Genomic DNA, 284,908 nt, shown 5'->3' with positions numbered 1-284,908 from the left:
GGACGATTTTCCTCCTGGCACCCATATGAAGACACATTCATCCCAGTCTCACATGCCTTCAAATCAAGAAGCCTTATTATGTCTTCTTCAAGGGGAGAAAACACGTGTTGATTATTTGGCCCACCACCTGTTCCACGGATGCATTTGGTGTTGTGACGAAGTTTTTTTCTTATGTTGTATTTGAAATCCTTCCAAACCTAAGAGTTAAAAGAACAAAATGTATGCATACTTTCTTCCAGTTTCAACATTTTTTCGAGGGGGTCCTAGGCTATTTAAAACTTTTGAAATATTGTCCCACAGTTCATATGTTTTAGCCCGATTTCAGGACCGACGAGTGCTCCCGTTGCAATGCCCTTATTTTTTTGTTTGTTTTTATCGTTCTTTGAATGAATTTTAATATTTTATTGTGGATAAATTATAAGAAAATTAAAATAAAGCTAACTCACATTTTTAAATTAAAATAAAGAAATAATCCTCGAAATCGAACACTGAATAATAATAAACACTCTTTTGCCTGTGAATCCGCCAAAAAAAGCTATCGAATTCAACTCGCCAACAAACATTATGACATTTAAAACTCGCCTTCGAATTCGTTCATTGGTCGAATTCAAAACGAAGAAGGCGAAAGCGAAAGCAATAATTGATAAATGGCAAACTCGCTAGCAAAACCATTCGCCGCGAACCTCATAATCAGGCCCCAGATCGCTTAGACTATACCACCCCAAAAATGGTATTCGGTAAAAGCTTCCATGTGACCATCCCTTCAAGATCATCGTGGGAAGAAGAGAGACCCTGGAAGACGATGCGGTACACTTCTATACAGACAGTTCAAAGACCGATCACGGAGTTGGAAATGGTATCTTTGCAGAACAACTGAATCTCAGTCTATCAATGTAGTGTATTCTAGGCCGAAGTAATGGAGCTTAAAGAAGCACTATCCTGGCGCAAAGAAAACGTTATATCTTGTAAGGATATACGAATCTTCTCAGACAGCCAAGCCGCTCTTAAATCTCTTGCGTCTGTCTCCACAAACTCTCAAACAGTCCACGATTGTCGATCATCTCTGAATGAGATGACGGGACAGTTTAACATTCACCTCATTTGGGTGCCGGGCCACGGAGACATTCCGGGAAATTGCAAAGCCGATGAGCTCGCCAAAAACGGAACACTTCCGACAAATGTTAGACAAAAACATAACATAGGAACACCACTTGCTACATGCAAATATCTTCTCAAGCAATATGCTCTAGAAACAACAAATGCTAGATGGTCACAAAGTATCACCTGCCTAGCAACCAAGCAAATATGGCCAAGTATTGACTTAAAACGGTCAAAAGGCTTGATATCACTCAGCAGACAAAGTATAAGCTCTACAATTGGAGTAATAACAGTACACTGGCTAATAGGAAGACATGCTCTGAGGCTAGGGGTCTACACAAATGACTTCTGTAGAAGCTGCATGGACGAGGAGGAAGAGGAAACGGGCCAACACCTTCTATGTACATGTCCAGCACTCTCCATTAGAAGGAATAACTTTCTCGGTAATCCCTTCTTTGATAACACCTGTGAACTGGCCACGATTGACACAAAACGTCTCTCTAACTTTATTAAAAGTACGAAATGGTTTGCTTAAGTTCATTACTCTCCCATGAGTAACCTCATTAGTGGTATCACAATGGACCCTTGAGGTCTACGTGCGTCGATGACATCTTGACAGCCACTCCAACCTAACCTTACGTAAGTAACATGAATCAAAAAGCGAATATGAGCAAAATATGAGCTCGCATACTCCAAAGACGAATTTGCTTTTATTAAAGCTATTTTAGTTTGACTAATCTTTCAAGTAACTACACTTTTCTCAATGACTTACCATATCACTGGCTAGCATGAAAGGGATACGGGTTTGAGAAGATTACATTACATTTGCATTAACGACACAAAATTATTTCCTTTGAAGAATTGACGGTCATTCATCTTCACTGAAGGTATAAATAGGTCGAACTTCGGGAAATGAAATGGGACACAATTAGATCGATGTGTCAGAACTTAAATTTTCAAACAGAGCACATAAATTAGAATTTACTCACTAGTTGGCATAAGTATTTTGACGAAATAAAAATCGTGCATTTTTCAGTTTAACTTTTTAATGGCTTTATAAAGAATTTATGTTTATTTTTGTTTCCTTTTTATATATAACTAACACAATCTTTAAAATAGTCTAACAAATATTTTTTCATAGAAACTTAAAAAGATATAAATGCATTATTGATTTCACTCGGTGGCGTAAGTATTTTGACAAGTAAACATTATTAAGAAAACAAAGTTTAAATTTGACAAAAATAAAGAAATGAAGAATTTAGCAAAAAGTGTAAAAACCTCCTTTGCTTCAATAACTTTCTGAAGGTCTCGGTACTGAATCTTTACAAAGGGAAGTTACCTCAGCAATTGTCTCCTCCCTGGTTTTATTTAAAGAAACTGTTCTTTTGCGTTTTCAAAGAGACCAGACGTTTTCTATAATATTTAAATTTTGACTTTGAGGTGGCATAATGAATGGTGGCCAGTCCAAAGTAGTAACACCAACATCCTTCAACAAATTCATTTCTAGCCGGGCTTTGTGGCATGGGGCATTGTCCTGTTGCAGGATGAATGATTCGCCAATAAGCATATCCCCGGATGGAAAGGCATTATCATTTAGGGTACTAACATATTGGCTTTTGTTCATAGAGCCGGTGATAAGAACCAAGTCACCCAGTCCATTATAAGCAACACATCCCCAGAACATGACAGAGCCTCCATCGTGGCTCACTTTTTGACAAACGGGCCTTTTTTCCCTTACTACCTTTGGCAATCTTACAAAAAAAATATTTTTTTACAGCTGTGGACAACTAATTAAAAACCCAAATTATATATACCTACTCTGAGAACTGTTTCTTCGTACAATAATTTATTAAATTATTTTTTTTTGTAAATAATATTTTAGGTTTTAAATTAAATTTTAAAAAACATAATATTTTTCTTCATATAACAATTTAATCACATTAAGGACCCTTTTGTGGTGGACATCTAATCTGAAGCAAAATGAAAAATTTTATCTTATCTTAATATTTCTTTATTTTAAGATATAATTACCAAAAAATTCTTTTAATATTTGTTGCAAAGCCTTTTTGTTTTAGAACTTCTAGGCATCTTCGCTCCAGGGATTCAATATGTCGCCTGCAGCGCTCCACGGGTATAGCCTTCCAAGCGGCTTAAATGTTCGAATAAAGAACATCAAAGTTACAATTGTTTTTAGTCCAACAGCTTTTTTGACATCCCCCCAAAGATGCTCAATTGGGTAAAGGTCTGCACTTGCCGATGCCCATTCAAGTACAGTGATAGAACTGTCCCTAAAAAATTGTTTTGTGATTCCAGTGATGTGCTTGGGGTCATTGTATTGCTGAAACTTCCAAATGACTGGCATATTTTCATCGGCCCAATCCACAAGTCGTTCCTTTAAAATGTCGACGTACTTTAAAGCTGTCAGCGTTCCATTAATTCTATGGATTGGTCCAACGCCATTCCAGGAAAAACAACCCCAAACGTTGATCGAGCCGCCTCATGCTTGACCACTGGCAAAACGTATTTCGGATTGAAAGCGGTTCCCTTTGGCCGACGAACTTATAGGGTAATATCTTGTTCAATCCGATTTATCTTCGTTTCGTCACTCCACACAATGTTTTTCCATTCATTTGCTGTCCAATTGAACTGAATCCTAAGTTTACGTTGCCTTGTGGTGACTAGTGGCTTCTTCAGCCTCAACCAATCGTCTTCTAATGGTGCGAGCAGAGATCGGAGCTTCAGCTTCATTGGAAATCTGGCGTTGAATTTCAGTTGAACTTATTTAAGGGTCTCGTTTTGCCAGCCTACTAATTTTTCGATCAACCTAGTGGGAAGTCTTACGAGTTCTTTTTTTCCGCGGTACATTTTCAGTTGTGTCAAATGCCTGAAAATGCTTAATTGCACTGAAAACTTTCTTTACAGAGCAGTTTAGATGAGATGCAATCGCTCTATAGGAATATTTTAGCTTCCACAGCTCAACAATAGCTTTTCTGGAAGCGGGATCGCAGTTTTTAGACTTACCCATTATGAAAGCCTTTCAAATTAAAAAAAAAATACTTAACATATAATTGCAGCAACAACTTAATTGTCTACTTACCGGTGCGAAGTTACAAAGTTATTTTCACTCTTACTTAATCAAATTTAAATAAACCGTTTCTAATTAGTTGACCAGCAACGACGAGTACTTTTTTTTGGTTTAATCTAATTTTTTTGCGTAGTGTACAGTCAGAAGAGTGCAAATGATGTATCTCTACAAATTAGGAGATAACATTTCTGATACACCGCTAAGGATACCGTTATTTTGATAGAAAGCAGTATTGTGAAGAAGTAAAGGAAAAGAAGAACAATGTTTCTTATTAGTTGTCCACAGCTGTATACTCAAAGGAGCTTTCATCTGTCCAATTATCTGAGCAGATTGAGGCTTTACAAAAATATTTTTTTTTTATAAAAGAATTTAGTCTTCAGTGGGCGTTGTTTTAAGCCTAGCACCTGATCTTCTTAAGTTTCTTATGTCATTATGCTTTTTAAACTTATTAATTTGAAAGTGCACAGTTTGACGTGACACATTAAACTCATTTGCAATGTCTTTTAATCCCATTCCAGCGTTAAACTTTGCTACAATGGAAGATCTGATAACCAAACTCAACTCCACTGTTTTAACCATAGTAACAAATAACTTTTGATCAAATTTTATGTTTTTATTAACGTTTCACTTTAAATAAAGTTTAATATTGCATAAAAACAGGTACACAAAGATTCCGTCAAAATACTTATGCCACACAAAAATTCGTTGTTTACATCCATTTTTATGAGCAAAAAGAGAATGCAAAATGTAAACAATACAAAATTTGGCATGCATAGAACTAAAAACATATTCTTTGTTTTGCACATTTTTTTCGCCGTTATTTAATGATAATTAGCAAAGTCTAGGTTCAATAGTCAGAAAAAGATTTCGTCAAAATATTTATGCCAACTACTGATTACATACTCTAAAATTGCTTATTGAAATTTTTTGCAAACGACAGATAAGTTTGAATGATTTTAGAAGACATTAAAATTAAAATATTTAGATGGAAATGTAATAATATCATTTACCGCCAAATGGGAAGCTAAGGCTATTCAAAGTGCTAACTCCGTACCACGCACTGAAAAAGATGACCTAGGGATTAGAAAGTCATTTATCATAGATAAGCTACAATCATTTCGAAACATATACGAAAAATAATAAAACACCAAGAACTTAATACACAAATGAACTGTTATTTTTTTTTTATTTAATCGATGTTAAAGCATCGTTTTTTAAAAATTGTTTATAACTTAAACAAAGCCTTTAGTTTCCAAGTAAATATGGCAAAATATTTGTATTGAACCATTCATTTTTAAATTGCAAATGATCGCCTTCGGTTGCGAGGAATACAAGTTTTCCCTCTTTATCCATTTTTTGTAATCCAAGATCATCCTGAAATACAAAAACAAAAATCACACGGGTCAAGATTGATATAATCGAAATTATTTATAAAATCTTACGTTAAGATATAATGAAGTTTTTCTGAGTGGAAGAACTTCCTTGTCTTGACCTGGCGCATAAAAACCAAACCATTGCGATTCCTTTGGTTGGACAACGGTATCATTCAAAAATTTGACCATAATAAATCTGAAATTTTGTGGTTAGTAAGTTTTAAGTGGAACAGTTTTTTTTTGAAGGACAAAAGGATGTATTAATTTAAAATTTAATTTTGAAACAGTTCGATCTTAAATTAATACCAGAAACTTAATCTTTTTCAAATGTTGACTAGTCAAAAATACTACATATTCTTACTTATTTAGTTGTTGAAGATTCCGGATGTAATCTTCATTTCTGTGCAAAGCATTATTAATTGGACTTATGAAAGTGCTTAAATTTCTGTATTTTTCTTCATTCTCAGGATCATGCCAATATGTTGCCTGTACAATATCTCTTTGTGCCCATCTGTATTAAAATTAATTATAAATAATATTTTTTGAATTTTTAAATTATATTCTTACCCTTCATAAGCAGCTGTGGTCAAAGCTCGTCGGATGTATTCACAAGAATCTCGACTTAAGGATGGACATTTAGGTAGGCCGAAAATTCCTTGGTGTTGTCCACCGAATGATATAAGATTATTCATTGGGGGCGTTGGACACTTTTGTGCTACAGCTCGTCTAAAGAATTTCAAACTAAGTAATAGAATAATATTTGTTGTTAAATAACTTACAGAAATTGTCCACCTTGTGAGAAACCTATAGCATTGTAACCATGTTGTAAACTTGGATCATTACGTATTTGATTACAAACATCTTCAATCTAAGAAAAAGAAAACATACAATAATTTGATAATGAAAATTTTACAAAATATTTTATTACCTGTTTATCAGGATGAATAAAAAATCCACTGCTATAATCGGTTATAATTGATCCTCCAATTTCAAGAGATTTAACATATGTGTTGTTTGTTTGACGTTGAATCAATTTTTTTATTGAACCAAGACTGAATGGAAAACAACAAGTGTCACCTAATCAAAAATAAAACGATCAGTTGTGTCTTATCGCAAAATATAAATTATAATTTATCAATTTAGTTAATTTATTTATTTAAAGTTGAGCCAATACTTAATTTTAACAAGACAAGCTTGACACAATTATTAGGGAGGCTCAATCGTTTGTTTCTTAATTCATATGAATGAAAGATTGATATCGACTTAAGGGCAAGTTTGATAAGTTTCTCCTTTCAAAGGTTCAACACGCCTACAACAAAGGGAAATCAGTTGAAATAGCTCTACACAGTATAGTAAGTACAATCGAATATTCCCTCCATCATAAAGAGTACACCTTAGTTGCCTTCTTAGATATAGAAGGTACATTGTCGTTGACACATCTGACACATCTGAAGGTAGATAAGTCGATCAGCGAATTGATTAATCAGATTCTGATAAGCTAGATTATCAATTCAAAACTGGGCGATTTTATTGCACAAAGGTGTTTCAGCAGAGGCACGCCACAAGGTGGTGTCCTATCCCCTCTCCTTTGGAACTTAGTAATAAATGAATTACTAATTACTCTAGAAAGAGAGGGATACAGAGTGTTTGCTTATGCGGACGATGTTGCTATTGCAGTAACGGGTAAACATCCCAATATACTAAAAGAACTCTTACAAAACGCTTTAAATAAGCTCATCAGATGAGCAAATCGGTGTGGACTAGGCGTTAACCCACAAAAAACCGACCTTGTCCTCTTCACAAGGAAATACAAAGTCCCACTCATTGACCCTTCCCTCATAAAAGGTGTACTACTTAAATTCTCTGAACAAGCAAAATACTTGGGTCTCATTTTGGATAAGAAATTAAGTTGGAAACCTAATATTCAAGGGAGAATAAACAAGGCCACAGTAGCCCTGTTCTCCTGTACAAAGGCCATTGGTAATAAATGAGGCCTACAGCCCCGCACACACTGGCTATATATTTCGGTCATAAGGCCGATCCTTACTTAGGGAGTAGCGGTATGGTAGACGGCGCTAGATAGAGCGACAAATCGCGATGAACTCATCAAAGTCCAACGAACGGCCTTCCTGTGTATGGGAGGAGCACTTCGCTCTACCCCCTCCGCCTCACTTTATGTTCTGTTCCATCTAATACCGCTGGACGTTTTCAGCAAGCAAACGGCAGCTAATACAGCCATACGGCTTCAAGCCTCCTCTCTGTGGATCAATAATGGAATTGGTCACACCACTATTTTGAACTCGTTCAGAACTATAATATACTATACCTCCCAGGTCTTCTTGGGAGAATAGGTACATCATTTTTGAACGATGATCCTATAATCTTTTATACAAACGGATAAAAACGGAGAAAGGAGTTGGTGGAGGCGTATACTCAGATAGACTAAACTTAAGTCTCTCCTTTCGTCCACCCGATCATTGTAGAGTGTTCCAAGCTGAAATCCTGGCTATAAAAGAAATCCTATCCTGGCTTAAAGAAAACGTTATATCAAATTATTATATACGCATCTTCTCGGATAACCAAGCTGCGTTAAAGTCTCTAGACTCTGTCTCCACTAGCTCACTAACAGCCCTAAACTGTCGATCATCTCTAACGGAGATGGCTACACAGTTCAACATTCACCTTTTCTGGGTGCGGACCAAAGAGATATTCCAGGAAATTGCAATGCTGACGAACTTGCAAAAACCGGAACAACTTTTCCTCTGCTGGCTCACAATGCTAGCAGAGGTATCTCCTTAGAGAAAACAAACTTCAGGTGGAACAACACCACCACCTGTTTAGCGACAAAACTAATTTGGCCTAATCTTAGCGCCAGGCGCTCAAAACAATTAATCTCACTGAGTAGATTGCACATTAGCTACGTTGTAGGTGTCCTGACTGGGCACTGCTTAATAGGATGGCATTCTACTCGACTTGGAGCCCCTGCAAATGATTTTTGTAGGAGTTGCATGGATGAGGAGAAAAAGACAATGTCACATCTTCTGTGCACATACAAGAACATACAATGCAATTTGCCCCCAAACTGCTATGATAAAGATGCATATGTGCTAAAATTACTAAACGAAATGCAAAGTTTTAGCTCTCCAGTAGATAAATCAAATAGCCGAAGTTATAATGAAAAATGGTTTGATTAGAATTGCTCGAAAACAATCTTTTGACTTACTAAGAAAAATTAGAAACACAACAAGCCCAATCAAAACCCTAGCAGAACAATATATAAACCCAAACAAGGCCTACAAACTTTTATGCCAAAAATTGTCGCCCTCGAACTTTCCAACACAAGAAATTCAAAAAAGTTTTGGGACAACATTAAAACTCTACGAGGCATTCATTTTGTCTCCGGTGTGCATATATCGGCTGCAAAATTGGCTCACCATTTGAAGCTACTGCTTAACCCAAGTAATGTATGCGAAAGCTTTCATTTTGCCGAACCGTATATAGTTGATGAATTATTGGATAGTGATATATCTATGTGTGAATTAAAAGTATGTCTTCAATTAGCCAAAAAATAAAAAAGCACCAGGTCCAGACAGAATTGGAAACGAATTTTTAAAGAACGCACCAATTAAGTTTTTAAATCAAATTTTGTCAATTTTCAACCTCATATTTCAAACTGGTGAAATACCTCAAGAATTCAAAGATTCAATAGTTTATCCAATCCATAAAAAAGGTGACATCAGTACACCAAGTAATTATCGAGGCATATCTTTTATGAATTCAATTGCAAAATTATTTCTCTCTATTCTCTTGAATAGGATCAACTCATGGGAACAGAGAAATAAAGTTCTGAGTGAATATCGAGCAGGATTTCGAAAAGGTTACTCTACCGTCGATAATATTTTCATAATTACAACCGTTTCTCAATACTTTCTTAGAAATAATAGAAAACTATACACATTTTTTTTTGACTTTAGAGCCGCCTCTGATTCAATTGACCGTAACGTGGTATTTTTCAAATTATCGCAGAAAGGAATGTCAACGAAAATGATCCGAGTATTAAGAAATATGTATAAAAACACAAAAGTCAAAGGGTTTGGGATGGTAAGAATCTTTCCGAATGGTTTGAAACTAGTTCTGGTGTTAAGCAAGGGTGCCTCTTTAGCGTCGTTCTTTTTAACCTGTTTATAGATGACATTACAGAACCTCTACCTGCAGGTATTCACATAGCCCAGCAAACTCCTAAGGTCTTACTATACGCAGATGATATTGTTCTATTCGCACAATCAGCTCACAGTTTACAGCTTATGATCAATAAACTATGAACCTATTGTAAAATGTGGAATTTGGAGATCAATCTGCAGAAATCGAAAATTATGATAATTAAAACTAAATTAGAAAAAAATGAAAAATGGTTTCTGGATCGGCAGCAAATTGAAGTTGTGACGAAATACAGCTAACTTGGTATAATTCTAGAACCAAACATGAAATTCGCACAACATTTTGATAACAAATTAAAAGCCTCAAAAAACCTTATCAAGCCTCATGGAAGGATATCATTAGTAAAAATGAAATACCACTCTCAGCTAAGTATAAAATTTTTTATAGTGTTATGCGCTCAGTTATGTGTTACAGCTGTCAGACCTGGGGATTTAAGCAATACGAACAAACCAAAAAGCTTCTACGTTTCTTTCTGAAAAAGTTATTTCACCTTCCCTCGAATACCCCTAATTATGTACTAATGCTTGAAACAGGCCTTCCAAATATACTTCATTTTACTCTAAAGTTACATTTTGATTATATACATAAAGTTCTATGTTACCAATCAAACACACTTCCAAATACTCTTGCTAAGTATACTTTTGACCATAAATTCATTGGCAGAAAAATGTGAAATAGACCTAAATAAACAATAGCGAAAGAAGATACTTTCCATTTTTTAGCTATATGTCCCATTTATAAAGATCTAAGACTTATTTACTTCGGGAAACGCTCGTTGACAATGGAACATACAAAGAGACTCCTAAATGGTTGCAATTGGCAAGCTCTTTATAAATTTATTGTATCTGCATTTATATTCCGAAACAATATAACAACAGAATTTAGATAAGAAACGAAAAAGCTTACACTTTTATTTAAAAAAAAGATAATCAAGTTTTTTTTTATAAAAATAGGCTTCCTTTTATTTTATTTTTATTTTTATATTCGAAAAACATGTTTTGCATTTCAATCACTTACCAGACAGACGGCAACGCCATTGTCTTATTTTTATTTTATTTTATTAATGTCGTTGGAACTTATATTGTAAGAACTAATTTGTTATAAATTAAATATTTGAATCTTGAAAATCTCTCTTGAAATCTTGAATCTTCTGTGCACATGCCCTGCCTTATCACAAAGACGTAGAATCCACCTTGGAGACTACTACTTCAACGATACTAGAGATCTAAAAAATTCTAACATTATTTGTCTCCTACGTTTCATTCGGAGCTCCAATTGGTTCGACGAGTTAAGCCGATTAACTGATCCATGTGGTATCACAACGAACCATACTTTGGGCAAAGTGTATTGGACTTCCCAACCAACAGCCACTTTAACCTAGCCTAAGATTGATATCATTTCAAGTTTTAATAAATATTTCTTAATAATTTAAGGGTTTACAATAAAAAGGTGTTAATTGACATCTACTTGCCAGTTACTGTATGTGGTTTATAATAAATTCTTCCATGATGAAGGCGTTTTTAGTTGAGATACAAATTATTTCAACAAAAGCTTTAATCCCTTCTTATCGCAAACACTTTGATCGTTACATGCTTGATCTTTTCGTGGCTTTAAAAATCTTTGCTCTCAGCTCAATTTACAAGTAGTTGCAGTTCCAATAAGACACTGATAGATAATACTTAACACGAATCTAGGGTCTATTTTCGTTTACAATTTTTTTTTTTAATTGACAGGTGGTGAGTACCATAACTTTATATCTTACTTAAATGCTATTTTTGCTTTAACTGGAAGCTCTTAAAATTGTTTATGTTAGTTTACCACTCTTTACGTCATTAATTAGTAATTATTCAGGTAACTAAGTAAAGCAAACAAGGAAAAGTGAATCTTTCGCAATTGTCTTTACCTACTCAAGCCATGGATTGTAAATTACACTCCAGTGTTTAATATTGTTTTATAATAATCTTTTCCAATTTTGCATTTTCATTCCAACATAAGCCTTGATATATTTAAATAATTATTCTTGGCAAAACAACAAAAAGATTACTGTTGACAAAAAAGTTAGCTGAGTATCGAACATTGTACTACTATCGAACTTGAATAACTTTTGCTCGGTGATCTTCAATGGTTTTACATGATCATTGTTTCTAATGATCTTAAAAAAAATGATCAGGACGAAACTTACAAAAATCGCGTATGCAGTTTTTATTTATTTATTTATTTCGATATGGCTATACACATTAAGATATAATATCTAATAAACTAGTGATAACCTATTAAGTTTAACAATGAAATCAGTGAAATAAAAAAGAGAAGAGAAGAGAAAAGAAAGATAAAGTTGTAGGCAAAAATTATACAATATTTATAATAAAATTTAATGATTGTTTATAAATAAAAGGAGAAAATGAGAGAAAGAAGAGAAAGGAAGAAAGCAGGAAGAGGTGGAGAAAAGAGGAAAAAAAGAAAAAAAAATTAAGATACTGATAAAAATTGATGTAATTTGGATTTAAAATTTGTAATGTTGTTTATTCTCTCGATATGGCGAGGAAAAGAATTCCACTTACTTGTACCATTGATAAAAAATTGGCGCTCAGATGTTAGGGAGGCAAATCGGGGCTGAATCTACTGGTCAGACCTAACTGAAGAAGCCCTTCTTATTCTATCAAAAAGGTAGGGTGGTTGGTGTGTAAGCAGGACATCGGAAAACAATGATAAGGTACGAAACTGAAAATAGTTCTCTAGTGGCATGTGAAGTAAACTATTTGTAAAATGAGATATTCTGTCGTATCTATGAAGCCCATAAATGTATCTGATGATGCTGTTGAAAATGATGTTAAGCTTACTTTTGCATGCAAAGTTACAACTCGAAAAAATTTCGCAGCCATAGGCCAAAATTGGAAGAATTAAACTTTTTGCAAGTATTGCCTGCGTCTTCATAGGTGTATAAGCCTGGGAGACCCCAAGCATGCGTAGTAGTCCGTATGATTATCCAATTATAGCGTTAATATGATTATCCCATGTCAAATTACGAGTAAAAATGACTCCAAGATTCCGAGCAGAGTCCACATATTCAATAGTTGCATTGCTTAAAATAATTTGTGGGAAGTATGACAAATCCAGAACTCTTTTAGATATAACTAAATTCTTAGATTTAGATGGATTTAATGTCAGTCCGTTAAACTGTGCTCAACCTTATAGTTTTTTAAGGTCCTCGTTTAAGCGGTAAGCACCATCTTCAATAAGACCAAGATCGCAGCCGAGATAGATGTGTACATCGTCAGCATACATATGTACTGTGCAGTTATGAATTACGGAGGGAATGTCGTTTACATATAAAGAAAAAAGTAATGGTCCCAGAATAGATCCCTGTGGAACTCCACTAGTGGTTGGAAGAAAGTCAGACAACCTGTAACCTACTTCAACTGCTTGCATTCTTCCGGATAAATAGGGAGAAATAAGTTTTACTGCATCAGAGGAAAAGTTATAATGCTGGCGAAGTTTATTTGCGAGTTTGCTGTGAACCACAGTATCAAATGCCTTCGAAAAATCAAGGAGGACTAAAAAATTAACTTTATCGCAATCCAATGCTTGACGGAAGACCTCTATGACATCAAGTAGAGCTGTAATACAGCTATGCTTCTTTCGCAAGCCACTCTGTTTTGGAGTTAAAAAATTGTTCTCCTTAAAGAACTCGCCTATTTGATTTTTCAGGATCCTTTTAAAAATTTTTGAAATAAGAGTTAAGATGGAAATTGGCCTATATTCGCTACACTTACCATTTTTGGGCATAGGTATAACTTTTTCCAATTTCCAGTCAGAAGGAAACTCTCCAGTAGTAAGGATAGTATTGAAGATATGAGTGATATACGGTAACATAACGGGAAGTATAATTTTTAAAAAGGAAGGGTGCATTTCATCGAGGCCTATGGCATTTGACTTTACTGAAAGTAGGCTTTCAACAACTTCAATTATGCTAACACCTGTGAAGCTAAAGTTGGAGGAAGTATTTTGCGATGATAAAATTTGAACTGGAAGCACAGAGTTAGATAGAGAAGTCGGCAGAGGAGTACAGACGAATTTTCTATTCAAAAAGTTACCGTCAACATTCTCGATATGACTATGTTTTGATTTACCAAGCCCAATGCTACGCAGATTACTCCACAGCTGTCGGTTATTAAAGCCCGCGGTATTTAGTTTACCCGAATAAATCCTAGTCTTAGTTGAACGAATTTCCATCACAACTCTATTGCGAAGTGACTGATAAATTTGTCTAAGTTCAGGTAAACGATACATTTTCCACGAGGTGTACGCTCGATTACTTTGCTGCATCAAGATACGTATTTCACTGGTGAACCAGTTGGGATCTTTTAATTTATTTTGTAAAGTTTTTAAGCCAACGAGTTGAGCAACATTATTATTAAAAAACTGCACCTGCGCAGGGGACGAAGATAAGTTAAAAATATTGTGCCAGTCTATATTTCGGGTATCTGCTTCGAGTTGGGAGTAATAAGATATATAAGATATTTGTATGTGATTACTACTGGGTTGAAGATGAAACTATAGGTAAGAAAAATTAGATCATGTTATGATAAAAATAATATATACATCCATATATGCAATAAATACAAGCTAGTGTAGGAAACACCTAAATCTGGCAATGTTATTGTTATTTAAGTTGGATGGATTGGTTAAGACAAAAGTGTGTTATTGCAAAACATCTGAAACAATCTCCAGATTAAAAAAATATATATGGAAGACATCTCAAATTCAGCATTTTTTGGCAGACACCCTCAAAATTGGTCTTAAACACTAATTTTTGAAAGTTAGATGCATAGAGGTTTCATTTTGAATATCTCGCACTTTTGAATCTGTTATCTTTTGAAAAATAAAACTTACCTCATTATTAAAAATGAACAATAAATAATTCAACAACACATTAAAATTGGTAAAACTTACTACAAAGTACCACCTGTCTGCAAAGTACCTACTGCCACCTGCCTAAATATGGCCAAGCATAGACTTAAAACGGTCAAAAGGCTTGATATCCCTGAGCAGACATATAATAGGTCTACAATTGGAGTAATAACAGGACACTGCCTCAAAGGAAGACATGCTCTGAGGCTAGGGGTCTACACAAATGACTTCTGTAGAAGCTGCATGGACGAGGAGAAAGAGGAAACAGTCCAAAACCTTCTATGTACATGTCCAGTACTCTCCATTAGAAGAAATAACTTTCTCGGTAATCCCTTCTTCGATAATACCAGTGAACTGCCAACGATTGACATAAAATGTCTCTCTAACTTCATTAAAAGTCAAAATGGTTTGTTTAAGTGCATTACTCTCCCATGAGGAACCTCATTAGTGGTATCACAATAGACCCTTGAGGTCTAGGTGAGTCAATGACATCTGGGCAGCCACTCCAACCTAACCTAACCTACTACAAAGATACACTACGTGCGTCACAACTTGTGACTCACAAGTGGTAACTAAACAATTGCAATTTCGAGAGAACATTTTCCTATCAGCGCTTTTTTTCAAAGAGATGATTTAGACTTTTTTTGGGACTACGTTAAAGATAAGATCTTCTATATCAATGCTACACAATTAATTCAAGACCTAAAAGTTGGAGTTTCTGATCATGGGCTATTTTGTGAAACGGATATGTTACTGCAGACAGAAGCCTTAGACGTGAAATCAGTATTCCATTGTTAATAGCAAACACTCCACAAATACATACATTCCAGAATAGCAATCCTCATTAAAAATCCTACTTACATAACCAACAGTTTAATACAGAGACATATCAAACAATCTGAATCTTCTAAAAAATGTCAGACACTTTACTCTTAGCTTTTACATTGCCAGACATAGTACGCCCTCGGGTGATTTCGTTGTATTTTGTTGGCTTTATTTATTTTGCCTTGGGTGTATGTAAATTGAAGCGCCATACAATTGAAGCCATCGCATGTGTGCTTTTTTAATGGATTATATCACCATAAGCATTCAATCCACTTGTTTCTTGAAAAATCTTTTAAAAAGAGTGTTGTATTGATATTATGCCATTATGATGGTAAGTAAACAAGCAATAGGCATGTCTATGCCGATGCCTTCTCACTTTTCAAGACAGTATCATTTAATCAAGATAGACCCGCGGCAACAGTTGGTATAAGTATCGACGATAAGTTAAACAGTTTAAATAATAATCTTGCTGTCAATTTAGATTTTTATAAAAAAAATCAGTGTCGACACTCATAAATTAATCGATAATAAATGTATTTTTAAAAGATTATCTCAAACTTACCCATTCCATGCCACATAACGACCGGTAAAATGGTCTTATTGATAACATTTTCATCGGCATTAATCTGAGATATACTATGAATTAATAAAATTGATACAAAAATAATTAAATTCATTTTGCTTTGTTTAAAATACAAGTGATTAATTAAATGCACACTATTATTTAATAACACTGTGAGTTCGGCTGAGTGTTATTTGTAAATAAAAATAATAAACTACTGGAAGCAAAACAAAACAATGATTTTGGAAAGCTTTTGAAACGGATAATAGTAATAATCAGTGTTGCCATAATCTCAAATTTCATAATGCTAGATTTCAAATTTTATAATGCTAGATCGTATGGGAGCTCAAAAAACAAAATGCTATATTTTAAAATCCATATAAAACGTCTTTATCGATGGTTAAAAAAACAAACATCTTAAAAAATGCAAAATAATATTTATTTTTACGTACAAATACCTAACAAACATAGGTATATAACAAAAATAAAATCAAAAATAACAAAACTTAAAGCTTTTTATGTTAATAGGTATTTACAGCACAATGTTTTTAAGTATAGGAACATTTTATAGTTAATTATTTAATTTTAAAACATTCAGACTTATCACATTCTTATTTATAGTTTTTAAAAATAAATTTCTTATCTATCTTATAATTTTAGATAAATAACGAGTTATCCCAAAGTTCTTCATATTAATACTGTTCTTCACCCTTAGGTTTTTCGCGCTTTGCTAAGACTCCAACTTATACTTCAAAAAATTCATGAGTTTTTTGAGCGTATGTGTGAATCTTCGTGATGTGGCGTTATTATGGTTAAATCAGAACGGTTTGTAATTTCAAAAAAAGAAGATTTTTTCAAACAATATGATATAATCAAACCAATCTTTTGAAATCAATTTTGGCATTCAAGAATGCAAAACTCAAAAACAATAATGCCAGAAAAGCATTTAGCATTATTTTAAAATTTCATAATGCTTTTCTCTTCTCTATAATGCTAGATCTAGCATTAATAATGCCGTTATGGGAACACTGGTAATAATCTGTCAGATAACAGAAACAGATGTTTCAAAATGAACTAAATGGAGAATATATCGAGCTTTTGAAAAAGCTTTTGAGAGTGTGTTCGTTCAGTAAGTAAGAATGAGAACATTATTATTTAACGAATGATGCACATTTAAATATTGATAAACAAATCGACATAATAAACAAATTATTTATTGTGATAAAGTTTAAACATCTTAATTCAATTTTAAAAACATTTATAAAATTAATCAAAACGAAACTTAAACTTAACGAACAAAAATTAGATAGATAGATAGATAGATAGTTTATTGATTTTGTACAATGGTTTGTTACCGCACATTTTACAATATAGTGATTTGATACAATGTATCTTTCAGCTAAAATAGTGTGTTTGTTTATAAGTTTTATATAATTTTGACGGGGGGAAATAACAATAAAATCCTCCATTTAATGTAAGAATAAAAAAAGAGGCTGGGATGCGACCCACACTAATAACTTCCCATCCCGTCTGTCGATTTGTCTTGCTTAAAAGTTTGTCTATATGTACTCGTATCAATTTTTACCAAATTTCCGTACTATTTTTTGCAGATGTTATTTTTTATGAAAAACGGACTGTTGGATTTTTATATAAAAATTACTGAATATCAAAACAATATTTTCTGTGAAATAAAATACGTTTGAAGCCAATATTTTTAATTTTTGAAAAGCTATTTGAGTCGAAAGTAAATTTTTACCAAGTTTTAGTATTGTTTTTTTTAGAGTTTTATTTTTTGTAAAAAATTGTCAATTCGATTTTTCTCAAAATTTTTCCTAATGTTGAAAACAATATTTCTTATAAGTACAAATTAATTAAAAGCTATTATCTCAAATTTTTGAAAAGACATTTGAGTCGAAAATCATTTTTTACCAACCTTTGTTAATTTTTTTCGGTTTTTAATTTTTTGTAAAAAAAACCGTCAATTCGATTTTTTTCAAAATTTTACTGAATGTTGACAATAATATTTTTTGAAAGATAAAAGTAAATTAAAGCCAATATCTCAAAGTTTTGAAAAGATATTTGAGTCGAAAATCAACTTTTACCTACTTTTATTAATTTTTCTTATGGTTTTATGTTTCGTAAAAAAACTGTCAATTCGATTTTTCTCAATATTTTTAGAATATTGAAAACAATATTTCTTATAAGGTAAAATAAGTTTGCAGTCTAAATTTGAAGTTTTTGTAAAGATATTTGAATCGATATTCAATTTTTACAAACTTTGAGTAATATTTTTTTTTTTTTTTTTTTTATTTTTTATAAAAAAAAACTGTCAATTCGATTTTTCTCATTTTTTATCAGATGTCAAAAACATTATTCTTCGTTGCACAAAATTGTTTTGGAGATGAAATCATATTTTAGTCGTAAAATTTGGAAGGTGACCAATTTTTTTCAGTTTTTTTCATTTATAGACCGTTGATTTCACTTTACAATTTATTATATAAAATTTAGTTAAAGTCTCTAGTGTTTTTAGTTCGTAAAATATTATGGGTCACTTTTTTCAAACTGCTATGGTAAAAAAACCACCAACGCAATTTTCTGGAGAACCCTTTCTGCATATTTCTGCCTTTTTATATGTATAACAAAATATATTTGAAATCGATATCTCTTCTGGTTCTTGAGCTATGGACGACGAAAAAAACGTCGAGAAATGTCAAAATTTTTAATTTGACAAATCGGATCCATTACAATTAGGGAGGTTAATAAGTTTTTTTCAGGTTTTTCTTTTTACTTTTTTCGATGAAAAAGTCAGTTTTAAGCTTTAATTTGCAGTCATTTTATTGATAGCATACCAATGTACATTTTTGTCTTGAAAAAATCATGTTCAACATCATTTTATTGTAATTAATTCAATAATTTAGAGTAATCACTACGAATTTCTTTAAATTTCATAATTAACCTCGAATTATTGTATCAAAGATGCGTTCGAAGAACCATCAAGTTAAGGGTGCAAGCGCAATTTTTTTATTGAATTCTAATAAATTTTCGTTAACGAACGGCCCAATTTTTTTTTTGCAAGTAATTAGAATCTGTATCAATTTCACTAATCCAAGTATATTTAACTTCCCATAGGAAGTTATTGTAATGGGTCCGATTTGTCAAATTAAAAATTTTGACATTTCTCGACGTTTCAAGGTCCCTAGAGTTAAAATAAAATATTTTTAGAAAGATGTCTGTGCGTGCGTGTGTATGGACGTTCGTACGTCCGTACGTCCGTACGTTCGCGACGTTTTTTTCGTCGTCCATAGCTCAAGCACCAGAAGAGATATCGACTTCAAATAAATTTTGTTATACAGATAATAAGGCAGAAAGATGCAGAAATGGCTCTCAAGAAAATTGCGTGGGTGGTTTTTTTACCATAGCAGTTTGAAAAAAAAGTGAAAATTTTGGTTAACCCTAAATACCTTACGAACCAAAAACGCTAGAGACTTAAATTAAATTTTATATATTATATTGTAATGTGATACCAAACAGATATATTTTTTGAAAAAGTCAATAAAACTGAAAAAAAAAATTAGTTACCTCCAAAATTTTACAACTGAAATATGATTTCATCTCTAAAACAATTTTGTGCAACGAAGAATAATGTTTTTGACATCTGACAAAATTTTGAGAATCTAATCTAATTGACAGTTTTTTTATAAAAAATAAAAATCTAAAAAAAAACATTACTCAAAGTTCGTAAAAATTGAATATCGATTCAAATATCTTTTCAAAAACTTGAAATTTAGGCTTTAAGCTTATTTTATCTTATAAGAAATATTGTTTTCAACATTTTGAAAAATGTTGAGAAAAATCGAATTGACAGTTTTTTTACAAAAAATAAAAACCTAAAAAAAAAAATTATAAAAGTTGGTAAAAATTGATTTTCGACTAAAATATCTTTTCAAAACTTTGAGATATTGGCTTTAATTTACTTTTATCTTTCAAAAAATCTTGTTGTCAACATTCAGTTAAAGATTGAAAAAAATCGAATTGACAGTTTTTTTATAAAAAATAAAAACCTAAAAAAAAATGTATAAAAGTTGGTAAAAATTTACTTTCGACTCAAATAGCTTTTCAAAACTTAAAAATATTGGCTTGAAACTTATTTTATTTCACAGAAAATATTGTTTTTGATATTCATTAATTTTTATATAAAAATCCAACAGTCCGTTTTTTCATAAAAAATTAAATCTACAAAAAATAATACGCAAATTTGGTAAAAATTGATACGAGTACATATAGACAAACTTTTAAGCAAGACAAATCGACAGACGAGATGGGAAGTTATCAGTGTGGGTCGCATCCCAGCCTCTTTTTATAGTTTGTTTTTAATGATTTAAGCTTGCAACTATTTTTCAATTCCATTTTTAATATAAATATTAAATTTAAAAAAATATATAATCGCAAAACACCTTATCCATAACATTTCTTGATTGATGGAAGCATACACGTACATATTTGCTATCAAAAAAAGCTATGCATCAAAGGAACACCTATATTTAAAAAAAGCAAATCAGAACGATTATAGCGAACCTGTCGAATAAATGCAGAGCAAATAAAATGAAAATTTTGACATATATCACAAAATAAAAACGTCTTAAAATCGTTCTGAATTTATGCACAACTCATTCAATAGATCAAGTAATTGACATTAATGTTTATTGTTGACGTACAGAAGTTTTTTTTAGTAAATTCCAACAGTTTAACGCAAAATACAATTTTCATTCATTCCTTCAAAATGTTTTGTTAACAAACTTCAAGTTTACTTATTATTGTTTGAAGGGTTTAATTTAAGTGCCGCTAATAATGACAAAAATTAATGAGTTTTACGTATATATTTTTGTTTTTCTTAATATAATAAATACTTCCATAGATTACATTTTGTAAATGCACAACATAGAAGAAAATATACATAAACAATAGTTTCAAGATATATAGCAGAGGTTAGTGCGGAAACAAATTTTTGAATAAGCCAATATTATTTTAGGAATGCGAACTTTAGCAAAAAAAATTGCATTAATAGGTCTCAAATATTTCATACCATATTTAATTTTTCATATTGTAAGATGTCTAGAAATGTTCATATTCTACAAAATTCGTAATTTTATGCGAAAGCATAGAAGATAACATTATTTAGTCAAGAAGTATGCATTTTCCGCGTTCACCGATTTTTTTCTATTGGTTGTTCGGTTTCCCCATACTTTAATGAAAAATGTTACTCAAATCTATTTATTGCACTCATTTAGTTGGTATTTTTTGTAACCATATTGCCTATTTCTATTCCTTAAAGATGCTCTACAAGTGGTTCCCTCAAATTTTTATTCCAAAATCTAACTACAAACAAAATTCTAACTCTAACAAAGTCCCTCAAAAATAAATTTTCAGCAATATTTCTGCAACAAACAAAACTAAAATTTGGTCTTGAAATTATTGAACTGCATAAATGATGAAAATGCTAATCTAATTGAGAAATCTGAACTAGCTAAAGTTTGCAATGGAACTTCACAAGTATGATTCTCGTAGCATTGTCTGTACAAACAAAATACGGAGGCACCCGCCTATTGTTTCCACCTGAATTTCTAACGTCGCCGAAAAAATGCTCGAAGCAAACTACACCTGAAAAAACTGTCTGTCTTGTTGTTTTACAAAGTATTGAGTTACACTTTTGTCCATTTCCAATCATATTTAACCAGTTACAGCGCATGTTGCTATGTATTTGGTCAGTTTTATTTAATTTAATATACATTTACAACATTTATTGGGATTGAAAAGCTATACAAATTTTCCAATTTAAGACCATGTCAGCACTTCAGATTCTGTTGGCTCGGATTGTTGCGTTTTTGAAAGAAGGCCAAAATGAAGCCGGAACACTAAATGTAAGAATGAGTCTGGTTTTTGCATCATTTCACGCACACTTTCTCACATTTAGTGTGCACTTGTGCAGTTAGCTTGTAGGCAAACCGAAATGTCAGTCTGAGGTTCCCATCTTGTTAAATGGAGTATTTTTGGTCTATAGGTTTTTGAGCTCTCCTTTTATGAAGGACCTCATTTGATATATGCTGTTTGGTCAGAAAATCCTTAGGATGTTACGAAAACATCTATTCACGAAGGTTTGCACCTTTCTTTTACCTGCTGAAGTAACCTCCCAAGTGCTGCACTTATTGTGCGAAACAATCGTCTAAACGGACAATATAAAATTGGCTATTGACACCTAATTGGATGCTATTGGAAGTCTTTTGACAGTTCAGCCAATCTTGTTAGATCTGCCAATCGTTAATACTAGGTAAGCTTAAGTTATACGAGTTTGAGAAGACGTACAAAACTTCTTGCATCAGCGAGGAAACCAAATCACTTAGTAGTAGGAAACAAGGCATTAGGCTGCCATTGGTAGCCCACCTCTGTAGGTTAAAAGCATGTCTGTTTGTCCTCTACAACTAACTTATCGCAAGAACTTAAATTTGACCAACTGTTTCACCATTGCCGGTCGAGAAGGTGCCCCACGAAAACCAAAATTTGTATAGGCTTTCATTGCAATATTTTAACAATTGAGTTGTGAATTCTAGTATTGAAATATTTTAATTAATATTAATTAAACCACGGCAATCTAGAAAGAGCAGTCGTGACAAAATAGATGTCCACTGAAATTGCGTGTCAATAAATGTTATGTCTAACAACTCAACGTTATTCTAAAGATAAGGGTTTGCCATTATGTTTTTATAATCAACTATATCGAATTAATTCCAGCATAGGGGCCTGATTTTCGACCACTTTTGGCACGTACATACATACATCTGTGTAGATAATTGACTTCACATAAGTCGAGCGGTTTTAAATCAAATGATCTTGAAGGCTACCCCACAGGCCCTGGCGCAAGATAATGAGCTTACCAAAATTTTCCTCCAATTAATTGTTTGTTTGGTTGGGTATATGTCATTTGTTGATCAAACTGGACCCTTATTTTATTTGGGATTTTAACTTTAAATAACAGCTAAAATAACGTTTCGATAAATTCAGCACTCAATCAATAACTCCTTAAGTTGTGACCACATCTAGAATGTTCTTTATCTTAATTTATTATTACTTTCACTTTATTTAAACGTGGAGGTATTTATACTTACTTGGCATACAATCTGGAAAAAATAAAATAAACACAAAAACAAAAGAATGCTCCAACCCAAAGACTTACATTCCCAAATAAAGTTTACCAATATTATGGTTCTATGGAAATTCGTTACCAAAACAAAAAAAAACTAAGCACAATAAATAAATGAAAGTAATGTTTATAAGAACAACAATAACTTTCAGGTTCATTAACTTTTTTTGCCACTTCATTTGTTTTCATTTTCACAAGTAATAAACTTTCAGAGCCAAACAACTCTTGACATTGCAAACTGCTCATTACTAATTGAACATTCGTACACAGGTGACGCCAAACAAGACGAGGACGCAGACGACGCACGGCTTGTGTATAGACGTTATAGATCTTATAGCCGGTAAAGACGTAAAATCGCGCAATTATCAAGGAACGTTGTCGGATTCTTTTAGGCCAATGACTTTGATTAAGAATATTTTGGTAATTATTGGAATTTTGCCATATACCTGGTGTCTAAGTGATGATGGAGATCCTACTCCTATAGTTATTTGGCATGGAAGCGGTAGGTATACTCCTATTTTTGATATTATATGAGTACATGTGGTATTTAAATAAATTTCATTTAATTTCCACTCGACAGGAGATACTTCCGAAGGAATACCTAATTCGATGATGAAACTTTTAGAAAATCATATTGATGGTGTTTACGTGAAACGTATTAAAATTGGTGCCACTCCATGGGATGAATATCAAAATTCTATTTTTATGCATCCAGATATACAGGTAGTTAATAATAATTTTTAACACTTTTAAAGTTTAAATTTATACTCGTTTTACATTTAAGCATTAAATGAACTTAGTTTTCAGAAAAGATTTTTGCTTTTTTGTCTACGATATCTTCCGTGGTTTCATGATATTCAAACATTACCGCCTTATTCACAGAGACTTTCTCTCATAAATCTTCCTTCTTTGACAAATCATAGGAAGTACTTGCAGGTTTGTTTCATTGTTGGAATAGTAAACGAACAAATTTCATCACCATCAGTTCTTGGTAGTTTAAAAATTTTCAGCAGTCTAGTTTACGTTTTAAGATTTTAAGTATATATTAAGAATTGTTAACGTTGATATTTGACGAATTACAAATAAATAACATAAATAACAGTTCAAGCCCAAAAAATTTGGTTTAAAAGTTTCAAATACCATGAGAATAATAAATCAAAAGCGTCTATATAGTGTACACATATCTCGAATAGGAAGGGATAGTTTCGCATTTTTTTGTATGAAAAAGAAAAAACAATCGGGTTTAATGACTTTCAACTTTATTCGTGAACACACCCTTTTATTCTAATCATCAAACTGATATTGCCAACTAATTCAGTAAGCTCAACATTTTCATCTCGGTAAAGCAGACGAAAATTTCCTACCGAAATTTGGAGTCAGTGATAGCAACTTTAAGAGCGTTAACTCCAATTTTTCGTCTAAATTCTCAACTTGTCTATCAGTTACAAGTTTAATTAAAAATTCGGGTACACACATTTGTTGTGTGCTGTTGCCGTGTCAGTGAGACAACAGGTTGCTCACAGTGTCGAAAATATCGCTGTCAAAGTCAGTCAATTTCAAGTCGTTCTCAAGACTTGGGCATTGATTAGACTACATCATACCGTTTTTATTCTTAAGGACCTTGGCCCACACCCAACAAGATCAAGTTAACTTATAAATTGAAGTAGATGGAATATATGAAGGAACGGAAGCTCTCCTTTTAGATTTTGAAAAAGATGGGCCAAGGAGATGAATTTCATCGTCATCTTCAGTGACGCAACTCATTTGTGGCTCAACGGGTTCGTCAATAAGCAAATTATTTAAAAATGAAATAAGTAATTTCAGAAATGGAGGGGACTTTGCAGTTTTCATGCCGAGTCCAAACTCTTGTTAATTTCACAAGAGGTATTACCCTGCGCACTAACCATCACTCCATGGGTACCACTAAGCGAAATCTAGTCGGTCTAAAATCTACATTTCCTAGATGAATCACCACTTCATCAACATAAAATAATTTGTTGGTGTGATTTGCATGCCGTCGGGGTTATTGCGTCAGATTTTTGAGTTGACATCATTCGTCATGTTACTGTGAACGTCCCGTTTTATTGAGCCTTGATAACCGATTATTTTTGGTCACAATTAGAAGACATGGATTTCAAAACGATATGTGAATTTGATAGGATGGTGCCATGAGCAACAGAGCACACCTTAAAATCGATTTACTTAAGACCAAGTTTGATGAACGAGTTTTCATAAAAAAAGGACAAGTCAAAAGCGTCTTGATTATTTTCCGAGGTTACGTTAAGTCATTGGTGTTATGCTAAGAAGCCAATGACTTTTGGAGAACTTAAAGCCAACCTTAAATCAAAAATAAATGCTGTGAAAACCCAATTGGCTTCAAATAATAAGATTAATTTTGAATACCCCGAAATTTGCTGAGCTGTCACATTTTAAGCTCTCATCTTTTGACATTTAAAAGTAATAACCACGACATTATTTTAAAATTCACTACAAAAATGGCGAACATTTCGCAATCATGGTTCTCAAAAACAAACAACTCCACTTTTTGTTCGTCGTTAAGCACTTTCTAGAACTCTTGTCCCGTTTTGGTGATGTGAAGAATGGAAACCGTAACAACTGAGAATATTGCTCAGGTTTGGCGATCATTCGTCAATCTTTACAAGTAGGTATTCACCAAATAACATTACACTATATTTTACAGACTAACTTACATGGGCCTTGAGGATTTTTAAGTTCAGTTCACTCAAGAACTCCAATCCTTCAGTGATAAGGCGGATTTTGACATCTGAAGCTTAGTTAAAAAATCAAATTGTCGCATTTGGAGTTTGGATAATCAAAGAATCATTTCTGAGTCTTTTCAGGTTCATAAATCAATTTGTCACTATTTGTTCTGGTTTTAAGGCTTATCCTCCAACTTGGCCTAGGTTAGGTTAGGTTAGGTTATAGTGGCTGTCCAAAATGAAAACGGACACACTTAGGCCAGTTTAATACCACATGAATCTTGAGGCTTCCTCCTAAGCTCAATGGAACCAGCTTGAGTCCCTTACGAAACGTGAGAGGCTGATTATACCGATATAATTTAGATAGTTTAGATCGTTAAAGAAGAATTCTCCTAGTTAATTCTTGCGTTTTCGAGCTAGAGCAGGGCATGTACAGATGAAGAACCGTTTCTTCCTCTACCTCGTCCATACAGCTTCTGCAAAAATCATTTGAGAATACGACTAGTCTCATGGCGTGCTTTCCTATTAGACAGTGTTCGGTTATGACACCTATTATCGAGCTTATATGCGATCTGCTTAGAGAGAGCAAGCACCTTGAACGTTTTAAATCCAGTGTTGGCCAGATGTTTTTTGTGACTTGACACGTGGTGATGTTGTTCCACCTGGTGCCTGCCCTTCTCACAGCGTCTTGCATTAGCAGTAGTTTACAAGTAGCGATTGGTATGCCAGTAGTATGGGCTGTACTGTACCGTTCCTGGCGAGTTCACCTGCCTTACAGTTACCTGGAATGTCTCTATGGCCCGGCACCCAGCAAAGGTGAATATTTAACTTTTGCGTCATCTCAATTAGAGATGATCGAAAGTTATAGACTGTTATAGAGTTTGTAGAGACAGAGTCCAGAGATTTGATAGCGGCCTGAGTATCAGAGAAAATACGGATGTCATATGTTGATATCACGTTTTCTTTGAGCCAAGACAAGACTTCTTTTATCGCCAAAAGTTCCGCCTGGAATACGCTACAATGATTGGGAAAGTGGAATGAGAAACTTAATTTCAGTCGTTCAGAGTACACACCTCTACCAATCCCTTCTTTTGTTTTTGACCCATCTGTGTAAAAATGGATTGACTCAACCTCCAAGAATGTCCTATCCTCCTAAAAAGATCTGGGAGTCCACCATACTGCCACACCGTACGTATAAATCGGTCTGATTACCGTTGTGTATAGCCAATGCGTGATTCTGGGTTGTAAATCCCATTTATTACCAAAAGCTTTTCTTGCAAGAAAAGAGAGCTACAGTAGCTTTTCCAATTTAGTTTTTTGTCTAAGACAAGACCCAGGTATTTAGCCTCGTCTGAGAATTTTAATTGGATTCATTTAATATAGGGAGGGTTGACAAATGGAATTTTATATCTTCTCAAAAATAAGACCAGATCGGTTTTGTCTGGGTTAACACCCAGTAAACACCGATCAGCCCAAAGTATTAGTCTGTGCAAGGCATTTTGTAAGAGTTCTTTAAGGATGATAAGATGCTTTCCTGAAACTGCTATAGCAACGTGGTCCGCATCCAGACTAGTTAGGATTTCATTCACCGCTAGGTTCCAGAGGAGAAGGGATAGAACACCACCTTGCGGTGTCCTTCTACCAACGAATCGTCTACTAGAAGAGTTGCCCAGTTTTGAGTTAATTATTCTGCTAGTAAGCATTAAATTAATTAACTCAAGAAGCGAACTCTCTACATTTAGAGATGTTAGTGCAGATGTGATTGCAAATGTGTCCACGTTGTTAAAGGCACCTTCGATGTCAAGAAAAGCAACCATAGTGAATTCTTTATGATGGAGGTAATATTCGACGGTGCTTACTAAAGTGTGTAACGGTGTTTCCACCGATTTACCTTTACAGTAGGCATGTTGAGACGAAGACAGAAGTCTTGTATTGATCTTGCCCTTAAATGGATATCAAGCAATCTTTCCAAGGTCTTAAGAAGGAATGTTGATAGACTTATAGGTCGTAGATCTTTAGGATTGACTTGGGAGCATTTACCTGCTTTAGGTATAAAAACAACTTTAACTTCTCTCCATGCCGAGGGAACATGGACCATATAAAGACAGCTGGTAAAAATTGCCTCAAGGATTGGTGCAATTATATCAGAAGTATTTTGTAATTCAGCTGGTATTATTCCATCTGGTCCTGCAGATTTAAATGGTTTGAAGCTGTCGAGAGCCCATTGTTGCTTATCCTTTGTTAATCTCTTGTGAATATGTTGTATTTGAACTTGAGCGTATATAACTGTTGCAAGTTTCGGTAAGAGAACTACCAGGAAAGTGAGTGTCCCATAGTAAGTTCAGCGATTCATTACTTGAATTTGTCCAGGAGCCGTCTAAATTTTCCGTAACCTAGAGGCTTCAGAAGTTTCTTTTATCATGCCACAGAAGGATCGCCAAGAAGATCGCTTGGATTTCCTTAGTGCCTTCTTTTAGATTCTTAGGGATTCTTTGTATTAGTCTTAATGAGAGGCTAGACTTGCAGCTTTGGCCCGGTTGAAAAGTTTTCTGCATTCCTTCCTGAGCGAGTCAAGCTCTGAGGCCCACCATTGTGGTTTGTAGCGATCTGTTCATAGCTGAGGTAAGGTCATTGACTTTGATGTCAAGTTCATTAGCTTTAGAGGAAGGACTAGATAGTCCAGGTTCTAGTAAACTCTGTAATGAGTTCCTGTATGAAGCCCCGTCAGTTTTCCGATAGTTTCGAAAAGTCAATGGACTCGGGATATCAAGACCTCTGGTCGCCACAAACCATAAGTTTGACATGGCCTTGATGCCAACCCCCATCGCTTATGGAAAGAAGTGGTCCTGGAAGCTCCCTCAAAATGCTCAAAAAGCCATCCGAGAGCTTAACTTTGACCAACTGCCATAAAACTGGACTTGACCGAACTTTTTCAAAAAATGGGTTGGTGCAACATTTAAGTTGAATGGAATTGGAACATTTTTATTTTCAATAATCAACAAAACAAAAAAAAAAAAAAAACAAAAATTGTTGTTTTTTAAAGTTCATAACATTTTTCACAGAGATCTTTTTTGCCACGTCAAAGATAAGGTCTATTCAAAACCTTTAAGATGAAATCCGTGGAATTGTCAAATCAAATTGCATTAAGGAGTTTTTTGGTGTAACCTAAGCCGTATTCGTTTTCTATCCGTGTAAACATCGATTAATTGATAAATATCAAAACCTCTTATTCGAAAACCCATTCATAAGTAGGTGTCTATGATAAAGCAGGAAAATGTTTGTTTTTAAGATCTTAGTTTCTTTTAAATATGTTGTTTATCTACTTTAACAGTTTTATAGGTTTCCTTGGTTTGCAATGAGCTGCAAAATGATTCCAAATTATCGAATGGCTATAATAGCATTGGTCTATCTCAAGGCGGTGTTTTTCTGTAAGTAAATTTCATAAATATTGAATCAGATTTTGTTCTTTTAATTGTTTAACTTGTTTAATTATTTCTTCTATGCTTAAGGCGAGCTGTAGCTCAACGGTGCCCCTCGCCTCCCATGAAAAATCTCATAACTCTTGCCTCCCCACATCAAGGAGTTTTTGGTATTCCCAAATGTCAATCAATGCAATTATGGATATGTGATATGATGAGACATTTTTTGTTCTTAGCTGCTTACAAAAGGTTCTTGTTTCGTGTTAAGTATATTAAAAGATTTTTGAGAGAATCTTATCTATTGTCACGTATCCTTTCGAATATTTCCAGTTCAACACAAAAATTCTTGATTCCTGCAACTTATTGGCATGATCCTTTTAATGAGGTCATGTACAAGTGGCATAGTACATTTCTGAGTGACATAAATAACGAAAGAGAAAAAAAGGACAAATATTTCAGGAATTTACAGAAACTTGAAAGGTAAATATACAATCCTATGTCTATGTCTATACCTATGTCTATGTAATTTTGTAATTTTTGTACATGTAAACGTTGGATTTAATTCTCAACCTAATTTTGTAGATTTATAATGGTTAAGTTTCGAAATGACTCTGTGACACAACCTAGAGAAACTCAATGGTTTGAATTTTATTTACCTGGACAGGATAGGATTATATTACCGTTGAGGGAAAGCAAGATGTACACAGAAGTAAGTGAATACGTTTCTTGTCAAGGAAAACAAAATAAGAAGAAGAAATTTTCCTTATTTCAGGATAAATTAGGACTTGCCGAAATGGATAAAAGAGGACAACTTGTTTTTTTACAACTCGATGGAGAACATTTGAAGTATTCTGATGAGTGGTTTGTTGAGAATATTATTAGATATTTAAGGAGTTGAAGAAACAAAAATTCTTTTAGTAAAAATAGATTTATTATTATTTAATTACATTATACATACCAATAAATACGTATTTATTAAGAAATAAAACAAATACTATTTTATGACTTTTTATAAATGGTTTTACGACAGAAGAATCAATAACGACAAAGTCCCACATCCAAAATTATTTCCTGAGAAACACTTGAATATTGATACGTAGGTAAAGATCATATTTAATTGTGTTCGTAATTAATACTTGGGAGATAAAATACATAATGTAAACCTAAAGAAATAAATACAATTCATTTCTTCAAATTAATTTATTTCATAGTTTTTGTATAATAAGATATGAATTTAGAGCTTTTTTGCTACCCACAGTCCACACTGACAATGTTCAGTTTGATGAACTTAAAAATGTTTAAATGATGAATTTTGGATCAAGCCTAATTGTAGTTTACAGAATTTAAGTGAAAATTGAAGATAAAGTTCTTTTTTTGTTTATTTAGTAATATTTTTGTAAAGAATTTCAGGAATATTTTATTTTTTAAATAAATAAACAATTTAGGTTGCACAACAGTCCATTTTGATCTAAGGCCTAGTGGCTTTCAACTCTTAACCTTGCTTGAGCGCGAGTAATGTTGTCAGGGATGGAAGGGACCTACAGTTTAAAGCCGAAACCGAACGGCTATTTGGAGAAAGCGCTTTTCATGACAAGAATTACTCTTGGAGAATTTGTCAATTCTTCGCAAGAGGCAGTACCCATAAAAGAAACTTTGGATGGCTAAAGCAGGGATCTAACCCAAGACCTCTGGGATGTCAGTCCAACGCACTAACCACCATGCTACGGGTACTTCACATTATTACATACACCATATAATTTTCTTAATCAAATCTTGAGGCAATTGGTTATTTCTTCATTTGATATAGGAACGAACTTATGCCATGGTGTAGCTACTTCTAACGTAAAACTGACATAACTAACACGATACCTATGTTGTGTCGTCGGGGTGACTTCCTGGCCACGTAAGAACTTCATAGTTGCGAAGCACCAACAAGCCTCGGATACGGACGGGTTTACTGTTGACAACCTACGCAAACGAATTAAGGACAACGAACTTCGAATAGGCATGTGGAATGTTAGGTCTCTTAACAGACCACGTTGTGGCCGAAGAACTAGCGGAGGCAATAGACCGCTATAAAGCAGATATCACCGCCATCCAGGAAATACGATGGGATGGTTTGGGCAAAAAGAGGATGAAAAACTGCGATATTTACTATGGTGACTGCTACTACGAAAACCAACAGCGCTTATTTGGATGCCACTTCGTCATTGGAGCCAGACTTAGGCAAGAAGTCTTGAGCTATAGGTGCATCAATGAGCGCCTCATGGCCATACGCATGATTAGGCAACATTAGCCTGATATGCGCGCACGCCCCACAGAAGAGAAAAACGATAACACCAAAGATATATTTTTCGAGCTCTTAGACAAAACATATGAGCAGTGTTCTAGCTACGATATTGATATAGTCCTGGACGATTTTAATGCCAAGCTAGGAAGGGAAGACATCTTCGGTGGAATAATTGGGAAAAACAGACTGCACGACAACACTTCCGACAAGGGATTCAGGCTCATAGATTTTGCTGCGGGGTGAAACGTCATGGTAGCCAGTAGGCGTTTACCACACCTCAACATCCACAATGGAACTTGGAGTTCTATAGATCAATCTACCGTCAACCAGATTGACCATATTGCGATCGTCGCCAGACACGCTTCCAGAATCATGGATGTACGAAGTTTCCGACGAGCTAACATCGAATCGGACCAGTACATCGTTGTAGCCAAGGTAGCACTTCGGGTTTCCAGACCCAAGGCAAAACAGGGAGGTACTGGGAGAAGGTACAACGTCGAACGGCTACAATTGACAGAGATCGCCAAATAATTTGCCGATCGAGTTACAAGTAACCTCTCTCGAAGTTCTCTGCCGCCAACACAATGTATCGAAAACTAATGGCAACATTGCCGAGATGCAATCAGAGAATTCGCCTCTGATGTGCTGGGTTTCAAGCAGCCACCAACAAGGAACCAGTGGTTTGATGAGGAATGTCAGCAGGCAAATGCAGCCAAACAATAGGCACGCAAAGCAGCGCTGCATAAAAGGACGAGAGCTGCTCATGAGCAGAAGAGGCGAGAGGAACGCCGACTTCATAGAAGGAAAGAAGCGTGCGGTCGAAAATGTTGAGAGGTCTAAAGGCAGGAATTAAGTTCGAAAGTTTTATGAACAGGTGAAACGAAATTCACAGGTACATAAACCTAGAACCGAAGGCTGCAAACACGAAAGTGGATATGGAAGGACCACTTCTGCAGACTGTATAACGGTGACGATGAACCGAATTCCGCTGTAAGTCAGGATGATCCATTCAACATAGACGACGAAAGCCAACAATCCTGTCCTCCCGACATAGACGAAGTAAAGGCTGCCATAACCAAGCTGAAGTCTAATAAAGCCGCTGGAGCGGATGGCTTGAATGCCGAGCTCTTTAAAGCAGCTGGAGATAAGTGAGGAGCATCCACCAACTTCTCTGTAAGATATGGTCGGAAGAAAGCATGCCCGATGAATGGAAACTCAGTATTGTTTGCCCGATCCTGAAAAAAGGAGACCCTCTAAACTGCACCAACTATAGAGGAATGAGTCTACTTAACATCGCCTATAAAATCTTCTCTGCCGTAATATGTGAACGTCTAAAGCCCATCCTCAATAACTTCATATTTCCTTATCAGTGTGGTTTTAAATCAGGAAAGTCCACAGTTGATCAAATATTCACATTACGGCAGATCATGGAAAAAACCCAAGAACACCAAATCGACAACCACCATCTTTTCATCGATTTCAAGGCCGCATATGACAGCATCTACAGGGACGAGCTGTATAGAGCCATGTCTAGTTTGGCATTTCTGTCAAACCCGTCTGTTTGTGCAGGATGACCAGACCATGGAGAATTTACGCTGCCCCATAAAGGTTGAAAACAACTTAACAGAACCTTTCGATGTCAAAAAAGGTTTTAGACAAAGTGATGCGCTGTCATGTGATTTTTTTAACATCGTGAATAGAATAGTGCAGAGCTCACACGTCAACACTAGAGGCACTATCTTTCAAAAGTCTGTCCAATTACTACCATATGCTGATGACATTGACATAATCGGAAGAACTCAGCCCGATGTCAATGGGGCTTTTGTGAGTTTTGAGGCAGAGGAGGCAAAAATGGGTTTAACGGTTATACAACACTCACGTCTTGGTCAAAACGTCACCATCGACAGACGTAACTTTGAGGTAGTCAAGGACTTCGTCTACCTAGGCTTCGCTGTAAACGCAGAAAACAACACCAGCGCTGAGATCAAACGCAGAATAAGTCTTGATAACCCCTGTTTCTTTGGACTAAGAAAGCAGTTGAGTGGAAAAGTCCTCTCTCGAGGGACCAAAGTGTTGCTATATAAGACCCTTATCATCCCCGTCCTGCTATACGGTGCAGAAGCAAGGACTATGACAAAGGCAGATGAAAGCACCTTGGGTCGGTTTTAGAAAAGTTCTTCGTGTGATCTACGGTCCCGTATGCATCAAAGGGGAGGAGAAAATGGGACGACGAGCTGTACGGGCTGTACAGCGAACGTAGACATAGCCAGGGTAAAAGTCCAACGACTAAGATGGCTGGGTCAAGTAAGGCGCATGGAAACCAATGCTCCGGACCCGAAAGTCTTCGAATCCACACCCACAGGGCAGCGCAGTAGATCCACCCGCGAATCAGGTGGCGCGCACAAGTGACCTCACCCAACTTGGAACGAGAAACTGGAGACATCTAGCTAGGGACCGAGCTAGATGGAGAAGTTTGTTGGGTGAGGCCCTAGTTCACACAGGACTGTAGCGCCACCTTAAGTAAGTAAGTAATTAATAATTACAAAATTCCTTTATTCTTCAATAGAAGTATAAATCGAATTTTGTCAATTATTCAAGTCAATTTAATTTACTACAGTTTCAAAATAAACAAGAAATTCCATTTCACGTCTAAATGCCCATCACCAACCTCTGGTAATATTGTATAATTAAATTATATTATTTTCATTAGTTTTTCTTTATAATTTGATGAAGAGAAATAAGACAAAACAAATTTGTTTTCTCAAAACTTCCTCATATTATTATTTTTCTGTTGTTAAATATGCGAATAAAATATTTGTTTAGAACTTTGCGAAGCCGTTTCAAAAACTATTAATAACTTTTGCTGGAATATTTGAGGAACACTCATTTTTATAGACTATTGTACTCGTATCTATTTACATATTTATATCTATTTCTTCTATGAATAGGAAGAACTAGGTGCTGTATATTAATTTTCGGCCACTGTTTCTGGACACAGACGAGATGCCAGGAACTAAATCTGGCAAACGGAGATGAGGCTGAGACTGAGAATGAGACTGAGACTGACTTTTGCTGTTCTGCACATAACGAAATTCATCTACAAAATTGTATTTGAATTACAAAATTTTGCAATTAATTTATTCCTGCACTTTGCACTCCTCGCACTTCTTAAAAATAATTCCGTAGAAGTTTTTGGCAGAAATACAAGCGAATGTTTAGGTGGCAATTACAGATTCCAGTGGTTGTTTCTATAAATTCTTGATTATGTTAATTGTAATAGGAAACACGATAGAAGCGTGCAGTTTATGGTTTGTGTCTGCTGCCAAGGAACATAGAACAACAAAAATAATGAAGACTTTGAAATTCTAAGAAATTGAAAGTGTATTTTATTAATAGGAAAATATTGTATTGTTTTTTATATGTGACGTATGATGGAAATTTTAAACTTTTTCGGTTCAGAAAATACTGATTGTTTAAATTTCACGGTAAAAATGTCTATGGCAGAGTGTTTCTTAGAAAATATTGTTTTTATTTTTCATTGTCAAAGGGAACTGCTATCACATTTTATGCTTGTCAGAAACATGTCTTCAATACATGTCTCGAAATAGAAGGTTATTTAGCAAATATAAGATAAAGTTGGTGGATAAAAAATGTTGATTGCCATGAAAAATGACAAGGAAGATGCTTCAATACTGTGATTTTTCATGGAAATACATTCTGTAAGAGAAAAGGGAAAGAATTTTTTGGAAAAACAGTTGGTAAAAAATTGATTTATTTTGTTTTAACAAAAGAACAGCAATACTTAAAATCTTTGTATGTAAATCTTTAAATTTATTAAGGAAAATAAACATCATTCAATTGTCCATCAGAATTGATTATATTGACATTGATTATATTACTTTGAGGGGAATGATGATTTTGATATTTATTGAAGCAATTAATTTGACAATCCAGATAAAATAAATTATATTCATTAAACACAGTGAGAGTAATAAGGAAAGTAGAATAGTATTCTGTATTGGAAAGAAGATACCGAGGCATATTTGTTTCGAGGGTCTGTACATTGTTATGACTGGAAAATATTGAGTCTGAAAAAGCGTTTCACTTCCGTCTAGAGCGACTAAAAAAGAATTTCTTCACTTCTAGTACGTCCAATATTTTGCTCAAGGGTAAACTGATGGGCATTCCTAGAAGTCCGAATATAATGATTAAGTTGTTTGAGAAGAGGAATGCAAGTGGCTATTCCACTCGAGCATTGTGTGCTCAAAAAGCGATAAAATAATTATACAAAAGAAACCTTGTAGCCTCATCAGAATTAGTTCAAAACTTCTTGGATCGGAGTGCGGAGAACGTTTTTGCCGACTTTGAATATGTTTCTACTCCACAAGAGATGAACATACCTAGAATGAAAAGCGATTCAGTCTTCTCAATGGAATACCACCCATGGATAGTAGCATTGGGGGAGTGTTACGGTTTTGAGACTGTAGACTGCATTGAGTTTTACGATTTTTCTGTTAAGATAAGAATTTAAACAGCTTATCATTTGCTTCCCTTGACAGTCCACATCCAAAGAACAAGGATGGGGATCTAAAAACCAATATGATAAGCTGAGGGTACTGCCATCAGTGAAAGAAGTAAGTGGACTAAAAGTTCTAGGCAAAATATCATTTATTAAAATAAGGAAGAGCGTAGGAGACAAAACCGAACCCTGAGGCACACCAACGTTTATTTTTTTTTAGAGTTAAAACCATCCAATGCTACTTAAATTGAGCGTTCCAAAAAAAATGTTAACCCAACGATGAAGAGATTTACCAATATTAAATGCAGGCTTTTTTTATAAGAAAGCTTGATGCCAAACTTCTTTGAAATATCAAGAGTGTATTGATCTTATTTTCTCCAAACGATGTAAAGATTTGTTCCACTATTCGGTGTAAGTAGAATTATGGCTACGGAAGTCATAAGAAGCTTTCGTTCTTCAAGATTTTACTTGAGCTGAAAATTGATTAGAATTTCATGACCTTGGAAAGAAGGGCTGTAAGCGCAGTTGCACTGTAGTAAGTGGTGGAGGAGGATTTGCCTTTTTAAAGGAAAAGCTGGACAAATGCTGTTTTCCACCCACTCGGAAAATAACCTGTAGAGTAGGACAGATTGAAAAGCTTACACAGTGGTTTTGCTAGCTATGAAATCCACCTCTTCAGAATAATAGAAGGGATATTATATGGGTCAGCGGATTTTTTGAATTTGGGGGTCTTTAAGTACTCTAGCAAAGCAACTAAACGAAAGAAAATTAGAATCCACGTTACTGTCAAGAAAGCATAGGGACAAGTTAAAATCCCTAAAGAAGTCGTTGAGACAGTCCCAGTTGACTTTAACTGGTGTTTATTGGCATGAGCAATTTACAGATATGACAAATTAGTACATCAGGTACCTAGAGGTGTTAAGATACTGTCCGCATATTTATTAGGATCAGAGGTAAGAGAAAAGTTTAGAGTGTTGGCGCATCGAGCTGAAACGTGAACAATCGAAGTTGGCTCGTGCACAAACTAAGTAAGTTGGTTTAACTCAGCAAAAATCTGCACATACCTTCCTTAGGGTATTGTCTGGCCAGAATCGTATAGCCATGAAGAATTATTGTTCCCAGGTTTCCGAAAGTTCCTGTTTTCGACACAAAATTTACCAGCCATCACAATACAATAAACACACAAAAGAATCTAAGACAGTTAGCTAAGCTAACGATAACCGTACCATGCTATAAGAGTTTTCTTGGATGAAACTAATGATAACTGTATTTGAGTCTAGATTAAGGCAAATGTTGGGTTCAAATTCCAGGAACATCGTGTCCTGTTACCATCCCAGTTTTTTTCTAGGAATCTAAAACTTATACCTTTTCAAGCACGATGAGTGTAAATAATCAATAATATCTAATTTTGTTTCAAGTTTATCAACGTTTTATACATAAGTTCTAAGAATTCTCGCACGAATTCTTGCTGATAGTGGGTTTCAGCATTGAAAATATATGTTTCTATACATTTCTATTTAAGTTTAATATTGAAACAGCTACCATACGCTAAGCATTGTAAGGACGTATGAGAATGATGGTAAGGAATTTACTTAGAAAACTGTTTTATTTTAATTTTCATTGAGCTAAAAATGATTAATTTTTAAATATTTACAAGGGAAATGAGTGTTGTTTCATTTTAGAGCAACAATATTACAAAATAAATAACATTAAAAGATTGCCGAATGTATTTATAAACAACATTATATTACTTACTTACTTAAGGTGGCACTACAGTCCTGTGTGAACTAGGGCCTCACCCAACAAACTTCTCCATTTAGCTCGGTCCCTAGCTAGATGTCTCCAGTTTCGCGCTCCAAGTCGGGTGAGGTCACCTTCCACTTGTACTGTGGGTGTGGATTCGAGGGCTTTCCGGGCCGGAGCATTGGTTTCCATGCGCTCTACGTGACGCAGCCATCTTAGTCGTTGGACTTTTACCCTTCTGGCTAAGTCTACGTCGCTGTACAGCCCGTACAGCTCGTCGTTCCATCTTCTCCTCCACTCCCCTTCGATGAATCCGGGACCGTAGATCACATGAAGAACTTTTCTCGAACGGACCCAAGGTGCTTTCATCCGCTTTTGTCATAGTCCATTCTTCTGCACCGTATAGCAGGACGGGGATGATAAGGGTGTTATATAGCAACACTTTGGTCCCTCGGTTGAGAACCATACCACTCAATTGCTTTCTTAGCCCAAAGAAACAGTGGTTAGAAAGAGTTATTCTGCGTTTGATCTCAGCTCTGGAGTTGTTTTCTGTGTTTACAGCGGAGCGTAGGTAGACGAAGTCCTTGACTACCTCAAAGTAACGTCTGTCGATGGTAACGTTTTAACCAAGACGTGAGTGTTGTATAACCGTTAAACCCATTTTTGCCGCCTCTGCTTCAGTACTCACAAAAGCCCCATTGACATCTCGCTGAGTTCTTCCGATTATGTCAATGTCATCAGCATATGCTAGTAATTGGAGAGACTTTAGTGTTGACGTGTGAGCTCTTCACTATTCTTTCAAGCGCGATGTTAAAAAAATCACACGACAGCGCATAATCCGTGTAGATGCTGTCATATGCGGCCTTGAAATCGATGAAAAGATGATGGGTGTCGATTTGGTGTTCTTGGGTTTTTTCCAGGATCTGCCGTAATGTGAATATTTGATCAACTGTGGACTTTCCTGGTCTAAAACCACACTGAGGTTGTTGACGATGGGCTTAAGACGTTCACATATTACAGCAGAGAAGATTTTATAGACGATGTTAAGTAGACTGATTCCTCTAGGTATAGTTGGCTCAGTTTAAAGGGTCTCCTTTTTTCAGGATCGGGCAAACAATACTATATCTTACAGATAAGTTAGTGCATGCTCCTAACCAACTTATCTTCAGCTGCTTTAAAGAGCTCGGCATTCAAGCCATCCGCTCCAGCGGCTTTATTAAAGTTCAGCTTGGATATGGCAATCCTTACTTCGTCTAAGTCGGGAGGACGGGATTGTTGGTTTTGTCGTCCATGTTGAATTTATCATCCTGCCTGACAGCGGAATTCGGTTCGTCGCCACCGTTATACAGTCTGCATAAGTGGTCCTTCCATATCCACTTTCGTCTTTGCAGCCTTCGGTTCTAGGTTTATGTACCTGTGAATTTTGTTTCACCTGTTCATAAAACTTTCGAACTTCATTCCTGCTTTTGAACCTCTCAACATCTTCGACCGCACGCTTCTCATGCCCTCTCTTTTTCCTTCTGAGAAGTCGGCGTTCCTCTCGCCTCTTTTGCTCATAGAGCTCATGAGCAGCTCTCGTCCTTTTATGCAGCGCCGCTTTGCGTGCCTGTTGTTTGGCTACATTTGCCTGCTGACATTCCTCATCAAACCAGGGGTTCCTTGTGAGGATATCCACTTAAAATAATAAGAAAGGACTTTTAAAAATATTGAGTCAATGTTTATTTTTATAAATGTAAGAAACAAGTGAAAAATTTGGTTTTCCCCAAAACATAATCACAAATAGCGGCTTCGATTATATTGTATATTATGTATTGTAAAGTAGCAAAATATGAAATGGTATGAAATCTAAAAAAATTAAGTAAGGCTTTTATTTATAAATACAAAACAAATAAAAAAAAAATAAATTTTAATAACGTTTTAGACAGCTGGCAAAAGTGATATTTTTCCGAAATCGAATACTAAAAGTTGGTCAAAATTAAATATTCGACACAAAATATTGTTGTTAACTTAAAGTAATTTTGTTTGAAAAATCAAATCTGCATATTTATATATTTGTTTTATTTTATTCAAAATATTTTTGTTAACTTTAAGTTAAATTCTTAGAAAAATATAATTGACAACTATTTAAACAAAAAACGAAAATGTACAAAAATAACTAAAAACTAATAAAACTTTATTTTATACTACGTGTCTTGAGAACAAAGAAAGATATTGACTGTAAACCTTTCTTTATCTTATTTTAATTTGTTTTAATAATATTTTATAAAACTTTTACAAAAATTGACAGACGTGAACTAAGGGAATGTTATCAGTGTTAATCGCATTCCACAGCCTTTTTTCTTTCAATACCTATATAAATTCGAATTTTATATTTATAAAGGGTGTCCCAAAATTAACGCAAGATTTGAATTAAATAGAAAACGGCGTTTTTAGTCTTTTGATAGTTATATTTTTATTGACTCGCAAAGTACATAGGATAGGGTTATGTATGGAATTACACATCGGACAAATGCAGCGTTGAATCTCCTCCTTTAATGCACGGGTGGTTGTGGGCTAGTTGACATAGACTTGTGATTTCAAATAACCCCATAAAAAGAAGTCTAATGGTGTTAAATCACACGATCTAGGAGGCCAATTTTGATCACCGAAACGAGAGAGTACACGACCTGGAAATGTCTCATGCAGTAATTGAATTGTTTCACGGGCTGTATGACATGTGGCACCGTCTTGTTGAAACCACATATTGGACACATCAATATCATCCAATTTTGGCAGAAAGAACTGTGTAATTATGTCGGGATATCGAGCACCAGTAACAGTCACTGCTTGACCAGCATCATTTTCAAAAAAATATGGCCCAATTATGCCTCCAGCCCAAAATCCACACCATACAGTCACACGCTGTGGATGCATTTGTTTTTCGACAATCACATGTGGGTTCTCCGAACCTCAAATACGGCAATTTTGGCGATTGACAGCCATCAAGATGAAAATGTGCTTCATCGCTTAGGACGATATTGCTCGAAAAATCAGGGTCCATTTGTTGATGTTCAATAATCCATTCTACGAACTCTCTTCTCTGTCCATGGTCATTACGCTTAAATTGTTGTGTTAATTGAATTTTGTAAGCATGAAGACACAGATCTTTGGTGAGTATACGCTGTAGAGAGGTTCTTGAAATTTGCAATTCTTGTCCACGACGTCGAATTGAGGTTCCTGGATTGTCAGCAACGCTCTCTAGCTAAAATTATGTATCTATATATAAATGGATAAACTGTACGTAAAGTATACAATTTCATCCTATATGATAACTTTATAAAGCTTAAAGTACAATACTAAGATAAATCACTGAAGTATTTTAAAATGATATCGTAGAAAACCGACTGTCATTCAAGCCAACCGAAGGGAATGACAATATACAGGGTCTCTTAACGTAACTTTGACTGGTGCCGTTGCTGACCTTCCATAGCCCTGATACATTAACGTGTGTTTGGTGTTGAGTTACATTCAAAATCCTTGCTGCTGACTCAGAGATAAAGGAGATAAAGGTGGCATCTGAGCCTGGGTCAGTAAGTGCTCTGGGATCTGCAAATTTTCCATATTCACATTTAACTCTTACGCAGTGGCTAATAAAGTTTTAGTACCGTGGACTTGAGACGCATACAACTTGTGTCTGGTATTGCAACCAGGAGCATTTTTGCCCGTTGGTTGGAAAGCAGGAGTATTTGGACTCACAGCAGTTCCGGGGCTGTGAACTTTGTTGTTGGAAATGTGTTGAGCTGTTCGTATTAGAACGATTGGAAATCGTATTTTGTGTGTGTAAATTGTTGTGCAAAAAAGAGTGATGTTTTTGGTTACAAAAATAACAGGACCGGTTACTTAAGCAAAAACGTGTTTTGTGGCTGTAAGCAAGACAGTTTTCACACACTCAAGCTTGCTTTACAGCCTTTTGTTTTGTACCGCATCCATGTTTAAAAAACGATAAAATTTTATCAATGAATGTTGTCCTTTTTTGCAGATTTGATATTGATATTGCGTTTTAAATTGTTGTTTTTGGGTTTAAGCATAAAATGTTTTAGCTGGGACAGGCGATTTTGTGATTGGCTTTGGCTGTATAGTGCAACTAGCTTGCTGCACAATATCTTCCAAAGTCCGAAAACGCGATTTAAGAAAATCAGTAAAATCGGCGAAGGTTTTTTCTTCCCATAGCTGTTGGGTTTTTGCGGATAGTTTTTGAAAAAGAATATAATTTAATATTGTGCATCAGTCCTTCACTGGTAATTCTAAATTTTCCAGAGCATGAACAACTTCGATTGTGGTGTCAAGTAAGCTTTTAAGGGTTTCGGCAGATTCCTTACTTTGTACAGGTTGGCCAAAAAAGACCTTGAGATCAGAAATGACCAAAACTCTTTTATGATCATACCTTTCTTTTAATAAATCCCATGCCTTTGCATAATTCCCAGAACTAAGATCTAAATGATGCAGAAGATGTTCGGCATCGCCTGTCAAACTTTTTTTTAAAAAAATGTGTTTTTTGGATCTTGTTCAAGCCAGTATTGTTATGTACAAGTGACGTAAAAATATCGTGATAGGAACGCCACGATGTATAAGACCCCGAGAAAGTGGGAGGTTTGATTGGACGAAGCTTGAGGACATTGGGTTGTGACGGATGTTGCTGTAGGTGCTCCCACTTTAGGCGTAAGTGGAGCGTACGGAGTTAATTTGTCCAAACCATCCATCATTTCAGTCCTATACTCAAGATAAATGGCGCGAATTTGATCGAACACCGCTATCATGTCTTCCTTTTTAAAAGCCTCTTCGAGCTTTCCTTCGCTAACGATTTTCTCGTTATCGTTTGGCATTTTCTAGATTTTTTTCAAGTAGCTCCATGCGAGCTTTCAAATAGTTACTCGTTCGACGAGCCTGGCCTGTCTTCTTAAAATTTAAATAATCGCGGTCTTATTGCGCCAAAACTTCTTTTTGAAGCTCCCCAAACGACATAATGGACTTTTGTTATTTATAAAATGTAATAAAAAAAATACTTTAAAAAATTAACGCTTACTTTGTGTGCCTTCTTTGGATGATGTAGAGTTGTGTTGGGTATTAATTACGCGTCGCGGGAGCCCCTATTTGCACAGCACAAAAATGCCCTTTTTTAATAATTACAATTTATAGTTCAATCACTTAATTCCAATTTATTGTTTTTTTTTTTTACGCAACTTTATTGCACAATTTGTTAATATATTAATTTTAAAAGTTAAAGTTTAAAAATGTCTATATATATACATATATGTATATATATGTTTGTTTTACTTCATACTAAAGACAAATTCACACACTTTTTTTTAATTAATTTAATCTAATTTAAGGCTCGAAGAACCAATGTTTTTTCTCGCCAGTTAAATTTTCTATTTAGATTTCCAATTAATGAAAAATAGAACTCAATTTTTTTTTGTATACTTCGTTATAATTACTTAATTCGCAAATAAAATTCGTTGGTATAGAATCAGAATAATGACCTTCTTTTTATTCAAGAAGGTTAAAAGATTTAAAAATAACTTTTATAATTAAAACAATAATCATTAGATTGACAAGAAATGTCACATTTGGCTAATACTCGTTAGTTCACAATAGTGTTATACATATTAAATTTATTTTGTGTCAAACAGGATCATAAATTTCAACGATACGGTTTTCATGAAAATCTTATTTCTTAACATTAAGTGTGAAAAATAATGGAAATTTTGGAAAAAAAATTGGTATAAATTGAGGCAATTGTTAACCACTTTTCGCACATTTCGGGAGGTATCTTTGCCATACCATTAGCAATATTATTGGTTTTTAATGCGTATAAAGTTCACGGCCATACAGAAATTTAATGATATCATTCTGCATGATCTTGGTGGTCAATTAAGGTCCCAAAAACGTGAAACTTCTTACGCAATAAAGCTCAAGCAATTGTTCGTTTTTTATGGCTTTTCCCCCCGTCTTGTTAGAACCTCACATATTTATTCGCCGGCTAAAAAGGAAGTTAATACATTTATTTGGATAATCAGCAACACTTCCAGTTACAGCAGCAATATTTCCAAGATGCATATGCTTTACGACATAAGTAACGCTTCCATTTTTGCTAGTCACCGGTTTGTAGTAAGTTTTGATAAATTTAACAAGCTATACTATTGTTAAACAATCCATTGTCGTGAAAGCCAAACATGCAACTTATAAACGGTGATTTTTTAAGAGCTTGAGAACTTTAAAAAAAAAACGCATAAAATTTGCAAAATCTTATCGATTCTTTATTTGAAACGTTAGATTGGTCCATGACATTTACTTTTTGAAGATAATTTCATTTAAATGTTGACCGCGGCTGCGTCTTAGGTGGCCCATTCGAAAAGTCCAATTTTAGGTAACTTTTTCGAGCATTTCGGCCGGAATAGCCCGAATTTCTTCGGAAATGTTGTCTTCCAAAGCTGGAATAGTTGCTGGCTTATTTGTGTAGACTTTAGACTTGACGTAGCCCCACAAAAAATAGTCTAAAGGCGTCAAATCGCATGATCTTGGTGGCCAACTTACCGGTCCATTCCTTGAGATGAATTGTTCTCCAAAGTTTTCCCTCAAAATGGCCATAGAATCGCGAGCTGTGTGGCATGTAGCGCCATCTTGTTGAAACCACATGTTAACCAAGTTCAGTTCTTCCATTATCGGCAATAAAAAGTTTGTTAGCATTGAACGATAGCGATCGCCATTCACCGTAACGTTGCGTCCAACAGCATCTTTGAAAAAATACGGTCCAATGATTCCACCAGCGTACAAACCACACCAAACAGTGCATTTTTCGGGATGCATGGGCACTGGGCAGTTCTTGAACGGCTTCTGGTTGCTCTTCACTCCAAATGCGGAAATTTTGCTTATTTACGTAGCCATTCAACCAGAAATGAGCCTCATCGCTGAACAAAATTTGTCGATAAAAAAGCGGACTTTCTGCCAACTTTTCTAGGGCCCATTCACTAAAAATTCGACGTTGTGGCAGATCGTTCGGTACTCACAAAAGCCCCATTGACATCTCGCTGAGTTCTTCCGATTATGTCAATGTCATCAGCATATGCTAGTAATTGGAGAGACTTTAGTGTTGACGTGTGAGCTCTTCACTATTCTTTCAAGCGCGATGTTAAAAAAATCACACGACAGCGCATAATCCGTGTAGATGCTGTCATATGCGGCCTTGAAATCGATGAAAAGATGATGGGTGTCGATTTGGTGTTCTTGGGTTTTTTCCAGGATCTGCCGTAATGTGAATATTTGATCAACTGTGGACTTTCCTGGTCTAAAACCACACTGAGGTTGTTGACGATGGGCTTAAGACGTTCACATATTACAGCAGAGAAGATTTTATAGACGATGTTAAGTAGACTGATTCCTCTAGGTATAGTTGGCTCAGTTTAAAGGGTCTCCTTTTTTCAGGATCGGGCAAACAATACTATATCTTACAGATAAGTTAGTGCATGCTCCTAACCAACTTATCTTCAGCTGCTTTAAAGAGCTCGGCATTCAAGCCATCCGCTCCAGCGGCTTTATTAAAGTTCAGCTTGGATATGGCAATCCTTACTTCGTCTAAGTCGGGAGGACGGGATTGTTGGTTTTGTCGTCCATGTTGAATTTATCATCCTGCCTGACAGCGGAATTCGGTTCGTCGCCACCGTTATACAGTCTGCATAAGTGGTCCTTCCATATCCACTTTCGTCTTTGCAGCCTTCGGTTCTAGGTTTATGTACCTGTGAATTTTGTTTCACCTGTTCATAAAACTTTCGAACTTCATTCCTGCTTTTGAACCTCTCAACATCTTCGACCGCACGCTTCTCATGCCCTCTCTTTTTCCTTCTGAGAAGTCGGCGTTCCTCTCGCCTCTTTTGCTCATAGAGCTCATGAGCAGCTCTCGTCCTTTTATGCAGCGCCGCTTTGCGTGCCTGTTGTTTGGCTACATTTGCCTGCTGACATTCCTCATCAAACCAGGGGTTCCTTGTGAGGATATCCACTTAAAATAATAAGAAAGGACTTTTAAAAATATTGAGTCAATGTTTATTTTTATAAATGTAAGAAACAAGTGAAAAATTTGGTTTTCCCCAAAACATAATCACAAATAGCGGCTTCGATTATATTGTATATTATGTATTGTAAAGTAGCAAAATATGAAATGGTATGAAATCTAAAAAAATTAAGTAAGGCTTTTATTTATAAATACAAAACAAATAAAAAAAAAATAAATTTTAATAACGTTTTAGACAGCTGGCAAAAGTGATATTTTTCCGAAATCGAATACTAAAAGTTGGTCAAAATTAAATATTCGACACAAAATATTGTTGTTAACTTAAAGTAATTTTGTTTGAAAAATCAAATCTGCATATTTATATATTTGTTTTATTTTATTCAAAATATTTTTGTTAACTTTAAGTTAAATTCTTAGAAAAATATAATTGACAACTATTTAAACAAAAAACGAAAATGTACAAAAATAACTAAAAACTAATAAAACTTTATTTTATACTACGTGTCTTGAGAACAAAGAAAGATATTGACTGTAAACCTTTCTTTATCTTATTTTAATTTGTTTTAATAATATTTTATAAAACTTTTACAAAAATTGACAGACGTGAACTAAGGGAATGTTATCAGTGTTAATCGCATTCCACAGCCTTTTTTCTTTCAATACCTATATAAATTCGAATTTTATATTTATAAAGGGTGTCCCAAAATTAACGCAAGATTTGAATTAAATAGAAAACGGCGTTTTTAGTCTTTTGATAGTTATATTTTTATTGACTCGCAAAGTACATAGGATAGGGTTATGTATGGAATTACACATCGGACAAATGCAGCGTTGAATCTCCTCCTTTAATGCACGGGTGGTTGTGGGCTAGTTGACATAGACTTGTGATTTCAAATAACCCCATAAAAAGAAGTCTAATGGTGTTAAATCACACGATCTAGGAGGCCAATTTTGATCACCGAAACGAGAGAGTACACGACCTGGAAATGTCTCATGCAGTAATTGAATTGTTTCACGGGCTGTATGACATGTGGCACCGTCTTGTTGAAACCACATATTGGACACATCAATATCATCCAATTTTGGCAGAAAGAACTGTGTAATTATGTCGGGATATCGAGCACCAGTAACAGTCACTGCTTGACCAGCATCATTTTCAAAAAAATATGGCCCAATTATGCCTCCAGCCCAAAATCCACACCATACAGTCACACGCTGTGGATGCATTTGTTTTTCGACAATCACATGTGGGTTCTCCGAACCTCAAATACGGCAATTTTGGCGATTGACAGCCATCAAGATGAAAATGTGCTTCATCGCTTAGGACGATATTGCTCGAAAAATCAGGGTCCATTTGTTGATGTTCAATAATCCATTCTACGAACTCTCTTCTCTGTCCATGGTCATTACGCTTAAATTGTTGTGTTAATTGAATTTTGTAAGCATGAAGACACAGATCTTTGGTGAGTATACGCTGTAGAGAGGTTCTTGAAATTTGCAATTCTTGTCCACGACGTCGAATTGAGGTTCCTGGATTGTCAGCAACGCTCTCTAGCTAAAATTATGTATCTATATATAAATGGATAAACTGTACGTAAAGTATACAATTTCATCCTATATGATAACTTTATAAAGCTTAAAGTACAATACTAAGATAAATCACTGAAGTATTTTAAAATGATATCGTAGAAAACCGACTGTCATTCAAGCCAACCGAAGGGAATGACAATATACAGGGTCTCTTAACGTAACTTTGACTGGTGCCGTTGCTGACCTTCCATAGCCCTGATACATTAACGTGTGTTTGGTGTTGAGTTACATTCAAAATCCTTGCTGCTGACTCAGAGATAAAGGAGATAAAGGTGGCATCTGAGCCTGGGTCAGTAAGTGCTCTGGGATCTGCAAATTTTCCATATTCACATTTAACTCTTACGCAGTGGCTAATAAAGTTTTAGTACCGTGGACTTGAGACGCATACAACTTGTGTCTGGTATTGCAACCAGGAGCATTTTTGCCCGTTGGTTGGAAAGCAGGAGTATTTGGACTCACAGCAGTTCCGGGGCTGTGAACTTTGTTGTTGGAAATGTGTTGAGCTGTTCGTATTAGAACGATTGGAAATCGTATTTTGTGTGTGTAAATTGTTGTGCAAAAAAGAGTGATGTTTTTGGTTACAAAAATAACAGGACCGGTTACTTAAGCAAAAACGTGTTTTGTGGCTGTAAGCAAGACAGTTTTCACACACTCAAGCTTGCTTTACAGCCTTTTGTTTTGTACCGCATCCATGTTTAAAAAACGATAAAATTTTATCAATGAATGTTGTCCTTTTTTGCAGATTTGATATTGCGTTTTAAATTGTTGTTTTTGGGTTTAAGCATAAAATGTTTTAGCTGGGACAGGCGATTTTGTGATTGGCTTTGGCTGTATAGTGCAACTAGCTTGCTGCACAATATCTTCCAAAGTCCGAAAACGCGATTTAAGAAAATCAGTAAAATCGGCGAAGGTTTTTTCTTCCCATAGCTGTTGGGTTTTTGCGGATAGTTTTTGAAAAAGAATATAATTTAATATTGTGCATCAGTCCTTCACTGGTAATTCTAAATTTTCCAGAGCATGAACAACTTCGATTGTGGTGTCAAGTAAGCTTTTAAGGGTTTCGGCAGATTCCTTACTTTGTACAGGTTGGCCAAAAAAGACCTTGAGATCAGAAATGACCAAAACTCTTTTATGATCATACCTTTCTTTTAATAAATCCCATGCCTTTGCATAATTCCCAGAACTAAGATCTAAATGATGCAGAAGATGTTCGGCATCGCCTGTCAAACTTTTTTTTAAAAAAATGTGTTTTTTGGATCTTGTTCAAGCCAGTATTGTTATGTACAAGTGACGTAAAAATATCGTGATAGGAACGCCACGATGTATAAGACCCCGAGAAAGTGGGAGGTTTGATTGGACGAAGCTTGAGGACATTGGGTTGTGACGGATGTTGCTGTAGGTGCTCCCACTTTAGGCGTAAGTGGAGCGTACGGAGTTAATTTGTCCAAACCATCCATCATTTCAGTCCTATACTCAAGATAAATGGCGCGAATTTGATCGAACACCGCTATCATGTCTTCCTTTTTAAAAGCCTCTTCGAGCTTTCCTTCGCTAACGATTTTCTCGTTATCGTTTGGCATTTTCTAGATTTTTTTCAAGTAGCTCCATGCGAGCTTTCAAATAGTTACTCGTTCGACGAGCCTGGCCTGTCTTCTTAAAATTTAAATAATCGCGGTCTTATTGCGCCAAAACTTCTTTTTGAAGCTCCCCAAACGACATAATGGACTTTTGTTATTTATAAAATGTAATAAAAAAAATACTTTAAAAAATTAACGCTTACTTTGTGTGCCTTCTTTGGATGATGTAGAGTTGTGTTGGGTATTAATTACGCGTCGCGGGAGCCCCTATTTGCACAGCACAAAAATGCCCTTTTTTAATAATTACAATTTATAGTTCAATCACTTAATTCCAATTTATTGTTTTTTTTTTTTACGCAACTTTATTGCACAATTTGTTAATATATTAATTTTAAAAGTTAAAGTTTAAAAATGTCTATATATATACATATATGTATATATATGTTTGTTTTACTTCATACTAAAGACAAATTCACACACTTTTTTTTAATTAATTTAATCTAATTTAAGGCTCGAAGAACCAATGTTTTTTCTCGCCAGTTAAATTTTCTATTTAGATTTCCAATTAATGAAAAATAGAACTCAATTTTTTTTTGTATACTTCGTTATAATTACTTAATTCGCAAATAAAATTCGTTGGTATAGAATCAGAATAATGACCTTCTTTTTATTCAAGAAGGTTAAAAGATTTAAAAATAACTTTTATAATTAAAACAATAATCATTAGATTGACAAGAAATGTCACATTTGGCTAATACTCGTTAGTTCACAATAGTGTTATACATATTAAATTTATTTTGTGTCAAACAGGATCATAAATTTCAACGATACGGTTTTCATGAAAATCTTATTTCTTAACATTAAGTGTGAAAAATAATGGAAATTTTGGAAAAAAAATTGGTATAAATTGAGGCAATTGTTAACCACTTTTCGCACATTTCGGGAGGTATCTTTGCCATACCATTAGCAATATTATTGGTTTTTAATGCGTATAAAGTTCACGGCCATACAGAAATTTAATGATATCATTCTGCATGATCTTGGTGGTCAATTAAGGTCCCAAAAACGTGAAACTTCTTACGCAATAAAGCTCAAGCAATTGTTCGTTTTTTATGGCTTTTCCCCCCGTCTTGTTAGAACCTCACATATTTATTCGCCGGCTAAAAAGGAAGTTAATACATTTATTTGGATAATCAGCAACACTTCCAGTTACAGCAGCAATATTTCCAAGATGCATATGCTTTACGACATAAGTAACGCTTCCATTTTTGCTAGTCACCGGTTTGTAGTAAGTTTTGATAAATTTAACAAGCTATACTATTGTTAAACAATCCATTGTCGTGAAAGCCAAACATGCAACTTATAAACGGTGATTTTTTAAGAGCTTGAGAACTTTAAAAAAAAAACGCATAAAATTTGCAAAATCTTATCGATTCTTTATTTGAAACGTTAGATTGGTCCATGACATTTACTTTTTGAAGATAATTTCATTTAAATGTTGACCGCGGCTGCGTCTTAGGTGGCCCATTCGAAAAGTCCAATTTTAGGTAACTTTTTCGAGCATTTCGGCCGGAATAGCCCGAATTTCTTCGGAAATGTTGTCTTCCAAAGCTGGAATAGTTGCTGGCTTATTTGTGTAGACTTTAGACTTGACGTAGCCCCACAAAAAATAGTCTAAAGGCGTCAAATCGCATGATCTTGGTGGCCAACTTACCGGTCCATTCCTTGAGATGAATTGTTCTCCAAAGTTTTCCCTCAAAATGGCCATAGAATCGCGAGCTGTGTGGCATGTAGCGCCATCTTGTTGAAACCACATGTTAACCAAGTTCAGTTCTTCCATTATCGGCAATAAAAAGTTTGTTAGCATTGAACGATAGCGATCGCCATTCACCGTAACGTTGCGTCCAACAGCATCTTTGAAAAAATACGGTCCAATGATTCCACCAGCGTACAAACCACACCAAACAGTGCATTTTTCGGGATGCATGGGCACTGGGCAGTTCTTGAACGGCTTCTGGTTGCTCTTCACTCCAAATGCGGAAATTTTGCTTATTTACGTAGCCATTCAACCAGAAATGAGCCTCATCGCTGAACAAAATTTGTCGATAAAAAAGCGGACTTTCTGCCAACTTTTCTAGGGCCCATTCACTAAAAATTCGACGTTGTGGCAGATCGTTCGGCTTCAGTTCTTGCACGAGCTATATTTTATACGGTTTAACACCAAGATCTTTGCGTAAAATCTTCCATGTGTTCGAATAACACAAACCCAATTGCTGCGAACGGCGACGAATCGACATTTCACGGTCTTCAGCAACACTCTCAGAAACAGACGCAATATTCTCTTCTGTACGCACTGTACGCATTCGTGTGGTTGGTTTAATGTCCAATAAAGTAAACTGAGTGCGAAACTTGGTCACAATCGCATTAATTGTTTGCTCACTTGGTCGATTATGTAGACCATTAATCGGACGTAAAGCGCGAAACACATTTCGAACCGAACACTGATTTTGGTAATAAAATTCAATGATTTGCAGGCGTTGCTCTTTAGTAAGTCTATTCATGATGAAATGTCAAAGCATACTGAGCATCTTTCTCTTTGACACCATGTCTGAAATCCCGCGTGATCTGTCAAATACTAATGCATGAAAATCCTAACCTCAAAAAAATCACCCTTTATTATGACGTTGTTTCATATGACACCTGAGTTTGACAGCTAGTCAAATTCTAATGCTACCAACTTGAAAAAACGACATGAACGACTTTATATATCAGCAATTTCTGACAGTTTTCAAATAAAATATTCAAATTCAAATATATCCGGTTAGTATTAAAATTTCAAATGTAATTTTTGTATGATATTTAAACTAAACAATATTCCGGTCACCCGTTGGCAGTATTTGAGTTAATTTTACAAAATATCACTTCTAAGGTAAGGAATACAATTTTTAACATAATCACAAAAAATACAATTAAATGAAAGCTTTATCGTTCGGTGCTAAGAACCGCTAAAGTAAAAGGAATTAATGGTTACGGAAAAGATGTCGTTTAATAAAAAACAATTTCGAAACATAAAGTTATTAAATTTGAAATTGCTTAGACTAAGGCTATAGCATGTTAAATAATAACAAAACGGAAGACCTCTTTACGACGACGAAGCGAAGCAACGCGACGTCAATGAAGACGCTACGACTGTGACGGCAGCAAGGCGGTGGTGGTGGTGCCCAGTGCAATGTCTATTTGTGCAATATGCATTGTGCTAGCTAAATAAATAATTTATCGGTGTTAAAGAGGTTTTCCATCGATCGATGCTGCCTTGATGCCTGACGGAGGAGGATGGAGGAGGCGGCGGTGGGAGTGTTTTTTTTTTTGTTGAGGTGCTCCAGGCACACTGGTAGCAATTGAGTGTGGTTAATGGGTTGGAATGATATTGTGGTGGGCGAGAAAATTTAATCAAATTTCCAACAGGAGCAAAGTCCATTTACAGGGTCGGGCGACCTGAATGCTTCTAAACTCATACCTATAGTACGTTAGGTTCTATATAAGTTTGTGAACATGGGTAGGAAGGTATATAAGATTTACAACTATAATGCTGTATACACTTTATGATAGCTTTCGATTATTATATGAATGAGAGTGTAGGATGTTCTAGTGGAATGCCAGACACTATTACTCCCATGGTGTCGAAAGGATAACTTTTTCTTTGTATTCATTTTTGTTACTAATGTCTGCTTTCATATTCCCTTTTTTTCCAGCAATTTTATGGAACGTATTCACAAAAAAGACCATACTGGCAATTTTCTTGTTTTGTGTTTAAAACACGTTTTATGGGATGGGATATTTTAAATTTATGTAGAAATTTTAACAATGAAAAGGTAGAGATATCTTCGTATTAATTATTGTAAAAACAACTGACATAAAAAACTTATTTGAAATATTTGTTTGTTATACAAATATCTACTTACCTATGCTGCTTCGAATCATGCAATATTTCCAATTGTTTTCGGTATGGCGGGCAATCATAGCTTTAAAATATGAAAAAGTGTGTAATAGCTAATACAATGTAAAAACTTGTTAAAAAACTCTTATGGAAACATAAAGAATACTATTGCTATAGATGTCCAAACAGATTATTAAAAGCCATACAATGATTTTAGCTTAGTAGTCCTTATAGAAATCACTACCAGGGATTGAAAACAGGATCATAATAATAAATAATGTATATGTCATTTTATTACGAACGGTTCTAAACAAAAGAGGGCGTAGGGTCTTGTAGATTTTCATCAAACCCTCAATATCAATTCACCTTCTAGGCTGTTGTAGTGTCTTTTGTCAATTACAGTTCGTTTACTTAGCGAAGCGTACACGGTTGCCCGTGACTAACAACGGATTGCTGCATCATATAAGTAAAACTGTAGGTTGGAAAATTTCACCAAAGCTTCCTCGAAACTGTAAGCAATAGACTTTTAAATAAGTTGAGTTTCAAGAAAAATATGAGCGATTTTTTATAATGAAAAAACAAGATACCTTCTACAACTTTAACAGGGTTTATCTAATTAATGCAAAGGGTACAAAGACAAAGAGACGGCAAGATGAATTCTTTTGACTTCTACTGTCAATGCCAAATTATATCATAACAAAGAAAAAAAATCACAGAGAAACTTTTACAACGTCTCGTCTTTTGCACGAAAAGGCATCTTAGAATTCTTAAAAAAAATCAGGATGGTTTTAGGAGAGGTGCCTTAACCTAAGTCTTCACCAACTCTCCCAAAACCTGATCCTAATCCTGATCTTATGACTCATTTATGCCATTGCTGCTGCGTTACCCTTTAAAACGCAACCTAACGCTTAACATTAAAATTATTTCATATTTTTGCATAAGAGGTTATCTAAACCACTTCACATAAATTTCCTTCTAAAAAAATTATGAAAAAATAAGAAAATTTCATATTTTGAATAGCAAACAATTGGGCTCACAAAATATAAATTTATAACAGTTACGGCTTGTCAGATATTTAAAAAATTTGATATATCAACAATCCTTTATAGTTCCATTTTTGAAATTAAAACCATCTAAAGAAGAAAAAAAGTTCAAATTCATTGCCAAGAACTAAGTAAGTAAGTAATTCATTTATTTATAAATATTTTAATACAGTTTGAATAAACATAACTAATCTTATAAAGCTTTGCATTAGCCGTCAGCTCAGTTGGCAATTATATAAAGCGATTTTAGTTTGCATATTAAAATTTAAATGATTTAAATAAATTCAGTCATTCAAATATTTCTGTACTTATAAATTGAATTTAAAAAACAGTACAATAATTTCCAATTTACACCATTTAATAATTCTATTTTTTCTTTCATTGTAAAACTGTTTTTCTGGAAAAATCTTAGTATTTGGTGTCTTAACACAGGGCAAATGTTTATAAAATGGAAGCAGTCTTCTTTTGCTTTCATGTTGCATAGAGTGCAGAATTGCTGAAAATTTCCGTTGTATGGACTGCCATATAAGGTTAAGAGCTCACATCTTGATTTGAATATTAACGATATTTCTTTATAGATGAATGAGTTTTCAAAATAATTATTGCTTAAAAGGTTATGATTTAGTTGTGAGTAAATTATTCTGCTCTCAGATTGCTCAGCCTCTGCTACTAATTTTTCATTTTTTCAAATGGGTGGTGGAGTTGCGATTTTTATTAGAAAATCAATTCAACATTCGCTTTTACCTGTAATTCCAACAAGACTTGTTGAAAATTTAGGTGTTATGATTAAATTAAAAAACCAAAATACTGTACAAATCTATTCTGTTTATTTCCCTGGTGGATCTTCATGGGATATTAAAAGAAAGTGGTTAAAGCAAGACTTCAAAAAGTTATTTACAATTAATGGTGAATATCTATTAGGTGGCGATTTTAACTGCCGACACAGAGATTGGGGGAGTGTAAGAGCAAATGCTTGGGGCAATATACTGGCTGCTCTTTCATTGGCACTACCGATTAATATTTTGTATCCACCTTGTCCAACGTATTTTCCCGCAGGTTCTCGTGGCGTATCTTCTGTCCTCGATTTGTTTTTGTCAAATGTCTTATATCAGAACCCGTTTCGTTTAGTGCTCTAAGTTTAGACCATAATCCAGGTTTTTGGCAATCTTTCATGGTTAGGCGAAAGACAAATTCAATATTTCCTAGGCATAAAAAACGCTAGTTGGAAATCATTCAAATCAAAAATTAAAAGGAGCCTTCAAAATAGTACCACAAACCTTGAAAGCGTGACTTGTGAAGGTGATGTCGATCTTATAATACAAAACTTTACGCAAGCTATCACTTCTTCGGTTGATGAAACTATTCCCAAAAAAGAAAAAAAAAGATGTATTTTAAAAACTTCCAACACATGTCTTGGAACTTATTAAAGTTATATAGAAATATTCATCGGAAAAATTGCCGTCAACCCTTCTCTCGATCAATGGTTTCCCATTTAAATAAACGCATCGCTGAACAAATACAAATCCATCGTAATAGAGAATGGAACACAAAACTGAGCGTTTTGGATAAAAATGTAAAACCATTCTGGTTTTATTTTTTAATTAATTAAGAACAAAAACCGTAAAATACCATTTTTGAAGAATTCTTCTACAACTTTTGTTACAGGTTTTGAGATAGCAAATCTATTTTGTACAAGTTTTTCAAAAAATCACTTAGTTTTTCAGCATTTGGGGGACTTTTTAACTTATGAACTTGTCAGTAAAACAATTAAAAGATTCGATACTACAAACGGAATAACTCCTCTTAATGCATTTGTAGAAGAAGATAATGTAAAAAATGTAATCAATATGTTGCAAACTCGAAAGAAAGGAGGTCTGGACAAAGTAAAAAATAGTTATTTAAAACAACTGCCTTACGTTGGAATTAGGTATTTAACATTTATAATTAATGCATGCTTTAAATTGCAATACTTCCCTCAATGTTGGAAAAAATCTATGTTTGTCCTCTGTATTTGTGTAAAATTGTTCAGAGTTCCTTATCCGGTAGATGTTATCAAGTTGATGTCAATTGTGATGTTTCTAGGTTTTTATTTGTCGATGTCGTCGTCCCCCAAGGCTCAGTACTTGGTCCGGCCTTGTACAATATTTATACTTCGGATTTTCAAAGTCTACCGCAATGTGAATCAGTTTTTTTTTTGCTGATGAAACTGCAGTATTTTCATTACATGAATTTTCTCTCAACATTGAGACAAATCTTAAACATGCGGTAGAAATACTTGAAAATTATTATACTAAATGGAAAATAAAGCTGAATGTTGGGAAAACGCAAGCCATCTTTTTTACACGAAAAAGAAAACCTTGCTATCTTCCCAGCATTCAGCTAGATGTAAGTTTTACCACAATTAAATGGGAGTAGTCTGTTAAGTACCTAGGTGTTCATGTCGATTCAAAACTAACTTTTGACCAATATATTCAAAATACTCTTAAAAAAATGAGTATTGCTATTAAGATGCTTTACCCTTTTATTAACCGAAAATCTCTACTCACAAATGAAAATAAGATTATCATTTACAAGGTTATATTCCAAGCAATACTGTTATATGGATATCCAGTATGGGGTAACGCTGCCAGATGCCATTTAAAGAAGTTACATGTATCACAAAACAAGGTTTTAAAAATAAAATGATGCTAAACCTTCCTTGGCATTACTCAACCTTAAGTCTCCATAGAAAAGCGAATGTTGAACTGATTTCTGATAGAATTTGTAAGCTTACAAATAATTTTAATATCAGCTGTGAAAGTTCTGAGAATTTTCTCATAAACCAACTTCTTGCATAATCTGTGATATATTTTAAGTAAAACTATTGCGTTTTTTTTCTTTTCCTTTTTGGTTTATGTTAATGGTTTTTTATTTGTTTTGTTAATTTATTTATTTGTTTAATTATTTGTATGTTTATTTATTTCTTGATTAATTTATTTTTGAATTAATTTATTGCTAATTTATTTAGGTGTTAATTTATTTTTGTTTACTTAGTTTACTTATTTGTTAAATTATTTATTGTTAATTTATTTATGTGTTAATTTATTTAATTTTTTTTTTCATTTATTTATTCTTAATTTATTTATGTATGTATTAATTTCTATTATTATTATTATTATTATTATTATTACTATTTTTTATTTATTTATTTGCTTATTTTTTGTTGTAATGTATTATGTGTTAATTTATTTATTAATTCTTGATTATGTTTACATTCAATTATTTGCTTGTTAAGTTATTTAATTTTTCATTTATTTATTTGCCATTTTCTTGTATCTTTTTATTTATTTAGCTTATACATTATGTTTCTTCATTTTAATTATTCATTATTATTCTCTAATTGTTTTATGAAAATTAAATTTACTTTTTCTGGTTTTGCTTATTGTAATACTTTTTTTTGTAATATTTTAAATGAAGTTTTTTTTTCGTATTTTCCTTCGATTTTCTTCTTAACTATTTCTTACATTTTTTCTTCTCCCAAGATAATGTTTCAGTTGTAAGATATAATTATCAAATCTCTGAATATTTTTTACGTAATAAAGAAACTAACTAAGAGAAGCGAACTTGCTGATACGCTCTGTAAGTATAAAGTCCACCTTCAGCCAACTAGAGGTCGACCCAGCAGCAGTAGCAGTTTTTCTGAGGAACTAGCCCCAAAGCGAAGGAATGTGTTGCAGTTGTGCCATCCAGTGATGTCATAAATGATGGAACCGATCACAAAAAAAAAGACAGAGCAACCGTAAGCGATGCATGATGCCAGGATGTAAACTCCTAAGTAGCATTATGTTTATGTGTGAAAAATATGCTGATTGTTTCAATAAATTTCATTCTTAATTTTTTCTAAAAAATGAAATAGGGAAAAATGTTTACATTATTTTTTGTCTAGCAGTTTCCAGGTCCCAATGAAGTCCTAAATGCATCAAAAATGATACAAATAGTTTTTTTTTTTTTTTTAACTTTTTTCATTAAAAGGAATATAAAATATTTTTTCGTAGACGTGTTAACAAACAAACATTTTTTTTTTTAGAAAATAGAAAATCATGCATTTAAGAGTTAAAGAAGTTAAGAGAGCTATATGTTTACCACCTTTATTGCTATTTCCCATTCCTCTATTGCTATTTGAAATAAAAACAATCATCACTTTATATAATATTATAGCATTGTTTTTATTAGTTTTGGTATTTTGTATTTTTTATTTGTTATTATTTTATTGTTATTAAATCATAACAATTTGCAATTAAAATTTTCTTGATTAAATGACAATTATTATAAGTTAATGACATTTATAAATAAATAGTAGCAATAATATACACAATTTAATATTTTATTTTATTTTTCAAGTTATTCCTACACACACATACATAATATAAAATCTTTATTTCCATTAAGAAGCAAGTAAAAAATATTGTACACTAAGCACATTTGTTTTAAAAATTTTATGTGGCATATTTTATAATTATAATAATTTATAGTATTACTGTACCATACATTAATGTATAGGTTTTACACATTTAAAAGACAATTTTAAGACAATTCATTAAAACCTACATTATTTAAAATTGAATAGAAAATAATAATAATTAGATTATTTATATTTTCAAAATTTATTTTTGATTTTAATTAAAACAAAGTTGAAATAAATAAATGAATTTCAAATATTTTGATTTAGCGTATTTTTTGTTGCTAATATTTTATAACATAGTAAACTATATTTTAATATTTTGAGCAATAATATTTTTATACTTGTTATTTTGTTTGTATTAATATTGATTTTTCTTATTTGATTTCGGTAGTTTAACTTTATTCAGTCTCCATGTATTATATATTTTTTTATTTATTCTTTTTATTTTTTGTTTGGTTTCTTTTAATATTCATAATATTTTTGTATACATTTACTTTACAGTTTTAATTAATTGTGCATTATGTGGTCCATTTTCCTTTATTTACTTGTTTCTGTTTTTTTGCATCATTTTTTAAATAGTAAATGAATATTTTGAAAAATTCAAGTTGAAAAAAGATGACTTAAGCTTCAATATGTAGATATAATAGTGTTTCAATAATTATACATGTTTCAATTCATTCGTTGTCTTACAAGGTACAACAATTCATTCAATTCTAAGAGATATATAGTTTTTTTGCTTTTCAATTTCTAGAAAAGGTTTTTACTGATTAAATACAAAGTTTGAAATAAATCTTTTGTATAGAAAAATGGTAAAATATTTTTGTTTGTTGAAAGATAGATATGTTTTTCTTTTTATTGAATTGGAAGCTTTTGATAAAAACAAAGAATATGGTCAATTTAGAAGTGTAACTTTTCCTACTTTTCTTTCGGGTAAAAATGCTTTTGTCAATATTTAATTTTTGAATATAAAATGGCTTGTTTTTTAATCCCCTTGTTTTACTATTTAGGCCGGATGAGTTTCCTTTGTTGCCCTTTAATTGAAAATGGTTTCGGTTATTTTGGTAGATAAAGTGAATTGTTATTTCGAAGCATACGTATGAAGCTTTCATTGCTGTCAAAACATTATATTTGTGTGTTTGATTGTGTTTTTAAGACAACCTACGAATGTAAAAGATAACCAACTTGTTCATTTTCCTACAAAATATTTGTTTTCCATTTTGCAAGTAATTGCCGAAAAAATTCAGACCATACTTCTTACAAAATGTGGATAAATTCTGAAAACTATTTGAGGAACTTTTTTCTTATTTTGCTCCTTGATTATGTACAAATTCAACTTAATTTAAGTAAAATTTTAATCTCTAATCTGATATTGCAGCTTTAGGAAAAGTACACTCAGATTTACTTATAACCGTCGAAGTCATATTTATTCATAAAGGGTGGTTAACTTTTAAGGGCCGATGTTGAATGTAAACCACAACTAAATGTCAGTTTTTTTCTGCATTTCACTTAATATTTCTCAATTTCAGATTAAGTCAATTTTAACGACGGTAAGATACAGAATCAAGCAATGCATTAAAGTTATTCAGGCTTAGTATGAAAATGTGCGTCTAAAAGTACGTACAATCGGACAAATTTGAGCAAACCGGGTTTGTAAAAGATGTATAAAAACACCATTGTATGATCGTTTTACAAAAAATATTGATGTATGGTTGAAAAGCCGTCCACCTCAACTCGTTCTCGTGTCATAATGCATAAGTACTTACATTTAAATGCTTACAAGGTCCAATTGACTCAAGAACTAAAGCCATTAGAAGTGTCGTCAATGGTGATAATGGTGGCAAGAAATGGAAACCGTCAATTTTCAAAAATGAGGCACATTTTCACTTCAGTGGATTCGTCAACCTCGAGTTTTGCGCCTGGCCAGACTTCGCTCAGCATGCCGAAAGCAAGCGTATAGATATCGCACGACCTCTGATCCATAGAAGCGATGAGTTTGACATGACCTTGATGCCAACCCCAATTGCTTGTTACAGGTGGTGGACCCGGATGGTCTCTCATGACTTTGAGAAAACCAGCCGAGAGCCCCAGTTTCACCATCTGCCAACGGTCAGAGGTAATCGTGCCATCAATATTGCTCCTATCAATGACCGCGACTACGATCTTTTTAGGGTTTTTAAGTACATCACTAAAAGGTTTAGTGAGAGGTACTCTAGCTATGTTGGGAGTGCTGCTGTTCTGCACTTTGGGCTTTTAAGGGACGGGAGTGGACTTTGTCGCTTTGACGTGGAGTCGTAGCGACTAGTTTTATCTAGAATGGATTTAGCCCACTCCTGCCTCTTGCTTAGGATGGGATTATTTCCATCCCCCAATGTTGAAAGAGTGGATTTTAGAATCGACCTGAGAAAGCGTTTTCGTCAGTGAAACATCCTGTACCACACTAGAAGATGGGCAGTGACTTGATACAAGCCCTCCTCCGGTGTTTGGCACATGAGTAACGACAGCCGACGTTGCCGCTGAACTGCCGTCCCGTGTAGATACAACCTGTACCTCACACGAAGATGGGCGGTGACTTGGCGCAATCCCTTCTCCGATGTTTGGCACAGGTGGAACGACAGCCGACGTTGCCGCTGAATTGCCTGTAGCTGGAGTACCGGTATCGGTTTGACGTTTTTGCTTTGGGTTTCGTTTTCGGTTTTGTTTTTGTTTTAATTTATACACTAGATTCCAACGAGTAGGCGAAGTAAAGGGGGGGTCCGTCTGTGCAGAGATTCGCTAACACAGATAAGGCTAGCTAATCCGGAGGTCGCCTGGTATCCGGATACTCCGGATAGTAGAATTGCAGCATTTCGGAGAATGATAATCCAAGAGTGATTGTCAAAAAACTAGTGCACCCACAAAGAGTGAATGGACTGTTTGGTTTGGTTTAGGGGCTGGCGGGATCATTGGGCCGTATTTTGTCCAAAATTATACCTGTCAGGCAGTTACTGTAAATGATGTTCGCTATCGTGAAACGATAACAAACTTTTTATGACTCAAATTAGAAAATATGGACGTGGACGATATGTGGTTTCAACGGGGCGCTGGTTCTTTTGGCTGACAAATTCAATGGCGGTGCTATGTCACTTATTGATTTGATATCATTAGACTTCTTCATTTGAGGTTATTTGAAAGAAAAGTTAACAACAAAAGCAACAATTTAAGAGCTAAAGGATGAGATCCTCATCGTCATCGAAAATAACTACCATCGGATGGAGGTGTGCCGTCCGCCGCCGAGGTCGCGGTCCATACACAATTGAACCATACCAGTTTTCCAATAATAAAAAGGAATTACGTATTTTATTCGAAATCAATATCGGCCCTTAAAACTTGAACACCCTTTAGATGTGGGGTCCAATCTGCTTTGTATATTTGAGTTCTAATTTTGGGCTTGTGTTGTGTAAAATGTTTGACACGTGTATTAAGAGAAAAGGAACCGTCGTTGATTCGATTCAGAAACCTGGTTATTAATCTGACAATGCTCTTATTCGGAGTTGGCCGTTTTGACAGCTGTCACTTGTTTTTTGCTCAGTTTAGATTGACGTTTCATTGTTTTCATTCATTCCAATTTGTTATAGGAAACTTTTGGTGAGCGCATTGCCTCGCATCGTGGGTCTATGGCCTGGCCTTCATGATCGTGCGATTAGCATACCTTCACTATTTTTGGTAGGCTTATGTAAAGTCACAGGGACATATGTTCTCAATTGCTGAGTCGAAAATTGGGCTTCTCGGCTGAAATGTATTCAAGCCAGCAGTGGCTACTTGCCCAAAATCATTTTAAATACATAATGGCTACACGTCTAAAATCACAAACTTTAGAAAGAGCATCAGTCAGAACTCAGAACATGAATGTCAACGAATTGACAATCAACAACCACCTTAGCGGATTTCACACGTTTCATTCTGCCTAAAATTACATGACAAGGAAACTTTTCATTTATGATTATGACGCGTAATGCGCAAAAAGTTCTTTCTTTGAATCACCACTCCTATAAATGGAAAACATTCAACTATTATTATGACACTTCGAATGACAGCTAAGTTTGAAAGGTGTCAAATACCAGCGCTGCCAACTTGAAACCACAAAATATATTACTCCAAACTACTAACGTCAAAATAAGATGTGTTCCATTGAGCGCATTCAGTGTGATATGTGACTATGAAATAACAGTCCAGTGCTTGACTTTTGCTTAAAAAAGAATTGTGTGGTATTGTAATAAATATATAAAAATCTCTATTAATTGAATTATAGTTGAGGGGAAAAATCGTATAAGGAACTAAGTTGGCAAAGTCTTCTTTACACTAATTAAGATTTTGGGAAAATATTTAGAATGAAAGAGTAGAAAATTGTTGTCTCATTTTTACTAAGTTAGATAGTCAAAAAATGCTCCAAGCCAATCTTTTGTTTCTGCAAAAAGCTCAGTTCTAAAATGTGAATAATTTTTCATTTTTATGCAGGTGATGATAAATACATAACTATTTTGACAAGTGTGTCTTGTGTACCTATTCTGTTCCTATAAGAAACCTACACAAATTTTCTTGGCAAGTCCATATACATATACAAAAAATGTATTATATAAAATCCTTTTTAAAAGAGTAGAAATTACTTTAAAAAAAAGTTTTATAAAAGTCTTAAAATGGACAAAATTATATATTAAACATTTTTGTGTAAAATTCTATCTGAAACCTGACAAAGAATGTATACCGATAGAAAAATTGTATGTAAGTTTTGAAAATTCTGTCACTTTTGATATGGAAATTCATGGATTATGTTTAAAATCCTCCCAGTTTTGTGTTGTTGTTGTATTTTTTAGATGTTTAAGAACATATTTTCTTTATTTGTTATATATTTTCATTATTGTCCTTTTTTTGTTGTTAAATCTCATCTCATCTTGGCTCAGCATTAATAAATAAAAATATGTTTTGTCAATATTCAAATGACAAATAAATCACTGCAATTACTCGAACTTCTTCTTTTCACATTGATTGCCTTTTTAAATTTCAACACCGACGATAGAAATATTTTCGTTCGATTTGTTAACTTTGAAACTGTCTTCTTATTACAATCTTCCAATAGACTAGCCTCAACGTGGCATGAGTCCTTTCGTCCACCACCACTGCCACAACCACCAGATAGGGAATTCGATTCATGAGATGAATTACGAGATTTCGGTGATGAATTACAGCTACTTGGACCGACATTATCACTGCTGTTTCCTTTTCCGGTTGTCATCATCCCTGACGTGAATTGCTCATGGTTATTTCTTGGATTTGATTTAAGCCTAAAAGCCTCATCTTCATCTTCGAGTTCACTCTCGCCCATTTTGAGAATACTTTCTAGGTTGAGGGTGCGTTTATTGGTCTTACGAACTGGTCCTGATTTATTGCGATTCGCTGGAATGGATGAGTTTTCATCGGGTTCCTGTTGGCAAATACTGATTTGTCGGACCATTTTTCGTGGTTGGATGTGCATGCGACGGTGTTTTTGGATTGCGGTTTGTAAATTCAATCGTTGCCGGTCTTTTTCACTGAGATTAAGGATGCGCTTGGGATTGAGTTTGACTTGGGCCACAATGCCAACTAAGAGTTCATCGACATTGTGATCGAGGCCCGAGGAAGTTTCGATGAATTTGCAGGCAACTTCTTTTGCCAGTTTTCTACCATCTTAAAATTCGAATATAAGAAAATAAAGATTGTTAGATGTTTATAAAGTTTTCATCTTAATGAATAGTTTTGTTTTTTTGAAAGAAAGGATATAATGTAATTAAAACTCACTTTGTCTGGTAACTTCTCGATGTCGTTCGAGATCAGTTTTATTGCCAACAAGAATTGCACCTCTTGCCAAAAGCATTTCACTTTCTTTCAAATAGTGCAACACCTTTTCGGCTACTTTGAATGATGGCCTATCTACTACAGAATATACAACAACAAACAAGTCAATGTTGTATGTTGAACAAAATGCCTCCGTCTGAAAACATAATAAATAAATAACATATATTTTTAAAGTAATTGTATGTTTTGAGGAAGAACAACTTTTTAAAATAAAATATTTTCCTAAAACATGTAAAATAATTAAAGACCATTTAGTTCATATAATTTTATGCTTGAAAAATATTCTAAGAGTTTTTATCGCGAAATAAACCTTTTTCAAAATATAAAATATGTGCATCGACTTTTATAGGTCGATTCATCCTTTTCAACACGAGGTAATAATGAACGAAGAGAATGATGAGACATCAAAATGATTGGTTAAGACGTATCATAATGAGTGGAAACTAAATAGAAAGGAAAAGGTCTTTTAATACCTGCTTAAAATCCTTTTTTCGTCTTACCACCAGAATATTGTTAAATATGTACATAAAATAAAAGAATCAAACTCACTTACCGACATTTCACACGCTGGATGATCGACAACTTCTAGGTCCGTTTCAATACCATCAACAAGCACAGAAACTGTCTTTTGACCATAATCTTCATCTATAAGGAAAAGAAAAAAGGTTTTTCATTTAAGGAAAACTAAAAACAAAAATTAAGTAAAATGAGTTCAAAAATCAGAACAAAAATAAGTACGTATATATGTCAGAGTGCACACAATTTTATTTTAATGCTGTTTTGACGTAATACAATCACAGAATGCAGCAAGAAATCCAAAATTCAATACGAATGCTTTAAGTGATCCCAACATAAGTCTAGCTATATTAACACATTTAACTACAGAGCTTACGAAGTTTTTTAGTTTTTTTTCTCTGGCTTCGTCATTAAATGTGAGTGTTGACTCAGATGTTGACGAGATGTGGGGTGAAATTAAAAGTGTTGTTATGAAGGCTGGATCCGAGACTGCCTAGACGTACGAGAGTTAGTGACTTTTGGATATCCCAAGACACCTGGGCAAAAATCGAGCTTCGTAAATCGTTGAAGCTGCAAATAAACGCCGAGACAGTCGCTCAACGAAAATCTGAAATACGAAACGAATATCGGATTGCATGGCCTATCGTAATGTGTGACGTGACAGGAGGGTGAGGATAGATGGACTCGCTGATGATGCTGAAAACGCTGCAAGAAGAGGAGATATCCGAGAATTGTACCAAATAGCCAAAGAAGTAGTCGGGAAAAAAAGCAACAACAATCATCCTGTAATGGATGTGGATGGGACACTATTGGTATCAATTAAGGATCAACTTCGCAGGTGGAACGATCACTTTTGTGCAATGTAAAATGAGGACCCCGTTGAACAGAGTGCTGAAGTGCTTCAACTTAACGAGATGCGCAGATCCTGCAGGGGTATTGACAACGAACCCCTTTCAGTAGCGGAAATTGAAACAGCGATTAATCTCCTCAAAAACAACAAAGCAGCAGGGCTTGAAAGAGTACCAGCGGAATTCCTAAAAGCTGATCCCGCGCTAGTATCTTGCATCCGCTTATACTAACTGTTTGGAAAAACGAAATCTATTCCAGGGAATGGAAGGATGGAGTGATTGTCTAGGTGCTAAAAAAGGTGGTCTCAAGAACTGCAACAATTGGCGTGATATTACCGTTTTGTCCGTTTTTCCAAAGCTAATGGCAACTTTAATCCTCGAACGGATAAAGGCTAGAATTGAAACTACACTACCATATAAACACCTTAGGCATTGTTCTTGAGCAGTCTGCAGAATTTCAAACACCGCCAAACCTCATGTTTTTAGATTTTGAGAAGGCGTTTGACCGGGTTAACCGAGAATGTATATGGAAATCACTTCTTGGTAGAGGAATTCCGCCAAAAATTGTTGCCATTATAAAGGAGTCCTACAACAATGCAAGGTGTTTCGTGTTGCATAACGGGCAGCTTTCCGACTCTTTCGGAGTGCGTCGCCAATTTTTTTTCTGCTGTCGATAGATGATGTTCTACCGGCCAGCGTCGGTACAACTGAGAAGCAAGGTATTCAGTGGAGAATGTTTGAAAGGCTTAGCCATTTAGACTGTGCCGACGATATATGTCTCATGGAAAATAACATCAGTGGGCTGAACAAAATGTGTCAAACTTTATGGGTGAAAGGAGAATCAAGCGGTCTTAAAATAAATAGCAAAAAGACAAAAATAATGCTAACAGGCCCCCCAACACAACATCGTATTATTCTGCATGACACGCCTGTTGAAGAGGTCGACCAATTTAATTACCTAGGAAGTATTGTATCAGCAAATGGTGGTACGGATCTGGACGTAAAATGCAGAATAAATAAAGCTCGCGTTGCTCCCAAATTTGGAAATCTAGTCAAGTCTCCTTACGCACTAAACTGAGATTCTTCGAATGCAATTTGAAATCCGTGCTATTATATGCTTGTGAAATATGGAAAGTCTCGGCCACCATCTCGAGAAAATCGCAGGCTTTTGTGAACCGCTGCTGTCTGCGTCACATCCTTAAAATTCGCTGGCCACAAACAATATCTAACCAGGAATTGTGGCGTAGGACAGGTCATAGGCGCTTGGATATCGATATCAGAAAGCGCAAATGGCAATGGATTGGTCACACACTGAGGAAACCAAACGATGATATTGCGAAGCAGTCCTTTGAATGAAATCCTCAGGGGTCACGGCGGGTTGGAAGACCAAGAACAACATGGAAATCTACAGTGCTATCGGAAGCTAACTCCCAGAGAAAGACGTGGCCACAGTTAAGGTATCTAGCTGCATATCGCGATGGATGGAGACGTTTTGTTTACGCCCTAGCCCCGTACGGGGTTAGAGGACCTGACGATGATGGACGTATACATAGGTAGACCTTGATATCTTCTTATAGAAAGATGAAATATAATTTTTCTGATAAGAATACTTTGTTGTTACTCTTTTTACAATTTGTCAATTTAAAAAACAGTCATTTTGATATTTAGAAAAAAGTAAGTATGTATATTATAATTCTTTATATTTAAGTCAATACGAGGAAACAATTAACTTAAGATGACTTGCAGCAGGAAACACGGCAGTGACACGCGACCGAGTGGTCCAATTTTCAATGACTCTTCCGCATAGATCCGACTGGCTGCGTCTAAGCCAATTGCTGCAATTTGGGCTCCTGGGTCAGTTGGATTTTGTACGGGTACGGCATCCCCGCCGTAAAACACGCCAAGTTGATGTCTACGAAAGCCGAGTTCTTGTGGAGGACGGGCCGGACGGTGAGAAATAGACTGCCTCGGGTTCCTGCTATACACTTTTCAGACCGCGTCGATGTTGTCGGCCCATCTTCCGTTCCTTGATGGCACGGGTATTTTCTGATTGTTTAAAGAGCCGGTAGTCTCAAATTTGGCCACCAATCGTTGAAGAGTCGAGAACCAGACTTTTAGTTAGTAGTGGGGGGGGGGGGGTGTCATATGCTTAACATATAGTTTTTACTCACCTCATAAAAATGTTCTGTGAAGGAGGCTAACAAAATTTAAATAACATAATGTGTATCTTAACCTTAAATGTAAAAATTTCAAGGGCTTGAGTGACAACTTTAGTTATTTAATTATTTTAGAACGCTGGGGCATGACTATGAGGTTCGTGTCGAATAGTTTTTAAAGTGAGTTTGCCATTTTTCAATTATTGCTTTCGTTTTCGCCTTTTTCATTTTAAATTCGACCATTAAAGGAATTTGAAGACGAATTTGAAATGTTATATGGCGATTATAACTTCTCATAGAATGTAATGGGTCCGATTTGTCAAATTAAAAATGTTGACATTTCTCGACGTTTCAAGGTCCCTAGAGTCGAAATAAAAGATTTTTAGAAAGATTTCTGTGCGTGCGCTTGCACGTACGTTCGTCGTCCATAGCTGAAGAACCAGAAGAGATATCGATTTCAAATAAATTTTGTTATACAGATAATAAGGCAAAAAGATGCAAAAACGGATCTCAAGAAAATAGCGTGGGTGGTTTTTTTACCACAGCAGTTTGAAAAAAGGTACAAATTTTGGTTAACACTAAATATCTTACGAACCAAAAACGCTAGTAACTTGAATTGAATTTTATATAATATATTGTAACGTGATATCAAAGAAGTAAATTTTTTTTGAAAAAAATCCATTTAACGTTTTTTTTTTATAAATCAAAAAAACTGAAAAAAAATTTGTCACATCCAAAATTTTACGACTAAAATATGATTTCATCTCTAAAACAATTTTTTGTAACTATGAAAAATGTTTTTGACATCTGATAAAATTTTGAGAAAAATCGAATTGACAGTTTTTTTTACTAAAAATTAAAATTTTCGACTCAAATATCTATTTAAAAATTTGAGATATTGGCTTAGATTTACTTTTATATTTCAAAAAATTTGTTGCCATCATTCAGTAAAATTTTGAAAAAAATCGAATTGACAGTTTTTTTTACAAACAATTAAAAATCGAAAAAAATTAACAAAAGTTGGTAAAAAATGATTTTCGACTGAAATATCTTTTCAAAAATTTGAGATAATAGCTCCTAACTAATTTTTTCTTATAAGAAATATTGTTTCGAACATTCGATAAAATTTTGAAAAAATCGAATTGACAGTTTTTTACAAAAAATAAAACTCTAAAAAAAACAATACTAAAACCTGATAAAAATTTACTTTCGACTCAAATAGCTTTTCAAAAATAAAAAAACATTGGCTTCAAACTTACTTTATTTCACAGAAAATATTGTTTTCCATATTCAGTAATTTTTATATATAAATCCAACAGTCTGTTTTTTAATAAAAATAAAATTTACAAAAAATGGTACGCAAATTTGGTAAAAATTGATACGAGTACATATAGACAAACTATTAAGCAAGACACATCGACAGACGGAATGGGAAGTTATCAGTGCGGGTCGCATCCCAGTCTCTTTTTTAAATGGCATTTTATAAATGTTTATTATTATATTATAAATGTTTCCCTTGTAGAAAGAAGTCGAATTAAAACCAAATCTACCATCGTAATGATTCGAAATTTTTCACGAATGCAATACATGCCATAAAATTCTTATATGTCGCAAGTAAAAATCACTTCAATGTTCACTCTTTATGTGCTTCAAAAAAATAAGATGGAATTGATGTCTAGTTTCAGGAATTTAAAGGTAACTTAATATAAAAATGACGATCTCTTATTTAAAGCTTCTTCTTAAAAACCTAAATATTTGCTCTTTTTCCTATAAACAAATTTTATGAAAATAATTTAAAACATTACTAAAGTTACAAAAATGTTAGTTTTTTCTTGACAGCAAACCACTTTTTGGCGAATGTCATTAAATTACTAACAAATCTTTAGATTATATCTTTACTTATTCAACTTAACTGTATATAAGCTTTATGGCTCATATGATTACGACTCCCCACCATCCCCAGATGGCCCATTCGTCAAAATGTAATGAATATGTTCTAAGTTTTTGGAATAGGGATGAATTTCCCATTCATATTAGATTTGGCAGATGTCACCAAACCAAAATGACCGCCACGGGGAATCAAAATCTACCCGCACCAAATGAATAACCCTTTATTTTATTTGGGTAGGTAATGTAATACATTTCATGATTATTGTGTCAACTCGAAAGGTAATTTACCACATTGCATGCATAAGCTAATTAATTAAAGCTGCACGATATCTGATATCATAATTACAATTCATGATTCATTTGCAATAATGACACCGTTGCAATGCTGCCGTGAATGACGTCGTCGTCGTCGTCGTGTGTCGCCTTGGACACATTATAATGTTCCTTACTAATTATGTCGCCTCTTTAAATTAACAAAAAAAAAACATCCAAGCACTTCATCAATTATGATGGAAAAGTTCATTGACCAGTTGGTCAACTAATTGCTTAATGAAGAACATACAGCGCCTGATGGTCTAAGTCACTTGGGAAACCATACTAGTACGTTGTTCTAGTACCAACTATGTACATATGCTACTTTGATTATCCAATGAAGCCTTACAGAGTGTGGGAGGAATAGTGTTATCTTTTATGGTTAGTTACTTACACTTGTGGTATTTTATGTGGATGAAGGACAAGAATTTAAAGTGATTAGCACACAATTTTCAAAAGCCTTTTGTATTGAGGTATTAAACCATGATATTTATAAGCATTTTACTTTTTTTTTTAAGAAAATGTAATTTATTGATAAACTTTATAGTTAAGCATGTCTTAAAAAGTTCATAAACTAATCTTTTTGGAATTTGTTAAACGGGATAACGTGATGCTATAAATTGTGATTCAGTGATCATAAAATATAAGGAACGGTCAAAACTTTAAAACGCTTCAATAAGGAGTTTTTGAATAAATGTTATCTTTTCGCATTCGACAATCGAAACTACGCCATCACTTACAACAGAAGATGCTTCAGCAACCGTTGAAGTTGGTAAAATTGGCTTAAAAAATGGTGAACGTTTTACAGTCACCTTTTGCAAAACTAAAATCATTTTTGGTCATCGTGAAGCATTTGAAAATAAGGCTGATTATTAGTGATTTTTATGACTATGGCGCTTCAAAGAGCGAAACAATCGCAAACTTAACATTGATTGACTGTGTTATTTCACAAGAAAGTGGCCACCGAAATTTTGTGTGTTTGAACTTGTTTTTTTGGTGCCGTGGAAAATCTGGTGTTAAAAACGGCCACTGGGATGATATCGTGTTTCATTCTTAATGGCTTGATTTCCTCTTTACAATTTAATAAGGATCAAATGATTGCACTTAAAAAACGACTGGTTTTTTTAAATTTAAAAAAGAAACCTGTTGTCTTAGAACCCTGTATAGCAGTTTTTTCTAAGGCAGGTTCAAACATTTCATAGTTAATGTTCTTTAAATGATTTCTGGCATACGCTCTTTATGAATGCCATCCTTTTCTCGAAATGATTCAGTCCTTATTGCTAAAAGATTAGATAACCATTTAAAAGCTTACATTTGAAAGGAAAAGTCATTTATTTTTACTAACTTTAGTTTGATCTCCAAAAAGTGCTAAAAACAGCGCACTTTCTAACATCTATCTAAAATAGTTGAGCTTATGAAAAAATGACAAATATTTTAGAAAATTGTATTGGACCAATATAAATGGAGATAATTTTGAAAAAGCTATTTTCTCTATAGAAGAGACCAAATTGTATATGAACTTTTAACCAATTCTAAGAACATCGGTAGAATGAAACAAACTAGTTTGTAGATAATTATCTGTAATTCTGAGCGAAAAGCCTTTTATTTACTGGATTTTTAACGCATTCCCGATGTTATCTTCCGTGTTCGTGTTTAATTTGCGTACCTGCTATCCTGGTAAAATACTTGTATGAACAAACTACATTCTCGTGTGTTAATCTTGATTGGGCAGAAGCAAATATTAATGTCCCCATAATAATTCATTGTTGCAACAGAGCCAGCTTGCACACTTATCAGGGGCGTATTTACCCTAGCAGTGAAAGTGCCATAGTAGCAAAACTGCTAGGCGTGACACAGGTCTACATTATGCAGAATTGCGTTATTTATTTTAAGCTACTTTCAAGAGAACTCAGAATGTTTTGAATTATTTCCTTACTTTCTTCTTGATGCAGGCTATAAGGAGAAGACATGTTGCAAGAAATTATGGATACTTTTAAGTAATTAAACATTGACGTATAAAATTAAAGAGGTCAATCTTATGATAAAGCAAGTCACATGTCAGAGGAATATATAGGTGAGAGCAACAATTAAAAAAGAGGCTGGGATGCGACCCACACTGATAACTTTTTAATGGTAAAAATGCTAATCTATGTACCTAATAGTTACAGACCCATAAGTTTGTTGAGTTCAATAAGTAAATGTTTTGAACAAGTTATTAAAGCTAGAATAACTTCACACTTAACCAATAATAATATGTCGAAAAAGCATTCGGGACGGTCTGGCATAATGCGCTTTTACACAAATTGTTGATACTCAACTTCACAGTGTTTTTAATAAAAATAATTCAATAATTTTTATTTCAGAGGAAATCTAAGGTTTTAGTTAATAACTGGTTTTCTGAAATATATGATTTAACGGCCGGTGTACCACAAGGATCAGTTTAAGGCCCTATTCTATACTCAATATTTAGTTCCGATTGAAAATTACTTCCTTTTTGTAGAACAGCATTTTTCGCTGAGGATACTTGCATTTTCTCTTCGGATTCAGTTGGTTTCATAATCTAATCTGCGATCTAGTCTAAATGTTATACAAATCTACTTCCATGGCTGGAAAATTAAAGTCAATGCCTCAAAAACGAAGGCAATCTTCAAAATTTTACCACTAAAATATGATTTCATCTCCAAAACAATTTTGTGCAACGAAGAATAATGTTTTTGACATCTGATAAAATTTTGAGAAAAATCTAATTGACAGTTTTTTTATAAAAATAAAAATCTAAAAAAAACATTACTCAAAGTTCGTAAAAATTGAATATCGATTCAAATATCTTTTCAAAAACTTGAAATTTAGGCTTCAAGCTTATTTTATCTTATAAGAATTATTGTTTTCAACATTTTAAAAAATGTTGAGAAAAATCGAATTGACAGTTTTTTTACAAAAATAAAAACCTAAAAAAATGTATAAAAGTTGGTAAAAATTGATTTTCGACTGAAAAATCTTTTCAAAACTTTGAAATATTGGCTTTAATTTGCTTTTATCTTTCAAAAAATCTTGTTGTCAACATTCAGTTAAAGTTTGAAAAAAATCGAACTGACAGCTTTTTAAAAACAATTAAAAACCGAAAAAAAATTAACAAATGTTGGTAAAAAATGGTTTTCGACTCAAATATCTCTTCAAAAATTTTAACTTTTTGTCTTCAAGCTAATTTTATCTTATAAGAAATATTGTTTTCAACATTTGGTAAAATTTAAAAAAAAATCGATTTGACGGTTTTTTTACATAAAATAAAACTCTAAAAAAAAAAATAAAAAACAATTATAAACTTGGTAAAAATTTACTTTCGGCTCAAATAGCTTTTCAAAAATTAAAAAAAAAATTTGCTTCAAACTTATTTTATTTCATAGAAAATATTGTTTTCGATATTCAGTAATTTTTATATAAAAATCCAACAGTCCGTTTTTTCATAAAAAATTAAATCAACAAAAAATAGTACGCGAATTTGGTAAAAATTGATGCAAACACATATAGACAAACTTTTAAGCAAGACAAATCGACAGACGGGGCAGAGTCTTTATTTTTACTTTATTTATCAGCCCAGGCCTCCATACACCTAAATACACCTCTGGAGTTAATGACTTTTTCTTCTTTACTTGTAATGTTGCGTGTTGTCCATAAGTCACAGTCATGCAACATGCAATGTGTCTGCCTGCAAATGCATATACGTCATATTCATAAAAGACCGTTTGTTTAAGTTCCAAGATAAGCACTTCTAATCTACAAACTTCAATCTTCATGTTCCTATACACACATCCAATCCCTCCCGCTCTTGTTTCCGTCCATGTCATGTCCTTCTGTATTTTATACAAATCATCATAGAACCCACAAATCTATTCGACAAAGCTAAACCACTGCCATGCCACATCACACCACGCCACACAGCTCCACCAGCCAACAGGAGGCGGTCGGTGATTATGTGGTTTGGATTTATTGTTGAAATAATTTTCCACAGATTTGATTTTGATGAGCGAATTGGATGATTGATGATTTGCAGTTTGTTGCATGAGAAATTTATTGAAATTTCTATTATAAGAGTTCAAGAAGATACTTATGTATATTTTGCAGAAAGCCAAGAAAAACATTTTCCACATTCCTCTTTTTTCTCATTTCACTTCTCCAGCCCTTCATCAGCTTCATAGAAAACGTAAAATGCTTTCAAGTAAATTCTGTGTTCGAAAAACGAATATTATGCACATAAATCCTGTTATACTGATGATTATTATTTATTATTCACATAAACAAAGTAAAATATACAAAGAAGTAACAAAGTAATAATATGTAAGTGTGTACATAATCAAAGCGTTGAAGACGAACGACGCGACACGACGCAACGATGGCAAACGAAAACGATGATGATGATGATGAAAATGATGACGTTGGAAAATTATAAACATATTTCATATTTTCCATTTATATGCTAAAGCAAAAAGGAGAGACAAGTTGAAGGACTTAAAGGTCTAAAAATGTGAATATTTAACTCCTCATATACGGTACGGGTGTTACTTGTACTGCAAAATGTTGAGTTTGAGTTGTTATCGAATATCATCTGAAGTATGTCCCTTGATCTCTTGAGAGTCTTGTTGAACCTTTTGTTCAAACAGCCAAGTAAATAGGTTCCTGACTTTTGAACTTTCGAGAGTGTAAGGTTAATAACTTTATTTAAATTTGAATTTCCTGGAATCTTCGATGAATGAAGTAGGATTTTGGGAAGTATGGAAAACGATTTAACCCGTTTTGGAGTGTTTGAGAAAGCTAGTTGATAATTTGTCACTGTTTGAACCCATTTAAGTTTGAAAGCACTACAAACAATTTAAAAATCACAAATGCAACTTTTACGCAAATAACCAATGACAATCCGATAGGTCTTAAATGGAATTAGCTTAAATACCATAAGTCTTCTATTTTTTCAAACTATTGTATTCCGTAAAACTATGTTATATTATGTTTATTTATTCATTGGGGTTAAAACAGTTTTCCAAATGATTGGTTCAATTGTTTTTACAACATAAGTTTACGCAGAAAAAAATTCTGCAGATACTTTCAAAAACGCAATCAACCAAAACAGATTTACAAAAACAAAAAAGCATTTTATCGATTGCGCTTTATAATTTGTGGTGAAAAACAATAACAAATGCCACTCAGGAAATACCCAATAATACCTTCGTAGATAAATTTTATTAGGTAGGTATATTTTTCCAATTTGATTTTGTGTTTTATTTCTCTGGAGATTTTATTATGTTTTCGGAGTATATGAATTTGATAAAGTGGGTTTATTGGGCTGATGGATATTAAATTAATTGCATTGAGACAAGTGGGGTTAGGAGTTTTGTTTTTATGAGCAATCAATAGAGCATTATAGACTCTGCGTCTTTTTTCAACAGTTAATTAAATCAGTACTATAATTCAGATAAAACGAAAAATTGCTCATTTTACAACGTAAATAAAAGAGTTGGGATTGTTTCGAAGTTACTGATTATTTTCAAGTAACATCAGTAACAAAAAAAGTAAACAAAATATTAAGAAGAATTTTCTTCTCAAATTCTCGCCTTTTCTAGAAAAAATTGTCAATCGTTCTACTCAAAGTTTCATTTTAGTATTAAAAAAATAATAAATGGAATTTTGTTTCATTGTACATTTATTTCTATGCCCTTTAATAACTTCACGAATTTCATCTTTAAGTCTTCAAATCGATTGCGTAGCATTGGCATAGATCTTATTCTTCAAGTGAAATTGAATTTTGAAGTTGTGATTTGTTGAAATAATACAAGTATTTTTGAAACAATAATTAATTAAGATAAAAAAGAAAAAAATCCAAATTTTACAGCAAAAGAAAAAGGGTCCTCCTAAGAAAAACTTTTACTTCATGTTAAATATACAATATTTTATTGGATTTGAATATGGGTTCCGTCAACAGCACCAATATAAGAAAGAAAAGATGCTATATAAAAAAATATTTCGTTTAACCTGCGACATTTCAGGTTGTATACTTGAAAACTTGATATATTTTCAATTAGGCTCCAGCTATAGTTATCATTGGTTTTCATCATTGAAAACAAACATTGGAATTTTGTTGGCAGGACGTTTAAAGATATCATTAAAAATTTCTGTCGCTGAACAAAATTTCCTGAAATCCACCGAAAAATTTTTACTGACAGAAAATTGTCATTGGAATTGTGTGAAAATGAAACAGAAATCATTGGAACGATTTGTTTACCCTTTGCACTAAAAGTATCAGCTGTTCATTAAAATGAATTTCCGTCCGAAAAAAAAAATACATTTTTAGAGAAAAATAAATGCACAATTACACTTTTTTTCTCAACAAAATTTCTTTGTGTGATTCCCAATCGATTGGTACATAATTTTCATTTCTAATCAAATATCAATTCAAACATTTTTCCGGATCAATTTCAATGATAGCTACAACTGGCCTCTTAAGCTTTCCAATTTAAGAATCGTAGAGCCACCAATAATTGGTTTATGGATGCAGTCGAATTATTTGTACAAAATGGAAACTTTTTATAATATTGTTTAAATCAAAAATCTAGCTCTTTATCGCAGATAGTCATATTTTTAGTAAGGCGAAATCATTTATAAAAGGCTAGTTAATCGAAGCTAAAAACATATTTATTAGTATTTTAAATTTGGGAAAGAATTCCAACTTTAATTAATTCGAAAACCTCCACATCATCTTCTAACAAATTCATCAAAATTTATACTTATTAGTTTTATTTTGAACTAGCTTTTTTTACATTTCAGAATTTCAGAAAGTAGTAAGCTTATAGCAAGCTTCAAACTACGATCAGAGGCTCATCATAAGTGCATGTGTTAGTTGTTAGTAAAAAATAATATAAATATAGCCTAACACACGCATAAAATACAAAACAAAAATAACATTTAACTATTACAGAACAAAAAATAAAATAAGAACGTTTACGATAGTGGAGCACTGGTTCAAAACAATGATTTTAATCCCACCTTATTTAAATTTAAATCTGTCGATGAACAGTTTAAGTTATATAAAATGCTCATTCGACTTAAAGCTTCATTTTTCCCATAGTTAGTTCTATGGAAGTCAATATGTATAAAATCAAATGTGTGCAGGTGATGAGTTCCGCCCCGGTAATTCAAATGTACACAAGAAAGCAAATAAGGTGCATCAATTTCACCATTAATGAGTTGATGAAAAAATACTAAGTCATTATTAACACGCCTTTGACGGAGAGATTGCATTTGAAGAAGTAGAATACGATGTTCATAGGAGGGCAGATCTTAGGGATCTTCCCAAGGAAGACCTTTATTCTATGAATTTCGTAATGAAACGAACATGAGGACGAACATGGCAATTATACAAAGAAAGGGTAACATAGGGATCATTGAACTCCTTTGCCCAGCGTTTTATAAAACCAAAACTTGCCGTATTGCATATTGCACTTGCATAGAACTTCCCGTGAGGAACACCAGGTTGAGCAACAAAAGGTTCTGAAAGACAATTTCTAAATTTTGCCTCATAGAACCTGTTTCCAAGGTATGATTTGATCCAATCTAAGAAAAATGGTGGAAAACCAAGAGCTTTGAGTTTAAATAAAATAATTTAGTGGCTAAGTTGGTCAAAAGCTTTAGAAAAGTCAGTGTATACACAGTCAACTTCATAACCTTGTTCTAAAGCGTTTGAACATATGTTTGAGAATGTGAGGAGATTAGAAAAGGTTGACCTTTTTTTCACAAAACCATGTTGCTGTTCGCAAATGAGATTTTTACTAAAAATAGCTACACTTTCACAAACAACTTGTTTAAATACTTTAGGAATGCAAGAAAGATTTGCAATGGGCCTGTAGTTTGTTATATCCGCCTTGTTACCTTTCTTGAAAATTGGTGTTAGAAATGACTTCTTCCATATACTGGGAAATTTGCCTGTTTTTAGAGAAAGTTTGAATAAGAACGTAAGGGGTTCAACTATAGCATTACTACACTTTTTTAATACTATCGGGGGAATACCATCTGGACCGGCTGAGCAATCATCATTCAACGCAGATAAAAGGTCAAGGACCGTACTCTGTAGCACAGGCATGTGACTACAGCTAGTTTGCGAAAAAGTGTGAAGATTATGAAAATATACTTTATCAACTTCTTGAGGGCTATTTATAAATGACTCACGGAAATGCGTTGCGAAAGCGTTACAGATATCAAAAGTTTTATCTAACGAAAGGTTCTTGTAAGTGAAGTTAACTGGAAAGCCGACAAACATTGTTTTGTCATATAAATTATTTTTAGAGAATATTTTGATTGAAATAAATAACTTATTGAAAGTGTGTAAGAATGTGGTATAATAAGTGGGAGAGGTATAGAGTACTGTAAACATTGACGAAACATTAAAATAACAAATCACCAACAATTTTTTTTTATTTATTAAATAATTCTTTAAAATTATATACATATCGGTAATTATTACGAAAAGAAAAACAATAGTGTACAATATTTTTTGTAATCTCATATTTCGCCAATACAAACAAACTGGATGGTTTGACCACTCGAGACCACACCACGTATGATTGTCCGTGTTACGAAACAAAATTACCGGAGATTCAACCTTCTGTTGGGAATTATACGGTGGCATGCCTGGTAAATCCAATGAGTACAAAAACTCAGTTGAATAATTTACAGCTTCGGTGGCATCACAAACTGTATCAATAGATTTGTATGACACCAAGTCTCCTGGTAACAAATGTTGTATCTTGAGGTTTAACTTTTCCGTCGCCTATATCTAACAGTTGTTTTTGAGAATGTTTCAGTTGATGGATCTTGAAGAATTTGAACACGCATATTTACTTTCAGTTTTACTTTTTCAACATTACACTACAGTGGCGATGATTTAAGCACTTGTTGATCTCATCAGCTTACGTTCATCGTGAAATAAGGGGAAGTGTTTGTCTGAAATCACTTGAAAGGAGTAACAGAGTGCCTCCAAATAGTCTGTCGTTGATGCAACAGCCAATGTGATACCATTATTTGATCGTATTTTAGCAAGAATTAGCAATATAAGGAATGTTTTAACAGTTCCACCTGGTGCGTCCAAAAAAAAAAAAGAATCTACGTTGTCCTGCCGAAACTGAGAGCACGATGTGGTCAAAAATGGTTCTTTGTTTTTTCATTCATTAGTGGGACATTGCAGGCAACAATCGTAGCGATTTTTGCAGTATTGTAAACGGTGATTTTTTAAGAGCTTGACAACTTTAAAAAAAAAAAAAACGCATAAAATTTCCAAAATCTCATCGATTCTTTATTTGAAACGTTAGATTGGTCCATGACATTTACTTTTCGAAGATAATTTCATTTAAATGTTGACCGCGGCTGCGTCTTAGGTGGTCCATTCGGAAAGTCCAATTTTGGGTAACTTTTTCGAGCATTTTGGCCGGAATAGCCCGAATTTCTTCGGAAATGTTGTCTTCCAAAGCTGGAATAGTTGCTGGCTTATTTGTGTAGACTTAAGACTTGACGTAGCCCCACAAAAAATAGTCTAAAGGCGTCAAATCGCATGATCTTGGTGGCCAACTTACCGGTCCATTCCTTGAGATGAATTGTTCTCCGAAGTTTTCCCTCAAAATGGCCATAGAATCGCGAGCTGTGTGGCATGTAGCGCCATCTTGTTGAAACCACATGTCAACCAAGTTCAGTTCTTCCATTTTTGGCAACAAAAAGTTTGTTAGCATTGAACGATAGCGATCGCCATTCACCGTAACGTTGCGTCCAACAGCATCTTTGAAAAAATACGGTCCAATTATTCCACCAGCGTACAAACCACACCAAACAGTGCATTTTTCGGGATGCATGGGCAGTTCTTGAACGGCTTCTGGTTGCTCTTCACTCCAAATGCGGCAATTTTGCTTATTTACGTAGCCATTCAACCAGAAATGAGCCTCATCGCTGAACAAAATTTGTCGATAAAAAAGCGGATTTTCTGCCAACTTTTCTAGGGCCCATTCACTGAAAATTCGACGTTGTGGCAGATCGTTCGGCTTCAGTTCTTGCACGAGCTGTATTTTATACGGTTTTACACCAAGATCTTTGCGTAAAATCTTCCATGTGGTCGAATAACACAAACCCAATTGCTGCGAACAGCGACGAATCGACATTTCACGGTCTTCAGCAACACTCTCAGAAACAGACACAATATTCTCTTCTGTACGCACTGTACGCATTCGTGTGGTTGGCTTCATGTCCAATAAAGTAAACTGAGTGCGAAACTTGGTCACAATCGCATTAATTGTTTGCTCACTTGGTCGATTATGTAGACCATAAATCGGACGTAAAGCGCGAAACACATTTCGAACCGAACACTGATTTTGGTAATAAAATTCAATGACTTGCAAGCGTTGCTCGTTAGTAAGTCTATTCATAATGAAATGTCAAAGCATACTGAGCATCTTTCTCTTTGACACTATGTCTGAAATCCCGTGTGATCTGTCAAATACAAATGCATGAAAATCCTAACCTCAAAAAAATCTCCCTTTATTATAGTTCACGATTCAATTCAGTGTCTATTTAATCAGATGCATTTCGATTTGGTGAATGCATACCGAAATGACTGAGTGGTAAGTTGGCACTGATAAGGCAAAGATCCTCAATAGCAATCAATGCTTCATTGTACATCGTTGCACAGTGTACGATGTTGATGCAATTAAACAATACAACTTTGAAATATATAAAAATAGATAAAAACATATTCTCAATGTAAAATTTCATTTAAATTGTTTAAGCCGTTTCGGAAAAGTATGGAAACTAACACTGTGACAGGTGGTAGGGCTTTGTAAATAAAAAATAATTACATGAAACATTTATAACGATTTAAAATTAAGTAATCGCTTTTTTGTTAATCATGTGAATCATAATTATTAACAGAAACCAGTTTTATTATCATTGTAGTGCTTTGGGAAATACGATGTTTTTGTTTGATAACTTGGCGCATAGACAAACAAATCTGATGGTTTTAAAACACGGGAACAGGCAACATGCAATTGACCATGTGAGAAACATTTGTTTTCTAGATTAATTCCACAAACACTTAATGATTGTCCCTAGGACTTGTGTATGGTCATAGCAAAAGCATGCCGTACTGGAAACTGTAGATCTTTAAACTCAATAGGCACATCAATCGGAATCATTGGGATGCGCGGTATAAGAAAATCTTCTAAGTAGCCAAATCAACTGATTTATATATCCTCGGTTTGCCTGTAATTTGTTCTTGAATTTTGAAATTCAATTCATTTACATCAATGTTTTTTGCAGCCAATATATCTCGTTCGCTCAACTAATAATAGTTTTTGTAATTTTGCGAAACACCTGAAAGCACTTTTTGAATAAGTTCGTCTTTTGATTGCGTTACTTGACAAAAACTTTGAGGAAAGATAATGCAGCCAATCAACATGTCTATAGCAAATTTGCCATTACCAATTTGACCAGATTTGTCATTTTGCAAATCAACACGCATATTCTTGTTTAAATGAAGCACTTTGACATGTGTCCACAAATTGGAGGACTTTAGACATGCATTGGTTTCATCAGCTGGCGTTGATCGTGGAATTGTACCACCAAATATGATATTATTGCTTCGTAGATCTTTTAAGGTTCTGTCTAAAGCATCCAAAAATGTTTTATGTGCCATCGTACATTCATCCTAAATAATCAATTTACATTGCTGCAAAACATTTGCCATTGCAGAGTTCTTCGAAATGTTGCAGGTTCGAGTTTCATTCGCATATACTTAAGGTGGCGCTACAGTACTGTGTGAACAAGAGCCTATGCTTTGCATATTTAATTGCAATTTTAGTGATGAATGGGCTATTCGACCACCTTTAAGCAAAGACGATCAAACTTAAATAATATTTGATCTTAAAAATTATATATTTAGTTGTAACTTATATCTATCAATAAACATCTTACTTTGGTGATAGAAATTTGTGTTCGCTAAAATAATTATGAATAACTGCTATAATACATACCTTGAAAGTTGGCATGAAATTTTCCCGAACTACATTTGTTGGGCCAAACAAAGTCATATTATTATAGTGTTGGGTATGTGTCAAAAAGTGTAAGGAATCTGTTCCTATTCCTGAAACCAATGAGTGCAATGGCTCTAATGGTAGATCCAATGGTAACAATTTCACTTTACCATTTGCGCAACACAATCCATTAGCTTCGTTTTTGTATTTTAATGCTTACAGTGTGAGCAAACCGAGTTTATAGAACCAAAAACAACACATTGGTAGTTACTGAAGTCAATTGACACATCGTAACTGAAAGCAGCTCGATTCAAACTTGAGCGATCATTAGTTGAAAGTCACGCTTGCGCTTCACGCGTTTGTGATATCGGAATTCTTTCTCGTTTAATTTGGTCTTCACGTTCTTGTGCAGTACGATTAGTTAGATAATTAGCTTGTTTTGTAGCAGTTTTGGTTCTTTTACCTAAATTGCTTCGTCTTATAGGAGCATATCAAATATAAATTATTTTGTCATTAAATACTAACTAAACAAACAATAACACAAACACTCTTTGCAAAAAGAAAAATATCATTATGCCCGGAAAGATTTGCATACAAAGAAGACTCAATTGAAGTTGTAGATAGCTTTGAATATCTGGGAATAACCTTGAGTCGAACTGGATCTTGGAATGAAACCATGAATGTCTTCAAAACCAAGGCAAGAGCAGCAGCAGCAGTAACCGAAAAAAACTATGAGGAGCCCTTACATGGAAAACTGGGAAGGAAGAATCAAAGTATATAATTCAACAATTAAATCGACTTTACTATACTGTGCTGAGATATGGGGTCTGGAAGCTGGAGACAAAATTGAAGTTATTCAAACTTCAGTTTTAAAGAAGTTGCTTGGTCTAGCTAAAAACACACAAACCAATGTGGTTCGCTTAGAAACTGGTACACTTCCATTAGATTACGAGATAGCGAAAAGAGCTTTGCATTTCTGGGAAAAACCGTTGAATGCCTCTGATGAGCACCTAATTAAAACGAAATCTTGAGAACCCATAACAACTCCCAACGACCAAACTGGGCAACAAAATTTAAGGCCGCCTTAATGAGTAATTTTATGGATATATGGGAACAGCAAAACTTATTACCTGTTCGTCAATACTTTGTAAGCATCCTTGAAGACAAGAAGAGAAGCATTATAAATGAAGATTTCAGGAAGGCATCTTACTAAACTTCTTGCTGCTATTATGCTCCTTATTTAGCGAACATACAAGAACCAGAATATAAACCGGCTCCGTACCTGAATTCATCCTGCAAACCATACGTGCATAAAGTCTTAGCGCAAATTAGGTGCACGAACAGATATGCCCACAGAATAGTTTTACACGGTGATAGACATATATTTGACCCAAAGAACATTTGCACATTGTGTAATACATATGAAGATGATACAATTGAACACTTCCTTTTAGGATGCCCAATTTGTAATGCAGTTAGAAACCACTTCCTATCCCCTATGAACTTAACGGACATGAATAGTATAATGAAAGTTGAAGATCAAAACGTTGCACTGAATATATATAAATATGTTAGAAACTCGCTTAACTTAAGAGCTTTTATCCTTAACGAATGATAAATCCAGGTTTCAGGTTAAGTAATAAAAGTAATTATTTTTTTATTTCCTGTATAATTGTTGCTTCATATCTTACCTTATTGTTCTGTTAGATGAATTAAAATTATATTGCACTTACCTTATGAAATAATGTAATATTTACATATTGCCAATCAATTTGTAAAAGCTAAGCTTATAAACAAATAAATATATCTATCTATCTATCTATCACAAACACTCTGCACAAAACACGATATACGGATTTGTTTCAGCCGTTTATCTGTTGACAAAAGCAAAAATTTAGTAGATAAGTTAACAGAAGATCCAAGAAAAACAACAGCAAATCGACATCTAAACTTTTGTTTTCTTTTATTTGTGATTTGATATGACTTGAAGTCGAATTCTTTAAGCCGACTACGGTTTAGTTAGAAATCATTTGTGATGGAGAAAGAAAAGTGTTGTGTTTATGGTTTTCCGGCAATTATTGGAACTTTTCTCATGGTAAAAACCATCCTTGAACTTCAAAGAATTGGCCACATTGGTCCAGGCGTTGTTGAGTTATGCGGTAACCAACACATTTCGCGATTCATTTTTATATATAAGATTCAATCAAGCATAAGTTTTGTTGCAGCAATTTACTGAAATGTCATCTTAAGACATAATCTTATAAATTCCAAAAGTGGAGCTTAAAGACCTTATACTCTACTATTTCTTCTCCGTAAAATAAGTTCCACTTTAGCCATTTATGACGAACTTTGAGATCCTAACAAAACATTGAGCACGATATAGTTATTTATGTAGAACTTAAATAGTTATGACAAGTAGGAGCAACATCCGGGTGGTCAATTGTGATCAGCTTTTTGAGAAAGAACACGGCCAGGAAACTTGTTTCGTAAAATTGCTTTAAGTCCACATCAATATGTTTTCAATTACAAACATATAAAACCATTAATCATACCTCGGTATTGTATTTTATTCACCGTATTCAAATTTGCAAATAAGTATGGTTCAATTACACGTTCATCGCCAGTCCAAAAACCGAACCAAACAGTGATACTTTAGGATGAAGAGGTTTTTCAACAATCATGCTTAGATTCTTTAAGACTTAAATGCAACAATGCTGTTATTCTGTTTAGCAACATATTTCATTCATCATTTTTCTATGAAAACGTGAAATTATTCACGTTATTATTGATACACATTTCAAGGAGAAAATCAGCGATCTGTTTAAGTTCTTGTTTTAACTGAGCTTAAGGTCTAAATCTCTATGCAAAATACAGTGTAACGTCGTTTATAGAATGTCTAATTCCAAAGATGGACCAGTAATTGACTTAGGTTTTAATTAATTACGGGCTACAAAATCAATATTTTCAGTTGTTCTTGAACGATGAAACTGTTTCGTTTTATTCAATTCATTAACTTGTCTAATCATCAATAGCTTAAATCTTAAAGCAGTTTCACTACTTCCAGCCGAATTTTTAATTTATTTTAAAAACTGTGACTGCAAAACTTTAAACGTTTGTAAAGTGAATTTCAACAATTCAACAACTATTTTTAGTATAATGGCATAGTTAATACTTGTCAAATATCAACAGATTACAGCTTTTAAAGGTCTATAATGCGTTAATATTAGTCTTTATCTATTTAAAAGAAAAAAGAAAATACTGAATCCTTTCCGTTAATAATTAATAAAATATTTCAATTGTTGAGTTTTCTGAATAAGTTGAAAATGACAGTTTTATGATAACTGGAAGTGTGCGCTCATGAATAATATTGAAAGTGTTTTAATCCCTTTTGAAAAACATGATATGAAATGGCGGAACTTTAAGCTAAAATATCCTTCAATCCCCATTTACGGTTCTTCTCAAAATACCTTTCCTTTAATAGCATATTACCTATTGTCCATCCATAATTTGACCCCATCTCTCTTCGATAATTTAAAGTGTTCATATTATATTTTGTTTGATTTTTCAAGTTCATTCTTATCCATATCTCATAATAAATTATTCTTTGATCACATTGCGTCACATTGTTTAGTCACATGTTGTACGAGTACCTACTTACAATATCGTAAAATCCAAAACAAAGTTCGATACTTGTTATACGAACATAAATCTTCCACTCAAGATGAAGGCTAAACAATCTTAAAAGAGTTTACCTTAAGCTATTTCGGGCGCGCCTGCTGTCAGATAAATGTACACATATTTTTATCCTACCCACACTTAAAGTAATATAAATAGAAATGTCCCAAAATAACACTTACCTAAACTCAAGTCATAAGCACATATGTAGTCGGATGTTGTAAATTGATATGTTAAAGCTGTCTTCCCGACACCGGAAGCCCCCAGCATTGCAATTTTATAGGCAGGAATTTGACTTTTGCCTTGTAAATCTTTCTTATCCTGTTCCAGCATAATATCACCAGATGTCCTTGAAGCATTGCTAAAATATATACAACATTTCGTATGTTCGAATTTATAAATAAAGAAAAGACAATAAGATAAATGACTATATAAGGAAATTAAGATTAATTGACTTTATTAAGCTGATTGTCAGAATTGAAAGCAACAAAAAAATGTATCTCTAGGAACACAAATAAATATTACCTGTTATTACGGTCCTTGCCACTATTCGAAGTGCCCGTCGATGTTACAGAATTAATCGAACGTGATCTCCGGCTTCTGTGGGAAGACATATTATGTTATGGATTTTTCTTTGTTTTATAAATGTACGTGATATGTTTCAAGAAACAAATTAATTTATTGCTAAATACACCCGAATAACAGCAAACACGTTATACTTACCTAAGAGAATCACCTAAATTACAAACACCATGCGATGTGATGCTAAAGCTTCGAAGTCGATAGTACTCCAAGTCCAAGTCAGCACAGTGGATGGCAGCACGTCTGGTGTCGGCGAGACGTGGCTGAAAAAAAAAATAAATCAAAACGTACATAAAATATGAGAGTAAACGCATAATGTATTACAGTGGTAACAAAATAAGAGCATTTATTTTAATGATTGACCACACTACTGATTATTAGAATTTAATTAAGTTAATCAAGAGAGTTATGGCGGAACGTGATACTTGATGAAGAAAAAGCTGCCAGGATCAACATTTTACACTTTAATAATTATAAGATCCAAAGTACTACACACATTTTTATGGGCTTTATTGTGTTTTGCAGAAATAAAAACAAGGTAATAAAGAATTCGTTTGGACTAAATTATTTATTTTTATTTTATTTATTCACATCAATTAGAGATATTAACATCTACAATTAGATTACAAAAGGTCGAGAAATATATAATCATTTATAAAAAAAAATAGACGTAATAATATATAACATTTAATTAAATTTAAACATTCTATTTTCAAGTGACTGAGTTCCAAGATGTTTACATCTAGTCAAGTACAACGGGATTTCGATGTTCCAACCTAATTTCTGAATTATATACCTTGTACATTTTTTTTTGGATTATTTCAATTCTATTTGAATAAATATTTTAGTAAGGATTCCAAATCACACCTTGTACATTTTTTTTGGATCATTCTAAGTTTGATCTAACATAGGAGTTAAATAGAGATTTAAGGACAAAAGGCTCCTTGAAGTCTTTTGAATTACGTTTAATAAAGCCTAGCATTGAATTGGATTTAGCTACAATAATTCTACTAGTATGTGTTTGCTAAAGTTTAGTTTTGAATCAAACAATACACCAATTTCCTTTTTCTCCAAAATTCTTCCAAGAAAAAAGTTATCAAAAGAAATTTTCGAAAAATTGCAACAAAAAAAAATTTGACATTTATTAACGATCAAGAATAATTTTCTAGCTGTACACCATTCCGTTAACTTTTGAAGATCATTTTGCAAAAGAATACAATCATTTAAAGAATGTAAGTATCTGAAAAACTTTAATTCATTTGGAAATAAAAGTGTTCTAGAATTTAAGTAGATTTCAGCCAGGTCGTTGATGAATATTAAAAAAAGAAAGGGACCCAGATGGCTTCCCTGTGGGACACCCGAGATAACAATAATTTGACTAGAAAGCACTTGATCAATACAAACGAATTGTACACAACCCCTTAGGTATGACTCCAGTTTTTCAATCAAAATAGTAGTATAGCATCTATCAAAAGGCTTCGCAAAATCAGTATAGATAACATCAATTTGGTAGCCTTTTTCGAGTTTATTAACTTCCCATAGGAAGTTATTGTAATGGGTCCGATTCGTCAAATTGAAAATTTTGATATTTCTCGACGTTTTAAGTTCCCTAGAGTCGAAATAAAAGATTTTAAGAAAGATGTCTGTGCGTGCGTGTGTACTTACGTTCGTACGTCCGTACGTTCGCTACGTTGTTTTCGTCGTTCATAGCTCAACAACCAGAAGAGATATAGATTTCAAATAAATTTTGTTATACAGATAATACGGCAGAAAGATGCAGAAAGGGCTCTCAAGAAAATCGCGTGGGTGGTTTTTTTACCATAGCAGTTTAAAAAAAGGTGAACATTTTGGTTAACCCTAAATATCTTACGAACCAAAAACGCTAGAGACTTGAATTAAATTTTATATTATATACTGTAACATGATACCAAACAGGTATATTTTTTGAAATAAATCCATTGAACGGTTTTTTTATAAATCAAAAAAACTGAAAAAAAAAATTTTGTCACCTCCAAAATTTTACGACTAAAATATGATTTCATCTCCAAAACAATTTTGTCCAACGAAGAATAATGTTTTTGACATCTGATGAAATTTTGAGAAAAATCGAATTGACAGTTTTTTTTTTATAAAAAATAAAAATCTGAAAAAAAACATTACTCAAAGTTGGTAAAAATTGAATATCGATTCAAATATCTTTTCAAAAACATGAAATTTCGGCTTCAAACTTATTTTTTGTTATAAGAAATATTGTTTTTAATATTCTGAAAAATCGAATTGACAGTTTTTTTTACAAAAAATAAGAACCTTTAAAATTAAATTAATAAAAGTTGGTAAAAATTGATTTTCGACTCAAATATATTGTTGTCAACATTCAGTAAAATTTTGAAAAAATTGAATTGACAGTTTTTTACAAAAAAATAAAAACCTAAAAAAATTAACAAAAGTTGGTAAAAACTAATTTTCGACTTAAAAATCTTTTCAAAAATTTTGAAATAATTTAAAATAATTTTATCTTATAAGAAATATTGTTTTCAATATTCGATAAAATTTTGAAAAAAGGCGAATTGACAGTTTTTTTTACAAAAAATAAAACTAAAAAAAAAAATAATACTTAAACTTGGTAAAAATTTACTTTCGACTCAAATAGCTTTTCAAAAATTAAAAATATTGGCTCCAAACTTATTTTATTTCACAGAAAATATTGTTTTAGATATTCATTAATTTTTATATACAAATCCAACCAAAATAGTACGCAAATTTGGTAAAAAATGATACAAGTACATATAGACAAACTTTTAAGCAAGACAAATCGACAGACGGAATGGGAAGTTATCAGTGTGGGTCGCATCCCAGCCTCTTTTTAAATAAGAAAATCTTTCCAGAGAATTTTCTACTACACTATTTATGAAATGCCAAAAAACATAGGTAATGCTAAAATTAAATGGCTGAGTTTGTAACGTGGGAACGTAAAAACTGGTTGACTATCGTTAAATTTTGTAGAGCTTTGCGTTCACATTTACGTGATTAACACTTCATAAAAAGTGCAATGACCTTAGACTGGAGAAAGTAACTTTAAACCAAATGTCCTATCATTTATGTGTCATTTTTTCAAAAATAGTTTTTAAATGAATCATGTTGCGAAACAGAAAGTAATACCTACATTTAAACTGTAAAAATGTGTATTTTATAGAAAATGTTTCTTTCTAATTATTTAAGACCTTGTTTCCTTGTCCACTAATCAATTATTGAATGAATTACTATACACAATCTAAATACAATAATGTTCATGAAATTTGGCCAAAGTCCCAAAAATTTGTTTTCAACCAATTTAAAAAAAAATGTTCAATCGTTCTTAGTTCAAAAATAAATAAAAGTAAATAATCTTGCCAGCAAAGTACATTTTTTACAACAAAATAATCTAAATAAATGTATTGACATTGTTGGTTTACCAAATATCCAGAACGAGAGTGCATTAACCTCGACGGTTAAGATTCTTGCAGAAGGTCTAGGTGCGAATATAACTGCGAATGACTGAAATGAATGAAATTTTTGTCTGTAAATAACTATCTTTCGTTGACGTTTTCAAATGGCCTAGAATCTTACATTAGTGAACCAACCCGAATAACTACCATATCAAAAAACTTGCATTGATCATTTTTTTCATGTCTTTATATGATTTGAAGATTACGGATCATTGTATGACCTGTCTTTTTATCAATTTTAAAGATAAACAACAATATGACGTTTTTAATCATTAATCAATTTTCTGTCAATAATTCTATAAAGATTAACTTTGAGCACCTAAACTCTTGTTTAATTTTTAAAAGTTGGTATGGAATCTGTTCTGCGTCTGATCCTTCTGTTGCCTTTGAACTTTTTATTTTTATTTTGCATGGCTATGTTAATAAAAGCTCAGAAGTGATTGGGAATAGAAAAATTAAGCACAAAAAACTAAAACCTTGGATGTAAAGTTACTTACTAAAAAAAATTGATAAGAAGAACAAATTAAGACTTAAGTTTAAGAAGCACCCTAATAATGCTCTCCTTCGCAATAATTATGAACTGTTATGTGAAGAGATTCGATTCGAAGTTCCCGTCTGTAAGGAAAACTATTATATCAATAAGTTCAATACAGCCCAAGGTAATTCGAAAAAAGAATGGGGACTAGTTAACAAATTGTTGTTGGAGCTATATAATGCTGGGTTTAATCACTCTTCATATAACTGTACGGAAAATTATTTCAATGATCTCTATCATTTTAATAGTTTCTATTTTTAGCCTATATCTTCTTTTGAAGTATTTAAAGTCATAAGTGCTCTAGACAACTCTGACTCCTTTACACTCAATAGCTTTTCGAATAATTTTACCAAAAACTTTTCCTTTAATATTGTAGATATTTTAACTCACTTATTTAATAAAAGTGTTTTTCAGGGTAAATTTCCAGATTGTTTGAAAATAGCTGTGGTTATTCCTATTTTTAAAAAAGTCGACAAAAAGTATGTTAAAAATTATAGGCCTATTTCTCTTCTATCGGTTTTCTCTAAAATTTTTGAAAAAGTTTTAAAAACTAAAATCCTTACTTACCTCGATTCTCCTCCTTTTTTTAGCTCAAACCAATATGGTTTTAGAGCAGAAGATTCAACTGACGATGCATTATTAAATTTTTGTTCTAATGTATATGAGAGTAAGGACCATTCTGCTGCTGCATTCATTGATATAACAAAGGCTTTCGATACGGTCGATCATGACATATTGCTAAGAAAATTAGATAGAGCAGGTTTTAGGGGCTTTATTCTTGATTGGTTTTCTTACTTTCTTAAAAATAGAAAACATAGGTTAGAATAGCATTGATATAGGTGTTCCTCAATGATCAGTCCTTGGCCCGATTTTATTCCTTGTTTATTTTAATTCGATTTTTAGTTTAAATTTAAAGGGAACTAAAACGGGTTTTGCTGAAGATATAGCTTGTGTTTATTCTAGTTCATCCTTGTTAGACCTGATTTCAGGTTTGTGACGCATAAATTTCTTTTGAGTGAAAAAACTTAAAAAATGTTTTTTAATCCACCCTTTCCTGATGGCAATTCTTCTGATCTCGTTCTACATAGCATTGATTGTAAAAACTATTCTTTAAACAGTTCTACTTTAATAGCTTCAATATATCCCGCTGCATTGATTTAGTTTGTTCTTCGCAGTGTTTCCATATTGAAAATGTTACTAAGTTTAAATATCTTGATTTAACAATTGACAGTAAAATGAATTGGAAACCTCATACACAAGCTATCAAGAAATACTTGCTTTCAACCACATATACATTTTTTCACTTAAGAAAACTTTGCTGCCGATGACTTCTTGAAACACTCTATTGTGGTCGAGTTTAATCTACACTGCAATATGGTATTATATGTTGGGGCGGTACGTATTAAAGCTACCTTCAACCCCTGTTAATAACTCAAAAAGTCAAAAGCATATTATGTTAAGAAACATTTGGAAGAAAAGAAGGCTTGATCATAGTTTTTCGTTGTTTGTTAGCTCAGGCATACTCCCCCTAAAATATCTGTACTTCTACAAAGTTTTAAAAATATTCTATTTAAGAAGTGGTTTTCGTTTGACTTCTGGTTATACATTGCGCACTATTGAAATAAATCTTGCATTCATACCTGCAAATCATTCTCAACACTTTTTAAATTTGTTTACATCAGTAGCACCAAGACAATACAATATGTTACTCTCTAATATTCTATTGGCTTCATATACTCTTTTAACAAGAAGATTAAAGAATGGCTTTTTAACTATGATTCGTGGCTTAGTTAGAATCTTAGTTTGAATTTTTCATAATATTTATTATTCCTATTATGTAATCTTTAAAATGTATTACTTTATTTTGCTGTTATTTTTATATTATTTTTTTTCTATATTCGACATTTCACCCCACAACATTTGTTGAATATTATTCCTTTTTAAATTTTGTATATTTTTGAAGTTGCTCGATACTTTGGAAACCTGTCTTAAGACAACGGATTGTATTTAAATTTATTTCTTTTTTCTTATTTAAATAGTAAATTTATTTATATATTATTTTTTTGCTAGGAATCATTCTTGATTTACTATTATCTTTAAGTTAAAAATTGTATCTATTTTATAAGAGAGAAGAAATAAAACTAAACTAAACTAAACTAAGAAAAAAAAAAGAATTTAACAAATTTAACCATGGAGGGCTACAAAATGTATCACTTGTTTAGATTGTTGAAACGTTTTTGAAAAACAATTCGTTCTATAGTATGATTTTAATTTCATTCCAAATGCAACATCGGCCGATAAAAGGTAAAGTAGAATCCTACTACGGATGAATATTTGTCGTTTATTTGAGTCTTAAATTCAATTTTGTTATTTTATTTTTTAGATGTTGGTTCGATTGATAACTGAATTGTTTTTTGGACGGATGTGTTGACGGAGTCGTTATAATTTTAATGTTAAACAAATATATCGATCTTTTTTACCTTGTTTGGTCAGTTTTTATTTGTAAATTCACAGAGAAATCTTTATTTTCATTGATTCATAAGCAGGTTTTGACTCTCTTCAGTTTTTAAATAGAAAAGTCAAAAAAATGCAAGGAATATTCCACCGGCGCACGTCAAAAAATGTGTACTTCTGTTTCATTTTCTCTTTCTTGTTCTTTCTTTTGCACTTTATTCATGTAGGACTTGACATCCGCCGTATAATAATTAACTTATTTTGCATATGTCATTACTCAACTTACAACTTTAACAGTTTGTCACAATTTTTAAGATGTTTTCAAATGTTTATATTCCTACAAAATTTTGTGGTGGCTCTATATTAACAGTAGACTGCCTCTCAGAATTAGAATTAAAAGTATTTTGGCAAGCCTTCAAAAATGATAAATTTTACATTCCGGTTTTAAACAACTTGAATATCGATATTTAAGTTTTCTTCCCATCGTTGTAATTTTTTTATAGTTAATTGTAAAACTTAATAAAATTAAACTATTCGGACATACATAGATATAATACCAATTTTTTTGAATTATTTGTTTATTTCGCAAAATGTTAGTGTTCACAAATATAGCGACATCTCTTGCAAGCGAAGATCTAAACATAGTAAGAACATAATCTACGAACGAACGCCTTTCATTTTGTTCTTATTTTATTCAGATATAAATATGTATATAGCCACTTAAATATACATTATTCATGATATTTTCTTTAAAATTGTCCATTAATTTAAAGTTTTAACAAACTCTGATCGGAACTTCTCAAATTTTTTTAAAAATTTTGTTATTAATTATTTTGACAAATATTCAGTTTTCAACTTTCAAATATAAAAACCGGACTATTGCGGATCGGTTATTGGTAATTTCTCAATGTACTATATATTTTATCCCAAACAAATCTAATCTTATGCTTATCATTTATTTTGTTTAGAACCAATATGAAGCTAAATACCATTACCATTTTAACATTTGACTTTTCTAAAACTTCACAATTTTAATCTACTTAGACAAAACGTTGTTTTAATGCCTCTTTTGCTCCTGAGCACAAACTTCATTGCTTTACCCTCACAATTTCTTTGAAATAAATTAGAAAACGTTGACAAGCTAATGACTTGCAATAAAACATTTAGTTCGTGGTAAATGAGAAGGTTGCCTGCAAATGATGGATTCCTTTCATCAACGCTAATGTAATTCACATTATTATAGTTTTAATAAATTCCTAAGTTCTTATTTCATTACATTTAAAAAAGTCTACATTATCCTTATGATGGATCCTATGTGGTAAAATATATTGGCGTCATTTTCAATTGTTTTTTTTTTTTAAATTCATAAATATTCTTCATCATAACGGGTTATCCATTTTGCGGTTTCAATAGTATGCATATATATATTACAAAGTCACTGCTTGTTGCGCTCTTTGATTCGGAGGTGTGATTGGACCTTACTTCTTTGAAAAGTTGGATGAAACGACTATCACCGTCAATAAGAAGCGTTATGGTCATATGAACCGACTAGGAGAATATGTGGTTTCAATAAGACGGTGCCACATGCTACACAACTCAAGCGAATATGGCTTTTTGCAGTATACATTTCCTGGTCGCGTAATTTCTCATCGTGGCGGTATCAACTGGGAAACAAGATCATACGATTAGACACTTCTGGACTTTTTTTTTTGTTGAACTACGCGAAAGACTGTGTTTATGCAGATAAACTTTTAACTCTGGAGCACTTCAGAACTAACATTCTTCTAGTTATGGCTGAGATACCGCCCAATATTATTTAAAAAAGTGGTTTAAATTATCTCAAAAGAATCGATGCTTGCAAAAATTCGCATGGCGGTCATTTAAATGATGTAAATGGTTTTTAATAAGGACGGCAAGATGTTGAAATAGAATAATAAAATTTTCCATATAGATTCGACTGAATTTGACCAATGGCCTGAGTTATATTTACCTTAAGGGCATCGGTCGATTGTGATTTATTTGCATAGACGTTCGACTTCAAAGAACCATACAGAAAAAAGTCCAACGGGTTCAAATCGCATGACCTTGGTGGCCAATTCCCATTATCCCGCAAGAGATAACCCTACATTTAAATCGTTCATGTAAAATTTCAATCGTGTCGTTTCTTGTGTGGCACGTAGTGCCGTCCTGCTTGAAGTAATGGTTTAATTTGGGTGATAAGAAATTAGTTATTATGTCATTATTCTTCCACCTGAGCATCGAACTTGTCGAGTTGTAGAAGCTAAGTAAGGTCAATGATTCTCCGAAATTATTTTTCCAGAAGAGTCCTGAAACCAAAGGTTGCTTGCTCCTCCCCTTCCCAATCCTTACTCCCTCCTACATCGGCTTTGTGCTCCTGGCTGCTGGCTGATGGCTTCTTATTCCTTGAATGTATAGTGTATCACTGTCTCCCAATTAGTTGTTTCCTTCCTGGGACGCTTATGTCTTAATTGCTGTTCGTCTCTCCTTTTTCCAAAAAAATATCCTTCCCTTCAACTTCCCAATTGGGGGATGGCCAAATTTCTAAAATTAGCTCAGTCATTAATGGAGTATCCGGATACCAGGAGACCTCCGGATTAGCCAGCCTTATCTGTGTAAGCGAATCTCTGCACAGATGGACCCCCCTTACTTCGCCTACTTGTGGGAATCAAATGGAAAATTTTAAACAAAAACAAAAACATAAACAAAAGCAAAAAACGTCAAACCGGTGCCGGTACTCCAGCTTCACCGGGTGGCAGTTCGGCGGCAACGTCGGCTGTCGTTGCACCTGTGCCAAACATCGGAGAAGGGCTTGTGCCAAGTGCCCATCCTTTAGTGCGGTACAGTATGCATCACTATGAGAGTAAAGCTCTCCAGAATGCTCCTAGGAGCTCTTATAAACAACGGCGCTATGCGATGAGGATTTTAAATCCCCTTGTTCAAAATTGGGAGATGAAAGTAATCCCATCCTTTGCAAGAGGTGGGAGTGGGCTAAATCCATTCTAGACAAAACTAGTCGCTACGACTCCACACGTCAAAGCGACAAAGGTCTTTGAAAGAGTCCACTCCCGTCCCTAAAAATCCCAAAGTGCAGAACACCAGCACTCTGAACATTGCTAGAGTACCTCTCACTAAACCTTTTAGTGTTGTACTTATGGAATCCAACAAAATCATACTTGGAGTCATTGATAGCAGCAATATTGATGGCACGATTACTTCTGACTGTTGGCAGATGGTGAAACTGGGGCTCTCAGCTGGTTTCCTCAAAGTTATGCGAGATCATCCGGGTCCACCGCCTGTAACAAGCGATGAGGATTGGCATCAAGGTCATGTCAAACTCATCGCTTGTAAGGATCAGAGGTCGCGCGATCTCTATACGCTTGCTGTCGGCATGCTGGGCGAAGTTTAGCCAGTTGCAAAACTCGAGGGTGTTGCAAAGGAAGATATTCCATGCAGGCCGAGAGCTCGCGCTTGGATCCCTAAAGAACCATCATGTGCTGATGACATACGTGAAATGATTAAGATCAGCAACCCGGACCTCCCTTGTCACGACTGGAAGATCGCGAAACTGGAGGAGCCAAAGGGTCTTAATCGAAGTGCGATTATCGTAATTAATAAAGACTCTGTGGCTTTTTTGGTGCGAATTAAGGTACGGTTTCGAGACAGTTACGCTACGTATCTATAAAAAAGATGAGGTAGACGCTTCATGCGAGCTTCCACAACCCTTTTTGAAAGCGGTGTAGCAAGACGTAGGTGCTACTATCACCTTCCCTTCCTTGGATGTGGATGTTGATGTACCTTTGACCTCTTCTGTCGCAGCACAGTTTTCTTCTGGAAACGTCAAAAGTTTATCCCTAGTGGAGACCGATGACTCCAACGACAAAGCTCTTCCCAGTGGGGAAGAAGATGAACTATTAGGTTCCTCTTCGTCTGATCTAGATGTGTTATCTGATTGTTTACTGAACGGTTCATCTCAAATTTGGCCATCAAACGTTGAAGAGTCGACTGTGGAATGGCCTTCACGGGGCCCCAAAATCTACCCGCCCCAAGTGAAAAATGTCAACTTTCAAGCTTTATAATAAAAAAAGGAATATCATGAAAAAAAATAATGTATACGTGTTCTATTTACGTTTAATTTAAAACCTCAAAATGGATAACCCTGTATATAGCTCTAGGTCTTACCTACCTTATTCCACTCAATGATATATTAAGCTTGTTTAAGTTTTATCATTTTATCGTCTGTAGATAATGTCCTTGCATTAAACGAACAAAATGTTTATGGTTTGTTTTTGTTGTTGTGCTTTCTTTCTTCTTTTTCTTGTCATGATGTTATCAATTTTGTTAAGTGTTTTGAAGGCTTAAGCTTACATTCATGTAATGGTGTTAAGCCAGTTTTTAGGAGATAATCGTAATTTATGTTTATTTGTCTAGTCATTTTTGGCAATGGTTACTTTGGTTTGTCCAATAACAATAAGGAGAAGTCTACCAATTTCTAAATTTGTCTTCTCACTTTTGTTGTTCAACAGAACAAAACTTCATCTATATTTCGTTTAACTTTTAAACTGCTTATAATTTCAGCTAAGGTAGTTAAAAGTCAATTTCTTTGAAACTATTAGCTTAAGAAAACGGTAACTCAACATCTTACTTGACAAAACCAATGTGGAACTTGATTTTATTTTGAGATTTTTTTCTTAATAATCACAAAATCTGTCAAACATATAATTTAAGTCTTGAGTTGGATTTTCTACGAACCAATTGCTTGAATCGTATTTCATAGGCATACATTTCATATATCACCACTAAGGAATTTGTTAGATTTCGTATACCTATGCTCAGTGGGGCGTATGAGTAATATTTTTAGAAGGGAAAAAAGCTTACATGTGTATATTTTTATTTTCCTTTTGAAATGAAAACATTTCCTAGCACCATCATCATCATCAAAAATAACTTCATTAAAAGAAATCAAATTTATCAATTATCATTATTGATAAATTTCTTAATAAAAGTTACAAATCCTATTAAAATTTTGTCTGCTTTTGTGAACATTTATAAAGTATAAATGAATTACCTACACACGAACGAATGTTTTCCATCCAATTAGATAAAATTTGAGGCAAGAAACTTTCTCCATGTTGCTGTATGACATTATTGGCAAATAATTTTATTCAAATATTTAATTTCATTTTATATTTTGCTTACTGTTTCATATTTCATTCAGCTGAAAGTAATAGCAGTATGGAATTTATTTCATTCGATTATTTTAGTTTGATGACTAAATTGCAATAAACCCACATCTTCTTTTACATAATGTTTGAACATGTACATATGTATTGCACATATTATATAGATATATGTAAATGGTATGAACTTTGTGCCTCATATGATATTTTTTCTGATTTTGTTTTCAGACGAAATTGTATGCAAAAGTGCTGGATTGTAAACCACATCGTTTACGCCTTTAATCCTACCAAAGCAATTAATAAGTGATGCGGTGATGCAAATAAAAAAACATAAAACAAATTTCCCAATTAAAAGAATATGCAGGTATTTTAAATATAAATTTATATTCATATACTATATATGTAAATATAGGAAAAGAAAAAATGTTTTTTTTTTTAATTGTACATAAAAACTTGTTAAGTAGGTAAGCTTTTAATAGTTTTTCGAGGAATATGATTAAATTTCGTCTTTGATCAATGAGTTACTTTCTTTATAACCGGATGTCTTTTAGAATTGTCCGATATTTGACATGTAATTGTAGTTATATTTTAAAACCTTAATTTTTGATATTGGCTTACAAAAGGGAACAGTTTGTCAAGTAGGCAATGTCTTCATAACTTCCTAACATATTTGTATCTTATGAAAATGTGACGTCAAATATATTCGAATTTTTGAGGTGGAGGAGTTATAAAAAATTTGATGATGTGAGGCAGAGAAATTATACAAAAGTTGATGTCTTAGTTTAGTATTGAAAGGATGTAATATTCTTAACCAAATGTCGTTGTAAAGAACTGATATGATCATTCTAACAGTTATCACTTTATTTAAGCTCAGTATGGCTTGAAGAAAACTTTTGTTGAGGACATTATCGCACGTCGTGGGCTTGTGCCGTGGCCTCCAGATCGTCCGATTTAACAATACTAGACTATGAAGTCACTTGTGTACGCAGACATGTATGTCCGCGACTATTCAAGCCTTGAATACAAAAAGTGCTCGAATATTGGAACTTTGGGCTGGAATTGTCATTTTTAATAAACGATATTTTGGTTTAAAAAAAAAACTTTGGTTTCATAATTCTTTGCCTTGTGGAAAAAAAAATTGTGAAATATATCGTCATTTGTTATAAATTAACTAAAATTGACTTTATAAAACTTAAAGTTTCAAATTTCAGTTCCAAAATTTAAGTTACTTCTGAATTAAAAAACTTACATAAATCACTTTTTTTTATAAAATTCTTATTCTTCGACAAAAATCTTCATCAGTACTAAATTTTAAATAGATTTTTCTTATCTCAAAAATCTAATTTTGCCAGTACGTATATTTCTTATGAAAAGTAATTGTAAAAAGTGAAAGATACTGGAGGGCTAAAAAATATACTTAAGACATTCTTGCCGAAAAATTAAAGGACTTTTCTACTTGAGACGATTTAACGAAGCCCTACAGTGGAATATATTCTCTAAAAGCAGTAAACTCGCACTACAATCACAATCTTAAAATGATGACTGAAAGATTTGATCTTCCGGAAGCTTACTAACTTACTTAAGGTGGCGCTACGGTCCTGTGTGAATTGGGTCCCAACAAACTTCTCCAGTTTCACGCTCCAAGTTGGGTGAGGTCACTTTCCACTTGAGACCACTTGATCCGCGGTCTTCCTCTACTGCGCTGACCTGTGGGTGTGGATTCGAAGGCTTTCGGGGCCGGAGCATTGGTTTCCATGTGCTCTACGTGACCCAGCCATCTTTGTTGTTGGACTTTTACCCTTCTGGCTAAGTCTACGTCGCTGTACAGCCCGTACAGCTCGTCGTTCCATCTTCTCCTCCACTCTCCTTCGTACATACGGGACCGTAGATCACACGAAGAACTTTTCTCTCGAACGGACCTAAGGTGCTTTCATCCGCTTTTGTCATAGTCCATGCTTCTGCACCGTATAGCAGGATGGGGATGATAAGGGTGTTATATAGCAAAATTTCGATCCCTGGAGAGAGGACTTAACCACTAAATTGCTTTCTTAGTCAACGGTTAGCAAGAGTTATTCTGCGTTTGATTTCAGCGCTGGTGTTGTTTTCTGAGTTTACAGCGGAGCCTAGGTAGACGAAGTCCTTGACTAGCTCAAAGTTACGTCTGTCGATGGTGACGTTTTGACCAAGACGTCGGTGTTGTATGTCCTTTCTTGACGACAACATGAACTTTCTTTTGCCCTCATTAACCGCTAAACCCATTTTTGCCGCCTCTGCTTCAATACTCACAAAAGCCCCATTGACATCAGGCTGCGTTCTTCCGATTATGTCAATGTCACCAGCATATGCTAGTAATTGGACAGACTTTTGAAAGATAGTGCGTCTAGTGTTGACGTGTGAGCTCTGTACTATTCTTTCAAGCACGATGTTAAAAAAATCACATGATAGCGCATCATTACTTTGTCTAAAATCTTTTTTGACATCGAAGTTGTTTCCAACCTTTATGGAGCAGCATGAATTCTCCATGGTCATCCTGCACAAACGGATGAGTTTGGCAGGGATGCCAAAACTTGACATGGCTCTATACAGCTCTTCCCTGTAGATGCTGTCATATGCGCCCTTGAAATCGATGAAAAGGTGGTGGGTGTCTGCCGTAATGTGAATATTTGATCACCTGGTCTAAAACCACACTGATAAGGACCTATCAGGTTGTTGACGATGGGCTTTAGATGTTCACATATTACGGCAGAGAAGATTTTATAGGCGATGTTAAGTAGACTGATTCCTCTTTAGTTGGTGCAGTTTAGAGGGTCTCCTTTTTTCAGGATCGGGCAAACAATACTGAGGTTCCATTAATCGGGCATGCTTTCTTTCGACCATATCTTACAGTTGCTGCATGCTCCTAACCAACTTATCTCCAGCTGCTTTAAAGAGCTCGGCCTTCAAGCCATTCGCTCCAGCTGCTATATTAGACTTCAGCTTTAATATGGCAATCTTTACTACGTCTAAGTCGGGAGGACGGGATTGTTCGTTTTCGTCGTCTATGTTGAATGGATCATCATGGCTGACAGCGGAATTGAGTTCGTCGTCACCGTTATACATTCTGCAGAAGTGGTCTTTCCATATCCTCAGCATTTACTGCGGTTCCACTATGATGTTTCCACTTTCGTCTTTGCAGCCTTCGGTTCTAGGTTTATGAACCTGTGAATTTCGTTTCACCTGTTCATAAAACTTAGAACTTCATTCCTGCTTTTAAATACCTCAACATTTTCTACCGCACGCTTCTCATGCCCTCTCTTTTTCCTTCTGAGAAGTCGGTGTTCCTTTCGCCTCTTCTTCTCATTTAGCTTATGAGCAGCTCTCGTCCTTTTATGCAGCGCCGCTTTGCGTGCCTGTTGTTTGGCTGCATTTGCCTACCGACATTCCTCATCAAACCAGGGGTTCCTTGTTGGTGGCTGTTTGAAACCCAACACATCAGAGGGGGCTTCTCTGATTGCATCTTGGCAATGTAGCCACTGGTTTTCGAAACATTGTGTTGGCGGCAGAAAACTTCGAGAGAAGTTACTTGTAACTCGGTCAGAAAAGGATTTGGCGATTGCAGTCGTTTGACGTTGTACCTTCTCCCAGCACCTCCCTGTTTTGCCATGGGTCTGGAAAACTAGCTGAAAATCAGGGGAGACTTTCCATTACCGCAACATGTTTTAAACATTTAGGCGAGGAAACACCTTTTAGTCATAAAACAAAATATTTTCTTTTTCAGACTTAACCCTACTTTTTATTGAATTGATAAGACGGCGCGCGTACTAATAGCTTGGCATGTAAGGGAGCCATGCTGCCCCCAGCTTCCAACTGCTTGTGATCACAATAAGATTTGACGTGGGTGTATAAGGGGCACGGAGTGAAAAAGCAAAACCAAATAAAATAAGTAGACAAACGATGCTTCGATAATAAAGGTTTTATTGCAACTGACTAGCTTAAAAATAGTTTACAATTGGTATACTAATATTAGAAGTTTTGGTACAGCTACGAAAACGCATACATAATATCATGGTAATAGAAAAAAGCTGTAATATCGAACGATTGATGGATTTAAACATCATAATGAAGTTCTTAAATGTAAATAAAATACGTTAACTATGATTGAGAATATTATATATCTTAAAGGTTTGCTATAGCTTGAAAAATAAGTCTCTAAAGATTTTATTACCTCTTTAGTGTTAGTTGTTCTAACAGGATACAATTTTGTAAATTTAGAAAACGCATCTACAACTACTAACACATGTTTTCTTACGTTGTGCACGGAGCACGGTAACGGACCATAATAGTCTATATGAATGGTGTCAAATGGCTTGTCACCTTTTGGAATACTGTGCTAGACACCTTCCTTCTTACCTGTTGGTGGGGAAAAGTGCATACATTTGAGGCAAGAGCCAATATAGTTTTTAATTTTTGCCTTCATCAAAGGAAACCAATAAGTTTTTTTTAAGAAATCGTAGCACTTTTCAACTCCTACATGACATAGTGCTTCGTGATGAGTCTGTATAACGTTTCTTTCCATTTGCAATGGAACATAGAAAAAGATTTTTTGGTTTATCTTTCGATAAACAAGACCATTGACTAGTTCGTAAATGGAACTTTCCCTTTCTTCTAACATTTTCACTAATCTCTGAATGGTCTTATCTCGTTGCTGCGCTGCGGCCAATGCATTCTCAAATGAGTCTGCTTCAACCACCATCAAAAAATTATGAACTCTACTAAGAGCGTCAACATGAGTCATCTTCCTACCATCTCTATGCTCTATTAAATAGTCGTACTCTTGCAGCTCTAAGGCCCAGCGCGAAATTCTCGGATTTAAAACTTTTTTGTTCAATGTCAAGGTAAGTGACTTACAATCTGTTACTATCTTAAATTTTATCCCTGTAAGATATATATTAAAACGTCTAAGGGCATAAATTATTGCCAAGGTTTCAAGCTCATAAGAATGGTATTTTGATTCCTGTACAGTAGCTCGTTTTGAAAAAAAGAAAATGGGGTGAAACATTTTGTCTTCCTGACGCTGCAGTAGAACTGCACCAAAACCAAGGTTACTCGCATCACAGTGAAGTTCAGTTTCAGCATTTGGATTATAAATGCTTAAAACTGGCGAGTCAATAAGTTTGTCTTTTAAAGTTTCAAAAGCATGCAGTTCTTCTTTTCCAAAAACAAACTTTGCATCTTTTTTCAAAACGTCGTACAAAGGCTTAGCGATGATTGAAAAATCTTTAACAAACTTTCTAAAATAAGAACAAAGACCTAAAAAAGAATGCAATGCTTTAATATTTGAAGGTATTGGATATTCCATCACAGCGCGTTTACCGTCAGCGTTTGGTCTTATACCACTCAACGAAACCTCATAGCCTAAATATGTTATTGATTCATGCATAAACATGCATTTATCAAAGCGAAATTCTAGTTTAAATTGGTGGGCTATTGAAAAAACTTCATGCAAAATCTGAAAATGTTCGTCTTTGGTTTCCGTCGCGATTAATAAGTCATCAAAATACACCCGAAGTTTACTAGAACGTATAAGGTTTTTAAATTTTTGCTCTATAAACTGCTGAAAAACAGCAGGTCCGTTCTTCAGTCCACATGGAACAACGAGGTACTCAAATTGACCTAAAGGGGTCACAAAAGAAGTGTATTTTATAGAGTCCTCTTCCATTTGTACATGTTGAAAACCACTTTTCAAATCGAGCAACGAAAAGTAATGTTTTCCCCTTAGCCCATCTAACATATCTTCGATTAAAGGAATCGGAAAATCATTTTTCTGCGTAACTTTATTTAACTGCCGAAAATCTATACATAAGCGCAGCTCACCCGATCTCTTTTTAGCCAAAACTATGGGCGAAGCATACGGCGAGTTGCTTTCTCGAATAATTTTTTTGTCTAACAGCTCATCTAAAATTTTCTGAAGCTCTACTTTATGAGCATGTGGTAATCTCCTCGGAGCATAATTAAAAACACTGTTCGTATCAGTTAAAATTATACGCATTTTGATTTCATTTTCATTAAGTTCATTAAAAACTCTAGTATAAGAAACATTTCCAAAAGCTAAATCTCTAATTCTGTTTTTCTCTTCTAGGCTTAAATTGTCATTAATTTTTAAAGTTATTTTATCGTCACCATAATCAAATGTATCGATATTTAAAATCTCTTCATTAAAATCACATACTTCGGAATTATCATTTTGCAAAGAACTTAATTTTGTATCATCTAATGAAAATTTTAAATTGCTTTTTTGTAAAAATTCTCTGCCTAAAATAATTATATTTTTCATAGTGTCTTTTTTAACAACATATAAACATATATTCGTAAAATTAAAGTTATTTATCTCAATGTTGCAATAAACCTTACCAAAAATAATCATTTTACTATTGTTGATTCCCACGTAGTCATGCATTGAAGAGTCGATCGACGTCATCAGGTAAGGCGGTGAATATTGTTGTTGTATGAAATTGATTGGACTTCCAGTGTCAATCATGTTTTGGCTTCCAATTTGGTGGTGATAGGTTCTGACTCATCGCTGATAAAATTGTATTTAAAAGTTCCATGGAAATCGTCTAAAAAAGTAGATCGATGTTGTTGTTCGGCGATGTCTAAATCATCCAAGACACACACTGCTGATTGAGGACAATTTTTTATCATATGACCCATTTGGCCACATCGAAAACATGAACCCTTCTCTCTGCGTGGCTTCGGACAGCTGGTGAGCACATGGCCATAGTCATTGCAGTTGAAACATCTCACTCTGCCTCTGGAGACTGTGTTGGGAGCTGAGGTTTTGGTATCAATCGTCACTGTTTTGTAGCTTGATGACGTTGGTTGGAACTCGGGCGTCTTCATTTTGTCGTACTTTCTCAAAATTCTCTTGAGATCCGCAATACTATTCGCTGTAAGTAAAATTTGTTTGTTAGACATCGTGTCTATAGTTAATGATATCTTGCTCCTCGATATCAGCTGAGCTTGCAATCTCTTGCATGATGAGCACATATTGTTGGATGTTCTCGTCTCTTAGCTTTCTTCTACTTCGTAAGGTGTTATGTATATCAGATGCTGAGGTGTCTTGTTGGAATTCACTGATTAGAGCTGTCTTCAATTCATTCCAAGAGCGACATGATGCAGATCTTAAAAAGAGTTTCGCAGTTCCCTTTAGTAGACGTTGAGCATATATAAAACATTTTGCGTCATCAAAATTATATATAAGTTTTTATTCCTCAATGCTTTTGATCCACTTCAGCACCGGGAAATTGTCATCGCCGGAGAAATTTAGTAGAGAATCCTCAAAATCTCTAAATGAAAAAATTGAATTATTCGTCTCACCATGTTGACTAAGTTCAGCTAATTTTATCTGAAGCTGTCGAATTTCCTCTTTTCTTGCAACAATTAGCCTTAAACTGTCGAGTTGCTGCAACACCAATCGATTTTCCTCCTCAAGCTGCGAAGATTCCTCTGAGTTTTCGTCATCAATAATTTCAACTGCCGGGAAAAGCTCTTCAAGTTGGGATTCTTCAAATTGTGTAATTGCTTGTTGCAGTCGAATTTTTAGCGCTGACTTAAGTCCATTTGTTGAAAGCCCAATTTCAGCCAGCTTATCCTTTAGTTGTTGCACATTGGCGATTTCAATAAATCGTAAAGCTCGTGAAGTCATTCCTACAGCACTTTATTAAATTAACTTTAAATCGCCAAATAAGTGTTTTCTTAATTACTTTTGTTTTAAATAAAATTCGTAACATAAACTTTCATAAATTCATAACTTTTGGCACATTAATTGAAATTGTTAAAATAATTTAGGTGACTGTACTTAATCCCACTTCTGAGGTTATAAGAGGCACGGAGTGAAAAAGCAAAACCAAATAAAATAAGTAGACAAACGATGCTTCGATAATAAAGGTTTTATTGCAACTGACTAGCTTAAAAATAGTTTACAATTGGTATACTAATATTAGAAGTTTTGGTACAGCTACGAAAACGCATACATAATATCATGGTAATAGAAAAAAGCTGTAATATCGAACGATTGATGGATTTAAACATCATAATGAAGTTCTTAAATGTAAATAAAATACGTTAACTATGATTGAGAATATTATATAAGAAAATAGGGTGTTTCAATTAATATTTCTTACAGGTGCGAGTTGGGTATATGCATAGTATTTTATGCTTTTCAGCACTAAAATCACAGAAATCCACAACAAAAAAAGCAAGTATCGCAAGACTGAACAAAAAACATCAAAGAAATGTCAAAATCTGAAAATTAGTTTAAAATAGGAATAAATGTTTCCTCACTCTAAAATTTCAATAGTTATTATTTATTTGCACATATCTATCAAATAAAAAAAAAAGCGAGTCGAAATTCGTGCTGCGGTAATGTAAAGTTGAGCCTAATTAGCTTTAGTGACGTGGCGCATTTTTGGATGAATGGTTGTGTAACAACCAAAATTGCCATACATGGGACGACACCAACCCATGCGAGCTTCACCAGATGATAATGCATCCTCAAAAAGTTACCGTTTTGTGTAGATTTTGTGTCTGAGACGTAATTGGTCCGTACTTTTTTAAAAACGACGTTAGCGATGATAACTAATTTCTCATGGTCAAAATTATCCATATGGACCTAGACGACATGTGGTTCCATCAGTTCCAGCACACAGCAAACGCCACGATTCGAATTTTGCATGAGCGGTTTGAGGATAAGGTTGTCTCTCACAGGGGTGAGTTGAATCGGCCACCAAGGTCATTCTTGAAGCCGCAAGTCTATGCAAATAAACCACAACCGACCGATATGCCCTAAAGGTGAACATGACATGAAGTAGGGGGGGGGGGCATTTGAATGATGTCATATCCCACACTTAATGGCAAACATGCGTCTTTCAAATACAAAAATAATTTTGTTAATACCTCACGCAAAGATTGTTTTATTCGATTGCAACATATACCCGCCCTTATTGAAAAACCCTTCATACAACCGAACTCAAAAAACTCGAATTCAACCACCATTTTCCATATCGATTTATTGTCCATAAATATTTTAAATTGTTATTTTACTTCCACTCAAAATCATTCAGTTGCTTGATATTTTGTTCTTTTCAAAAGAATTCTTTTGGGATGTTTTGATTAATCCTTAAAGCTAAAAAATGTATAATCCAAGTACTCCTTTTGACATCCAAATTGTCCGTCTTTCGTTTTTTTTGTACTGTGAAGCCTCTTTTCCGAATAAATTCAATAGATTTGTATTTCTCAATGTATCACATTTCATAAATTGAATATTTGCAATTATATTTTTAAAACATTTTGTTTTTTAATCATTAAAGTTGTGTATCTATGTTATATGTATGGAAATAAATTTAAAATAATTATAATGAAATATTATATAGCTACACAACATAGACTTATACCATGTACAGTAAATAGCTAAAAATAACTTTATAACTTCCGGAGTTGCTTTCAAATTACCTCTCGCATTGGAAACGGTTTCTCTTGAGGTACCTACCTACGTTTCCTTCCGTTCTCTTCAACCTCTTGAAACTAATAACATTAAAATAAAATTCCGTTGGGTTGAAACTACAACCGGAATTCCCACAATAACTTGGGAAGGATTCATTCATTTTCATTTCATCAAAACCAAACCGTTATACGAGTATATATAATAACAACAACAAAACAAACATTTGTGTAACGGTATACTGTACGTTAACGTACATTGTATATATGTATGCACGTACAAATATACACAGCCACATACATGCAACCAAAGAAGTAAAAGAGTAGAAGTTATGCTTACCTTTCTGCTTTCGGCTGGCATGCTGGAAGTCCTTAAACGTTGCTTTTGTTTGCAACCCAATTGCGCTATGGTTGCCGAGCTGCCACAAAAGAATATACCTCCGCCACAATCACCCCTGTCGCCCCTGATCACATTGGCTGACAGAGTGGGTGATATGCTGCCATCTGTTGTTGCCTCCAAAACGGATGTCATTGCATTGTTTGACCCGTTTCCGACGCCACCACCGCCGCTTCCAATGCCACCAAGACCGCCACCACAAACCCCCATCATTGGTATGATAGGTGATGTAGCGGCATATTGGGGCGAAACAGCTCCAGACATGGCTTGTTTGAATGTCAATACACCTCCACTTGACTCGACTGCCATCGAAGAGGAAATTTTTCCTTTTACGTTAACGGGGGATTTAACATGTGATATCCTTTCCCTGCAAAAAGGTACAGAGGTAAGAAAATACGGCACAACAAAATATTAGCATTTAAAAAAAGTAAGAGCTGAGTTTAAGCTTTAGGGACCGAACTTTGTTATCGAATTTAAAAGTCAAACATCGTATTGATGCTTATGGATCTGTAAATGCACATGTGGGTGTATTAGAGATGCAAGTATGAGTATGTACATACATGAATAAAGAATCAATATTATGTGGAGAGGGTGCTTCTGCTTCAATCAAATTAGGTTAATTTTGTTACACAGGGGCTGTGGCAAGTGAGGCGACTATAAAGTGAGCTGAACATAATAAGAGGAATGTCATTATGTCGATTTTGAATAGCAATGGAAAAAAATGTCTGACGTTGGAATTACTGTTGTTCCTTTCTTAGTGTGGAAAACTCTTGAATTCTGAAAATGTCTCGGCTTAAAAGGATTAGAATTTCTTTATCATTTGAATATTCATACGTTTTTATACATATTTTTATTTTTAACTGAGAAAAGTTAAGAAGGATAAAAAGAAGAAGAAGAATGTATTATTGGGCGGGGGAGTTGAAATCATAATGGATTTATACGGGCTTATTAGAAACATGTGTGCTACAATTCTTTGGTTGCCCTTGATGTTTTAAATCTGTTCAAATTCTTCAATCTTTCATACACTTATTTTTCTAAATTTAAGTGAAATTTAATGAACGAATGAATTAGTGCTATTTTTAATGTTATATTTTAATCTTTCTCATATTCAAGGACTCTTACGTGGGTTGGTGTTAAGGATATTTTTTTAAACAAAATTTAAAGAAACAAACACCACGTCATCCTTGGTTCCAAAGCTTGTCGTCAATGACACTCCCTATGTGAGCACGATCGATAAGGCCAATTTGCTTGCAGCACAGTTTGCTGTTAATTCGACGCTACCGGAATGTCATGACTCCTCCTGTTCTTGAGAGCGTAAAAGAATTTATGGGACGAATCTTGTTTCGCACTCGTGCAGTCGCAAGCGTACTGAAAGACCTTGACATACACAAATAGCCCGGATAGTATTCCACCTATTATTCTGAAGAGGTGAAGCTTTTCCATCTTTCCTACTCTACAGGTCTCTTTCCGAGCGGATGGAAAACAGCATTTGTTCAGCCTGTCCCTAAAAAAGGCGAATCGTCCTCAAACTTTAACTATCGTCCAATAGCACTCACGTCCCTTCTTTCCAAGGTAATGGAAACGATGATTATTAATCAGCTTAAGAAATATCTTGAAGAACAGAAGCTTCTTAATGACCGTTAGTATAGCTTTCGTTGCAATAGGTCCACTGGTGATCTCATGGTTTATCTCAGATTATTGCACTTGATATTCCATAAATAAAGCATTTAATAGAGTTTGGCACCAAGCTTTCTTATCGAAAATGCGTGATATTGCTATTGATGAACCCTTTCTTCGTTGGCTTAGAAATTACCTTTCGGACGGTTCAATTCAAGTAGTGCTGGACGGGTTCAAATCTGATATTCACAAAAAAAATGCTACTGTGCCCCAGGGCTCCGTTTTGTCTACAACGCTCTTCCTTATTTTTATAAATGATCATTTGTCTGAAACTTCTAACCCACTTAATTGTTTCGCTGATGAGAGTACCCTCAGCTTTTCATATTAGTTTCTAGATTCACATCCTTGTCCTTCGGATGTGGAATTTAAACGGCAGCGTATGATAAGCTTATTAAATTCTTATCCCGACAGCATCGTACAATGGGGAATCAAAAACCGTGTAGAATTTAATGCATCGAAAACTCAATGCTGTCTCTAGTCGTTAAAGCGTAACCCACCCCCGATGCCGCTATCCACACTTGCATGGAGGAAACTAATCAACTTTCAGTACTCGGTATGAATATCAAAAATCACCTCTTATGAAATGATCACATATTCGATATTGCAAAAATTGCTGATAGGTGATTAGGATTTCTCCGATGGGGCAAGAAATTTTTCACCTCTTCTGATCTGGCTGTAATTTACAAAGCCTTAATTCGTCCAAAACATGAATATAACTCTTATATTTGGGCAGGTGCCCAAAAACAAGTTTAAGTATTTTGGACAGGATCCAAAAAAGAGCTTTGAAAATGATACGCGATAGAACTATAACCGAAACAATTACGTCACTTGAACACCGCCGCAATGTTTCATGCCTTCCGTTGTTTTATTTATATTTTTATAAACAGTGTTCTGTCGAATTAGCAAGTTGCATTCCCCTCCTAAAACAATTCAGCCGTAATACTCGTACTTCTAGGAATGCACATCAATTTAACCTTGAGCTTAATTTCGGACGTACTGTCAAGTATAGAGATTCTTTTTTTAACCGCACATCGAGAATGTGGAATGTTTTCCCTATCATTTTGATAATCAAAACTTTAAGACCAAATGTGCATCGGTATCTCCTCTTAAATCATTCCCTATTTTCCTAATGCTCGCACTGTGTTTAAACTTTAAACATGTTAGGGGTTTAATAACCCCTTGAGTGCCCGTTTATTATAAAAAAAAGGAAACTAAAGTAACAAGTTGTGAAAATTATCATTTGAAATAAGAACAATTTAAGAGCGATTTTTACACAAGCAGAGATCTTTTTTTTAATTCCAAGCCAAAAGTTATCAATTTGATAAACATGAATATTATTCAAATTTTACCAGAAAATCTGCTAAGAAGAAATATTCCTTTAAAAAAAGACTCTAATGATTGATTTAGTCGTGAAATATTAGCCTCTACGACATTGAATATAGAAATCTTCTAGGTCTCTGGTACAGTTTTTAGATTTTGTTAAGTACCTTTAAGAAAATTGATTTGAAAGCTTTTACAATTCGTATACACCCTAAAAACTTCACATTCACGTCCGTTTGTCGATATTTCTAAAAGTTTTACAAAATGTTAATTACAAAAAAAAAAAACTGCTATACTACTATTATTTATAATATTAGAAATTACCACACAAAAATACAAAATAAATAAACCACACTAATATCCAAACACGCTTCACTTTAACATAAACTTCTGAGACCACACTGACAGCTGAAATAACAGTAGCGTTCTTTATTAAAAAGACCAATATGGAGGACACCGGACAGTCCAGTCGACAATAAATTAGACAAACTTTTGACTGCTATTGAAAACCTTGGGACACATTTAAGGAAATAAATAAAAAACTAAGAACCTTAGAACAAAAATTAAACTGAATAATACACAGAAACAACACAATTGAAGAGAAACAGGAACACCTAGAAAAGAAAAGAAAATATTAAAAGTGATGTATAAAGGGAAAAAATATTGTTATTTACAATTTTTACCATTTTACATCTTTTAAACACTATTCTCGAAATAAAAACTGAATATTTTGAAATCGATTTTGCAAGATGTCTAGGAAATAAAGGAGACAAAATTAGACGTATTTTACTTGGATTGACAACACAAATAAAAAAAGATACTATAATGAAAAACAAAACTAAACTGAGACATTATAAAGAGGACACTATATACATAAAAGAAGACTGCATTAAAGAAGATTTTAATACGACAGTCCAAGAAAATAAACCATTTTCCAAACATTAAAATAATCAAAAAATGACTCAGGAAACGACATTGAGAAGAAAAAACAACGAATACCTAAAAGAAATCGACAATATGACAACGACCCAAATGCAAATGAAAATGAACCAATATGTTCGACCAAATTGAAGAAACCAAAAACAATTGAAAAGGTCCAAAATGACAAACATAACAAAATAAGAAACAACAGCATTCATAGATTTCTACAATCAAACCAAAAAGAAATTAATAATATGAACAGTGGCCAACGCGACAACAAGCAACAAAAGAAACAAATTTTGAATAATAAGGACTCTACCCCAAGTCGATTAGCCATCGGGGGGAATTACGGCCAATTCCCTCCTAACAACCCATCAGCCATCAAACCAAGACCAATCCAAAAACTCTCTAGAAATTTGTACAATGTAAGAACAACTGGGATATACTGGGACTATCCGAGCTAAGAATTTTTGGACAAGACATAATTGAAAACCAGAATGATATATTCTGTTACATTGGTGAGATCAAAGGCTTGCATGGAGTTGGATTTCTCATCAAAAAGAGTTTAAAGGACAGAAAAATAAATGTACGGTTTTTTAGTAAAAGGATATGTAATGTAGCCTATGTTTAAAAATACAAAACACAAAAATAACGATAATTCAGGTTTATGCCCCGACCAAAACAGCAACTGACGAAGAAATTTCGAACTTCTACAATTTATTGGACAAAGTAAGTAATGAAACAAAAACGGAGATGATGTATTTTAAGGAGATTTCAACGCCAAGTTAGGGAAACAGATTGACAACGATGAAGAAGTAATGGGACCATTTGGATACGAACGAAGAAACAAAAGAGGAGACCTACTTATAAAGTGGATGGAAGGGACGAATCCCAGATTTGCAAATTCTTTCTTCAAAAAGAGAGAAAAACGGAAATGAACCTGGATTCACCGGAATGGGATAACAAAGAACAAGCAAAAATAAAAGTGGACCATAATACGTTGAAAAGAAACAAACAAACACTCAGTTTTCCTAGAATAATACCAACCGAAAATATTGAAAAATATAATGACATGCTTAAGAAAGAAATAAGACTTAATAAAACTACAAATAGAATAAACAAAAATTTTCAAAATACATATGATTCATTAGAACAGATAATAAAGAACTCGGCGAAAGTTTCAATCATGACTGCTGTTACTCCAAAACCTGATAAATTAACAAATGACACTAAAGCGCTGCTAACCAGAAGAGATAACCTACGAAACAAGGACAACTTATCAGACCAGGAAAAAATGAACTAAGATACCTTCGGAAAACCATAAAAGAAGATGCGCAAAATGATATCCAAACATATAACGAAACAATGATAAAATATATATAAAGCAACACCTATGCTGGTTTATTTTTATTTTCATTTTATGATTTTAAAAATAAATTTTTTATTTTCATGATGATCATTTTTGTTTCAATTATTATACAACAGCTTTCTGAGTTAAATATTTTACTATTTATAAGCTGTCAAATGAAATTAATTTGGGAGAAAAGAAAAAAGGAGAGCTACGATGAGGATGGTTTAAAAAACCTTTGGTTAGTTAGTCAAAATTTAAAAAAAAATCGGCAATCGGCATTTTCAAAACGTTTCATATATATTTGTATTTTCTACAAACATTTGAAAGAGACTCTTATTTGCAAATGAAAATTTCTCTTTGCATATTACTAAAAAGCTTTTCAAAATTTAAAATACAATTTGCAAAGTGTATTGTTTGGAAAATAAGAAAGAACAAATCGTCGTCGTTCTATGAAAACTCCCTAAGTCCATTATCCGCAAAAATGAAATAAATACACTAAGTTCATGTAAATGACAAAATTTATAATTTTTCAAAACTAACTAAGCTTAACGATGCACCTTTTTTAAACTATAAAGAATTAAAACTCCCAAAATCTATTAATTTGCATGTTGATTCAAACTTTAACTGCAAATATCTCAAAACACAAAAAATGGACTTAGGGAGTTTTAATAGAACGACGACAAAATACTTTGCAATATAAAAAAACTTTTTAATTTCTAGAAAAGATTTACAATTTTTATTTTCAATTTAAAAACTTCCTCTTTGCTAATTTTCATTTGATGAAACGTAATTTGCAAAGTAAAAGAGCAAAGTTGCAACGTGAAAAGTGTTTGGTGAATCAGTTACATGGTGTACGAAGAAAGGTATCCTAAATGTTCGAATATACTATTCACACGCAGGCATTATACTCAAAAAACCCCTTATTTAGGTTATAACAGAATTCTCAAAATTTGACCACTAAGAACGCTTACAAAACTTTCCTTTGGGAATCTAAAACAATTATAAGACGCATATTAATGTCAAACTTGTTGTTTGAAAAAAAGCGAGGTAATATTTTTTAAATACATAAATTAATACGAGTAAATAGGGTGTTCAGCGATATTGAAATGGGTTACTAAAATATTGTTAAATAATACAAAAATGTATAAAAATATCTGAAACAAAAAACATAACAAACTTTCAAAGAAAAAACTTTGAACCCGTTTTTCTTCCAAAACCATGTCACTCAAATTCTAAAATATTATAAAGCCCGAAATTAGCCACAAAGTCTAAGAAGCTAAAGAAAAAAAACTCAAAGCAAATATCGTAATGCCCAAATATTGAAAGTTGTCATTTTATCCGATGGAGCGGATGGCTCTTTAAAACAGCTGGAGATATGTTGGTTAGGAGCATGCACCAAATTATATGTAAGATATGGTCGGAAGAAAGCATGCCCGTTGAATGGAACCTCAGTATTGTTTGCCCGATCCTGAAAAAAGGAGACCCTCTAAATTGCACCAACTATAGAGGAATCAGTCTACTTAACATCGCCTATAAAATCTTCTCTGCCGTAATATGTGAACGTCTAAAGCCCATCGTCAACAACCTGATAGGTCCTTATCAGTGTGGTTTTAGACCAGGAAAGTCCACAGTTGATCAAATATTCACAATAGAGCAGATCCTGGAAAAAATCCAAGAACTTTTCATCGATTTCAAGGCCGCATATGACAGCATCTACAGGGACGAGCTGTATAAAGCCATGTCTAGTTTTAGCATCCCTTCCAAACTCGTCCGTTTGTGCAGGATGACCATGGAGAATTCCCGCTGCTCCATAAAGGTTGGAAAGAACTTAACAGAACCTTTTGATGTCAAAAAAGGTTTTAGACAAGGTGATGCGCTGTCGTGTGATTTTTTTAACATCGTGCTTGAAAGAATTGAGGCAGAGGCGGCAAAAATGAGTTTAACGGTTAATGAGGACAAAACAAAGTACATGCTGTCGTCAAGAAAGGACATACAACACTGACGTCTTGGTCTAAACGTCACCATCGACAGACGTAACTTTGAGGTTGTAAAGGACTTCGTCTACCTAGGCTCCGCTGTAAACTGGGAAAACAACAACAGCGCTGAGATCGAACGAAGAATAACTCTTGCTAACCGCTGTTTCTTTGGACTAAGAAAGCAATTGAGTGGTAAAGTCCTCTCTCGAGGGACCAAAGGGTTGCTATATAAGACCCTTATCATTACCGTCCTAGTATACGGTGCAGAAGCATGGACTATGAGAAAAGCGGATGAAAGCACCTTGGGTCGCTTCGAGAGAAAAGTTCTTCGTGTGATCTACTGTCCCGTATGCATCGAAGGGGAGTGGAGGAGAAGATGGAACGATGAGCTGTACGGGCTGTACAGCGACGTAGACTTAGCCAGAAGGGTAAAAGTCCAACGACTAAGAAGCGCATGAAAACCAATGCTCCGGCCCGGAAAGTCTTCGAATCCGCACCCACAGGACAGCGCAGTAGAGGAAGACCGCGGATCAGGTGGCGCGCACAAGTGGAAGGTGACCTCACCCAACTTGGAGCGCGAAACTGGAGACATCTAGCTAGGGACCGAGCTAGATGGAGAAGTTTGTTGGGTGAGGCCCTAGTTCACATAGGACTGTAAGACCTAACAGTCACTTTGATATTTAGTATTTCAATAACCTGAAAAATTAGAGCTATTGAAACAAGAAGTTCAATAGCGACATTTTAAAATACAAAATTTAACCCACACATATTTGTTATTTAATATTTAACAATATGAAAAGCCCATAACGAAAGAATTGTCATCAAAAAGTAACCCAACATCACCCTCAGTTGGACAAGCAAAACAATTTTCCTTAAAAACTCAAGGCCATGCTTGCTAAACTGAATTAAAATTCATATGAATACAAAATTATACCATTCATTGATTGTAAAAATAAAAGAAAAGATAAATTCGTGTTAAGTGATGCTGGTTTTAGAAAGGCACGAAATTTTTTTAAATTCCTAGTAAGTAACCTTAACCCTTAACAAAACACGACTTAATTTTTAAGATTTGAGTTTTCAGCCACAGCAATTAATATTTTGGTAGTGATTATGAGTTTTTGGTAACATCGGTCTTAAATTATTCGAAAACGATTTTACGATAACATTGTCATAAACAAATTAATTAAATTAAAATAATGATACAAAATCTTAGTTTTGGAAATACAAAGTACGAAAATACTGATACCACATCTTACAACACGTGATTCGAGTACACTACAGACATTTTGAGAGCTACTAAGACCTTTTATGCTATAACAATAGTAACTGTGTCATCTATCAAAATTCCAGCCTTATTAGTAAAATAAAATTAGTCTTTTTCGCTCCGTAATACTTTTTAAACAATATCATTTGAACGATCACATTCAACATTTACAAATTCCTAAGTTAAATTATTATTCCTGCCCATTTCACCTCTTTGTTCGCTTGTTAAGGAAATACAAGCTTTTATTAATCGAGATACCTTTACTATACAAGAAAACAATGAAAATCGTCTAAATGAGAACAAATAAAACAAAAACAAGTAAAAACATAAACATTAACTGCAACTGCAACATTAACAAAGCATAAAGAAAACCAATTAAATCTTTCTAAACAATTGAAACATTTTCCTTTTGTTATTGTACACGTTTTATTTAATTTTTCTTCTTTTTTTTATTATTATTTAGGTTTTTTAGTAAAGCATAATAGCCTTTCTACCGACTTACTTTAAAACTTCTCATCTTTTTGTACTTAATTAAAATGGTTCTTGAGAGAAGAAAGGGCTTTATTGTGCTTCAGGTAGCCTTTTTTGAATTCTACACTCGTATAATGTTGAAGTTTTGTATATATTTATATTCGAGCATAAAATAAAGACGAGGAAACTTTAAGTTAAAGATGTGATAACGATAAAGTTAAATTGATTTTGTTTTGATACTTTGCTTGTTTCAAAATATATATAAAATGGAACAATTATTGAAATATAGAGATTAGTTGATAACAAGTTAAGTTTGATCTTTAAAGTTCTAGGAACATAGTTTGTACAGAGTTGGGAAGTTTACAATTAGTATGTTTATGCAAGATTTGCATTAAGGGCCATGGGTTGGAATTTTGTCAAATAATGTTGATAAAATATAAATGAATCTTCTTTTCAGTGAAAACAAATATTACCCAAACGAATTTTCTTTTTAAGAGAATAAAATCAAGTAATCCGGATTTGCAAGGATTCCAAATGTCCTTTCCTAGGTATTTTTAAATTTGAAATTCCTTCCAAATGCAAATGATAGAAAGTTTAAAAATAAATCCCGTTATTACACAATACGTATATCCTATGCATACATTTTGATGTTTAGGATAAAAATTCGTTTGCAAACGTTGAATATAATAATAATCTTTTTAAACTTTATGATATGTACATAATATTTTGCTTCACAGTCAGATGTCTAGCTATTTGCTGGGATTAAGGGATTTGCTGTTAGAAATAAAAAGTCTGCGAAAGTCCGATATCAAAGCCAAATTAAAAAATTGGCAGATACGAAAGAGTTTGGTTCCCTGGAGCAGACACAGACTTTAACAATTATTCTTTTTTTTAGAGTTGTTAAGCGTTCATATTCCGCTTTTTTGTAATGTTATTTGAGAATGCTTTATACATATGTACATATATGGAAGAGGTTGTTCCAAGTGTTAGCTAAAATACTTGTCTATTGGTTTTGTTTGAATTTCTATGCTGCTACGTAGTTTTTTACGTATTTTAAAACATGACATGAATAACTTATATTTGGAATTTATTTAAACTTTATCTCAAATTTATTAACTAATGTAATGCATACGCTATCGGTCATAAGGTTAGAAAAAGGCTGATAAGTTTAGTTTTGAATATAGCAACATTCGGGGGCTAAGAAAAACTTTGTTTTATGTATACGTCTATACTGTTTTAAACAGGCCAGCTGTTCTAGCACTAAATGAAACCCAGGTTGGCAAAAATACCGATCATACGGAGTTTAACCTTCATGGTTATAGCTTAGTGCCATTATTCTTCTCTCACCTAGCCGTTACATCCCTAATGATGCTGCCTAAAAGCTTTTAACACAGTATGGCCAATGTATTAATACAATTTTTAATTCTATACGGTTATGTTACAAGAGTACCTAAAAATCTTAACATTCACAAATCCGCTGGCCCGGATAGTATCCCCACTATTGTTCTGAAAAGGTTATCTTCAACGCTGGCAAAACCACTGCGTAATCTTTACCATCTGTCCTATTCTACAGGTTTCTTTCAGCTGAAGAAATATTTTGAAGAACGAAAGCTTCTTAATGACCGGCAGTAGGGCTTTCGTTGCAATAGGTCCACTGGTGATCTCATGGTTTATCTCACCGAACAGTGGATCGTTTTGGAGAAAGTAAGATTATTGCATTTGATAGAGTTTGGCATCAAGCTCTCTTATCTTAGTATTGATGAATCCCTTCTTCGTTGGGTTATACATTACGTTTCGGACCGTTCAATTCAAGTAGTATTGGACGGGTTCAAATCTGATATTCGCAAAATAAACGCTGGTGGGACCCAGGGCTTTGTTTTGTCTCCTACGCTCTTCCTCATTTTTATAAATGATCTTTTGTCTAAAACTTCTAACCCACTAAATTTTTTCGCGGATGACAGTACCCTCAGTTTTCATATTCGTTTTTAGATTCTTATCCTTGTTCTTCGGATGTGGACTACCAACGGCAGCGTATGATAAGCTCATTAAATTCTGATCTTGACAGCATTCTGCAATGGGGAACCAAAAACCGTGTAGAATTTAATGCTTCGAAAACTCAATGCTGTCTACTGTCGCAAAAGCGTAACCCTCCCCCAATGCCACTATCCATGAGTGGTACTTGCATCGAGGAGACTGAACAGCTATGAGTCCTAGGTATATGCATTACAAACCACTTGTTGTGGAGTGATCACATATTTGACATCGCCAAAAATTCTGCTAAGTGTTTAGGTTTTCTCCGACGATGCAAGAAGGTTTTTACCCCTTCTGATCTGGCTATAATTTATAAAGCCTATATTCGTCCAAAACTTGAGTACAATTCCCATATTTGGGCAGGAGCTCCTATAACCCACTTGATTCTCTTGGACAGAATTCAAAAGAGAGCTCTAACAATGATAGGTGACCGTTGTCTTACTGAACTTTTGCATCTCTCGAGCACCGTCGTAAAAATTCATGTCTCTCATTATTTTATCGCTACTTTCATAAGCAATGCTCAAATGAAATACCCAGTTGTATTCCTTCCCTCAAACAATTCAACCGTAATACTCGTTCTTTTAGGAATGGCCATCAGTTTACCCTTGAGCCCAATTTCGGTAGTACTGTAAAGTACAGAGATTCTTTTTTTAGTCGCACTACACGAATATGGAATGCTTTACCAGACTCAATATTTTCCATTTATTACAATGTGCAGGCATTCAAAACCAATGTGCATCGGTATCTCCTTTCAAATCCTATCCTCCCTCCCTAATTACTCGCACTGTGTATAATCATTTTAAGGGTATTCATATCCCCTTGAGTGCGAGTACAATATAAAAAAAGAAAAAGGTACATGAAGGAGGAAAGCAATACGATGACAAGGAAGAGCTTATTCATGGTATCAAATTGGCCTGGAGTGATATTTCTTTGGTCTACTTGAAATTTTTGTATAAATCCTTAAAAGATAGAATTTTTGAAGTTATTTTGAAAACTGGTGGTAACTAACATTATTAAAAACCTAATGAAAACAGAAAAACATAGTAAAATACAAATACTTGTATTTTATTTCCATTTATTTCATGTGCTTCTAATCTTATGACCCGATTTATTTTCGCATATTTTTGACCCGATTAACAATTTTTAATCATAGTTCCGTAAGCTGAATCACTCTTTTACCTAAATTATATATTTTGTTGTTAACAAAATAGTCCCTCATTTAACATAGTTATTTTTTTGTAATCCATCATATAACGGGAGAAATATAGATTTTACTTCTGGGAAATGCCTGCTTCTATTCTTATGACCTGCAGTGTATGTTACATGCTAACATTAAAAATGATTTAAATACTGGCAAAACCAACACGTATTAAAAATTCAGTGGATCCAGCTCAGATCGCATTTATTAAAAGTTATTGAAATTAAATAGATGATCTGTGCAATACCATTTCCAAAATCTATTTAAGTCTCCCTGCAAGAGCACACAATTGGATAGCGAGTTTAAAGTTAGAAATATTTACACGTCGTCAGCATTAAATAAAGTTTTTGAGTTTTGGAAAACAGAATGGAGGTCATTTATAAATAACATAAAAAGCAGCGGACCAAGCTGCCTTCCTTGAGGTATACCAGAATTTACTCTTAAGTTCTCAGTGTTTCTTTTTAGGGTAGGAAATTTTGAGTAGTACCACGGGTTGGTTAATGCGTTAAGCTTTCATGCCAGAGGTCCGGGGTTCAAACCCTGACTCTGCCATCTAATGTTTTTTCATGGCTACTGCCTCTTGCAGTAAAAAATACCTTAGCGAAGCACCAACAAGCCTCGGATACGGACGGATTCCCTGTTGACAACCCACGCAAACGAAATAAGGACAATGAACTTCGGATCTGTACGTGAAATGTTATGTCTCTCAACAGACCACATGCAGCCGAACAACTAGCGAAAGCCCTAAACAAGGCAGATATTACCGCCATCCAGAAGAAAAGACATCTTCAAACATCATCAAATTGACTAGGAGCACTACCTCGTTGTAGCCAAGGTACAGCTACGGATATAGCGATCCAAGCCAAAACAAGGAAGTACTGTGAGAAGATTCGACGTTAGACGGCTACAATCGCATGTCCTTTTCTGATCGAGTCATTAATAACCTCTTAAGTCGTATGCTGCCTGTATTAAGCATTGAAAACCAGTGTCAACATTGCCTTGCAGCCATCAGAGATGCCGCCTCTGAAGTGCTAGGTTTCACACGGACACCACAGCGAAACCCCTGGTTTGACGACGAATGCCGGCAAGCGCACGCAGCGAAACAGCAGGCATACAAAACGGCGCTGCACAAAAGGACCAGATCTGCTCGCGAGCTCTACGAGCAGAAGAGGAGAGAGGAACACCGGTTTCTTAGACGGAAAAAAAGAGAGCATGAGAAGCGCGCGATCGAAGATAGAGGGATGTCACAACAGGAATGAGGTTCGTAAATGTTACCAAAAGGTAAAAAAAACCTCTCAAGGGTACCAGCCACGAACCGAAGCCTGTAAAGACGATCAAGGGAACATCGTAGTAGAACCACAGTCGATGCTGAGAATATGGAAAGATCACTTCTCCAAATTATATAACGGCGATGACAAACCGAATTCCTCTGTAAGGGAGATAGAACCACTCAACCTCGGCGACGCAGATCAACAATTTCGCTTACCCGACCTTGACGAAGTGAAGATAGCTATATCTAAACTTAAGTCAAACAAAGCTGCTGGAGCAGTCGGCATCGCTGCCGAACTATTCAAAGCAGCAGGCGATGCCTTGGTAGGGAGCACGCACTATTCATCTGCAAAATATGGTCGAAAGAAAGCATGCCCGGTGAGTGGAATCTCAGCATAGTGTGCCCGATACATAAGAAAAGTGACCCTCTAATCTGCGCCAACTACAGAGGCATTAGTCTCCTTTAACATTAAATATAAGATCATGCCTGCCGTATTATGTGAACGTCTGATAAAAACCTGATACGTCCTTATCAATGTGGCTTCAGACCAGGAAAGTCCACTATCGACCAAATATTCACACTACGGCAGATCTTGGAAAAAACCCAGGAACTTTCCAATCGATACCCACCACCCCTTTATCGATTTTAAAGCCGCGTATGACAACATCTATAGGGAAGAGCTCTACCGCGCAATGTCTAGTTTTGGCATCCCTGTCAAACTTATCCGTTTGTGCAGAATGACAATGGAGAATGCACGCTGCTCTATCAAGGTCGGAAAAGATCTTACCGATGCACTTGATGTCAAAAAACGTTTTAGACAAGGCGATGCACTGTCGTGCGACTTCTTCAACATCGTTCTGGAAAGAATTGTGCAAAACTCAACCGTCAACACTAGAGGCACAATCTTCCAAAGGTCCATCCAATTACTCGGATACGCAGATGATATTAACATAATTGAAAGATCGAAGCGTGATGTCAGTGGAGCGTTTTTTAGCATTGCGACGGAAGCGAAGAAGATGGGTTTAGTGGTTAATGAGGGGAAGACGTCTTGGACAAAACGACACCATGGACAGCTAACTTTGAGGTAGTTAAGTACTTTGTCTACCTAGGCACCGCTATTAACTCAGACAACGACACCAGCGCTGAAATCAAACCAAGAATAACTCTTGCAAATCGCTGCTTCTTTGGACTTAGAAGGCAATTGAGAAGAAGTCTTCTCTCGAGCATCTAAAATCACCATCTATAAGACACTCATCATCTCGTTTCTCATTTATGATGCTGAGGCCTGGACCCTGACAAAGAAAGATTAGATCGTCCTAGGATGCTTCGAGAGAAAAATTCTTTGGGTGATTTTCGGTCCCGTACGCATAGATGAAGAATGGAGGAGAAGATATATAACGACGAACTGTACGGACTGTACAGCGACACTGACCTAGTTAGCAGAATTAAAGTCCAACGGCTTAGATGGCTGGGTCATGTAGATCGAATGGACATCAACGCACCAGCCCGGAAGGTCTTCGAATCCAACCTCCAGGGACGGCACAGTAGAGGAATACCGCAACTCAGGTGGTACATTCAGTTGGGTGAGCACATCAAGCAACTTGGCGTGCGAAACTGAAGACAGCTAGCTAGGGACCTAGCTGGATGGAGACACATGTTGGTTGACGCCGAGGTCCGCCGCGGACTGTAGAGCCACCACGTTAAAAATATTGCGTTTAATCTGATCATTATAAAAATTCTGTAGTGCGTCTAATAATATGGCCAGGGACTGTAGCTCTTATTGTAACAACTAGGAAATCAGATATAATTCTGATGAGAATATTTCCTCTACATACACAGAAACAAAATGCAGTCTCCAGAAAAACATTAAAAAGTACGACTAAGTTCTGAAAATTAAAGCTTAAGTTATTTTCTTTGAATATATTTCATAAGTAAGACTAATTTAGAAGTTTTTTGGATGACTTGAATTTTAGGAAAAGAAAAACTGACAAACCCTTTTTTATAAAGTCCAAAAGTAACTGTAGTAGGAAATATTCAATTTTCTCAAAAACTCTTCTTTTTTTTAATTTTTTTTTCTACACAATCATTGATTATCTAAAAAAGCCTATTTTTTGGATGTTAAAAAAAAATATAAAATGTCCATATGTTTTGATGACGGAACCCATTTCCGCCATAAATATTGCCTTAATGCAATTTGCACGGTCAACGCCTCATAAATCCTTATTCAGTGTTCGCTTATTTTAAAATAAAGATTTTGGGGATGCGAAGAAGATTTTGGGGATCTATTCTCAAAATATTTTAAATGTACATCAGTTCTTACCAATTTTGAGTTGTAGTTTTTACCAACTTTTGAATTTTTTTTTGTTTAGGTTTGTTTTGTAAAAATACAGGAACCGTTTTTATCAAAGTTTGGAGAAGATGTTAAAAACGTAATTTTTTAAATAAAATTAAATATAATTATTTTGGAGGTAAAATCATTTTTTGTTTGATTTATAATAAACCGTTTATTGACTGTTTTTTAAATTATTGTAGTTTGGTATTACGTTAGTGTCATTTGTTCTTGAGATATTTTGGGTCAATCGAACAAATCGTACCGATAACAATAGCTTCCTATGGTAAATGCAGTCTTGGAAGGATAAACAGTATCGATTTAAAGGAATTCAAAAATGTACAAATTTTATTTCAATATTATCCGTGTATTCCCAAAAATACTGAGAAAAGAATAACTTAAAATGGTCAAGGCACTATTTATTTGTAATTGAATGATTATAGATATTTTAAATACATTTTTCAATGTTGTAAAGAACTTATAGAACAGTCATCACTATTTTTTGAAAATAATAGATTATTGATTGATTTTAATTAAAAAATGTATTAACTTTCCTTATGTAAACTATACATAAAAATATAACAATTGCCTTTCATTAAAATCCAATAAATGAAATTCAATACCAAATTGCTTTCTGGCTATATAAAGTACATAATTTAAGTTTTCATGCAAACAAATTAATTTATTATTTTTATATGCCTACATTTAATATATATTTTATACATCTACATTATAAATCTGTAAATGTCAACTTCAAGGACATTTATCCTTTGCCAAAATTTAATTTCATAAAATCGTTAAAATTTCACTTTTGAAATTTAAATAAAGTTATGAAATTCATAATTGAATTTTAATTTCAATTATTTTCTAGACCATGATCTATTTACACAACCTTGCTGATGATACGATGATGATTAAAGAGAACCGAACCACCAAACCTCAATTGCTATCAACTAAACTTGATGTATTTACCTTCATGGATTCATTACGAATGTAGAGGTACAGTATCTTACTTGGTTTCCATTAACGTTTTCTTATAATAATTTTGCCTGGTAATATGATAATTCAATAAAATTGCGTATAATGATTTATTTTATGTGTACATAATGAAAATTTAAATCTTTGCTCTAAGGATGCATGCAATGTTGAATTTTAGAATGAATACAGGAAGATAAAGATACATCAATATCTCAATTTAATAATATTTCTAATACCTAGAGCTTTTATAGTCCAGGACAATCAGAAAAAACAGACCGAAGATATAAAAATTATTGAAAATCATAAGTTTGCTAATAAATTTATTTATAAACAATATAAACAATAATTTAGCGAAACCCCAATTGATACCCCTGAGAATCGGTTTATCTTTGATTTTAATATCGGATCTCCTGTTAAGTTCAGAGATTCTTTTTTAGCCGCACTACACGAATGTAAAATCTTTTATCCCGTTTAATATACGCAATTCTTGGCAATCTGGAGAAATTCTTCGTTAAAAAAAAAACTCTAACGAAACTTGAATGAACATTTTAAAACATTGTGAAAAAGCTGTTTTGTGAGTGAAAACGCAAAATCTATTTTTACCAGATTATGTACATACGTTAAAAAATCGAGAAAAAGTTCAAACAACCTGGAGGTATCTTGTAGTTTTTGAGAAGCGATACTTGGGTGTTAAACTACAGTGGAATTACATTGCAATACACACATATAGAAATAGCTACAAATGAAATGTCTAAGCGATAAAAGTTTTCAAAAGTGAAAAGTTTAAAACTGAAGCACCCAAACTTTTAAATTTTAAGGAGTTAGGAGGAATAAAAGTTTGTTGCTTGCCATTTTGTGTGTGTTTCGTTAAAGGATTGCCATATACAAACTTGTTACTATGCTTAAATATACTATAGACTTGAAGTAGGTAAGGGTAAGATAGGTTAGGGACGGCTGGAGCAGGATATGATGATTTGTTGATGAAATGTTAAATGTCAATTACAAGTAAGTTAACGAAAAGTTTATTTATTTTTACTTTGATAAATTGGATAAATTGTGAGGATGAAAAATACTTGAAGAAATTCTTTCAAATCGATTTAAGTTGACATAGAACTATAACTTTTATTAAACCTACATGTTAATGTTTTTTTGGTCCTTCAATAAGAAGTTTCATTTTGACATTAAACAAAAATAGTATTTTTAAAGATTTTTTTTTGTTGTTTATTTGATTGGGAAGATGGACGTATGCCTTTACCATATTTCATGATAAATTTGTTGCTGTATGTCCTAAATAGTATTTTTAATAGATTTTATTTTTTTCGTCGTCCATAGTTCAAGAACCTGAACAGATATCGATTTCAAATAAATTTTGTTATACAGATAATAGGGTGAAAATTGTGGTTAACCCTAAATATCTTACGAACCAAAAACGCTAGAGACTTGAATTAAACTTTATCAAATATATTGTAACGTGATATTAAAGAAGTATATTTTTTGAAAAAAATCTATTTAACGGTTTTTTATAAATTAAAAAAAAAACTGAAAAAAAAATTTGTCACTTCCAAAATTTTACGACTAAAATATGATTTCATCTCCAAAACAATTTTGTGCAACGAAGAATAATGTTTTTGACATGTGATAAAATTTTGAGAAAAATCGAATTGACAGTTTTTTTTATAAAAAATAAAAATCTAAACATTACTCAAAGTTGGTAAAAATTGAATATATTCAAATATCTTTTCAAAAACTTTAAATTTAAGCTTCAATCTTATTTTATCTTGTAAGAAATATTGTTTTCAACAATCTAAAAATGTTGAGAAAAATCTAATTGACAGTTTTTTTACAAAAAAGAAACCTAAAAGAAATGTATAAAAGTTGGTAAAAATTTACTTTCTACTCAAATAGCATTTCAATAATTCAAAATATTGGCTTCAAACGTATTTTATTTCACAGAACATATTGTGTTTGATATTCAGTAATTTTTATATAAAAATCCAACAGTCGGTTTTTTCATAAAAAATAAAATCTACAAAATATAGTACGCCAATTTGGTAAAAACTTATACGAGTACATATAGACTAACTTTTAAGCAAGACAAATCGCCAGACGGGATGGGAAGTTATCAGTGTGGGTCGCATCCCAGCCTTTTTTTTAATAATGTTTTTGAGGGGAATCTTCCATCTTCCGGTAGATGAATTCAGGACTGCTGTAATATTCCTGATGCACATAAAAGGATCCTTGTTGGATGCAGCGAACTATCGAGGAATCTTTTTTCTAAATTCAACATATAAGATTTTCACAACAATATTACAGAAACGAGTAACAAGATGGATTACAACGCAAAATGTGCTAAATGAGTGTCAAGCTGGTTTAAGTTCCGGATACTCTACAATCGAAAATATCTTTGTCCTCAGGAGCCTTGCTGAAAGCTTTTGCATGCTGGCTAAAGCAGCTTTTGACACGATCAACAGGAGTGCCATATTTTACAAATTGTACAATCTGGGATTTTCGTTAAAGTTCGGCTTAATACTCGAAGAGTTGTACAGAGGAACACGACTGCAGTTTGGAATGGAGCGGAACTTTCGGCTTGGTTTGCAACTTTTTCAGGAGTGAGGCAGAGATGCACACTGAGTCCTACCCTCTTTTGGCTCTTCATAAATGATCTAATTGATTTACTTCCTAGAGGAGTTGACTTTGCGGGAGAGCGTATTAAAGCTTTGATGTTCGCGGATGTTATAGTCTTGTTTACTTTCTTCCCAGAAACACTCCAACTTATGATAAACAAGATTTACAATTACTGTTGTTTATGGACTTTGGTTGTCAACACTCAAAAACCCAAGGTGATGATTTTAAAAGAGGAAGTGGACGAAACGCATCTAAAAAAAGCGGGTGTTTAACGGAGAAGACATTGAATGCGTCATCTTTTCGAGCAACTTAAATATGGAAAAGCATCTAGTAGAAAAACTGCAAAAAGCAAAAACAGCTTTAAATATAGCATAGAAAAGAGGAATATAAAGTACTTGAAGCTGCAGCGGAGAGTTTTCTTTTATACGGCGCCCAAGTTTGGGTATGTAAAAAGTGTCTCGCAGTGGAGGAACTACTAACTCACTACGTGAAAAAAAATATTTCGGCTGCCTTTGAACACACCAAACTATGTTGTTTTTCTAGAGACAGACTTTTACCTCTATTCGTCAAAACCCTTTAACTGCAATCGGACTATTTACAGAAAGTTTTCAAGATGCCTGATTCCCGACTGGTCAAGAAAGTAGCTCTTAAAGCAGTACAGAATCAAAATAGCTGATACTGGGAGTGGAATTGCCTCGCCGAAGGATGTAACTTGGAGTTCCATTTACACGTTCGAAGCATATCAAGTTTCAAGGTTATCTTATATGATGTGATTGCGAAAGTAGATGAAAAATGTAGAGAAGATTATGTAGCTGAAGCTTCCGAGTCCTTATTCAAAACTATTTATAGAAGGCTGAACCACAATCTTGCTGAAAGAAACTACTTCAGTGATGCAAATAGTGTGAACGAAATTTCAACAATGGTTGGACTCCGGAGCGAATTTATAAGACTGAATTTCATACCACGTAGATCCGAATTACCATTGGCGTGCAGTATGTGCAATCTTAGAGAAAGAGAGGACGTTATTCATTTCGTTGGATAATGTCCTACTTTAAAGGAAACAAGAAGGAGCTTTTTTGGAAGTGACTTTTTATCGGAGATAAATGTCGGCAATTTGTACAAATATTGCAAAATCGCGTTAAGTTATAGATCTAGAATTATGAACGAAGATTTTGATTTATCAAACAATAATTCACTTAAATTAATTCAAAGTTAAAGTTGAAAAGAAATTAAATTATCTTCTTTTTTAAATATAAAAAAATAATTATAGAAGCTTATTACAATATTTGTATAATTTATGTTAATTGTCAATCTGGCAGACGGCAATTACCATGTCATACTGATTTTTGTTTGTATATATGTAAAAACATGAATTGTTAAATGTATTTATAATATTATAATAAAAAAAAATTATCTATCTATTTGTTATAAAACAAAACTAGTTTGAAGGAATGATCTCAAAGTTTTGAAAAGATATTGGAGTAGAAAATCAATTTTTACCAACTTTTATTAATGTTTTTTTTTTAAGTTTTATTTTGTGTAAAAATATGTCAGTTCGACTTTTCTCAAAAGTTTACTTATTGGTGAAAATAATATGTTTTATAAGATTAAATTAATTTGAAGGCAATATCTCCATTTTTTTCAAAATTTTACAAGATATCAAAAACATTATTAAAATTATTTTGGGTTGTAATTTAAGTTATTTTTTAGTTCGTATAAAGTTTTCGAGGTAAGAAATATTTTTTTTTCAGTTCTTTTTTTATTTATAAAAACTGTTAATTGAACATTTTTACAAAAACATGTTTGTTTAATAACACATTACAATATATAATACTAAATTATAAATCAAGTCTCTAGCGTTTTTGGTTCGGGAGATATTTTGTGTTAAGCAATATTTTCACCTTTTTTAACTTCCCATAGAAAGTTATTGTAACGGGTCCGGTTTGAAGTCGATTTCTCTACTGGTTCTTGAGCTTTGGAACACGAAAAAAACTTCTCGAACGTATGGACGTACGAACTTAAATACACACGCATGCACAGACATCTCTCTAAAAATCTTTTGTTTCGACTCTAGGGTCCTTGAAACGTCGAGAAATATTACAATTTTCTATTCGACAAATCGGACTGTTTAAAATAACTTCCTATGTGCACTTACAAATCTCCATAAACCAAAGCTGGCTTTTTATCAATGCTATAATATCCTTAATATAGACTGAACCTACGCATTTGTATGCCAACGGAAATTCTTTTTTGATTTTCCCTAAGTGGATAGCGACAAATTGACAGAAAGAACAAAGTGCTAAAAAATTTAACAGCCAAAGAAATTAATTTAATTTCGGGTGAGTGTGAAACTGATATAGACTCTTTTCACCATCCACACAATGGCATAATTGATCGTAGAAATCGTAATGGTGACATAAGTTATTGTTGACAATTACCTTTCATATCTCTTTCAATAAATTTGTGTCTTTCATGTTACGTTTCAGTTTCCTTAAAAGTGGAGTGACATCATAAGATCAAAAAAAATACTTTCGACTTGATTAAGACAGTATCAGTTTCATTTTTTATGAAAAACTTAGGAACCATACGAGATAAATGATAGAGTCAATAAAAATTTCACTAGAATTCATTAAACAACTGTCAATCAAAAATCGTCTTCAAAGCCCATGAAATAATCAAGATACCCTTATGGTTTTAAATCAAGAGTGCTTTTCCTTAACATACCAAAGATATACTCATTTCCATATAATGACTCGTATACGTACTGTCGGAATCATTTGCTAAAGAAGAAATTATGTAGGAATTATTGAGAACTATGAGACTTCCCTTGCACGAGCTTGTGTAATGTAAAATTCTAATTAACCAACAACGCTGACAAAAGAGTTAAAACGATGTGAAATGAATCGGAAGAACATTTCTTAAAAATTCATTAGGGAAGTAATGAAAATCATGAGCTTTTGTCAATTTATGAAATATTTCCACAGTGAAACTGAATTGAGATGATATAATTTTCCAAACTTTAGCAATTACTTACTTACATATGTGCATTATATTCTTTCAATTTTTATATGCAACCTGACAAACCTGAAATAAAATAGTATTTCATGGAATTTCTTCGGAACTTGAATGCATAAATTAAATAGTAATGTCTTACTTTTTTTTGAAAATCGTTAGCTTAAAGTTTTGTTGATGATGACAATCCCAATCCATAGCCTTGAGTTCATCAAAAATATAACAATTTGTTTTATTTCAATATAATATAATATTTAAAGGTTGTTTCGTAAAAGGTTTTACTGGCAATAGTTTCGGCAGAATAACTTAGCGCCAGTCAAGTTTATGATTTATAAAATTCCTTCCAAAAAGCATTTTATGTTTTATACTACTTTTTTTGGCTTCCGCAAATTATTTTCAATTTAAAATGATAACAAGGCATCTTTGAAATATAATTGATTATGGAAATGAAAAAATACTTTAAAAAAACATTCTTTATTCAACAGCAACAACATGTAAATAACTAGGATTTGCAAAACAAACATTTCATTTCAACTTAAGTCAATTAAATCACTCAAAGTTTGAATCTCTAGTAGCACAAATATCCACAACTTACCGATACCTCAAATATAGTTTATTCCAGTGACTCGGTATATTTTGAATAGCCGGCTGTTTAGAAAACAGTACTGAAAGTACTGGCTCTGTCTAAACAGAGGTCACTTTTGAAGCAGTCTTCTTTAGGCATTACACAAAAAGGATACTCCTCAATGTTACTTCAAAAACAAGGATATATAAACTTTAACATTGAAATTAGTACAAAATTTAGGAATTTTGAATTACAATTTCGCAATTTTGAAAGAAATTTTGTCTGACTGTTCTATTTCTCAAAAACCTGGTCAGGGTCACAATTGTACAATGTTATAATATTTTAAATATCTTTAACCTTCCATAGGAACTCATTGTAATCGGTCCTATTTGTCGAATTGAAAATGTTGACATTTCTCGACGTTTTAAGTTCCCTAAAGTCGAAATAAAATATTTTTAGAGAGACTTTCGTCCGTGAGTGCGTGTGTACGCACGTTCGGGAAGTTTTTTCGTCGTCCATAGCTCAAGAACCAGTAGGGATATCGATTTCAAATAATTTTTTGTAATATAGATAATAATATTGAAAGATGCAGAAATAACTCTGAAGAAAACTGAGTGAGTGCTTTTCTCTCATATAAATTTAAAAAAAAGAGGCTGGGATGCGACCCACACTGATAACTTCCCAGCCTGTCTGTCGATTTGTCTAAATGTACTCGTACCGATTTTTACCAAATTTGCGTACTATTTTTTGTAGATTTTATTTTTATGAAAAACCGGACTGTTAGATTCATATATAAAAATTACTGAATATCGAAAACAATATTTTCTGTGAAAGAAAATAAGTTTGAAGCCAATATTTTTAATTTTTGAAAAGCTATTTGAGTCGAAAGTAAATTTTTACCAAGTTTTAGTATTGTTTTTTTTTAGAGTTTCATTTTTTTGTAAAAAAAACTGTCAATTTTATCGAATGTTAAAAACAATATTTCTTATAAGATAAAATTAGTTCGAAGCCAACATTTCAAATTTTTGAAAAGATATTTGAGTCGAAAATTAATTTTTACAAACTGTCATTCGATTTTTCTCAAAATGTGTCCTATTGTTAAAAAAAATATTTATCATAAGTGACACTTAAATAGAAGCTATTATCTCAAATTTTTAAAAAGATATTTGAGTCGAAAATCAATTTTTACCAACTTTTATTAATTTTTTTCCGATTTTTATTTTTTGTAAAAAAAAACTATCAATTCGATTTTTCTCAAAATTTGTCAGAATATTGAAAATAATATTTCTTATAAGATAAAATAAGTTTGAAGCCTAAATTTTAAGTTTTTGAAAAGACATTGAATCGATATTCAATTTTTACCAACTTTGAGTAATGTTTTTTTAGATTTTTATTTTCTTATAAAAAAAACTGTCAATTCGATTTTTGTCAAAATTTTATCAGATGTCAAAAACATTATTCTTCGTTGCACAAAATTGACAAACATTTTTTTTCAGTTTTTTTGATTTATAAAAAAACCGTTAAATGGATTTTTTTTTTAAAACATACTTCTTTTATATCACGTTACAATATATTATATAAAATTGAATTCAAGTCTCTAGCGTTTTTGGTTCGTAAAATATTTAGGGTTAACCATAATGTTCACCTTTTTTTCAAACTACTATGGTAAAAAAACCACCCACGCAATTTTCTTGAGAACCCTTTCTGCATCTTTCTGCCTTATTATCTGTTTAAGAAAATTTATTTGAAATCGATATCTTTTCTGGTTCTTGAGCTATGGACAACGAAAAAAATGTGGCGAACGTACGGACGTACGTACACACGCACAGACATCTTTCTAAAAATCTTTGATTTCAACTCTAGGGACCTTGAAACGTCGAAAAATGTCAAAATGTTCAATTTGAGAAATCGGTCCCATTACAATAACTTCCTATGGGAAGTTAAAAACGTGTCCAAAATCTGCTGTCAGAAAAAATTACCCAAAAATGTGTGTGAAAGTGAGTTTCAATGTAGGTACTCATCAAAGGACTTACAACATTTTTTGTTGATGATCGGACGACACATGACACCTTTGAGACAGATCGTGACGCTGTTTTTTTTGTTTTAAATTCATATTGTGTATACAAAAATAAAATTTTGTTGTGAAATCTTTTTGGTATGCAGTTATGTTTAATGCGTACAAACACATGCTTAAAATTTGAATATCGTTAAGAAATGTTGACCCGTTTTAAAGATATCGAACTAAAAAAAAACATTTGTTAAAATTAATCAGAAAAAAATACTTTTTTGATAAGCAAATATTATTTGGACTCTAAATAACACTTGTTAATTATTTATCTGGTCCTTTTATTTTTTTTTTAATTTAAAAGCAATTAAAAGAATGCCTTAGGTGAATCTATATTAGACCTTAATTTTCTAATTCGAATCGACCCAATAGTTTAGTGTGTACGGCAACGACAGACTTCTCTACCATTGTTTGATTAAGATCTCGAGTTCGAATATATTTGTGAATGCAATACTTGCCAAATAGTTTCTACGGGTGACCACACAAAGATGTCCATATTTCTTTTCGAAATAACTCCATAACCAAAGCACGTACAACAACGATACAAATTTTATTCGAAAATACAGATTAGACAAATAATTTATAAAATATTACATCCATTAAATGATGCCCGTTTTGGTTTACACAATCGTTTAATCTTTTGACAAAATTTTCGAAGACATTTCTTAACATTTCCGGCATAATCTCAGAAAGTTCTTGTCGAATGCCTCCAAATCACGTACACGAGTCGTGTAGACACGCCCTTTCAAATATCCCCAGAGAAAAAAATCCGGAACCTTCATATCGGGAGAACGAGGCGGCCAAGTAAAATCTGTCGATCGAGAGAGTAAACGAGTACCGAATCGTTTTTCAACAGAGTGAGCGTTTCGCAGGCAGTATGGCACGTCGCACCATCCTGTTGGAATATTGTTCGACTCAAACGACGTCTACGGTGAAGTTCGGGGAGGAGGAAGTTGCTTAACACGTTTCTGTACCGCTCTCCGTTCACCGTTCCATCAAAAAAGTAGGGACCGGCAATAACCCATTCCGCTACCGCGCACCAAAGCGTCACACGCTGGCTGTGTAACGGCTTTTCGTGTATCTAGACTGGGTTATCTTCGGCCCAATACCTGAAGCTCGAAATGAGCTTCATCGCTCATTAAAAGATTACCCAAAATGATCTCACCATCTGCCAATTTTCTAAGCATTGTCTGAGCGAAGAGTAAACGTTGTCTGTAGTCGGTATCTTTCAATTCATGGGTTATCATGAGTTTGTACGGGTGAAAATTCAAATCTTTGACCAAAATTTTACGCACTGATTCCCTTTTTAGGCCCAAAGAAGACGCGTGTCGTCGCGCTGAGCGCCGCGGACTAACCTGAATCGCTTCACGGACTCTCTCAATATTTTCAGCCGTACGGACCGTTCTCGGCGGGCCCGGACGCTTATCTTATCAGTTGCCTTGGCGGATTCACGAAAATTTTGAACCCATCTGTTAACAGTTTTCCATGAAGGCACGCGTTTATGACGAGGAACTTTGAACTGACGCCGGAATGCACGTCGTACTTTTACATACGAATTTTCGCAAAAATATAACTCGACGCAAAAGGCTCGTTCTTTATCGGTATAACTATCCATTACGACTGATAACAAATGAAAACAAATTTGTCTGACCTGTACTTCAACTGGATCGCGCATTCGACACCATAGCATTGTTACCACCGGAGCGAGACAAAAAAGAAATATGGGCATCTTTGTGTGGTCACCCGTTATATGTTGAAAGTAAAGAGGAAAATTACGTCAACATGAAACAGGAATAAAGAATAGCTGGACATAAGTGTTCACCAGGAATTTATTCTCAAGGAACTTACTCGTTTCAAAATTGAAATTCTTCGATTTATAACCCTGACCAAAAATTAAGCAAGTTTCTAAATCAAACTTTTGAGGTGATGTAAAGTAAACTAAATAGTTATTAGGTCAATTAACTATATATCAATTTTAAATAGAAATAATGTAAAGTTTTGTCTGTTTTCATAGTTGGCGTTTAAAATATGAGTTGATGATAATCGTGAGGAAATAGAATACAAACATGATGAATAATTTAATTATTCAAATTTACCTCCTTTACAAAAAAAACACACTTTTTATTGGTCAACATTTTTGAATTTAACAATATCATCATATTTTTGAGTTGGAAAACGATTCTTATGAGGGTATTGAATTGTTTGAATGGTTCTTGATAATAATTTCTCATCTTCCTCTTTCCACCAAAATAGCTGATTCTTTTGATTCTTGCTTCTTATGCAAAAATGTTATATTTCTGTAAATATCGGTCAATGAGCTATTGTTTTCGAAAGGGTATTTAACTTTTGTTTCAGGTGAATTGCATCATTTTGATTTTGAAATTATGCGATACAAATTCAAAATATACCCTAAGGTTATATGTATCGTGTTTATATTGCGCTAAAGAATTAGTGTTCCATACCACAATACCTAATTTACGAAAACACTTTCCAACTACGAGTATATACATTTTCTATACTCCTTTAATTCTCATAGAAAGTAAAATATTTCTTCCAAAATATTATGAGGGTACAAACTGTTTGTGTCTTATTTTCACCGTACTTTAATTTCATACACGAATCTTTAATACTCATTGCTAATGTAGCAATAACAGACATTTTATGAAGACATATTAAAAAGAATGAATGCACGGAATGTTTTTTGGAAAGAATATTACTTTAACAAAAAGTGAAATCCATACATGTACAAAAAGGTTAGAAACTCGATAAAGACTTTGTTATAATTATAATGGTTATAAAATGGAAATTTTAGTATTCAAAAACATTATATAAAAAAACACGCAACATGCGAGACGAAAATGTTTCTACCTGTATAATATTCGTGTCATGAAGGACTTTAGATTGTTTATGAGATTGATTATTATATGAGCTTGAAGAATATAATTTTCCTTGAACCTGCAACCAAACAATAAAGGTTGTTTTCTGAGAAGACATGCTAGCGGTGCGACTGTCTGTTAGTTACATAGTTTGTCCGGTATATCTTTCCACACAAAGTAATAGTGTGACAGTTTGATATGATGTTGTAACGAAATCCTTTTTTCGAATTGTGAAATTGTTACAGTTTGAGAATTTGACGATGTAATTACAGGCCTTAAAACTTATTAATTTAATAATGCAAGTTTACTGATGTCCAATATTTTGATGATCTGTCCATCGATTTTTGATGCTCTGTGTATATCAGGAACCACTACCATGCAGTTAAAATTTGGAAGTACCAAAGGACAAGTGTGAATCCAGGCTTTTCATAAGAAGGCGGTAACATATTTAACGTAAGGACGAGTTTTTGGGAACTGCTTAAAATTGTCTTTAATTTTGTGTAAGGGGCTTGAAAAATGTTTAGTAACACAATATGTATGCATCTTAATATTATATTTACTATTTCAAGGTTCAAAGTGACAATGTTTTCATATTATTATTTTTAGAATAACTATTTGATTGTTACAACACCTCCCCAGATATGAAAGCATTCCAAAATTTTAACAGTTTTCTAAATACGGCCTGTTAAAAAGCTATACCATACAATACGTTACGTAATAAACTTACAATGCATTTTTTTATTTCATACAATTCAGTTCAGAATAAACAAAAGTAACAAAGAAAAATACTTTAAGTTCTTTATTCTAAGGTTTATTATAATTTAAGGGCCGATGGTGAATGTGAACATTGAACATTTCAATTTACATGTATGAAACTTTTCAATTTCAAGGTATTTGAAAGATACACAATCGCCTCAATTGTCAGAATGGTAGCATCAAATGGCAACAGTAGATGAACAATTTTCGGAGAAAATCATCTTCAGTGATGAGGCACATTTTCACCTCAGTGGATTTGTCAATAAGCTGAATTAAAGCATTCGAGCGAAGGATAATCTAATAGTGATTGTCAAAAACCAGTGCACTTACAAAGAGTGACTATGGACTATTGTTGGTCACAACAAGAAGGTGCCACTTGCCCCACAGCTATAGAAACAATGGCTCCTTTGAGCGACAAGTTCAATGGCAGTGTTATCTTACGTGGTGGCGATGTAAATTGGCCGCTTAGATCATATGATTGGACTCCAACGAATTTCTTTCTTTTGGGTTATGACCGACCCCCCCCCCCCCACTGAGAGCGAATTTCGTTGGAATTTTCGTAGGAATTTCTTTGAATTCAAAATTAATCGTGTTGGATACGATAACACTTATATTTTAAATTATTCACTTCCCATAGGAAGTTATTGCAATCGGTCCGATTTGTAGAATTAAAAATGTGGACATTTCTCAACGTTTCAAGGACCCTAGAGTCGAAAAAATTTGTAGAGAAATATCTGTACGTGCGTGTGTACGTACGTTTGTACGTTCATCATACGCTCAAAAATCAGTAGAGATATCGATTTCAAATAAATTTTGTTATACGGATAACAATACACAAAGAGCACTAAAAAATGGAGTTAGTGGTTTTTTAAAGAAGCAATTTAAAAAACATGTGAAAATTTTGGTTTACCCAAAATATCTCAAGAACTAATTATGCTAGCGATTTGAATTCAATTTTATATTATGTATTTTAACGTGATACCAAACTAATATATATTAGGAAAAATTCCAATTAACGTTTTTTTTTATAAATCAAAAAACTGAAAAAAAAAATATTTGTACCTCGAATATTTTTATTAAAAAAGACTGATTTTATCTCATAAATAATTATGTGCAACGAAAAATAACGTTTTTGATATCTGGTAAAATTTTGAGACAGTTTTTATAAAAAATAAAAATATAACAAAAACAAAAAAAAAACAATAAAGTAGTTAAAAATATTGATTTTCGACACAAATATCGTTTAAAAAATTTAAGATGTTGGCTTTAAATTAATTTTATTCTAAACAAATATTTTTTTTAACAGTCGGTCAAATTTTTTTAAAATCGAATTGACAATTTTTTTTTACAAAAAATAACAACCTAAACAAAACATTGCAAAAAATTAGTAAACATTGATTTTCAACTGAAATATCTTTTACAAATTTAAGATAATGGCTTCAAATTTTATCTCATACAAAATGTTGTTTTCTATATTCACCAAAATTTTGAGAAAAACCGAATTGACAATTTTCTTACAAAAAATAAAAATCTAAAAAAAATGTATAAAAATTCGTAAAAATTAAATTCCGACTCAAATATCTTTTTAAAAATTTGATATATTGGCCTCGAATCAATTTTATTTTATAAAAAAATATTGTCTTCAACATTCAGTAAAATTTTGTTGGAAAAGATAGCTTTTTTTACAAAAAATAAAAAAACCCAAAAACAATTAATAAAAGTTGGAAAAAATTAATTTTCGACTGAAATATCTTTTCAAAAATTAAACAAATTGGCTTCAAACTAATTCATCTCACAGAAAATATTGTTTTAGACATTTGGTATTTTTTTTTAAATCATTTACAGTAGAGATTGAGATTTACACGTGAATTTCAAAAATATAAAGGTCTCAAAAAACAACAAAAGTGTCAGTTTCGTTAAAAGATTTGAATAACATGGAAATTGAAGAGAGAAAAGATTTTTGTGAGTGCAATACTATAGTTAATTCCTAACTTTTTTTTTTCCATAATTTGTTTTGACTTTTTATTTTACTAAATTTTGTACCTGAATCCATTGAATTTGTAATGAATCCATTATTCAATTAGCAAATATTTTTCTTTCCCCAATGTTTCAGTTTAGTTGGTTCCTTCTTGATCAAAATATGTATTTGCAAAAGTTTCAAACAGAATTAAAATTTTGTCTTTAGCTGCAATCAACGAGTCACTTACTTACTTACTTAAGGTGGCGCTACAGTCCTGTGTGAACTAGGGCCTCACCCAACAAACTAATCCATCTAGCTCCTAGTTAGATGTCTCCAGTTTCGCGCTGCAATTTGGGTGAGGTCACTTTCCACTTGTGCGTGCCACCTGATCCGCGGTCTTTCTCTACTACGCTGTCCTGTGGGTGTGGATTCGAAGACCTTCCGGGCCGGAGCATTGGTTTCTATGCGCTCTACGTGACCCAGCTATCTTAGTCGTTGGACTTTTACTCTTCTGGCTAAGTCTACGTCGCTGTACAGCCCGTACAGTTCGTCGTTCCATCTTCTCCTCCACTCCCCTTCGATGCATACGGGACCGTAGATCACACAAAGAACTTTTCTCTCGAACCGACCCAAGGTGCTTTCATTCGCTTTTGCCATGGTCCATGCTTCTGCACCGAATAGCAGGACGGGGATGATAAGGGTCTTATATAGCAACACTTTGGTCCCTCGAGAGAGGACTTTATTCTACGTTCGATCTCAGCGCTGGTGTTGTTTTCCGAGTTTACAGCGGAGCCTAGGTAGACGAAGTCCTTGACAACCTCAAAGTTACGTCTGTCGATTGTGACGTTTTGACCAAAACGTCGGTGTTGTATGTCCTTTCTAGACGACAGCATGTACTTTGTTTTGCCCTCATTAACCGTTAAACCCATTTTTGCCGCTTCTGCCTCAATGCTCACAAAAGCCCCATTGACATCACGCTGAGTTCTTCCGAGTATGTCAATGCCATCAGCATATGCCAGTAATTGGACAGACTTTTGAAAGATAGTGCCTCTAATGTTCACGTGTGAGCTCTGCACTATTCTTTCAAGCAAGATGTAAAAAAAATCACCTGACAGCGCATCAACTTGTCTAAAACCTTTTTTGACATCGAAAGGTTCTGTTAAGTTGTTTTCAACCTTTTTGGAGCAGCGTGAATTCTCCATGGTCATCCTGCACAAACGGACGAGTTTGGCAGGGATGCAAAAACTAGACATGGCTCTATCCAGCTCGTCCCTGTAGATGCTTTCATATGCGGCCTTGAAATCGATGAAAAGATGGTGGGTGTCGATTTGGTGTTCTTGGGTTTTTTTCCAGGATGTGCCGTAATATTACGAGATTTTATAAGCGATGTTAACGACACTGATTCCTCTATAGTTGGTGCAGAAAAACATGGAATAATTTTCAAAAAAGGGGTTACAAGTCGAAAACAGTTTTTTCTTTTTTTGTGCCTGGACTTACGGTGGTGTCAAGTTAGCACTACATACCTCCTTTTTTAAAAAACATACAAAGTAAAACAAATTTTTGGAATTTTTTTCTTTGCACAACTAATTTACAACAAAAAAGCTAGAATTAACTGCATACTCAGTTTTTTACATTTCGGAAAATGTAGTGCTAACTTAACAGTCGTACCGAAAACGGTATTAATAATAGACTTTCGGAAATTGTGTCAGAAAAAACACATCAGAAAATTCTCCATATTCTGTTTTATATTCATAGGAAAAAAGATCAAACTTTCTTATTTTCGGCCTCTTTGCAAAATTTTTGAATCATTTTTTCCCATTTATACAAATGATAGTAAGGACAGAATATATCTTTTTTGAAAAAGCTATGTTTCAACACAATTTCTAAGATTTTTATATGAAAAGCACCCGAAGCCTCTCTAAACTATTGTATACTAGCTCTTAAATCGATCATATTCAGAAAGTGCTGGAATCTTGGAATGCTTTCAAATGTAGGGGGTCGTCCAAATTAAATAGTTAGATAATGTTTTTCTGGACAAAAGTGTTGTAAAAGAATCTTATAACACAAATTGTCACTTTAGCCCTTTGATATAATAAATATAAAGTATAGATACATATATTCGCATTATATTATTGCAATTTTGTCAACCTTTCTTACAGGCGATGGTCAAAAACTCTTTATGTGAAGTGTGTGGCCCCTTCTCTTATTAAAAGTCTGAATCCCCTATTTCAGCGTCATTGAAATAAAACCATCGGATGGATGTTTGCCGCCGATGTCGCGGACTCCATTTAGCCGATTTTTTGTTCAAAAAATAATCAAACCAAACCAATATTATTATAATAAAAAGAAATGACAATAATAATTTATAACTCCGATTCATAAAAAAGGATCTAAGAATGAAAAAACGAATTACCGGCCGATTGCCAAACTTTCCGTTATTCCCAAACTATTTGAGTCCATTATCTGTAAGATGTTATCCTTTAATTGTAATTCAATTGTATGTGAAAATCAACATGGTTTCGTCCAGAATAAATCAACAATTACAAACCTACTTCACTTCACTTCTTTCTGCCTTGACTCTTTCGAAGATCGTAAACAAGTAGATTGCGTATTCACAGATTTCAGCAAAGCCTTTGACAAATTGTGTCACAAGACTTTAGTCCATAAACTTAAGGCCTTAGGGTTTAACGACAAATTCTTGACGTGGATCGCGTCTTATCTCAAGAACAGAAGTTATAGCGTTATATTCAGAAATGAATTCTCCGACCAATTTTACGTCAACTCTGGTGTTCCACAGGGTAGCCATTTAGGTCCTTTATTATTTATCTTATATATAAATGACATAACATCCGTTATAAAAAACTCCTCCGTTTTAATATACGCTGATGACATTAAAATTTTCAAATCTATTAGTTCAATTAATGACTGCTCACAGCTTCAAGAAGATCTTCATAGTTTTAGGGAATGGTGCAATACAAACCGACTTTTATTGAATATTGACAAATGTAAAACTATGTGTTTTACACGCAAAAAAACAATTATAGATTATAACTATTTATTAGATTCTTCCTCCCTTTGTAAGCTTTCCGTTTTCTCTGATTTAGGTGTTATTCTTGACAGTAAATTAACGTTCTGTGACCATTATAACTTTATAGTTAAAAAAGCTAACAAAATTCTAGGTTTTGTTAAACGTTTTTCTCGTGACTTTCGTGACCCATACGTCTTAAAACTTCTTTATGTATCATTTGTAAGGCCAATACTTGAATACGGCTGTGTTATCCATACTATTCAGTCCATATTGACAGACTTGAAAGTATCCAAAAAAGATTTAAGCGTTTTTGTCTTCGTTTTCTTCCGTTTTCCCAAATATTTACACCACCTCCTTATTCTCAGAGACTTTTGCTAATAAAGCTCCCTACACTTTCACAACATAGACAATATCTCCAATTTTGTTTTATTTTAAAATTAATTAATGGTTCTATTATATCCGCAACAGCTCTGAATCGTCTAAATTTTAGCTATAGCCCAACTAGCATAAGAAGACAGATACCTTTATGTCCGATCTTTAGCAGAACTAACTATGGTATGAATAGCCCTTTAAATCAATTGATTTCAGTCTTCAATAAATTTTATAATTTAATTTCATCTGTTAATGACAATGTTAAAAGTAAACAATTTAAAGAAAGATTTTTTAATTTGTTATAGTATTTATTTATTTCTATATTAATTAAAATTTTAAATTAAAAATTATGTAGATAGCTATAAGTTTATATTAACGTTAGATAATTAACGGATTAAATAAATAATAATTTGTGTTTTATTCAAAGTCAACATGGCCCTTAAAATTAAACCAGCATTTACAAGAAGACGAAGTGTTTTAAGTAAATATTTTGAAAATTTCAAATTTTTCTTTATAAAACTACGAGGGTAAAAACACTGTAAACTGTTTACTATCCAAAAAAACATATTGAAAATATGACCTGGCAAGACGTCAAAAATGACGATTCACATTATGGTCCATTATTTTAACAATTAAAAAGTACTTACAAAGAGAAAATTCAATAAAAAGTATGTACAATATTTACATTAAGTATTACATGAACATAAAAAACTATATATTTATTTACCTCTTTTGTAGACGGGAGGCCAATAATTGCTTTTTTGTATATTATATGTACAAAAAGTGACGTTCCTGACGTACACACCCTTCATATTGACTTAAAAATTCCCACTGCTCACTTAAGGGGCACAAAGTGTTATTTATCAAAAGGTCAGAAAGGGAAGAGAAACAAAAAAATGGACGAAAATACAATCACATATTGTATATAACGGTTTTTAATCGTAACATGCTGCTTCCTTATATTTTTTCATTTCGGTATGATTTCAGACTCATTTCGGGTTCCAAGAATTTCATATATTTTTTAATCTGTTTAAGTTCAAGCAACGAAAACACGAGAAATTCAAAGGAATTTTATTTTTGCAGGAATACTTTAAAATTATGTATAAAAGCTTCGGTCTTATAATTTAAAAAAAAAATAAAGTTATGAATTCTTTTCGAGTAGATGAAACTTCTCTATTGTTGGGAAACTTACCTCGTATTACTGTGTGGAATCGTTGAATGATTTCGAGAGATAGTTTCATCTGTATTCCGGTATGCGCCAATATCCGCAGTCAGAAGATTCGCAGCTATAGACGAGGAACGCCTGCGGTTCAAAATTGGAGATTTCATGGCTCGAATATTCTGAAAAGATAGTTAAGTTATGTGCTTAGAAATAATATCATCCAAGTAAAGACACAATTAAATTCGTATAAAATATCATTTCTGACCACAAAATGTGTAATAATTATTTTCAAAAGCAGCACCATTACATTGACCACAGATGGGGATTGACGTGCATGTTCAGTTCATACTCTGCGTGTTTGGAAAATTTGACTTTATTTTATAAATTAGATAGATTATGTTCCTTGCACGAATATACTGAAAACAAAAGTTTCCGGGAAATTCACCCCTCCACTCTATATTCCAATGTAACTCATCAGCAAAAAGTTTTAAGAGCGACCGCGACGCGACAAAGCCTTTAACTGTTTCTCTATCCGCATCCAATTAAGGTGATTTCATTGCTTTGTGGATGGTGTCATTGGCACCGACATAATATGAAGTACAAATAAAAATGTTTCTCTCACGGCAGGCCGTAATTGGAGCCTTAATCCCTGTGTCACACATTTTAATTGCGCCCCCAACCCCCATTCTGGTGATTATTTAGCGGAAGCACAAATGTTATACTTTTATGTGTGCACGACATAAAATATTCCCTATTTTGTTGAAATGAAACCACCGACACGGCAGTCGACACACATAGCATACATATATGTATATGGCATAGAAAGCGAACTTACCCCCGCCGCTGTCCTGTTGACCGAATTTCCGCTGCCACTGCCAAGCATATTTGAGGTTGACAGCCGTTCAGTTGGAGAACTCAAATCCATAAATACGTTGCTTAATGGTCTACCGCCATTTCCGCTACCACCGCCACCAGCGATGGGTGACGCCGCCGCCGTTGCACAATGCGAATTATTATTTGATATTGAAATTGAATTTGAAACAGCACCGCCACCGCCGCTGTTGATAATGCCTCCATTATTGTGACCAGACAATGATATACTGCTGTTACAGTTGTTAGTCGCTATCGCAATCGAGCCCTGATGGTGGGTGGTATTGCAGGTGGAATTGTCCAACCCACGTAGCCCTATTCGTGGAAGTGTTGTGTTGCTCTCCTTGACGTGAAATCCTTTTGATTGATTATGCTGCGACTGATGGTGATGTGAAAAGTGCTCTTTTGACTGCTGCTGCTGCTGCTGTTGGTGCAGTTGCTGTTGGTGATATTGTGGCTGAAGTTTTTTCTTTGAAAGCTGATGTGATTGTTGGTGCTGCTGTTGCTGCTGCTGCTGCGTCAAAGGATGTCGACTTAAAGCACTATAGGGTATAGTTGGTGTCGAGGACGTTGTACTTATTGTATCACTCTCATCGCAACTATCTGCAAAGAACAAAAACAACAAGAAAGATAAGATGACATCAGTGCAACCGACATCAGCGAAACAGGACGAATATTAAAATAAAAAAAATAATTTTTCTGCGACACGTTTTAAGTTATACATACTTAAATTGATTTTGACAAAGATGAGAAATGCAATAATTTGGTTTATATTTTCTTTTATAACAAATGAGATATGTTTTTTTTGCTTTCGTTTGGTATGACAGACAGTTTCCTAGATTTCTTTGATCCCCGAGGGCACCACAATATAATACCATTCATTTTTATTTTTTAATGAAGTCTTTAAAAAGCACCTTTGTGAGGATTAAATTAAATCATCGCAAAGGGTTATCCTTGCTTTTAAGTTCTTATCTATAATTTATTTATTTCTTTTAAACAGGAGGTCATCCCTAATTCGCAATAATAAGGTCGAGGTATTGACTGAAAACCATAAAGGAAATGGTTTCTGAAATCTATTGGCTTGGACGCAGATGAAGTAATATACAGAGAGGCAAAAGCCTCCTTTTTTTATCAAGGTATACTTTTGGTCAATAAACTATAAAGTTCAACAAAAAAGTGTAAACGCACCTATATGTACATCACCAATTTAGGTAACGTTTGTTCAAAAGGATCAAACTGCAAAAATGGTTCAATAGTGCAAATGTTCAACAACTGCAATGAAGAAATTGTGGGTTTTTAGCGCTTTTCGTTGTCAACAAAAATGTCTGCGGCATTTTTGGGTATTGGGTGGCTCAACAGTCCGTTGATAATTTGGGCCTAGTGGCTTACAACTCTCAACCATTCCTGTGTGAGAGTAATATTGTCAGAAATGGAGGGGATCTACAGTTAAAATCTGAACCTGAATGGCTAGCTTGAGAAAGCATTTTTTCATGACAAGAATTACTCTTGATGGATTTGGCAATTCTTCGTTAAAGGAAGTACCCCTGAAAAAAAGAACTTTAGATGGCATAAGCAGGGATGGAACCCAAGACTACAGTCAGTCCATCCAACTTTTTTTTTATTTATTTTTGTTACTTTTGTGATGCTTCTTTTCCCTAGGCTGAGGTAAGCTCACCGGACTCTAGGGTCATCGCAAGAAAGCACGAAACTCGAGTATAGAGAGTTGACCAAACTACTCTTTTCCAAATAAAAAGAATTATATTTTCCTTTTTCAGATTTTATTTTTTTTTCTAATCCAATAAAGCGGCTTAAGACTAAACAATAGGATATCTATAGATAATAATACCTATTATATATGCGGTGACCATCCGTTCATTATTATAATGAACAGTTCATTGTTTGAAGAAAATGTTTGTTATGAATTATTGTGTGTTGGAAGAAATATTATTCATTATTCATTATTTTAGAAATTGCTCATTATTTGTTCATTATTTTATAACTTTTTTTTTTAGGAAAGCCTAAACATAAAAACCAATAAATGTTTAATGAAAACGTACCCTTACATCATAATTCGTAGTCTTTCTTTTTCGGAACACTTCCTACTCTCCCAATTACAAAAATCAGATCATATTATACATCCTTAGATACAGGGGAAGTTAAACTAATATTCCTACACTTGCGCACAGGATGACTTTCACCACTGGAAATTATTTATACCATTGAGTTTTACTGACCATAAAAATGGTAAAAGTAACTTTCAGTGAGTGTGAATGAAACTCATCCTTTTTAGATTTGGACTAGTTATGGGAATTTTCCAAAAGTAATTGTTAGAGTGCAATCCGACTGTTGGAATTATTGCATTGTTGAAAAATCCTTCACTCCAAAAATAAATGAAGAGCAAGGATTAAACTCTTTTCTAGGACAAAGTATAAAGTGGAGTTAAGTTTAATGTATACTAGAAAAATAGAAGCAATATTTCATTTAATGACACTGATGTTTTCGACGTGTTTTCATGTGTACAAAATTATGTTTCGTTAGAAAAAATTGTTGAATGGAAGGAGATAAGTGCGTCGAAATTTTCAAGTTTTTCAATACAAAAATGATACAATATGAAAACATTTCAAAAATCGTAGAGATTTGTTTATAGCTTTCAGGGTCTAATGCACCTACAGAGAGAGTTTTCTCAATTTTAAAACGAAGTATGGACAAACGAAAAAAATAATATGAAAATTAAAACAATGAATTTTAATTTGCATATTAAATTGCAAAATTGCAAAGTATTATTTAAAAAGAAAGCCAGGATTTATTTATATATTGTAATACGATGTAAAAGTTGCTAGCAAATATGATAAAAAGAGTTTAAGATTTTGTTTACATATGTTTGTTTGTGAATAAGTTACAGACTGAAAGAATTTGCGTTTTCTTTATGTTTGTTTTGTTGATTATCGATGAAAGTTCCTCTTTTATTTATTTTAAAAACATACCTTACTATACTATATTTATTAATTCATTTATATTATTTTATATTTATTTACTATTACTCAATGAAATATACAAAAAAATTGAAAACTGGTCAACATTTTTGAGGTAGTGTTAATTATTTTGTCCCGCAAAATATGGTCACCGAACTTAATACTACGGTCAAGAGCCCATCGACACCGGAAGGGTGAAGATGAATTACTCAATAATACGGCAAGTGCCCGTCGACAATGAAAGGGTGAAGTGGAATAACACAATAATTCGGCAAGTGCCCGACGTCACCAGAAGGGTGAAGGGGAATAACACAACACTTCAGCAAGTATCCATCGACACCGGAAGGGTGAAGGGGAATACCACAATAGTTTGTTTGTTTTTACTACGCAGCACGCTATGGAGCAACGGCCCATCGACTCTTAATAGGGAAGGGGAATATCGAGGGAATCTTGCGCTTCTGAATATAAAGTTCAAAACCTTTATTAAATTTTGTCGAGTAAGCTTCCAATTTTTTCGGATTTCTTGGGTCGATAAGCCAATTCTCCTGCAGGAACCAAATGTGAACTCTATAATGACGAACAAAAATATCGCATGTATTTTGTTTTTCTATTTCGGCTGCGTATTGTTGTCACTTATTTCACTTGGTGGGTATGCAGATGGCGGTTGATTGGTGTCGGTCGGTAGTAGGAGTGTGACGCTTCGTTACACTTTAATCTTAAACCTATCTTAAAGCTAGACAAAAATTCATCAAACTAGCCTAATTAACAATAACTTAAAACTTACTTATTGGTCCCATACGGACACTTTAAGAAAAACTATAGCACTTAATACTGAACCTAAGGAGTTGTGCTCCGCCTTGTGCTTTGAAGTCCCGATTGTACAGTAGTCGTCTATCCACGGTTCGTCGTCTGACGTGGTAGATTTGGGGACCTGCCTGTATCAGACCGCATCTATCTAAGAAGAGGAATGCCTCTAGCGGAGAGAAGCCGCTCAAATGTGCACTCTCAAAGTACTCATCGTTTGGATAACACTCCCCGAAAATTAAATTGTTGGTCGAAGACATAGATCTTACAATGTGACCTCGAACGAGTTTTATTACGAAATTGTCAATTCTGTTGATTTGAGCCCAGTTATATAGGATCTCGTTAGAATAGTAATGCACTAAAGAAGATTTTACTGTTTGATATAAGCCGCTACAGCGTCGTAAACACTGTCGCTCGAACACCCGAAACTTCTCCAACCATAAACGATCATCGGCCGTATGTGGGCCATGTAGAAAATTACCTTCAGTCTGGGGTCAAACCGACTGCTCTAAAATAGCCGTTTCGTCAAAAGCGAAAGCTCCTCTGACTATGGTCAGAGCAGCATTTATATGTCTGTCGAAATATAAATACTGATCTAAGCAGATACCGACGTACTTCACTACACTTTTGCTTGCTAATGGCTGCCCGTGAAGATCAACGATGACCATCTTGCGCCAATTCTTGCACGTATCCCTCGTGGACCTAGCCAACGGAGTCCGGAACAGAATTTTATCGGACTTCTGGATATTTATTTTCAGTTTCCAGTCGTCGCAATATCGCTGAATCTTGTTGAAATCACGCTGCAAGAGAATTCTAATAACCTCAACCTTTCGGGCTGTTCTGTACGCAATTAGATCGTTAGATCGCTGTTGTAAATGCTGAAGAGAATCGGCGAATTCACCGCTCCCTGTTGAAGCCCATTTTTGATTAGGAATGTTGTGGTAGAAGTTACATTGCCAGTCCATCGCACTAACCATCATGCCACGGGTACTACATATGGATTACTTTAATATACGTACATAATTATATGGAAAAGTCAAAAACAAAAATGTTTAACTAGACAAGTAGAATAGTTTAAGTACATGTATAAAAAAAAAAACAATTTTATAGCTTTAATGATAACCTTATTCCGGGAATATATTTTAAGTGAATCAAGAACTATTTCCAAACTTTTATCACATACGTTTATGTTGAAATATTTCGTTTGTCCTTTTTTCACAACCATTCAAACAAGGTTTTAAACACAAATTGCATTTGAGAGAAAAAGTCCATAACTAATTTTGAGGTTGTGAAGGAATGCAAAATTCCCAAAACATGAATTTGTGGGAACAATTTTACTTATGAACTTTTGCATTTTATAAAATTAGAAAAAATATTCAAAACTATGGATCAGGCGGTTGTTTTTTCACAAACAACAGAGTTTTACAATTTGTATAGGGTAATTGCGAGAGATATGCCGCTCCATTTTAAAATTTAATGCAGTTTTTTGTAATTGTAAAATAAACTTTATTTTTGCAGAAGACTTAACAATGGATGTATATTCTACCAAGTCAAGTGTTATTAGTACATACGACGGTGAAAATAACTACAATTTTGATTAAAGAACATTAACAGCATAAAATATATTAAGTGTCATCTCCCCAGTTACTATAATTTTAGAGAAGCAGTTAGAAATTTCGTGCATTAGATCTTTTTGATCGAGAGATTAGATCCTTATCCAGACGGCAGTGGAGGAATGCCCGAGATGGAATAAACGGTGGCGTCTACAGTTCCAGTAAGATTGAACTACTTAGTGAATACCTTATAGGGCTTCTTCGACTTATTCGGAGCCCAGGCCTATAAGGAGCTGTTTTATCCGGCTCCCAATCCTTGGAACTATACTAAGGATCTGCCCCTTCAATTTGGAGGTTGTGCCTTCAGGGTGACCTCCTGGCCACGTAAAAAACTCATAGTTGCGAAGCACCAACAAGCCTTGGATACGGACGGATTTACTGTTGAAAACCTACGCAAACGAATTAAAGACAACGAACTTCGGATATGCAGATGGAATGTTAGGTCTCTTAACAGACCACGAAGAATTAGCTGAGGCACTAGACTGCTGTAAAGCAGTCATCACAGCCATCCACGAAATACGATGGGATGGGCTGGGCAAAAACAGGATGAAAAACTTCTATATTTACTATGGTGAATGCTACCACGAAAACTAACAGCGCTTATTTGGATGCGGCTATGTCATTGGAGCCAGACTTATCCAAGAAGTCTTGAACTATAGGTGCATCAACGAACGCCTCATGACCATACGCGCCAAGGATTAATTCGGCAACATTAGCCTGATATGCGCGCACGCCCCCACACAAGAGAAAGATGACAACACCAAAGATATGTTCTTCGATCCCTTAGACAAAACATATGAGCAGTGTCCTAGCTACGATATTAAAATAGTCCTGGGCGATTTTAATGCTAAGCTAGGAAGAGAAGACATCTTTGGTGGAATAATCGGGAAGAACAGCCTGCACGACAACTCTTCCGACAACGGATTCAGGCTCATAGATTTTGCTGCGGGGCGAGACGTCAAGGTAGGAAGTACGCGTTTTAAACACCTCAACATCCACAAAGGAACTTGGAGTTTTCCAGATCAATCTATCGTCAACCAGATTGATCATATTGCGATCGACGCCAGACACGCTTCCAGCATCATGGATGTCCGAACTTTCCGAGGAGCTAACATCGACAAGGACCACTACCTCGTTGTAGCCAAGGTAGTACTTCGGATTTTCAGACCCATGACAAAAGAGGGAGTTGCTGGAGAAGGTACAACATCGAAGGGCTACATTCGTCAGGTTAGATAAGGTTATAGTAGCTGTCCATAGTGGAAACGGACACACTTATTCCGGTTTATTGGCCTATTGTGGTACCACTTGAATCTTGAGGCTTCCTCCTAAGCTCAATGGAACCAGCTTGAGTCCCTTACGAGGCGTGAGAGGCTGATTATACCGATTTAGATCGTTTAGATCGTTAAGAAAGAATTCTCCTAGGTATTTCTTCCGTTTCGCCAGAGATCGCCAAATCCTTTTCCGAACGAGTTACAAGTAACCTCTCTCCAAGTTCTCTGCCGCCAACACAGTGTATCGAAAACCAGTGACAACATTGCAGAGATGCAATCAGAGAAGCCGCTTCTGATGTGCTGCGTTTCAAGCAGGCACCAACAAGGAACCCCTGGTTTTATGAGGAATGTCAGCAGGCAAATGCAGCCAAACAACAGTCACGTAAAGCGGCGCTGCATAAATTGACGAGAGCTGCTCATGAGCTCTATGAGCAGAAGAGGTAAGAGGAACACCGACTTCTCAGAAGGAAAAAGAGAGGGCATGAGAAGCGTGCTGTCAAAGATTTTGACAGGTTTAAAAGCAGATATGAAGTTCGAAAGATTTATGAACAGGTGAAACGAAATTCATAGGTACATAAACCTAGAACCGAAGGCTGCAAACACGAAAGTGGAAACATCATAGTGGAACCGCAGTTAATGCTGAGGATATGGAAGGACCACTTCTGCAGACTGTATAACGGCGACGACGAACTGAATTCCGCTGTCAGGCAGGATGATCCATTCAACATAGACGACGAAAGTTAACAATCCCGTCCTCCCGACTTAGACGAAGTAAAGATTATCATATCAAAGCTGATGGTAGGATGGCAGGAGCATGCACCAATTTATCTGTAAGATATGGTCGGTAGAAAGCATCCCTATGAATGGAACCTCAGTATTTTTTGCCCGATCCTGAAAAAAGGAGACTCTCTAAACTGCACCAACTATAGAGGAATCAGTTAACTTAACATCGCCTATAAAATCTTCTCTGCCGTAATATTTGAACGTCTAAGGCCCATCGTCAACAACCTGATAGGTCCTTATCAGTGTGGTTTTAGACAAGGAAAGTCCACAGTTGATCAAATATTCACATTACGGCAGATCCTGGAAAAAAACTAAGAACAAAAAATCGACACCCACCATCTTTTTATCGATTTCAAGGCCGCATATAACAGCATCTACAGGGACGAGCTGTATAGAGCCATGTCTAGTTTTGGCAACTCTGCCAAACTCGTCCGTTTGTGCAGGCTGACTTAACACAACCTTTCGATGTCAAAAAAGGTTTTAGAAAAGGCGATGCGCTGTCAGGTGTTTTTTTAAACATCGTGCTGGAAGGAATAGTGCAGAGCTCACACGTCAACACTAGAGGCACTATCGTTCAAAAGTCTGTCCAATAACTAGCATATGCTGATGACATTGGCATAATCGGAAGAACTCAGCGTGATGTCAATGGGGCTTTTGAGAGTATTGAGGCAGAGGCGGCAAAAATATGTTAATGAGGGCAAAACAAAGTACATGCTGTCGTCAAGACATACAACACCGACATCTTGGCCAAACGCCACCATCGACAGACGTTACTTTGAAGTAGTCAAGGACTTCATCTACCTGAGCTCCGCTGTAAACGCAGAAAACAACACCAGGGCTGAGATCAAACGCAGAATAACTCTTAATAACTACTGTTTCTTTGGGTTTAAAAAGCAATTGAGTGGTAAAGTCCTCTCTTGAGGGACCAAAGTGTCCTGCTATACGGTGCACAAGCATGGACTATGACAAAAGCGGATAAAAGCCCCTTGGGTCGCTTCACGTAGATCGTGTGATCTACGGTCCGGTATGCATCGAAGGAGAGTGGAGGAGAAGATATAAGGACGAGCTGTACGGGCTGTACAGCGACGTTGACTTAGCCAGAAGGGTAAAAGTCCAACAACTAAGATTGGTGGGTTACGTAGACCGCATGGAATTTAATGCTCCGGCCCGAATCCTCACCCACAGGACAGCGCAGTAGAGGAAGACCGCGGATCAGGTATCGCGCACAAGTGGAAGGTGACCTCACCCAACTTGGAGGGCGAAAATGTAGACATCTAGCTAGGGACCGAGCTAGATGGAGAAGTGTGTTGGGTGAGGCCCTAGTTCACACAGGACTGTAGCGCCACGTTAAGTAAGTATAAAAACATTACTCAAAGTTGGTAAAAATTGAATTTCGACTCAAATATCCTTCCAAAACTTTGAAATGTTATCTCTAAATTACTTTAGCTTAACCTAACAAAAAAAATACTTAAACTTGGTAAAAATTTACACAAAAAATATTGTTTTCGATATGTTTGTTTTTAAATCAGTGTCTGTACGAATTTCAAATCAATTGTCAGTTTGACGTAGGAAATGATTTTTTCAACAAATATGCTACTCTAAACGAAATAATACACCAATCAAAGTGTTATGCCGGCCGATAAGTCTGCTTTTAATTAACTTAAAATATAATTCTTTTATGACATCACTTACTGATCGTTTTACTTTCTTATTCGTAATAATATTTGACTATAATAATATAACCTTTAGAAAAAATACACCCTTGAAATCTTTAACTAGTAATTAAAAAAAAAAAATGCTAGAGAGAGCCTTTCAAATTCCGTCTATTGTCATAAGTTTTGTCTTTCTTAACAACCGATTAACTCAAACATATTCGGTATTTGCGAAATCTGCGTTCACAGACCATAAAGTGTTAATAATATTTCTGTTTTCACAACAAAAAAAAAAACTAAACATATAGACATTTTATATTAATCTTCTAGAGCTTTTATAATAATCATCATCATTATAAACACAATGATACTGAACAATAATTTTATTACACTAGAACGAAAAGCAAATCCCAAATTAGTCCTTGCGTGCCTCCACCCAATTACCCTCCTATTTTGGCCAAGGGAAATATATTTTTAAATTACGCCTAACCACTCCACTCATCAGGATAATCTGTTCACTCGCATAATATTCACTCTTTTCTTTTCGGGTCTGATGAATATGGATGCTGGATATATCCTTCAACAATCCTAACACGTGTGCCTCAATTGGTATATGCTCGTATAGTCTACGTCTATTCTTGAGCCTTTTTGTTCTTAGCCTTCAATTTTATTTAAGTTCATCACGCCGTAAACAAATATTTTCTACTCAAAAGCACACAATCATAATTCCATATCCTAACAAAAAACACAGATATGAAATTAAAATGATCCTTCAGAATAAGTCACAAGTACGCACAGCGAGGATCTATACCTAAATGCCATTACCCATATTCCTTTATTTTTTGTGAAGAACAATCCTACGCATATGGAGGCCGACTGCACTGTAGATACTTTTGACATAGAACATAATAAAATAATAATTGTCATTCATCAATATATTCACATGCCTAGCCGATGCCTTTATCAAAATCCAAAGATAAATGCGAGTAGGTGTGGAAAGAAATCTCTGAATGGTTTTATATCATTTTGTCTTCTCGCTTTCTTTGGAAGGTTACAGCCTTCGGGCCTACGAGTATTATCCCGAAGATATATCTTGGGAACACGTCTCGATTTAGAATTTTTCCAAAGAATCACGTTTTGCTGGGTAATTTTAAACTCACGTAGTATCGTAAGCAATTTAATGGGGCCATACGTGATGTTGTGTTTTAGGAATTCTTGAGAAATACTCCATAGCTCGACTACAGAATCATTTAAGCATTTATAATATTTTTTCTTCATGATATTTTTGTTATTTTAAATTCTTTTCTTTTATATTCAACATTTAAGAAGGAATTATATTTTATTTTATTGGAGTTTGTTTAAATTTTCAAGACGAAGAAGTTAATAGCTCTCGGCTTAAGGGGGTTAATCTTTATAGGAAGTAATTTCAAACCAAACAATAAAATGAAATGTTTGTGGGTCTATTTGGAAATCAAACATTTATTTGAATTTTAGTAACACTTAAGTGACTCATATATACAACAATTTAACTTTCTTTCTAAAGTGATGTTTTTGATGATTTCAAAGGAAGCCACTTCTAGGCAATTTGACTAAAATGAGAGTCCTGTGAGTGACAGAAATAAATTTGCATACCAAAAAGCTGTGATGAGGAATTTCATTGAGGAATCACATTATTATGCAAATATTTGAATGGATATTTTGAAAATGATTTGTCCAACACGATTCCTATAAGCTGTAGCATAGATAGATACATCGAGTGTAGGGAATATATTTCGGTAATAATGTAGAATTTTAAAACATTTTGAAGCATTTGATAGAATGTGTCAATTTTAGATTTCAGAGGATATGGGCATAAAGTGATTGCTAGTTTCAAAAACATTTTAATATGAACCAGGAAGCAATTGGGGAAGTCATATAATTTAAATAATATCAGAATTTTTAACAATATTTTCCAAAATTATCTTCTCGAAATATTTTCATAAAATAGAGTTTAAGGGTTAATGTATATTTTAACCGTTATATCTTTTTGAAATGTTTACAAACGGAATCAATTAAATAAAATTTAAAAAACATATGTGTCATGATTCTAAGGTCTTATTATTGAAACGATTTCAAAATTAAAAATAGGCTGGGATGCGATCCAGACGATAACTTTCCATCCCGTTTGGCGACTCGTCTTGCTTGAAAGGTTTGTAGGTTTCAGTGTTTTATCAAAAAAATTAAAATTACCAACAATATTTTGCATATATTGAAATAGGTTGATTTCAAAATCAATTTTTGTTGAGGAGATTTTTAGTCGAAAACCAATACTAATTTTAATAAAAGTTTTTAAAAGTTTTTTTTTGAAAAATTTGATTTGAAGTCAATATATCTATTGTTGATATGAGTTATCGAGAACTGATCGTCAATTTTTGCCAATTTTGTGTACTTAGGCAATGAACAACACGACTAGATTAAATAACCCAGTGAAACTTGCAAATCCACTCTCTTACGAGGTCGGTCCTATGGATTCTGGGGAGGACCAATTATTGCTTACTAACATTGAGAGACGGAGTTCAAAGATGCGAAGAACTCCCCTAAACAAATTTACTTCAGGGGTTACATCATCGACAACCTCAAACAATACTATAGATGTTAATAACATCAGCGAAAAAGCAACCACGATCAATGAAGAGATCAACAAAGAGAAAGAGCAATAAAAATCAAAGAACTTTTTTGAAGAATGGCATATTGAAATAGCGACAAGAAAACAAATTGAAGTTGATCTCAGGATTTGTAATTTTTGAAGATCTTAAGAAAATAATAGAAAAATGTACTAAAAAAGCTTGCAAATACACAACGTACAACAAAGACAACTGGAAAGTCACAGTCAAAGAAGCTGATGAGTATAGATCTGTCACTGAAGAACTGAGCAAACACCAAATACAATGGTACGCATATGAGAACAAAGTTACAAGGTCAATAAAAGTAGTACGCAGAAGTCTTTTCCCTAGAAAGTAGAAGAAGATCTTACACAAAAAGGCTTCCAAGCCCTTGTTGCAGTCAATCTATTTAAGAATGAGACAATTAAAAACTCCTGTGGAGAATCGATGACAAGTAAGAGGTTACTACCTTTATTTACGCTTACTTTTGACAGCAAACAAAGTCTCGAGGGGATTTATAAAGTAAGATCAATCTTGGGCATAGCTGTTAAAATTTAACCATTCCGAAAATCTAAAGTTTTTCCGCAGTGCAAACGTTACCAAGCTTTTGGTCATACCCAAAAATACTGCAACCGAGAGTTTGCTTGTGTAAAGTGCGAACGAAAACATGCAACTAAAAATTGTCCTATGAGTAAAGATCAGAAAGCAAAATGTGTGAACTGTCAGGGTAATCACCCGGCAAGCTATAGAGGCTGCCCAGTTGCCAAAAAACTCCAAGAGTTCAGTAGCAAAAATACATCTGCTTGAGACAAACCCATAAACACAGTAAACACCGATTTAACTGCTGAAAACAATACTAAGAAGGAACCGCCTAAAAAGGCTGTTGAAAGTAAAAGCGATGAAAATAAAGCCTATTCTCAGATTGTTAAAAATGTGCGGAAGAATGGAGAGACTTACATAAAAGAAATGCTACAACTTATTCTTCAAAGAATTGATAAACAGGAACAGCTAAGCGAAAAAGTCGCTCTTAAAAAACAATGATGGACAGAACACTTAAAATCACTACATGGAATGCAAACGGTCTTATACAACATTCATACGAATTAAAAATCTTTTTAGATCTAGAACACATCGATATTTGCCTGTTGTCCGAAACTCATTTCTCCAATAAACAAGGTCTAGATAATGTAATAGAAAACTATTCATGTTACCACGCTCCACATCCAGCTGACAAGGCAAGAGGTGGATCGGCGATTCTTATAACAGAAAGCTTAAAACATTATGAAGTAACCAAGTTTACTAGTGAAAATATGCAAGTAACAACTATTAGTTTTGGAATGAAAAAAGAAGAGTTTAAGATAGCAGCTATATACTGCCCACCAAGGCGCTAACCGACACAAGATGACTATACAGATCTATTTAATCTTCTTGGGCATAACTTTCTTGTTGGTAGAGACTTCAAAGCGAAACACACCCATTGAGGTTCAAGACTTATATTAACAAAAGGCAAAAGACTTTTCCAAGCAGGCCGTAAATACAATTGCAAATTCTATTCCTCCAGGTCGCCAACATACTGGCCTTCCGATACTAACAAAATACCAGACCTTTTTGACTTTTTCGTACCTAAAGGAATCAAACGAAATCACATTAATGTCGAAGGTAATTATGACCTGTCGTCAGATATTTCTCCAGTGATTCTATCACTAAGTGAATCGGAAATACTAGAAAAAAGTAATCCAAAGCTTGTAAATAAGAAAACAAACTGGAATGATTTTAGAAAAAGGCTTTTAAGTTTTATAAATTTAAGATCTCCCATTGATACAATCGAGCAAATTGACCATGAAGTGGAACAATTTATTGCTGATGTGCAACAGGCCGCTGAAGAAAGTATTCTTTAGAGATAAGAGAGTTGATAATAGAGAAAAAAAATGGTAAAATACTAGATTTCCAGACGATAAAACAACGTTTAACCGTATAAGAAACAATCTTAAAAACAAATTCAAAAATGATTCACTCAGTAAATTCCTAAGGATGATGACGACTGTTGCTTCAACCGATTTTTCGCTATAGAAAGCAGCCGAACGCCTGAAAGAACCGCAGTTACAAAACTCGCCCTTGAAATCTCAAGATGGAAAATGGATCGGTAACCCGAAAGAAAAAGCTAACCATTTCGCTGAACATCTTGCGAATGTTTTTAAGCCATATTCATCAAACGCGGCTGAAAATAGCTTACAGTTTGTCGATAAGATAGATAAAAGCGAAATACCAATTGTAAGACTTAAAGAAATAAAAAGTATGTGTTTACATCAATTATCAAATAAAAAATCACTAGGTTACGATCTAATTACTGCTCAGGTTATGAGAGAAATGCCATTGAAAGCCTTCATAAAACACCAATATATAATAAGTGCATGCCTTAAGCACCGGTATGTCCCACACCATTGGAAAATTGCTAAAGTAATTGTCATACCAAAGCAAGGTATACCACCTACAGAAGTGACGGCTTACAGACCAATATCGCTTATAACAATTATGGCAAACGTTTTTGAAAAACTGCTTCTAATCCCAAACCATCAGTTTGGCTTTAGAAATAAACATTCCAAGTTCATAGAATATCAGATGTAATAGAAAAAGCATTAGAAGAAAAACAAATATGTTCAGATATTTTCTAAGATGTTGCTCAAGCTTTTGACAAGGTTTGGAAGGAGGGACTTGAGTACAAACTGCAAAGGGATTTTCCCAAGCAGTACTTTTAAAAACATTAAAATCGTACATCTCAGACCAATTGTTTAGAGTAAGGTGCGATCAAGAATATTCGGATTTAAAGAAAATAGAAGCCGGTGTACCACAAGGAAGTGTCCTAGGTCCTACCCTGTATTTACTATACACAAGGGATATTCCTGTTGGTAATCACACCATAATGGCTACTTTTGATCCTTCAAGATTGGTCCTGATGAAGAGGTGATTTTAGTGGTTAAGAGTCCCACACTACTTGGTGTCGAATACTACCAAGTGTCTTTTGAAGATTTCCCACTGTCAAAAAAAAATATTTTTATATTATAAAAATATATTTGATTCGAAAATAAATTCTTACCAAGTTTTGGTATTTTTCTTTTTAGGTTTTTATTTTTTGTAAGAAAACTGTTTATTCGATTTTTCTCAAAATTGTACCGAATGTTGAAATAAATAATATTTTATAAAATTAAATTAATTTGAAGCCAATATCTCAAATTTTTGAAAAGATATTAAAGTCGAAAACCAATTTTTACGAACTTTTAGTAGTTTTTTTCAAGTTGTTATTTTTGTTTAAGAAACTGTCAATTTAATTTTTCTCAAAATGTTGACGAATGTCTCTGGGACTTTGAACGTAAAGAAATGTCAAAATGTTGACAAATCGGACCGATTACAATAACTTCCAATGGGAACTTAAAAATGTCGAGAATTTCTTCAAAGCATCTTTAATAATGCAAAGAATTTTATTTTTCAATACTTTTTAATATTGTATTTCGGGAGCAATACAAAAATGTTTTTTCATCGAAAGAAGTCAAGTTGAGAACAAAGTTTTTAGAGAAAATTTAATAAAAATCTATTGGTTAGTCCTAAAAAAAAAAACAAAAAAACTCCTAACGCAAATCGGCTTAAGACCTTAATTTTCAAATTTGAAGTCAATCGACCCAATGGTTTGGTCTGTAGTAATGAGGACAGACAGCCAACCGTCGAAACCGGGGGTCCCACTTTTTTCAATTTCTCTGCTTCTCGAGTTCGAAATAACAATTATTCTTGGATTTAAAAGCCTTAAGAATAATAATTCTGCTTATTAACGTAGTCTTCGAGGTGAAATGGACCTCATCGCTAAGGATGATTTTTTGACGAAAATCCTGCCCACTATAATGCATTTTAAGGGCCTTGTAACAAAAATACGATATTATTAGTGATCGAATGACTTGAGTCTTCTATGTCGCAAGTCTTCCTGCAAAATGCTGTATAATCTCGTTTAATGCCTAATTTTAATTGATGAGTTGCAACATGATGGGCTACAGCAACTCATATTTTTCTTCCAGTTTCTGTGTCCGTTACTACTAAGAAGTGCTTTATTCTTGGAAAATATAACTTTTGTAATCAATTTTCAAAGCATATATTTGATGATTGTATCGTTCCACTTTTTATAATGGCATCGTTCTTACTTGCCAAACATCAAAAGGCGTATAGCTGCCTTAAAAAGCAGCCTATACAAATTTAAATATTTTATTGAAAAACCCTTTAATAATGTTAATGTTTTGTATTCTAAAAAAAGAATACTGCTATTAAAATAATGAACCAACAAACATAGATACACACATCCAGAACCTTTTTGTTGTTTACTTGAGCTTAAAGGTTTTTATTCTTTAAATGGTTGACCTTAATAGATACTAGATAGGTAATCTTTCCTTCGTTTAAAATTCTTGGAACGTGCTCCTTTATAGTTGTTGGAAGAGGAATTTTTGTATGATGAAATTCTAGTCACAAAAAAGAGTAGAAGGGCTCACTTTTTCCCCATTTTCTATCATAGTAATGCTTTGATCTTTCAATACAACCAGAAACCTCAGCTCTTTTTATACTTATTTGTCAAAAGTGAATACTATCACTCCAGTTCTCAATGAACATGTGCACTATTGTCAGAACTACTCTTATTGGAAATTTCAAAATTCAACTCGATTTATTTATCCGTAAGCCGATCTAAAAGCAACCAATCCAACAGAAAAAAATCCTTAATTGACGTACCTATGCATGTATGTAACATGTCGATAACGATATATCTTCTTCAAAAGACTCGTGTACATTCGTTAACATTTCCTGCATCCATTTTGAACAAAACGAAGAAAATAAATTCTGTATGTTTTTTTTGTATGTATTAAAAACGCCAACACTCATGTTGTCGTATAACACCAACTTACCGAACTCAAAGGACCTCTCCATGATAGCTCGTCGAGTGTTGTTTGCATTTTGAATACCACCATTGCCCTCGCAATTATTCGTTGAGCCCTCATCGTTTCTCGGGTCTCCGGCATCAACACAGCAATCTGATCCACCTCTTCGGCAGGCCTGGCCATGGCTGTAGTCGAGAAAATTCTGTGAATAGTGCTTTTGCTGATGCAGACAACAATATCTAACATGCTTGCAAAAATTGCTATTGGTCGAAATACTATTATTGGGCCTATTCACGCGAAATGAATTCGATCGGCCTACGTTTAAGCTGCCACCACCACCAAGACCTCCTCCACTATGGCTGCTATTGTTCGTACACCGAAGGCTTCCGCCACAACGTCGTTGATTGAATTTATTTGTTCGCGGTATCACCTAAAAAGACAGAGTTTATAGAGAGGTTTTATACTTTATATCTGTAAAGGTATGTACTTTTATAGACTTTATAGAGAGGTACTCCAATTAATCTGATTTAAATTCTTGTGAGATTCTGTGTGTGTATGTAAGTGTGTTGGTGTTTTTTTGTTTTGTATGTAAGTTCGCTTAACCATCAGCAGCTTGAAAACTGCATTCGCACAATAATAATGAACTCTCAAAGGCTTAATAAACGTATGGAAAGACAGCTGCTCTGGTGTCCTGGATAGCAAAAGAAGGATATCTGTGTTCTGCATGCGTATTTAAGGTGGATTTCACCAACTAATGACAAGGAAATAATATTTGCTTTATTTTAATAATCCACTAAACGGATAATTATTTCAAACTAATCAACGTAAGATTTGTTCTAAAGGGTGATTTTTTTGAGGTTATGATTTTCATGCATTAGTATTTGACAGATCACGCGGGATTTCAGACATGGTGTCAAAGAGAAAGATGCTCAGTATGCTTTGACATTTCATCATGAATAGACTTACTAACGAGCAACGCTTGCAAATCATTGAATTTTATTACTACATAATCGACCAAGTTAGCAAACAATTAATGCGATTGTGACCAAGTTTCGCACTCAGTTTACTTTATTGGACATTAAACCAACTACACGAATGCGTACAGTGCGTACAGAAGAGAATATTGCGTCTGTTTCTGAGAGTGTTGCTGATGACCGTGAAATGTCGATTCGTCGCCGTTCGCAGCAATTGGGTTTGTGTTATTCGACCACATGGAAGATTTTACGCAAAGATCTTGGTGTAAAACCGTTTAAAATACAGCTCGTGCAAGAACTGAAGCCGAACGATCTGCCACAACGACGAATTTTCAGTGAATGGGCCCTAGAAAAGTTGGCAGAAAATCCGCTTTTTTATCGACAAATTTTGTTCAGCGATGAGGCTCATTTCTGGTTGAATGGCTACGTAAATAAGCAAAATTGCCGCATTTGGAGTGAAGAGCAACCAGAAGCCGTTCAAGAACTGCCCATGCATCCCGAAAAATGCACTGTTTGGTGTGGTTTGTCCGCTGGTGGAATCATTGGACCGTATTTTTTCAAAGATGCTGTTGGACGCAACGTTACGGTGAATGGCGATCGCTATCGTTCAATGCTAACAAACTTTTTGTTGCCAAAAATGGAAGAACTGAACTTGGTTGACATGTGGTTTCAACAAGATGGCGCTACATGCCACACAGCTCGCGATTCTATGGCCATTTTGAGGGAAAACTTCGGAGAACAATTCATCTCAAGGAATGGACCAGTAAGTTGGCCACCAAGATCATGCAATTTGACGCCTTTAGTCTATTTTTTATGGGGCTACGTCAAGTCTAAAGTCTACACAAATAAGCCAGCATTTATTCCAGCTTTGGAAGACAACATTCCGAAGAAATTGGGGCTATTCCGGCCGAAATGCTCGAAAAAGTTACCCAAAATTGGACTTTTCGAATGGGCCACCTAAGACGCAGCCGCGGTCAACATTTAAATGAAATTATCTTCAAAAAGTAAATGTCATGGACCAATCTAACTTTTCAAATAAAGAATCGATCAGATTTTGCAAATTGTATGCGTTTTTTTCTTAAAAAAGTTCTCAAGCTCTTAAAAAATCACCTTTTATATACTTTCCTGGAAAGTGTATGATATGAAAACAAATATTTAAATCCCTGTCAAAGGTGTCTAGCTTTAATTTTAAACTTATTATTAAGCAGTCTTAAGCTCAAAGGGTTTCTGAGTATTTTAACTTTATATTTAAAGTTAATTTTTTAAATAATATTATGATTCAATTTTACAATTAAGCTAAACTGAGTTAAAATTAATTGTGTTTGTTTCATACAAAACATTAACAAAAAGAAGGCCTTTTTTTAACAAGAGCCTTAAAACCGGGAATAGCATAAAGAGACATTAAAAGTTCATCTGGTAGTAAATTTTGTTCTAGTATATTAACATATTTAAAAAAATAAACTCCTTTCACAATTAACAAGATATTTAAATAATAAAACATTGTGATACCCGTGTCTTGATGGTTAGTGCGTTGGACTGTTCTTAGGGCCGAAAGGCTTTAGTATTAAGTATTATAGTTTAACTTAACGTGTCCGTATGTGAGCAGTAAGTTAGGCTTAGGTCAGTTAAGGCTAGTTTTATGAATTTTTGTATAGCTTTAAGATAGTTTTAAGAATGAATAAATAAAAATAAATTAAAAAAAAGGGCGTTGGACTGTCATGCGAGAGGTCTTGGGTTAAATCCCTGCTTGTGCCACCTAATGTTTTCTTTTACTAGTACTGCCTCTTGCGAGGAATTGACAAATTCTATAAGTGTAACTCTTGTCATGAAAAGTACTTCGGACTCGCCTTAAAATTGTAGGTCTCCTGCATCCCTGCAATTATTCGCACACAGGAATAGTTCAGAGTTGTAAGTCACTTGGCCCTGGTTCTCTACGGACTGTTACGTTCCCTTAATCATTTTGACTTAATTTGTTTTACTATATCTAGTGCTTTTTTAAAGGTGTAGAAATTTAAATATTGATAACCGTCAATCTTAAGAATTACTGGATGTTATCCATAAATGTATCTTTCCCAAACATCTTCAACGATGGGGCTGATTCGTTTCATTTTATCATTTTAAGAGTACGTGCAATCCTTAAAAGCTTCTTGAAAGTGGGGTTATATAACGGGCTTTCAATTTTAAGGTTTCAAAAGCATAGGCCCGGAATTCGACATATGTCAAACTAAGTTGTTAAACCAATTTTTTTCAGTTGAAAGTCTTACAATTGTTAAAACCTACTACGAAAATGATGATCGTGCTATAAATGGAGATAACGGTTTACATAATCGTCTGACTACGCAAACAATTGGCAAAATTGCAACAAGACTTGATTGGTTAGATATATTGTAAGGTCTGTTAATCATTGTTTCACTCGTACCACTGAAAATATCGCTGCTGTAAGTAAAAGTGTTGCCACAGACCCAAATGTGTCCATTCCTCGTCGTTCTCAGGAATAAGGACTGTCGTCTTACGTATTTTTCATTTAGATCTACACTAACATCCTTATAAAGTCCAGCTCACACAAAAGCTCTAGCCAGCTGACAATTCACAACTTCGTAAATACGTCGAATGGGGTTCTGAGAATCCTAAAGTAATTAAAGACAGGTCATTAGGTTAGGTTTGAGTGGCTGTCCAGATGTCATTGACGCACGTAGACCTCAAGGGTCCATTGTGATACCAATAATGAGGTTATTCATTTGAGAGTAATGAACTTAAACAAACCATTTTTTACATTTAATAAAGTTAGAGAGATGTTTTATGTCAATCGTTGCCAGTTCACTGGAAGAAGGGATTACCGAGAAAGTTATTCCTTCTAATGGAAAGTGCTGGACATGTACATAGAAGGTGTTGGACTATTTCCTCTTCCTCCTCGTCCATGCAGCTTCTACAAAAGTCATTTGTGTAGACCCCTGGCCTCAGAGCATGTCTTCCTATTAGGCAGTGTCCTGTTATTACTCCAATTGTAGAGCTTATACTTTGTCTGGTCAGGGATATCAAGCCTTTTGTTTTGGCGAGCTCATCGGCTTTGCAATTTGCCGGAATGTCTCTGTGGCCCGGCACCCAAATGAGGTGAATATTAAACTGTTCCGTCATCTCATTCAGAGATGATCGACAATCGTGGACTATTCGAGAGTTTGTGGAGACAGACGCGAGAGATTTAAGAGCGGCTTGGCTGTCTGAGAAGATTCCTATATTCTTGCAAGATATAACGTTTTCTTTGAGCCAGGATAGTGATTCTTTAATCAGCATAACTTCTGCCTGGTATACACTACATTGATTGGGAATTCTATAGGATAGACTGAGATTCAGTTGTTCCGAATAGATATTACTTCCAACTCCGTGATCGGTCTTTGAACCGTCTGTATAGAAGTGTACCGCATCGTCTTCCAGGGGTCTCTCTTCTTCTCAGGAGGATCTTGAAGGGATGGACACATGGAAGCTTTTACCGAATACCATTTTTGCGGTGGTATAGTCTAAGCGATCTGGGATAGATCTGAAACTTTCTAGAATAGTAGTATTGTCCAGTATTGTTACTGGTCCATTGAGAGGTGGCTCTAAGCCTCACACATGAGTTGGATGCCATCATTTTGCAGAAGATGTCAAGAGGTGTTAGGTTTAAGAGCACTTCCAGTGCTGAGGTTGCTGTTGAGCGAAGTGCTCCTGTGATGCACATACCTGCTGACCGGTGGATTTGATGAGCTTATTTAGATTTACCATCTTGCCCAGTGCGGTCCACTGTACGACAGCTCCATAAAAGAGTATCGGTCTGATTACCGAAGTGTATAGCCAGTGGGTTATTTTTGGAGCCATATTTCGATCCTATGGCCTTCTTACAAGTAAAAAGCGCTACAGTAGCCTTTTTTACTCTTTGATCAATATTTGCCTTCCAATTTAGTTTTTTTAGAGGCCTTAATATAATGGTATTCCTCTAATCTTGGGTGGGCTAATCTGAGGATTTTTATATCTTCTCGAAAAGAGTATTAGTTCTGTTTTATGTGGATTGACGTCCAAGCCACATTGCTTAGCCCAAGAGAGGTCATTAAACACAAAATGTCAATATGACCAACATGTGTCAAAATATGGCATTTAATTGATGTAAGATGGATAACCCAGTACATTCCGAAAAAAAATGTCTACTATGGTGCGATTTACATGCATGTATCATGGATCTGTTTGTTTTCAAATCGGAAATCGGTGAAATGCGAATGATACAAGAAAATAATTCATGGTTTAATGGTTCCAACAAGACTAGGATTCCAAAATCGTGCGTGAATTTATACCTTTTCTCTACTCTTTTGAGACGGTACATCAAGTTTCTAAGGTTAAAGTTAAAGTTCTTAGCAACTAAATAAAAGAAACTTTCATCAACAGAACATTATCAGGAGCTCTATTTCTACACAATGCAATAAAGCCATTTTTGAAAATATAAAAATGAATTTTGAAAACGATATTAAAGGCAGTTTCCCATTTTTTTAAAAATTTAAAACCTACTTTAATATTTTTCAAATTCGAAATCGATTCTTGAAATAAGTTGTAGAATGAGGGTTGACTCTTCGCTAGTTTTCAACAATATAAAGTATACCTTAACACTGAAGCAATCGTCTAATGGTTTTTTTTTAAATCTTTTTCAATGCTTTATCCATTTTACTAAATCGTATTGGGCCTTTAAAATTAAGACAAATTTAAATAAGACTTTTAAAAAAAGAAGAACTTAAACCAGAGTCGGCTTTGTTGCTTAAACGAGTAATTTTTTCCAAAATTAAAAACCTAAAAAAACATTGTTCAAAGTCGGTAAAAATTGATTTTTGAATCAAATGACTTTTCAAAACTTTGAAGTACTGGCTTCAAATTGATTTTATCTTATAAAAAATATTGTTTTCAACATTCAGTTAAATTTTGAAAAAAAAGAAAAGAACCTAAACAAGACAATACTACAACTTTTTAAAAATTTAATTTCGACTCAAATTTCTTTTCAAAAATTAAAAGTATTCGCTTCAAACTATTTTTATCTTATAGAAAATATTTTTTTCGACATTGAGTAAATTTTTTATAAAAATCCAACAGTCCGTTTTTTTCATTAAAAACTAAAATCTACAAAAAAATAGTACGCAAATTTGGCAAAAATTGATGGCTCTGGTGAGCAATAAAAGATATTGACTTCAAATTTATTTTATTCATCCAATTTGTATTTGTTTATATGAAAAGTAAAAACTTTTAAGAAATACTACTAAAATAAGTAAAACAAATTTGTCGACTTAAAATCTCGTTAACAAAAATATACATATTTTGAAAGCAAACTATTTCATTTCAATTTTTAAGACTAATTCAACTGCCAATGTATCAAAATTTATCAAAATGGCGTGGTATACAAATAAATCTGTTTTATTAATTATAATGGTGGTTACTTTTATGCCAAATCAACAAATTTCATCCAATCACAAATATCTTACAGGTTGTATTTTAATATATAAATATGACACCAAAACAAATCGAACCATTTAACTTTTTTGGCAAATTGATGAGTGAATTCTTACTTACTTTTAGAGCAATGAAATCTGTAACATACTTTTTTCTCATAAAATGTACATTTAGTTTAAGTTTAATACATCTCTTGTATACTTTTCTTTATAATAACCAATACTTTTCAAATCACATTTCCGTCATTTTGGAATTTAAGTTTATTTTTAAAAACTTCTCCAATGGCATATTTCTCCTTTTCAAATATCAACACACTAAGGTATACTTGTCTAAATAGGTCGACCATGTTTGATACAACTAAGCTATCGCCGAGATTAAAAAGAACCCAAAAGGACCTTTTCCATACCAAACGGGAATGAATGTCTATCTATGTATTCTGTACAATTTTACATATAAACATAAATGTACATAAATGTACATAAATATGTACAAATGTATGTAGGTTTAAATGTTTTTAGAAGTTCATTCTAGGTTATGTAAATATTTGAAAAGCGATCCACTCATAATATGAACGGCCACTGCCATCAGGATGCACTTTTTGCCTTCTATTCTAGTACATTCAATGTGAATTTTGGTCCCATACAAAATGTCTTGTATAGAAGTCATATGGTGTACAAGTGTGCATATATGTATATGATTGTATAAATGTATATAGATGAGGTACATACAGGCGAATAATCAAAGCGTTTATTCTCCACCGGATGCATGTTGTGCCTATTTGAAAATAAAATACTTGACACTGTTGTAAGGCCTAAAGTGGGTGTAGAATGTGTTAAGATTAAGGATAAGCTAAACCTTACCTATGTATGTACGTTGTACATACAAACTGTTATACATACAATGCCTATTCTCAGAATTCAGGCAAAAACTCTGGATAAAAATAGGTTATCAAAAATGTTGGCAGCAGCTGCCAACACATAAATAAATTGGACGTTTTAATAAACGAACGTCCTTAAACATCCTTAGTTATTCATGAGTAAACATTGTAAAGAGAAGTACTTTTATATGTATATACATACAAATATAAACAAACATATATATTCGTATAGAAATACCTATAAGATGATAGGCAACTTATCAGAGATTGCTCCTGTCTGCTTGTTTTTGAACTTCATTATGCGTATTTAAAAGGATAAAGGCTTATTGCTTGATAAATGCGTATGAATTGGTGTATATTTTACGTGCGTATTGTTTATGTGGGAATGAAAATTAATCTCAGATCTTGAGTTTTTACTACGAAACGGCTGTGAGAGATTGCTTAATTTTTAAATTATGTTTAGGCATTTGTTTATGGAACATACATAAGTTAACACATGCATGTGTAGGCTTTTAACTTTCTTCAATGATTTAGAATTTAATTAAGTAGGTATTAAGAATGAATAAAAAAGTTTTTAAGAATAATTATAATACCCATCCATTACTAGGAAAATTGGTCATAATATTTATAAATTTATAGGTAGTCCTTATCAAATTAAATTCCTTAAAAATAAATCATATTCTTATTTACATAAGTCTGTAGATTGGTTTTAAAAAGCTATTACAGATTTATATAAACGTGAATTCGATATTTTGATTTAAATTCATATTAATTGGACAAAAAAGTGGGTTTGGGAATTTTGTCAAAAGGATACATTTTGGCCTTAAGTTGGAGTTTCGTTATTCTTAGATACAACTTTTGAAATATTACTTTGTATAATTCCAAAAAAACACGTATATAAATGCTATCTAAATGCATGAATTATATTCGGGTTGGGCTAGAAATACTGGATCAAAATACTGTCTTTAAAATACTGTACCTCAAAATACTGAATCTCAAAAGTGCTCAATTTTTTACATCATCAAAACGATTTTTATTTTTTAGCCTTATTTACAGCATTTTGAAATACAGAATTTTGAATACTTATAGATTACTTTAAAAAAAAAAACATACAAATATTTTTTATTTGCATAATGTTCTGAAATACTCCCTTGAACAATATACGAGTAGGTACATATGATAATTCATAGGTCTCTAAAATAATATAAATGGTATCTTCTTTTTATTTTCTCTTTCTCATTTTCTTCTTCTTAGTTATTTGTATCTCTCTCACATTTGTACATGAATTGTTCCTTTCAATAACAACAATTGCATGAAAAATTTCACCAAATTAATTGATCTGTCAAAACTTTCAGTATTATCCAGTATTATGAGATACAGTATTTTGACAATACAGCAATTTGAGACACAGTAATTTAAATGTACAGGATTTACAGAATATTACCCATACAGTATAATGAACAGACAGTATCGTACAGTATCATACAGAATCATGCAGAATTTTGAACATACATCATTTCGACCCGCTCCTATTATATTTATTTGAAATATTCATATTATTTCATACAATATTCCAAAAAATTTCAAAATTTGTTAGATCTCACCTGTCTTTTTGTTTTGTAAATCGAAACTTCATGTAGTTTTAAATAAAGGCTCATAACTAATGACAACTTCCAGAAACTAAGTAAGATGCTAAAATGCTTTAAATTGTACCCTAAAGAGAAAAATGTGTTCTTTTCAAAACTATCATACAATTAAGTGTTAAGAGATGTTTTGAGTTTTAACTTAGGCTTAAAAACCCCGTTATTGTTTGTTTTTAGTATTTTTAAAGAGGTATATTTAAATAACCTGATGTGAACTTAAAGGCGAGATTGTCAACAACTTGAATCTTTAATATTCAGATTAAAAGCATGTATTTCGTTTTTCGGTGTTTAGATATCACATTAACTTCAAAAGAAGCGTTAAACAGAAAAAGGGTTTAAAAAAATGTTTGTATGCCTTAACGAATCCTGTGAGGGCCATTACATCAAGCTTTTGAAATTGATATATACATATATTTAGAAATATACAAATTATGAGGAAAACGTGTAATTTTTAAACTTGGAAAGATTACTAAAATTAAAGTTTGGATTCGAAATCAGAAGCAAATAAATATTAACGCTTAATATACTTTGCAAAATGATGAAAGCATAAGATTTAAGGTTTTTTTTAAAACTTTGTAAGAGGCTTTTAACTCATCTCACAACAAAAATTCTTCAAACAAAGTGAGAATTGAGAAAAAATAGTTTGTTTTGTATCTAGAAGACAAAAAACGATTTTCCATTAAGGGATATCAGTTTGGATATCAAAATATTTAAACTACATTAACCTTTGAACGTCTCAACCTTAAACATTCGATAAGCAAAAAATACGCAATTACTAAAAATGAAACTACGCACGCTTTAACAATGCTTTGAAATTTTTTAGATTTTACTAAGAAAATGGTTAATATTTTCAACAAGCAGCAACCGCAATCGGAAGTGATATTTCTCAAAGAGGTAATGACAATTGAGCACCAAGATATTGTGACTTAACATGGAATTGTTGAAGTAAAGGAGACCGAAGAAATTTAAGAATGTTGGTCCCACTTGAATATAGCATAAGCAAAGTTATCATCTTTGTATGAACCTGTATAAACGATATTATCAGGGCTTACGTTTTCGATCATCTTTTGGTGTAGAATTTGAAAAACTTTATCTGTAGCATTTTTTTTTGAAGATGCTAGTTTTGTGTTTATTTGAAGCAAATGGCGTTTTCAAAGCGGCGCACTTTATTTAAACAAGCTATTTGGCTAAAATTTTATCAAACTAAACCCTTTAAGAGGTGCAGATATAGAGTTTTTCCTTTTATTTGTTACTGAACTACCAAATTCCTTTTCAATGTTGTACAGGGAATACTTTAAATAAACAAGGACCTTCCTAGCTAAGTTCACGATTTCAAATGTTAGAGCCTTGATCCTTGTTAACTTCCCATAGGAAGTTATTGTAATGGGTCCGATTTGTCAAATTGAACATTTTGACATTTCTCGACGTTTCAAGCTCCCTAGAGTCGAAATAAAAGATTTTTAGAAAGATGTCTGTGCGTGCGTGTGTACGTACGTTCGTAAGTCCGTACGTCGACGTTTTTTTCGTCGTCCATAGCTCAAGAACCAGAAGATATATCGATTTCAAATATATTTTGTTATACAGACAATAAGGCAGAAAGATGCAGAAAGAAAATTGCGTGGGTGGTTTTTTTACCATAGCAGTTTGAAAAAAAAGGTAACAATTTTGGTTAACCCTAAATATCTTACGATCCAAAAAGGCTAGCGACTTGAATTAAATTTTATATAATATATTGCAACGTGATATCAAGGATGTATATCTTTTTAAAAAAATCCATTTAACGGGTTTTTTTAGAAATCAAAAAAAATTAAAAAAAATTTGTCACCTCCAAAATTGTACTACTTAAATATGATTTCATCTCCAAAACAATTTTGTGCAACGAAGAATAATGTTTTTGACACCTGATAAAATTTTGAGAAACATCGAATTGACAGTTTTTTTTGATAAAAAATAAAAATCCAAAAAAAAAAACATTACTCAAAATTGGTAAAAATTGAATATCGATTCAAATATCTTTTCAAAAACTTAAAATTTGGGCTTTAATCTTGTTTTATCTCATAAGAAATATTGTTTTTAACATTGTGAAAAATGTTGAAAAAAATCGAATTGACAGTTTTTTTTACAAAAAAATTAAATACCGAACAATATTAACAAAAGTTGGTAAAAAATGATTTTCGACTCAAATATCTTTTCAAAAATTGTAGGTATTGGCTTAAAACTAATTTTATCTCATAAGAAATATTGTTTTCAACATTCAGTAAAATTTTGAAAACAATCGATTGAAATTTTTTTTACAAAAAATAAAACTCTAAAAAAAAACAATACTAAAACTTGGTAAAAAATTACTAACGTTTCAAATAGCTTTTCAAAAATTAAAAATATTGGCTTCAAACTTATTTTATTTCACAGAAAATATTGTTTTCGATATTCAGTAATTTTTATATAAAAATCCAACAGTCCGTTTTTTCATAAAAAATAAAATGTACAAAAAATAGTACGCAAATTTGGTAAAAATTGATAGGAGTGCATATAGACAAACTTTTAAGCAAGACAAATCGACAGACGGGATGGGAAGTTATCAGTGTGGATCGCATCCCAGCCTCTTTTTTTTGTACTGTAGGGCTACGCAAAAAACCGTGTTTATGCAGATAAATATTTAACTCTTGAACATTTACGTTTACTTTTGAAAAAACCAAAGACGATAGCCCTGTATATTAAAAATAAATAAATAAACATCTATCTCATTAGAAATACGTTATTTTTTTTAAATCACAGTTTTAATTCCTGTTCTCCAAATGTTGTGCACATTTTATTGTTAAGAACAATGTTTTGATTTACTTTAGTTTTAAAAAACACTGTTTATGTATTTTTTTAACAAAACATTTTAAAACGCCTTAAACTCTTAATAAGGTATTGTTAAATTTGTGCAGCAGAAACAATTTTAATTTTGGCGACCAGTATATTTTGTTTGCTTTTACTTCTATTTTTTATCAAAAATGCTTTGACTGCCGTAAAAAAGGAAATAACTTTTTAAATTACAAATTAAAATTGTTAATTTAAAATCAACAAGAGTGCTCAACAGCCTTAAATTCAAATTCAATCCATCGCCCTACCAAGGTTAGTGAATTTATGTTATAGCAAATATCACGCCATTTCTAAATAAACATCGATTCTACAAAACCAAAATGTTTTCATCCCTTAAGATGTTTTCCCTTAATAAAAGACACTATTTAAAATAAAGATTCGTCATTTTTTCAAAGGAACTTAAGTAAGGAGAGCTTTGAAATTCAATCATTTCTGAAAAATCATTACTTTTTGCAATTTTTAAGAAATCAAATTTTGTAGATATGGATATAGATTTAAGAAGACTTGAAATTCTTCATAAAACTTTTTCGCAATTTATAATGACAATAGTGTTTTATGGAGTAATACATTTAAGCGAAGTATAATTTTACTTGGTTTTTGAAAATAATTGTGTTGTTTCATATGGAACTAAAAAAGACATGCGAAGTAAAAGTAAAAGTAGAATCTTAAACTTCAAATGAAAATTCCTAGAAGTTCATATTCTGTTTTTCTCTCACATACCTATCCAAAGAACAATATTATTTTTATTGTCATGAAAAGACAGTTTTTATAATCCTTTTCTTATTTAGAATTGTATTTTTTATTTATTTTAATACGTTAATAGGATTTTCATTTTTCCCATCACTATTTCAATTGAAGTCTAAATTTGTCTTATGCAACATGGAATGGATTGTAAGACTTATGTATAAATGCTTGTGTAACGTTTGCAAATGAAATTGGCTATTTTGTCAAGGCCTACCAGGTTAGGTTAGGTTAGGTTAAAGTGGCTGTCTGTGATGGAATAGGACACATTAAGGCCAGTTCAAGGGCCCATTGTGTTATTATATGTATCTTGAGGATTTCTTCTAAGCTCGTTATATTTGAATTCTCCTGGATAATTTTTGCATTTTTAAGATGTACAGAAAAGGTAAATAACTGTTCCCTCCTCTTCCTTGTCCACACTGCTTCATATATATATCCAATCCAGTATAAGTCATTTGAGAATAATTCATCTTCTTAAATCTAGTGTAGGCCAGATGTTTTCTGTGATCTGACGCGTGGTAATGTTGTTCCACCTGGTGTTTGTCTTCTTCATAGGGTAATATATTAGAAATGTCATTGGATATCAAATGTTGATATCACGTTTTCTTTAAACCAGAACAAGACTTCTCTTATCGACAAAAGTTCCGCCTGGAACACGATAAATTGATTGGGAAAGAAGAAGAGACTTAATTTCAGTCGTTCAATGTACATACCTCCACCAAACCCTTCTTTTGCGTTTGATCCATCTGTATAAAAGTGGACTGACTCGTCTTCCAGCAATGCCCTATCCTCCCAGAAAAATTTGGAATAGAAATAGAAATCTGGAAGTTTCTGTCGAACTGTAGTTGGGGATGGTGTAGTCTGTGTGCTTAGAAATTGATTCCAAATACCTAAGAATTACGGAGTGCCCAATGTTGTTGTTAGTACACTCACGAAGCTTTGAGGCGAATAACAGAGCTTGCAACTATTCGTTTGCTAAAAATGTCAAGAGGTGTTAGGTAGAGTAAGGTGTCAAGTGCCGCATAAGCGATCCGCTTATACATAGGCAAGGTAAACGTTGGACTTTATTTAATTTGTCACGGTTTATAGCTTTCTCTAAAACAGTCCACCATACTGTCACACTGTACACTCAAATCGATCTAATTACCCATGTGTATAGCCAATGCGTTATTCTGGGTTGTAAGCCCCATTTATTACTTATAGCTTTTTTGCAAGAAAAAAGAGCTCCAGTAGCTTTTTTGACTCTTTCTTGTCATTGCGTTTCCAATTTAGTTTTTTGGCTAAAATAAGACTCAGATTCTTAGCTTTATCTCAGAATTTTAATAAAGGAAGGGTTAACAAATTGTATTTCGTATTTTCTAGAAAATAGGACCAAATCGGTTTTATGTGGGTTAACACCCAGTCCACACCGATCAGTCCAAAGTATTAGTCTGTCTAAGACATTTTCCAAGAGTTCTTTTAAGGTGTTAAAATGCTTTTTTGAAACCGCTATAGCAACGTCATCCGCATAGGCAATCACTCTGAAACACTTTGCATCCAGACTATTTAGGATTTAATTCACCACTTTGTTCTAGGGTATAGAACATCACCTTACGGTGTCTCTCTACTAAAGAATCTTCTGTCACAAGAGTTGCCCAGTTTTAAGTAATTATTCCGCTAGTCAGCATTAAATGATTAAACTCCGCAAGCGAACTCTCACATTTAGAGATATTTGTGCAGATGTGATTGCAGATGTGTCCACGTTGTTAAAAGCACCTTCGATGTCAAGGAAAGCAACCATAGTAAACAATTCAATTCAATTTTCAATTCAATTCAATTCAATTTCAAATTTCTTTATTCTTATTAACAAAAAAACTACAGGGTAATCCTTAATAACTTATATATAAATAAGAATAGTTAGTGCCATAATTTATTTAAGAAAAAAAATAGTGTAAATGGCACATCTAATTAATACATTGTTTGTGTGGGGTGTACAATTAAAGGTTATTACAATTAAACATTATTATTAAACATTATTATTCATCAATAGAATTCAATACAAAAATAAACAGAATTAAAGAAACAATTCAGAGACAAGGTTAGTTAAATTGCAAATTGAATTAGCATTTCGATAGCATGATGATCCAAATCAAGAAGCCATATTTTTATTTTTTTCAAAAAGACGTTCATATTTCTTATATTGCGAATGTTAACCGGTAGTGTATTAAACAGTTTACATGAAATAATTGGGTAAGAGTTTCTGTAACTAGTGGTGCGAAAAAAGGGAATATTGACCAAGTAAGCAGAGTTGCTGCGAAGATTTCTAAGGTCCGAAATCGGACTTTGCAGATAACCTGACCTTTTAAAAAACACTTTGAGGACTTTAAAATAAAATAAATGACGAACAGGTAGGACTTGCTGGTATCTAAATAAATGCATTGAGTTAGCTAGTCGATGCGTTTTGCAAACATTTCGAATCGCAGATTTCTGTAAGACAGTTAGCTGATTAAGATGATTCACATATGCTCCACCCCAGCAACAAATGCCATATTGTAATTTTGAATGGAAAATTCCATAGTAGACCATCTTCAACATTTCCAAGGAGCAGTGTTTCCTCAAATGAGGATTAAGGTAAACCCACGAAAGCCAGCCATATCAAGCTTGTCTAGCAAGATTTTATGGTTAACCATATCAAATGCCTTAGTTATGTCCACGAAAAGTCCAGTACAGTGATATTTACGATCTAAACCACTTTGCAGAATACAAAAAAAATCTAGAAGAGCATCTTCCGTAGATCGTCCAGCTCTAAAACCGAATTGCATCGGACTAAAAATATTGATTCTATTAAGATAAGCAAGCATTCTAGTTTTAATAAGTTTTTCGAAAACCTTGGAAATTGAAGACAACAAGGAAATTGGTCTATAGTTAGATTTATCTTCTTTGTTTCCTTTCTTGAAAAGGGGAATAACTATACCAACCTTAAGTTCATCTGGAAATAAACCTGTATTAATGCTTAGGTTGAAAATATGTGAAAGTATATCAACTATGTTCAATCCGATTCGTTTTAGAACTATATTTGATAAATTATCTCTGCCATGCGAAAAAGAGTTATTAAGAGAATTAATAGTTTTTAAAACATCAAGTCCCGTAATTGGATCAAAGAAGAAACTATTGCTTTGCGAAATTTGATTTTCAGAAAAGTTACTCACGACGTTAGAACTCTGGGAGAAAGGATTCTGTCCGACCGACTCAAAATACTTACTAAATTCGTTCGCGACTTCTATGGGATTTGAAATCTTTTCATTACCATTACTTAGCACAATAGAACTTATATTATTCGAACTGTTACGGTTTAAAATACTATTTATTACTTGCCATTCTTTTTTTACGTTACCTTTCGCTGAGCTTATTTTTGAACGATAGTAATTATGTTTAGCGTCTTTTATTTCTTTATTTATATTTTTACACAGTCTCTTGTACCGTACTTTTAAATTTGAGTTGGATTGATGTTTGACGCATTTTTTCCATAATTTATTTTTAATTTTAATTTTTTTAATGAGAGATTTTTGTACCCAAGGCTTCAGACTTTTTTCCGATTTCTTTCGAGTAATTGTAGCACTAGATAAATTTATGTGGTCAGTTAAAATTTGTAGAAACAGGTCATATGCTTTGGATGCATCATTTTCAGACAAAACACATTCCCAGTTCTCAAAAAGCAATTTGTTATTTAAGCTTTGGTAGTTTATTTTGGAGACCGGGTTTTGAACATTGTAGTCTATTCTAAGTTTGCTGTATTTTAAACATTCTAAGTATAAACCTGTCATATTGTGATCGGTTATATGCAGATCTAAATTGATCCCATAAGGAAAATCAGCAGGAATATTTTTGAAACGCGCAAAAACATGATCAAGACAACTATAAGAACTTGGCCTTGTAATATTATTAACGTATGAAGTAAAACCATTTTCAGCAATAAGTACTTTGTATGTATCAGATATTGAACAATCAGTCAACATATCAATATTAAAATCGCCTACAATAACAAGATTTTTAGTTGAAATGTGGGACAAAAAATTGGAAAGTTCCTCAATAAAATAGTTTGAAGAAAAGGCATGCAATCTATAAACACATATAAACGAAAATACTTCGCCTACTATATTGCAACACACCTCAATTAGATCTGCACTTTTAAAATCAATCACCCTTACATCGCAATTAAACAAGTTACTTACAAAAACTCCAACTCCACCAGAAGAATAGCTATCGTTAGTATTTGCATAGAAATTATAACCCGGAATACTATAATGACTTGTTTCACATGAAAAGATCCAAATTTCGGATACAAAAATGATTTCCGGCAGTTTTGTGAAAGCTTCAAGATTTGCTATCAATAAATCGAAATTCTGACGCATACTACGTATATTTTGGTGAATTATAAGAAACGAACTGTTATCCGAATTACATGTTAAAGAATCATCAAAAACACTACTCATGGTTCGGGTTGTGGGGTTATCGTATGTAAAATTAAATTTGTCAAACATGCTATTGCCTTTGGACAGAAGATAAATCTTCAAATGATCTTACAACAATAACCTCACTACCCTCAGCCCTTTTTAGAAAAATGTTTGAATTTTTAAACCATAAATACTTAAACTTATTTTCAACTTTAAATTTCTTAGCTGCCATAAATAATTTTCTGGTGTGTTTTGTAAATGAATCATTTAAATATAAACTTTTTTTGTTTTGATCATTAAATATGGAAGTGTTAAGCTTTTTGCTAGCATTTCGTTTGGCGTTCATTATTTTTTGTTTTATTTCATGTGAAGAAAAATGTATGCATAAAATATTAACATCAGCATCAGATTGGACATTAGAGCGACTTTGCTTGTTTATGCGTTTGACATAGCATTTATTGATATCGCTACCAGACACTGAGACATTTAATGCATTATCAAAAATAATGTTAGCTCTTTCGCTTGCATTAGTGTTATTTAGATCGGGTACACCAACAATTTCGATGACATTCTCCAGTTGTTTTTGTTCCCTCCAGTTCACCTTACTTTCCAGGTTAGCCACCAAAGTACGCAATGTTTTGTTCTCTTCTTTAAGCTGCTGCATTGTGTCTAAGAATTCGGTGTTGATTTTCTTGAGGCTTAATGGAGTTTCCACCGATTTACCTTAACAGTTGGCATGTTGAGACGAAGACAGAAGTCTTGTATCAATACTTGCCCTTAAATTTATATCAATCAATCTTTCAAAGGTGTTAAAAAGGAATGGTGATAAACTTATGGGTCGTAGGTCTTTAAGATTGACTTGTGAGCATTTACCTCCTTTGTGTATTAAAACAACTTGAACTTCTCTCCATTCCGAGGGAATATGGACCAAATAAAGACAGCTGCTAAAAAATGCCTCAAGGATTGATGCAATAATGTCCGATGCTTTTTGTAGTTCAGCTGTTATCATTCCATCTGTTCCTTCAGATTTAAATGGTTGAGAGCCCATTGTAGCTTGTTCCTTGTGATCAGACCTTGTGGATATTTTACTCGTATATTGAAACTTGAACGCATATGATTGTTGTAAGTTGCGGTTAGAGAACAACCAGGAAAGTAAGTATATAGTAGTAAATTCAGCGATTCATTACTTGAATGTGTCCTGTATTTTTCAGGCAGTTTGGCATCGCTGGATTAGTTGAAAGAATTTTCCGTAGCCTGGAAGCTTCAGAAGTTTCTTCTATCGTGCCACAGAAGGATCGCCAGGAAGATCGCTTAGATTTCCTTAGTGCCTTCTTGTGAATTCTTAGGGATTCTTTGTAAGAATAAATTGAATAGTTTCCTACTTTCTCTTCTGAGCGAGGCAAGCTCTCAGGCCCACCATTTTGGTTTCCTTTCTCCTCTTATGAGTATAAGTAGACAAGCGATTTTTAGCGATCTTTTTCTGAGGTGAGATAAATGACTTTGTTGTCAAGTTAAAACAGGATATATCTATGATTAGAGAACGAGTGTTATTTGGATACTTTCCAGTACAAGATCATATGGTGAATAGTATCGGAGACAAGATTTATGTCTAGGACTTCTTGTCGAGTTTAAGTAATAAAGGTTTTATTCATTTCCTACTTACTAAGAGGATTTTTAAAAAATGAATAATAATATTGTTGTTTAGTTTATTCGTATTTGTATTAATTCTCAACACTTCTTGTGTTATATAGGATTGTAAAAAAACTTCCAAGGACTTGTACATAATATTTTTGTTTTAGTTGCATTCTTTTAACTTAAATATAAATTCCATATACGATGATTTGAATGCCAATCATAATAAGATATTATAAATACATACTTGAAGTTATGTATGTATTAATATCTTATAAAAAATTTATTAGGTGTCTCAAGTTTTGGAATAAATTAACTTAATAAATCCATCATCGCGACGCGATGGTGTGATGGAGGACTAGATATAATAATTTAATAAGGGTGTCGCGTCGTCGTCGTGTGGAAGTATATACAAACATAATATATACTTAATTTATGTGGGTTTGGGTTAGGTACATACCTTATCCTCGAGCAAATTAGAAAACAGATCTAAGTGGTCCTCGTCTTCATTCATCATTGCGAAAAAGTCTTTGAAAGTGTCTGGAAAAGACGCCGGGAATTGTCCTTGACGGGAATCCAATTTCGTTTCCATTTCTGGAAGATTAAACATTGAAGAAGTGATTTACTCACATTTATTTCTGTGATTTCTTGTGATTTGTTTGTTTTGCATGATGATATTTATGTGTATATTATTTACATACATATATTGGGCTAAGGGTTGGGGTATGTTTATATATGTACGTATGCATAAAATAATAATTTATGGGAGGCACCAATGACAAGGGTAGTAATTTTGCTTGATAATATGTAAAGGGAAAACAAATATAATAAAATATTAAAAAAAGCATTTGAAATTCAAATATATTCAAAGCGGGACATCAAATTTGTATATTACACTAAATGTACATAAACAATGAAACTATAATAAAACTATGCAATCGAAGTCCGAAGGACATCAAAAATGAAGAAAGGCGTATAAATTTTCTAAATAAAGCATTTCATAAGGTCCTAATGGATTTTGTAGTCGCGTCTGAAAACTGTTTGCAATAATTTTATAACGAGTTCACATCACAACTGAATAAATGGTGTTATTTTAAATAATGTTTGTACTTAAAGAAAAGGAATTGTTTACCAGATTTTGTAACAAAGTGCCCATAAATAGATTTTCATTTTGGTAATTGTTTGAAATTTCTGAATTTCTCGTTAAATTCAAGTGTTATGTCACATGAATAGGGACAAGATCTAAATTTACCTATTAGCGTGTTGTAAATCAGATAAAAGGATACTCTGATTGTTTGGGAGCCTATTACGAGTATAAATTTGATAGAACCAAGAAGAAGCCGAAAATTGAACTAACGAAAAATGTTGGATCCATCGGATCCAGAGCTGTGTCACCTGAGTTACCTTCTTAGGAAGTAGGAGCAAAAGACCAGATATCGCTCTGAAGAACCAGCTCTAACGATCTCATTCATGAGCAGGGCTCACAAAGACGGAAATGAAAGAAAAATTTAAAGTGCGATGAAAACACAAGTAAAAGCCTTGGATTTAATTCCAAATTCTACCACCTGAGCCTTATCAGCGCCCTGACGGAAGAAAAGTATGACAATACCAAAGAAGAAATATACAAGATCCTAGCCAAAATATAAGAGCAATGTCCTAAAACCTGTGTTAAAATTCTCCTGTGAGATTTTAACGCCTACACGACATCACACCTGGAAACATACTCAAGCTTATCGACTTCCTGGATGAGAAAAACATGGTGAGTAGCACCAGATTCCCCCGCCTAGATATCCACAAAGGTTCTTGGAGGTCCTCCGATGATCGAACATGTACCCAAATCGATCATGTTGCTATTAACGAAAGACATTCCTCTAGCATACTTGGCGTTTCGTACGAACAAAATGAGCCAACATAGATTCCGACCACTACCGAGCATGCAGAATGTGGCAGCAAAGGAGGACACGATCTTCCTGCCAGCTCTACGTCGACAAGAGGAGGAATGAGAACCGCTTGCTCAGAAGAAAGAAAAAAGCCAATGAGCAGCGTGAAGTCGAGAAGATCCAGGGAAGTTTTAATAGAAAACAGGTGCGGAGCTTTTATAGAAGAGTCAAAAAGAAAACGACGGGATTCACTAGCCGCCCTGGAGCCTGCAAAGATAAGGAGGGGAATACTGTAGTCAAGACGCAGTCAATGCTAAAAAACTGGAAAGATCATTTCAACTAGCTGCTTAATGGCGATGAAGTCAACAATTCCGCCAGCGAGCAGCCACGTCAAATCCATTTGTTTGATGATCTAGAGTTCCACCCACCCGACCAGAGTGATATCAAACTAGCCATCACCAGGCTGAAGTCGGACAAAGCCGGTGATGATGGTCTGCAAGCGGAGCTTTTTAAGTACGCTGGAGCAAATCTGTTATAGTTACTAAAATTTGGTCGTAACAAAGCTCGATCCATAAAAAAGATGACCTCCTTCTCTGCGTCAACTACGGAGGTATTAGCCTTTTAAACATCGCGTACAAGATCTTGTCCAGCGTATTATGTGAACGCCTGAAGCCATTTACTGACGAACTAATTGGCCCTTACCAGTGTTGATTCAGGCCTGCAAAATCTACTATCGACCAAATTTTCACTATTAGCCAAATCCTAGAAAAGTCCTAAGAACATAACATCGATACACACCATCTTTTCATTGATTTTAAAGCAGCTTATGACAGTGTGGACAGGAACGAACTATACTGTGCCATGTTGAGTTTTGGTGTCCCTACCAAACTGATAGGACTTATCAGGATGACGCTGAAAATGCTAGTTGCTGCGTCAAAATTGGAAGAGACTCGACCGAAACCTTCGAAACCACCAGAGGACTTCGACAAGGCGATGCGCTGTCATGTAGCTGCTTCAATATTGTTCTTGAAGAGTGGTGCGCAACACCAACGCCAATACAAGTGGCACCATCTTTCATAAATCCACACAATATCTTGGATATGCAGATGACATCGACATTATGGGAAGAACCAAACGAGCAGTGACTGGTGCTTTCTCTAATGTTGGGTCTGAGGCGAAGAAAATGGGTCTTGACATTAACGAGGACAAAACGAAGTATTTACTGTAGTCCAATAGAGTCGATCCATATCGTAGACTTGGTCAAAATGTGACAATTGACACATTACAGCTTCGAGGTGGTAAACGAATTTGTTTATCTGGGCACTGCTGTTAAATCTGCAAATGACATCAACGTGGAGATCAAACACAGAATTACCCTTGCTAATCGATGTTTCTTTGGCCTAAGTAAGCAGTTGAGGAATAAGGCCCTATCGCGAAGTACCAAAGAGACACTGCACAAAACTTTAATCACCCCATTCTTGCTGTATGGTGTAGAAGCATGGACCCTCTTCCAGGCGCTTGAAGGATCTCTTGGTATCTTCGAGAGGAAGGTTCTGCGTACGATCTATGGTCGTTTGTGTCGAGAGGCAAAGTAACATCTGTCGGAGAAGATTTAATCAGTAGTTAAACGAGCCGTACATCGACTTGCCACTGTTCAAAAAACTGCGTGTACAATGTTTAAGATGGCTAGGGCAGGTCGATCGAATGAACATCGAAGCTTCAGCCCGTAAGGTATTCAACGCCAAGCCTGAGGGAACAAGAAGCAGAGGCAGGTCTCATCTACGGTGGAGTGATAAGCTGGTGAAAATTATTACTTGAGGCTCAGGTACACAATGCGCTATAGCACCAACTAAAGTAAGTAAGTAAGAAGTATGGGTATATGTTGAAGATTGTAGTAGAAGAAAGTATTTTTTGTTCGAAATACCTTGAATACTGAAATTCGAAAAAAGTAATTAAATATTTTTCAAGACAATAATCTTTGGGGACATTCTTTTTGAAGTCCCATTGGATTATTGAATATGTTTCTTAAAAAAACTATGGTGGCATAAAGGCAGATTATCTGGCAAACCCCATCATTGGACAGTTGATCTTCAGAGAAGACGAAACAGTTAATGGTAATTGAGGTCGGTGGATGGTGATTCATCAATTTTTGTTTACAATTTATTAAAAAACGTGTGGACAATTATTCTCATTGTCTAAACCCTCCTCCATCCCATATACTTTTTGGGACTATGTTTAGAACGCAAGAAATAAAATGTTAAAAAGAGTTAGGTTAATAGCTTTGTATTTTTAACTTCGAAATATTAAATCACTATTGACCTTTAACAAAATTTAATTTTCTACCTTCCATTGCAGCGAACTACTTATTAGAATAATGAGATACATAACCAATGAAACTTAATTCAAAAATTCCGGTTACCATCATGTCTTGAATAAATCAGCTCTCAATGAATATGTATGTAAATAACAAAATTTATAATTTAACTTTTTAAAATAAAATTTCAAATGTCAGAATATGATGATCCAATCCACAAACACCAAGTAAGCACGTCAAGTTGTCCCCGGAAAGAAATTTACAAGTAGATACATTTATTATACGCCCGAACCTTTGACTTTACAAAAACACAACCATAAACCTTAAGTAGGTACTTCAAATAATTGATTTTAACTTGCTATATTTGTTTGTCTTGGCATTTATTAGAGAAGCTTTAATCAAAACAATTCAAGAGTTAAGTATAAGGATATTGAAAGAAATCACAGACAAATATAACGTAAGTACCTGAAGTCAAGTCAACTGTTGTTTGACTTTATTTCAGAAGAAATATCTTCCTAATGTACATTATATACAGGGTGTCCTAAAAGTCACAGCAGCAGACAAGAAGCAAGTTTTCCTGAGGGAATTCAAAGTGGGAAAAACCTAGAAGGTAATATTATGGATTTCACAACAAACTTAAAACAACTTATCCAGAAGTAAGACATTTTAATTATATCTTACCGAAAATCCGAAATCTGTTGCCAATGTTAGAATAAGTCAAAGAATTAATGATTTCAAAATAAAAGATTAAAAGTCGAAAAGAAAATTAGGACACCATGGTTTTGTATAGTGGCATTGACTGTGGAGCACCCTGTATAAATATCTTGAGAATTGAAACTCAAAAGAAATTTCTCTTATTTGTAAAAGATTCTGGATCGCTAGAGATACTTCCGATTTACTAGATTCATATTGAATAAGCATTCCCTAATTGAATACAATCCAGTGGAATGAATTTTGTTTTATTTTTCGAGATATAGTGGGAAGTAAAAAACATTTCTGAAAATTTATTTTGAGAAAGTAACTTTAGTTTGTATTAAATTAAGAAAAACTAACACAATTAAGAATTGGCTTTAAAAGCTTAATATATAATAAAAACAAAGGAATATAAAGAAAAGAAGAGGCAAGTATGTAGTTTTCGAAAGAATTATAAGACCCTTGCACTAGTTATTAGTGATTTCGATAACACTGTATAGCAGAAAGATTGAAAGAGACTTGCATTTGTAAGTAATGTACGTCTAAAACGTGGAATCAACTAAGTTGATAATTGACTATCATATTTTTGATAGTAAAATTGACTATCATCTTCATTCCATCAGTGTAAAATGATTCAACTCAATTCAATTCGATTGGGCAATTTCAGATTCAAATTGTCAAAATTCATTGTTGCCACGGTAAAATTTTAAATTGATTCCTATAAAATGTTCTTACTTTTTTTGATTTTTTTTTCGCATCTCGCAAGCTTTGTCGATTCACAGTAATGTGTTTTTTAAACGAAAAATAGATAACAACGAAAATGTTGCATCAATCGTTTCTGTATGCGTTTGGTAGCTTTATTCGGAATAAACATATTTGTTTGAAAACGGCTATCGTAATTTTGTTGTGACAGGTTTTCAGGTATCAATTTGATTATCACCTTACAAAAATCAAAATCGTTTATTTTGATTGTCAATTATCAACAATCAATTTAGCCGATTTTAAAGAAATCGGTAATTTTGCTAGGGATTTCTAAGTTAAAAATCAGAATAGAATATTTTAATACATTTACTGCATCTGGTCTATGAAACTAGTTATAGTCAGTATTGGAAATTATTAGTAACGCTTAAGTTAAGACATGACAATAGACTTCAAGGCTCTATGTTGTATTAGAAATTGTTCTCAATTAAGAAGCCTTTTTTATTGAAAATGTCGCTTACTATAAAATGGCGCGGAGGACTTGAAATATTTTTGGCTATATTCTTAGTCTTTGACTAGGTTTTGAACTTCTGACAAAAACTGCAAAGGGAAGGGACCTTCCCTAGAACCTTAACGAAATATTGAAATCTTATGTTACGAATTGACTCTTTAAATTGCAGTGTGACCAAAATCACTCAGAACTAAAGAAAATTCAAGCTAGAATACCGCAAGGAAGTGTCCTAGGACCAATCTTGTTTCTTTTATATTCAAAATGAGTTTCAGTGGATATGACGGTTTCTCTCCGAGGTGCTTTGATTCGCATTTGTCATAGTGCATGCTTCTGCTCCATAAAGCAGGACGGGGATCATAAGGGTCTTATATAGCAACACTTTGGTCCCTCGAGAGAGGACTTTACCACTCAATTGCTTTCTGAAAGATAGTGCCTCTAGTGTTGAGAGCTCTGCACTATTGTTTAAAGCACGATGTTAAAAAAATCACATGACAGCGCATCACCTTGTCTAAAACCTTTTTTGACATCGAAAGGTTCTGTTAAGTTGTTTCCAACCTTAATGGAGGAGGGTGACTTCTCCATGGTCATCCTGTACAAACAGACGAGTGTGGCAAGGATGCCATAACTAGATATGGCTCTATACAGCTCGTCCCTGTAGATGCTGTCATATGCGGCCTTGAAATCGATGAAAAGATGGTGGGTGTCGATTTGGTGTTCTTGGGTTTTTTCCAGGATCTGTCGTAATGTGAATATTTGATCAACTGTGGACTTTTCTGGTCTAAAACCACACTGATAAGGACCTATAAGGTTGTTGACGAACGGCTTCAGACGTGCACATAGTACGGCAGAGAAGATTTTATAGGCGATGTTAAGTAGACTGATTCCTCTATAGTTGGTGCAGTTTAGAGGGTCTCCTTTTTTCAGGATCAGGCAAACAATACTGAGGTCCATTCATCGTGCATGCTTTCTTCCGACCATATCTTACAGATAAGTTGCTGCATGCTCCTAACCAACTTATCTCCAACTGCTTTAAGGAGCTCGGCATTCAAGCCATCCGCTCCAGCGGCTTTATTAGACTTCAACTTAGATATGGCAATCTTTACTTCGTCTAAGACGGGAGGACGGGATTGTTGGCTTTCGTCGTCTATGTTGAATATATCATCCTGCCTGACAGCGGAATTCGGTTCGTCGTCGCCTTTATACAGTCTGCAGAAGTGGTTTTTCCATATCCTCAGAATTAACTGCGGTTCCACTATGATGTTTCCACTTTCGTCTTTGCAGACTTCGGTTCTAGGTTATTGTACCTGTGAATTTCGTTTCACTTGTTCATAAAACTTTCGAACTTCATCCCTACTTTAAACCCCTCAACATCTTCGATCGCACGCTTCTCATGCCATCTTTTTTTCCTTCTAAGAAGTCGGCGTTCCTCTTGCCTCTTCTGCTCATAGAGCTCATGAGCAGCTCTCGTCCTTTTATGAATCGCCACTTTGCGTGGCTGTTGTTTGGCTGCATTTGCCTGTCAACATTCCTCATCAAACCAGAGGTTCCATGTTGGTGGCTGCTTGAAACCCAGCACATTCGAGGCGGCTTCTCTGATTGCATCTTGACAATGTTAGCACTGGTTTTCGATACATTGTGTTGGCGGCAGAGAACTTCGAGAGAGGTTACTTATAACTCGGTCCGAAAAGGATTTGGCGATCTCTGGCGATTGTAGCCGTTCGACGTTGTACCTTCTTCCAGCACCTCCCTGTTTTGCCTTGGGTCTGGAAACTCGAAGTGCTTCCCTGGCTACAACAAGTAGTGGTCCAAGTCGATGTTAGCTCCTCGGAAAGTTTGGACATCCATGATGCTGGAAGCGTGTCTGGCTTCGATTGCAATATGGTCAACCTGGTTGACGTTAGATTGATCTGAAGAAGTCCAAGTTCTTTTGTGGATGTTGAGGTGTGGAAAACGCCGACTGGCTAACATGGCGTTATGCCCCGCAGCAAAATCTATAAGCTTGATTCCGTTGTCGAAAGTGTTGTCGTGCAGGCTGTTCTTCCCGATTATTCTACCAATGATGTCTTCCCTTCCTAGCTTGGGATTAAAATCGCCCAGGACTATTTTAATATCGTAGCTAGGACACTTCTCATATGTTTTGTCTAAGAGCTCGAAGAACATATCTTTGGTGTTGTCGTCTTTCTCTTCTGTAAGGGCGTGCGCGCATATCAGGCTAATGTTGCCGAATTTAGTCTTGATGCGTATGGTCATAAGGCGCTCTTTGATGCATTAATAGCTCAAGACTTCTCTCCTAAGTCTGGCTCCAATGACAAAGCCGCATCCAAATAAGCGCTGTTGGATGCCCAACCCATCGTATTTCCTGATGTCTGCTTTATAGCGGTTTCGGTCCTCCGCTAATTCTTCGGCCGCACGTGGTCTGTTATGGGACCTAACATTCCACGTGCATATCCGAAGTTCGTTGTCCTTAATTCGTTTGCGTTGGTTGTCAACAGTAAATCCGTCCGTATCCGAGGCTTGTTGGTGCTTCGCAACTATAAAAGCTTTTACGGGGCTAGGAAGTCAACCCGACGGCACAACCCCCAACCTGGAGGGCCAGATCTTGAGTATATACCTCCAAGAATGGGGAGCCGGATAAAACCGCTCCTTATAGGCCTGGGCTCCGAATAAGTCGAAGAAGCCCTATAAGGTGTTCACTAAGTAGTTCAACCTTACTGGAACTGTATACGCGACCGTTGATTCCATCTCGAGAATTCGTCCGCTACAATCTGGATAGGGAGATGTGCTTTAGTGGAAAGAGCTGTCCCCCCCTCTTTGTTTGCTGCCCCCAAGAACTTTCCACTAGGGCTGGAACTTAATCTCCAGTTGAGGTACTAGGCATCCGATGTTCACCACTGGGAGGTGGGAGTAGGAGTTAATAGACAGAGGTGGCTTTTGAGAAAAACCTGTGGACGGGTTTCTTAAAAATGAAAAATTAGCAACAATATTTTACATATAGTTGTGTCCTCGGACTAGTTATGGACGCAAAAATAGAGTATCTAACTAAAAATAAAAAAAGAGGCTTTGATGAGCCCAAAGCTGATAACTTCCCATTCCGTCTGCCGATTTGTCTTGCTTAAAAGGCTTGTGTTTTGTTAAAAAAGTTGAAAGTTAAATTTTTCTTAAAAATGAAAAATTACCAACAATATTTTACATATAGTTTTATTTCAAATTATATTTTTGTTAAATAGATTTTGTGTCGAAAACGAATTTTTATCAATTTTACTGAAAACTTTACCGAATGTTGAAAACAATATTTCTTATGAGAAAAAAAATTAGTTTATGGCCATAGTCTAATACTGGAGTTGAAAAAAAAAACTGTCAATTCGATTTTTCTCAAAATTTTACCAGATGTTAAAAATTCTATTCTCTATCGCATAAAGGACCTCTCGATCAGCAAAGCAATACTTTACAATAGTCAATAAAAAAAAACTATACAAATGTTGCTAGGTTACGTTAAAAACCTAAATAAGTTAGAAAAGTTGTTTAAAGTGCTTAAAATTATGAAACATCTAAATAGAACTATTTCGATTAGAGTCAGATTTATAACGCAACAGAGAACTAATTTAAATTTTGTGCCAATGTCCTTAAAAGTATTTCTAGACTTAAGACACTTTCTAAATCACTTTCTATCCTTCTTCGGAGCTCAATGAAAGACTTTTTATGTGAGATCCTTTAGATTGTTAAAGAAGAATTCTCCCAGGTATATCTTATGTTTTTGAACTAAAGAAAAGCATGTACAGAGGAGGTGAAGAACTCTTTCTTCATCGTCAATACAGCTTCTACAAAATTCATTTGAGAATACTCCTATCTCCCTGGCTTGATTTCCACCAATTCTGCAGTTTATATGCAATCTGCTAAGAGATATCAAGCGTCCTGAACACATAAATATTAAAATAGGAAAATCAAACAGAAATGGTCATGTCTTTGGAAAATTAAATATGAATGAAGGACCTTCTTTATAAAATATTTCACTTCATCTAAAAGATGGCTTAAAATGCTGATCAAATTAACTGCGTAATTTCAATCCAGTCAAGATACTTATAAATATTTTATAATGAAATTGTCAAGCACGAATTACTTTCCATAGAAAAGGTCTAAGTAACACCCTTCAAATCAGATTAATTAATATAAAATTGGAAAATCTAACGATTACCAGACCGGTAATCCAGCTGTGTTGTTCTTTCCCCCATTTTTGTTTTGTCTGTTCAATATCGATTAGATTTTTGTTTTTATTTGAAAAATTAATCAAAGTAAATAACCTTGGACCTTAAAATTAGGTGCACCTAAGTATAAACCATTTCCAAGTTTTTAATTTTATTAATTCATCAACGGTGAAAATTATTATAATCACTCGACTATAAAAGACCATCCATATCTCCACCTTTATATGTATTTTCATTTATTCCAAACATTTTTGCAAAACAAAAATTATCAAAGAATTAAAATACAAAATTAACCAACCAAAGATCTGGCCTTTAATTTACCTTCATAAATTAAAAAAATAAAATAAAGGTAAAGTTCATATGTATATCTACAACTTAAATATAAAAAAGATATACCTTCGAATAAATGTCTATATAGCCTAATCGACTACAACTTCAATAGCCCCCCATCTCCATTCCCTCAGGCTATATACCTCTCCTACCTCCAATCTGAAGCATTGCGTTGGATGATGGTTAAAAAACCTTTCAACTGACATTATTTTTTAATTTTATTCCATTTAAGGGCTTGGATGCATGAGAGTGGGTACCTATACCTTTTTTATGTTCACTTTGTAAAATGCCCTGCCGAAGGGGATTTTGAAATGCTTTAATTTTTAATTGTGTCCATCGATATATAAATTGTAGGGTTGGAATGGGATGGCGGCAAAATACACAAAAACGAGCATTAAATAGAATGAGTTTTCACCAAAGTAAATGGATTTTGGTGGTTAACTTTGAGTAGCCCACAATTGCAATTCAAGGAATTCTGGGATCCCATCAGGATAATATAATATCCTAAGGTTTGGTGTATAAAAAGAATAAAAGGATAAAAACCAAAATGTTAAGAATTTGTTGTAATATAATTTTCTAAATCTTGGGGTTTTACGATATAAAAATAAAATGTCACTTTTTGGCAACATTTTAAATGAGGTTTTGGATAATTTGTTAACTTTGACCTAACATTATTGTTTATATAAAAAATAAATGCTCACTTTATGAATTTGTAGCAACTTTATACTCTATGAGTATCAGAACAAATAATCAATCAATATTACTGATGTCTTTATGCATAATTTATCCAAGGTATCTGTTATTGAAGTTTTGATATTTTAATAGAGATGCTCTGAGAAAATTGCAAATACAATACTTAAGAGCCAATTCAATATTATGACTTATAGAGATAACATATTTGACAGGTGTTCTGGCTAGAGGTAATTTCAGAACTTGTATTTGATAGAAAAAATAAGAAGAATGAATTGATAGACATGAATTCTAATTGTGCAATTTATAGATGTGTGAAAGGTTAACCCAAGCGTCAAAAGATCCAATATTTCATTTGTAAAAGCTTTTGAATGAAATTTAACATTTATTTGATTCTGTATTTACGATTTGGGTTTAAAACTTGTGAATGAAATAGCAACAATATACTTATGAAACTCAATTGATTAACATTTAATCCAAGGGAAACAAGGCAATTATAAACATTATATTTTCAAGATCGCGTTGAAGTGTTGAAATGAAAATTTTAAATTTTTAAAGTCCCTAATTTACATCAAGATACTTGTTAAGTAAAATTGAATTAGATTTAAATAATTTATCTGAATTGGCTACTTTGTTTTTCCTCTCACTGGACTCAAAGCATTTATAACACCTGTAAACCTACTTTATTTGTTTTTTCTTCTTACTGATCATATACATAAAAGTTGAGTTTTCTCTTTTACTTTAAAGAAGTCGGTCGTCTTTCCTTATTTTGTAAAAGTTAACAGGTTATGGGCCTAGTACACGTGATTGTGTGAAGGACAAGTAAAAGTCATTACATAGAAAAATCTGGATAATTCTTTAACTTGCGTTATCTCTTAGAGTTTTTTTTTTAAATCGATTTTCTTTATTTCGTAATTCATTAATCGATCATATATTCAAAAAAAAATGGAAAATAAAATGTTTAGGCAGTTTCGGCATATAGGGGAAGGGATTACAGATAGCATGGTAATCACAAAATTCTGATGACTCTACCAGAAAGCTTTAAGCATTTCATTTCCGCGTGGCAATCCACTACAAAAGACCAACAAACCTTAGACAATTTGACGTCACGTTAAGTCATGGAGGAAACAAGAATGCTGTCGAGCTCTTCGATTGCGGGTACAAGTGCTTCGGCATTGATTGAAAAACGGAGAAATTGGAAACAGCAAAAGACAAAAATTCCAATCCTGGAAAGTGTTATAGATGCCATGAAGTGGGCATTGGAAAAGAGAGTGTCCACAAAGCTTTCTGATAATAAGAAGAATAAAAGTAGAGGTGTGGAAAAAATAGGAGATGCGCTAATGTGTAATACAGAGAAAGATGATTATTATGCTAATGTGTGGACTGGAAGTGAAAGTGAGGCGACTGACATAAGAAAAATTACTTCATCCTCTAGTGATCGTGCAGTACCCTTGGCATGATGGTTAGTGCGATGGACAGTCATTCGAGAGGTCTTGGGTTCGATCCCTGCCTATGCCACCTAAAGTTTTTTTCACGGGTACTGCCTTTTGCGAGGAATTGACAAATTCTCCAAATATAATTCTTGTCATAAAAAGTGCTTTCTCAAATTTGCTGTTCGGATTCGGATTAAAACTGTAGGTCCCATCTATCCCTGATTATTTACTACCCAATTTATTTATTTAATCTAGTGATCGCGTGAGGACTGGAAGCAGAGATGAGGTGGTAAGCCAGTTTTATTCCGGCTTACCACCTCATCAAGAGATCTTGATCGTGTGAAGACTGGAATTTAAGGTGAGAAAACAACTCTAGGAAATGCTAATAGTTTCGGGACTGGAAATGGAAGTGAGGCTAAGAGAGGGGAATAAAGTGTGGGAAATGCATTGTTGACAAATACCCATATGGTTGATGACAATTGGTACCTTGATTCTGGAGTCAGCGACCATATGACCTGCCGCAAGGATTGGTTTGCAAATTATGAAACGTTTTCTGTTCCCATAGAAAAATACTAGCTTTAGGCATGGGCGATATTAATATTTTGTCCTGCAATGGTAAAATATGGTCTGAAAAATATTTGTCAAAGGTTTTATATGTACCACAGCCTTCAGTTCATCTCTTTCCCAAAGTCGTGCTCTGGATTAAGGACTTAAATTTGTATCGCATAAGATGAGATGCGAATTTAAAAGCGATTATGGTGTTGTAGTGGCAGTGGGAGAACGTGAGACAAAACTTTTTAAAATGTGTTTTCGTGTCCAAACACAGGGGCCAACAGCAAATCTGGCTACTACCAAACCGTTGCCAATAAAGGTATGGCATGAAAGGATGGCACATCAGAACATACAAAAGGCGCGTGCTCATCTAAAAGAGCACAACATAAGTTTTATTGATGGTCAAGATTTTTCCTGTGATGCCTGTGCTTATGGAAAACAGCATCGTCTACCCTTTCCGAAGAGTTCTTTTGAGGCAATGCAACCTGAAGAAGTTGTCCATTCGGATCTATGTGTTCCCATGGGGGAAATATCGTTAGGGAGTGCCAGGTATTTTCTTATCTTTAAAGATCATTTCTCGCATTTAAGGGTTGTGAAATTTTTTAAGAAAAAATCAGACGTAAAGTCGTCGATTGAGGATTTTCTTGATCTCGCTCTTTGTGATAGTCGACTCGCAGTTAAAACTCTTCGCCCCGACAATGAGTTAGAGGTAGAGTTCGTAAATGAATCTATCAATTTGCTCCTGAAGGAACGTCATATTCGTCACGAAACCAGTGTAGCGTATATACCAGAGCAAAATGGGACTATCGAGCGAGATAACCGCACAGTGGTCGAGGTAGCTCGAACAATTTTAAATGCAAAATGTTTAATCAATCAGTTTTGGGCTGAGGCTGTCAACATGGCAGTTTATATTTTATACCGCAAAAGCGCCGAAAGTGGGACAGGAAAGCCGAAAAATGTATGTTCATCAAGATGAAAAGAAGAGATCGTCAGGGATGTCTCCTTCAGGGAAATGGAGCTTAAGTTCATCATAAAAAACCTTTGAATAGTGGCTTCAAGGAGACTCTAACCTCGGGTGTTCTTCATATAAGTGAAAATGATGATTCTAATGTAGAAACCTCGTCCTGTCGATAGGAAAATTATTGAAAATAGATGGGTCTACAAAATAAAAAATTCAGGCGGTGAGAACCATAGGTACATACATATAAGGCGAGTTTGGTTATTCAGGGTTAGGTTAGGCTAGGTTAGGTTGAAGTGGCTGTCCAGATATCATTGACACACGTAGACCTCAAGGGCCCATTGTGATACCACTAATGAGGTTACTCATGGTAGAGTAATGAATTTAAACAAACCATTTTGTACTTTTAATAAAGTTAGAGAGACGTGTTTTAGGTCAATCGTTGCCAGTTCACTGGTGTTATCGAAGAAGGGATTAACGAGAAAATTATTCCTTCTAATGGAGAGTGCTGGACATGTACACAGAAGGTGTTGGACTGTTTGCTCTTCCTTTAAGTCCACGCATCTTCTACAAAAGTCATTTGTGTAGACCCCTGGCCTCAGAGCATGTCTTCCTATTAGTCCTGTTATTATTCCAATTGTAGAGCTTATACTTTGTCTGCTCAGGGATATCAAGCCTTTTGTTTTGGCGAGCTCATCGGCTTTGAAATTTGCGGGAATGTCTCTGTGGCCCGGCACCCAAATGAGGTGAATATTAAACTGTCATCTCATTCAGAGACGATTGACAATCGTGGACTGTTCGAGAGTTTGTGGAGACAGACGCGAGAGATTTAAGAGCGGCTTGGCTGTCTGAGAAGATTCGTATATCCTTACAAGATATAACGTTTTCTTTGAGCCATGATAGAGCTTCTTTAATTTAATTGCCATTACTTCTGCCTGGAATACACTACATTGATTGGGAAGTCTATAGGATAGACTGAGATTCAGTTGTTCTGAAAAGATACCACTTCCAACTCCGTGATCGGTCTTTGAACCGTCTGTATAGAAGTGTACCGCATCGTCTTGCAGGGGTCCCCCTTCTTCCCAGGAGCCAGATACGGATATCGCAACGTCGTCAGCATAGGCAATCACCTTGCTTCCAATGCTGTAAGTAGGTCGTTTACTACCATGTTCCATAAAAGAGGCGAAAGGACTCCACCTTGGGGAGTGCCTCGATTCACCGATCTGGTGGTAGTAAAACTTCTCATGTTTTTGTCCTGCTTTTGAGCATGAAACTTATAAGATCTATGAGTGACTTCTCTAATTTCAGCTTATCCATTGCTGTTGTGATCGCCTGGTAACTGACGTTGTTGAAAGCTCCTTCAATATCTAGGAACGCTACCGGGTTATATTCTTTGTATTCGAGGGAATGTTCAATAGTACGTACCATTGAGTGAAGTGCTGATATTACTGATTTTCCCTTAGAGTAGGCTTGTTGAGCTGTGGAAATGAGACATGGTTTTAAATTATGTCTGATATAAATTTAAATCAATCTTTCCAAGGTTTTAAGAAGGAAGGATGATAGGCTGATTGGTCGTAGATCTTAAGGGTTAACGTGTGAGGGTTTACCTGCTTGATTTTAGATTGGATTGATTATAGAGAGACGTTCAGTTAACATCGATTCGGTCCATTCTTTTAAATTTTGTTCTTTGAAATGGCGAGTCTATGGTCCCTGCTAAAAGCTGGTGTAGAAAGTGAATATCAACAACGTCGTAGCGTTTTTGTAAGTTTTGCAGATTAATTACTTTTAGACGATCTTCAAATGATGGCAAAAATAAATTATTACACCGATTTAGAAAGCGTTGTAAAAATTGAAGAAAACTGCACTATCAATATCCAATTCTTTGAGAGTCAGAGTTCTGATGGGGACAGCAGACATGACTACCGTATTCCAAAAGAGGTCTAACAAAGTTGGTGTATAGGGATTTAGTGACATAGGAGTTCGAACATTCCTTAGACCAACATTTGAAGAAACCAAGAGGTAAGTTGTCCTATTTTAAAATAAGATCAAAATGGACTAAAAAAGTTAGTGTCGCTATTAAATTCCAGATCCTGAAAAGAGCAGACATAGTAAAATCATGCAAGATGCAAGTTCGAAAAGGAAGATGTTTTCATTTAGGGGTGAAAATTATCAATTGGTATTCAGCAACATTGAGTTCTATGAAATTTTCGTCGCACTATGATCATTTTGGAGTAAAATGGAATCAGATGAAGTTCAAATAACTTTTGTTATTTGGATGTCATCAGCGTAAATAGAGATAGTCGAATTTTCGATTACAATAATAAATTCGTTGATAGGTAAATATGTATCTATGGACCAAGGTTGCTCCCTTGAGGAACTTCTGAGCTTGCGTGAATGTGATCGGAGATTGAGAACCTGGTTCTTTAAGTACGATCTGAGCTATGAAATAAAAAGTGTCAGAAATCTAGGACTTTAAGTTTGATATAAATTATTTAGTGACTAATTTTATAAAAGGCCCTACTAAAGTCTGTAGTGATAGCGCCCAGTTCATTTCCTTTCTTTAATTTGTTAGCAGTTTTGGCCACAAATTAAGTAAGATTTGTTGTAGTGGATCTGTCTTTTCAAAAGATATGTTATTGGAAAGAAAAAATAGCTCCGTGATACAAAAAAAAACAGAAAGTCGTCGACAATGCTTTCGAAAAATTTGGGAATTGAAAAAGCTTGCTTATGGGCCTGTAGTTTATACAATCATTTTTTGCTCCCTTTCCACGAACTGATAAAATAAAAGAATCTTTCGAAAGCTTACTGAAATAGGTTTACATAGAGAAGAAGCACAGTTTTTTTTTTATATTATTGACGGCAAACCACCAGGAAAGAAATCATCTTTAAGTAGACTTAATTTTTTGTAAAAAAAATATCATGATTTATTTGAATAAGAGAAAGGGAGGTACCATTTTAGTAATCGAACTTAAACTTTAGTAACAGTCAGGTTCTTCAAGATAATTACTGTACAATTGGCTGAAAAACGAAGCAAAGAGATTTGTAATAGTTTTAGGGTCGGTATAGACGTCATATCGCGTAATTTAAATATTGAAGAGAAGCCATTAAATGTAGGCTATATATTAATAAATTGGTAGAAGCGTCTGGGATCCGAAACCAGGCTTTGATGCAATAATATATATATAATAAAAATTGCATGACTCGATCCTACGAATTTGCAACAGTATCCAAAGAGTCTGTTAAAAAAACACCTTTATTTTGGAAAATAAGATTTCAGGCAAAAATAGAAAACAAAAAACAAGATTCAAGTTTTGAAACTGTATGAACAAAACAAAAAATATGTAAAATGGTAGGTATGTTCGTCTTGACAGCTATCACCTGATATATACTCAGTTTAATTTGCCATTTCAAAATCAGTAGAGTGTATTAATCAAGCAAATTTATTTCCAAAATCTATGTTTTTTAACTTCCTGTAGAATGGTATTGTAATGGGTCCCATTAGTCAAATTGAAAATTTTTTCTCGACGTTTTTAGGTCCCTAGAGTCCAAATAAAAGATTTTTAGAAAGATGTCTGTGCGTGTGTGTGTACTTACGTTCGTACGTCCGTACGTTCTCGACGTTGTTTTCGTCGTCCATAGCTCAAGAACGAGAAGAGATATCGATTTCAAATAAACTTTGTTATACAGATAATAAGGCAGAAAGATGCAGAAAGACCTCTCACGAAATTTGCGTGAGTTGTTTTTTTACTATAGCAGTTTGAAAGAAAGGTGAACATTTTAGTTAACCCTAAATATCTTACCAACCAAAAACGTTAGAGACTTGAATTAAATTTTATATCACAAAGTGTAAGGTCATATCAAACAAGTATATTTTTTGAAAAAAATCCACTTAACGGTTTTTTTTATAAATCAAATAAACTGAAACAAAAATTTGTCACTTCCAAAATTTTACGACTAAAATATGATTTCATCTCCAAAATAATTTTGTGTAACGACAAATAATGTTTTTGACATCTGATAAATTTTTGAGATAGATCGAATTGATAGTTTTTTTTATAAAAAATAAAAATCTAAAAAAAACATTACTCAAAGTTGGTAAAATTTGATTTTCGACTCAAATATCTTTTCAAAACTTTGAGATATTGGCTTTAAACCACTTTTATCTTTCAAAAAATATTATTGTTAACATTCAGTTAAATTTTGAAAACAATAGAATTCACAGTTTTTGTACAATTTTCGTCTCAAATATTTTTTCAAAACTTTGATATATTGGCTTCAAACTAATTTTTTTTCACAGATAATATTGTTTTCGATATTCAGTAATTTGTCTATAAAAATCCAACAGTCATTTTTTTCATAAAAAGTAAAATCTACAAAAAATAGGACGCAAATTTGGTAAAAATTGATACGAGTACAAATAAAAAACTTTTAAGCAAGACAAATCGACAGACGGGATGAAAGGTTATCAGTGTGGGTCACATCTCATCCTCTTTTTTATTTTATTGTTAAAAGTTAGGTAGAATATTAGTCACCACGGCTATCTTGGAAGCATAATATTCTTTTTATTAACTTGTTCCAAGTTCAATTCACACATTGGCTGGTTCTTGGCCCCGAGAACCTCACGAATTCCATCTTAAACATTTTCAATCGATTGAGTAGCACCGTCATCAACCACATATACCTTTTCTTTTACTTGGGCCAAATTAAAGCCCACAATTGCTATATTTCAAGATTTCGATGGCCAGTTGTCAGGAAACTTTTTGTTGCTAAATATCGAAGTTAAAAATTTTAATGTGTTTTTGAAGTGTATATAAGTTCATTTAAGATTGTCAAAGATTTAATAATGAAAAAAAAATAGATGGTGCAACAGTCCTTTGGGAACTAGGGCTAAGTGACTCACAACTCTTAATCATTACTGTGTGCGAGTATTGTTGTCAGTAATATAGGGGACCTACAGTTTTAAGCCGAATCTGAACGGCTAATTTGAGAAAGCAATTTTTATAACAAGAATCACTCTTGGAGGATTTGCCAACTCTTCGAAATAGGCAGTACCCGTAAAAAAAACTTTAGATCGCTCAGGTAAGGATCGAACCCAAAACTTCTGGTATAATAGTCCAACGCACTAAGATTAAAAAATGTAAAATTTTTACTGGTCAACGGTCTAAAGATGACATCTTTAAAAGTTACAACTGACCAAATTTTCTTACTATTCAAAACGAAACCACGTATTGGTAAACCTTACATGTATTTTTTGTACATATGATCAATGATGTTCAAATGGTAGACATGTGCATTCAAGAGGGCACAAGCGTCTACAGGTTTTTCTAAAAACCCACCTCTGTCTATTAGCTCCTACTCTCACCTCCCCGCTGTGAACATCGGGTGCCTAGTACTGGAGATTGGGTTCCAACCCCAGTGGAAAGTTGTTGGGGGCAGCAAACGAGAGAGGGGGGAGAGGTGTTTCCACTAAGGCACCTCTCCTTATTCAGGCGGCAGCGGACGAATTCTCGAGATGGAATCAACATTGGCGTCTACAGTTCCAGTAAGGTTTAACTTCTTAGTGAACACCTTATAGGGCTTCTTCGACATATTCGGAGCTCAGGCCTGTAACGAGCGGTTTATCCGGCTCCCCTTCCTTGGAGTTATACTAAGGATCAGGCCTTCCAGGTTGGGGGTTGTGCCGTCGCGTCGGGGTGACTTCCTGGCCACGTAAAAACATCATAGTTTCGAAGCACGAACAAGCCTCGGATACGGACGGATTCACTGTTGACAACCCACGCAAACGAAATAAGGACAACGAACTTCTGATATGTACGTGGAATGTAAGTCCCTTAACAGACCACGTGCAGCCAAGCAATTAGCGGAAGCCCTAAACTGTGGCAAGGCAGATATTACCGCCATCCAAGAAGTGCGATGGGATGGACCGGGCAAACGCAAACTAAAAGACTGCGATATCTACTACGGCGTCTACTACCGAAAACAAAGACAGCGTCTATTTGGGGTAGGATTTGTTGTTGGAACTAGGCTCAGGCAAAAAGTCTTGAGTTTCAACAGTGTGAGCGAGCGCATCACGACAATCCGCATCAAGGCTAAATTCACCAACATAAGCCTAATATGCGCGCATGCCCCAACAGAGGAGAAAGATGAAGACACCAAAGACATATTCTTCGAGCTCTTGGACAAGACATATGAGCAGTTCCCTGGCTATGAAAATAAAATGTGGCTTAGGAGATTTTAATGCCAAGCTTGGAAGAGAAGACATCTTTGGTGGCATAATCTCGGGAGATACAGCCTGCACGACACTACCTCCGACTAACGGATTCAGGCTGGTCAATTTTGCTGCGTGGCCAGACGTTCTGGTAGCTAGTACGCAGTTCACTCATCTTAATATCCACAAGGGGACATGGAAATCTCCTGATCAATCAACCGTCAACCAACCACATTGCGATCGACGCACGACACTTCTCCAGTATCCAGGATATCCGAACATTCCGAGAGGCCAACATTGACTCGGACCACTACCTTGTTGTAGCCAAGGTACGGCTACGGATATCCCGATCCAAGCCAAAACAAGGAAGTACTGTGAGAAGATTCAACGTTAGACGGCTACAATCACAAGAGACTGCCATGTCCTTTTCCGATCGAGTCTCTAATAACCTCTTAAGGAGTCCTCTGCTTCCTGCATTAAGCATTGAAAACCAGTGGCAACATTGCCTTGCAGCCATCAGAGATGCCGCCTCTGAAGTGCTAGGTTTCACACGGCCACCACAGCGAAACTTGGTTTGACGACGAATGCCGGCAGCACACGCAGCGAAACAAGAGGCATACAAAACGGCATGAGAAGCGAGCGATCGAGGAGATAGAGGGATGTCAAAACAGGAATGAGGTTCGTAAATTTTACCAAAAGGTAAAAAAAACCTCTCAAGGGTACCAGCCACGAACCGAAGCCTGTAAAGACGATCAGGGGAACATCGCAGTAGAACCGCAGTCGATGCTGAGAATATGGAAAGATCACTTCTCGAAATTATATAATGGCGAAGACGGACCGAATTCCACTGAAAGGGAGATAAAACCACTCAACCTCGGCGACGCTGATCAACAATCCCGCCTACCCGACCTTGACGAAGTGAAGATAGCTATAGGTATCTAAACTTAAGTCAAACAAAGCTGCTGGAGCTGACGGAATCGCTGTCGAACTATTTAAAGCAGCAGGCGATGACTTAGTAGGGAGCATGCACCAACTCATCTGCAAAATATGGTCGAAAGAAAGCATTCCTGATGAGTGGAATCTCATCATAGTGTGCCCGATACATAAGAAAGGAGACCCTCTAAATTGCACCAACTACAGAGGCATCAGTCTCCTTAACATTGCGTATAAGATACTCTCTGCCGTATTATGTGAACGTCTGAAACCATTCGTCAACAACCTGATTGGTCCTTATCAGTGTGGCTTTAGACCAGGAAAGTCCACTATCGACCAAATACTCACACTACGGTAGATCTTGGAAAAAACCCAGGAGCTTCAAATCGATACCCACTATCTCTTTATCGATTTTAAAGCCGCGTATGACAGCATCTATAGGGAAGAGCTCTACCGAGCAATGTCTAGTTTTGGCATCCCTGTCAAACTTATCCGTTTGTGCAGAATGACGATGGAGAATGCACGTTGCTCTATCAAAAAGATCTTACCGATGCATTTGACGTCAAAAAAGGTTTTAGACAAGGCGATGCACTGTCATGCGACTTCTTCAAAATCGTTCTGGAAAGAATTGTGCAAAACTCAACCGTCAACCCTAAAGACACAATCTTCCAAAGGTCCATCCAATTACTCGGATACGCAGATGATATTGACATAATTGGAAGATCAAAGCGTGATGTCAGTGGAGCGTTTTTGAGCATTGCGACGGAAGCGAAGAAGATGGGTTAAGTGGTCAATGAGGGCAAGACCAAGTATATGCTGTCATCAAAAAAGGACACTGAACTACGACGTCTTGGACAAAACGTCACCATGGACAGCTATAACTTGGAGGTAGTTAAGGACTTTGTCTACCTAGGCACCGCTATTAATGCAAACAACGAAACCAGCGCTGAAATCAAACGAAGGATAACTCTTGCAAATCGCTGCTTCTTTGGACTTAGAAGGCAATTGAGAAGTAAAGTCATCTCTCGAGCATGTAAAATCACCATCTATAAGACACTCATCATCCCAGTTCTCATTTATGGCGCTGTGGCCTGGACCATGTCAAAGAAAGATGAGAGCGTCTTAGGATGCTTCGAGAGAAAAATTCTTCGGGTGATTTTCGGTATGTACGCATTGATGGAAAATGGAGGAGAAGATATAACGACGAACTGTACGGGTTGTACGGGTTGTACAGCGACACTGACCTAGTTAGCAGAATTAAAGTCCAACGGCTTAGATGGCTAGGTCATGTAGAGCGGATGGACATCAACGCTCCAGCCCGGAAGGTCTTCGAATCCAATCCCGAGGGATGGCGCAGTAGAGGAAGACCGCGACTCAGGTGGCGCACCCAGGTGGGCGAGGATCTCAACCAACTTGGCGTGCGAAACTGGAGACAGCTAGCTAGGGACCGAGCTGACTGGAGACGCTTGTTGGTTGAGGCCCAGGTCCGCCCGGACTGTAGCGCCAACTTTAGTAAGTAAGTAAGATTAATAATACGAATTAGTTTTTCTTCAGAGTGCAAGCTTTCGACAGCCAAACATTTTATTCTTCATATAATAAAGTCATGCAAAATGTATATTTATCAAGAAATTTGCTATATTTTAAGACATTTTTAAATTTAAAAACTTAACAACCCAAACATTTGAACAATTCCCTAAAGGAATATATGTTTGAGGTGATTAAAAATAAAGAAAGCTGTACAAAGAATTAAAAACCAGGATTAAGTTTAAAAAATATGTCTATAAAATTAAATATTTATTTATAATTTTGTTTTATTTTGGATCTATTAAATACGGTGAAGCTTTTCTAACGTGTCAAACAAAAATTTAAGTGACTATTTACAAAATAAGCTCACAAAATTATGTTAGATATAAAAACTTAGTTGCAACTTCTATTATTCTCAGAAATTGGGTCGTACATTTATTACAACTCAATACTCAAATATTCATTTTTATACGTTCATGTCACTGCAATCACTTATTTTACGTGTAAAAGTTTAATCAAATAAACGCATTGCAACATCATTAAATAAAGTGCAACTTTTATTTTTATTACAGTTTTACCTAAAACGTTCAACACCATTTTGAATTTAAAAAAAAAACATTAAGTTTAATCGTGTACTCTATCAGAATATGACTGAATATCAAATGAAATTAAAATCTAACCCCTGAAATTTAATATTTTACTACACAATTTATGAAAGGCGTTATTAAGGTTTCAATATTTTTGTTTAAACAAATGTATCCAAAAAATTCTTATACCAGTTTTGTTTTGAAAATTATTTCTCCTGAATAATCACCTAAGCTAAAAATAACTCAAACATATCCATCACCGTACACACCCCTGTGCGGCTAATGGATTAATTTAGCAAATTTTGTATATTTTCAGCAAATTGATTTCAATAAATTATAAAACGACTGAATTATGAGTAATTTACATTAAATACAAGCTTTAAAAATAAACAACTTTATGTATACTATAAATTGTTGAAATCTTAACTAGAAAATAAATAGAGCACAAAATTTATTAAACATCTTGATCAATGTCTAAAAATGTATCTGTCTGCATGAAACAATAAATAATTAATAAACATAGCATAGTATGGCGCCTTTCAAGATATTTTGAAATAATTATTTACTTTCTCAAAAACGGTTTCAGTTTTCACCACCAATCTGTCATCAGAGATGTTTCTCTATCAATGGTGTAGGTTCATCTAAATATTTAAATTAATTGAGGAGTTCGAAACGTGTCTTCTTGCTACACTTACATTGAACTGTATATTTTGCCTGATTAAATTGTAGGTATTCAATTCTGGGTATCAAGGAAGGACGTTCCCTTAAGGATACTCACATTTTTTTTCTTGTATATTCTCTTCAGCTGGGTAAGTGGCAAGAAGAGGTTTCCATATTCACAATTAATTCGTGTTCTATTTAATTGAAATTTTGCAAAGATGTAACTGAGAACTACAGTACATAAATTATGTAGGTACAATCTCTATATTTTATTTGATGAAAATGAAACTATGTACACATAAATTCTATACAGAAAAGATTTTTGTATGAATATATTTTGGATTGTTTCAATATTTGTCCTGAGAAAATTTTCCAGAAAGTCATGATATATAAATTGGATACCTATAAAGGTAATTAAATTAATGAAGGAATCCTAATTTTTTTTAATTTAAAAAAGGTAAATAGTGATTAATAGAATTGATGACACAATTGTTTTGATTTTAATCAATCTTTCTGAAAAATTTAAAATTAATTGGTAATTTTTTTAATTTCAGGGACAAAATATTGTGTACATCATTTTGTCATAAGACCTGTGTATGTCTTAATGTTTCAACACTAAAACATATTTAAATGACTTAAAAAAATTGTAGGAGTTATAAAGAGTAGTTTAATTTTAAGGTCCGATGTTAAATGTAAACCACACCTAAATACCAACATTTTTTCCGCATTTCATTTGATATTTCTCAATTTCAGACTAACTCAATTACAATCATAGAAAAATACACAGTCGAGTAATGCTTTATAGTTATTTAGGCTTATTTTAAAAATGGGCTTACAAATCAAAATACATATCGTCCACTTCTTGATTTTTTGCTGTAAATTTATTCGTTCAAAAGTGCGTATAGTCGGAAAAATCAACTCTTCGCCGTGCCCAACAACTGCACCTCTCACACTCGTCGTTGGTCAACATTATGCATAAAAGCTTGCATGCACACGCTTCGTTGGTCAACATTATGCATAAAAGCTTGCATGCACACGCTTACAAGGTGCAACTTACTCAAGAACTAAAGCCCCTTGACTATTTCAACCATAGTCATTGGTCAGAATGGTGGCAAGAAATGGAACATATTTCAAACAAAATTAGTCTTAAAGATGTGAGGTACGTTTGCGCCTCAGGGACTTCGTCAACAAGCAGAATTGCCGCAAAAAGGGTGACTGATTGGTGCAGTTTATGGACTGGTGGGCGACATCATTGGGCCGAAGTTTTTTACAAAATCAGGCCATTCAGGCAGTTACTGTGTTCGTGAGATACTAACAAATTTTGTATAGCAAGTTCAATGGATATTGGACTTCTCTCTTTGGTGTTATTAGAAGAAAAAGGTGTACGTCAATAAGCCAAAATTAATTCAACAGCTAAAGGATGAGATACTTAATTAAGTCATCGAAATTGTACCATCAAATGGAGCTGTGTACACATTTTGATTTTTTAAACACGGTTTCGTTGTTCTGTTTAAGGTTTTTACTTCTCAATATTTCAAAGATGTCGTGCTTTAACATTTCAGTAACCAACCACAGTTAGCAAAACTAAACTAAACAAGAAACCTGCTCCTACTCCAGCTTCCGTTTTCGAGCCATCATTCATGTGTAAAAATTGTGTATCCATTCGTTAGGGTCAGGAAAGATGGTGTTACAAGTTCTGTTAAAGTGTAGACAGGTTATAATGTAGTGTTTGCTGAAATGTTTCCCTACGTATTTCTGTAGAATCTGAGAGTTTCCAATGTGGCTGGTTTGGATTATATATCTAAAGTGAATGTTGCTTCCATTTCCGCAGTAGGAATGGTCCTCATTGCTCCTATAATACCTATACATATCATTCTCTGTACCTTTGTAATCGTTTTTAGGTTTTTGGTTTCATCTAACGCATTCCATCATATAAGTGAGGACTAGTCTGACGATTGCAGTGTACAATGTACATACAAATTTTAGGATTCGGTCCCCATTAGTATATAGAATCCTATCTGAGCTTTTTTGGAACTCTTTATTGTATTTGGGCCCCAATTGAGCTTTTTATCTACGATTTCTTTTAGAAGTTCAGCTTGATTTGCGTGATTGCTTAACTCTCATTTATTTCGCCAAATTCAAACTATAAGTTTGGGTTAAAAGGAATTTGAGGTTTTAGTTGCTAATGTGAAAATCAAATGAATTTGGATTCGAATTGACCAACCGAACCATACAGGTCAGAGGTTTCATAAGGGCATAGGAGGTGTGATGAGCTGGTAAAAAGAATAGGCAACGAATCTTCGTTGAATGATTTCTATTCTTGATATGTGCATGTCTTCAAATGGAGACCAAACATGCGACGCATTTTCAAGTAGAGGTCGGACAAACATCTTGTGAAGCGATCGGGTCACGTAAGGGTTACAAAATTCTTTGGACCATCCTATAACAAAACCTTATGTAGAGTTATAATAAATAAAGCAGGTGGTGTAATAGTGTGTTGAAAACTAGGGCCTAGTGACTTAAGACCCTCAATCATTCCTCTGTGTGAGAAATGTTGTCTGGAATGGAGGGGACCTACAGTTTATATGCCGAATTCGAACGGCTAATTTGAGACATTTTCATGACAAGATTTACTCTTGGAGAATTTGTCAATTCCTCGCCAGAGGCAGTACCCGTGAAAAGACGTTAGATGGCACAGGCAGGGATCGTACCCAAGACCTCTCGCTTGACAGTCCAATGCACTTTTTTTTTAATTCATTTTTATTAGTTAATTATTAAACCTATCTTAAAGCTAGATAACAATTCATTAAACAAGCCTAATTATCCATAACTTAATGATCCCATATGGACGCTCTAAGTTAAACCACAACACTTAATACTAATTCCTTTCGGCCCCAAGATCTATTTACTTCAATTCATATTTTATTTATTTTTGTATTTTTTAGAAAATTTTGAAAAAAAACTAATATCAAGATCCTTTTTTATTTTTACTTAAAAACTACTTAAAATAAGGTCCTTAATATAAAACTTAAAACTTACTCAAACTACCTGTTCTACCCATAAACAACTTAAAACTAGAACAACCACAGCAGCAAATCTAACTATCTAACATTTTTGTATTTTTTGTATTTTTTTCCATTTCTTTTTGTGCCACTATACTATAAAACAAGTATATAAGCCGGCCAAGGCTTAAAACCCCATCCCTACTACCCACTATCAAGTGCCAATTGAAGCCACCAAAACTGGTTCTCCTGCTTCACCCTATCAGTTCGGTCCCGTTCAGACACAGCCCTACTAAACCGAAGGAGCTCCGCTCCGCCTTGTGCCATGACGTCCCGATTGTACAGGAGTCGCCTATCCACGGTTCGTCGTCTGACGTGGTAGATTAGCGGAACTGCCAATCTATCCTGTATCAGACCGCATCTGTCTAAAAAGAGGAATGCCTCTGGTAGAATGAAGCCGGTCAAGCGTGCACTTTCAAAATACTCGTCGTTCGGATAAAACGCCCCGATTATTTAAAAGTGTTGGTCGAAGACATAGCTCTTGCAATGTGACCTCAAACGAGTTTTATCAAGAAATTGTCAATTCTGTTGATTCGAGCCCCGTTGTATAGGACATCGTTTGAAAAGTAATGCACATAAGAAGATTCGGCTGTTCGATATAAGCCGGTACAGCGTCGTAAACACTGCCGCTCGAACACCCGAAACTTCTCCATCTGGTAACGCTGAACCACACAGGGCACCCATAAACGATCACTGGCCGTATAAACAGAATTGTCTCCGACTTCTGGACATTTACTTTCAGTTTCCAGTCGTCGCAATATCGCTGAATCTTTTCGAAATTACGCTGCAAGAGAATTCTAATAACCTTAACCTTTCGGGCCGTTCTGTACGCAATTAGATCGTCGGCGTACGCAATTGCATTTGTAAGACTACCTATCAGATCGCTGGTGTAAATGCCGAAGAGAATCGACGAGTTCACCGCTCCCTGTTGAAGACCATTTTTAATTGAGAATGTGTGGTTGCCACTTTTGACAACAAACTTTCAACCGTTAAGCATATCATAAAGTAAAGTAAAGTAAAGTAAAGTAAAGTAAAGCCTGCTCAGTTTTAGGTAAAGACCCTCTAACCATACGGTGTCAAAGGCGTTTTCCAAATCAACCAGAACAGCACCTGTGCACTGTTGTTTTGATTTATTCCATTAGATATCAGAAACGAGCTTCGACGCAGCATGAATTGTGTCATGACCCGCCTTGAACCCTTACTGTTTATCATGAATTATTTTGTTGTCCGCAGCCCACTTAGTCAGAGCCCTATTAATGATCTTTTCGAAAACTTTGCTGATGCTTGGAAGAAGACTTATCGACCGAAGATTTGACGGGTTGGAGTTGTCCTTTCCCTTTTTCGGGAGAGGATGAATCACAGCGGTAATATGCATTATTCAGTGCATTGTTGAAGAGTGTGGTGTAAATGACAACTGCTTCCATCGGTAAATGTCTTAGTACAACGTTGGATATACCATCGAAACCAGCTGACTTTTTGTTTTTTATTGAATTGAATATAAGCTGAAGCTCAACCTTCGTCACTTACAAGGGACTTGGTCCCGTTTGCTCGGCGATTATGGCATTTGCCAGGTAATCGTATTGAACCGCATGAAACCGCGGTTCTCAGAGCGCCATTGTGTCATATCATTTCGAAGATAAAAGTGGTTAAGTAGGGCTCTGTTTTCCAGGTCGTGGTTGAGGCGAATGCTTACAATTCACCTTGTACACTTGTTGGAAAGCAGCTCCCACTGCATCCACTTTTTCCATCGGACCTTCAATTATATAAAACTCATTGTCAAAGATGGCTTCTTCTGGATCTATTTGCGCTGTCCTGAGTACGTCCCTGTTCTCTTCAGTTATATGGAGTTTAAGACACGCAGGGTCCTTATCGTTCTTTTTTCTGAATGTCTTTTTGATTTTAGGGAACATACTAGGGTCACTGGAACTAAGTGACCGGATCTTGCGGTCCCAGTTCTTGTTAATTGATAACCTGTAGTTCTCCTTAATCAACAGATTGACATTTTTTATTGACGACTTAAGTGTCCTAACCTCCAAGTCATGTGGGTCTGTAAATCGCTGTCCAATTTTTGAGTCTTGTCAGTAAGCCACTCTTGTGCTTACGTAGTGCGTCAATAGTCGCGTTTCTGTAAGCGTCCATTTGGTACCGTTCTTTGTACTTTGGTATTGTCCCTTCCATTGTTAGTTTTATGGTTTCGTCCATTTGTTGTAAATGTTAGTCAATTTATGTATTTGTCAGGTTTCTGTTGTTTGGTGGGGCTTTGTCACTCGAACGAAGTTCTCTCCCTAAGGCGTTGGTGAAACGAGGCCAACGCATCTTACTGTAATTATAAGAATGCGTTGCAACGTATTCCTCCAACTCCACGCGTTTGTTCGGAATCTGCACTAAAGCAGCCAGTCCGCAGTGATCACTGTCATACTCGAAGTTGTGATTACCCACTTTGTCTATAGCTGTCAGTCTTGTGTAGTACAGCAAAAGATCCAGAAAGGAGCCGCTTCTTGGATACGGTGGCTCTTCAGTAGCCATATTCAACGCTGTAAAGATTCATCAAATTAAAAAGATGATTACCTCTGGGATTACTATGTTGATTTCCACAATCTTCATGTTTTGCGTTCAAGTCACCGGCCAAGATGAAATCGTTTTCATCCAAGCTCAGTTTCAGTTTCCTAAAGTTACATTTTTTATAATAAAAAAAAAATTAAAATAAAACATTTAAATCAATATTAAACATCTAAATAATTTGTTTTTTTGTTGATTACTCTTTAAAAGGTTCACTTATTTGTATGCAATTTCTTAACAATTTTGTATCTTAATAATTATAAAAAGAGTATTTAATAATCTTCTTTTCTTTTGTATTTTGATTAACATTCAACTTAACCCGGAAACTGCGTCACCAGAGCAATAGAACAACATTTTCTATCAGGATGCTCTTATTAAGTTTTATTATATAATTCTCTCTCTTCTCATTTTCTACGAGTCCATAGTACCAGGGCCTTATTAAGTCAGGCATTTGTTTTTACAACCAACACACTAATAAGAAGATTGCCATCAGGACTCTGCTACTACTGCTGCTACTGCGTGCAATGTCAAAAAGAAGAAAAATGTCCTTGTTCGGTTTCTGTTTAAATAATATTGTCCCGTGTCTGTATAGTGTCACATCACTCAAGAAGACCGATAATATTGGATTTCAATATAGTTAACAAAATGACGTGGGGTTAAGGGAAAGAATAAGAGTTGCGTGCAATCGACAGAGACATTAATGTTATTCTTTGTTTCGTTTGTTGTTGTTGTGGATATTGATTTTTCTCTAATGTCTATTGGAGCTGGGGAAGATAAAGTAATACTACTTATAGATTTTCCAATTTTCTAGGAATATGTTAAGCTCTGGTTGGGGTGGAAATGGATAATGGGATTTTCTTCTTTTTTTGACATTTCAATGGAGAATGTACGTTGATCTTTCGAAATCGCTAAAATGAGTATTTGAACAAAACTTAAAACGAATTAGATGATTTGCAAAAAGTCAATTTTTCTAATTGATTTGGAGCTTGGAGTATCTTAAGACATTAATTTTATTTTTAATTTGGTATATGAAAAAGAATTTCGGTGTTCACTTGGGCGTATACGTACTTTTTTCTATTATGTAAATTTAATCATGATTCGAACTTGTCATTATCTTTGAAATTACCTATCTTATAAACATTGACATTTGCGACAGGTAACAATTCGCTAATTTACAACTTAATTAATTGGCAAAACCTATTTCATAAGAAATTTAACAATTTTGTTGTTTTATACAAAAATTGTCATGACAATGAATTGTTCAGTATTTTTCCACAATTGTTAGGAATTGTTCGAAAAATTCGAAATGACAATTACTCTCTGATCAAACGAAAAAAGAAATTCCAATTCACATATCAGTCAGTATTTAATTGACAAGTGCGACAGGAAACTGAGTTACGGTCAAGTGTTGACAGGGAAAAGACCTAAAATTAAAATAAAACTACACGAACCAATAATGATATCGACTTTAACAAATGTCATACGAAATAACTAGTACACTCAGAGAAAAATGGCAACGTAAAATGTAATGCGATTCCTTTTGAATTTACGTTGAAGGCCACTTCGAAAAAACAACTATAAATCAAAGTAAAACTACTTAGCTTTTAATACGAAACCTATTAAACAAGGTGTTTTACTACGAAACGCATTTGAATAAAAAATAAACGCGTTCAAATCAATGTATTTTTTTGGTTGAAAATATTTCAAACGAAAAACAACGTTGATTAAAAGACGGAACCTCTCTTATTTAAAGTAGAAAATATTTGTTTCTTATTCAAAGAAGAAGTCATTTATATCAAAGTTCACACGTTGTTGAATCAAAGTCGGAAAAAAATTTGGTTTCTTTGAATTAATTGCTGAGCACATTAATTCAAATTCGTTTTCTTTACATCATACAAATTTAAAAAAAAAAAAATAAGGCGAAAAAATGTAGTTTTAAATGCGTTTCCACTTTAATTTAAAGTAGAACATTTTTATTTTTGATCCAAAGGTGAAATAATTTGAATTAAAGTTGAAAAATCATTAAATCAAACTGGCGAAAATTCTTCGTTAACTTTAAATCAAGTGGTGGGAAATTTTAATTCAAACTCGTTTTCCCCTTATCACATGAAAAAATAGACAAGAAACAACGTTATTTCAAAGCTGAAACAACTTTGATTCAAAGTAGAAAATATTTATTTTCCATTCAATGACGGAACTACTTCAAATCAAAGTTGTAACGACATTAAATCAATCTCAGAATTTAATTTAATTCAAATGATCATCACTTTTGAATTAAATGCGTTTTCCCTTTACCATAAAATGTTTAAATTTCTTTAGCTATACCGACTTATTAGCTGTTCAAAGAAAAATATTTAGTTTTTAACATCATAAATAAACTGTATAAAACCATAGAAATTGTAAGTATATCCTCCAAATGTCTAGATACCCTCATACGTCAAATTTCAATAATTCACTTGCCATTAAGGCATCGCTGCAATTTTCTTATTTTTTAACTAAAAATAAGTTAGGGATTAAACCTCCCTTTGATAAAAGTATTTTTAAAAGCGATGATTTGTTAAGTAATTATTCCAAATTAGTTTCTTCCGGTATCATTTTAGACAAAGTCAGATTTGCAGGTTGTGTGACGTATGAGGGTATACTGTACAAAAATAATAACTACTTAGCTGTTGCTGATTCCTCCTTTAAGCTTTATAAAATAATTAATTTGCTGTTTGAAAATAATAATTTGTTAACACTTTGTTCCGAAATAAAGATTAAAATGTTTAACGAACACTTTCAAGCCTACGAAGTTGGAGAAAAAAACGGGAACTTACTTTTAAAAAAATATTAAGTCTTTCACAAGTCCTCCACTTCACTTATATCAAATAAATAAGAGAAAAACTTTTACAAGAAATAAATTTTTGTAACAAATGTAGATAACCAATAAATAAGCATTCTGCAAACTTTTAATAATTGAAAAAAAATATTTAAGTGTAAGAATTATTTTTGTAAGAATTGTGAAATAAATAAATACGAATCTAACAATAAGATCAAAATCTATGTATCTTTTTTCAAAAGCCTTAAGTAAAGTTCGCATTAACTTTCTTAAATTTTTGCCAAAGGTTGCTTGTCCTTTTTTCCAATTTTCAGCAATGGTTGTTTTTTCTTTGTTTTTAGTTATCAGAAAAGGTTTAATACGGCTGATCTCAGGTAATCTTATCATGTTAAATAAAAACACAATACATTTTGCATTTATTTTTTAATTTAAACCTAGTATATTTTAATATAAATAACAATTACTTCATTGAAAATAATTTCACTTTTATCTGTAATATTTCCATTTTCATTTACAGGAATACCTAATGTTTTAAAACACCAAATTTGATATTTTTTGTATTACTTTGCAATTAAATCCTAAATTAAAAGGAAATTATATTGAAAAGTAATATGAATTACATCAAATTCGACAGTTTTAAGTAATTAATTGAAATTGGCTTCATATTTGATTCAAAGTGATGACATATTTGATTCAAAGTAGCGACAGATTTGATAAGTTAAATTGTAGAAAAATTACATACATTATTAAGACAAACATATATCTTCTTCTTCTTCTTCTTCTTCTTTTTCTTCTTTTTCTTCTTCTTCTTCTTCTTCTTCTTCTATCTTCTATCTTCTTCTATATATATAAAAGAAAGTCGTGTTTGTTACAACACTTATAACTCGAGAACGGATGGACCGATTGCCATGGTTTTTGATTTGTTGGATTTTTTTCCGTCCCGAATAGCAGAATACATCTTAAAAACAATCAAAACTCTATATGTGTAATGAATACTTAATCATTTCAATAGATGCTGATTTGTTTATTACATGTCAAACATTTGTTGTCCAATCCTGTCAAAAACAAAACATTTTTTTTTGAGCTTATGGCCTGGTTGATGAGATCTTTAAGCCACAACTTTATTTTTTTCTAAAGACATCATGTGTGCGTTCAGAAATTAATTTTTTGTAAAATGTCTACAAAGTTCAAGTGCTGTTATATTTGTTTGTTTTAGACATTAATTTTCGAAAAATTATTTATTAATTATTTAATTTTTAATTCCCGAAAATTGTCTTTTTATAGGTTGTCTATGATTTTTCTTGATAAGCTATTCATATGTAGTGGATATACACTCTTTGAGCTATTGTCTATGTCTCGAAAGTTCAGGCACTGTTATTATATTTGGTGGTTTTATGCGAGTGCACATTTTAATAACAATGCCGCGTCCTAGAAGATCTAATCTTTTCCAGCGAAGCCGTAATTCAAGTTGGCAACGGAATATCGCTAGTCAATTATCTGATGGAGAACGAGAAATTGCACGAGAATAGCGCCGTGTTAGTATGGAGCAAAGAAGGGCCTTAATTCTCAAACACAAGAGCAAAGAGAGGCAGCCCGTGAAACGACTAGGTTAAAAATGAGAAATCGTCGAGCTTATCGTACAGATAAACAGAGAAATATTTTTCGAAGTACAAGAAGAAATGGTTCAAGTATTGATTTGAATCGAGCAGCGTTTCTGTATGATTGCAATATCGACTACAGCTTGCATCGTTAAGTTTGCATTGGTCCAATGGACGTTGATTGCCAGCAATCAGTTTCAATCAATCAGAAGTTTGCTGTTGAGACGCCTGGTTTGTGCTGCCTTAGTGTTAAAGTGAAATTGCCATTATTGGTCCCGCCACCAGAGTCATTATGTTCCCTGCTTTATGGCGAAACACTAGAATCACGAAATTTTCTAGCGAACACTCAAAAATACAATGTCTGTTTCCAAATGACTTCATTTGGGGCGGAAATTATCGAAGAACACGGATATAATCCAACATTTAAGGTAATTTACGTTAAAAACTTTATTTTCTATCATTGTAAAAAAATCTGGAATGTAGTTTGTTAGATTTTTGTACTTGTCTCTGAAATGAAAATGGCATGTTACTATTTGAAAAAAAGTGTTTGTAAATCTAACTATAACTATAGTTTTGACTTTACAGATTCAAGGCCAGATTTGCCATCGCATTGGATCATTGCAACCTATAGAAGATGCACAGTTTAAACTCTTGCAAATATACTTCAAGGGCAGTAGGGAAGAACAACTTGACAGGCGTCAAGGGATCAACACAGCTACGATTTGGTCAGGCTGATCAAGACTGCTTTAGAGCACATGCCAAGTGATGACTATAAAGTTGTGATCAGAGCAGATAAAAGACCAGCTGGAACACATGAACGCACATTTAATGTTCCAACAATCGATTAAGTGGCAATCCAAGTGGTGAAAACTTGGAAACACGTGATATTGTACTTACACGACGCAATGCTGGGCAACTACAAAGAATATATGAAACACACCGTTTATATGGCGCGTTACAATACCCGCTGATGTTTTGGCAAGGAGACGATGGATATCACTTCAATATCAAAATGATTAATTCATTGAATGGTAAGGTCAATATTGTTGTTTTCATTTTTAGTGCACTTGTTTCAGGTGGGGTAACTACCAAGAAGGTTAGTTCGATGAATTATTACGCATATCGTTTGATGATTCGTGAAAATTCTGACAATTATTTGTTGCGATTTCGTCGACTGCTTCAACAATATTGCGTTGACATGTACGTTAAAATCGGAACGGAGCGCTTGACTTTCATTCCATTGAATCAAGCTAAATTGCGTTTGGAAGAGTATATCCATTTACGCGATGCAATTAGCACAGAAGGAGATTCAGAAAACGTTGGTCGATTGACTATTTTACCGGCGACATATGTATATTTTATTTTACCGCGTCATTTGCATGAATATGCGCAGGATGCAATGACATAATGTTCTTGATTATGGTCGGACAGATCTATTTATTACATTTACATATTATCCGAAATGGATAGTAACTATTCAATTGGTGCTTCCCGGACAAACATCAAGTGATCGACACGACATCACCGCACGTGTTTTCAGCCAAAAATTCGGTCACTAATGAATTACATTGTTAAGCAACACGTCTTTGGGAATACTCGATGCTGGATGTATTCAATCGAATGGCAAAAACGAGGCCTACCGCATGCTCACATTCTGATTTGGTTAGTCGAAAGAATTCGGCCAGATCAAATAGATGACATCATAAGAGCGGAGATTTCTGCTCCTGAAACCGATACAGGCCTACATGATGTTGCAGTCACAAATATGATTCATGGACCGTGTGGCATTATCAACCGACAATCACCGTGCATGGTCAACGGCAAGTGTTCCAAACGAAAATTGACGGCAGAGACCATTACAGGCAACAGCATCGATCGCCCGATGATAATGGTAGAACTATAACAACTAAAGTGAAAGGAAACGATTTCTTAGTTGACAACAGTTGGATTGTTCCATATTCGCCACTTCTTTCCAAAACATTCAAAGCACATTGTAATGTTGAGTATTGCAATTAGGTCAAGTCAATTAAATACATTTGCAAATATGTCACGAAAGGGAGCGACATGGCGGTTTTTGGTATTCAAACATCCAATACCAACGATGAAATCACGCGGTATTAAGTTGGTAGATATGTGAACTGCAATGAAGCAATTTGGCGTGTATTTCCATTCCCTATTCACGAACGTCATCCCACTGTTTTACATTTGGGGGTGCATCTAGAGAACGGTCAGAGAGTATATTTCACAGCGTCGAATGCTGCTCAACGTGTTACCTCATGTGCGGCAGTTTGTTAGTAAGTTTAGGAATGCCAGCGCCAGATCGCGGAATGAATGACACATTTAATAGAGAATTGGAACGTGAACGTGAATATGATCCACATGAACTAATCCAATCAGCTAAAACGAAAATACCTCTGTTGAATCCTAAGCAGAGGGAAGTCTATGAAACACTGATTAATGTAATTGGTGATGGAAATGGCGGCTTATTTTTTTTGGATTCCTCCGGTGGAACTGGGAAGACATTCCTCATGTCATTGATTTTGGCCACTGTACGTGAGAGATCCGAAATTGCGGTATCAATTGCTTCTTCTGGAATAGCGGCCACATTGTTAGACGGATGCCGTACGGCTCACTCAGCGTTAAAATTGAGTATAAACTTTCAAACTACTGAACAACCGACATGTAACATTTCGAAACACTCTGCATTGGCCAAAGTTTTAGTAGCATCAAAAATCATCATATGGGACGAATGTACAATGGCGCACAAACTCGCATTGGAAGCACTAGACCGAGCATTAAAAGATCTGCGCAATGACTCGAGATGTTTTGGTGGTGCAGTGATTTTATTATCTGCCGATTCCCGACAAACACTACCAGTCATTCCAAGATCTACTGCTGCCGACCGACGGTACGAAGTTCGCCGGTTCACCTATATATATTCTCATTTAAAAATATTTTATTTATACTTTAAGGCCTTCTTTTTCAAAATGTCACTTACTTAGAAACCTACGAAAATGCTAGTTACAAAAATATTCTTCCTATTCTATTTTTTCAAAACTAAGTTAAAAAGTTGTGATACCCTTGTGAACTTTCCAGAGCAGTTTTGTGCATTCAAAATTTAACTACCCTATATTTTGTATGTTTTGTTTATTTCAAGACCATGCTATTGTTCCTAATTTGCCTGACATTAGTCCTTATATGATGATGGTGTGTAAATTTGTATACATTCACTATGAGGTTCACTTAAAATAAAGAGGTGTGTAGTTATAAACGAACACAACCTGACATCCTTCTTCACAATCACACATCTACGAGTACTTCTTTTCAAGTTTCATTTCAAACCCCCTGCTGGCAGATACCTTACACCGACCATAAAGCTTATACGAAACGAATCCATTTGTTAAATTTCTAATTAGCCTCATATTGTTGTCGTCACACTTTTCTTGTTGAAAAGGCTACACGAATAAAAAGGGACAATGACGAAAAATACCTCCTCTAGAAAATACCTCTACCTACACTATTTATATAGTTTTTCCTTAGTATCGTCTACTTTTTCTGTAATAGAAATTCTGCAGCATTTTACAATGCCAATCCAGCGCCCACTCTAAATGGTTTAGAGAAAAAGTTTTTTTTTTTTTTAAAATCCTTTAGAACATGTTTAGTCTTTAAATAGTTACAAAAAAAGTATCTAATTGCTAGAAAACACCTCACATAAGCCTGCAGGGGTTTCACGTAACCTCCTTTTTTTCAACATCGCATAGGAACTGTACTACTCGTAGTCGTACTCGTACTCGTATTCAGTTTGAATGTAGGTCTTTGTATGTAGTGTGAAAGCCACCCTCATTAATGGTGTAGCAGTGTTCTTGTTACCTGACACGATTTCGAGGTAAGCAATCGACCTTTCAGCACCGCATCTTCATCCGATGTGCCATGTGCTATAGCCATGTACCCGGCCCCATCTCCATATATATACGTGTATATCCGAAACAACGTATCTAACCTCTAATGGTTATATATGTTCATAGATACGTTTGATTTTAGGTGTCTGACGAAAAAAAAGAACATAAGAAAACCGCTGATGGCGGTTTTGTGTTTCTCGTTTATAGCCATCAAGTACGGAGCCAGAGGGGTTGAATTTTGTTTAGGATATTTTTTTAGATCATTGAATTTTCAGAAATAGATTTTCTCACAATAATTGATTTAAGCCAATAAATTCGTTATGAGCAGGAATCTGATGTTTAGGAATTATTTATGAGCTTGACTATCAAAAAATTTAAAAGGATGTATCTTTTACCCAAAGTTTAAGATTCTGATTCTTGGTGACAAGCTATTCGGAAATGAAGTCTTTTAAATTTTATTTTTGCCTGATACTAAAATCTCTATACAATTTAAATTTCTTTAAATAAATATAGAAGACATCTTACACATCTTGTGAAATACAAGGATTCCATTAAAATTTTAAGGAGAAAACAAAACAATTTTTAAGAACAATGCAACAAAAATAAATACAAAAATATTTTTCTTTTGTTTTAAATATCTATTAAAAAACACGATGCTTTCCAACTTGACTGAAAAAGTATGCTGACATCGTCCGTCGAACAATTAATTAAGACACATAACAGTTAAGTAACTGATGATGCTTTTCTGAACTTATTGTATTCAATGTCGAAGTTAATGACAAAAAAGGAAAGGACAATGATAAAACACTTTGTTTTCCAATTTAGAAGGACAAAGAATAAAAACGAAAAAGAGCATCAGTTTCTACAAAAGATTTATTACTTTTAGATCTATTTAAGGAAACGTCATTTTGGAAAGGATATGAGGTCCTTTCTCATTGGTGTTCGTACCTACTTTTTCATTATTCCTTAGTTTCTAAATGTTTTTTTTTTTTATTTTTGGCATTCATTTAGATTAAGTTGAAGTTTTAGAGCTCAAAAGTTAACAATACTTGCCATTACTATTATTATAAGCTTTTTTATTGCCTTAAGTTTGATATATACATTAATTGATACCTATTAAATTTAATTTTCATTTAGATTTTACTTAACATAAAATCACATCTAACATTACATACATGTATACTTTTAAGTTAAAATTGAATTGCAATTAAAAAAAAGGGGCTGGGATGCGACCCACACTGATAACTTCCCATCCCGTCTGTCGATTTGTCTTGCTTAAAAGTTTGTCTATATGTACTAGTATCAATTTTACCAAGTTTGCGTACTATTTTTTGAAGATTTTATTTTTTATGAAAAAACGGACTATTGGATTTTTATATAAAAACCATTGAATAGTGAAAACAATATTTTCTGTAAAATAAATAAGTTTGAAGCCAATATCTAAACTTTTTGAAAAGATATTTGAGTCGAAAATCAATTTTTACCAACTTTTGTTAAATTTTTTGTTCTTAATTTTTTGTACAAAAACTATCAATTCGATTTTTCAAAATTTTACTGAATGTTAACAACAATATTTTTTGAAAGATAAAAGTAAATTAAAGCCAATATCTCAAAGTTTTAAAAAGATATTTGAGTCGATATTCAATTTTACCAACTTTTGTTAATTTTTTTTTTGGTTTTTAATTTTTTGTAAGAAAACTGTCAATTTGTTTTTATTCAAAATTTTACTGAATGTTGACAACAATAGTTTTTAAAATATAAAAGTGAATTTAAGCCAATATCTCAAAGTTTTGAAAAGATATTTGAGTCGAAAATCAATTTTTACCAACTTTTATTATTTTTTTTTAGGTTTTTGTTTTTTGTAAAAAAACTGTCAATTCGATTTCTTTCAAAATTTTATCGAATGTTTAAAACAATATTTCTTATAAAATAAAATAAGTTTTAAGCCTAAATTTTAAGTTTTTGAAAAGATATTTGAATCGATATTCAATTTTTACCAACTTTGAGTGATGTTTTTTTTAGATTTTTATTTTTTATAAAAAAAACTGTCAATTCGATTTTTCTCAAAATTTTATCAGATTTCAAAAACATTGTTCTGCGTTGTTCAAAATTGTTTTGGAGATGAAATTATATTTTAGTCGTAAAATTTTGGAGGTGACAAATTTTTTTTTCAGTTTTTTGGATTTAAAAAAAAACCGATAGGTAGATTTTTTTCAAAAAATATACTTCTTTGAGATCACGTTACAGTTTATAATATAAAATTTAATTCAAGTCTCTAACGTTTTTGGTTCGTAAGATATTTAGTGTTAACCAAAATTTTCACCTTTTTTTTAAACTGCTATGTTAAAAAAACCACCCACGTAATTTTTTTGAGAGCCCTTTCTGCATCTTTCTGCCTTATAATCTGTATAACAAAATTTATTTGGAGTCGATATCTCTTCTGGTTCTTGAGCTACACGCACGCACAGACATCTTTCTAAAAATCTTTTATTTCGACTCTAGGGACCTTGAAACGTCGAGAAATGTCAAAATTTTCAATTTTACAAATCGGACCCATTACAATAACTTCCTATGGTAAGTAAATAATAAAAAAGCAACAATTTTAAAATATAAAAAATAAATAAGTAGCAAAAGATATGAAGAAATATATTTATATAAAACAATGATATCAATTTTAACGTGATTTGAAACACAAAATATTGCACAATTTAATTGATTTGATTAGCTGTTTATAAACGTTTTTATCAATTTTAACGTGATTTGAAACACAAAAGAAATAATATCAAATTTTGTATGATCAGCAACAAAGCAATAAATTGTTAGGTATAAAATTTGATTTAAATAAGCGGTTATCGACTAGGTTTATTATGTGAAACTGTTACGGTAACAAAGAGCATGTTGGCAATATTTAAAGAGGCTGCGCCAGCCCATTGCTCCATTTAAAATTTCAAAAAGTTTTTCCAAGGATATAAAACTTTCCCGAAATGCAACCGACGAATTTCTTGTAGAATAGGACAAGCAGCAACGAAATGGTAAATATCTTCATTCACTCTTCCGTTACATAGATCACATAGCTGGGCAAATCTGGTCGATGAGGTACAAACAGCGTTACCACTTTACTTCAATTGAAGTAGATCTACTTCTTTTTTTCAAATAAATAAAAAATCTACTTCCTACTTCACACCATCATCAAAATATTGAAATCTACTTCATTTTCAATATCTGGTTTTTACCTACTTCAATTTTAATAAAAATAGACTGAATCTACTCCTTTTTTCTCACTCTTGTATTTAGTCTTAAAACTTTCTAGAGAATTAAAAATTGCTTGAATATTTGCATTTGCAGTAAAGTTACGTCTTATCTAATGTATTCTAGTGTAACCCTTTTGTTATTTTCGACATATGTACATGAAAGGGCCTAGAAGGACCTTTATCATAATTTCCAGTCAAAAAGGCTGTTGAAAATGTCTAGGCAGTATTTCAATAGCAACGACTTGGTTTTAGAAAATAATGCCGTAATTTTCATCGTTTCACTTTTCAATAGACGAAAATTATTTATTGTTTTTGTTTCGTTTTCAAACAATCCTTAACGACGTTTTCAAATCTTATCGAACTCCCAATAACAAATTTACATAGTTTGATTTTGTAAATCTTTATCTATCATACATATAGGGCCTGTATGGCAAGTTTTGCATTCCTAAACAAATTCGAATTCGAGATTTTAATCAAACATGACATTACGATGGTAGAGAAGTCGAAAAAAGTGGTCCCCCGATTTTTTCAAACTAAAAATAACAGCAGTTTCAATACAAATTTGTAAGGTTAAAAATCGATAATTCGATAATACCAAAAATTAAAATTCAAAACGATTTTCAAACGCAAATTTAAAAAAAAATATTTTTTCTTGAGAAATCAAATGGCATTTACATTTTTGAAAACAAACTTTTTGCAGATATGTACAGGAAATAGTTTCACACAGACATTTTTGAATACATGAGCGAGTTCATGAGAACCAGTAGTGCATTTTATTTTTTTTCTGTTTGTTAACGTTTTAAGTTGTGCCTTAGTCTTATTTTGGATTTGATTGTTTGTTTTCAATATAAAAAGATATTTTCAAGTTGTCCAAAACCAAAGATAAATATTTGTTGATGTACTGAAATTGTATTACGATTACAATAACTATTTCTTGAAGAACTCGTCCTTAGTAATAAAAACATCCTAAAGTCATTTGATATGACCAACATGAGCCCAATCTTTGCTTTTTCGTTGCTAACAACCAAGATTTAATTTAAGAAATGTTGCATTAACATATTAAATGAAACCTTAAATAATGATTTTTTTTTTTTCTATTTTTTTATTGAAATAATGTAATTTAAAAATATGTAGAATAATATGAAAAAGTTAATTTTTTAAATCTATTTCCATTTTTCTCAATCTACTTCAATTTTTTCCTAAAATCTACTTCCACTTTTTTTTGAGAAGTGGTAACGCTGGGTACAAAGTTTAAATTTAAAATTTCAACTCTTGCTCTAAAAATAATACTTATAACCGGGGCTGAAAATTCATTGCTAAAGTAAGAGACTTCCGAGGGCAGTTGGTGATTTAAATGACTATAAAAAGCTCTTGAAGTAGATGAAGATGCTCTGGAAAGATTATCCAGAAACATTTTGTGATCCACCTTAGCAATCACGTCATCAAACTGAGAATGCCAATCGGTCACATTAGTTTCTAATAAGTTTAAACTTGTTTCGTAAGAGTAAGCTTGTTCGTTCCAGTCTTTAAACGGGGAAGCATTCACTCGAAGTAATTTCCTTAAAATGATTTTCTGAAGACAAGTTTCACTTCTTTTCATCACTCTAGTAATGAAGTTCGCTATTGCCTTCAAATTTTGAATATATAGGGACTATTCCGGACTCTACATATATGGCGTAGTTGGGTGTTGAGTTAGGCAAACGAAATATCCTCTTAAAAAAGTTCCTTTGTACAGTTTCAAAAGCTTCGAAGTGTGTGTATCCGAAGACTTGAAAGCCATATGTCATGCATGCATTTACTGTCTTGCATGACTTTGTACTTGGATATTTAAACTCCTGTACAACCTCAATATGTGTATTATTTAGAGACCATTTTTTCCGCTCACCTTCTTGATTGTCTCTTACAACAATCTTAGTTGTTTGGGTATTAATTTGCAAGCCCCAAGACTCGCATAATGAACTTAGACGGTTTATTTGCATTTGTAGCGTGAAAGGATTATCACCAAACATAACTAGATCGTCCGCGTACAACAGGACTTTGATTAAAATGTTAGTAAAATTAACTCCACCCGGAAGAAGATCGACGACATCATCTATGAACAGGGCAAATAATAATGGGCTGAGGATACAACCTTGAGGAACACCTGAAGTTGTTTCAAATCGATTTGAAAATTTGATACCGTCCCATACCCTTGCATTTGTTGACGAAATAAAACTTGCATACACTTGGAGAAACTTTCGTGACAAACCAATACAAGAGAGTTTGTAAATTAAAGCTTGTCTATTGATTTTATCAAATGCAGCTTTAAAATCAACAAAGCAAGTGTATAGTTTCTTTTTTCTATCTATAAATTGTTGAGCAATGCTTGAAATGGCAAAGATATGATCCATGGTTGAAAAACCTGGGCGAAAACCGGCTTGAAAGATGCTCAAAAGACTGTTATCCTCAATCCATTTTGTGAGCCTTTCATGTAGGATTACAGTAAAAGTTTTTCTTATTGAATTTAAAATTGAAATACCTCTATAATTTTCCGGAGCGTTAGCATCACCTTTTTTAAAAATAGCTAAAATTACAGATTCGTTAAAACTCATACCCTGATTGCGCCCACCAATTTCGCGCACTGTCTCCCAAAATATCTTTGAGTTTGTACAGTTTTCCAATTTCTTAGCCATTTTTTTAAATAGGTGATTTTCTTAATTGAGCAAATTTTTTAAAATCATTATTAACGCGAAGATAGATGTTTTTGAAAAATTGAGAATTGGTCGTTCTAAACAGTTTTAAGTAAACAAACAAAAGTTTACGGAGATTTCTGCAATCCTTATCAAACCATACATTTTTAGCTACAAAAGTGTGTGTACTCTTCAACGCGAAAGGGGCTGCAGTCTTTATAACCCGTTCTATACTTTCACACACCACTTCAGACGAGACTGCGGAATGTTGGGGCAGAGATGGTAAGTGCCGAGAGAGGACGCTTCTATAGAGTGTTGCATTGTTCTCCGACCACTTCAGCTTATTAGCTGGTTTGGCTCCGTTATCTGAGTTTTAATAACAATTGGAAAATGAGCCGAATAGTTGACAAGTGCAACTTCAAAGTCATCGTAAATGTTCAGCCAGTCCCCTGAAATCGCAGCAAAGTCAATCACGGATAGTCCTTGCTCGCTAACAAAAGTGAATTCGCCACATGCATCACTATTAGAAGACCCATTTAAAACGAATAGACTGAAAACTTCAAAAAGTTCTGTTAAGCTCCGTCCGTTGCGGTTATAAATGTTATCTCTAGAACATCTCCTCTCGGCCAGTGCAACTCGTGAAATATTAGCGGAAGAATTTTGATATTCACCAATCCTAGCATTTAAATCACCGACGATTAACACATTGTCAAGAGAAGTATAATTCATAAATTCCACTAGTTCATCGAAATCGCTTAGCCAATCATTGCCATTTAAATAAACCGGAATAATATAATAGTTTAAGTTGTTCCTAACCATATGGAAAATAATTTTAGATTCAGTAACTTAAGATTACCCCATAAAGATTTTCTAATCCCTTATAAAATACCCCCACTGGCTCTTCCATGCAAATTTGATCTTATCGCGGGTGTAAACATTACTTTTAAGTCTTTGAAATGTTTTAGAAATTCATTTTGATTCTTTTCTTCAATAAAAGTTTCTAGAATTATAACATCAAATTGATGTAAATATTAAAAAAAAATCGGAATGTAAAAGCTTACTTTCGGGACCAGTTATATTATACGAACATATATGTATTTACTTTTTGAAAAATAATTGAGTTATGGCGGACGTCAGAAATTACCTATTGTGTTTTATCCCTAACATGGTGTGAACATCGATTTCCAGATGGCGCTTGATGTGGTGGCCTGTGGCGACACTATAACGACAGTCACGCTCCTGTTGGCGAATTCCAACTTTCAACATTTCATCTTCAAAGTGTACCAAAAACTAAAGTAGAAAATTCCAGAATAAAACAAATCTTTAACTCTAAGTGTACGAAAAACCAAACGGCCAAATTGGGCAGATACAAACTAAAATTTTAATTTCTCTAACCACTCGTACTTTTATTCTCGTTGAATTCGGTCTGCTTTTCTATCACAGTCTCTTATTTCAATTAATATTCATTTAACTTTATGTACTTGTTAATTTATTACTGCTATGATTATTATTAAAATCTTTAAAACTTATCTCAGTGTTTCTCTCCTTTGGTTCATTTGTTTCTGTGGTGAATTTGGCGCTCGTTTAGTTGGTGTCAATAAAAGACCCCACAGGGCAAAAGCGGAAGAAGAATTTGGAACCACGGCTAACTTCGCTCCCTCGCTGCAGTCAAAGTAATAGTAACAGCTGTCCCCAAATAGTTCACTAATGAGTGACATGTCCGCTGCTGATTTGACAACTAAACCTCGTGAAATTTGGTAAACAAAGACTCGATTGTTTATTTGCAATTTGTTGTCTCCTTTAACGAAAATTCTGGTGTTTGGATTTATCTGCAGCAATTAGTTTTTTGTTTCTATTAGTGTCTTTCTTTTTTTCCTTGATAGAAGTGATTGCTCGCGAAATATACTTATTCCGGAGCCTTTGAGCTTGTGCGTGGCGGTAAAAAGTTTTTCAGTGATCGCCGCTGTTGGAAGTTCGATTATGACAGTTCCTCTTTCAGTGTTGTTGTTGCGTATTTGTCTGGAGCTCTTAAATTGTATTTCTTCGTCTTCATTTAACATCAGAAGCCCCTTGCAAGTCTGTTAAGCTAATTGGATTGCATCGGTTTCTGTGTCTAAAGGAAGGTGTACCACAAAAGACTTATCGTTTGATTTCCGTGAGAGAATTTCCAATTGAGTTTCAAGCAAATCGCATCTTTCTGTCATTACAGTGAGTTTTTTGCTGAGTTGGGTGTTAAGTGTCTTCAAAGAAAGTATCTCGTTCGAGAGCACCAACAAGTCATTTTTTGTGACTAGATCTTTAAGCTTTTCTTCGAGACTCTCATTTGAGATGCTTTTTAGATCAGCAAAAGTGTTTTGTTCGGGTGAAATTTCAAACAAGTATCGCTTGCGGTTCATCGGTAAATCGTTGTACCGCAATTTGATTTAGATGCACCACGGAGAAAACTTCTTTTTTTTTTTGCAATTCCACTTTGACAGTTGAAACGTCACTTATTAAGATTAAGTTGAAGTTTTAGAGCTCAAAAGTTAACAATACTTGCCATAGTATTAAAAAATTTTAACTCACAGTACATTTCATTAATATTAGGACCACGCAAAAACAAAAATAAAATTCACCATTAAATAGTTACAGTGATATTCTTTTACAAATTTTAATCTTTAAGGTCCTTAATAAAAAGTAAAGTATGCTTCACATTTTGAGTGTGAAGATTAATTTAATTTAAAAAAAAATGTTATTTTATAGGAAAGTATGGAAATATTGCATAAAGATTAAAACAAATAATTAAAACAAAAGATCTTCACACAAATTACTTAAAACAAGCATTTCTATAATTAGTTTTTTTTTTTTTTAGCAAACTTTATAGCCACGTCATAAGTAAATTAGAGATTAGTAAGTTTTTTAAACAACAAAAGCAAGGAACAAGAGCCTTAATATATGGTACAGTACTTTCTGAATTTTTTTTTATAATTTACAGTTGTTTAAGGTATGGAATGCAATTGGCTAATTTGACAATTTTTTTTAACAATATCGGTATGTAAACTTGTTTTTGGGACCCCAGCCCAGGTATGCGAATTGTATTCTAGCTTAAAACGAATGAAGACTTATTAAGTAAACCCACATCAGAACGTGAGAAAAACCTCTTGCACCGTTAGAGGTTACTTTCCTGAATAGAAGTGCCTCTCATGGATAGCGGGCATACGTGGTAGGATATACTTTATCGTCACACAAAGTTTTTGAACACATTGAGTTTTTGAAGCATAAAATTTGACAGGGTTTTTGATTTTCATGTTGTGGAGTTTCAGTTTTGAATGAGCTTAACTGCCGTCAAATGCGAATCTAGAAACGAGTATGAAAAGCTGAAGACAAAATGGAGCCCTTGAAACCATCCAATACAACTTGTTTTGAACTTTTAGAAAGAAAGTTTCAAATCCAAGAAAGAAGAAATACATCAATACCAATAGTGTGATAGTGTGTGTCATTAAAAAGCGTTCGTTCTTCGACATATTTCTTAAGCTTGAAATAAGTTTTTTTTTTAAATCAACTCTCATTTAAATGTTTGATAACAAACTTTCTTACTTACAGCAATACTTTTTTTTAGTTGTTCTTTTTGACAGCGGTCACTTAAGTTATACTCAATTTAGTTTGCCATTTCAAAACAAAAAAGCTAACTCTTGAACAACTGTTGCAAAAGGTTCAAATTAATTACGAAAATAATAGTTCGGTTCGCGTGACGCATCGATACATCGATAAAAGAAACTTTAGTGAGCGCATAATATCATGTCACGTCGTGACGGCAAAACGTGTTCAAAAATGGGGCTTATCGGTTCGAATTTGTTTAAGTAAGCCGCTAATGCCAAACCCTAATTGTTAAAACAAATCAAAATTCTAGGCCATAAAATTAAATTATGTGCCGTTTATTTCTTCTTAAAATCCAAACCTATAAAATCACTCCTTATTACAAAAGATGCCTTCAAAAATAATGAACGAAAACTTCAAAATAAACAAATTCAGTAGGTTTTAAAAATTTGTTTTTCTTTATTTTTTTTCTTTTTGTGTAAATGTAAGGCAAAATGAAATATCGCCGACAGACGAAGCTCGATATTGTCTGCTTATTAAAAGCACCCTCATGAGTCCGACAATTCCCAAACTAAATCAAGATAAGTAAAGTTAACTTTGAAACTCATGAAAACTGTACAAATGTGTACATTTTAGCCAACAGAGTATTGAATTTCATCCTCTCCAAAACTTATTTTAAAGTTCAAAACCCACACGAGACTTTTATCCAATACCCTGTTTCCATTGTGTTGTGGGAAAATATATGAAAACTTATCAGGTTTTTCGGTCACTGACCTTAAACAAAATAATGAACGAAATATTGTTATCTTATGCACCACAGGCCCAGCAGTAATATAGAATTTTGGTGATGAGGCCGATGTAAATTGAATTATTATTTTGTTAACAAAATTGAAACTCCTCTGAGAGAGCAAAATAACAACATCACCAACAACAACAAAAAAGAAATATCTATTTCAAAAAAGTTCAAGCTGATGATGTTAAGAACAACAATGGAAACGAAAAAGTATATATATACATTTTCCAATTAGCTTTGTTGCTCATGTGATAAATGGATCTGTGTTGTTAACTAATGTTTGAGACATATTATCGAAGTTGGGCATCCTTTAATATTATAGATGATAGACATGGGAGTGGGCTGATGGTAAGGTTATAATTATGAAGCTCAAACTTAAAGGAATGTGTGTAATTATATTGAAGAGATAGATAATTACTAAAGATCTTACAATCTTCAATATTGTCAATACTCTATTCGCCAGGACCAAATGAAATGATACAGTTCAATGCTCTTAAGAGGGTATCTTTAATATAATTAAATCCTCCTTTTAAGACTTTAAGAGCTTGTTCTTATATATGGGTTTTTCGATAGGGGCGGGTAGATGTTATGTGTAGATTTCGTAGCGTTCGCTGTGTGGTACGTAGCGCCGAATACGTGGGCCATAAGAAATTAGTTATCATTGTTATGTAGCGCTCGCTGTTGACGGTGACCGCCTCACTAACGTTGTTTTCAAAATGTACGCCACCGCCACCGATTTTTCGGCCAAAATTTGGGTCCTTTTCCAAACGATTCGAAGTCCAGCCAGAGAACAAACGGCGTTGTCTATGGTCATGAACTTTGAGCTTCTGGGTCAGTTGGATCTTGTACGGGTTTAGGCCCAAGTTCCGAAGCAAAATTCGTCAAGTTTAAGTCTGCGAAAGACCTAGTTGTTGTGCACAGTGAGCCTCGGGTTCTGCTGTACACTTTTACGGACCGCGGCGATGTTTTGGGCCGACCTTGCGATCCTTGAAAGTATGGGTGTTGGTTGATTGTTTATTGAACAGGTCCTCTTAAATTTGGCAAGCAAACTTTGCAGGATTTGACAGATGTTACAAAAACAAAATGGCCACCACGGGAGCCAAAGTCTATCCGCGCCAATTTAAAGACCATGTATTAACCAACTCGAATTTCCTCTATTTGTTAAAGTCTTTATTACAGTTTGGATAAAAGTATTATCTCCGTGCATGTTAACTTTCAACGGTATTTAGTTATTCAAGTGCCTTTTATTAAACCTTAAAGTGATAACAAGTTAATCAAACTTTAAAAGAGATATGAGATATTTGGAGTCGACCAAATTTTTTAGGTTTTTTTTCAAAATTTCTGTGATAAAAATGTATGTCACAAATTTTTTTTTAAATCCATTCAGAGGTTCGATAACTTTTCTGGTTCTTAAGATATGGACTATAGAAAAATGAACGTTTCAGAAAGAGGATTTGATTTTAGCACCTTTAAATTTCTCAATTTGACAACCGATTACAATTTGAAAAGCTTCATTTAGAGATTATATTTTATTTAGCAAGTAAATTTAGGTTTAAAGATAGTTTGGAATTATTAACTTCATATAGGAAGTTATTGTAATGGGTCTCATTTTTATCAAATTGAAAATTTTGACATTTCTCGACGGTCCCTAGAGTCGAAAAAAAAGATTTTTAGAAAGATGTCTGTGCGTGCGTGCGTACGTACGTCCGTACGTTCGCGACGTTTTTTCGTCCTCCATAGCTCAAGAACCAGAAGAGATATCGATTTCAAATAAATTTTGTTATACAGATAATAAGGCAGAAAGATGCAGAAAAGGCTCTCAAGAAAATTTTAAAAAAGGGGAAAATTTTGGTAAACCCTAAATATCTTACGAACCAAAAATGCTAGAGACTTGAATTAAATTTTATATAATATATTGTAACGTGATATCAAAGAAGTATATTTTTTGAAAAAAATAAATTTAAAGGTTTTTTTTATAAATCAAAAAAACTGAAAAAAAATTGTCACTTCCAAAATTTTACGACTGAAATATGATTTCATCTCCAAAATAATTTTGTGCAACGAAAAATAATGTTTTCGACATTTGATAAAAATATGAGAAAATCGAATTGACAGTTTTTTTATAAAAAAAAAAAATCTAAGAAAAAGCATGACTCAAAGTTTTTGAAAATTGAATATCGATTTAAATATCTTTTCAAAAACTTGAAATTTAGGCTTCAAACTTATTTTATCTTATAAGAAATATTGTTTTCAACATTCTGAAAAATGTTGAGAAAAACCAAATCGGCAATTTTTACAAAAAATAAAAACCTAAACAAAATTAATAAAAGTTGGTAAAAATTGATTTTCAAAACACTGAGATATTGGGTTTAATTTACATTCATCTTTTAAAAATATTATTGTCAACATTCAGCAAGATTTTGAAAAAAAAATAGAATTGACAGTTTTTTTACAAAAAAATAAAACCAAAAAAAAATTAACAAAATTTGGTAAAAAACGATTTTCTACTCAAATATCTTTTCAAACATTTGAGATGATAGCTTCTTACTAATTTTCACTTATAAAAAATATTGTTTTCAACATTAGAACAAATTTTGAAAAAAAATCGAGTTGACAGTTTTTTTACAAAAAATAAAAACCTAAAAGAAAATGTATACAAGTTTTTAAAAATTGGTTTTCGACTCAAATATCTTATCAAAAATTTGAAATATTGGCTTGAAACTTATTTTATGTCACAGAAAATGTTGTTTTCGATATTCAGTAATTTTTATATAAAAATCCAACAGTCCGTTTTTTCATAAAAAATAAAATCTACAAAAAATAGTACGCAAATTTGGTAAAAATTGATACGAGTACTTATAGACAAAATTTTAAGCAAGGCAAATCGACAGACGGGATGGGAAGTTATCAGTGGCGATCCACACTGATAACTTCCCATCCCGTCTCTCCCAGCCTCTTTTTTATTTTTAATTTTGTATACATTTGTAAAATCTCAAATTTTTGAAAGGATATTTGCGTCGAAAACCAAGTTTTACCCACTTTTAGTACTTTTTTTGTAGGTTTTTATTTTTTGTTAAAAAGCTGTCAATTCGATTTTTTTCAAAATTTGTTCTAATGTTGAAAACAATATTTTTTATAAGTGAAAATTAGTAAGAAGCTATCATCTCAAATGTTTGAAAAGATATTTGAGTAGAAAATCGTTTTTTACCAAATTTTGTTAATTTTTTTTTGGTTTTATTTTTTTGTAAAAAAACTGTCAATTGAATTGAGACTTTTGTTGAAGCACGTAGGTACGAGTCCCGCTTCCCGTGGTAATTTTTTTTTTATTATTTTTAATTTAAATACCATTTTATCTATTTTTTTTATTATTATATATTTTAATACTCCTTAGGAAATATGGATTGCTACAATAAAAGCTGCCAAGAGGGTGCTAATAATAATCCTCTATTTGCCTGTTTCGGACCCTGTGGTAATCTTTACTATGCAAAATGCGTTGGTTCAACCAACGCTTTCAATGAAAAAATAGCCAATTCTAAATTTGCTTACTGGTAGTGTCACGACTGCCGTAAGCTCTCTGTATCTCAACTAGCTTTTAAAATGTCTTCTTTTAAGGCTGACATTTTAAAAATTTCTAAAGATTTTGAAGAGCTACTAAAGTCTTTCAACACTGCAGTTTGCAAATTAAATGCATACTCTGTAACCAACATCATGGTCGATAGGCACAGCCTATTTCCTCTACTTTCTCTTCTACATGTGAAGATATTCTCGCGCAATCAGATTCTGGTGTTAATAACGCAGAAAGTGTACCTGAGAAACAAAAGAAAAAGCCTAAGAAAAGAAGCCGAGAAAACTCTGAACTTGCTAGAAATTCTAATCCACCATCAAAAAGAACAAATTTCAACATCAAACCGAAACTCCCAATATACCTCAAATTGTTGCCTCAGATTTAGCTTCCAATAGTGACACCGTTACAGGAACTGTAAAAAACAACGTCATCCCTATCAAAGCTGCTCCAAACCAAAAATAATTTGTATATCTCGTCTGGACCCAGTTACTACGCCAGAACATATAACTTCCCACTTAGTATCTACCAAGAGCATACCTTTCAGCTCATCTATCAGGTGTACTAAGATCAGTAAACCAAAAAGCTTTGTTTCCTCTTTTAAATTAATAACGAATCCCACTTACTTTGATTCTATTTGCAATACAAATATATGGCCCACATAGACTTTAGTCAAAGAATTTACTCAAAGTCAAAAACAGGGTGTTTATTTGAAAAACAAATCAAAAAACTTAACAGGCTTGCGCTCTTCTACCAAAACATAAGGGGACTTCGTAGCGAAACTACTGACATTTTTCGTAACTCCCAATCATTTCCACACGACGTATTCGTTTTGACAGAAACGTGGCTTAATTCAAGCTTTTCCGACACAGAACTTTTTAGTCAAGAGTTCGAAGTTTACAGAAACGATCGTCATGTTGGTAATGCAAAGGATTTAGGTAGAGGTGCTCTCATAGCGGTAAAAAATACATATTTCTCTTCTTCTGTATCTTTTCCATTTGTATTATCAATTGAACTGGTATGTGTAAAGATAATGGTACAGACTAAGACTTTTTTCATTTTAAACGTTTACATTCCTCCAAAAAGTTTGGAGTCTGTTTATAACGATCTCTCCTTGGCATTAGACTATCTTATAAATTTGTCCAGCTCTGACACCAATATCTTACTTTTAGGTGATTTTAATTTACCACACATTGACTGGATTCCATCCGAAGACGAATCTTGCCTTGAAGCCTCTCCTTCTTCTTCACAAATGGAACTATCTCTTCTCGATAAAGTCCTTCTTACTGACTTACAGCAAACAATCGAATTCTCGATTTAATATTTTCTTTTGACGCTATTAGTACTCTTGTTCTAGAATCTAGATCAGGAGTTACTAATATTGATAAATATAACCCCCCCTTGGACATTTTTCTTGACTTAAGTAATCACCTTACTGAACACAGTAATTCCATTGATTGCTTATATAATTTTGACTTCAGAAGATCTAATTTCCAGTTGTTGTCTGAAGATTTAACCATTTCTGGAATTGCTGATACTTTAGCATTTTCTAATATGGACGAAGCAGTTTCAATTTTTTATAAGATCCTTAATAATTGTTCAGTCAAAAATCTACCTTGTAAGAAATCAAGAAATACTAACTTTAACCACCCTTGGTACACGAAAGAATTGCGTTTACTTCGTATTAAAAGAAATAAGGCATGGAAAACTTATCTCAAAACTGTGTCTCCAAACAACTTATTTGTTATATGTTGAATTATTTAATGAATTTAAGTCTCTTTCTAATTTTGTATACACTTGTTATGTTACTGATATGGGCACCTCTTTGAAAGAGAATCCTAAAAAATGTTGGAAACTTGTAAACTTAAAGAAAAAATCAGATGGCTTTCCAGTTAACTTCACTTACAAGAACCTTTCGTTAGATAAAACTTTTGATATCTGTAACGCTTTCGCATCGAATTTCCGTGAGTCATTTGTTAATAGCCCTCAAGAAGTTAATGAAGTATATTTTCATAATCTTCACACTTTTTCGCAAACTAGCTGTAGTCACATACCTGTGCTACAGAGTACGGTCCTTGACCTTTTATCTGCGATGGTATTCCTATGATAGTACTAAAAAAGTGTTGTAATGCTTTAGTTGAACCAATTACGTTATTATTCAAACTTTCTCTAAAAACAGGCAAATTTCCCAGTATATGGAAGAAGTCATTGCTTACACCAATTTTCAAGAAAGGTAACAAGTCGGATATAAGAAACTACAGGCCCATTGCAAAGCTTTCTTGCATTCCTAAAGTATTTGAACAAGTTGTTTGTGAAAGCGTAGCATATTTTAGTAAAAATATCATTTGCGAACAGCAACATGGTTTTGTGAAAAAAAGATCAACCGTTACTTATCTCCTCACATTCTCAAACATATGTTCAAACGCTTTAGAACAAGGTTATGAAGTTGACTGTGTATACACTGACTTTTCTAAAGCTTTTGGCTAAAGGCTTTTGGTTTTCCATCATTTTTCTTAGCTTGGATTAAGTCATACCTTGAAAACAGATCCTACGAGGTAAAATATAGAAATTGTCATTCTGAACCTTTTGTTGCTCAATCTGGTGTTCCCCAGGGAAGCCATCTTGGCCCTTTTCTGTTCATCCTGTCTATTAACGATGTATCGTCATGTCTACGCTCAAGTGAACTTCTTATTTTTGCTGACGATATGAAGATTTTCAAAATAATAAAGTCAAACCATGATCGTATTCTTTTACAAGCCGACATTGATAGTTTCACATTTTGGTGTGGGAAAAATAGCCTTTTACTCAACCCTTTAAAATGCCAGACTATAACTTTCACTAAAAAACTAATCAGTAACGTATTTGACTACTGTATATCACAGCAAAAACTCTGTCGTGTCTCCACATTTAAAGATTTAGGTGTACATTTTTGTTCAAACTTAGAGTTTACACATCACATTAATTTTATTGTTAATAAAGCAAGTTCTATGCTTGGTTTTATAAAACGCTGGGCAAAGGAGTTCAATGATCCCTATGTTACCCTTTCTTTGTATAATTGCCATGTTCGTTCTCATCTTGAATATGCTTCGCAGGTATGGACTCCCTATTACGAAATTTATAGAAAACGTATTGAATCAATTCAACATAATTTCATTCGCTTTGCCCTAAAAGGTCTTCCTTGGGAAGATCCCTATGATCTGCCTCCCTATGAACATCGTATTCTACTTCTTCAAATGCAATCTCTCCATCAAAGGCATGTTAATAATGACTTAGTATTTTTTCATCAACTCATTAACGGTGAAATTGATGCACCTTATTTGCTTTCTTGTGTACATTTGAATTACCGGGGCGGAACTCATGCTAATGCTAATTTTGTTTTGTATTTTGTGGGTGTGTTGGGCTATATTTGTATTATTTTTTACTAACAACTAACACATGCACTTATGATGAGCCTCTGATCGTAGTTAGACGCTTGCTATAAGCTTACTACTTTCTGAAATTCTGAAGTGTAAAAAAAATGCTTTGAGAGTAATTTTTGTGATGAAAATGCTTTCTAAAATTAGCTTAAAATTATAGGTCCCCTCCATCCCTAAAAACATAATTCACACACAAGAATGGTTGAGAATTGTTACTCACTTGGGCCTTGTTCTCAATGGACTGTTTTGCCGCCTTGTTTGTTTATTATTTACGTACAGCTACGAGTATAAATGGCAATTAGATACTATATTTAAGTGTAGATCTTTTTAACTACAATTTAAGAACTTAATATATCTATAACAAATAAATAATAACTTTAAATAATTACCAAAAATTCAATTTCCATTATTATGAACACATAACCTTGCCACAAACTAAATGAATAAGAAACATCAGCTTTTAAAAAAGAAAGTCCCCAAAAAAACAGCCCTGTACTTCCATTATTATCAGCCAAAGGCAAATAATAGGTATATCAAAAGGCTTTTAACTTTCTTTAAATAAATTGCATTAAAAAACTTTTTAAGCCCTAAGGTTTAGACATTTTAATGTGCCTTTTTGTTTTTTTATTTTTCCATTTTATTCCTCAATTTTTGTTTTCGTCTTTCATGATTAAACATAAATTTAAATCCTTGAAACAAAAATTGACATAATTAAACTGGTTAGTATTCTTAAGCATTCAATTTAATTAAAATTCATGAATTGTTGTGTATTTAGAATTTTTAAACTTTCTTTTTTAATTTTTGTTTTAAACAGCGGTGATTATAATCGTCAATTTTATCATTTTTCATTCTTCAGTATGCATGAAGAAAATACAAAATGTTTATTCTTTTTTGTTTATTCTAAAACATGAATTTAATAAGAATCAGTCTGCAGAGTCTTTAAATAAGTCAAATAATAATAATAATTGTCCAGTATGGATTAATTTCATATGTTAGCGTGGGTCGCATCTCAGCCTCCTTTTAAAGTGAATGTGAGTCATAATACATTTTAAGATGGTAATTTTGTTCTAATTTAATAATTTTCGATTGAAAGTGTTACCAATATTTCATAAGTCACAAATAGCAACAAATTCCAATGTTTCTTTAGTTGAATAATTCATTTTAAAACAAAAAACCAATTTGGTACACTATGGCGTATACGCACTTTTTCTTCTTTATTGTTTTTTAGCAAAAATTGTAGCCATTTAAGACTGACGTTGATAAATATTTGTAACACAAGACACAACCTACATAAGAAGACAGAACAATATGTGTCAGGCCCGCTAGTAGTTTATAATTTTACTCACACAGAAATAACAGTTTACAAAATAATAATAAATCTTTTCCGTCAAACAACAACTATACTTATTCTGTTCCTGTTTCATTGTACCATTTGTTATCCTAACAGGAAACCATAAAATATATACACATGTATGTTTACTCTTTCCAGCCCTTTTATAGTCTTCATATATTTATGTAGATGTGTGAGTTTCGTAGGAAAATGCGAATGTGTGAAGGCAGGAAAAAGAAGGTAATTAAAAAAAATTGATTTAATAAAACGTGTGGAATCGTTTATATCTATTTGTGCCCTTACAGCCTACTTTACTTTATAATGGAGCTTCCTTGCAATGGATGGTCCATGCATCAGGAAGGATGTATTCGCTTCATGTGTATTGAAAATGCTCTAATTTAGATCTTTATTAGGAGTGACCATGATTCTTACAGCAACTCCATTTTGATTAATTATTTTAAGATATTTTCAAAATAGGATTTCTTTCTTTTTTTGACATTAAATGTGATTAAGTGAGATGACAAAATTAATTGTGTAGAATGAGTCCAATGTGAAAACTTACATCAACTCGACGTCTATATTTATATCGATTGATTGTTATAATTTTATTGCGGTTTGAATAAGATTGAAGTTTCCAACACTAACAAGTTATCAATTTATCAACCTTTAAATACTGTATTTTGAAGGTTATTGTTTTTCATCTGATGAAAGATTTTATTAGCTTGTTGTTTATACGTACAACTTCCAAGGTTATAGGAAAACCCATTTTCAAAGTAATATTCAATAAAAGATACGCATATCCTTTTATTGGTTTTGAAATACATAAATTATAGTGTGAGCAGGAAATTTAAGGATCTATTGAGGTTTGTCTATTAAAATAAGTGCTATATAAAATATAGGGGTACTAATTTTGGAATTGGAAAATAAAATGAAAGTTTTGTGTTTCCCAATTCCAACCACATATTTTATTATTGAAGAAGGAAACCTTTTGAAAAGTATTTAAACAATGTTGGAAAGTGCTATTGAAACTTTTGAAGTAAGTGTTAATAATAATAAAATAAAATGTGTTATGTCAAGTCTGAGTTTTTGGTTACCACCGCTGGCACTGCCGCATTTGATTAAATATATATTATTTTCATTTTTGATGATAGAAGTGCCTGTGCTAACACTATTAAATTATGGTACTGGTGATAGAGTTTTAAACAATAGTATCAAAGTATTATATACATTAATTGCTTTTTTAGCAATATTATGAAAATTATGATTTAATATTCTAACAGAAACATTTAAATAGATACAAACATGTTAAACAAAAGTTAATAATTTCTGCAAGTTGGGTGAGGTCACCTTTCACTTGTGCGCGCCACCTGATCCGCGGTCTTTCTCAACTGCGCCGTCCTGTGGGTAAGGATTCTAAGACTTTCCGGGCCGGAGCATTGGTTTCCATGCGCTCTACGTGACCCAGACATCTTAGTCGTTGGACTTTTACCCTTCTGGCTAAGTCTACGTTGCTGTACAGCCCGTACAGCTCGTCGTTCCATCTTCTCCTCCACTCCCCTCCGATGCATACGGGACCGTAGATCACACGAAGAACTTTTCTCTAGAAGCGACCCAAGGTGCTTTCATCCGCTTTTGACATAGTCCATGCTTCTGCACCGTATAGCAGGACGGGGATGATAAGGGTCTTATATAGCAACACTTAGGTCCCTTGAGAGATTACTTTACCGCTCAATTTCTTTCTTAGTCCAAAAAAACAGCGGTTAGCAAGAGTTATTCTGCGTTTGATCTCAGCGCTGGTGTTGTTTTCTGCGTTTACAGCGGAGCCTAGATAGAAGTCCTTGACTACCTCAAAGTTACGTCGGTCGATGGTGACGTTTTGACCAAGACGTCAGTTTTGTATGTCCTTTCTTGACGACAGCATGAACTTTGTTTTGCCCTCATTAACCTTTAAACCCATTTTTGCCGCCTCTGCCTCAATACTCATAAAAGCCCCATTGACATCACGCTGAGTCCTTCCGATTATGTCAATGTCATCAGCATATGCCAGTAATTGGACAGACTTTTGAAAGATAGTGTCTCTAGTGTTGACATGTGAGCTCTGCACTATTCTTTCAAGCACGATGTTAAAAAAAAAGAGGTACACTGCCAATCACTATAGGATGAGGCCACATATTTTTCAACCGATTTTCGGTCCGATACCTGTTGGAATTTGTTTAACCCGGAAAATTTTACTACATGAGAGTAGGTACATATTTTCTTAAAACAAAGTGATACAATTATAGGGTTAATTAGAAAAGATCGTTGGAATTTTCCTACATTAATGAATGAGCTACCTAAAAAGGATATAAAAAAGTGAGTCACTAGGATGAGGCCATTGCGAATATTTCGTTGTAGAAGTTCAGATCAGCAATTTTTTTTTCAAAATTTGGGTTACAATATTTAAGAACGTTTTACAAATAACTATTTATATTAAATTTCAACCACAAATGGGCTCCGGAAAGACGTTGACAGTAGCAGAAAGAGGACAAATCGATGCTTTCAAGGAAATGGGACTCTCAAGCCGAGAAAAAGCAAGGAAGTTGAACAGAAGTAAGACAGTTGTAAACAACTATCTTGCTGATCCTCAAAACTATGGAAAAAACCAAAAAGGACTCACAACCCAAACTACAACATCCCGAGAAAAGCGGTTAATTTTACGTATTGCTTCAAATTCTACTCAATCAGCTACTAAAATAAGGTTCAAAAGCGGAGTATCAGCCAGTATTTCGACAGTCCAAAGGATAATAAGAAAAGAGGCTGGGATGCGACCCACACTGATAACTTCCCATCCCGTCTGTCGATTTGTCTTGCTTAAAAGTTTGTCTATATAAACTCGTATCAATTTTTACCAAATTTGCGTACTATTTTTTGTAGATTTTATTTTTTATGAAAAAACGGACTGTTGGATTTTTATATAAAAATTACTGAAAACAATATTTTCTGTGAAATAAAATAAGTTTCAAGCCAATATTTTTAAGTTTTGAAAAGCTATTTGTGTCGAAAGTAAATCTTTACGAAGTTTTAGTTTTGTTTTTTTTAGAGTTTTATGTTTTATAAAAAAACTGTCAATTAGAATTTTTTAAAAATTTTACCAAATAATGAAAACAATATTTCTTATGAGATAAAATTAGTTTGAAGCCAAATTTCAAATTTTTGAAAAGATATTTGAGTCGAAAATCAATTTTTACCAACTTATATACATTTTTTTTTAAGTTATCATTTTTTGTAAGAAAACTGTCAATTGGAATTTTCTCAAACTTTAACTGAATGTTGACAACAAAATTTTTTGAAAGATAAAAGTAAATTAAAGCCAATATCTCAAAGTTTTGAAAAGATATTCGAGTCGAAAATCAATTTTTACCAACTTTTATACATTTTTTTTTAGGTTTTTATTTTTTGTAAAAAAAACTGTCAATTAGATTCTTCTCAAAATTTTATCAGATGTCAAAAACATTATTTTTCGTTACACAAAATTGTTTTATAAATAAAATCATATTTCAGTCGTAAAATTTTGGAGGTGACAAATTTTTTTTTTCAGTTTTATTGATTTATAAAAAAAACCGTTATATTGATTTTTTTTCAAAAAATATACCTGTTTGGTATCACGTTACAATATATTATATAAAATTTAATTCAAGTCTCTAGCGTTTTTGGTTCGTAAGATGTTTAAGGTTAACCAAAATGTTCACCTTTTTTTCAAACTGCTATGGTAAGGAAACCACCCACGCAATTTTCTTGAGAGCCCTTTGTGCATCTTTCTGCCTTATTATCTGTATAACAAAACTCAAAAAGAAACCTGTTCTAAAGCAAGTACACAAGGAGCTGCGAATGAACTATGCAACAGAACATGTCTCTTGGAGCAGTCAATGGAAACGCGTCGTCTTTTCGGATGAAAAAAAGTTTAGCCTTGACGGCCCCGATGGTTACATTTTTTATTTCCATGATTTAAGAAAAGAGGAACTAATTTTGGGAAGACATCACAGCCGTACATCTGATGTTATGGTGTGGGGAGCTATCACCTTGATGAAATATTCGTCTCCTTGAAGAATATTTCTAGAGTTTTCCTTTTTTAAATTAAACAACTTCTTCGTACGTTGAACAAAAACAGAATAATACAAATTTTATTTCAAAGTCAAAAACATATTTTACAAAACATAAGTGATCATATATAATTAGAACAGTAGATTTTATATAAAGTATTTTTCATTTGCAACATTCCCACTTAAACTTTATTTGATAAAATCTAAAAAATGCCCATTAATTTCGAAAATTTAATATTCTTTGCAAGAGGTAAAGATTTAGTAAAAATGTCTGCAACCATATTGTTTGTATCTATTGTTCTTAAAGTGATTTGCTTATTAATAATTGTTTCTCTTACAAAATGATGACGAACTTGAATGTGTTTTGTACGTTGTCTATAAGCTTCATTGATAGCAAGATCAATCGCTCCTCGATTATCACAAAAAATGTTGGTTGGAGTTAGGTTTGTATTAAAAATTTCTTCTTCAAGACCTCTTAACCACAACGCTTCTTGCACTGAGGATCCTAAAGCCATATACTCAGCTTCGCAGGTCGATAATGCTGTAGTTGTTTGTTTTTTAGATCCCCAAGAAATCGCTCCACCTTGACTGAGAAACACGTAACCTGTGATTGACTTTCTCTCATCTGGATCATTGGCATAGTCAGCATCACAGAAACCTTTTACATTGATTTCTTCTGACTTGAAATAGTTCAATTTGTAGTCAATTGTTCCTTTTAGGTATCGCAACACACGTTTAGCTGCCTTCCAATGTTCATGTCCGGGGTTATTGTTGAAACGACTGAGTAGGTTTACTACATAACATATATCGGGACGAGTTAACTGTGCAGCAAACAACAAACTTGCGATTAACTCTTGGTAGGGAATTTTAGCCATTTCTTCTTCTTCTTCTTTTGTTGAGGGACTTTGTTCTTTGCTCAATTTCACATTGGAATCTAAGGGTGTACTAACTGGATTACATGATTGTATGCTAAAACGTTCAAGCATTTTTAAAATGTATTGTTTTTGATTTATTGATATTTTTTTCTTAAAATCATATTCTAAATGTAGTCCCAAAAAAGACTTTGCTGGTCCAAGCACTTTTAATTTGAAATTTTCTTGAAGATGTTCTACTAATTTATTTCTTGAAATTTCATTTTTCCAAAGTATAAAAATGTCATCTACGTATACCATCAAAATTAAAAAATCTTCAGAACCTTCGTCAAAAACATAAATACATTGATCTGTTTTCAACTGCTTGAATCCAAATAGTTTTAATACTTGAGTTAACTTCATGTTCCACATTCTTGACGATTGTTTAAGTCCGTAAATTGGCTTGTGAAGTTTTAAGACTTTACCTTCTGGTATATCGAGACCTTCTGGAGCTTTTAAATAAATCTCCTCTTCAAGATCACCTTGCAAAAAGGCTGTTACTGCATCTAAGTGATCAATATGTAAGTCTTTGTTCAGTGCTAATGATAAAAGATAACGCATCGAGTTGTATCTAATAACTGGTGAATAAGTCTCTTGATAATCCACTCCACTACGTTGTCCACATCCTCGTGCTACAAGTCTTGCTTTGTATCTCGATATTTCACCTTTTTCATTTCGTTTGATCTTAAAAATCCATTTTGTTGTTAAAGCCTTTCTTTCCTCTGGTAGATCTGCTATAGTCGATGTCTTATTTTTTTTCCAATGAATTAACTTCATCTTTGCTGCTTCTGACCATTTTTTTGCGTTTTCACTGTTTATGGCTTCATAATAATTTTCTGGATCATCGTCACAGTGAACGTTATCAGCCAAAAAACTAACACATTTACTCCTTTTTGTTTGGTTTCGAATTCTTTCAGAACGACGAATAATTATTTCTTTATTTTCTGTTGGTCCTGGTATTTCTTTTGGTTGAGGTGGTATAACATCTGCGTTTGAAGTACTAGGTAAATCTAATTTAACAGAATCAAGATTTCCTTCTTTTTCATAACAGTTTCCCACTAAATCTTGATTTTTTGCTGTTTGTTCTTGGTTGAATTGTTCAGATTTTTCTGTTGCTGGGAAATACATTTCATTTTCTATAAATGTAACATCACAACTTATTAGTAGCTGTCTCTGGATTGGGTCATATAATCTATAGGCTTTAGTAGTTTCGGAATATCCCACCATAATACACTTTGTGGATTTCAAATCCCATTTCTTGCGTTTTTAATTAGGCGTTAAAACCATAGCAATGCATCCAAAAACGCGCAAATGAGACAAATTCTTGTCTACGCCACTCCAAATTTCTTCTGGCAACTTATAATTTATCTTCTTTCTTGGAATTCTATTAAGTAAATACGCAGCAGTGCATATAGCTTCTGCCCAATAAAATTTCTTCAAATTTGCATCTGCCATCATGGTACGAGCCATTTCACATAAGCTTCTATTCATGCGTTCCGCTTTCCCATTCTGTTGAGGGTTGTACGGAGCTGAAGTTTGGTGAACAATGCCATTTTCTGCACAAACTTTTTTCATATCAGCATTGCAATATTCCAAGCCATTATCCGTTCTTAATATTTTAATCTTTTTTCCAGTTTGATTCTCGGAAACATTTTTGAAAATTTTAAAATATCTAAAAACTTCAGATTTCATTTTCATAATGCAAACAAATACTTTTGATGAGAAATCATCAACAAAAATTACATAATACCTTGAACCACCAATTGAATCTCGTTCCATAGGACCACAAACATCTGAATGTACTATTTGTAGTACATCGGTCGTAGAACTTTTTGAATTTTGATAAGGAATCTTAGATTGTTTACCGAAAAGACATGAAATACATCGTTTTTCTTCCGAACTTCTTGTAAGTTCTATTCCTCGAGCCTTGACTTGAGATAATTTTTGAAGATCGTCGTGATTTGTATGACCTAAACGTTTATGCCATAAATCGGTCTTTGTAGCTTGAAAAATCTTATGATCCTTTCTTATATCAAGTTTATACATATTATGAACTACCTTAGCTGAACCAACCAATTTACCTTTGTGTAAAATATGACATTTTGAATCATAAAAATTGACAGTCAAACCATTCATTGTCAACTGGCTAACAGACAATAAATTTGCACATATTTCTGGCATAAATAAAACATTATGCAATGTAACGTCATAATATTTTTCGTTCAAAAACACTTGTAAAGGAACATTTCCTCTTCCAATGACTCTTAACTTATTGTTATTAGCCACTGTTACAAACTCTTCTGTTTTGAACTCTTGAAAAATTGAAAAAATATCTCTATTTTTTGACATATGGGAAGATGCACCTAAGTCTATAAACCAGTTCGTTCCATCATCATTAAAATGTGCGATAAATGAACTGAGAAACCAGCTTGAACCCATACCACCATTATTCGAACTATTTATTTTCGATTTGTTCTTGCAAAATTTAGCAACATGACCTTCTTTGTTACATTTGTAACATACAACACGCTTTGTATCAAAACGACGTTCTCTATGGTCGTGTTTCTTACCTTTGTTGCTATACAGAGCTGCAGCACTTCCGCCGCTTGCACCTGCATCTTTATTGTAATATTCGTAATCTTGAAGTAGTTTTGTTTTTATTGCATCGCCAGTTATTTTTAATTCACTACTTTCCATTGCCATAATCATGGGTCTAAAATGTTCTGGTAACCCCGAAAGTAACAAACTTCCCACCCATTCTTCAGTTACTACCATTCCTATTTGGTTCAATTTTTGGGCAGTATCAATAATAATGTCAACGTACTCACTCATATTTGCACAATTTTCTAGTTGAGTTGCTGTAAGCTTCCGAAGTAAGCCCCATCGTCTTGTAAGACCGGAATCATCATATATTGAACATAATTTTGTCCAGATATCCTTAGCTGTTGATATTCCCTGAATATGCGGATATAGGTTTGGAGATATATACAATATTAGTCTTGACATTGCCTTCTCTTGAATTTCTTGAGACTCTTCTGTCCCCTGGACCGCCTTCCAAAAGCTTGAGAGCATGTTCGACCGTGAATTTCCATTTATGAAAATTTTCTCTTCCTTTTAGTTTTTCAATTTGTTCTGAAAATTTATCCATTTTTAAACAATATAGTTCTTAGTTACGTAAGTGGATGTAGCGAGGGCCCATAACCTGATGAAATATTCGTCTCCTTAAAGAATATTTCTAGAGTTTTCCTTTTTTAAATTAAACAACTTCTTCGTACGTTGAACAAAAACAGAATAATACAAATTTTATTTCAAAGTCAAAAACATATTTTACAAAACATAAGTGATCATATATAATTAGAACAGTAGATTTTATATAAAGTATTTTTCATTTGCAACACACCTACTATGGCAAAATCGAATTGGAGTTTCTTTCTCTAACAATGAACGGAAACAGCTACAAATACTTGTTGGAACGCTCATTTCCGAAGATGAAAAATATTTTTGGACCTATGCCTTAGATTTTCCAACAAGACAATGCCCCCATCCACACTTCCAGGGTTGTCAAAAGCTGGATTTTATCAGAAAATGTTGAGCTTTTGCCATGGCCACCCTATTCACCGGACTTGAACATAATCGAAAACATATGGGCATGGCTACCTCGAAAAGTTTATGAAGGCGGTAGACAATTTGAAGACAAGGACTCCTTAATTGAAGCTATCCGTGATGCCTGGGACGAGATTTCACTTGACTATTTAAAAAAACTTTATGATTCCATTCCAAACCGTCTAATAGAGGTCATATCGAAAAATGGGGGGCATACTCATTATTAATTGAGAAAAACTTAATAAATAAATGTTTGAAAACCAAAAAAATGTAAACATTTCTTTCATTTTTTTGATATTTTATAAGATTTTTCATGTGGCCTCATACAAGTGACGCACTTTTTCATACTGTTTTTAAGTAGCTCTTTAATTAATGTAGGGAAATTCCAACTGTTTTTTCTATTTAACCCCTTAATTTTATTACTTTTTTTAGAGAAAATATCTACCTACTCAAATGTAGTAAATTTTTATTGGTACGAAATTTTCAGCAGGTATAAAGAACGAAAATCGGTTGAAAAATATGTGGTCTCATCCTAGTGATTGGCAGTGTATATTTGAAAAACCTAACGTTCCTTTCTAAAAGTAAAGAAAAATACTAAATTTTTGTCTGGTCAATCTAAGTTTGATGTTTACATAGAAATTCATGAATGTCAATTGAGACCCTACGTCTATAGACTTAGAACGATCATTGTTTCAACGTATTGTGCCACTGATTATAAACCCATAGGGAATTTTGTTTTGGTCTGAGATAAACGATGGTCATTTTGTGACTCAAATATGCATAAAGACCATAATGAGACTTCCTTGAGGGATAATTCCTAAAGCAATAATTCCTATTCCATTGCTTGAAGAAGAGAAATTTGGTTTCAGAATTTTAACCAAAAGTGTTCAAACGCATTATAAAATCATTGTTTATCGGATTACTAATAAAAGAGCCCAAAGCTCCACGATGGAACCACAATATCATTGCGTGCGATGTTAATATACCGTTGTTTAATAATCCTCCTTAAAAATGACGATAAAACATCAGAACTCTCGACACCACTGATGCCGTTGGGTGTCATCATTGTCTCCGTTTTCAAGTTATTTATAAATTTTATCGTAGCAGACTAAGGTCAGTATGATTTACTAGCTCGTGCATTATATTGGATTTTAAGTTCCTATAAAAAGAAGGAAAATTCAATACTCTTTAACTGAGAGTGGTCGTTAACTTATTTTTAAGTAAGGTAGACATTCACATTGACATTGACGAAAGGAACCCTTAATTTTCCTTATTTATTTGAAGTATTATATCAGCTACCATAAAAAAGGATTGTTAAATCCTACCGAGACCGTGGGTGGATTGAAGTCATATTGAATAGATATACTATATCTAATTTTTACTCACTAAAAATTTTGAATTTTGGTTAACTCCCATGAAATTGCTGAAAACGTAACAAAGTTTCACTTTATTTTAAAATAAATACTATCTATCTTCGTAGTTTAAATTTATTTTAATTTAAAAATTGCTTTAAGTGTGTGTGGGCGAATTCTCTCCAAATGTTGTTCATTTTCCAGTTTAACCCAAATCGTTTCGAAACACTTCGAATGAGCACTTTCAGGATTAGATAAGTGTGAAAAGGGGAAAACATATATCTATGCGTCATTACATGCACGACTGCACTTTAAAAACATCGGAATTCTTTTAAAAACGTTTTTCATACTTGTGTGTAGGCGGTGGTGTGTGTATATATTTTAAAATAATGTATATTTTATTTAAAACATTGGTACGAAAGTCCTAACTCAAAATCAGTCATGACTACATATGTATACATATGTATACATATGTGGGTTCATAGTTCATTCTAGAATCATATGCAGGACACTAACGCTAGGACGTACACATTACTACACGTAAAGAACACATTCTGTACATGTATTTCAGGGGGTGTAGGACGGCAGGTAAATATAGGTAAGTCCATATTGCTCATATAAAGTTCAGCACTTGTAATTTATGGCGTTGGGTAGGTTAAGGTATAAGGTATTTCTGTTTTATCCAACAAACATGACAACAAGTGCGTGACAAAAATAACTAAACACATGTTTAAGTATGCTACATAATATTTATGAAATACATTTATTAATATCTCGACTTTCACGGGATTTCTTATTATCTCATGAGAATAAAATTACATATGTAATGTGTATAGCTTTATATTTATTTAACTGTATTATATTAGGTAAATAGTGTTTTGTGAAAAAAAATCACAACTGGTTATACAAAATGAAAGAATTTTATAAAATGACTTATATTTTTCATAATCTTTCAATCTTTAACATCACCTAACATCACCTAACTTGCCTTTTTGTATTTGTTCTTTTCTGCGAACAGTGCTTGTCACTTGATTACACATACTTTCGTTAATCTAACCTGATGTATTAATCAAATATTATTGCTTGAATTCGCAGTAATAAACGGTGATTTTGTAAGAGCTTGAGAACTTTTTTAAAAAAAAAACGCATAAAATTTGCAAAATCTCATCGATTCTTTATTTGAAACTTTAGATTGGTCCATTACATTTACTTTTTGAAGATAATTTCATTTAAATGTTGACCGCGGCTGCGTCTTAGGTGGTCCATTCGGAAAGTCCAATTTTGGATAACTTTTTCGAGCATTTCGGACGGAATAGCCCGAATTTCTTTGGAAATGTTGTCTTCCAAAGCTGGAATAGTTGCTAGCTTATTTGTGTAGACTTTAGACTGGACGTAGCCCCACAAAAAATAGTCTAAAGGCGTCAAATCGCATGATCTTGGTGGCCAACTTACCGGTCCATTCCTTGAGATGAATTGTTCTCCGAAGTTCTCCCTCAAAATGGCCATAGAATCGCGAGCTGTGTGGCATGTAGCGCCATCTTGTTGAAACCACATGTCAACCAAGTTCAGTTCTTCCATTTTTGGCAACAAAAAGTTTGTTAGCATTGAACGATAGCGATCGCCATTCACCGTAACGTTGCGTCCAACAGCATCTTTGAAAAAATACGGTCCAATGATTCCACCAGCGGACAAACCACACCAAACAGTGCATTTTTCGGGATGCATGGGCAGTTCTTGAACGGCTTCTGGTTGCTCTTCACTCCAAATGCGGCAATTTTGCTTATTTACGTAGCCATTCAACCAGAAATGAGCCTCATCGCTGAACAAAATTTGTCGATAAAAAAGCGGATTTTCTGCCAACTTTTCTAGGGCCCGTTCACTGAAAATTCGACGTTGTGGCAGATCGTTCGGCTTCATTTCTTGCACGAGCTGTATTTTATACGGTTTTACACCAAGATCTTTGCGTAAAATCTTCCATGTGGTCGAATTACACAAACCCAATTGCTGCGAACATTTCACGGTCTTCAGCAACACTCTCAGAAACAGACGCAATATTCTCTTCTGTACGCACTGTACGCATTCGTGTGGTTGGTTTAATGTCCAATTAATTAAACTGAGTGCGAAACTGGGTCACAATCGCATTAATTGTTTGCTCACTTGGTCGATTATGTAGACCATAAATCGGACGTAAAGCGCGAAACACATTTCGAACCGAACACTGATTTTGGTAATAAAATTCAATGATTTGCAAGCGTTGCTCGTTAGTAAGTCTATTCATGATGAAATGTCAAAGCATACTGAGCATCTTTCTCTTTGACACCATGTCTGAAATCCGGCGTGATCTTTCAAATACTAATGCATGAAAATCCTAACCTCAAAAAAATCACCCTTTATATAATATTTTCGATATAACGTGCATAACGATGATGCACCGGCCAATCTTACGACATCAGTAACGCTTCCACCACTTTCTTCAAATATTTTCACGATTTCACCAATTTATTTGTTTAATCTACTAGCTACAGGCTCAACAGATGCAAAAAAGAATAAATACATAGGTATATTCAAAAAATAAATAATTTATAATTCATGATTAATTTCTTACAAATAGATAATACAAATCAATTTGTAAGTTGGTTCTAGGCCATGCTATGTCAATATACTCAGGAAAGGTGGAAGAAGGCTTTTCAATCGAACAAAAAAGACTAGACATCCCCAACATTGAGACTCCTATAAAGAATCCCTCAAAAAGTATAAACTAGAATTGAGAATAGCCAAAAGATTCTCATGGAGATCCTTCTGTAACTCTATAGAAGAATCCTCGGAGGCATCAAGGATAAGGAAGATTTTCTCGACAAATCCAACCATGCCTAGTTGTCTTAAAAACTCAGATGGTACATGGACTAACTGTTGCGAAGAAACGCTAAACCTGCTATTAGACACCCACTTCCCGGATAGTTCCCAATCCATTAATACAACAAACAGTCCTTGGTCGGGTATAAACTTAATTTTTTCCTCAAGGTCTGGTTACAAAAGAAAAATTGACATGGGCTCTGAATAGTTTCAAACCTTACAAATCTCCAGGTCCAGATCAAATCGTACCAGCTGAGCTACAATATACCATTGATATAACTTCGTCTATCATTGAGATGATCTTCAAAAGTTGTATAAATATGGTCTATATACCTTAGCGATGGAGAAATGTAAAGGTAGTTTTCATTCCCAAGGCGGGCAAATGCTCGCATGTCAACCCTAAAGACCTAAGACCTATTAACCTATCATCTTTCATTCTCAATGTCACGGTAAAAATTACCGCGACAAGAACCAATCTCTCCGTCATCCAAATACTTGTTCCTCCCTCCTCCATTCCTACAGGTGTTTCCTACAATCTACTGAGAGAGAGAGGGGCAGCCATGGTAAATCAGCCATCGGTTCACTCTCTCAGTACTTTGGAAAGAAACATAATCATTGATGTCGATTTTACATACATAAAGTGGATAAGCTTTCCACTTTAACTAAAGTGACAGACGGGCGGTCTTGTCAAATACTAAGAACGGGTGACAGCCAGTCCCCAAAGAATGAGCATAAATACCACCATAAGTGTCAGACGGATGGTCTGACTCCAGTAAACACTTGAGTCTACGAATGCCGAAGTTACTCCATGGGAGAATGGCTTCAAGCCCAACTTTTACAACCTCATTATACTTAAATGTACAAGATGGAACGATAACGTAAGTCCCTATTTCCCCAAATCTGCGCGAAAGTCAAGCGAAACAACTTTAAAACGCGTGTAGCGAACTTCTGCCACATTTCTCTTCCCACAATTGTTATTAATCGAAATTTACTAATTTATATCAAATCAATCAAATTTCTTGAGTTCCAAGGTTTTTCTTTCATTCAAAATTCATTCCCGCACTCTACAAGTCAGAGTAGAGCGCAGCGAATTCAGGGGTGACTTGCATTAAGCTGGGGAGATTAAAGTGCGAGTAAGAGAAGACTACTGGGTTTGCAACCGTGTTGGCACACTCACGCAAACAGCTGAGCGTTGCTGAAAAAATGACGCGACCGAAACTCAAGCTTCGAAATCGAATAGATCGAAAAAAAAGTAATTTTGGAAGATAGAAATTTGATTGGAAAAAAATTTAATTTGAGGAAGTGTTTTGAAAATTTGAAAAAAGGAGAATAATTTTGGAGATTTGGTGGAAAATATACTCTTTGAGATGCAGGAGAGGAAAAGAAGGAAAATTGGTTAAGGAAGGAAGGGAAATCTGGCAGGAGAAATAAGCTAAGCTAAGTATAATAGTTTGGTTTATTTGATTAAAAATTATTTCCGTTGAATCACATTATTTCGTTGTCGAGACATTGTTCAAAAAAAAAATTATCGTTTGGCTTTGGCTGTTCGCTTTATTTCCGAAAATTACGGAACTCGTGACCCGCTTAAAATAAAACCGTTAACATTTTTTTTCGGGACTAAACGTTACCGGTCCATCTTATCTTTTCTTGAATAACGATTTGTTTCTTTGTTTAAAAGATCCTGGTTTTTAGCCCTACTTAATTGCAAGATTTCCCAGGCAATTTACTTAATAATAAATATTTTGAAAATTAATTCCAAGACTTAATCTTTTATTAAAACTTCTTTCATCGTCGGTTTCGCTCCGAAAGGTTTGCAATTTCCTTTATTATAAAAAAAATTGCTGGCGTTATATTTCTCAATTTCAAGATAGACAAAGAGGATATCAATTTATTCGCTGCACCCACCTTAAGCTGAGTGGCCGGAGACCTTCTTTACGTTCTAGGTTCTAGTCTTCGTCGTGGTTTTGTTCGGGATTGTCGTGGTCGTAGTCGTGGTCGTCATCGTCGTCGTCGCGTCGGGTGGAAAAATTATAGCAACATCAAAACTCTGGAACGATTGATCGATATCCATATACGTAACAGCATTGATAAGAGACTATAAATGTCTCAGCATGCTTACAGAAAAGGGAGTACTCACTTCTGCTATGACGACCTTAAACGCCGAATACTCAATCTGTGAGTTGATTAATCTAATGCTAAAAAGCAAGATCATCAACTCTAGTTTGGGAGATTTTTGCACAAAAAGGTCTGTCAGTAGAGGGGGGTGTTCTGCCCCCTCTCCTGTGGAACATAGTGGTTAACGAACTACTAATATCCCTTGAGAGGGAAGGCAACAAAGTGGTTGCGTATGTCGATGATGTTGCTATCGCCGTCACAGGGGAACATCCTAATACACTGAGAGACCTCCTCCAAGACGCCCTCAATATGCTCACTAGATTGGCTGATCACTGCAGACTTAGTATTAATCCTCAAAAAACAGACCTCGTCCTTTTCACACTGAAATACAAGATCCCAGTAATTGTGCCTCCTTCAATAAAAGGTATACCACTAATTTTTACCAATGAAGCCAAATATCTTGGTCTGATATTGGACTAAAAATTAAGTTGGAAATCTTATATATAGGAAAGAGTTAAAAAAGCTACAGCAGCTCTTTTCCTTTGCAAGAAAGCCATATGAAGCAAACGGGGTTTTCAACCTCGCATAACCTACTGGCTATACACATCGGTCATCCGACCAATACTTATGTACGGGGTTGCAGTGTGGTGGACTGCACTAGAGAAAGTCACATACTACGACAAACTCAGCAGAGTCCAACGCCTGCATGTCTCTGCATAAGCAACAACCCTCGACATCTTCAGTAAACAAGTGGCAGCGAGTACAGCGATAAGATTCGACGCCTCATCTCAACGGACCACCAACAATGTGGTGTGTACTCAGCAAAGCTTAATCTAAGCATCTCATTCCGCGATCAAAGAGGTTCTCTCCTGGCTAAGAGAAAACGTGATATTAACTTCTGATATCCGCATCTTCTCTGACAGTCAGGCTGCTTTTAAATCTCTTGATGGTGTCTCAACCAAATCTCAAACGGCCCTCGATTGTCGATCGTCTTTTATGGAGATGGCGCAGCAATTTAACATTCATTTATGTTGGGTGCCGGGCCACAGAGACATCACGGGAAATTGTAGAGCCGTTGAACTAGCAAAAAATGGAACCGTCATGCCTATTTCACCTGAAAGGGAGGAGATAGGTATACCGATAGCTGCATGTAAACTTATGCTAAAAGAAACAGCTTTTGCGATAGCAAATTCTAGGTGGCACAACTTACCAACATGCGCAGCCACAAAACTCATATGGCCTTCACTGGACCTAAAGCGCTCTATAACTTCTTATTTCAATGCAGACTTCATAATAGCTCCCTAATAGGTGTCCTTACGGGACACTTTCTTGTAGGCAGACACGCAATACGACTTGGTGTAGCCTCAAATGACTTCTGTAGGAGCTGTATGGACGAAGAAGAAGAGGAAACAATCTGTCATCTCCTCTGCACTTGCCCTGCTCTTTCACTCAGACGCAATATTCATCTGGTTGACTTTTGATAATCCCAGTGAACTAGCTAAAAAGGATATCAAATATCTTCTTCGCTTTATAAAAAGCTCAAAATAGCTCGACTAGTAAGAAGTAATTCTCTACATTCATGTGGTATCACAATGGGCCTTTGTGTGTGGATTTTAATCCGCAGCCACGTTAACTTAACCTAAACTAACCTAACCTATGTCAATATGGCTACTTACTTCGTTGAACTCCCTAATTGACCTTGAAACTGGTTCATTCATTCCAAAACTTGTCCTATGCTTAGGTTGAAAAAGAAGGTATATCTCTCTCAATGGTCTAATTAGGGCATAAATACAAATTAACGATAGAAGGTTAGGACACTTTATATCATGAATAGTTCTTCGAGATTTGACTGAATTCAGACCCAGAAGATTACGTAGAGCTTGAGAATCTGGACGGACATTCCAGCGCGTTTTACAATACACATATTTTTTTATAACTTTTTCAATTCTATCCGAAAATATTTGTTAGAAAGGATTCCATATGAAATCAGGATACTCAAGCAATGATCTTACTTATGAGTCATATAGAGATGTAAGCATATAAGGATCTGAAAAGTCAGTTGAGTTTCTTTTAATGAAACCAATCATAGAGTTGGCTTTAGCGACAATAGCATCGGAACAAACGTAAACTTGGAATCAAAGGAGACACCCAAATTATTTACTGTAGCAGTTCTCTGAAGAGGGTTTCCTAAAAACAGGGATAGCGAAGCATTTCTTGACAATAAGTTTAAGGCAGTTAACTAAAAACCAGTTTGATAAATGACCGAGGTCTAATTGGAGATTGAAGCAATCATAAATGGAATTCACTTTTAAAAATAATTTAAGATCATCAGCATATATGAGACATGGGCTGAACTTTATGTTTTTGCAAATATCATCGATAAAGATTATAAATAAAAGTTGGCCAAGATGACTGCCCTGGGGAACTCCTGAGGTACATTAAATAGATCTCGAGGTTTGATTGTCAAGTTTTACTTTTTGAACCCTATCAGTTAAAAAAGATGAAATCCATTGAAGGAGATTAGAGTGAATCCCAAAGTTATGAAACTTACGAAGCAGTATGTTGTGGGACACAGAATCAAATGCCTTACTAAAATCCGTGTAGATAGCTTCTACTAGTCTTTGGCCTTCTATACAATTAATAACGAAAGAGGAAAAACATGCAAGATTAGTGACATCTGATCTACCCGATATGAACCCATGCTGGGCATCACTTACATGTTCTTTTACGACAAAATCCAGTTTGGTCTTTACTAAACTATCAAGCAATTTAGGAATTGTGGAAAGCTTACAAATGCCTCTGTAATTTTCAACATTATTTTTCGAACCAGACTTATAAATTGGGATCAGAAACGAAGATTTCCATTCGTCCAAAAATATTCGGGACGATAAAGATAAGTAGAATATAATTTGCAATGGAAAACATACAGAACTAGAGCATTTTTTTAAGACAAGAGAGAACAGGAATGCCATCGGCACCAGGAATGTGATTGGGTTTAAAATTCTGAAGACCATTTAATACTTCAGATAATTTTAAATGTATTGAGCTAATATCTACTTTAGGGGTAATATCTGAAAGAAAATCCAAGTTTCCTTGTGAAATTGAATAAATTGATTCAAAACATTGAGCAAAGAGATCAAGAGTTTTATTAAGGTCAGTAGAATTATCCCCTCTAAAGTGCATCGTAGTTGGAATGCCAGTTGATTTCCTTTTAGAATTAATAAAACTCCAGAATCGTTTCGGATCACTTTTCAAATTAAGCACCAAATTCGAAATTTAATTTCTGTGCAAGAATTTGCTGAGAACCATGAATTCTTTACGAAGTTTACAAAATGAATGTTTGTCATCCAAGGCGTTTGGCATTGTTTTTGTTATACCACGGAGGTTTTGAGATATTCTTTTCAGACCTATAAGGTACAAATAAGTTAAGCTTTATTTAAGATACACGTGAACGGTTAAGCATATTCTTCAAGTTTAGGAACAGTATCTGTGATTGAAACTTTCAATTCATCTTGTGACGTAAAAACTAAATCAAGAATCTTATCTAAATTATTAACAATACTATTAATTTGATGTAAGTTTAAAGAAAATAATTGATCACTAAAAGTTAATTCAGAATCTTTTTTTAAATTACATGGGACAAGCATATTTTCACTTAAGGAATATGACCAATTTATATCGGATAAGTTAAAATCACCAATAATACAAATTTTATGCAAATTATTGTTGAAGTTATTAACAAAATCAATGTTAGTAAGATGTTTTTCATAAAGTTCAATAGTGCTTTTTGGAAAATTATGTGAAATATAATAATCGCGTAACCCGCTAAAACTTTTACCACCTTATCGTAAATGTAGAACATTCAACTATTATTACGACACTTCAAATGAAAGCTGAGCTGGGCAGCTGTCAAATGCCAGAAACAAATACAAATTTTAGACACAAAGAAACTTTATTTAAAAAAAGCTAATCTAAACTTTGTAAATAATCAAAAGACCTACAGCAAAATGTTGCTATGCAAGTCAGCTCAAGGACAACAGCTCAATAATTCTCAATCAAAGAGATTTGCTATTAAAAAAAAGGGGGTGACCAGAAGTAGATTCATTTTGTAAAAACGCCATGAAGGCTTTAAGGCGTAAATGCAGGCGGAATTCACTTTAAAGCTAATGAAAAAATACATATTGCAACATTTTTGTTCGCCACCCAATACGTTCCCCCAGGGTTCTTTTACCAATTTTGAAACATGGAGGTGATAACATACAGCTTAAGGGTTGTTTCTATTTTGGGTGGTAAAATGTTCATTTTTTTTTAGGATAGGGTGACGATGAAAAAATGGTATGTAAACTAGAAAATCATTCTATGAAAATATTAAATTCCGTTTAAAGGAGAATGCATTTATTAATTATTTGGATTAATATTCTCATGAGTAACTGGATCCCAATTTAACATTTGAAATATTCCGTAGATGATACTTCCAATAATACGAATCTTTTAAGAGATTTCATTAAATTTTATTTCACAACTCTTCAAAAATAGGTTTTACCTAGCTGAGTCTACAAAAAGACGAAATTATGGTGAGTTTAAAAGAATTAAGTTTTTTTAACCAATATCAACACAAACAAAGAGGCTAGAATGCGACACACACTGATAACTTTACATCCCGTCTGTCGTTTTGTCTTGCTGAGAAGGTTTGTAGGTGTTCGTATTTTGTTAAAAAAGGTGCCAGTTGAATTCTTTAAAAAAAATTTAACTACAAACAATATTTTGCATATGATGAAATAGTTTGATTTTAAAATTTATTTTTATTAACGATATTTTCAGCAGAGAACCAATTTTAACAAATGTGAATAGCTTTTCTTAAAAGTTTTATTTCTTATATAAACAAATACAAATTGGATGAATGAAATAAATTTGAAGTCAACGTTTTCTATTATTCACGAGAAATCGAAAACCGAATATCAATTTTTACTAATTTTGTGCACTATTTTTTGTAGATTTTATTTTTTTATGAAAAAAACGGACAGTTGGATGTTTTATAAAAATATTACTGATGTTAGATAAAAATAGTTTGAAGCCAATATTTTTGAGTTTTGAAAAGTTATTTGAGTCGTATTGTAGTATGTAAAAAAACTGTCAATTAAATTTTTCTTAAAATTTAATCGAATGTTGATACAATATTTTTTATAAAATAATATTTTTATAATCCCAAATTCTTGAAAAGATATTTGAGTCGAAAATCAATTTTTACCACCTTTGAGTATGTTTTTCTTAGGTTTTTATTTTTTATACAAAAATTGTCAATTTTTCTCAATTTTTTTTTCTTTTTATTTCTTTGCTGTACAAAGTTATTTTGGAGATAAAATCATTTTCTTGTTCGTGAAGTTTTCTAGGTGACAAATAATTCTTGTCAGTTTTTTGATTAATAAAAACGAAAATATATTTGTTTGGTACCACGTTTTAATATATACTTCAAAACTTAATTCCAGTCTCAAGCGTTATTGTTTCGTGAGATATTTAGGGTTAGCAAAAATATTCCCCTTTTTCTTTAAATTGCTATGGTAAAATAACCAAGAGTTAAATTTGAGAGTCCTTTCTGCATTTTTATCTGTCTCATAAAATTTATTTGAAGTTGATATCTCTATTGGTTCTTGAGCTATGGACGACAAGATAAACTTCCCGAACGTACGTACACCCGAACGCACAGACATCTCTTTGCAAACCTTTTATTTTGACTCTAGGGACCTTGAAACATCGACAAATGTTCAATTCGACAAATCGGACCGATTACAATAACTTCCTATGGGAAATTAAAAAAAACTGATTTTTTTTATTTTTTGAAATTAAAATAATCTTTCCCATTGTCAAAAATTAATTCCTGTTGTAATTGAGCTTCATAATTCAAGAAAAAATAGTTAAAAGTCAGGTGACACAACGATCCGTTGAGAAATAGGGACTAGTGGCTAACGTTTCAACTTTTTACGTTAGCGAGTGTGACTCTAAACGGAAGCTCTAGTTCAATAATCTGAACATTTGCTTTGTCTGACAGCTCATCAGCTGTAAAAAAATGTCAACAAACTAAATATTTGCTCTTTGGAGGGATGAAATAATAGAAATGTCATTCAAAGCAACCTCGAAGCAGGCCTAACGTAACGCAGACGAAGCCGAAGCTGAAGCGTGTATGTGTTTCAGCCATCAACATCGCACCTCGGGTACTATTTCGATAACCAACATTACAATTTGAAAGTAAAAAATTTAATGGCTAAATTTTATATTTCATGCTTATCAAAATTGCTTTAGAGAATATTGACAAACATTAAATTTGTCGGACAAAAGGATCTTAACTGTCGGTTTTTTCAGATCCTTAAGTAAGTTCTCAGTATAATGACTTAACTTTTAACTATTTCGTCTACCTAAAAAGATTTTTAAATAAAAAATTCATAATTGTTGACGTATTTTACCACAGAAAATATTACAGTGCAGCAACTGCTTTCAGGAAATCAAGTTATCATGATGACTCTTACTTAGGCCACTATGCTTCTTTTGGAATATCATTTGTTCCAAGTTCTCTTTTCTAATGTCTCTTATCTAGCGAACCACATTGCTGTTGTAGTATAAACCTAGTATCATGATAGAAACGGAGGTCTCTTCAAGATAAGCTATGAATGGAGGTAGTTTTATGTTTATATTTTTGCCAAAAGCACAAATAATGAAAAGATCATAAATGCGCGTTGTTTTGTTTTAGGAATAAATATTACAAAAGGGTATGAGAATTATTCCACGAATACAGAATATTTACTGTTGTATGTATCCATACTTATAAATATGTATGTAGGTACTTCTAAGAAATAGTATTAGTTGGAATTTATGACTAATAATTCTGCAAAATGCTTTAGGCTGTCACTAACAGCGTTGCCAACTACTTTTGGAAAAATAAGTACTACACTTGGAAAACACTTATAAGACTTTCAGGAAAATAAAGCCACATCAAAAACAAAATAAATACTTCATTTGAATAAAGTAAAATGCTTTGATATGGTCAAGAAACTTTTCTTAATAATTCAATGTCCAAAGTAACAGTTGCACCAGCTTCGTTGTCGAATAATTAAGGTTCGATAATATTGTCAATTAACTAACTAAAGATAGTTTTCCGACGAAAATCATAATTGTTTTTAAGAGTCAACTTAGCGAAGATCCGAGATTTTATATGATTGACTGGCTTGAGAAATTATTTAATATCACAAATCTGGGTTTTCTTGAACAAAACAGCCCTAATTTGTTGACTAGTTTTACTATTGCCGTTTAAGTTTCGCGAACTTATTTAATTAAGGTGGCACTATAGTCTTTTGTGAACTAGGGTCTCACTCAACAGACTTCTATATCTAGCTCAGTCTCTACCACCTATAGACTAGATATCTCTATACTTGTGCACTTCACGTTGACTGGGGTCACTTTCCACCTGATCCTGTCTCTATTTCCACCATATAGCAGGAAAGGGTTGATAAAGATCTAAAACAGTGACTCTTTAGTACTTTGCTACTGATTTGCTTGCTAAGTCCAAAGAAACATTGGTTAGCAAGAGTAATCCTTAGTTTAATCTCGGTGCACGAGTTATTTTCATAGCAGAGCCCATGTAGACAAAGTCCTTAAATATCTCAATGTTACGGGATGTCAGTGTTGTAGCTTTCTTCTTGATACAGAAATTTACTTCATTTTATGTCCTTACATTGAACCCATTTTTTTCCGCGTCTAAATAAAAAAATTAGCTGGCAGAACAGCTCATATAGAACCAGGGCCAAGTGACTTACAACTATTCCTGTGTGTCAGTAAATTCAGGGATAGAGGGGACTTACCTATTTAATTTAATTTAATTTAATTGGACAGATATTTTAAAGAATTTGTCTCTGATACTTTAATCATGTTTGTGTAGAATTAAAAAAAATGTAATGACTTGTTAAAACGCGTATTGTTCTATTTTTAAAAAACATAGTAGTTTTTATAGTTGCGAAGGACCAACAAGCCTTGGATATGGACGGATTTACTGTTGACAACCAACGCAAACTAATTAAGGACAACGAATTCGGATATACACGTGAAATGTTAGGTCCCTTAACAGACCACGTGCTTCCGAAGAATTAGCGATGGCCCTAGACCGCTGTAAAGCAGACATCACTGCCATCCAGGCAAAACCATGGAATGGGAATCCAACAGCGCTTATTTGGATGCGGCTTCGTCATTGGAGCCAGACTTAGGCAAGAAGTTTTGAGCTATAGGTGCATCAATGAGCGCCTCAGGACCAAACGCATCAGGGCTAAATTCTGCAAAATTAGCCTGATATGCTCGCACGCCCCCACAGAAGAGAAAGACGACAACACCAAATATATGTGCTTCGAGCTCCTAGACAAAACATATGAGCAGTGCCCTAGCTACGATATTAAAATAGTCCTGGGCGAAGCTAGGAAGGGAAGAGGTCTTTGGTGGAATAATCGGGAAGAACACTTCCGACAACAGATTCAGGCTCATAGATTTTACTGCGGGCAAAACTTCATGCTACAGTACGCGTTTTCCACACCTTAACATCCACAAAGGAACTTGGACTTCTCCAGATCAATCTACTGTCAAATAGATTGACCATATTGCGATCGAAGCCAGACACCGCTTCCAGCATCATGGATGTACGAACATTCGGAGGAGCTAACATCGACTTGGACCACTACCGCGTTGTAGCCAAGGTAGCACTTCGAATTTCCGACCTAGTAACAAGTAACCTCTCTCGAAGTTCTCTGCCGCCAACACAATGTATCGAAAACCAGTGGCAACATTTCCAAGATGCAATCAGAGAAGCCGTTTTAAGAAGCCACCAACAAGGAACCCCTGGTTTGATGAGGAATGTTGGCAGACAAATGAAGCCACACAACAGGCACGCAAAGCGGCGCATGAGGTCGAAGATGTTGAGAGGCTTAAAAGCAAGAATGAAGTTCGAAAGTTTTATGAACAGGTGAAACGAAATTCACAGGTACATAAACCTAGAACCGAAGCTGTAAGGACAAAAGTGGAAACATCATATTGGAATCGCAGTCAATGCTGAGGATATGGAATTACAACTTCTCCAGACTGTATAACGGCGACGACGAACCGAATTTCGCTGTCAGGCAGGATGATCCATTCAACACAGACGAAGAAAGCAAACAACCAGTCCTCCAGACTTAGACAAAGTAAAGTTTGCCATATCTAAGCTGAAGTCTAATAAAGCCGCTGGAGCGGATGACTTGAATGCCGAGCTCTTTAAAGCAGCTGGAGATAAGTTGATTAGGAGCATGCACCAACTTATCTGTAAGATATGGTCGGAAGAAAGCACGCCCAATGAATGGAACCTCAGTATTGTTTGCCCGATCCAGAAAAAAAGGAGTCCCTCTAAACTGCACCAACTAAAGAGAAATAAGTCTACCTAACATCGCCTATAAAATTTTCTCTGCCGTAATATGTGAACGTCTAAGCCCATAGTCAACAACCTGAGAGGTCCTTATCAGTGTGGTTTAAGACCAGGAAAGTCCACAGTTGATCAAATATTCACATTAGGGCAGATCCTGGAAAAAAAAAAAAAACAAAAAAACACCAAATCGACACCCACTATCTTTTCGTCGATTTCAAGGCCACATATGACAGCATCTACAGGGACGAGCTGTATAGAGCCATGTCTAGTTTTGGCATAACTGCCAAACTCGTCCGTTTGTGCAGGATGACCATGGAGAATTCATGCTGCTCCATAAAGGTTGGAAACAACTTAACACAACCTTTTGATGTCAAAAATGGTTTAAGACAAGGTGATACGCTGTCATGTGATTTTTTTAACATCGTTCTTCAAAGAATAGTGCAGAGCTAACACGTCAACACTAGTGGCACTATCTTTCAAAAGTCTGTCCAATTACTAGCATATGCTGATGACATTGACTTAATCTTAAGAACTCAGCGTGATGTCAATGGGGCTTTTGTGAGTATTGAGGCAGAGGTGGCAAAAATGGGTTTAACGGTTAATGAGGGAAAAACAAAGTATATGCTGTCGTTAAGAAAGGACATACAACACCGACGTCCTGGTCAAAGCGTCACTATCGACAGACGTAATTTGGAGGTAGTCAAGGACTTCGTCTACCTAGGCTCCGCTGTAAACGCAGAAAACAACACCAGCGCTGAGATCAAACGCAGAATAACTCTTGCTAACCGCTGTTTCTTTATACAAAGACTTGGAGAGTGAAACTGGAGACATTTACCTAGGGACCGAGCTAGATGGAGACGTTTTTTGGGTGAGGCCCTAGTTCATACAGGACTGTAGCGCTACCTTAAGTAAGTAAGTTTAAGAATGCACAAAATACAATTTTTGATGTTAGTCTCGAATTCAAACTACGGTTTGAGATGAAAATATCATGATGTGCAAAATTAATAAATTGATGGTGCAACAGTTCGTAGAGAAACAGGACTTAGTGACTTCCAACTCTCAACCATTCCTGTGTGTGAGTCATTTCAGGAGCTATGGTTTTCATGCCAAAGGAATTAACACAAAAGAAGTCATGAATTTTCAAAGAATGCATTCAATTAAATGCTGTAAAATAAATGGGAGGAACATATGATTGCAATCTTTTTGCTACAATTGAATGGAAATTGCATTATTTGAAATCTAAAGTTTCAAAGTGAAGTCAATAAATTCAAACTTATTTTTGAAGACATTAATGATTGCATTAAAAAAAGATTGCATTCCCTTACAATCCTGCCATGGTTCAATTTTTGCTTGTGCTTTAAAGTTTGTGTGCGGTTACTATACCTCTTGCGAAGAATTGAGAACTATTCCAGAAATTGTTCTTGTCATGAAAAGTGCTTTTCCAAATTATCTGTTCGGATTAGGCATATAAACTGTAGGTCCCCTTCATCCCTGCAATTACTCGCATACAGAAATAGTTGAGAGTTGGCCCTAGGCCCTAGTTCTCTAAGGACTGTCGAGCCACCTAATGAAAATTTTAAACGATACACAATCGACCAAAGCATTAAAGTTATTTAGGCTTATTATAAAAATGGGCGTTTAAATCAAAATTCATATCCTTTTATCGGTCAATTTAATAGCCCAAGTAAAAAACAAATTGTGACAACATTTTAGCGAACTGAGTCTGTAGGAGACCCGTTCTGCAGGAAATATTGGTGCTGTTCACTGAAAAACCGCCCACCCCAACATATCGCCGTGCCTAATAATTGTACTTCTCACGCTCGTCCTTGATAAACATTATGCATAAGAACTTGCATTTACAAGCTTACAAGGTGCTATTGACTCAAGAATTAAAGCCTCAGAATGGTGGCAAAAAATGGCAACAGTGGATGACGAATTTTCGAAGAATATAATTTTGGGAGATGAGGAACATTTTCAACTCAGTGGATTCGTCAAAGAGTGAATTGAATGTTTGGTGTGGTTCAGGGCTTGGAATTCCACCCGTATTTTTTCCAAAATGAGGCCGGTCAGGCAATTACTGTAAATGACGTTCTCTATCGCAAGAACTTTATGTGGCTCGAATTGGAAGTTATGGATGTGGGCCATATGTGGATTCAACGGGACGGTACAAAATCCCACGCGGCTAATAAAATAATGGCTGTTTGGGGCGGCAAATTTAATGGTCGTGTTATCTCACGTGGTGTAAATGTCAACTGACCGTTAAGGGCATGTGATTTGGCTCCGTAGGACTTATTTTTTTTGGAGTTATTTGAAAAGGTGTGCATCGATAAGCCACCAACAATTCAAGAGTTAAAAGATGAGATAATTCGGCACATTAACGGCATAGAATCTCAATTATACCTCAGCGTCATCGAAAATTGAGACCATCGGATGAAAGTGTTTCACCGAGCTCGCGGTGGCAATTTGGACGGAATTCACAGAAATTCAAAAAAATGTTTAACTTAATTTACAGAAACTTGAGTATATAAATTCAAAACAAACGAAAGTGGCCCCTAAGTTAAAATTCACCACTACGGTGGGCCATAAGTCCTACTTTAATTTATGTCTAAAGACTTTTGACTTTGGGACACTTTTCCTATGCTCCTTAACTGCTGTTTTCCATAAGTTCTTCAAAATATGTTTCATTTGTGCACAGCATGGAGTGCAATTATCCCTCCCTTTGATTTGGTTATCCTTGACTATTTCGACAAACACGTCGAGCCCTTCAGACTTCTAGGAAATTTGTTAAGGAAGTATTGAAGTACAGTCGACGTGTAGTTAATTATTTGTCAATTAACCTTCCACTACGTGAGTGGTACAGCACAAGGAATATTTATAATGTAAACCTATTTCACTCGAGCCCTAAAAGGATTAAGTTCACTCGAACTCATTGATCAGGAAATTGATGTACATACTTGTTTTAAAAATTTAAATTTTGGAAATCACGTACTTTATATAATTATGTACATTAAACAATACATATACATACTTTAACTCCCATAAAGTTTTCATTCAATGCTTGAGGAAGTCTCCTACAGACTTAATTGTTGTACAATACAGAGTATACCCACCCATAACGACGACTTCTCTTTCCTCTCCGGATTCGTGTTATTGATTTATGTCGGTCAATTGAATAAAAGGGCTTTCACTATGTCAGCTAGGTACATATATACAAATCTAGCACTTCTATATTAGTAGCACGTGCTTTAAAACCTATACTAAGTTAAGGATCATAGTTTATTGTGAAACAAAAACAGCCTACAACAAAAATTCTATAAATAAGTTTATTTATGTGAGGACATATCGACATTGTCATATACCTGTGTGGCCTATTGTGTCTAAAAACGCCTAACACCACCTGTCAAAATAAAATTGATAAGCACTAGAGACATGTACCCTATCTACCATAGTCTGGGGACTGAGGAAAAATTGAAAATAAATTCTCTTTGCTGTCAAGTTTAAAAAAATGTCTCCCCCATCATCATCATCTTGAAGTTGTTTATAAAGTCGAGTTGAGATGTAACAGGTATAAAGTATGTAAGGTAGGTACCATTTTTACCAATCCAATCCATTCCTGCCTACACAAACTTTTTCATCATAAAAAATGTTTATTTTCTTTTTTCGTTCAAAAATATGTTTTTTGTGTTATTTACGATTTAATTAATTATTTTTGTTCACGAGACTCAGTCTCATAGCGATAAAGCACGTTCGCCTTCATCGACGTCGTTGTGGAGTGTTTTGCACAAAAATAATAATTATTAAATTTCCATGACAATCAAAAAGTTGATTTAATGGAAATGCAAAATAAAAAGAAGACAAATTTTTCCGGATGTTTACTATGAGCGAAGAAAAATCGAATTTGCAATTGACCTATGTACATTTATACACGCTCGCGGATAAACCTAACAACTGGCACTGGACTCGATAGTGGATACTCGAGCTTGGATCCTCGGTCTCTCGCGTATAAACGGGCGGTCTGGCGCGCCGGCATGCACTGGGTCGAGAATATTGGATATTAATATATTGTTGATATTTGAATAATGCTGGAGATTGAATAAATTGAATTTGAATTTGAGAATTCAATTTTAGTTGCCGGGAAGGGAGGTATTTAAAAGTAAACAATCTAAGTATTTTGTATTCGTATAATTAGAACTTTCATATGGACGCATAAGTCCGTAAGTTATGAACAGTTGTGGTGTTTTTAATGATATACTACGCATATATTTACATAAACTTTTACAATTTCCTTAAGGGCATCATGATGTAAAAGTTCGGAATGGGTAAAGTAGGATAACAAATTGGTATTTATACTAAAGCAAATATTTGTTAACGACAATTCTTTGTTTGTGTACATTCATCGAGAATAAGGCATAAGGGAATTACAAGAATTTAAGCAAAACTTGGTAAGGGTATTTTCGAAAAACTTAGTTTTCTTTCATCACAGGAAAATCAAATTCCTCAAACTAAAAAGGGGAAATGGAATGTAGGCTGTCTGATTTTGTGTTATTGTTGTTATATGAATGAATATGTTCCTGATGTTGATGTTCCCAAAAATTCAACTCAAACTCAGTAGGCTGAGTATTGTACAGTGCGTGTACAGTTATAGTAGTTCAATAAATTTATCACGAGAACCTCAGCTTCCGAGAAAACTTGATTTCCTTCAAATTTCCGATATTTACTTCTGGACAAATATTTTGGGTATAATGTTTAGCTGAGTATTACTTTATTTGGGTTTGGATTGTTGACAAATATTGTTTTGAACATGGATTATTTGGAAAATTGTGATCTACTTACTCTCAACAGTCGCTCTTGGCTACAATCAACTTGAACAACATGTTGGTTCATTTGACATTTTCTTTACTTATTCCAAATGATTTGGCAGTATAGAATATAAATCATGTCCTTTAGACTTGATCTATTACACTGAGATACCTTTTTCCGTCCTTTATATTTCAAGAACCAGGCAGTAATATTGACTTCAAATAGAATTAGCCTTTAAGATAATTTATGTACCATTAACTTTTTGTGCATAAAAGCAACCTTAAGAGAAAAGCAAAATTCGATTCATCTCAAATATCTCACATATAAATTATAAAGGGTATTTTCTTGCAAATATGTTTGAAAATGATACAAAATGAAGGAATGATCAAAATGAACAAATTCAATTCTTGACCACATTTTGCAGTAATGGGGCCTTATGTCAGCAATAAGGCCTCGACTATTCTACTATTACATTTCACACTACTAAGCACATTACTGTGCAGAGTAAAGAACACAGCACCTTGAGCAACTAGACTATGTAAGCTGATAACAACACAAGACATTAAAACAAGACAGAAGGACAGAAGAGAAAGAACAACAAAAAGGAAAGAAACTCATGACAACAGCACGCGGTAGGTTTCGAGACGGTCCTCCATCTTTCTATTAACCACGCTCACTGATGCTTGATTTCGGTGATCGATGGGAACCGAAGCTTTATCAGTGACTAGGCCGTTGCATTCGACTATTCTTTTTAATGGCGTCAACCATCTAAGACTTATTTGCGAAGACAAGTGACTTTACATAACCCAAACACAAAAAAATAACCCACCTGTTTTAAATATCACGATCTTGGAGGCCACACCCGCCCGCCACAAACTCATGACGCGTGGCAATGCTCTCAACAAAAGTTGCTCTACAGCATTCCCCATTGAATGTGACATTGTAACAGGCTTCATTTTTTGAAGAAATATGGACAAATGATTCCCTCTGCTGCGGACGGCGCGGCGCCTCAACAATTCAACAAAAATTGAGCTCATTGCTAAACAAAATGTTCTTGTCAAAACCAGGACCGGTAGCCACTCGTTTTGTCCATTCAGCGAACTGGCAACGCGCTTGGTATTCGTTCGGATTCAATTCTTTCATGAGTTGAAAAGTTGGAGTTCCAAAATCATAAAAAATCTTGCATATGGTAGAAGGGCGCAGGACCAATTGTTTCACGATTGGCTGATGGACTTATTCGGGTATTCTTCGATACTCTGCTCTAAACTATCAAGAGCATTTTTGGTGCGAACTGTACTTCATATCTGAGGATGTGTATTATCTACTAGAATAAATGTGCGAGCAACCATGGATCTGTAGGTGCTCGATTAACTGTCTCTCGTGGGCGACTTTGTCAACCGAATATTGGACACAGCCCGAAACGAACTATTTTGCAAGGTTTGCAAACGATGTTCAAGATTAAGTCTATTCAATACGTAAAAAGTTAGGCTAGTTAGGTTAGGTTGAGGGGTTGACAGTTGATGTCTTTACCGTCACACTTAGATCAATACCTATCCATTGTGATACTCGTGAGTATTGCTACTTAAGCTAATAAGAAAAACCTATGTGTTCAGTTAGTCAAGCCATGTAGAGGTTTTGACGAAGTTCAGAATGTTCGTACCTGGCGTACTAGAGAGTTCTTCTAAATCCCCGAAGAAATAGTTGCCAAGCAGTTTCTTCCTTTGATGGGAGAGTGCGGGACAGTGACACAGAAAGTGCGGAGTGTCTTCATGCACCTCCTCGTCACCGCATCCTCTGCATAGAATCTTTGAACTGATTCTCGTATTTTTCATATGATATCCTAACAGATTATGTCCGGAGATTATGCTCACAAGAGATCGAAGTGATCCATTGTACACTTCTGTAGCTGCATAATTCTTTCCGTCCTTTGTTTATTAAAACAGGCCAGATCTTTCTTGTAGTGTTGCAGGTGTCAAGAAGGTTCCACCTTTCATCGGCGTTAATAGTTATTCTTTTTGATATTTCCTGTTTTAAATAACAGGGCTTGCGTCAAGCATTGACCCTAATCTTGCTAATTCATCGGCTTTCTCGTGGCCTAGTATATCGCTGTGGCCTGGGACCCAGCAGAGTCTAATGTTGTGATGTGCGCCAAAAACCTTAAGTTCTTCGCGGGAGCATGAAACAAGCTTTGTTTTTACCTCAGTTGCAGTAATCGCTTTTATTGCCGCTTGGCTATCAATGTAAATTCGTGATATCAGCTCTTAGTATCGCCATCATTGATACCTTTTTAGCATCTGTTGTCACCTCCGCTTTGAAGACGCTACTGTAGTTTGGAAGCCTAAGCGAGGCGATGAATTTGAGAGCTTCAGAATAGAAGCCTGCCCCTACATCAGTGTCCATTTTAGAGCCATCAGTATAGATAGCTATTGACGATTCACTGGAGTATGGTATATTATCTATCTTTTCCTCTCTACTTGGGATGGCAGCCTGGAATGGTTTATGAAAATCAAGTTCGGGTATTTTATAGTCTGTTGTAGTACTATGACCCCCAACTTTATGAAGGATCTGGGCATGTCCTATGGAACTGTTTATGCAGACTTTAGTTTGACTATGTCTCAGGGCACTCTTGCCCGCAGATTCTTGAACAAAGAGGTCTAGGGGAATTAGATTGAGCATAATTACCAGTCCCGCAGTTGGAGTGGATCTCATTGCTCCCGTAATGGCAGTGCACGCAAGTCTTTGAATTTCCTTCAAAGTTTTCAGGTTCCCAGATTTTCCCGAAAATTCTATTGCTGGAGTAAAAGGCAATTGCAGGAGTAAAAGGCAAAAGGCAAGCCTTTTACTTAAGACGACACCGAGAAACTTTGCGTGATCAGAGATTCAAAGAGGGCAGCCTTCAATTGAAGGTATTTTAAAATCAGGTATTTTGCACCTGTTAGTAAATAGCACTAGTTCTGTTTAAGCTGGATTGACTGTCAGCACACGGTTCCTAGTCCATTTGCTTACCAACGAGAGAGCGTATTCGGTTTGTTCACTGATAGTGGGTAGGGACTTGCTAGTCGCTAGTAATGCAAGATAATCAGCGTCCTAAATCCACTTGATTTCAATTTAGACAGTATGCCATTCAGGACATCCCAAAGTAGCGGTGAGAGAACTCCACCCTGAGGAGTGCCCTTGGATGTTGTTTATGTAAAAAGTAAATCAAAGAAATTATATTTAAAATTAATTATTTACGGAATATAGATTCTATTGAAGTTACTATTTATTAACTTTCCATATTGGTTGTTTTTCTAAGAATGCTTAACCGTTGTCTAAAATTTCCTTAAACACACAGAATCAGTGTGAGTTTATTTTTAAGGCATAATTGTTAGAATGTTTATATAATATTCCTCGCAATTCTCTTCTTAAACCCCTTTCATGAGAAATGTTTCCAAGAACTAGAAATTCGTAAAAATAATTATAAATTATATGTGATGTCATTAAAATTAGCATAAGACTGATTTTTTATTATTTCAATGCTAAATTACCACAGAGAATTCAGCCACAATTAAATTTGTTTCTACATTTTGTTTCATTTCATTACGAGTAAATGTTAACAATAAGATTTAAACCATTGATAAACCACTGAACTTAAAGGGGTTGTGCTGTTGTTTATTACAAACAAAAATCTCAACGTTGTTGGTTGTTAACAGAGGATATTTTACTGTAGTTAGGGATTTTATATGTTGTAAAGTACCAATGTATAAAAAATGTAAACATAATTTAATTTGCATGCAAACTTAATTCAAGCTTGTTTTTCGTCTTTGCAACCTTGAAACTTGCTTAACATTAAAATATCATTTTTTTTCCTGGGAGATGTACGGGTACGTATGTAGGTTAAACTTTATGTTACCTTACTAGGATTTTGTAAAGATGTATAATAAAATATATGATGTAATTATTAGAAGAACAATAAACTGAATAAAGCCTTATTGAAGTACACACTCGTATTGTCGTCTGTCTGTTATGCTATTACCAAATAATAAACAAACAGGGCTTTGGTTAAAAGGGGAAATATTATGAAAATGACTCTTAACTTTAATTTCCTATTATTTAAATGTATTCTTTAGAGAACTTGTGTAAATTGATAGCTTTAAAAGCGCAGCTAAGACCTTTTGAGTTTTAGTTGGTCCTTTTTTTTATAGGGGATGGAATTCGAAAGTAGAAACCAATTCAAATTAGTTTTGAATGTATTTACATAACATTAAGTGTTAAACATTGAACATGGTTCAGTATTAAACATTCGTGAAGTGCGGCCTTAAAAAGAATCTTTGTGCTTATGAGCATTTTTAGAGGTACGAGCTAGGTTAAAGTGGCTGTTGGTTGAGAAGTCCAACACACTTAGACCAAAGTATGGTCCGTTGTGATACCACATCTTAACTCGTCGAGCCAATTGGAGCTCCGAATGAAGCGTAATAGACAAATAATGTCAGCATTTTTTAGATCGCTGGTATCGTTAAAGTAGTAGTTTCCAAGGTGGATTCTACGTCTTTGTAATAAGGCAGGGCAGAAGATGAGAGATATTCTCCTCCTCCTCGTCCATGCAACTCCTACAAAAATCATTTGCAGGGGCTCCAAGTCGAGTAGCATGCCTTCCTATTAAGCAGTGCCCAGTCAGGACACCTATAACGTAGCTTATTTGCAATCTACTCAGAGAGATTAATTGATTAAGATTAGGCCAAATTTGTTTGGTCGCTAAACAGGTGGTGGTGTTATTCCACCTGAAGTTTGTTTTCTCTATGGTATCTTGCTTTAGCATGAGTTTACATGTAGCTAAGGGGATACCTAGCTAGCATTGTGAGCCAGCAGAGGTAAAGTTGTCCCGCTTTTTGTAAGTTCGTCAGCCTTTTAATTTCCTGCAATGTCTCTATGGCCTGCACCCAGAAAAGGTGAATGTTGAACTGTGTAGCCATCTCCGAAAGAGATGATCGACAATTTAGGGCTGTTAGTGAGTTAGTGGAGATAGATTCTAGGGACTTTAACGCAGCTTGGCTATCCAAGAAGATGCGTATATCATTAGTTGAAATAACGTTTTCTCTAAGCCATAGAAGTACTTCTTTTATAGCCAGAATTTCAGCTTGGAAAACGCTACAATGATCGGGTAGACGAAAGGAGAGACTTAAGTTTAGTCTATCTGAGTATACGCCTCCACCAATCCTATCCTCCGTTTTTGATCCGTATGTATAAAAGTTAATAGGATCATCGTTCAAAAATGATGTATTCTCCCAAGAAGACCTGGGAGGTATAGTCACTTTGAAGCTATAGTTATTAAACTGAGGATGGGGTATGGTGAAGTCAATATTACTGTTTATAGTTCTAAACGAGTTCAAAATAGTGGTGTGGCCAATTCCATTATTGATCCACAGAGAGGAGGCTTGAATCCATATGGCTGTAATAGCGGCCGTTTGCTTGCTGAAAATGTCCAGCGGTATTAGATGGAACAGAACATCAAGTGAAGCGGAGAGGGTAGAGCGAAATGCTCCTCCCATACACAAGCAAGCTGTTTGTTAGACTTTGTTGAGTTTATCGCGATTTGTCGCTATATCTATTTAGAAGTACGGGTTAAATTGTTTAATTTGAGGAATGATTATATCACTGCACAACTATTTATGGAATTAGCGATACACTTCAGATAAAGATACAAAATGTTTCAGTAAGGCAACAGTCACTTTATTCCCCTTATAGAACTCTCTTTTGGATTATGTTAAGAGGGTTTTTTATGTACCTGGTCAGATATGAGAGGTCAGAAAAGGTAGAACACTTAAACCTTATCATTCCAAAAAAGATGGCCTGTGGTGAACACACTCATAACTAAAAGGTGTTCAGTCTTCTCGCTGCAAGTACTCTCCATGGATAGTGGCATTGGCAGGGACTTTTTAAATCATTAAACTCTATGTGGTTCTTTGAATACTGCTTTATAACTTCAAGTTCAGAAAACTGTTTTGACTTCTTCTTCTTGAAACAAAGAATAGAATTAACTGAACATTAGGTACCTGGTTTATATATTTTATAAACATATTTAAATGATACTGATAGACCATCAACTATTTAATTTATAAAAATTTACAGGAAGCCTTGGCTATAATATGTAAAAGATAGTGTATAAGTCCAATCCAAAGTTTATACAAAAATCCCCATAGTGACTTTTGTTGCAACCCGCTTTTAAAGAGGGTGCGAGTGATTAATGAAATATTTATTTTTGTAAAATATAAGAATATGACACAAAATCAAAACAGATAAAATATTTAATTCAAATTATTTCAAGGTTTTCAGAAAATCTTGATTGTTTCTTATTTTGTTAGACAAATTTCAAAAGAATGCTTTCAATTTAGAATAAAGTAGATATACATTATACAGCATAAAAATAATGAGTATACTTATGTTTATTTTTATATATAATTCATTCACAAAGCAAGAGCTATGCCAACAACGCAAAAACAAAAGAAGATTTATATTTATAAGATTTTAAAAATTAAACTGCAGGTAAACAGACATTTCAAACAAATTTCTTGTAAAAAATATTGAAAGTGAGATTGAAGAAGCATTTTTTTTAAATGCATAAAATGACGAACGAAACAAAAGATTATTAAAAGATAATAATAAACAAAATAAACAATATAATTAAGAATATACCTACGTTTTATAAAAAAAAAATATTTAAAAATTCTTAAACAATTCTTAAAAATTCATGACAGCAATGACCTTTGATATCACGAAGAATGATAATAACAATGATACATTAATATCAAAGAATTATATCAAGTTCATACAATGAGATTAAGAACTTTTTTTAATTCAAAGTGTATTAATTACCTTGATATAAAATCATGCACCTACTACTATGTCAACAATAGCCCAACTCCTTTTATTTTAAAATACTATAAATGAAATCACTTGCCGAGAAATAATATATGTATTTCAAAAATTTGTTTTGGATTGAAAACAAATTATATACATAAAATCAATAAAGATTTAAATTTAATTTTTAAACTTTAGTTTTCTTCAAAAGACTTTTGTTTGTTGTTTAATAAAATAAAACGTGGTTTTAATCTTTATTAGTATTTCGTATGAATGTCTCATCTATTTTGACAAATTTCAGTTTGCCGCAATTTTTGTTTGACAAAACTTATGATTGTTTTTAAATCGAAGGAAATTTAGTTTGTTTTTAATGAATGAGCAATAAATAAATTACCTCATAAGAAATTGATGTAAAAAAGTTTCTTGATTTGCATAAATTAACTGGCCTTTTTGTTTAATACTTTGAGAGTTTTAAATTCTTCATATAAAAATTTCTAAAAGAAGAATTGAAATAAAAAAAAAAACAAATTAATTTCTTTATTTTATTACTTGCACCTAATTTGAATTTGAAACAAAAATAGTATTGGAATTTCTAATTATGTCAAAGCAACTTCAAAAGATAAATACAATTGTTTCAAACTTTAAATCTACTTTTAATGGAATTTTTTTAAATCCACTTGTGTTACATTTCTTTTAATTAACGTAGGATCGCTTAAGTTAAGATATCTGCAGACACAAACACTCTGTTTTTAAGATGTGACAAAAATGCAATTTCCCTGATAGTCGAAAGTCTGAAACACCAATGTTTTTAAGTCCATACAGGTTTGATTTTATGTTTATCCAAAATTCACTGGTCAACACTGGTTTTGCAACACGAATTTTGTTTTTTTTTAATCTAGTGATTACGGTATAACGCAAAACTTGTACTACGCAACAAATTAACAGAAGCGCTTTCAAGTAAACCGTTTTAATTTTTTTTATGTTTGCATTTTAACACTTTTTTGTTTAAACTTTTTTTGTTATTAACCCTGTGAACATGTCAAGGAAGTGTAACAATGATCCTAACTGTTTTTGTAATGTTTTCGAAGAACTGACATTCAAAAAACAAAGACGAAACTTTACGAATCTTATGTTGCAGTGTTATAACCAGTGTTTTGGTTTTTCTGTCGCCCATTAAGACAAATCCTGGGCTCCTCATGTCTGTTGCATAAGGTTAGGTTAGGTTAGGTTATAGTGGCTGTCCAAGATTTAAACGGACACACTTAGGCCAGTTTAATGGCCCATTGTGATACCACATGAATCTTGAGGCTTCCTCCTAAGCTCAATGGAACCAGCTTGAGCCCCTTACGAAACGTGAGAGGCTGATTATACCGATATTATTTAGATTGTTTCGATCATTAAAAAAAAAGTCTCCTAGGTAATTGCTTGCGTTTTCAAGCTAAAGCAGGACATGCGCAGAGAAGATGAAGAACCGTTTCTTCTTATTCCTCGTCCATACAGCTTTTGCAAAAGTCATTTGAGAATACGCCTAGTCTCGTAGCGTGCTTTCCTATTAGACAGTGTCCGGTTATGACACCTTTTATCGAGCTTATTTTCGATCTGCTTAGAGATAGCAAGCACATTGAAAGTTTTAAATCCAGTGTTGGCCAGATGTTCTTTGTGACTTGACACGTGCTGATGTTGTTCCACCTGGTGCCTGCCCTCCTCACAGCGTCTTGCATTATCAACAGTTTACAAGTAGCGATTGGTATGCCAGTACTTGCCAAACGTGGTAGGATGGGCTGTACTGTACCGTTCGTGGCGAGTTCATCTGCCTTACAGTTAAATGGAATGTCTCTATCCCTCGGCACCCAGCAAAGGTGAATATTAAACTGTTGCGCCATCTCCATTATCGACAGTTGTGGACTGTTATAGAGTTTGTAGAGACAAAGTCCAGAGATTTGATAGCGGCCTGGCTGTCGGAGAAAATACGGATATCAGATGTTGATATCACGTTTTCTTTGAGCCAAGACAAGACTTCTTTTATCGCCAAAAGTTCCGTCTGGAACACGATGCAATGATTGGGAAGGCGGAATGAGAGACTTAATTTCAGTCGTTCAGAGTACACACCTCCACCAACCCCTTCTTTGGTTTTTGACCCATCTGTGTAAAAATGGATTGACTCATCCTCCAAGAATGTCCTATCCTCCCAAAAAGATCTGCTAGGTATAGAAATCTGGAAGTTTTTGCCGAATTGTAGTTGGGGAATGGTGTAGTCTGTGTGCCTTGGAATTGATTCTAAGTACTTTAGAATTACGGATTGGTTGTTGTTAGTCCACTGCGACTAAGCATTGGACGAATAGCAGAGCTTGCAGCTATTTGTTTGCTAAATATGTCAAGAGGTGTAAGGTAGAGCAAGGTGTTCAGTGCCGCAGACGGGGTCGTGCGAAGCGATTCGCTTATACATAGGCAGGCTGAACGTTGGACTTTATCTTATATAACTTATCCCTGTTTATACCTTTCTCTAAAGTAGTCCATCATACTGCCACACCGTACGTAAAATCGGTCTGTTGCATAACGTGTGTGAAAAATTTAACCGACTACTGGAAGAAAGGAGCACGACCTATGCCGTTTGCAGTACCCATGATATGGACTGAACAGCAAGATCACGTTTTGGATTGGTATTTTTGTCTCACTGACATAAACGTTATAAATTACAAGACAAAAATACAGTTATTTTCCCTAACTTTTCTTCGGCAATAAGACCAGTCTGATTTTTAAAAAATGCCAGGACTATTACCAGTTGTAACTACGTCTGTTGAGAATGCCCATTTACAACCGTCCACTTTAGGTAAATCTGTTGACGAGGACGATGACTTTCAGTTTAAAGGAATTGCAAACGAGCCACATTTCATAACTTAAGGAGACTTAAATGGTTAAGTTCGAGATCTAAATGTATTGAAAAAATAATCAGAACTATTAGGATCTCGTCTTAAAATTAAGCGATTCAGAAAAATCTGCATGGAAGGCTTTGAAAAATAATGTTGAAAATGTTTTTAATAACATATAAAGCTTTGGGATGCAACATGTCACTTAAGATCCACTTTTTAGACTCGCACCTGAAATTATTTCTAGACAATTTAGGGGCTGCCAGCGACGAGTACGGTGAGAGGTTCCATCAGGACATTTTGAATATGCAAAAGCGGTACCAGGGCAAATGGAACCCAATTAAAAGGGACCAACCAGAACTGAAACATGCAAGAAAATCTTAGATTTATTAAGTCATTTATAAAAAAATACAGTTTTGATTAACGAGATCTGTGTTATTTCGCAATATTTTCAATTACTCAATAAAATAAAACCTTTGGCCAACAATTTTTTTTTAACTATTTATTTTTTCTTATGATCACCAACTAAAGCAAAAAATATCAAAAAATAAAATTTGCAATGAAAAAAGAAAATTGGCATAAAGCTAAATTTTAAAGACTCAAGATCTAAAGTTTTAAGAGTCAGACCTTTTTATAATGAGAATAACTGATAATAATAATATTTCCAAAAATAGGTTTAATTTTAAAATTAAAGAAAGAATATGTTAAGGGGAAGGTATCAAATTAACAATAAAAAATAATATCAGCCAAATGGCTGACATCACTACGGTTGCATACAATTTTCCATTACCAATTCGCACGTTTGTGGTCCTTAAATTTTTGAACCTATTAGGGATTGACATAGACCAAAAAATTGTGATCACATCTTCAAGAAATAATTACATCAGGAAACTTTTCTTGCAAAATATCTATTGTTTCAATCAATGGTGTGGCACGTAGAGCCAATTTCTTGAGGAAATTAAACGTCTTCCAAAAGTTAATGAAAATTTATTTAACTTTCTTAAAGTGAAATAAAGCAAAACATTTATTGTCGTTCCGAGTTATTAGGAGATTTGATTTTTTTTGTTTACAGCGTTTGGATAATAAAATTTAAAAATCAAAATGTCCAAAATGCTGACATTTTCCTCAACTCCCAACCATTTCCACATGACGTATTCGTTTTGACAGAAACTTGGCTTAAATCAAGCTTTTCCGACACAGAACTTTTTAACCAAGAGTTCAAAGTTTACAGAAATGATCGTCATGTTGGTATAGCAAAGGATTTAGGTGGAGGTGTTCCCATAGCGGTACAAAATACATATTTCTCTTCTTTTGTATATTTTAAATTTGAATTATCAATTGAACTGGTATGTGTAAAGATAATGGTACAGACCAAGACTATTTTCATTTTAAACGTTTATATTCCTCCAAAAAGTTTGGAGTCTGTTTATAACGATCTCTCCTTGGCATTAGACTATCTTATAAATTCGTCCAGCTCTGACACCAATATTTTTCTACTAGGTTATTTTAATTTACCACACATTGACTGGATTCCATCGGAAGACGAATCTTGCACTGAAGCCTCTCTCTCTTCTTTACAATTGGAACTATCTTTACTCGATAAAATCCTTCTTACTGACTGACAGCAAACAAACTGTATTCTCGATTTAGTATTTTCTTCTGACGCTATTAGTACTCTTGTTCTAAACTCTAGATCAGGAATTACTCATATTGATAAATATCACCCCCCTTTTACATTTTTCTTGACTTAAGTAATTATCTTACTGAATACAGTACACTATTAAAACAAAAAAAAAACTTTAACCACCCTTGGTTAACGAAAGAATTGCGTATACTTCGAAACAAAAGAAATAATGCATATAAAACTTGTCTCAAAACACTGTCTTCAATCAACTTCTCTTTTTGTGTTGAATTCTTTAATGAATTTAAGTCTCTTTCTAACTTTGTATACGCTTGTTATGTCATTAATATGGACACCTTTTTGAAAGAGAACTTGTAAACTTAAAGAAAAAATCTGATGGCTTTCTAGTTAACTTCACTTACAAGAACCTTTCGTTAGATAAAACTTTTGATATCTGTAACGCTTTTGCAACTAATTTTCGTGAGTCATTTTGGTAATAGCCCTCAAGAAGTTGATGAAGAATATCTTCATAATCTTTACTCCTTTTCGCAACTAGCTGTAGTCACATACCTGTGCTACAGAGTACGGTCCTTGATCTTTTATCTGCGTTGAATGATGACTGCTCAGCCGGTCCTGATATTCTTCCCCCGATAACACTAAAAAAGTGTAGTAATGCTTTAGTTGAACCCTTTACGTTATTATTCAAACTTTCTCTAAAAACATTCAAATTTCCCAGTATATGGAAGAAGTCATTTCTAACACCAATTTTAAAGAAAAGTTATAAGGCGGATATAACAAACTACAGGCCCATTGCAAAGCTTTCTCGCATTCCTAAATTGTTTGAACAAATTGTTTGTAAAGTGTCCCATTTTTTAGTAAAAATCTCATTTGCAAACAGCAACATGGTTTTTCGAAAAAAAGGATCAACCGTTACTAATCTCCTCACATTCTCAAACATATGTTCAAACGCTTTAGAACAAGGTTATGAAGTTGACTGTGTATACACCATTTTTTTTCCACCATTTTTCATAGATTGGATCAAATCATACCTTGAAAACAGATCCTATGTGGTAAAATTTATAAATTGTCTTACAGAACCTTTTGTTGCTCAATCTGGTGTTCCCAAGGAAAGCCATCTTGGCACTTTTCTGTTCATGCTGTCAATTAACGACGTATCGTCATGTCTACCTTTAAGTGAAGTTCTCATTTTTGCTGATGGCATGAACATTTTTTAAGATTATAAAGTCCACCCATGATCGTATTCTTTTACAATCCGACATTGATAGTTTCACATTTTGGTGTGCCCTTGCCCTCAATCCTTTAAAATGCCAGACGATAACTTTTACTAAAAAGAGGCTGGGATGCGACCCACACTGATAACTTCCCATCCCGTCTGTCGATTTATCTTGCTTAAAAGTTTGTCTATATTATGAACTAGTATCAATTTTACCAAATTTGCGTACTTTTTTGTATAGATTTTATTTTTTTATGAAAAAACGGACTGTTGGATTTTTATATAAAAATCACTGAATATAGAAAACAATATTTTCTGTAAAATAAAATAAGTTTGAAGCCAATATTTTTAATTTTTGAAAAGCTATTTGAGTCGAAAGTAAATTTTTACCAACTTTTGTTAAATTTTTTTTAGGTATTTAATTTTTTGTACAAAAACTATCAATTCGATTTTGTTCAAAATTTTACTAAATGTTAACAACAATATTTTTGAAAGATAAAAGTAGTTAAAAGCCAATATCTACAATTTTTGAAAAGATATTTGAGTCGAAAATCAATTTTTATCAACTTTTATAAATTTTTTTTAAGGTTTTTATTTTTTGTAAAAAAAACTGTCAATTCGATTTTTCTCAACATCTTTCAGAATGCTTAAAATAATATTTCTTATAAGATAAAATAAGTTTGAAGTCTAACTTTCAAGTTTTTGAAAACATATTTGAATCCATATTCAATTTTTACCAACTTTTGTTAATTTTTGTTCGGTTTTTATTATTCAAAATTTTACTGAATGTTGACAACAATATTTTTTGAAAGATGAAAGTAAATTAAAGCCAATATCTCAAAGTTTTGAAAAGATATTTGAGTCGAAAATCAATTTTTACCAACTTTTATTAATTTTTTTTAGGTTTTTATTTTTTGTAAAAAAACTGTCAATTTGATTTTTCTCAAAATTTGTCAAAATGTTGAAAATAATATTTTTTATAAGATAAAATAAGCTTGAAGCCTAAATTTCAAGTTTTTGAAAAGATATTTGAATCGATATTTAATTTTTACGAACTTTTTTTTTTTAGATTTTTATTTTTTAAAAAAAAACTGTCTATTCGATTTTTCTCAAAATTTTATCAGATTTCAAAAACATTATTCTAGGTTGCTCGAAACTGTTTTGGAGATGCAATTATATGTTAGTCGTTAAATTTAGGAGGTGACAAATTTTTTTTTTCAGTTTTTTTGATTTAGAAAAAAAACCGTTAGATAGATTTTTTTCAAAAAATATACTTCTTTGAGATTACGTTACAGTTTATAATATAAAATTTAATTCAAGTCTCTAGCGTTTTTGGTTCGTAAGATATTTAGGGTTAACCAAAATGTTCACCTTTTTTTCAAACTGCTATGGTAAAAAAACCAACCACGCAATTTGCTTGAAAGCCCTTTCTGCATCTTTCTGCCTTATTATCTGTATAACAAAATTTATTTGAAGTCGATATCTCTTCTGGTTCTTGAGCTATGGACGACGAAAAAACGTCGCGAACGTACGGTAGTACTCGTACGAACGTACGTACACACGCACGCACAGACATCTTTCTAAAAATCTTTTATTTCGACTCTCGGGACCTTGAAACGTCGAGAAATGTCAAAATTTTCCATCTGACAAATCGGACAAATTACAATAACTTCCTATGGGAAGTTAAAAATTGCAAAAAGCCCAAAGTGAATACTGTAACGCCCTAATATATCCTAAATAAGAAAACCCCAAATTATTAGTTGCCATTTTGCCCTAAAGAATTTTCAAGTAAGAATTTGTCTTATCACTTTATTTAACTTTCTTAAAGTGAAATAAGGCTCAAAATATTTGTTACTCTTTCTTGTCGTTCCAAGTTCTTAGACAATTTGGATGATAAAATTTAAAACTCCCCCAAAATAAATACAAAATTTGTAAAAATTCTCAAATGTTGAAACACATAACATCTTTTGGGCATTATGTCAGTAAGTAATTTGGGTGTTATGATATTTTAAAATTGATTTTTGCAATATGACATTGATTTTGGGCTTTGTGGCATTTTCTCTGAAAAAGTTTATTGGGCAATAAGACCAAATTTGTCTTTTTATTTGAAATGTCATAAAACCCAAAAAAGTCTGAAAGCCCAAGCGTTTGGATATATAATCCAAATAGTACAACAATTTTTAATATACTTGTGTTGGGTACCGTTTTTCTTTTTTAAACAAACTTTAACTATTTGAGTGTGTTCAAGCACCATGTGTTGTTTTATTTGTACTAAAGGTATAATTTTAAATTATGAAATGTCAAAAGATGACAGATTTGAAACTGATAGCTGCTCTTGTGGCAGGCAATTTCAAATGAAACATGTTATTGGAAATTTCTTTATAACACCTAAGATTCATCTCTTCTCGGCATTGTTAACTTTAGTTTGTTATATATCCTTCAAAAATCTGCCTTTTATTAAATCCTATTTTTCAATTTGACAAAAAATCGATATAGATTCATAATGTAAATTAAATACGACCCATAACTAAGATTCCTTTTTAAAATCCATCAAAGCGACTATTATTTCTCCAACTTGGAAACCATGCAAAATGGGAAAATAAATAGTTTAACATAGCTCTAAACACATAATGAACATTTTGCACATAAAAATGGAGTAATAATAATTCTTTAACATTACTTACCTATAATGTCGGTTTTATTATCCTTATGATGAAGAATTTTAAAATAGACTTCTTGTACAAAATTTCGTTGCTGATTGAATTTTCTATTTTTGCGCTACTTTCTATACAAAGCTTGTCGCGTGTATACACTGTTATCAATGCTCATATTTAAGTATATTCCTTATTGCATATAATATTCCAAAAAGCTGTTACACATGCAAAGGATTACACTTCACTCTAAACATTGTAGAAAAATACTTCTCATCGCAGGAATTATCCACTTAAATACGATGATGATGTTGGTGGGATAGGTACACACAGAACCAGCACAATATTTTTAGCATCCAGCCAGCAGCGCAGCGTTCTGTATTTTCATTTTTCCCGTTTTGTATATATATGTATTGCTAATTGGTTAATTAGGAAATAATTTTCCATATGGAGTACGAGCTACGCTCAAGGCGATATCTCATAATTTTCACAGTCACACCGTTTTAAGGCCTGCTGGATACGAGGATATTAATAATTTATTTAATCACCATAATAATTGTAATAAAAACAAAAACACACAATTTAGAAAACGGCATGAAGCCAACACTGCGAATGTTGGGCTGTTGCAATAATGACTAAAACAACAACAAAAACACAGTAAAGGACTTTATATATTTTCGCACGCACTATATCACAATTCTATATGAAACTTTGTCGAAGAATCCTTGAGGGAAAAAAACGGCGACACGGCGGAAATCCTGCTGCTTCATCTGGGACGGGAGCATAAAATGTTGTTTTGAAATCAAACTCACTTATACCGTTAAGATACAATATGTGTGCGGTGTTGTTGTAGGTTGTGTATCAAGGAAAATTCACTTTTTTGTTTCTTTTTCAAAGTAACTAAACACATATGTAGGTACCTACATCAAAAAAATCACATTTTGACACCTCATCACAAACAGATAAGATTGAAATGGGACCTTTTAACCTTGTCCCCAAACCATTTTGCCTTGAGTAATTTAAATATGTAGATATAAAAAAGAAAGCACAGACAAACAAAAAAAACTAGCAGCAGCTGGACTTTGCAGGCTTTGACAGCAGGATATGTGGAAAAGCGTCGATACTACAGATATACCCACGAATAAACCGTCTTAACCAAAATGCGTCTAAACGCCTTGAACGATTTCGCAGAACTGAAAATGAAAATTCCTCACGACTAACAACCGAAGACAACGACAACAACGACCGAGCGACGGAATACGGACATAGGTTCAATCGTTTCGAAAAGATTTTGTATTTTTGATCCGTTTTGGGGCGAAGAGAGCAAAATTTCAGTATTTTTCTCCCCGGAAAATATTTTGTGAAATTGAAAAACATGCGCACTTTCATGGAGCTCTCCTGTGATGGAAAACAAATAAACTAGTCGCTGGTCTTTTTTTTGTTTTTAAGGTTAGAAAAGAGGGAATTTTATTATATTTACTCTATTTTCATTCAATTTTGGGGATTTGTTGGTTTTTAGGTGGTTTTGGTTTCAATGAGAGTTTTGTCCAAACAAAATCAGAATTTTTCCGACTACACAAAAATGGTGAGCCATATATTGAACAGCTGTTATTTGTGTATTTAGAGAATCAAGGAGTGGGAGATTTAGGTGAGTTTGAGTGTATGATATATGGGTTGAGGTATGGATACCTAATGTACTCATATAGAAGCCTCTATCTATACAATACCCAAAGTCTGATAAGAATTTTATTGGAAAAATTGTCGTCCATCGAAGACAAATAATATCGAAATGAAACATGTGTATCAAACTGAGAAATAGGGTACGTACATATTAATATGATTGCGATGAACAGGGTGGTTTTTAATGGTAAACTGAAGAATTCGATAAACAAGGAATTTAAAAACAAATGTAATGCAACTATAGGTAAGCTTAATAGAGAGGCCTATCAGTTTGCCTATAGCAAATTTAGGTGTTGCTCCATTAGTGATAGCTCAATCATTTTTCTGTATGATGTCCCAGAAACCGTTTCCAGAGTTTCATCCTCATTCTTGAAAAAATCTGGACCGATAACATTTTCTGTTATAACACCATGCCATATGTATTGCATCCACTGCACAACTGCAGTGGAAAACAAAAGAGGCTGGACTACGACTTCTGTCGATACATCCTAAAATCATACGAAATGTTAAAAAACGTTTGTTTGAGATGAAATAAGTTTAGGTAGGTAGCTAGAAATGGCGATCTCAAGGCAACCTAGTCTGAGATCCAATTAGCGCTGTTGTGCGTCGTTTTGATACCAAAAACTCGTTTGACCTGTGATTAAAAGGGGCAGATTTATAGAGAATCTTCATAACGATTGTGTAAGAGCCTTTTTGCCGTATTGAGAAAAAAGATTAGGTCTCTAATCTTTCCCTCAGATAGCTCATCAAGTTCGTAAAAGAATGCTTTTCCAAAGTATTTCATTCTAGTCTTTCCAAAAGCAGGGCATTTGCAGAGGAAATGGATTATCGTTCCACTTTCTCTTTGGTCACTACAACTCCGCATGAACTCCTATAGGCCAATGTCCGGTACAAATCGCAACAATCCTGGCTATGCCTTGCATTGGCCTGAATAGAAGATCGTTTGTACGGGTTTATTATGAGTGGGCTATACATATCTTCCTAAATATAATGCAGTTAGGTAAACTGCTCCACCTTCGGTTTTCTTCAGTTTGGTAGATAGAAAAGATTTTACCCTTCATAGCGCCAAGAGGAATGTTAACCATTTCCGCAAGTGAGCTATGAAGGGCCGATCCTTGCCTGGCTAGCTCGTCAGCCCCTTCATTTCCCACGTAACCACTATGGCCCGGAACCCAGATCAAGGTGACACCGAGGTTAATATTCAGGCTCGCAAGCTCATCGCGACATTGCTGGACCAATTTAGATGAGGATGTTACTGAGTTAATGGTTTTGACAGCTGCCTGACTGTCTGTGAAGATAGCCGCATTTTGGTTTTGGTTTGGGCTTTGTTTAAGTATCTTACATGCCTCCCTTATTGCCAGCAGTTCAGGAAGCAAAGTCAGGAAGCCTAAAGGATTTAGCTACATTTAGGGACTCAATAAAGATCCCAGAACCAACTCCACACTCCATCTTTGTGGCCGTCAGTAAAGATAGTTGTGTCGAAACTTATCGACATGATGCCCACGCAAGCTGTTCTCTGAACCTTCTTTAGCTTAATAATATTATAGGCTTTGCTAAGAGCAGGCCACCACACAATCGAACCATATGTTAAGATTGGACGTACTACAGCTGTGTACTTCCATAAAATCATCTTCGACTGAAGTCCCCACTTTTTGCCGAAAGTTTTGCTGCAGGCGTAGAAGGCAACACAGGCCTTCTTAAACCATACTTCAATATTTAGTTTCCAGTTTAGTTTAGGGTCGAGTACAACTCCCAAATATTTTGCACTGGAAGACAATGATAGGATTTGACCGTTGAGTCGAGGTAGCGTGAAGGGCGGTACTTTAGTTTTGGTGGTAAAGATCAAAAGTTCAGTTTTACTTTGGTTAACTCCTAGTCCACAACTCGTGGCCCACCTGCTTAATTTCTTCAAAGCTGACTCCGTGATTTCACTAATCACAGAGGTGTACTTTCCTGACACCAATAGCACCAAATCATCCGCGTAGGCTACCGCCTTCACAGAGTTGTATCCATGACCAGAAGCCATAGAAGAGGCGAAAGGACACCACCCTGGGGTGTTCCTCTACTCACGTGTTTTTTTTTGTTGCGATTGTATTGCCTAGAGTGGCTCGAATCTTCCTACCACTGAGTATGGAAATAATCCATTCTCGAATGAAGTCTTCTACACCGAACTTAACGAGTGATTCTTCTATGGATTCGGTAAGGACGTTGTTAAAAGCACCTTCTATGTCTAGGAAAGTGAAACAAGTTTAAAGTCAATATGTTTCTTTTTTTTTAATGCTTCATTCAAAAACCATTTCCAATCAGTTTTTATTCAATTTAAAAACTTTAAAAATTTCAATTTAACCAATTTAAATTTCATCTTTTGAAGAGCAAGAGTTGGACTCTTTCCACATTATCTCTTCTTTCAAGGTTTAAACATGTCTCAAAAAATACGAATTCTGCAGGCAGTTTTAAAAACTTCTAGAAAAGGATACGGGGTGATATTTTTTTGGATTTATTTAAGAAACCATTTTAAGGATTTTTTTTGAGTTGATAACTAAAATCTCAAGATCCATTTCCAACAAAATAAAAGGCAATACAAATGGAAGTGTTAGTACCATATGATATGTTTATTTCTCCTTAAGCTTTTATATTATTTTTAATTACAAATGTCAAAAGGCTAAAATTCATTTAAATAGGTAAAACCGTTTTTGAAAATCAAAAATTTTGGTGGAGTTTTCAATAAAACAAGATAGTTAGAACATTATAAAAAACATTGAGTGAATTCATAGTTGAAAGGACAA

At 34.1% G+C, this 284,908-nt stretch overlaps 4 protein-coding genes across 5 annotated transcripts; 2 read left to right on the top strand and 2 right to left on the bottom strand.

The window, feature by feature from the left end:
- Positions 1–5,341: 5,341 nt before the first annotated feature.
- Positions 5,342–16,292, bottom strand: LOC129945880 (palmitoyl-protein thioesterase 1). The gene is made up of 7 exons (XM_056055830.1): positions 16,073–16,292; positions 6,485–6,633; positions 6,336–6,424; positions 6,124–6,282; positions 5,918–6,067; positions 5,626–5,752; positions 5,342–5,557 (listed from the first exon to the last, which is right to left on the bottom strand). The coding sequence occupies exons 1-7, from the start codon at positions 16,185–16,187 to the stop codon at positions 5,429–5,431; spliced, it is 918 nt and encodes a 305-aa protein (XP_055911805.1). The 5' UTR covers positions 16,188–16,292; the 3' UTR covers positions 5,342–5,428.
- Positions 16,293–17,115: 823 nt separating this feature from the next.
- On the top strand, positions 17,116–30,368 carry LOC129947298 (palmitoyl-protein thioesterase 1-like). 2 transcript variants are annotated; one of them, XM_056057811.1, is made up of 8 exons: positions 17,116–17,201; positions 23,538–23,769; positions 23,848–23,990; positions 29,327–29,415; positions 29,497–29,655; positions 29,737–29,886; positions 29,989–30,115; positions 30,179–30,368. In XM_056057811.1, exons 2-8 carry the CDS (start codon positions 23,664–23,666, stop codon positions 30,302–30,304), a joined length of 900 nt encoding a protein of 299 aa, XP_055913786.1. In that variant the 5' UTR covers positions 17,116–17,201; positions 23,538–23,663; the 3' UTR covers positions 30,305–30,368. The 2 variants fall into 2 exon arrangements, with proteins under 2 accessions (XP_055913786.1, XP_055913785.1); XM_056057810.1 differs by lacking the exon at positions 17,116–17,201 and having other exon boundaries at positions 23,126–23,769.
- Positions 30,369–62,193: 31,825 nt separating this feature from the next.
- On the bottom strand, positions 62,194–281,645 carry LOC129945370 (uncharacterized protein DDB_G0283357). The gene is made up of 12 exons (XM_056055061.1): positions 280,476–281,645; positions 179,843–179,976; positions 160,785–161,187; positions 144,079–144,716; positions 143,274–143,422; positions 107,980–108,403; positions 86,632–86,753; positions 86,434–86,508; positions 86,091–86,269; positions 65,012–65,103; positions 64,402–64,594; positions 62,194–64,290 (listed from the first exon to the last, which is right to left on the bottom strand). Exons 2-12 carry the CDS (start codon positions 179,972–179,974, stop codon positions 63,560–63,562), a joined length of 3,138 nt encoding a protein of 1,045 aa, XP_055911036.1. The 5' UTR covers positions 179,975–179,976; positions 280,476–281,645; the 3' UTR covers positions 62,194–63,559.
- Positions 213,764–215,001, top strand: LOC129944971 (uncharacterized). Its single transcript, XM_056054631.1, has 3 exons — positions 213,764–214,021; positions 214,179–214,318; positions 214,656–215,001. Exons 1-3 carry the CDS (start codon positions 213,764–213,766, stop codon positions 214,999–215,001), a joined length of 744 nt encoding a protein of 247 aa, XP_055910606.1.
- Positions 281,646–284,908: the final 3,263 nt, after the last annotated feature.

Source organism: Eupeodes corollae, chromosome 2, assembly GCF_945859685.1.
Source record: "Eupeodes corollae chromosome 2, idEupCoro1.1, whole genome shotgun sequence".
In the NCBI taxonomy this organism is placed as follows: Eukaryota; Metazoa; Arthropoda; class Insecta; order Diptera; family Syrphidae; genus Eupeodes; species Eupeodes corollae.
Note: the sequence above shows the minus strand (reverse complement) of the source record. Positions and strands in the feature narration are given on the sequence as shown.

Coding starts and splice junctions, on each gene's coding strand:
- LOC129945880 (XM_056055830.1), bottom strand. CDS start 16,187: ATGAATTTAATTATTTTTGTATCAATTTTATTAATTCATAGTATATCT. Junction 6,425..6,484: donor TTATTCATCCTGATAAACAG/GTAATAAAATAT, acceptor TCTTTTTCTTAG/ATTGAAGATGTTTGTAATCA. Junction 5,558..5,625: donor AAACTTCATTATATCTTAAC/GTAAGATTTTAT, acceptor TTTGTATTTCAG/GATGATCTTGGATTACAAAA.
- LOC129947298 (XM_056057811.1), top strand. CDS start 23,664: ATGACTTTGATTAAGAATATTTTGGTAATTATTGGAATTTTGCCATAT. Junction 29,656..29,736: donor TTCTTAGCTGCTTACAAAAG/GTTCTTGTTTCG, acceptor GAATATTTCCAG/TTCAACACAAAAATTCTTGA. Junction 30,116..30,178: donor AAAGCAAGATGTACACAGAA/GTAAGTGAATAC, acceptor TCCTTATTTCAG/GATAAATTAGGACTTGCCGA.
- LOC129945370 (XM_056055061.1), bottom strand. CDS start 179,974: ATGGAAACGAAATTGGATTCCCGTCAAGGACAATTCCCGGCGTCTTTT. Junction 161,188..179,842: donor CTAATTTGCTCGAGGATAAG/GTATGTACCTAA, acceptor CTGTCTTTTTAG/GTGATACCGCGAACAAATAA. Junction 86,270..86,433: donor GGCAAGGACCGTAATAACAG/GTAATATTTATT, acceptor TATATATTTTAG/CAATGCTTCAAGGACATCTG.
- LOC129944971 (XM_056054631.1), top strand. CDS start 213,764: ATGGACGTTGATTGCCAGCAATCAGTTTCAATCAATCAGAAGTTTGCT. Junction 214,022..214,178: donor GATATAATCCAACATTTAAG/GTAATTTACGTT, acceptor TTGACTTTACAG/ATTCAAGGCCAGATTTGCCA. Junction 214,319..214,655: donor ATCAACACAGCTACGATTTG/GTCAGGCTGATC, acceptor TTTCATTTTTAG/TGCACTTGTTTCAGGTGGGG.